Raw genomic sequence first — 288,358 nt, forward strand, 5'->3', positions numbered from 1 at the left:
CTTCCTCTCCAGCGGGTTCGTGAGCATCGCTGCATCACAGAGCTTGAGGGACCGCTCCCCCAAGGCCTTGGGTTGCATAGTGCAGCAATCAGCGCAGTTCTTCACGTGCAGATTGCATTCCAAGCACTAGAGCATTGGTACTCACAAACATTTTCCCGAGGGCCACAAAGTTTGGTCTATGGTGTGACCCAGGGCCGCATTGATGCCTGCGGGAAGTGTAAAGTGGGTGTAGGGGAAGCAAAGTATGTATATCTAGTGGCTGTCTTTAAAAATGAAGATGTTCCTAAAGTTAAGGGCCTGGTTACTTCCTTTCCCTAACTGCAATTAACCTTTAAATAAGTGTTTGCTGTATATTTAAATATGTTTTTTATGTTAGTGCTGAATCGAGTAAACAGCAGCCCAGTGCTGCTGCTGCCCAGGGGGCCGCATGTGAAGGTCAGATGGGCCGCCCCCGGACCGTACTTTGAGTATCACTGCACTAGAGGCATACAAGATGCAGATCCATCACCGGCATCTGTCAATGACAGGCGACGCAGGGCTTGAAGTTGGTCTTCCTAATGGACATCTCTGCCACACAAGGAAAATGTTTTAAAAAAATCACAGTAAAAAAGGGACTGAATTGTTAGCTCTCTCTGGATCTGTGCTGACTGTTGCAGAAAGAACAGAACTGATGTCAGCGCACTGGGGTGGCGCCAATATAGGTATTGCGCCCATCACACCCGGTGTGGATGACACCAGGCTGAGCTGATCTACGCCATCTACCGGAGCGCAGGGGTTTGCTCACAAACAAAATTTCAGGATCCAGTCTGACACCTGGGGATATTTCTAAGGTAAGGAATCTGCAGCTAGAAGTCTCTGTTAGATAAGAATTTTTCATCCATCAGAACCATTTGTTCACATAACAGATGATGCCCAGGCTATGAAGAAAAGGGTCACTCCATTGATCTTTAATGTTAAGTTTGTATTTGCGAACGAGTCATCTTGTTTAGGTGCAACAGAGTTTCCACTGGTTGTTGGGTGGAGGTGGGTCCAAGTTTGCCAAACATTTTGACTTAGCAGTTGGGGTGTAGATAGGTTCAGTTTTTTTGTATATATGTATTTTTTTTTATAACTATTTTTTTGCGTTTTCATCATTTATAAGTAAAGCATTACATCATTATCGATCAAGATAGACATAGGAACTTGTATATGCAGTTGACTTCAGAGTATACAACATCCACTGATATGGGGCAGGTCTGGCGCTCTAACTGCTACCCTGCTGATACCTCGTTCTCTTGTGAGGGATGTGGGTTCAATTTTGTTGTATTTAACTGCGCCTTACCTACATCACGAACATGCATAGATTTGAGAATTAGTTAATGAGAGATGTAACCGTAAATAAACTGGGGGGGCTGAGCTGAACTGGGATTACACTGAGTGAAGGGAGGTAAAGGTGGATGGGTATGGATGAGTGGTGCTGAAGGGCCATTTGCGTGTGGGGGGGGGGGGGGCACCGGGAATGTACATTTCAATGGAGCTCAGAGGGAGTTGCCCGTATCTTCTACTTATTTGCGGCATTTGTGTTAGGCTAGCATGGGAAATCTCCTTCTCTATATTTGGAGGTAGGTACACTTGATGGGGTTTGCGGGGGTGCGGCGATGTCGAAGGAGAGATGGAGTGCACTAGGGTATATTTAAAGGTATGTAAGAGCTCCACCCATTGTGTGGAGATACGGCGCTTACGTATGACTCGGAGTGCTTCATATCGAAGAGCGTCCTCTTCTGACGCTCCCCGTTTAGAGACTGCTCCTTTCAAGACTGCTAATGGAGGCCCCGCTGGCGTTCTCCAGTGTATGGTAATGCAACTCTTAGCAAATAGGAGGGCCAGAGACGCAAACCGCGTCTCGACTTTGTGGCGTTTGCGACGTATGAATATGCCCAGTGCACATGCGTCCCAGGTTGGAATGTCCGTGAGCCCCGTTACTTCGCGTAGTGAAGTATGTATTGTGTTCCAATAGGGGTGTAGCGCTGAGTAGCTCCAGAACATGTGGAAGAATGTTGCGCTGGGGCTGTGACATCGCGGACATGAGAATGGTATGATAGGACAGTATCATTGAAGGTGTTCGGTATTTACGATGTAAGATAAAAAATTGTATGTTTTTAAATCGGGATTACGGGATACTTTCTTTGGATATTCCAGCACTCTTCCCATTTATCCCATGGGGGGTGAGTGACACTGCTATTAGGTCATGAACGGCTCCGTATATCCATGTCCCTATATGACGTCTGGGGCCGATTTGCAGAACAGCATGGAGGACCGGGTGTGTTGCTGGTTCCCTGTCTGACATGTGCCAGGCACAGCGGCAATACGCCACCAATTGGCCATGGAGGAGGAACTGACCTCTGGGGAGGCCAGTATCAGCTACTAGTTCATCAAGGGGGAGCAGATGACCATCTGTGAACATGATGTTATCTCTGTGAGTGGCCTGTCCAGGTTTGAATGGCTTGCGCGGTGTAGGGCTCACAGCCTCGGGTGGGGGTAGGGGGGGGGACGCGACCTGCTAGTGGTAGCAGTGCAGATTTTTAGGTCTCGCCTACGCAGCGTGCATGCGCTGCATAGGCGGACCTTTAGCCGTCGTTCTGCTTTTTTTCGAAGCAAATACTCGTGCTTGGGGCAGCATCCACCTTGCGGGGGCGTGCCACAAGAAACGAGTGTGTGCTTCGAAAAAGAGCAGACTGCGCTCCCAAGCGCACGCGCCTCACTCCGCCTCTTCGTCTTGCTCGCACTTCTTGTTGAAGTTTGTCCCCATTGTTCAGGCCTAGATCCTCAAGTTTGACTTCCTATTCGAACAACTTAGTTTCCTAACTGTTGCCATTTGCACCCTGTCTTTACTTTTTATTGGAGGTTAATGTTGCACATCTCAACACCTAAAGTGCATAAGCCCATTCTTGTTGTGTCCTACAGCCACGGCTAATCTTCTGGCAACAGCTTGTATAGAGGTGTGGGCCGCGTCTGATGGCTGAGACACCCAGCATCATCTCTGCCAATGGCAATCTAATAGTTTCCCGTTATTGCTGCCAGCAAGGGCCACTAATGGGTCTCATGTACGTCCTTACCTTCGTGATCCTGTGCTTCCATCCGACCCCAGTGGAGATCACGGCACACTTTGTGCCACCCAGATGTAAACCTACCCAGCTGTAACCCTAATTAACTTATAGAGTGGCCTGGGCCCATGTGGGATTAATTGTGCTCCAGCGGTGGGGAGAAAAGCCTCACCTGGTCCCCGGATTACTCTCTACCAGTGTTGTAGTAAACAAAAAAAAATAGAATATGACCTAAAATAAAGCTGCTCAAACTTGTTCTGCCATTTGCCACATCATGCCAATTTAAAAATAAAAATAATCTATAGATAACGCAAGCACGCAGGAGACCATTTGACTGATAAGTGACTTATCAGCGCTATGTACTTAATTATGTACTCCTACCCGGGATAATTGTATTGTGATTTATTTTACTTTGAAACTCATAATGTATGTTGTAGACCTCGCGATGACCTGGGCTAATTGAACCAGTTGGGATTCCACAGAGTGCATGAGGGTGAGAGCCCATAGGATTTAGATGTGTTAAGAATCAAAAGAGGCAGTGTCTTGTCTGTCGACCCCTTAAGGATCGCACCGAGGCAATAAGCAGAAGGGGGTCCTCTGTACCTTTTTAGGTCGAGGACCGTCCGGTCTGCCGAAGGCAGAACCGGAAGTCGGAGATTTAATGTTTCCGACAGTGGCTCTTTAGCCCGCCTCTCTTTTTGCCTCTCCTCCATTGGCTGGCTTCCTAAACGGAGGCCAGCCATTGGAGGAGAGAGCCGTCCCTCCAAATAGGCTCCGTCTTTTTCAGATTCGGGGGCGTGTTCCGTGCTGTTCTTTCCACTTTTTAGCCACGCCCTTTTTCGAACAGCAGGAACACGCCCTCGAATCCGAAAAAGTTTGGAAGCTTCCATCCGCCATTTTTTAGCAATCACGCGAAGCTCCGAGTGCCCTGCCCCCTCGATTTCTGCAGCTGAAGGCGGCACAGTAACGGGGCATGGTACGGGTAAATGCGTTGCTTGTTTAGGGGCCCACAGGGCAACACGGCGATATGTAAACGACACAGTGCCCGGACAGCTGACGTGACCCCCGACCTCCTTCGTCGACCGACCCTGTTCGCAGTGACGGACATTTTGGAATGACGGTGTTCGGTATTAAATACAGGGGTGCTGAAAATTAAACCGCTACCATAGACGAATACGTTGGCAATATACAAATAGTGAAGCTGTCGTAAGAGCAGTTTTGTACGAATGTTGACCATGTCATCATTTTTGTATACTTAAAGAGGTCCGTTCTTCCACAGTGTGAGCATTATGTCCAATCTAGGTATAGGCGTGTCCACTTCTCTTTTCGGCGTCATCGGTACGATTGTTGAATTGCTTGCTACTGAATAAATAACTAATACACCTCTTTCTGAAGATGACCGCTGCGGTGACAGCAATTTTGCTCTAGGCGCTTCAAACAATTGATTAGACAGGAAATTAATTATCCCTTTGTCTCTTTTCTATTTTGCTGCCATGCTTCGCCTCTCTGAGACGAGGAAGTGAAGTTAATATCTTGTGGAAAAGAAACAGTCATCCACATGCGCTTATCCCGCGAGTCAGCTGGCTGGTGTGGACCAATGGGTGCGCGCTTCGTGTAGTTGAGGCCAGGCTGTGACGCGGGTAGGTGGCAGAGGCGTGGACCGTGGAGGAGTGCTGAAGAAAGGTAGTGTCAAGGCGGGCTGGGACGGCAGTTGTTGGAGCGCGGTCAAAGGTCTGGAAGCACCCAACGAGCAGGTGAGTGATGTACCGGTTGTGGGTCTTTTTTCACTCTGCCTTCACTTGACGAGGTGGGTTTGTTACCATATTTGGGAATTGGAATAGAGCACCCCCACAATGAAGAGATGCTGTCCAATCGGGCAAAGTCATTGTATTTTGGGGAGTTTTCCTGATTGGTCGGCAGTGTCCAGATGGGCATTGCAATCTTCCAGTCCATCCCCAGAAAGTGACTCGGGAACATTTTGCATTGCACTTGATGATTCATACAAAATGGTCAATGCAGGCCACTGGTCACTTGCTGTAAAAGTGGTAGTGAAACATGCATGTTGACGGCGAAACTTAATGAGACGTAAAAATAGGTGTTTAATTACACTCTACGTTGTATCGAGTTCGAATCGAAAGAAGGTAACGTTTTGAAATCTTCACCCGTGGGTTTCTCGAAGATGACTGCATCGCGAGGTCATAGAGCTATCCTAAATTGTAGCACTAGGCTGGAGCCTATTAAGGCAAATTAGTTATAGTAGTAGTAGTAGTAAAAGGCTTTATTCGAGTTATAAACTCATAAAAGCACAACATGCATATTATAAAAACATCACACTTAATCAGGGCATTTCATTCAATACATTAAAACAGTTACGCAAGCTTAATCATTGTAAAACAAAACATTATATAAATAAAACATAATCAAGAAACATTAGGAGAAACAGAAAGGGCTCTCCGTCTAATGGACCAAGCCCACCCCAGGTACTTTGCTATTCCCATAACAATAGGCTCCTCAGAAGCAGTGCAAATAATTCTCTGTGCCTCAGCCGCACTGGATGTCCCAAGGTTCTTGCAGATAGGGGTTAACCAGACCCTTCTTGGGGAGGCATAAGCCTTACAAGCAAATAGGAAGTGTCCCACACTTTCCTTAGTTGCGCCGCATGCTGGGCAGCACTGGGTGTTCAAACTCTTCCACCTGCCTGTTAGATCTCTCAAAAGTGGTAGTGAAACATGCATGTTGACGGCGAAACTTAATGAGACGTAAAAATAGGTGTTTAATTACACTCTACGTTGTATCGAGTTCGAATCGAAAGAAGGTAACGTTTTGAAATCTTCACCCGTGGGTTTCTCGAAGATGACTGCATCGCGAGGTCATAGAGCTATCCTAAATTGTAGCACTAGGCTGGAGCCTATTAAGGCAAATTAGTTATACAGAAATGGCTGTCCTGCGTACTCTGTTATAAATGGGACTGCTGGGGAGGTAATGGGACCCACCCAATTTACTATGGTCGCCTGGGGTTGTGATAGCATGACGCAGGGGCGTGGTCGGGGTGTCAAGCTAACGCAGTGTAGTGGTACTGACACAATTTCTGTGCATAATAGCAACATGTGACAGGACGGTTGTCCCCAACTATAATTCTTAAAAATGCACCCAAGTAAGGAAAGGGAGCACCTGCATCCAGTGCAGTGTTTCGATTGAAATGGCCCTGCTGGCATGACACAAGGACACACTCGGGAGTATCTACACTTTGTGTCCTCTGCGTTTGTATCAACAAGGAGTGCGGGAGATGTCTTATTGTCAGTTCCAGCTGGGCTCAGTACAAGTACCTCACTTAAAGGGCCATCAGCGCACACATTCAACTCCCAGGAGAGCTAGCTAAAGGTTACCGCCTTGCTACCAATCCCACTGAAACAAAGACACTAAGCTTGTTGTCGCTTCCCAAGGACTTCCAGGATAAATTATGATTCGGGAGAAGGGTTTATACTTTTCGTAGCCTTTAAGGAGATATGCATGCACATTATGAATATCGAATTCAATTGCACATACTGATGTGTTTTATTATGAAATGGAACCCTTTTTAGTAACCTTAGGAGATGGGGGGGTTAGGTTCCAAACTGATGCTTTGAAGGTTGCATTTCTCTCCTAGATATTTATTTACAACTCGCTAAGCTATAGTACAAGGGTTGTAATTTGTGATCTATAAGTAACACAAGGATATCTGTACAATAACAGAAACGATTTGAGCTGTGTTCACAAAAAACAATCCAGGGACCTGCTTGTTACAGGCACATTAACCCTCTTTGCTATTTTATGATGAGTCAATGTGTGAGTAGCCAACACACAACACTCTTCAGCAAATGCCTAAACCACCAGAGTTATCTTATTGCATTTATATTCTGGAACTTGCTGGATACACAATATCTGCCGCAGGAGTCTTAAAAGGCAGCCTGTTTGTGACCAATTAATTAAGCCGTAACTGGCTAATGCCAATAGAAATGACAATGCCATTTATTTAGGGATACAAAAATGATAAAAAAATAATGAGCAATACCAATAGCTCTACCTATAATATTGCCGAGACCATTGCATTGTAAATGCTTGTTGGGTCATGCTGCCCATTCGCTCTACCAGGGGAGCAACTCGAAGATGCTGTCTCCTCACAGGTGACGTGGCAAGCCGCATGTCAAGGCTCAGGGCCAGGAAAGGTTCACCTTTGCGAGGTTAGTAGTTGAACACTCATTGTGGCAATGCGGTTTACTCAAGGTAACCATTGTGCTGAATTTCGCCTTGTGCACCGAGATGCTCTTGCATAGCTAAAATGCATAATGGCCTCAGAAGGTTTCTATCTCCTCTGCAGCCCCCGCAGCTGACAACAGAGGCTCCCGGAATCCGTATGTGCTCGAGATGGAATTCAATCCACAAAGCTGACAGGACATAGGGGAGGAGGTATGGTTGCATGCGTGCCTTTACAGAGCGTGTCTGCCTCAACTACCCCCCCCTTTCCTTGGTGAGTCTCCTTAATATGGAGAAACTGCACAATTTGTTGCGAGGGCAACGGTGCACTGATGTTACATTAATGCAAACGTGCAAGACTTCACGCCAATGTGATCTAACACAAGCAAAATGAGAGGGCACTAGTGTTTTAGATTGAACAAAAAAATAGGGTTCTGTGGTACCTTCATTTCTGAGCCGTGCATTCTCCCCTGCGTGTTACAATTGAATGCATCGCAAGAACCCAACTTATCACGTCCTGGGCTTTCCTTTTATGAATCATTGTTTTCACTGTTGATAGTCTGTTGTTTTCTATTTCAGTACTCCAATCTTGCACACCCCAGAATGCAGTGCTGTAATGTGGTCACTGAAGTTCTGTTATGGGTCACACGGTGTTCTGAACACCTCCCAGAAGTGTTGCATTGAGACTAGTTACTATACGTGCAAGGTTTTGATTCGCATTTCTAGTCATTCCCATGATAAGAACGTTTCAAATGAAACTTTAATCTGTGAAAGATTCAACAGGGCACACATTTACACCAGGAGATGTGAGTATCTGGCAGTAAATATGGATGCCATGCAGAACAAGCATTGGCAATTGGTACCTTATATGTGTTTAGTTATCCAGCACAATATCCTTGGTGCAACAACATCAAGTGTTGCATGGCTAAACACATAAGGTCCCAAAGGCGAGACATATTGGCTATGCCAATGCTTGTTGTATCATAGAATTGACCCAAGATACCAGACACCCTGGTGGGATTGAGACTTAAGAAGAAAGAGCCAGTGAATGGAGCATGTGCGCAGACCTAGGTAAGTCACTCTTGACGGTTCTGCAAGTGTCACAAAGTCAAAAATATAGGAAAATATCAAAGGGAGTAAGGTCCTCTATGTCCCGAATAGCATTTAAAGTGAGCTTTAATTACATTTAATTACACAACCTAGGCCTACACAATCCAAAATTTTGCTATAGTGCATACATTATTTATCCTATTGGACCTATTACTGGTCATAGGCCTAAAATCATAATGTTCAATTGGAAAACTGAAAATAAGATCTTTCTTCATACTTGGTGGGCATGGGTGTGCTACATTTGTAATGCCGGGACATTTCGCCATGATAGACAGCAAAATATTTTCAAGGGGGAGAATAGATGCTAGTTACAAAAATGTGACAATACATCAAACATCCCTAAGAACTGCAAACGCAAACTAACCTCTGAGGCCGGTCCCAGGAAAAAAAAACCTGTGAGGAGACCGCAGCTGACCACGTGGGGGGCATGGAGCAGGAACCCAACCGGGATAACCACCAATCAGTCAGTGGAGATATTTCACACCCACCGTGGGCACGGAATTTGATGGAGGCACTCCATGACAAAGTGAGAGCCACACTCATAGAAGAACTAGCCCCTTTTATTAATAGACTAGATAAATTGGAGAAAGCACTGGCAGCAGGGGATGCAGGGCCATCAGCACAACACGATTATTCTACTAACAAAGTGAGGGGAGGGACTGAAATAGGTTGCCAGGGGGACATTCCAACCACACCACATATAACTGGGGGGGGGGGCGGGGAGTACCACAGAGGGACCATCTCGTCTACTAGGCAAGAGTTAAGGGAAGAGAGTGGCTGCAAGGATAAGAGAAATAGTAGTACTAGACACGACCCTAGAGTTGAAATTGCACCTCTTGCCGACAGAAGTAGTAATAAACCCCGCCCCACAGTTCCGGATGCGAGCAGTAAAAAGAGCAGGCAAACAGAGCAAGGCCATAATGCAGTGAGGAATGAGATTGATGTTACCCACTTGCCCTACATAAATCTTCCCCCGGCATGCGCCCCATATGTTGTTATATTGACAGGAATCCCGCCAATCGCACCCAACGTAAAGGAGACCCAACTCGAACTCAGAAATAAATGCCTTTTCTGGCTTGCAAGTTACAAACATTTTCAGCATGCTAGAGCAGGGGAGATCATAATGGTCCGAAGAGTAGGGTGGTTGGGAAACCGCAGGAAAATAGACCCAGGGGAGTGTGTTGTTATTAATTTAAAAAATCCCAATACTGTTAGAAACTTACTCCACACTACCACTAATTGCCAGAATGTTCCAACAGGAATCAGTCTCCGCCCCTTAGACTTTTTCTATTCTCATCACCAAACAACCTTAAGAGATAGTGCAACATCTGTAGTTCAAGTGATGGGTCATGGGTCCGCACAGGAGAGAAGATGAACACGTATAATAGGCTCCCCCAATTTAACATCTTGGTGAATAACAGATATGAAAGTCTGGAGGAGGTAGACTGACTGGGGGAGGGGCCCCAGGAAGGGGATAACCCTAAAATCCTGTGGCAGGTCCAAAGGGCAGAAGCAGAGCGTAGTGGGTCACGACCAGCAGGGGGTAGTAGCCTGGTCAACGCCTAGTGGACCAGCCCGCCAAGAGTCAGGACACAGCGAAGAAGGGTCTCTGAAGCCTCACCTTTAGTTGCACTGATGGGTACAAACAGAGAAGGAGAACTGGGCGGGGCACCTGATAATCCTCCCAGAGCCTATACTGGTGATCCTCCGTCCCCACGTGCCACCGCCCTCAAGGCACCGTGTAGGACAAGAGAACAGTGTGGCAGCTTGCGGATCCTGTCTTGGAACCTGGCAGGACTTAAAAACAAACTACCCTGCCCTGAATAAAGACGCTTTGTGGATAACCATGATATCTGCATATTCCAAGAGAAATAGGCGAGGGAAGAATTCCAGATGGTGGGTTTTGCGTCCTTTAACATTATGGCCACTACGAGGGGGAGGGGGGGGAGACCTTCCGGTGGTTTAACTATCTGGGTGGGTACACATCTCGGCTGTAAAGCCGAGCAGATGACATCTCCCACTAATGATATCCAATGTGTCCTGCTGACACTCTCCACAAAGACAAAATTAGCCCGAATCAATGTGTACTCTAGACCCATGAGCAACAGTCAGGAATCCGGCGTCATAGATCATTTGGGGCGCTTCATACTAACCTTGGACCCAGCGATTTTGTTCATCGTAGGAGGAGACTTTAACTGTCAATTCGAGGCACTTACTGATCTAAATCTATGTGCGCCCACAGAAGAAGACCAGCACTGGTTGATACCTGACCCACAGATCATACCGATTAAAGTTTGGTTACCACAGGCGATGCAACTCCACTCACTTACTTTGGCCCTCTCATTGAGGGCATGTAATGGGAGGACTAAATCTGATCAGCCAGGCCAGTTCACGTTCAACAGAGCAGGGCAGACCTCTCTGCTTGATTACATCCTGGTGGAAACCAGATCCTGGGAAACGGTCCTCGACTTCTATGTCCACCAGAGACAGGACAGGGACCACAACGCCCTGATAGTAATTCTGAAAACAGGGAATATGGGCATGTCCAACCCGTCACCCCCTTCTATTATTGAGACTAATGCACCAACGTTATCCAATAACAGAAGGAGAGTTAGATGGAATCACATCCAGCAATCTCCATTAAAGTGGGCTAAAGTTTACCAACTAGCATTACCTATGTTAGATGAAATGTGGGAGGTAGGACAGGCGGAGGTTCATACAGGGGGTCAAGACAGGGCATGCAAAATACATGAGAAGTTAACGGCAAAAATGATTGATGTATTCTACCCAGTGACACAACTGAGGGAAATTAAATGTCCCAAATGCTCCTGGTTCAATGCAAGCTGTCGCAAAGCCAAACAGGATTTATTGGATGCAGTGAAGGCGAAGGACAGGCCATTAATCAAACTGCTCAGGGCAAGGTACAAAGGGACCATCGAAAAGGAAAAGAAAAACTGGGAATCAGACGTGGGGAAGCCCTTAGGACTGCCCTGAACGACAAAGATCTGAATTCATTCTGGGCAATAGTAAGCTCAGGGGACAGGGAAGGACGACCCGCCTTAGAGCCTAATATATCGCCTGAAGTCTGGGAGACGCACTTCGGCGTACTGCATGATGAGAAGGATGGTGTAGATGTTACCACTAGCTCTCTGAGCCCATCCTTGGAGTCCCAACAAGAGGGGATGTGGCAGATCACCATGACTGAAGTGGGGAGTGCTATTAACAATAGATAGACTTCCAGGGGATCTCTTCTGGATGGAACCCAAAATTTGGGTCCCCTATCTGTGTGCCCTATTTAATGCTATCCTGAAGGGCATGGACTACCCTGATACCTGGCGCGGGGCAGAGATAGTTCCCATATTCAAAAAAGGTTGCCCTCTCCTACCCTCGAACTACAGACCATCAGTTTAATTGACGTCACCCACAAATTGATGGGACGGGTCCTTTTGGACCGCGTACAGGGTTGGATAGGAGGAGATCCTAAGTCCCTATCAGGCCGGCTTCAGAACAAATACGTCAGCCGTTGACCAGATTTTCAGACTACAACTACTCTACTGGAAAACGGTGACCATAGAGGGTGGCAGCCTCTATCTTATATTTGTTGACCTGAAGTCGGCCTTCAATCTAGTTCCAAAGGAGAAACTCTGGAAAGTACTAAATGAGCTTAGGAATCCACCGTACCTCCTCAATGTGCTAGTGAGGCTCCACTCAGGGAACTACGCACAAGTAAGATGCGGAAAATACGGGGAACTCTCTGCACGCTTCCACGTCAAAAAGGGGGTACGCCAGGGATGTGTGCTCGCCCCAACTCTATTTTGTCTCTAAATTAATGGGCTCATAGACCACCTTAACAACATTAGGGATAATGACGCCCAAAGCTAGCCTCGGGGAAGGTTCCCGCGTTGATGTTTGCGGATGATACTCTGTTATTGTCCAAATCACCAACTGGTATACAACGCACCCTTGATGGCTTTGCGGAGTTTTGCAACATGAGGGGCTTGGAGATCAATTTAACCAAGACCAAATATATGGTTTTCAATCCCCTCAAAACCACTCGTTCAAACCCCTCCCTAAATGGCACACCCCTGGAAAGGGTGAGGATATTCGAGTATTTGGGTATCACTCTATCAGAGCACTTTGAGTGGGACTCCCAACTGGCCAAGGCAAGACTTAGGTTAACACAGACTGTGGGGGGGGATCATGAAATTGCACAGAACCTCCACGAGCCACCCTCGTTGTTGAGATATATAAAGCCCAAGCAAGGGGGGCCACCTTATACGGGGCGGAACTGTGGGGGCATTACTCTCCGTCTAATCTCATGAAAGTAGAGAACAACTTCATGAGGCAGTTACTGGGCCTTCCTCGTAGCACCCCCCTAGCTCCCCTCCGCATGGACCTGGGCATGAGGTACATTGATGAGGAGATTGCCCTTAGGCCCATTACATTCTGGCGCAGGGTGTGGGCGACTCCAGAGCTGTCCTGCTACAGAGCCGAGCTCAGGGAGATCCTGTCTATCCCAACTACCAAGAAAATACCGTGGCTTTGCCACATAAGGGATCTCTTTGCTAGGATAGGTATGCAGGACCTCTGGAAAACATCTGAGTCATCATGCCCACTAGTATCCAGGCTAGATCTAGCGCAACACTATAGGCAATCGAACTTAACCGCCCTACAGGAAAGTACTACTGGCGGTCGGATGAAAGCAGAGTTCCTCCAAGTAAAGAATGTATATAGAAAAGAACGCTTCCTGGATGTGATCTACCCCCCACTGGCCAGGATATTGTATATGCAATTTAGACTAGGGAACCTCCCACTAATGAGCTACACTAGAAGTGGGCCACAGAGACTGTCCTGCGTGCAATTACAGGGTAGAGTCTGAAATCCATGTATTGTTTTTCTGCCCTGCGTACCACCTGCCACGCAAATGCTGGTTAATTCAAATATGTAGAAACCTAGGGTTTAGGCGTTGCCTAGAGGCCTACCGACTATTAAAATACGATACCCACCCTCCATTCGTATTCGCTGCATCACGCTTTCTAAACACTATGTGGCATATGTGGCGGGGCTCTCTAAAGTGACATTCTGGGATGTACCATGCAATGTAACTGCAAAAGGGTTTAGCTAACAGGGAACCCCGTCTCAGTTTTCTGTTTTAAACATTGCTTTTAACCATGAACATTTTAGCCTGACATCAACTTAATCGTTGTTTCAAACGATCTTATAGAGATCTGAAGGATGCTACTTTATAATTTTAGTGACTGTAGATATATGATTGTGAGTGTACATACTTTTTATCTTTTGTAATGTTGGTTGTGACTTTTGAAATGATGTACTTTTATGGTCCTAGTGGCCAAAATAAAGTTATTGACTGACTGACTGAAAATCAATACACTATCTGTGTATTACCTTCTTGCATGCCTGGTCTAATGGGTCATGATTGCCTTACTGTAGGTCTATGCCACTTTTTGCTGTACTGACCACCATTAATAACAATACATTACATCAGTACACCCAAGGATCCTAAGTGACATACGACAGAAGCAGTAGTTTTTGTAAGTCTATTGGTTGGTTGACCTATATACATCTTAATTATGCCATAGTAAACTAATTAATGTACAATATGCATCTTCAATTACAAATGTGTATCGTTTTGTTTGCGTCACAGCTCTCGTGCCATTCACACAACCAATGTAAATGGATACTTATTCCAGTCATTTTGAGGAATGGTCAATAAACTGTTTGAAATAATACACTCACTGACATCGTTATACTTGCTTCTGGTAATTTCAATATAGCTCAATTTGACATTCAAAAGCTGGCACCCATCAAGTGCCTGGGTGCTCAATCAAATTTATCAATCTGTAAGCGTGCCAGGTATAATTAAGCAATTGCATCTTTGCATTCTGCAACTTCAACAACACAATATGTTTTAGGTCCCGCATGACTAGATATAATGTTGAATTCTGGATCAAGTGATACGATGCCTCATTATCTTTGGCACAAAACCTACTCCTGGACCTTAAATCAGAAATAAAACCTAAGATATTATTCACATAGACACTTGATATATATCGGAGAGAGAGAGAAGAGAGAGAGAAAAGAGAGAGAGAGAGAGGAGAGAGAAGAGAGATAGAGGAGAGAGAAGAGAGAGAAGACAGAGAGGAGAGAGAGAGAGAGAGAAGAGAGAGACAATAGAGAGATAAGAGAGACGAGAGAAGAGAGACAAGAGAGAGAGGGGAGAGAGAGAAGAGAGATGGGAAAGAGAGGAAAATGCAGGAAAACGTTAGCCAACTAGTATTATGAATGGGGGTGGGGGGTGGGGGGGGGGGGGGGGTTCAAACGTGGCCAAATTGACATCACAGAAATCGCAAAATAATGGGCCAAGTTAAAATGTAAACTATCTTCCCAGCCCTTTTCTTACACATGCAGCACCTACTTTATCCTTATCCAGGAGGATGGACAAAGACTCTTGGGAACTTTTATTTCAATCCTGAACGGTCGATTTATTAAAAATATAAATCTGAGTGTGGTGGTTACATAAAGATTTAAAAAGTTGTCTTGCAATGCTCTCAGTTCACCAATCTCTGTTGCTCTGTCCCTGAGAGGTTACTATGTGAGGTCCTCAAACTAATGCAATTCTCATTCAAGAAAAGCAATGTTTCTTCGAAACCTCAGGATCAAAGAATGGGTCTGAAAATGCAGGGTGTTTGTATTGCAAAACGCTGAAGGGATGAGGTGGTAATGTTTTAATCCATCCCTTTGATAAGAACATTATGTCAAAAGTCAAGAATGTACATGTCATCGTGGTATCCCAAACATGAATGCTAATTCGTATGGGTCGCTAATCTTTCCTGGTCCTTAAAAGTGTTGACCAATAAAGGAAGACAACTTTGTGGAAAGGGCCAGAAGGATCGGAGAAGCTGGTTCAGCTTGATTAGCTGGACAGACATTCACGCAGATCACTCAACCTCAGCCAGAAAGTGGCTAAAAGTAAACCAAACAGAGACATTCAGAGCCTGGCCAGCCACATCCTGAGACTGCCACAACCTGGGCTGCTGCTGAATTTGTTCTTTTATTCTTAGGCTACTAGTCAGCATGTTTTTTTGACTTCTTATGTCTCTGTTTTATGCCGAACAAGTTCTCATGTGTATCTGGACTGTGGTCCCGCCTTCCTTTGTGTTTTTTCCTTCTCTTCTTTATTCCTTCCTCTCCAACATAATTGGCCTGAGACCTCTTGACATGCTTGGACAAAGAGGGATCATAACTTCTCAAGGGAGAGCGGCTGCTGTGTTTGTGGGAATGAGATGAAGTCCCTCTGGGAAAATCGTCGTCCACGTCATAACACCAACGTGCTTTTTTGTGCTTTTTCTCTTGATGGGTCTGACTCCACTTCTTTTTCTTGCTTTCCTTGAGTAACTGGCGTTCTTTGTGTCCTCTTTTAACGTTGTGATGTTTCTTTTGCCTTTTTGAAGAATGATGGCCATCTTCATTTTCTGATCTTGGGTTCTTTTCCTCTGGCGGCATGAGGCCAGCCTCTTGAAGTTCTGGAAATGTAAATAAATAAACATGAGTACTGTTTTGCAACCTATTACCTCCTTTTCATATTCATATGGACTCATGCCTCAATACATGCAGTGAGAATAAGGTCATTTAAGTAACAAACAGTACACTCCCTTTTATTGGCTCTTCTAGCTGAAATTTGCACATCATGACGTGCCTCAACCTGCCCTACTCTGGTGAAAGTATGCACTGGAAAGTAACATACTGTCGGTACAACTTCACCTATTCTGAAACCGTGCTAGAAAACACCCCTCACAAATCAAAATATATAAAACTAAATAGAAGATTTATTGGTCTTGTGACTCTAGTCCAAACTAGTCTATAGGAAGACCACCTTGATAGGTCAGAAACATATTTCAGAAGCTAGCAGAATCAGATCAAGAGGACCAATTAACTCAGCAATGCAAGCTATCACTAAGAATATTAATTTTCATGAAGCAATCAATAATATATTGTCCTCCTGTGACCCCCAACCCACCACAAGCTAACAGTAAAAAAAAGATAAATTGCTTTCAGATATATCTACATATACTCAAGAGAATGGACTCGCTCCATGACACAGAGAATAAATACACACCTTAGGTTATGGATTATCTGTCTAGAGATAAAGGAACAATTATGCCTGGAGTCCAATGACATTATGCATTTATATGAAAGTGACCGTTACTAGGAAGAAGCAGCTCATCAGTGATCATCATTCATTATCAAAGTCACAACCTCTTACAATTTCTCTGCAGGTTGACTTGGAATCCGCACTACTCTTAATACATTAAAACATTCTTAATGGCAAATAAAAGGCAGCTGTAGGTGCAAAAATCCTGACACGGCAAGGATGGTCATGTCTTCCTGCCCAATTGTCTTCGTGGCATGTAAGGTTTTTCACCCTCGGTGACCTCCACGGAGGGTGTTGCACGTTTCCTTGCAACATTATCCAACAAAATACCCTGGTATGCTTAACCAGTTGATGCTCACCCGAAGGTTTGGACGATTTGGCTCAGTTTGCTGGGTCTGGGCAAAGATTACAAGTGTTGAGGTGTGATGGCATAAGTGATCCCCTCCTTTCCCTGGTACTGCCTCAGAGATCCCCCCGATTAGATAACGATCCCCAGTGGCAGTTTATTGGAGTTCTTACCTGTCTTTGACTGTTTTTACTTCCCCCTCCACCTGTTTTACTTTTGTTCATGACTACCCACTGCGCTGTATACAACGTTTTTGTTTGCTAAACGACCACTTCCTTACAGTCGGATCCTTTTAGGACCAGACCAGGGCTTTATACTGTGACTGTGTTGGTATCTGGTCTGCAGCCAGTTCTTGGATTGCTGCCAACACTGTTACATTCGAAATGGACTTACACGTCAGACAATGCTCCATGTAGTCTGCTTTATTTCTGTAAAGACTTATAAAATAGATGTTTAAAAAAAAACAGGGGATGCACCCAAAGTACAGCATGGGCAACTGCAGCCTTGAGCCTATGGGGAGACTGATGACTGGTGGCAGATAGATGGGAAACGGTCTATTTTATCTGTATCCTTGGTGGAGAAAAAAGCCTACCCTGCCCGAGTGATACCAATAGAGCCGTCCATAAAGGGGTCCTTCACTCCCTCTACCTAGGAAGAGGCTGAGTATTATGTATTATGCTTGTGTCTTATGTATGGGCTGTTAATGGAGACAGGATGTGGTACAACTCTTGTTCTCTCTCAAGGACATATCTCATGCAGCATAATTGGGGGCTTCACCATCACGCGGTATGGTCACGCTGACACGTTTCTTCAGCATGCCACGGAGGAAACAGAGATTGATTAGAAATGCCATTCTTTTCAGATTTCTAGCTTCTATACACTTTCAGCCAAGATCCCCTTTCCAAAGTTTGATGTTTATAAACTCAGCAGACCTCTGGTCAGGGTGCTTGGTGCGTAAAGGGCCCAATTCACATCATGTTATCTTTGACTTTCCCTACTGTACCTTGTCCAGGACTGATTGGAAATCAAAGGCTCCACTCTGTGTGCCTAGACTTGCCTTCCTCGTAATCCATGCTCTCTTTGCCAGTTAGTGTCTGTCCCTCCACTTCTTAGTGAAAACCTGGAAAGAAAACCAACAAAGACGTTCTTCAACCTGATTAGCTGGGAGAGTGATTGGCAGGCCCGTACTCTCTTCCAGTCTTCAAACTGTTGCATACAAATTGTCTCTCTTGTCTCTCTTGAGCCACTTGCTTGCATTTGTCAGGACTGCTGGAGAGATCATATAGTAAAAATACAGGAACGCATGACTAAGAATAGGTCTCTGAAAACTGCTATGCTATTCTGCACAAGTCCAGGAAATCTTGGTTTTGTGAGCTGCCTGCAAGAAGAGGCAGCACTATCTGGTGTGTGGAGTGGAAATGTCTCCTGATCAGGAGGAAAGGAAGCAAGACCCCGCTGACTAAATCCAGAGAATCACCAGGGAGCCCGAGACAACTTGTCAGCTGATCATAAGTAAACTGAAGGATATCTGCTTGAGGGTTGAGGACCTGCAGTGAACATTTCAGGACTTCAAATGAGGTAAGCCTGCATCACCTTGGCCAGCCCATATTACTACCTGTGTCTGTGTGTGCCTGCATCACTTGTTTTCTAGCCTGAGACAGACAGACAGATTTTCCCTCCACCCTAGGCCTTACAGTAGTCTCCAGTAGGCTAATAATTGCCCAGATACCAGTATTGCAAGAATAATCTTGGTTAAATATACTATTACGGAAATACCATAGTTTAAGCATAAAATAAATAAATCCAAGTTGCAACTGAGAAACAGACGGTCTATTTGGTGCCCAAGGTCTTGTGGGTGCCACCGATACATTACAATTTTGACCTGGATCAGCTATTCATGAGATATGGCCCCATAATTGTTTATTCCCATGGAACTAATACTGTTATTAGGTAATTTACGGTACCATGAGTGTCCTGGTTTGAATTTGCCTTAAGATGCCAACTGGAGCAATTATTGGTCTCCCAGTAAGAAACATATTGAGGCTCAATTGTATTTAAAGACAGGCCACATCTACCAATCCTTCTTCTGTAGGGTTGCATTATCCAGACGGCAGCAAGTATTATCAGTGTAGGGCCTTATTTCACAATGTTGTGTTATGTAAACAGATCTGTATAGTGATATATTGCCATTAGCATGGCCATGTAGCACGGTCCGAAGACCTAGTATCTTCTGGTTGATATTGTTTTCTGTATTCCCGCTCAAAAGCGAAGTGCATGCTACGTCTCCATCAGGGAAGTGGTCTGTGGTATCTTTGCTTGGAAGGATAGTGGGTGTGGGGGATTCCACAATGGAATGTTGTTAGTGGGTTGGAACTGGACGATTCTGGAGAAGACAACTAGATTTGGCAAGTGGTAGCTGAGGTGTTGTAATAAAGATCATGTATACTCATCTTCTCCAAGTGGGCACATTTTTGTATTTCACACTGGTGACAAGCAGCGTGCAGCCCCTCACCACATCGAAGAACCCAGGCCTTGAGAATGTGACGGATCATCAACTTAGCTTGACAGTCACTACTGGGACCCAACATAGTTTCGGAGGATAGTAGAACAAGCTGTTAACAACCTAGAAGCAGCATGGATCATAGTGTGGGAGTGCAGTGACAAGCATTAACAGTGGTCCTTTACTTCAACTTTCTTTGTAGTGGTGGGATGGATTCAGCGACCACAGGAATTAAAGATAAAGCTGCCAGAGGTGTCATTAAACTGCATAAACAGCCCGCTTACATGCGCTTACGCAAATCCTAGGACTAACATCTCAAGTGTATGCTGCGTGTGTTGGAGTATGTGGCTGGCATAGTACATGCATGGTGTGTGTAAGTGAGCCAGAGAAATGTCGGCCTGTGGAACCTTTTTGATGCCTTGCCCTGCCCTTTTGCCCAAGGTGGAGGTGAAGTTTTCTTCCCAGAGAGTGGCAGTGCATTGCTGACATTCCTGAAGCTGGAGGTTGGCGACCTAGACGCTGAAGAAAGGACCTGCTGATTATCCATCCTGAAACACTGCCATCTAGTAAATGGTGGAGGTGAAGGGTGGGACTGTAGAATCTGTTGTGTGTTGTGAAGGGGACCTTATAGGGAATGACACACTTTAGACTTTTCCTGATCATTCTTCCAGTGTAGCTGATGATAACCAGGTGCCGAAAGGCCACTGTTCTTTGTGACTTTGTTGTGGGTGCTCCAGGCTGGAGGCAACCCTGCTTTAAGAAGCATCACTCTGCACATTGTCTGGAGAGGATAAGTGAAAGAAAAACCATCCAATACTAGTGCGAAAAGTGGAGACTGAATGCACATCTACTGCATGCTTTAATAGTGGGATCCACTTGGTGTTCCAGTTCCAAGGTCTCCATGACCAAGGACGGGAGTGCTCCACAGAGTTCTCAGAGGGTTGCTACGCAATCAGATCTGGTTTCAGCCAGACAGACGGCTTCCAAAAAGTGAGGGAACATCAACTGCGTCTAAGAAATGTTCACCTGTCCGGAAGTACCCAGATGCCAGTCTGCCTGCTGCGAGAGCGAAGGAGACTGCCAACCTTGCAGAAGGGGTGACTGCCAAAAGGAGCGAGATGCAGAGTGAGCCCAATGGGGTGAGTTTGCTAGGATAAGGAGACTGTGGAGAGTCTTCTGTATGGTCCTGTGTCGAAGGCTGTCCTTGGCAGGGACTATGAAGTTTCTGCATGACTCAAGCCGCTGTGCCAGGATCGAAGCTGCAGTGGGACCTTGAGCCGCTGTGCAATTAAAAGTTCGCAGTGTGATCTGCACCACATTCGCCAGAGAGTGAGGCCTGTGCTGGAACTTGCATCTGACCAAGACTGGTCTCTGCATGGTCTCACCATCGCAAGATCAGAATGTGTGTGGCTGCCCCATCCAGAGACATGATCAACCCAAGCGTGGCCACATCAAACATCTACTTACCTACTGTGTGTGAGATCCAGAGTTTATCCACATAGCCGCACCTCACATCGATAAAAACTGAGAAGCTGCTTCATTGGAGAAGCGACCAACAAACTTGTTCTAACAGGAACTGCCAGATGACAAGCTCTCAGAGGGGGGTGAGCAGAGGAGAATCCAGTCGACCACCTGTGTGCACCACCCCGAACACGACTGAGACCCCGCTAGGTGAACTTAAAGAAAGATGGCACACATTAAGAGCAGAACAGGAGTAAATTGCACTTGAACCTAAATAAGTCTGACACTGACTCCGGAAGTTAAAAGGCTAGACCAGAAGGTGGGTGGAATGGGGTGGTGGGTGAAATGGGGTAGGGGGGGGGGGGACCAGCACCAATAGTTGGAAATGGCAAAGACAATCTCAAGCGCCCAGGACACAAAGATGCATTTTTTAGATGTTGTATGTGTAGTATTTAGTACTAGTCTGCATTAAAGCACTTTTTCTTCTTGGAAGTAATGCACTGAGTAGGAAAATCATGTATTAGGCTAAATTGTGTTTGTTGAGTGCTGAGCTCATACATCCCCACACACCCTCCCTGTGAAGACTATGACTGCGTGCCATCGCGACCACTGAAGGTTAAGTGCTAAAGGTGTTGAAGGCACAATATAAGCGGGGTGGGCTCCCGCTAGGCATAATCAGAATGCGGGGTGGGCACCCGCTCTCGGCAGCATCAGGGGGGAATCCCTACGACGGGGATTCCCTCTAAACAGACGGCAGCGCCTCGCTTCGGAGCTCCAGCGCTCCTATGGGGCAAATAAAGCGATGTAGCGCTCCCAGGGCGCTAGCAGGCTGCACCAAGCCTGGGCAGAGACCAAGGACCAGCAAAAAGGTCCAAAAGGTCCTGAAGCCATCCAGGGGGCAAGGTAGGGCCCAGGGGCCAGCACACAGGGCCCTCCAGCAGGGAGGTAGCCCCCATGGCGGTCCCTCCTGGGCCCCCACCAGCAGCAAGCCCCCCTCTGTCAGGATCCAACAAGAGAACAGTTTCTGTGGGGACACAGCCCCATTTTTATACAGCAAACCCCTTTGTTCTGGGTTCAGGGTGAGGGGGAAAACCAGTCGCAGCTGGTTGGGGAGCACCCTTGATGTGCTCAGCCCCTCACTCTATTCATTGGCAGGGCTAGGGTCGTCAGTCGCACCGCAGGGGGCGGGGCCAGCATTGTGTGTGGAAAACCCTGTCCTATTCAGGACCCAGGTGTACTCCTCCCACCCATCTAGCTGCTGATCTCCCCATTCACCACTGGGTGACTCATCCTGACTCTGGGGAATCCCTAGCCCGTCACATGACATGATCAGCCAATCACGCGACAGACACACTGCACACAGAAGTGCCCACTTCTAGAAGTGGCACTTCCACACTAGGTACATGCACGCCGCACACATCATCGCGCAGCATTCACTCCCACGAGTCCGCACATACCAAACTCGGGCCTGCACACCCCACGCATCAGGAACTACTAGGGACACATACATTCCCCATGCATTCCTATGGGAGGGCAGGCCTATCTCACCACATGCACTCAGAGCGCGCACGCACTTTACCCTGGGACACAGGGAAAGTGCGCATAAACCAAAAAATCACCACACCAAGTCACCAATAAAAAGCAAAAAGTTCAGGGGTAAACCTGCCAGAAGGGCCAAGTCCAACATATTTGGCCCGGTTCGCACAGCCATTTTAGAATGGACCTCTCTGGACATTGGAGACAAACAAATTCAATCTCTACATTTAAGGCCCCTTAGCACCTGCTTGTCCTTTGGCCCCAGCAAGGGGATTCTGTCACCCTTCCCCCTTAATACTGTGCAATACACTCAAAATAGCATCTTGAATGTGCACACCTCAATAGAAAATGTACAATGTGAGCATAATGTGTGTGCTTTGTGTCTCTAAGTAGTACCGATTCCTAATGTATTGTATGAAAAGTTCAATGAAAATCTTTAGTAAAATAAACAAAACAAAACAAAAGTTTGATTCCGGGAGCATTGAAGGTGATGAGGTTAGACTGCTTGCGGGTGCTGTGGAGTCTGAGTTAGAGTGATTTTGCAAGTTAGATGTGATTACATCGGTGGAAGATACATATTGTAATCAGGGAAAAGGTTGAGAAGATGTGGGCATCATTGCTGGATCACAGGACCAGCAAAAAGAGGAACAAAACAGGTTTGCTTTGATTTGAAGACTTGTTGCGACTTGTGGGGAGCAGTTTAATGGAACTGGTATTGTTGTAAAATGGGTGATAGCTAAGATGCATGAATGAATAATACCTCTTAATCCAGAAGGATATTATGCAGAGCAGCTGATCCATTGGTTACAAAGGTGTGTCTGTAAGATTTTGCTCATGTGTAGCCAAGGGCATCGACATACTGGTTACTTTAAATGATATTTGGCTCAGAGAGACATAGTACAGGGACATAGTCGGGGTGAACAGTGAAATTTGAGAATCCGAGGAACCAGGCTCCCAGGGCAGTTTTAAATTAAGGACCTCAAGTAAGCAAAGATGATCTTGGTACTACCACTGTTATGACAGGTTCAGAGCTGTCATGAGCAGCTATGCATGGTTTTCCCATTCCTAATGAACATACTTTGACAACAACGTTCAGTGCATAAGTGTAAGGGCACAAGAAAGAGATGACTATAATAGTGGGGAAATGGGTTACACTCCATGTAATCAAACATTACCTTGGAAAAGTATAGCTCAAATATGAAAACGATATGCATTCACTCATTCACAGTAGTGTAAAATTATAGCTTTGGAAAAAGTTGAGGGTTCATGTAAAGGGCGAGGCACTGGGATTGAAGTACCTGCTACAGTTATCTCGCTTGACGCAGACTGCTGGAGAACTAGCTTTGTGCTTAAAATAAAGCTTGTCATTTGGTTGACTGTTAAAGGTAAATTAGACTGGAGTATAAACCAGCTTAACACTTACTAAACTTGTTTCTTCAATACAAAAAAAGTATCCCCAAATGAAAGTGGTGCTCGAATTTGTTATTAAAGATAGGCATGTGGGGGGCATTGGTTGAAAAGCATTACACCATCTTACTGACTGAATTCATTACAAAGAAATCTACAGAGATGAGACATGCGAAGGACTCCGATTCTACAGCATTATTCTTACCTTGCGCTTTGATTGCTATTCTCTGTTCTCTCTTCCAGATGTCGTAGTCTTGATCATATAAGAAGATAAATGGGCAGGCAGGAAAACTGCCTTGGAACATTCGTCTTTGAGCACACTCCTGAAATGGTAAAATGACTGTAGTGACAACATATACTGACACGCACTGAAAACCGGTGCATCCAAGAATATACCACAGAGCAGCCAACATACTGACATACATTTTCAGAGAGGAGCATCAGCTCTTTGTGTTACATATGTGCTTAACTTGATTTAATTTTATATGTAGTATTTTCACCAACTGAAATGCAATAGTTTAAAATACATTTCCATAACCAATGTTAGTTACTGTTCCGGACTCGTCTGTTTGGTGTGTGACACAGCTGAGAATATGGAATAAGGTAGTACCAAACTGTTAATGTGAATCAAATATGGAAGGGAAACCCATAAAGTATGCATTGCTAATTGAGGCACATATGGGAATCTGTGAAAGAAAATAATAATGCTCCCTGCATCGTCTGCCACTATTCAGAAGATTACTATCCCACATGATAGGAAAATGTATGCTAATAGGAAGAAGACTATTTTCAAAGGAATCTACAATTGCCATCAGGAACTGGCATGTATACTTTTGACACACCTACCATCAAGTAATAGGATGAAGGGTATTGTTGATTTTTTTTTGTATCCGGGATTACATGCCCCAGTGCACATCATGCCCGATAAAGAAGGCAGAAAGGCTGTGACAATACTACCATTAATGGCAGCCATTTATCTCTTATCTAGAATGTGGTTGTCAACAACTAGTGGCCATTTCTTTGTAACTGCCATCATTTATGCATCTCCCTGCCGGCACTATAAAACCTTTACGAAATTACCATGTAGTGTACCAAATTACCAATTCAGCTCTTTATAGTATGTACAAATGTCATGTAAAGCAAAAAACATAGTAATACATGACAACTAAATTAATGAACTTTCATTCCACTTTACAGCAACAGCTGCGGGATGGAAAGGTTTCTTGCCAGTAATTCTAAATCTCCTTCAGGGGAATGTTCACTGAAATCATAAGAACTTAATAGTCCAGCACACTGGCTGGACTATTCAGTGATTTTGATTATTAAAGGAGATGCCCTGTTTCTGAAGCCACTGCTTTTATTAACGAGTTTTTAACAATCAATAATCCTTCGGATACTTCCCTTCCTAATAATTGGGATGCCTTTAAGGCCTCCTTTTGTGCCTTAACTATTTCATATTCAGCAAGAAAGAAGAAAACGGCAAAGGCCAAGTACACAACTTTATTACAACAACTCAAACTGATGGAACACAATTACTTTACTTCTAGAGCTTCCTCTGTTCTTCACGAATTAATTAAAGCCAAATCTGCTCTTAACAAACTTGCTACAGTTGATGCTTGTAATGTTCTTCTGAAAATTAAGTCGAAGTATCATGGGGGTCAAAATAAAGCTGGTAAGATGCTGGCCAATTACTTAAAAATTAAATCTGAACGTAAAAGTATTGGTCCTATTCTAAATGAATCTACTAATAATTTTGCGTCCTCTGATGAGGATATTGCTACTGCATTTCATGATTAATACCAATCATTATATTCTGATGACACGAATCCCTCTAATCAAAATTTACACACCTTTTTTTCGGGTCTCCGTAAACCCCCTTCGCTTCCTGATGAAACTGAATTACTAGAAAAAGAGGTTACTCTTCACGAGATAACAGATGCCATCAAAGCCTTAAAAAAATCGAAAGCACCAGGCCCTGATGGTCTTTCTGTTGAATTCTTTTCTACTTTCTCCTCTATTTTTGCTCCCAAACGTCTGGCCCTTTTTAATTAATTTCTTGTTGATACTAAAGCTTCCGGTTCCTTTATGGAGGCCTTGATTGTCCTTATTCCCAAACCTAATAAAGATCATTCCCTCTGTAAAAACTATCGTCCCATTTCATTAATCAATTATGATTGCAAGATATTTGCTAAAATCCTTGGCTTATTCCTCTATTGGTCAAAACTGATCAGGCTGGTTTTGTTAAGGGCAGATTGCCTGCGGACAATGCTCGCATGTTTGCTAACGTTATCTCCTTCTGGAGGAAGTGCAAGTCTCCACTTGCTGCACTGTCACTTAGATGCCGAAAAGGCTTCTGATCGTATAAACTGGCAATTTATGTTTAATACACTTCAATGGTTTGGTTTTGGTCCAGATTTAATTTCTTATGCTAAACTGTTATATTCTTTTCCTCGTGCTAGTATTTTTGTGAATAATCGTTTTCCTAAATTCTTCCCTTTATATAGGGGTACACGCCAGGGTTTTCCCATTTCCCCCTTGTTATTTGTTTTATGTCTTGAACCCTTTCTCGAACGCATTCGTGTTAATACACTTATTTCTGGCTTTACACATAATTCTATAGAAACTAAATTGTCAGCTTATGCTGATGACATTCTGGTATATATGTCCAATCCTAATACCTCCCTCCCTCCCTCCCTTTCTGGATGAGGTTCAGCTGTATTCCAGTATTTCTGGGTATAAGTTGAACTTTTCTAAAACAGAAGTCTTACCCTTGAACTCTCTCTGCTATCAATATATGTTTAATAATACTAATTTTACCTGGTGTTCCACAAAACTTAAATACCTTGGCATTTGGTTCTCCTCTACCTTATCTACTACAATTAGCTATACATTTAATGCATTAATTACCAAAATACAATCACTCCTTCTTTCTTGGTCCCCTCTTCATTTGTCATGGTGGGGTAGATTAGATGATTGTGCCCCATGTTCTTTATACATTATCCATGCTACCTTTTCAGATCCTTGTTTCATATGTTTAACAAATTAATTCTATTTGCACTAAATTTCTATGGAATAACAAACACCCTCGTATTGCTCTTATGAAACTGAAACATCCCAAAACAGAAGGCGGTGTGCGCTTTCCTTACTTTAAATCGTATTGTTCTGCATTTAAAATTCGTCAATTTTTTGCCCTCACCCATGATTTTGCTGATACCCCTATCCATCGCTGGATTGTTTTTGAGCGTTCCCCATTAAAAGATTTTGGTTTTCGAAATATAATCTACATGTCCAATTGTACATTCATATCAGATAATCCGATTTTAAAAGTTTCCAACAATTATTATATAATATTTTGTCCGATGGTCTAGAACCATTTCATAGTTTTTTGTCCTCCACTGTCTGGTTAAATAATAAGTTTATCAAATATAAGCATAAATCATTTTATTACAAACATTGGAAGGAGAAGGGAATTCTTTTTATTCATCAATTAATTCAACATAATTCTGTTATTCCCTTCCATGAGTTACAATTGCATTATAATTTACTTGTTTCATTCTTAAAGAGTACCTTTTAATATCAACAGCACCTTTTAATATCAACAGCTTTGCAGTCCTATTTACCTTCTAATAACTTCCCTTCAGCTTTTCCCTCACTTATTCCACCCACACCGTTATATAGTGTTTCTCAGGAACATAGACCTAAAGCTTGCTTCTATTTATAAGATGTTGTTATTGCCTGTTACTGACCGGTCCAAATCCCATACAAAATTACTCTAGGAAGCAGACTTTTCCTTATCGCTTTATATCTCCTCCTGGGATAAATTATGGTCCAAGTTATTTAAAACTTCTATTTCTGCCCGTATTACTCAAGCCCTATACTTTATTTATAGTAACGCTGTTATTACTCCTGTTTATATATCCAAGTTTTCCCCTACTTCATCATCCCTTTGTTGGTCTTGTTCTGAGTCCAATGGGACTTTAATTAATCAACTTTATGATTGTTCTAATGTATTGAAGTTTTGGCAATCTATTTGGTCTAAATGTATGAAAATATTTCAATGTAATATTCCACTATCAATGCAAAATGTTTTTCTAGGTTCCTCCTCACCTGCCTTGGATGTTTCTACTCCTATTTCTTTGTTGTTTGATGTATTTATTGCTCTAGCATTCAAAGTGATTTTGTCCTGCTGGAAAGATAATTCAAAATTATCATTGTTAACTTGGTGTAACTTTAATTGTGATGAACACAGAATTGCTAATGTTTCTTCTCTTACTCTCTCTCAGAAAATTAAATCTGATCTACTTTGGCTACCCTTTACTTCCTATCTTTCTACATATGCACCTGCATCTTAATTTCTATATTCCTTTTTTTTTTCTTTCTTCTCTCTTCCTTGTCTATTGCTCTCCTTCCTTTTTTTTCTTTTTCTTTCTTTGTAAATTATTTGCTCGTGTTATTCCTTCATATATTAATTGTTATATTTTAGTCACAATGTGTTCATTTGCTTGATATTGTCTTTCTTTTTCTGAAAACTTAATAAAAAATTATTAAACCAAAAAAAAAGGAGATGCCCTGGAGGAAAACTAAATAATCCCTGAAATATTATGTTAGCTATGTATCAAAGCCTCTCATTCTATACTTTAGACATTTCAGTGCATTTAATTACAAATATTGGTCATTCCTCGACTACTAGAAACAAACATTGAAACACTGCGGAACATTATCATGGAGAACTGAATCAAGAATAAGTTTAAGGATAAGTAGTTAGGGATGGGATTTGGAAAATGACCTTCTGTGGCTTTGGCCTTTACTGCAAAAGTTAGGTAAAATATTTTAGACAATTTAGTTACATCTTAGCACTCTAGTTCATAAGCAACCACTTCCCCACAACAATTCCCAAGTAATACCAACATACATACGTTTAAATATCATGACCAACTAAAAACCAAGGTGTCTCACTGGATTGGCACAAATTCGACTTTGGGCCCTTGCTTGTATGACCAAATCAACATGGGGGAGGGTTAGCTGGTTGGGGAAGGGCGAGTAAACCTTTATTGGGGACTGTGCTGTAATCAACTTTAACCGCCCCAACTTGGTGGAGCGAGTTCTCGCTGCAACCAGTTCTTTTATACCCACTAAACCCTTCGCAATACAGGTGCTTCCGTTAGGTTTCTTTCATAGACCGGATGTACTGTGTTCCGCCCCTTAAAGAACGATTGGGCTTCTGAGTCATGAACGTTCTGCTAAACAGCCTTTTGTTAACCCACTGATGACCTACAATCGATACAAGCTTTTGACCCATTTGGGCTCCTGTGACTGATTACGCACCCAGCTGTATCTCCAGCATCAGCTACACCTACTCCAACAAGTTCATTCAACTGTACTTTTAATGCCTTAGTTACTAGTAACCACAATGACCTCAAATTGTTAAGCTGGAACATTGCAGGACTTGCCTCTAAATGTAAGGATCCGAACTGGGTTTCCTTTATTAAGGGGTTCCATTTAAAATGTTTACAAGAGATCTGAGAGACTATGAATTCCTTCTTTTTGGAGGGATATAAAAAATATTCCTCCCTAGCAATCCCTTATTCTGCTGGAAGGGCGAAGGGGGTGCATGCTAATCTTTCTCTTGGAGGTTAGAGGGTGGGTTAAGAAACTGCACTCAGGGGTACAAATATTACAAGCCTTAAGTATAACCCTTTCAGGCTCCTTCGCAATTTAACTGTTGAACTTCGATAATGCAAAAATGTGGACACAGGTCTCCTTTAATTTACATATCTTGGGTTCATTCATTTACTCATTGTCTGAGAAAAAGGAAGGTCCGGCTAACTTAATCGTTGTTGCAGATTTTAACATACATCTATGTGAGAGCCCCATCGACAATTTAAGCAATTTGTCCAGGTTCACGCTAGCGGTGGGACTACATATGGAGCACACTAAAGAAGTGACAGAATTAAACACATTGCTCAATGATTATAATTTAGTTTTTTCTTTAGAGAAACTGGTTAATTCCAATAAAGATGCAAATTCTCCCCACCTTCACTGGTAGGGGTTAGCCTCAATCATAGATTTTATTTTTGTTTCTGCTCCTTTGTACTTAATGATTTCACATTTTTATATTTTCCATAGCATGCATAGTGATCATAACCCGATCTCTCTTCGCGTTGAGCCCGTTGTGCCCATCTATCAGGAGAATAGAGGAGGTCCCAGGTGAGCTTTTGCCACATTGCCAGGGCAGACGCCCAAGATGGTCTATGATAGACCTTGAGCGCTGTAAACATACACTGTTTCATAGCTGCACTCAGGATTTCACAACCTGTCTTGACCCAAATGCTTCAGACCAGTCAATCTTAACTGCCTGTGAGAACATTTCTAAAAAGGTAGCTGAACTGTTACATTCCTCAGTAAGTAAAAGTAAACCCACTCTACCTGCTCCAAAATGATTTGACCCTTGTGGTTTTAAAACCCTAAGAAATCTAAAGTGTGTTTTAAAAACGATACCTAGAGATGGCGAGCAGGTAGCCATCTGCCGGCAAACATATAAGGAGGAGCTTAGCAGGTGTGAAAAGACATTGAAGGGCACAGCCTGGGACAATCTAATCCAAGCGAGTACCTATAGAAATAGCTCTGCCTTGTGGTGTATTATCAATAATCCCTGTTTTGTACAATTTAATACCCCTGCCTTACTTCATTACATCAACGCTAGTCAGTTGGTCACTCACTTTGAGGGCATAAACAATTGTTCATTTACCTCAGAGATCTGCAATTCAGGGATATCAACCTGGGGGAGGTCGAATTTGGAATTGTCTCTATAGGAGATCAATCAGGGCATCACAGGTCTTATCAGACATAAGGCCCCAGGTCCAGATGGAAACCCCTTGGACCAATTTACTGGCGATGTGGTAAACTGGGGCCCGCACTGACTGATTTTGAATGCGGCAGTTAGGGATGGCCCTCCTCACTTTTGGTCATCGTCGACCATACCTGTTTTTAGTAGAGCTTGTTTTTTTTAAAAAGTGCAACAAATATAATCTGCAGTGTTACAGGCCCATATTGCTTATCAACTCTGTTGTAAAGGTACTGGGGCGGGTGCTACTTGATAAACTATCTTACTGGACAGGTGAGAACAATGTTTTCTTAGAATCACAAAAGGTTTTATACCGGGTAAATCTACAATTGATCAGTGTCTGAATCTTTATACGGTCATCAATAAATACACTGTTGCCTGCCCTGAGTCAGTCCATCTTACCTTTATGTACCTTACACCGGGCTTTGACCAAGTCAATCATGACAAATTGTGGAGTATTCTGTTGGGAATGGGGGTGGACCCAAATATTGTTAATTTTTTACGGGACTTACATGCCAACACAACCCTGTCAGTTAAATACATGAATAAATCTGCATGTACTAACATTTTCATTACCAGGAGCTGGGTTGAACAAGAGTACATACTTGCCACTTTCTTATTTTCTTTATACATAAATAGGCTTGACCAGGCGTTAGTGGCACCTAAGTAAGATTGCCCCCACATTGGTTCCTACATCTTCCAGGAATTGAGGGAGACACAATCAAGACTATGGAGCCGCAAATAGTTTATTCTGGAATAAAGTACTCCCAATCCCAATTTGGGCTTTGCAGGAGATGGAAGACCGACCTAGAAAACAAAGAGGATGGTTGGTTTTGAAAGAGGGGTTAGGTTGCAAGATTGCTCAGCATTAGAAGTTCCCAAATAAAACTGTTCATTGGTCTGCAAAGGTTCATTTTCATACTGCAACCAGGTTTTTTGGGACATTGGAACAGCACACGTTGCGGCTCTTGGATAGTAACTGAAGACACAAGATTAAGGGATGTGCCGGTATTTACTGCATTATGAGGAAACTTAAATACACCTGCTTTAAACATTTAAACACCTGAATGTTTATTAAAAATATGAGGGAACCTCTAAATGTTAAAATTGGGGGCACGCTAAGTCTGAGGATGAGAAGGACTGAAGGCTGCGGAACACCACGCCGCGTAGCCTCAGGTGATCTAAACCCCGCCCCCCCCCCCCCCCTCCGGCAATCGCGGATTGCTCCTGGCGTGTGTCTGGGAGGCTGGCGTTTTCGTGCTCGGCTTGGTAACTTCGGAAAGCGGATGAATGCGGCTCTCCTTGGAGATCGAGGAAAAGAAAAAAAAAGTGCATTTCTTCATTGTTTCAGCGACGTGTTGAAACGTTGTTCTTTGGAGCTTTGTTTTGAGCCAAGCATCTGCTTCTATCCGCTCGAACACTCGCTACGAGAAGCTGCATGAAGCCACATGAACTTGCATGGGAGGCTATCAGGCGGTGGATTGAGCCTCACGTTTTGGGTACACCCGCATTTTTTTATCAGCAAAAAACAAAAGGTGGAGAGGAGGATTGGAGTGGTGGAATTGGGACTGAGGCGTTTTTGAGGAGGGGAGAAAGCCTATACAGGCGTGTTTTAACTGCAAAAGTGGGGGAAAGATAGGAAAAGAGAGAGAAAAAAAAAGAAAATATAAAAAACATCCGCAGAATTGGGTCATAGTACCGTTTTCTTTCCTTACTTCCTCGTTCCAGTACTGGTCACTGGAGCAGGTCTGCAATGGGGAGACATAACAAACAGGGCAATTCAGCTGGAAGGATTGATGCAGCGACTGGTTTGAAAGCTAAGACTCGCCTGGCACAGGAGCAGGCTAAAGCGCTATCTGCTGGAATAGGAGGAACGGGACTTGTGGGGAGTCGCCTTGATCGGAGTTCTAGTCTCGAAAGCTCCGAAGACGAATTGGTAGCGCAATCTGTTGGTTTAAGCCAGGCATCTAGAACTTCTCCTTCCATATTTTTACCTGAGATTAAAGTAAATGGGGAGGAAAGTAAGTTGAAAGCGGATAAGAGCGCCACTAATGAAAGCCGCAAAGAGGAGGGAAAAAGTGTTAAGGAGTTCCCCCTCTTCACGAAAAAGATAATACAGCCAGCCCTTTTACAGTCCATGGCACCACAGACAGTGGTGGTGGATCCTCATAGCTTGTGCAAGCTCTCTTTAGACGCCAGCTCTCCTGTAACCTCCACTTCTCCTATCTCTCCAGTACCTCTGTGTGCTCAAAAACCTACAACTTGACTCTTTTAACGAATGGGCTCGATGACAGTGCCTTGAATCCTCCTCCTCTACCTGCTGCAAAGGATGGAGCCCAGTTATGCTTCCAGATAGTTCCAAGCCGGACACAGAGCGCCAGTAGTTCAATGCTCTCCTCCGGGCTTTTGGAACAGGATCAATTAGTCCAACTGCATCTTCAAAGTCAGCAAACGTCCATTCATAATAGCCAGAAGGTATTAGATATGGTACAATTTCCAGCGTCCGATATAGCTTCTGGTCCGGCTCTAGATATAGCTCAAAATATAATAACAGTTCCTGTAGAGACAAGTTCCATCAAACAATTAGATGTCAAGACTTTGCTTAACCTTATTCTTGAAGAGATTCGCGAAATGAAAAGGTCGCAGGAAAATGAGATTGCCTCTCTTCATATTCGCCTTGGGAAGATCGAAGACGCGGTGGCTTGTCTACCAGTCAAGATACAGGAAGCAGAATCTAGGATCTCTCAGTTGGAGGATCAGATGTCCGGACTATCTACTAAAGTATGCGAGGCCATAAGGGACAGGAGCTCATTAGAGATCAAGCTCGAGGAGTTGGAAAACCACTCCCGCCGCTCAAACCTACGTATAGTGGGGGTACCTGAGAGAGTGGAAGGTGCCCAGACATCGCAATGGGTGGAATCCTTTATTAAAGAAAAAGTACTTCCCGAGTTTGGGGGGGATCTTACAATTACTAGAGCCCATAGAGTTCAGTTTCATCCTTTGCCAAGCACGAGTGGCCCACGTACCATATTAGTCAACTTTGCAGATTACCGGATAAAAGAGAAGATCCTGGCTAAAGCGATACAACAAAGACAGTTCCCAGTGAATGAGACCTCTAATTGTAGAATTTTCCCAGATATGTCTGCTATTGCAGCTCGGAGATGCAAAGAATGTGTTAAATTGCTTTTCTTATTTAAAGCTGAAGGTGCACAGGCATCAATTGCTCAGCAGTCTAAACTCCGGGTTTTAGTCAAGGGGAAATTCCATATGTTTTCCAACTTAGAGGATGCTCAGGACTTTCTTAAAGGAATGTCAGCTTCGTAAGGAATTAATGGATGATTGAGGGTTTTTTTTTCTTCTTTTTTTTCTTTTCTCTTTTTTTCTTTCTTCTCTTCCCTCCCTTTTATATATCTTGAAGGTATAATAGGTATGGGGGTTAGGTAATTAGGTAATTAATTTAAAGTAAATTTGGAAATAGGAGAATCGATGGTCGCAATATTTGTTTTTTTTTACCAGGATATTTGTAGTTATCCATTGCCGAGAGGTGGGGTGGTGGGTCATGATGGGTGCAGTTCCATGGCACCCTCTAAGCAGGGGTGAGGTGGAGGTGGATAGCGCGGGGAGGGCGAAGGCCTGTGGAACGGATGGGTTTCCAATTGAATTTTATAAAGTTCTCGTGAACGAGTTGACTCCCTTCTTGGCAAAACTATTTGATGCTGTTAGAATGGGTGGCAATGTTCCTCCGAGTTTTAAGGAGTCCATAATTGTTAGTTTTGTCAAGAAGGGAAATAATCATAAGGATGTTAACTGTTACAGGCCAATTAGCTTGCTTAACACTGATTTTAAAATTCTTATGAAAATATGGGCCCAACGTTTTACTCCAATTGCGCAGTTACTAATACACCCGGACCAGGCTGGTTTTGTGGCAGGAAGGACAATGGACTCAAATACTGGATTTTTAATTCAGGCTCTTGATTATGTCACTAGTAATAAAATTCCAACTTTAGTTACAATGGTCGATGCCGAGAAGGCATTTGACCTGGTCAACTGGAAGGCTCTCTTTTTTGGAATGCAAAGATTTGGCTTCCCGGCCCGGGTGATTGAAATGTTGAAAAATATTTACCAAGGTGCCCAAGCTCGAGTGGTGATTAACGCTAATACGGTAGGGGTAATTGATATAAATCGAGGCACCAGGCAAGGTTGTCTATTGTCCCGTATTTTGTTTACTTTTTTTATTCAGCCGCTCGCACTAAGAATTCGTGGCAATCCGGAAATTAAACCACCAATAGAAGGAATGGCGAAAATCATTCGCTGATGATATAATTTTGTATCTGCAACCAGATAAATTGAATCTTGATTTAGCCCTGTCCGAATTTAGTAAATATGAAATGATAGGCGGATATAAAATTAATCAAAATAAAACAGAGGTTCTTGTCTTGAACGTGGACCATGATTTTCTACCATCTAATTTAAAATCACAAGCTCTAAAAATAGAACCTATTAGATATTTAGGTATTTATGTCTCTAGTCAATTTGAGCAACTATTTAATCTAAATTATTTAGCAATGCGAGATAAAATTAAGGGCTTGCTGGAGAGATGGATTTTTTTACCATTGACCTTGATTGGTCGTGTAGCACTTATTAAAATGTCGATTCTTCCTTTATTGGTTTTTCTTTTTATTAATGTACAGCTAAAAATCAATTCCCATTTTTTTAAAGATATCGAGTCCATGATCAGAGTATTTGTATGGAATCGAAAAGCACCTAGGGTCAGGCTACCTATATTGCAGTTAGAAACAACCCAAGGGGGGCTGGCGTTACCAGATATTCGCACTTATTATTTGGCGGCGGTCCTCAATCTTTTAGCACGATTATTAGAGCCTAATGGGTGGCCGGATAGTTTTTTTTATGACAGAATGATTCAGGAGTCGGGCTCGCAAGTTTCCATTTTTAAAAAAACAGCTAAACTACCCAAAAAGACCAGTTATAAGACTATTCAGGATTTTTCGGATAGACTCCAGTCCTTCTTTAACCCCTTGTGTGCCACGCCCTTTCCCCGCCCTGTGCCGGCCGTTGCATTAGCGGGCGGGGTTTATGACGACCTGGACTCGTCATGGGCACAGCGCAACCGCGGCCCATGATGAGTCCAGCTCGTCATGGGCACAGAAGGGGTTAAACAAGCTGGGTTTGGTGGATTTTATTATCTCAGTTTGGAAGAATCTAAGGCTCTAGGGCTCCAAATCCATTCCACTAAATGTAAAAGATGGAATGACTGTGGTCTAGGTGAACTGGGCTCCTTTTTTGCCGCAGGGAAACTTATTAATTGGCAGGAGGTCTTAGAGAGATCCGATAATCGTTTAGCAACCGTTTTTTTGGAATATCTACAGATATTGAACTTTATAAATAAATATAATATGTCAACATGTGGGACATTATCTGCTCTGATTAACGCCGTATATAAAACTAAATTAAAAGGTGTGGGAAACTGGTATACTCTACTAAGAAAGGGCAAAGAGTCTCCTCTGGTCGAAGAAATTCTCAGTAAAATAACTCGTGAAACTAATTGCTCCTTCACGAGACAGGAGTGGGAACAAATCGCTCAGTTAGGAAGTAAGGCTCTTAGAGCAGCCAATTTTAAAAGGATGCCTTTTTTATCTAGCTGGCTGGCTTATTACACTCCGAAGGCTCTTAATAGACGCTTTTCGGAAGTGGATAATAAATGTTTTCGTTGCAAGCTTCAAAATGGGGGAGATTGGCTTCATATATTTTATACATGCCCGAAGCTTGAAGCTTTTTGGCGTGAGATTTTTGCAGCAATGAGCTTAGCAATTAGAAAAGAGCTCAAACCTGAAACTGAGGTGGCTCTTTTTGGCTTGATGAGAAAAAGAATGGACTTGTCCAACGCCGAAGAGTCTTACGTGGCGATTTGCTAGTCAGTAGCCCGCTCCTTAATTCTCCAAAATTGGAGATCTGAGGATATACCATCATACTCGAAATGGGTGAATAAAATGCAAAGGATAAAAAGCTATGAAGAGGCCTATGCCAAAAGAGTTGGGGCAATAAAAAGGTTTACCAAAACTTTAAAATTATGGGATAATGATGTATCTATCTATGTCACATAGCACTTTAGTATTTGGGTTTTTATTATTGTTTTTAATTAGATACATTTTTAACATAGGTATTTTTAGCACTTTAAAAATCTGTTAGCACTTTATTGAATTAGTGATTGTAGTAAGCACTAAGCACTTTTATTCTTTTGTCAGGCCTGAGGCCATGTGAAGTTGAGACTGCAGCGTTCTAGGTGGATTTCTTATAAAGCATATTGATTATGTATATAGGAATTAATGTTCTTGCTTATTTTGCACATTTTGCACTATTTGCACAACTGAAATTATATGTATAGATAATTAATGCCCTATGTATTGGGAGGCCAGGTTGAATACGGTAATTATCACAGGCTTCTGGTTACCCTGCTTATTTTTTGCACATTTTGCACTATCTGCATAAATGAAATTATGGATATGTATATCTTTGTCTAAAGTTTGTTGTTTTACAATTTTTTGATCTACTGTTCATGGACTTTGTTTATTCTGTATACTGGCTTTGTTGTTTTTCTGCTCTGCTCAATAAAAAAAAAAAAAAAAAGTCTGAGGATGAGAACCCAACATGGAATCCACTTCTTTGTCACACGTGTCATAAAGTAAAAACACTGTTCTTAATTTAAATCTTTATTGATTCAGATCAAATAGGTATAAAAAAGATTATGATCCCTATGATTAAAAAAATAATAGTAATTCAAAACACGCGGTTCTGGGTCCTGGAGCATTTCTTTTCCAGAATACAAGCAAAACTGTGCATATTAGTTCTAGACCGGACCCTACCCAAGATCTCCTTCTAAGATGCTAAATATAAGTATTTAATTGAGGCATACCCTGACCGCATATGGACAATTACTATTAGGCAAACCAGTTAATGGCCCTAAATGGATGGACATTTTCTCCACAGCACAAACCTCACTCAATTGAACGCCACACAATGGGAGACAAGGGGTGTCCAAAAGCTTTATAAGTGGCAGTGGGGATACCTGATAAGCTACCACAACCCACAAAAACAGCAAAAGAGGCCTGGAAAAAGGCAACTCACTACTAACAAAATAAAGCGAGCCAAAGTTCTGACTTTTCTGTGTGTTATCAAAAATATGGAAGACGTAAAAAATTAAGGGGATTAAGAATACAGGATCTAATAAGGTTTTCTAAGATAGACAATAATATGCGGTGCCCAAGGGGACATGAAATTGTCTGATCAACTTTCTGGAACATTTGTGCTTGCGACATCTTAAGTCTTTTAATACATAAAAGTGAAGCATGCTCTGGCAAAATGTTAGCAGCGATAGTGATATACACAATAGTTCTCCTATAGAAAACAGGGTCCTAAGCAAGTCCCTAACAATAAAATCCTTCTTCCCGATAAAACTAAAAACTTGTAAAATCCCACCACATCCCACTCATGATACATTAGGCCGCCAGATGTCAAGATGGGAAACCATAGGTGCACTGGAGGGGTAATTCTGCCCCAAAAAAGAGCAACAAGATCAGGGTACATGTTGGTATTGCTGGAAATGCTACATATGAGTTATTACACCAGTAAACAATTAATGAAATTTGATGTATGGCAATACCCCAAGATGCAGGAGTTTTGGGGCACAGCAAGCGACCTTTTAGCCACAGTTTTGTTTTGGAGACCCCTCATTGATCTAGCAGCCAAAGTGGAGCTTTTTGCAATATGCAACCACCAGGCCTCACCGAAAAAACCTAAGATATTGCTTGATACTGTATTAATCGTTGCAGGGTAAGACGTTGACAGCTTATGGGGCAGACAGGTGATCCTGAGGATCAAATCTTAGTGCTTGAAGAAAAACTGGTGGAATGGAGAGAACTGTATATGTTGAGCAGGTGTATGCCCAAATGTTAGACAAAGTACTGGGGTCCACAGATCAGATATTATACACGATTGATAGTGAGACTGCCAATTTGCACATTTTTAGATCCATTCCAGTGTGAAATGTTCAACTTGCAAAATTTAGTGGTGGGCATGGCATTGTCTGATTTAGTGTTGATACAAACTTGCTAGAGATACAAGAAAAGTAACTCAAATTAGGTGTGTGCAATTATGTGATAAATATGTGGTTCATGTTCAAAATAATTATTTTTTTAAATTAAAACAAAGGACAATGAGAAACGAATGAGTGTATCAGAGGCAGGAAACCTTAACGATATGGAGGTCTCTAAAGTCATGGATCTAAAGATTTGCACTATCAGCAATTTCTTGGATATTCATAATTTGTTTTTTTTCTCATTTCATGCGATTCCTGATCTTCAGAACAAGGAAAGACTTGGATGACGTAGACCCTGGTACTTCCAAACAAAGGGATTTTAACAGAAAGCCCAGGAACATCTCGAGAATAATCTGTTTAAATGCCGATTGACCCCAAATTGCTCCAATCCAATTGAGGTAGATATCAAGTCAGAAACCAGAGCTCAGTAACATATTTGGACATCAAGTACCACAGGCTTACAAGTCTTGTATCTTCGGGCTTTCCCTCCAGAGAGTACTTGCAGATGAATGCATTTGACAGATGACCTGTCTGCTTTTTGGATGTGGGCTGGGAATATCGAATCCAAAATAGTGATGGGTTACAATATTAAAACCACATTATTGGAGAACAACATATCAAAAGGTAAGTTTCTATACGTTTTCGATACGCATCTCCACATATCCGTGCCTTGGTAATATATATCTTCAAGGTACGTAGATGTGGAGTTAAGAATAGTGAATCCATACCTCACTCTGTGCACTTACCTGTTTGATATTTTGTCCCTCGCAAATGTGGTCTTAATATTGTGGCCCGTCAATATTTAGAACACTATATTCCCTACTACAATCGTCTTTGGAGGGCAGTGCTGCCTACTGGGATTTGGGATGCAATGCTCTGTGCCAAATCTGAATTCTACTTACTTGGAAGTGAAAGCCTGCCTCCTGCGATTTAGTGTCTGGCCATTAGCAGTATTGTGTCATTCGTATACAAATAATGAAGGCAGTCAGTTAGAGAACTATCATATATTCCAGTACACAAAATACATGAAATAGCTGAATGGAAGTTCTCCTCCAAAGGAAGGGTCAGTGCTTGGATACAGCCAAAAATAAAAAAGACACTGAAATACTGCTACTAGCAAGAATAGAGGACATTAGAAAAATGAACCACCAAAAAAAAGCCCAGCAGGTAAATTGATTCCCTCCAAAATCCAGAAAAATTGCGAATTGGCTGGGAATTAAATTAGGCCGTGGGTGGCTGGGTGTCAAAATGCCTCTATTTTTCCTGAAACTCCAAACAGTGGTCACTGGAGAGTCCCATAAGACTTCAGCTTGGATTAAGTTGTAGGGTAATTTGTGTGGAAACCTTCCCATAAGACTTCAGCTTGGATTAAGTTGTAGGGTCATTTGTGTGGAAAGGTGAGCTTGTGAAACTGCCAAACACATTTCTGTATACCATTCTTGGAGCAGCACATAATCCAAACCAAGAAACCTGCACTAAAAGGGTATCTCGCTAAGGAGACTGTATGAATATATAAGTAAATTAAGTTCCCTAAATAATGAGCACAATGGCATCTTTTATATCGCGGGAGTGTGCGAGCATGGAAGTAAGTTGGCGAACCACTTTTTGACACAGCACTAGGTTCCTTCAACTTATCTTTCTTAAACAGATCAAAACAGTTATGATTTGTCTTTTATTTCGACAGATACTATAGCTCACTACCCCCCTCCCGGACCCATGATGCTAGTAACACCAAGAACGTAAGTAAGAGGTCCAACTGGTCTATCCATGCAGCTGTTTTTACAATTAATTTTAAATGTTAGACAAGCTCTGGAGCAACGGCGCCTGGCAAACACCTCAGACGCTTGTTTTTAGCATGCCTACCACCTCACGAGTCCGCTATATCTTCGGCATACACTACGGCTAAATAGCCACTACGATTGCACTTTGTCAGTAGCCCTGACACCACTAGATGTAATCAAATGCAGGCACAATTAGTGTTTAGGGTCTTGTGGAAATAGCCTGACATTTCCAGAAGTCCGTTCATAACGACGAATAATCACTCGTGTTTGGGCGTTGTTAGCTATTTTCGCTATTCGGACACCCACTCTCGCTCCACAGCACGGTGTTACAAAAAAGTTTTGTTCACACAAGCACGTTAAAAAGATGAAATGCAATCAATAATGTTTTGTCTCTTTATGTCTTTATATGTGGTTTGTCTGTCTTATTTTCTTTTTCAGACATTCTTAGCCCCGGATAAATAGGAGGCTTCTCGGTAAAACCGTGAGTTTTACCATTTGATCTCCACAGGTTAGGGTGCGCCTTAGCGTGTGCATACCGCCGTGGAGACCCTTGTGGTCCTGATGAAAGCTTAGCCAACTGGGCACTATAAGCAGAAACATGTCGACCATATAACTTGGTCAAGCTCTGGTTAACCTAACAAGCCAGATCTTGTCCAACTCACGTTTTTATTGGTCTTTGATTTGCCAAGATTAAATTTGTTATTGGTTAAAATCATTTACCTTTTAATTTCACTCCCTTTCACAATCAGAAACCAGCTCCGCTGTAACACAGGCGTCGCAGCACACCAGAGAGGCACTCGGCCTCTCTGGTGGGAACCCGATGATGAAGCATGTCACCAACTAGGTTGGTGAGTGAGGGTTCTTTTAACAAATCTTTTTGGTTTTTGCCCGTGCCTTTTTGCTCCCTTATCCCTTGTCACTCTTTTGTTGTTTAATTGATTGAATCAGGGGGAACAAGAGTGATAGTCCCTCACCCTCTTTGTGTTCTTGAGATCTTTTATATTGTTGCACTAAATCATTCAAATCTAAAGTGGGGAAAAGGCATCCAACTTTAATTTTTTTTCTTCGGGACTTTGTTCAGTTGCCCTTAGCACAAAGTATGCTATATTTCAAGACAATTTCTTCTTGTATAAGGTAAGTACGGAACTAGCTCACAAACCAAATTCACAGATGCAAAAACAAGTCTTTCAATTTGAAGGGACATTGCAGAAGAAACATTATATCCAAGCGAGTAAAGTTTTTCAAATTAATGTAATTTTAATTATGCTTAAATCGAAGTTCTTTACTGAGAACAATTAATCAGAAATCGGTACAACAATATTGCTGAGCACAGATTTTGTTTAAAGAAAAAAAACAGTGTATTTGGGGCAGGGCAAGAGGTGAAAAGTGGTGTATGCCTCAATACCATAATTGTCTATCATCAAAGGTTTAAGGTTGATGAGCGTTATTCAACAAACCTACTTCTAGACGTTTTGTGTTCTAGATCGCATAGTTGTTCTTGCTTTCCAAATAGTGTTATAAAGGAGTGAGTATTCTGCAAGGCCATAGAAGAAATTGTTAAGAAGGCCTTTTACGTATAAACGTAGAATGGGGATAGAAGACTGAAGACTAAAACTCATCCCTTTGCAAGCTGTTGTACAGTAAACCAATTTCGCGTTCTCAAATAATTTAAGACCCACAAATGTTAAGTGTGCCAATGTTCGACTTCTGGGTTGGGACGCATAACGGAACCTGTGATTTAGTGGGGTGCTCAACCTCTACCACCCTGGGTAAATCAAGCTCTCCAGAGCCATCCCCTCATTTAAGAGGATGATTTTGTGATAGTGTGGCTCTAGGGAAACCCAATGCTGTCGTTAGTGGCACCTGGACCAGCTCATGGGCTTTGATGAGTGGGCTAGTGAAGTGAGGTCCACCGGGAAAATGGTGTGGCGAACCCGCCTGCTCTAGTCGGCAGGGCAGATCTGCAGCTACTGACTGCTGGGAGATGCTGGGCTAGCCCCAGCATGCAGCAATTACTGCTGGACTGGAGTGTGGCTGAGAGCTACATGGCGTAGTGGTCGGCTGGGCCTGCAGATGTCAGTCAGGTAGGAGCTGGGTGGCAGGGATCAGCCCCAGTCCAGATACTGGCGGCCCACCCTTTCTCTCTTGTTGGGGTCTATCCTGTCCGCACTCCGAGGGTGGCGAGTAGCCTGGAGGTGGTCTACTTCAAGTGAACTGGATCCTGTGGTTGCAGACACAGGCAGCCAGCAGGGCCTGTGAGGGTTCCAGGCGGCAGTGGAACCGGCCCAAACAAGGCTCTCCCCCTTCTCCTCGTTAGTCATTGTGATCTGCAGGGAATAGTGTTGGTAATTCAAGTGGATACCTGAGGGACTTGGAGGTGCCGACTGGCCTACTTGGGGCAGGGGCACCAGTCTCCTTCATTTATCACCCCCTGGAAGCAGGCGGTGTTCTGGAGGGCAATATTGCTCATATAATACAGAGGTTAAAAGAGGTCAATTGGAAGCTTGGTACACCAAAAAGTCCCATAGGACCAAACGGGCAAAGTGCCCATCACAACTGACCTAATTGTCCAGGCAGTAGTGCTTTGTGAACGTGTGCAGAGAAGCCCATAGAACTCCACATGCTAACATAGTGGTTGCAGCCTTTGCTCTGGTGGAATGAGTATGACAATCCTCTGGGGGTTGCTTCTTGGCCAACGCATAGCAGATTTTAATACAGAGCATGATCCATTGGGAGATGATCCCTTTCTGCACAGCCTTCCCTTTCTTGGCTCCGACATTCCCCACAAAGACTTGGTCATCCACCAGGAACTCTTTTGTGCCGTCAAGGTAGAATGACAACACTCTTTTTTTAGGTCCATTCGGTGGAGTGGCTCCTCTTCCTGAGAGGGATGAGGTGGAGTAAAATAAGTAGGCAAGGTGATGGATTGGCCTACATGACCACCTTTGGATGGAAGTTGTGGTGCAAAGGATCAGTTTGTCTGAGAAGATGTTGAGGTATGGAAGCTTAAATGACAGCTTGGAGTTCAGTGACCCTCCAGGCAGAGGTTATAGCCATAAGAAAGGCCGTTTTGATTTTAAGGAGCCTGATAAGACAATTTGTAGTCCCTCAAATGTAGCGCACATAAGAAAGGGGAGTAGCAAATTTAGGTCCCCTGAGGCATGATAAAGGGTGAAGAGGGAACATATGTTGGAGAGCTTTCAGAAACCTATGTACAATAAGGGATTTGAAAAGGGATGGCTGATCTGGCAACTGCAAAAATGCTGAGATGGCAGAAATATAGCCCTTTAAGGTGCCCAAAGAGTCCTGCTAGGCAGGAGAAAAAGAAAGAGAAGTACTTGAGAAAGTGGAGCAGAATTTAGGGCCAACCTGCTTTTCTGCACACCATGCCACAAACGAGCCCCAAAGGCAGGCGTGCACCATCTTGGTAGAGTGACACCTGGCTGTCACGATGAAATTACAAACTTTGGGCAGAAGGGCAAAAGCTGTCAACTGTTGCTGCTCAATCTCCATGCATGAAGATGGAGCGTTGACGGGTTCGGGTGGAGAACCCTCCCCGGTTGCTGTGACAGTAGATTCTTCCAAAGGGCCAGCCTGATAGGAGAACCAATGGCCTTGTGCCCAGTCCGGAGCCGCAAGGTTGACTTGAGCTCGGTCGTTCCTTATCTTCTTGAGAACCCTGCGCCGGAATGGTATGGGCAGAAAGACGTACAGGAGGCCTGAGCTCCACACGAGACAAAAAGCATCTATGAGCAAGAGCTGTGTTGGAAACTCCAGTGTGCAAAAGTGCTGATATTGGGCCCTCTCTGCAGTGGCGAAAAGATCTAACCAAGGCTCACCCCGCTGCAGAAAGAGACCTTGCACCACCTCCGGATGGAGATGCCATTCGTGATCCACTAGGCATCTTCGACTGAGTTTGTCCGCCCTGGCATTAAGAGAGCCTGCCAGGTGTTGAACCACCGGGGAAAAGCCTTGCTGTTTCAGCTAAGTCCGGAGCCGCAGTGCCCCATGTCCAGAATAGCTCAGATAAAAGGGAGCCCCTGAGAGGGAGTCAGGTGTGACTTTGACACGTTGATAGGGAACACCAGAGAATGCAGGAGATTGGCCATAGTCTGGAGATGAAAGACGACCACCTGAGGAGAACCCACCTTCAGCAGACAGTTGTTCAGATAGGCGAAGACGGACACCCCTGATCTTCGCAGATGAGCCGCAACTACCGCCCTCACCTTGGTGAGCACCCGAGGGGTGCTGGTTGGCAAAACGGGAGCACAGCAAACTAAAAATGCTAGTGGCCCACCATAAACCTGTGGGTAAGCCGGACGGGAAAGTGGAAGTATGCATCCTGTAAGTCCAACACTACCATCCAGTCTCCCGAGTCGAGGGCAATCAGAACTTGAGTGAGCGTGAGCATTTTGAATTTCTCCATTTTCAGGAAGAATTTGAGAGGGTGCATGTCTAGGATAGAACAAATGACTCCGTCCTTCTTGGGCAACCAAAAGTATTGGGAATAACAACCACAATCCTACTTCTGGCTATACCCTCTCTCTGGCTACCCTGGGCAAGAGAGCTGTCACTTCATGGTGGATCAAGGAGAGATGGCCGTCTGTCGCAAGTGGGTGGCATGGCTGGAGAGAAAGTCATGAAGGGGAAGCAGTAGTCCCTTCAAACAATCTGGAGAAACCAGAGGTCTTATGCAGGGCAGGTGATGTCGTATTCTGCCTCCCACTGGTTGCTTATGATGGTCAGATAAACTGAAAAGCCTTCAAGGCTGTGGCTGCTGAGGGGGTGGGGGTCTGTGCATACAGTGTCCTTGGCCACACAGCGGCTGGGAAGCTTGCATGATGTGGTAGCTTGGTGGGTATCGACGCGGTTGAATACTCCTTTTCTCGGGCACGAAAGGTGAGAAATGCTATCTACTTATCACCAAAATTTCTGCCTACCATCGTTCTTTCATTGGAAGCCTGACTTGTGCTTACACGTGGAAATTTCTCTAAAACTAATATTTTTTTGACAACCATGTGTGTAAAAAATCACAATATATACATATTTGGAAAAAATGTAATGGCAACAAATCAGTTTGCTGACACTTACATGCCCAAAATGGCCTTTCATGGCACAATTGTAACAGTAGACTTCTGCTTTATTTCCAGAACTGGAACTGGGTTTCCGAATTGGACCTTCCTCAACCTGCAAAACAGAAATAAGGAGCAAGCTGAAGCAAATACACTTTACATTTCTCAATATAAAGAAAAACTTTTTTTTAAAAACCAATACTTTAAGTGTCTTGGTAGATTTACTAGAATTTCATCTTTTCAACTTATCCTTAATTTTAAAGATATGTCAACTGTTTAAGTGCTGTATGCTAGCACCAACCCAAGCAAGTCCCTTTTTAGCAGATCTCACTGTACAGAAACGTCATATTGTCAACTGTCAGCTCAATGGTAAGTTTCTCATTTTTAAGAGACAAAGAGCCTTATTTAAGCTTTAGCAGATAGCTCTCCAGGTCAGCAGAGGATCTCCTCCGGTTCCCATAATCAGAGATACCCATCTGCTTGTCGGGGATTTCTATGCATTTATTGTATCGTCTCTGTAGCAGATGCACTGAAAGAACTGACTAACGGAGAGTGGGAGCCATGTGTTGTCTCTACCCTGCATTAATTCTTTGTATAACACCTCTCCTAAAATAAAAACGATAGTCCTGGCAGGCAGGGTGTTTCTTCATACACTCAGTACCACGGTTTGCTTTCCTGTCCAGGAATGCTATGATTAATATCAGTAATAATCAAGAATCGACTTTCAGCATCATCTACTTATTAATGCAGGCCAAGCTTTTACCCTGGCTCAACAAGAGGTATCTAGCGACCTTTGACCTCACGAAGTGTAACACTTCTAGGCAGGGTTTGGCAATGTTTACTTCTTAAAAACGTATCAAGCCATGACCAACTTCTCAATTCTGCATACACCTCACAACTACAGCACTGCTCTCTTATCAAGTTGTATAGCCGTCATCTCACAGCCGAATGAGGTCCCAAAGTCAGACCATCCCAGGGCTGTGAATGAACCAAGGTTTCCTATGATGCCCCACTGCCAAATGCATCACTGTGCATTGTAGTATATTTAAGTACCCAGTGTGTAAATCTAGCCCAGTGAGATCCTCTATAATTCGGCTGAGGGAGTCTAAATCAATTTCCAACTACTGAGCGATCCCAAAAATGTTGTATGATCTTCCTCGAAATGTGGTTGAACATACAGACTATCTTACTCATAGGAATGGGTGGCCTAAATCATATAGTCCGGTCTCCTTCATTTGATCGACAGATGAAGCATATACTCGGGGCTGTTAGCAGCACTGTCTTATGGTAGGTTGCAAATCTCCATAACACCATAGAAGTTTCTAAACCAGCTCTCCATACCTGGGTCTCCTGAAACTTGGGAACACTAAAGGAGATCCTTGGTACACATAATTAAATGCAACTTTGGCATTTTCAACCCCACTGTACAGGTTATAATCGCATGCATCTGGACAACGGGCCTCATTACCAAATGGGAAGTCCTTTGCCTTTTCTATTATATTTAATGTCAGGCTGGAGAAGAACAACACTTTCGCTTCCAACCCCTGAGCTCATCAGCTGACCTGGCTGGAGAGGTGATGTAGCAGTAGCTTTGTAGCGGACAGAATGTTTGCCTGATTCTAGTGTGTATCCATATATAGATCGTGGAACAGAGTCAAATGCAGCTTTTAAGTCTATTAAGCAGATGTATAAACTTTGTTTTTTTAAAACAGCGTGCTCTGCCAGTAGGGTGAGGGCCAACAGGTTTGTAATTGTTGATTGCCCCTTACGAAATCCAAATTGGTTAATTGGGATTATTTACTGTGATGTTGCCGCCTCTTCCAAATCGGTCAATAATCGGGAGGGAAATCCTTTTCCTCAACATCAATTAAAGAAATTAACCAATATTTTGAGGGGTTATCTGGTGGGCCACATTTATAAATTGACTGCACGATATTTACTTGCTAGAACTCGTGAACAGTATTAATTGCTAGACCCTCAGTACAAGGGGGGTCAGGACCTTGGCCTGCATATCAGGATTTGATCGAAACATAGCATTGGGAAGTCCATAAGGGCCAGGGGCCCCATTCGATCTAATCCAGCGCAGAAGATTGGCTATTTCTTTTTACCCAGGGGTTCCAAATGCAGTGTGGATGCTGAGCTACTCCCTATTATTACTGAGGTTCTGTGCACTTCACAAAATGATGGATCATATCTAGACTAATGAGGCTGGCAGAACTGGGGCCATACAAGTTAATGATGAACTTCACCCATACCTCCTCCGAAATATTGACACTATAGACCCTACTACCTTCCATTTATAATTCATTATTGGAAGCTAGAATGCTTTGGCATTTTTGGTCTTGGTGGCATTTAGTAACCTATGTAATAATGCCTGCTGATATTGTGACTTTGTCTTCCAGACTTCCTGTCTGTAGGACCTTCTCAGTAGCCTCAGCTTTTCTTTCTTTTCGATAGGTAGACCAATGTCGAGGGTTGAAAACTGCCCTTGAACCCAAGAGCCTTTTTCAAGTTAAATAGCTTGGACGAATACCACTTATTGGCAATGAATTTTAAGGTATTTGCCTTAGCTGAACTTCTCGCGGTAAATTTCTCGACGAATGATGTAAATATGAACTTGCACTTGGCCACCATACTTCATCCACTTAGTAAACCCAAGGCACTATGATTGATTAGAAGGTCAGCAAATTCCAATATTTTAAGACTGTTGGTAAGAACGCCAAACCAACCTTTTCAAACTAAGTCGAAAGGGCTGATTGTTAAAGCACATTGACATTATGATTACAACTTAGTGGCATGTCCAAAGTTAGTGTCTGGGGGCTATGGCCGCTTTCTACTCTTGGAATCACTTTGTAATCAAAATTTGTTTTTTTATGGGGCCCCAAGTCATCTGATATAAAAGTGTAATCGATATTTGATCCATATTTAGAGTTTTTAAATGTTGGTATTTTCCTTCATTTACATGAAAATGTTTAATTAAGCATTATTAGGCCAAGCTGCTCCAGATTATCACACCCTAACTTAGCAGTACCATTGCTTGACCAATCTGAAGATTTAAATGACACCAAGTGTATATTGAAATCACCAGAGATAATTAGACCAGCTATTGAGTAACGGAATGCTAAAGATTTTACAACTGAGTCCTTTTATTACTTTTTCTCATACTTAGAGATAGATATTCAATATTATCACCAGTTGGGAGTCACACCTTGTATCCATGTCAGCTGCAAATAAGGTACTTCTACCTTGACACTCAGCTCTGTTGCAATACAAAATGAAAGGCTGCCCTAAGCGCGTCCTTGGTTGATTGAACCCGTAGCTGGAAGATTAAATTACTTATAGCCGAGCAATGGAGTACGCCACATTTCCTGAAACATTAAGATTTCGAAAGATAGTAAAAAGGAAATTGTACCTGGGTCAGCCCACAAGTGAGCAAGACTGAACATTTCAACAGCAGATTCTCATTTGCCTCTTTTTTACATTAATGTTCTTCAGACGTCAGTTCCCACTGCCAGATGATTCATTAAAGTTGCTGGGAGCCATGCCCAATCTTCAGATGTTATTTTATTTTTTATTAGTAATTCGCAGGTGTGGACTCCTGATAACGTATTTATGATTGAGAGGCCGGTAATATTTACTGGGTTATTAGGAGGACCAATCGCATATTAAGTTGTGGAGTTAATTTTTTTCCTGTTGCATATCTTTTTATTAAACGGGACATTATTGGCTCTTGGGATTGTGACTTCCAACATAGAGGAATGTTTTAGGGGGGTGGACTTCTTAATCTCAATGCCTCACTCTGGGAGGTATGGGCTGCACTGAAGAATTTTATTCGCTATTTCCTTTGTAGACCAAGTTATAATAGTAGACTTATGTGCAGAATTTAATAGAACTTGCCTAAATTGAACAGATAAAAGATCAATAGACATAATGAAAGATAATTCAGGAATGGAAGGTATTAGTTTTAAAATTGTTCCCCGATTCAAGAATATCATGCATACCTCTGAATTCATAAAGGGGATGAAATATAATTTTCAAGTCGTTAGAAGATTGATTTTTTTCAGCATAGGCCCAGCAGAGATCTCTAAACAGGGTTCAAAACCTGAGTGCGGCCCACCGACTGGGAAACCGTTATGATTTCCTTTAGGGATACATTTTCTCTGATTAACTGCAAAATTATTTACGCTATCCAACATAAATCGAGAAATACGCTGACTGAAAGCCTTAGAACTAACATGTGGAACAGAGGCTGTCCGAATGTTTGCAGATAATACAGTGGAAATTTGGGGTTGACAGGTCTCACTTTTACTTAGTGTCTCCTTTACTTAATTTTTTGGGGGACCCAATAACGGAGGACCAAGCTGGAAATTTAACTGAGGTAATTGGTTATGATCAGGAATGGTCTCCCCTATACCCATTGATATTGACTCCTGCTGTTGTTTGGTCTGACGTTTGAAGATGGGAAAGCAGTCCATGGGCATCTTCACAGGTTTGGTCAATATTTCTGGACCCTTCTTGGTTTTATTCTGGGCCTTCCTTAACCTTTTTCTAGCCCTTTTTGTTAGGGGTGGGTGGCCACCAGAACTCCCATGGGGGTCTGAAGTGTTTAAAACTTGACTTCCCTCATTGTCGAGATTGTTTAATGAGGTGGGACTTTCGTCGTTTTCTGACCCCAAAGCTTGTTCTGGCTTCTTGGTGTCACCTAGTTTCTCTGTTGATCTTTGACAGCAACTGGCTTGTCGGCCTATTAAATGGACATTTTGAACATATACGTGGACATCAAGTTCAGCTTTTTGAATCACTAGACTTTCTTTAGCACCACTCGCGCTTAAACCAAAATAGGGTGGTACTGATGAATGAATAAATAGATTTATTGAGCATCAACAAATGCCGCAAAGCGTCTTGGTGCTGGTTGAATTCCCCTCGTCTACCCTTCCACCATCTACATGCCTTCTCTCTCTGAGCACAACTTACTCTGCCATATGCATGTAAATATCAGAAATGATATGCATTTGAGTAACAAGAAACTCTAAGAAGATCTTAAAACTGCTAAAAAGCACCAGAATGGAAGGGCACTTCAGTAACCTAGTCACATGGCTCAGTCAAACAACAATTTATACATGGCAGATACAGAAGTTTTTACCATAATTATTAATTGCATCTTTTTAAATATATTACAAGCTCTCTCAAGCACTTATTGATTATGCAAGATCATCACTGGGCAGCTAAGGCCAGTCTGGCTGCGCTGCGGCCCGGTGGGCTGCGTTGGGTACTGCTCGCATGTGATACTGCCGCCGCTGTGCAGTCAATCATGCAATTGCTGAGCACAGCAGCTTCTATAATGCTCCACCCACTCTCAAGGTGACTTGCCCCTGACACTGCCTCAGTGATTTGTAAGTCAGCTGCTCTGGGCCTGTCTGTGGCCAAGTTGGGCAAGCAGGATCCCATCCAGATGAGATTTATGATCTTTACCACCAGCCGCGGTATCAGCAGCTCTCAGCCTGGCTTACCCTGCACCGACGATGGCGAAAGTCAGACGCAGCTGGCATTGGGTTGCGCCATAAATCGATCACCTCATTCCCGCCGCAGTGACAGCAGCGAGGCTGGGAGGAGCTGGGCATTTTTACTTCAATAACCACAGACGGCAGCAGGAGGACAGATCTGTGACTCACCTAGCCTATTAAACTGTGTTTCTCCGTCAGTCTACTTCACCATTGGGTATGGACTGTGATGTCACTTTAAGTTAGGTGCCACGTGTGTCGGGTGTGTCTTTACAACTTCGATACATTGTAGCAGTACTCGAAGAGCTGCGAGCAGATCTAGCCAGCCCCCTTAGCCTCTACCTGTTGGGAGCAGTGCACACTGCACTAACAGCCACTGCAGCTCAGTCAATCATGTGCATTATAGCAGCGTTCTGCTTGACATCAGAGGAGGCGCTATAATGCGTGACTTTCCATTTCAGTGTGGTGATGTGGCCCACCACACTGAAATGCGTTAGACTAACACCTGATGCATGGTACTTGGCAGGACTGTGTAACGTTTTGATCACATTTAGCAATATGTCTAGCACTGCTCTGCCTGGTTATACACAGACTTCGACATTTTGAAACACGGTATATTAATGCTGAATAACGTACAAAATCGTACTTTCCAGCACAAACCGCACATGTAAGACTACTGAAATAACATTCCATACTCCACAAACTTCCACTTCCACATACAGTTTTACGGGGAAATATTCTGGGTAGAGACCAAACATGGACCATTCTGCATTAAATTTTCATTTATCTACAACTGTACGACTATTAGCAGGTTATCGGCTTGGAGGGTTACGCTCGAAGGCAAATCTGGCCTGGAGGCCAACACCACTAGAATACTGTATAATTGGTGCTCATTTAAACTGAAAAAAGACAACTACATGTCACAGAACGCAACGTAATGATGGCAGCAAAGGTCAGGACTGACTTGAGTCACACTGACGCGTCACTTGGGGACTAGCTTCCACACAAAGCCCTCAAAGTTGATTGATTTTGTAGTAGTTTTAGAAGGGCCTTCAAGTTATAAAGTGAAGTTCCTTGGGAAGTAGGATTAAGTAACTTGCATCACGTGTTCATCCCTGTGCCTGTCTGTGTATTTTATCTCAACAAGAGTCTCTGTTTTGAGGAGCTATGCTGCACTTTGTCACTTCAGCAAGATTTAGGGCAACATTCTCTTTGAGATTTAATGTCATAATATCCATTTATGATCAGCTGGTTAGTTTGAGCTGCCTATCATCGGAGGTCACCCTTGATAGGTGAAGATCTGGACATGGCTACTCTGCCTTTTATCAATTTGAGTCCCCAAAAAATTGCTTTCTCTGACCTGTATTTGATTGATAGATGGCCCATTCATGAGCATTTATTTAACATCATTACACTTTCTGGGTATTGTAGTTTTGGTTCCCTCCAATTGGACCATTCAAGTACCAGGGGGCGTATTTTAAATAGTGCCCTGGTAGCGCTACAGGTGCATGCACCCGCTTTCTGCGCCCCATGAGCACTATGGAATTATAGAACGGGCTGCAGAAGCTTTTACAGCCCCACCTGTAATACTGATAGCGCTGGCACACATGTAGCATCAGCGCTATCTTCAGAGGGAATTTCCTCATTTGCAAGGGGGCTGGCCTCAGGCAGATAAGGAAATCACTTTACATCTGCGCCTGTGCTACATTACCAACATGGGCGCAGAGGCAAACATGCCCTTAGGAAGTGCACTGACAATGTGGCACAAAAAGGTGGTGCACTGTTAGCACACCACCAAGGGCAGCCCTCTTGATGGGCTAAAGGGTGTCCATTGGCAGGCGGGTGCTGTCACTCACTGCACCAACTTGCAGGGGGATCTTTAATCTCTCTTTAAATTGCTGAAGTATTGCTATCAGCTCAGAGAAACACAGAGCGGCTTTGAAGCAACTGCTCTCTATTTCACTGAATGCGCTGCGCTCCAGGTAGTACGAGTTTGCAGCTGCCCTGGGGGGGTGCACACTCATCTTAATAGGTCACACTGTCCTTGTTTTCACCTGGTGCACCTGCTTAAAGGTGAACAGTAACACAAACAATGATAGTGCATCCTATATGTAATACAGGCCCTGATTAAAATGGGTTTGCTGAAATAAATCCATATTTACAAAAACTAACATACACAACAATTTGTAACATTTGCAAATGTGTATGTACATGTAGGTGGGGAAGAAATCATGGAGGATGCCTGAGACGGTGACATTCTCTATCTAGTGATCTCTGTGCTGTGTAACTTTGGCCAGTTTTGCCTTTTAGCCAAAATCACTCTTTGTTCTGGGATGTTTGTTTGAAAGCTAATTTATAGCCTTTATATTGCCGAAAAGACGCAACTGACAATACTGAGAATAATCTTTACTCAAACAGTCACAAATAAGGTATAAAAAAGGCTACATGTAGGCATGCCAAAACATGGAAATGTCACACTTAGGAAAACTAGAAACTTGGCAGCTATAGGCTTACCATGCTTCTCAGCCAAGCGCACCAACTATCTGCTGATGTTTTGAGATTCGGAAGGAGTATTATGGTGATATGTTGCAGGTTCAAGATATTTACAGAGCTTCTCATTACTCAAATGGGTGCAATTTCTGAAATGAATCACTTTCAGTGCCCTTCACTGCTTAGTTTCACTTGCAAGAAAGGGTCATTCATTAGTGTAACACATTTGGTTGTTGAATGTCACTCATAAGTACACTGAAACCATGGAAATGTTACACATAAGCATTCTGAAAACTTGGCAGAAACCACTTCTCCTAGAGAGAATGTAGACAGACTGTCTCCAGAATGCTTAGTCTTCTGTTTGAGTTTTCAGCCGACTCAATGGTGCATTGTGATGGAGTCCATCCATCATGCTACTGGTCATCAAACAAAAACTATGCAGTGCTCTAAAATACAGGTACAGGGAGAAGAGTGCTGTACAACCAGGACAATTTGCTACCACTATTATTTCTGCGCATCTTGTCACAGTTTCATATGATGCAAAAGTCCAGTACTTACTGTTAGATGATATTGCCTCCATATTTCTGGACATGCCTGGAAAAAAGATATCAATCAGATGGGAGCATTTAAAAGGTGATTTACAAACTACTACTTTTACCATCTGTTGGAACAGTCATACAAACATGAGCTCAAAAACACTGTTAGAGTGATTTCTACACTAGTTCATTATATGCCAGGTAATCAATAAGTTAATTTTTTCTTTAATCCACCTCACACTTTCTCGATCATTTAAATGTATAACGTAAGGCTAGATGTCTGAAGCAGTCTCTTTTATTAAAGTAGTAAAACAATTGTTAAATTGCAAAGAGATTTGCATTTGATATGTGCTTAATGCCACAATGCAGACAACTGTGTGAATGCAACAACTATGTTTTGGAAGCACCATATACGGAGCAATAGGGAGATAGAATTCTAAATAAAACATATTCCACTCCTGAATATCTTTGCATGTAACATAAGTTATAAAAAAAACCTTCCAATAAAACTAAAGTTTAAGGTAAGTTATGCTTGATGCAAGTGTAATAGTAGCTACAACTTCAAAGCTTAAAAGATAGCAAATTCATGAGTCGAGAGGTAAGGTATATCTTTTACCCTTGGGGACATCACTCAGCTTTAACCCCCGTCACACCATGTACTGTACTTTCAACATGAAACGTTTCCACACATACAATATCACATTATTTAATACATAAAATCTGAATAACTAAACAGTAATGCAATCTAAAAGCAAGCTAGCCTGCATGTTTGCTAAAGACAACTTTCCATAAAAAACAAGTGAAGCAGTTTTTTCTCCTTTTTTTAGTGTACTCTATTGATAGGGTTAAAAGACTCATCCGCTAAAATGAAGCTTTTACGGATATGATGAACAGTCTTGCAGCTGTTCCCTTTGTATCTTCACTTCCCTAGTCTGTGTAGAGTATAGGAAACAAGGAGATGATGGGATTTACTGGTAGCGAGTCTAGTCCGTGTAATGCAGAAAAGAATGTTTAATGATAACGCATGCAATGTCTTTTCAGCCACAGAATATGGACCCCAAATAAGGAGGACAATTGTATTGTAAGATTTATGTGCAAAGATCAAACAACCTTTAGCTGCATGTAGCTGATGCTATGGGCATCTTACAAGAAACCTAGGAATATCACTCAATCTCCGCAGTGAGGGTGCGGCCACTAAGAAGTGCACTTTCAATGTTAAACACAGAAAAGTATGTATAAACTCAAAAGACAGTCACTTTAATCGAATTAAGGCTGTATTTATGTTTCATGTGGGTGCAATGCGCAGAGTGGTGGGTTATCTCTTTTGACAATGTCCAAAATTGTGTACCTGGGACACAAAATAAAGACAATCAGAGCCATTCCTATGAGACAGCAGGGCTGACAAGTGTACTTGAATTGATGTCTCGACTGGGAGCTTCAAACAAGTATTGTAGCATCTTCAGAATAAATGGTGGAAAAGGTAGTTGTTGCCTTTAAAACCACCAAAAAAGGTTCATTTGTAGCATAGCATCATGGTGTAACCAGCTGTAAAGCCTTCTTTATAATTTTCATGCAGTTCTGATGTAGGATTCACATATCAAAATTACGTGTCAAGAACCATGCTGCCAAGATGAATGACTTGAGATCTTATTTTCTTTAGCAGTAAACAAATCAACTGGAGTGTGAGACCATTCACCGACTATTGCGTTACACCATTTTGTTTCATTCCCATTAGCACGTCTCCTGTCTGTAATAATTGTGCATTCCACTATAAGTGTTGTGCAACCTGGTTATGATTTTTTTTTGTGCCAAATGGTTTCAGCAAGCCCTGTGAGTGAAGTGGACTTTGTGCATCTCTGTGTTTCCAGGTGATACATTGCTGTATTGTTGTCCATGAAAATCTGAATAACCTATCCTGTAAGTGACATCTCAGGGCTAGTCGTCTGCAGTCCATGGGCACTGACTGATATGATGTCCACTGGTCATGAAAGTATCAAAGTGAATCCCCAGCAATGACCCCGGTAGCCATTGAATTGCCACAATGCCTGCACATGAACACTTTCTGTTATGTGTAGAAATAAAGGACGCAGGGGGAAGAAATGTCCCTTTTCTTGGGAAAAACCTTAGGTTTTTCGTAAAACCCTCACCCACCAGGGTTACCCCTTGGTGGCATGCTTCATCATAGGGACCTTCCCGTTCCGCTACGGAACGGGGAGTGCTGCGGCCAAATGGATATGAGGGAGCACTGATTACACAGACTATGAGAGGCAGATATTGTGCTGTGGAGGAGTGAAGTTTTAAGGAGGGAGTGTACTTAAAATTACCTGGCTAATGAGAAAAGTGCTTTATTCTGACCCCTAGCCAGCTAGTTTAAAAAACAGGGAAAAGAATAGCGTGTCTTGGGAAATTAATGTTCACACATCCTATTAGTCGACATGTTTCTAACCTATCCCTATCGGCTATTCTTCAGGACCTAGTTATACAGTAATTTATCTCCAGGACTAGTTCCACTCCTTAAGTTGGTATAACTGAAAACAACTAAATATTGAAAAACGTGCAACAATCGCACATTCATGCACAAGTGTGCAATAATTCCATATCACGGGATCCTTTGTTATGATATAATATGTATTTGATGAAGCCCGCACTTCATGGTTGCACCGGCGGGGTCCAGCCTCAAATGATTCACTTAGCTCAGCAGGACCCTTTGAAATACCTACTAATTGCTGCCGCTCGGGAACCTGGAAAACTAAAGAATGCCAACATTCCCAACAATTACTTTACTGCCCTCCCTGTCAGAAACAGGTGTATTGTAATCTCCTTTCTAGTTAAGTCTGTTAATGGGGAATTGTGTTCTGAAACACCAGAAATCTCTCCATTGTAGTACTTGTCATCACTGTCATTGTAGATATCTGCACTCAGAAATGTATTGTGTTACATGAGGTGGAAAGATGATTTCTGAGGACTGACAGTGAAACTTACCAGTTACGATCGTGGGATGACCATAGCTGTGCAGCTCTCACATTGGTAAAATGGATTTCCTTTCAATGACCAGTCGACCTTGTATGGATATGTGTATGGCTTGACGTTGTAGGCATAATGCAGCCTCTGCCAAACATTTTGAGAACATAAACTTTATTTTCAACAATAATGTTTGTCAACTACCACAAAGTAAATGTATGTACGTCATAGGTGCAGCTGGATATGAAGGTAAGTATCTTTTGCTTCTCTTGTTTCCAGAAAGCAGCCTTCTCCAAAAGAAGCTTGCTTTCAAGACAGCACAGGTATAGAACTTGAAGAATCTTTTGATGTGAGGTAATGTCATCCCTCTGACATTTGAATAACCTCTGTTATCTGAGAAGCTATACTCTGGGAAAATAACTTGTATGTCACTTGCTAGTAAAGGTACAGCATCTGGTGCTGTGGGCTCTTTTTCTCTACGTATTCCACAGACGGTGTGGAGCCACATTGTAGATGGCAATGATGCTGAAAGTTGCATAATATTGCATTGGCATTCACTTGTTGATAAGTTAATGATATATTGTTGCCTGCCTTGTAAGTCTATGGCAAGCTGTTTCTCCTTGACAAAACTTGCCTCTTCACTGTAGGCTACCAATGGCATCGGGCATTTATCGGCCCATTTCAATGCTTCATCAAAGCTTGAGTTACTGAAAATGGCTTGTTTATTAACAACGTTGGACCTCTGGTCTGCAGCCTGAAATGAGCAACAATTGCAATGTAGTACTGAAACCATCAGTAGCTATTCAATTTAAATTTCAGCTGCATGCAAGGAGTCTTTAAGGAGGTGTCAGAATTGATTTTTGCTGCTCAAACTCAGGACATTTTATGTTCATAAGACAAGTTCTGAACAGTGTCCTCAATATCTTCTTTCCGCTGCTTAGCATAACATTTGAGCAAGTCTCTAAAATTGGCAATTCATCACTGAGTTGAAGCTAAAACCTCAATCCTTTCACACACTGCCTCCAGTTATTTATTATCCTGTAGATATGGACCAGTAGTAGATTTAGGGTTCACAGATCTCTTAGAATATGTCAGTCAGGAACTATATGGACTGGGAACATGGAGAGTCCAGAGGAGACGGTTAAAGCTTTCTTTCCACTATATGTTTTATGGCTTTGGCTCTTGCCTTTTTTATTTTGTTCTGTTTTAATAAACCCTTACACTTGGTTGTACTGGCAATCATTTACGTCTGGCATTAGCGAAGACCTTTTGATTTTACTACAGTTATACATATAACATACGTATAAGAGATTTTAACTACCCCTTTTCATCCACTGGTCTGTTGACGCGGCAGTCACGTCTTCGGCTCACTACTGCATACAGCATGGGGCAGTCGACTTCAACCGCTGGCTAACTTCATGGTGAGCAACTCCTTCACAAGAAGTACATCTGCATCCAAAGAAATTCCCTTCCCAGCAAGAAATTACTAGGACAATGTGAACTTTCTGAGACCAACACATTTTTGGCGTTTAAGCAAATGTTGAGTTTTTTTTTAATACTGGTGGAGACCAGCAGTTCACCCCAACAAAGTTTTACAAAGCCCAAGGCAACACAAAATAAGCATATACAAAGCCAAACGTCTAACAGTCAATGATAGACCCACTGGCTTTGCCAATGCTTGTTTTCGAAGTCTCATTTGTAGTGTCATAATCGATCCAGCATGTGGGTCTTTGGCCTACACATCACCATACAACCTGTTATGTTTCTGCACCAATTCACAGTAATCGTTAGAATATTCTCTTGTCTAGGGCTTTGATGAGATTATTTTTATTCTTTTTAAAATAATAATTTTATTAATTTATTTATTTATGGTATTTGTTAAGCATGCAATTACACAAAAGTGTCCCGGCGTTGACAGAAGAAGCTGTGCACATTCAAACTGAGGTCGCACAGGGGTTTTAGTTCATTTCAGAATTAGGGTAATTCGGCACTGCCTTTTGGAAAAACTTGGCTGCCTTTAAGCAAGTCAGCATTTTTGTGGGTTACTATCAGCTCACTTGGCCCCTTTCTTTTAACAAAGCATAGACTATTTTAGGAGACAGAAGAATCACAATATAATCGTTCCCTTCGTAAAATCAACAAATAGCAAACATGATACAAATAATATGTATTGAATCAACACTTTTACCGAAAATCCATTACAACTACGAGTGAAGCAAGTGGTTTGTAGAAGCACCTTACTTACATCAGCATAGTGGCCGGTAACAGAACAACGGTGACACTTTTTCTTCCAATGGGCCTTCTCAATGCAATCTTTGAAGAAGTGTCCAGGCATAAAACAGTTTGAGCAAAGTCGTGCCGGACATGTATTTTGTAGGTGTCCGCTGGTCCCGCAAAGGCAACAGGTACGCACCTTCTAAAGAAAGATGATTATCATTTCCACATTAATTACATTTTACTTTGTAAAGTGAAATAAACCAGCAGCAAGCCAAAAGCGACATAAAATAAAAATACCGACCATATGTTTACCCAATTATAAATACTGAATAATTAATGACCTAATAAAACTTGAGTCCAGGGCTGGCTTTAGCGCTGGTGGTGCCCGGTGCGACAATCATTTTTGGTGCTCCCAGGCCCCATGACCTCTTCCTCAGATTCTCTCACTACCACCAGACAAGAGCGCCCCTCATCTCTCCAATCATAAGTTATTGCTATACACAGCACACCCCCTAAGGTCAGCGCCCCCCTTTACAGGACAGCGCCCAGTGCGGCAGCACAGGTCGCACTCCCCTAAAGCGGTCTCTGCTTGAGTCAAGTGTTCTCAAACATGGCAGATGTATGCAAAGTACCAACCTGTGAAGTATGGTGTTCACTGGCAATTCTGACAACAGCAGTACTAACATTAGTGACATTATCATTTAAGGAAAGCATACAGGAAATAAAAAATTGTCAAACATAAAAAAAAAAACGAATGAACATATATTCCAGTCTATCAGGCATGGTCAGAGAGTCAAGGCTTAGAACAATGTGATTTATGTGATGAAAGTAGAGGGCGAGTGGTGCTTGGCACAGGAGTACACCAAACAACCCCACAACAGCACCAAGCATAAAATGTCTAACGCAATGGTTCGCAAACGTTTTATAACCACAACTTACTTTTCAGAACGACAAACTTTCACGACCCACCTATCTTTATGGACATGAGATGGGGCGATTCTTTAATGCAACTAAAGCATTGTGTGGTAGCGCAGTCGTTTACAGACAGCACGTTTTCTGCTGAAATGGACACTAACGAACAAGTTACTTACCTTCGGTAACGATATATCTGTATGAAACATTAGTTAGTTAGATTCCTCACCTTAGAATATCCCCAGGCGTCAGGCTGGATCCGGAAAGATTTTTCGTCAGCAATACCCTTTGCGCGTCGCTAGGCGTCGTCTGCGGCTCCGCGTCCGTCGTCGGGGTCGTGCGCCGGAATGACGTCGGAGTACTTAGACGCCGCCGTCACGCGCGGACGTCAGTTCTTGTACATAGCTTTCCGCGCCAGGAACACAGAGCCAAGCAAGAGACCGACACTGGTGCCAAAAAAGTCTAGAGCCCTGAAAGGGATAACCTTAACCCTAGATGTCGGTTCGCAGAACGGGGAGGATGGGTGGGTCGGTGAGGAATCTAACTAACTAATGTTTCTTACAGATATATCGTTACCGAAGGTAAGTAACTTGTTCATCTGAAAGAAACACTTTAGTTAGATTCCTCACCTTAGAATAGATACCCCAGCAATACCAACCCCGTGGTGGGTCTGCGAACCAAGATCACACCAGAAAGTCCTAGAAAACAGAACGGCCAAAGAAGCCGTCTCTCCGGACTTGGCTGTCCAGGCAATAGGGTTTGGCAAACGTGTGGAGCGAGGCCCACGTTGCCGCCTGACAGATGTCCTGCAAGGGGACTCCCCGGCCCAGGGCAGTTGTCGCCGCCGAGGCCCGAGTGGAATGGGCGCTCAGCCCTACAGGAGGCTCCTTTTTAGCTAGGGAATAACAAGCTTTGATACACAATACGACCCACCGAGAGATGGTTCGCTTGTGTACCGCCCTCCCCTTCTTAGCGCCCACGAAGCCAACAAAGAGCTGGTCATCCACCCGGAACTACTTGGTGCGGTCCAAATAAAAGGACAGCGCCCGTTTTGGGTCCAGACGGTGGAGCCTCTCTTCCTTTTTCGAAGGATGCGGAGGCGGAAAGAAGGTGGGCAACGTAACAGACTTGCCGATGTGGAAGGCAGTCACCACCTTAGGAAGAAAGGAAGGACGAGTCCGGAGAACAACCTTGTCCGGATGGACAGAAAGAAAAGGAGGCTTAGAAGATAGAGCCTGGAGCTCACTCACCCTTCTAGCAGAGGTGATGGCAACCAGGAAAGCAGTCTTAAGAGTCAGAAGACGAAGGGGACAATTATGAAGTGGCTCAAAGGGAGCGCACATCAGATACATCAATACCAGGTTCAAATCCCACTGAGGCATTACGAAAGGGACAGGAGGAAACATGTGAGTAATGCCCTTGAAGAAGCGAGAAACAGGGGATTTGAAAAGAGAAGGCTGATCAGGAAGCCGTAAGAAAGCAGAGATAGCTGAAAGATAACCTTTAAGCCCAGAGCAGAGCCCTGCTGGGCCATGGAAAGAAGAAAGAGGAGAACCTCAGAAAGAGGGGCGGAAAGGGGATCCACAGCCTTTGCAGTGCACCATGCCACAAATTTGTTTCACCTGCAGGCGTATACCGATTTTGTGGAGGTACGCCTGGCTGCCAGAATCACATCACAGACTTCAGGAGGCAAGTCAAATGGCATCAACTGTCGCCGCTCAATCTCCACGCATGGAGTTGGAGACTGGACAGGTTCGGGTGGAGGACCGTACCCTGCTGCTGCGACAGACGGTCCTCCCGAAGAGGAAGTCGTATCGGGGGATCGATCGACAGACTGAGTAGCTCAGGATACCAGTACCTTCGTGCCCAATCCGGAGCCACCAAGATGACCTAGGCCCGGTCGCGCCTGATCTTCTTCAGCACTCTGGGCAGAAGTGGTATAGGCGGAAAGGCGTATAAACAGACCGCAACTCCACTCGCGCCGAAAGGCGTCCCCGAGTGAGTGCCGCCTTGGAGACTCCAACGCGCAGAACTGCTGACATTGCGCGTTCTCTTCGGTGGCGAATAGATCTAATCAAGGCTCTCCCCATTGCCGAAAGAGGCCTTGCGCCACGTCCGAGTTTAGACGCCATTCGTGATTCATCATGCACCGGCAGCTGAGTTCGTCTGCTCTGGCGTTCAGAGAGCCCGCCAGATGTTGAACCACCAGGGTGATGCCCTAATGTTCCAGCCATGTCCAGAGGCGCAGAGTCTCCTGACAAAGGGTCCACGACCCCACCCCGCCCTGTTTGTTGCAATACCACATGGCGGTGGTGTTGTCCGTGAACACCTGCACTACACTTCCCCGGACAGCGGGAAGGTATGCCTTCAGTGCAAGCCGGATCGCTCTCAGCTCCAAAAGGTTGATATGGAGCCGAGACTCCGCCGGAGACCAGAGTCCTCTGATCTCCGCCTCCCCCATGTGCCCCCCCCCCATCCCAGGAGGGACGCATCCGTCACTACTACGTGCTCCGGTTGGGGTAGGGAGAGGGATCTGCCACTGGCCCAATCGCGGTCCGTGAGCCACCACTGCAACTGTCTTGCAGTGCACTACGAGATCAATACATGGTCGGACAGGTTGCCCCGATGTTGGGCCCACTGAAACATCAGGTCCCACTGCAGAGCCCGCATTCGCCACCTGGTGTGATGCACTAATAGGATGCAGGAGGCCATCAGACCCAGAAGCCGCAGCACCAACCTGACCGAAACCCGGGATAGAGGCCGAAAGATGGGAATCAAAGCCTGAATATCCCGGACCCGCTGTTCCGCAGGATAAGCCCGGAACTGCGTCGAGTCCAGAACCGCCCCGATGAAGAGGAGAATCTGGGAGGGACTCCGATGCGACTTCGGCACATTGATGGAGAACCCGAGCAAATGCAGGAGGTCCGCCGTAGTCTGGAGGTGGGAGACGAGTTGCTGGGGCGAGCCCGCATTCAAAAACGAGTCGTCGAGATAGGGGAAGACTGGAACCCCCGATCTGTGCAGATGAGCTGCGACCACCACCATCACTTTTGTGAACACCCGAGGGGCACTGGTGAGGGCGAAGGGGAGCACGGGAAACTGAAAATGCTCCTGACCCACCGTGAACCGCAGGTAACGCCGGTGGGCCGGCAAGACAGGGATGTGGAAATAAGCGTCCTGCAAGTCCAACGCTACCATCCAGTCTCCAGGGTCTAGGGCAGCCAGAACCTGAGCTAAGGTGAGCATCTTGAACCTCCTCTTACGGAGGAAGGCGTTGACGCTCCTGAGGTCCAAGTTAGGGCGTAGGCCCCCTTTGCCCTTCTGGGGAGAAAGAAAGTAGTGGGAATAACAACCACGACCTACTTCTGGACCAGGAACGCACTCGACGGCCCCTTTGGCCAAGAGGGCCGCAACTTACTCCTGTAGAAGATTCAAGTGATCCCCCGACATGCGGTGGCACTGAGGTGGCATAGTTGGAGGGGTTGTCTCGAAGGGGAGGGAGTAGCCCCTTCGGACGATTTGTAGCACCCACCTGTCCGAAGTGATGGAACGCCAGTGGAGCAGGTGATGGCGAACTCTGCCTCCCACTGGCGTGGAATGAGCCTGAAAGCACGGACTAGGAGGGCTTTGAGGCGGATGCTGCTGGGGTGGATGTGGATGGACCAGCACGTTGTCCCCCTGTACCGCCTCGGCGGAATCCACGTCCGCGTGGAGGTCTAACACCCACTAACGCACAGAAAATGCTCCTCTAGTAGAACACTACCAAAGACAGGGTCATACTGACAAAGAAATGCGTTGGTGGGTGTTAGAGGTAGTTAAACCATCAAAGAGACAGAACAACGTTGACCATTTACTAACCATGAAAGAGGGAAGACTCATCTGTCTAACTGATGTAGTCAACCGTGGACTAAACTCTGCAACTGAATGGCACACTTTGGCTTGCCTTACTTAACATTTCTACACATTCCAGTGTGACCTTTGCAAACTTCAATATGATAACATCATTGAATAACCTTAAATGATATATATTCTGATGTACAGGGATCCTTATTTTCTTATTTGACCCTATGATCCGGTCATCTGACTCATTTTAAGAAAGAGATGGCGCTATTCTTAAGTAGAATTGCCAGTATTTTTTCTCATATTTTTTCTCACATGTATTGGAGATCCAGATTTTTGTAATGTGTGTGAAATTGATTTGTTCCATGTAATTTTCAATACAAAGTATGTTACAAAGCGGATTCCTGTTAACATCACTGTATGTAACTTCTGTCCTAAAATGAATAACCACGTGATCTGTGACATTTAAAATATAGATGTGTTTTTAGATTTGTATAGGCAGCTTGCCATGCTTAAAAGATTGAAGGCAATAAGAATATGCATTTAAATAATAGAACATTCAGCTAAGTAATATGTTGGGTTCCCATAAAAAACTAGGTTACTGTATGTGATAGATCACAATACTGATCTTAAAGCTATAACATCGATTACAGTAATATCATAGAAATAGATGTCATATTTTCCAATCAAAATAATCAATAGACTGATTTGCATAAGATATATATGCCAATTTGAACAACTATTATTAAATTGTAGATATTATTGCAACTCAAAATTATTAGCGACACAAATTCTCAAAATGGAAGTATTTGGTGAATTTTTACCCTTAGGATCTATTTCGAGCTGACAGATCAATAAATATTTATAATGCACGCAGTATAGGTCACTTTTGAACAGAATGTTATACATCATCTTTATTAAACGAATATAATACACACTCCCTTTAAAGATGGCCGCTACCTAGCAGTCTCTCAGTCACACACTTCCTTCAAAGATGGCCGCTACCAAGCAGTCTCTCAGTCACACGTTTCTTTAAGTCCTCCTTCGCTTTCCAAATAGTATAAATGGCCGCAGTAGACAAACGTGAAGGTTGTTTTACCGCACAGATGTCCGCAGGTGAAGCATAATCCCGGATAATAGACCACTGGTATGTAGGAAGCACCGCACGATTTAAACTCATGGTTTAGCTTTAACCTCGGACTATGAATCTACATCGATTTCGATACTTCTACATTTTAGATTTGTTCGTGGGTGTCTATACAACCGCTTAAACCTCTGACTCTTTGACGACGATGTAATGAAGTAATACCTACTGCTTAATTACTTGACACAGCCCTTTAAGGTATGTTTTCAAGAAATACGATGCCTTTATACAAGACTCGAGTACTGTAACAACTCGAAGTACTTATGCAAACTACAGATCTAGACGCGATCATTTGATGTTTATTTTCAAAGACATATCATGCGACAATAGAAAGAAGTTTGACACTATTCGGTTAAACTCTATACTTCTTTTTTATAAAAAATAACAAATACGCAAACTGCTAACTTTTTCGTCAATAACTTTAATTTTTGTCTGTATTAAGACCAGACACACTAAAATAAGGAAAATTCGCTTTTAAACAATGACAATAAATCACTGTTCTAGAACTCCTTATGGAATGACACAAAGGTGTTCTTGTGTTATTATTTCAGACTGACATCACAACATTTGTGGATTATTGAAGCCATCGGCTCATCTGAGCGATTTGGCTTAGAATCAAGATATAAAGGTACATTTATTTTTTGAGGTTGTAATTAAATGCAACGTTAATTTAGTGAACTCTTAAAAGGTCAGTTTTCCCGAATTTTTCTCTTATTTGAATATCATATGTGAGAAAAGAGCAAAAAGAATAAAGATGATATAAGACATCTAATTTTTAATCTGTGATGACAAATAACTTAATCAGAAACAACAGTGTGAAAGCATATTAAATATGGGACAGTAATTAGAGGAAAGGACACATTTTGAGTCCAAAGGTGAATGAGCATTATATGTAGATGTAAGCTTCATCTTATTATGAGAAATGATGAATTTGAAACGTAGTTCTTGTTTTCTTAAAGAATGACCTTTGTTCGATGCAAAATATAGAAGTTATGTTATATTTTTAGAGTAATATTTAAGAAGAAACATGACAAATGGAAATATGAAGACGATATGTATATATTGTTTTGGAGGAAAGTATAATTGATTTGGGTGTATATTTTTCGTTCACTAAGAGAGTCTTTTTTGTTTCACTAGGGGTCAACCTTTTAAATAATTTTGTCCTGAGGATGGTCTTGTTAAAGAAAATTTAGAGACCGAAACGTCGACTCTCACACTGTTTTCCATCGAAAAATTATTTTACTTTGGTGAAAAAGTGTTTGATAAATGTGAAAGTGAAGGCATGAAGAATTGATTAATTTCCTTCCTTTTTATGAATACTTGCTGCTATTTGAAGTACCCTTTTTTGTATTTTGAATATAAATTCAATTTTTACGTATACACCTGACTTTATCTTTTTCTTTCTCCTCCTTTTTATTCATTCATTGTACTTAGGTTGATATGTGGTGATATATTCGCATTATCTGTAACTTTTTTCCAGTTACATTGAACCTATTAAAGAATATAAAACGTGCTAAGAAATAATAACTGTAGGAATTTAATCAACCTACATTTCATTCATTGTTGGAATTACACAAATTAATTGCTAAATAAATCCCTTGAAGGCACCTACCTACCTGTTTATTCATATTTGCCCGAGCCCTCAAGGGTATATTGGGTTGTCCACTGTGTTTACTCTGCTGATGATTGGAGCACTTCAGTAAGGAGGTTAGTCCTCACGGCCACAGTAGGTAGCTCCAGCTCCAGGGCATCAGCCGCCTTACGCAGCGCCACAGAAAAAGTAGCACCTTCCTCCGAAGCCACGGTCGGAGGAGAGATGAAGCCAGTGTCAGGGGAGGTGTCAAGGGCACTGGCATCCCCCAGCTCATATGCCCAGTCCTGTGATAACTGACCCTGGTGGGCCAGAGGTTCATCAGACCCCTCCCAGTGGTCACCGTCATCCGATTCCTGGTAAACAGGCGGAATGATCGGAGCCGGGCAGAAGATGAAATGGTCACCCATCGACGTCGGAAGCTGTGCCAGACGGCGCCGCACTGGCGCCGGGCACGGACCGGGACTGAACCGGGGAATGGCGTCGTCCAGAGGCGGCGCCGGGGGTGGCACCGGTGTCGGCGGAGGGGTCTTGAGGTCGTCCGGCACCGACTGAGATCCAGGCCTGGATCCCGCGGGGACTTGCGGCGTCGGGACCGGAGTCGACAACGGCGCCGGGGCCAGAGCCGCCGGGTCACTAGGCCTCCCAGTCGAGCCCGCGGGGCCCGAAGGTACACCGGCAGGCGTCGAAGGCGGAGCCAGGCCCCTCATGGCTGAGAGGAAGGCACTGATCTCCGCCGGAGTCGCGTCAGTGCCAGGGACCAGTGGGTATGGGGACGGTCGCAGCTCCTGCGGCTCCGACGGAGCCGCGGGGGTGGTACCACCCAGACCCTCGACCGAGTCGCGCGACCGGCGAGGGGAGCCCGAAGAGCGATGTCACCTCTTGGACGTCTTACTATGCTTCGACTTACCCGAAGACTTTGAATCCGACGAGCGGTGATGATGGCTGCGGTTCCGTGACCGGTCCCTCGACCTCCTCCTCGACCGGGACCGTGAACAGCGCAGAGCCGAGTGCCGGAGCTCGAGAAGCTTGCGGGACCGCTCCCGCCTAGCCTTCGAAGTCAAGGCCCGGCAGTCGAGGCACGACTCCGCACCGTGGTCAGCCCCAAGACAGTAAAGGCACCGGCGGTGGTGGTCCGTCACCGACATGAGTGACAGGAGTCACAGGCTTTGAAACCAGGTATCCTACCGGCACCAGATCGAGTCGACGAGAGTAGACAAAAGAGTCCAAAAAGTTTAGTCAAAAATTAACTAAAAGGGTAAGCTCTTCCCGGATCGGCGCTGTCTGGTGCGGAAAAAAGAAGAACTGATGTCGGTGCGTGAGGGCGGCGTCTAATTACTCCGGCGACGTCATTCCGGCACACAACCCTGACGACGGACGCGGAGCCGCAGACGACGCCTAGCGACGCACAAAGGGTATTGCGGACGAAAAATCTTTCCGGATCCAGGCTGACGCCTGGGGATATTCTAAGGTGAGGAATCTAAGGTGAGGAATCTAACCAACGTGTTTCTTTCAGATTTTGCACATACATACAATTTTACTGATAAAACTAAACAGCACGCAAAACATAATGTATGCAAATCATGTTTCTGTGAACATTTATTATTTGTGCATCACCAAGTAGCGTCTTGATCCTATCAAATCCTGTTTCCACCATACTTCAGAATAACAAAAAATGCGATTCATTTTTGCTTTTTTAACTGCTGAATGCATACAGTTCATTTACATTTTCTGTGTTGGAAAAAACGACATCCTATTGGCTTTCCTTTCAGACTCCCCCTACTCCAGCCACATTGTCACATAAATCGCTACAAAAACTCCTTTCACTTTGCAGTCAGAGAATGAAAATGTATACACCAGTAATATGTTAAAAGAATAAGCAGCATTTTTTCAGAAGACATAGTCTGACATTTGACATCTGTTTTTGAAGCAGGCAAACGGGACAAGATAAAAACAGAATTTAAAAGCATCTTTATTTATTTATTGCTCAGATTTTCCTAACCCATCAAAAATCACAGTTTGGAAAACACTGGCCTAACGCATATACTACATATTTTTTGCTGTGATAAGCACACCTCGCCACGGTAGTGCCTGGCACTGATTGAATGACCCACTGTCCCATGCAGTATGCTGTCGTGGGTGGAATCAAAATGTGAATGACACCACAACGGACCAATGGATGAAAAGGGTTGGCTAAAAGCCCCTATACTGAAATTAATTTTATATATAATTTCAGCTCACGCCAGACCTAAACAAGCATTGGCAAAGCCAATAGGTCTGGCGTTGGCGGCCAGCCATTTGACAATTCTTATTTTGTCATGGTTTTTACATTTTACAAAACTATTGTTACGGAAGGTGCTGGGCCCTCGTGAAATCTAAAATAAAACAAGCTTTGGCAAAGTCAGTAGGTCTCACCTCTGCAAGAGCTATTGGCTTTGTCAATATGTTTTAGCAATGCTGTACACCAGAATAGCTTCTGTTCAGCATGGCTGAAAGAGTGGAGTATAGTAGAGTGGTGTGTAGCAGAGTAGAGTGGCCTAGAGTGAAGTGACAAAGTAGAGTGGTGCAGACCAGATTAACATAGTATGCAGTGGTTTAGAGGGCCCTGGTTTTGACTTGAGTAAAGTGGTGTAGAGTGCATTGGCATAGACTGTAGTGACGTCAGGGCTTTAATTGGGCCGGGTCTCACTGGTGCTGAGCACCGGCAGTTTTTTTATATAGGTCTCTATCGGGTTCTGTTTTGAGTAAAGTGCAGTGGTGCAAAGTAGCTTAGAGTGGCATAGAGAGGATTGGCATAGAGTGCACAGGCGTAAAGTGGAATGGTACAGAGTAGAGTGCATTGACAGAGTGCAGTGGTGTATAGTAGAGCAGTGTTGGGTAAAGTGCATTGGCATTCAGTAGAGTGGAGTAGTGTAGAGTAGAGAGGCATATAGTGGAAAGCAGAGAAGAGTGCAGGGACGCAGTGTGGAGTGTAGTGCCATAGTGTAGACTAGCGCAGAGTAAAGTGCAGTGGTGTGGAGTACGGTAACATGGAGTGGTAGCTTACTGCCTTTATACACAACACATCTTCAACTGAAATGTCCATTACATTTGCACTCACAGTTTTACTGATTAAAGTGTACAGTGCATGATGTGTGGAAATATCATCACCCAATGTCATGATTTGATCGTCAGCACAGTTCATGTACAGACATTTAAATTGTTATGTGCTAGCAAAAAAACACATAGTTCAGCCTCCCTTAAGCAGACCCCCATTATCCAGCATGATTGTCTCATAAATCCGCTCAATTTGAAGTCAGAGAAAGAAAAATAACACCAGGCTCCCTGGAAGACACAGACTGACATTTGACCTCTGTCTTTGAATGCACAGCAAATGTGTCAAGATAAGAACAAGATTTAAGGGCCTGTTTAAAGAAAGCAAATTTGTGGAAGAATTCAGTAAACGAGTTTTGGGGAATGGGAGCAGCTAACTCTAGCTGGCCAGCCTAAACTAAAGCAAATAAAGGCAGAAAATAGAAAGCTAGAAAATGTATGTCATAAACCGCAAAGCCAATGGTAAGCAGCGGGCAGAATGCATTCATAGGTCAACTTTCTGAATGTTCCCAAGATGTCTTTAGCAAACCAGACCGCTACACTGTCTGGTAGGCTGCAATCTAAAAAGAGATACTGGCTAAAGATAAACATTTTTTTGATCTCAAAAACATATTTATTACTATAGTATTCCCTGGCACTGAAGGAAACTACTTTGGGTGTGCATGTACTCCTTGTGAAAGGGCAGCATTCCATAACTCACAGTGAGTTCAGCCAATGGCTGAAGTGGGCTGGAACATTTTCCCTTGAAGCATGCTGGGGTGGGTGGAATATAAACGTGAATGACACAATCACAGACTAATGGATGAAGTCTGGCTGAAAACCCCGTAAGTAACAATGTTATAGAACAAGTTACTTACCTTCGGTAACGCATTATCTGGTAGAGACTCTATCTAGCTGCAGATTCCCTACCTTTGAATTTCCCAGGTGTCAGGCTGGATCTGGAAACTTTTGCTGAGCAATACCGTTTGCGAGCGCCTTCGGGCGTCTCCATTAAGCTCCCGGTGACATCGTAGGTTATGACGTCGCAGTACCTATGTATAAAAGAACAGCCTGAACTAGTCAAGTAAAAGAACCTAACCTAGGGGGATGGGAGGTGTCAGAAAACAATCTTGATTCTGAAATACACCAAATGTAGAAAAAGGAAAAAATGTTCTTTTTCTTGAGTCCCCTCACTCACCAGGGTTTCCCCACGGTGACATGCTTCATCATTGGGGTCCTCCCAGTCCTCTACGGACTGAGGCGTGCTGCGACTTGCGAATTGCGTAGGAGCACTAAAATCAGACTATGTGTAGTGCAAGTGAAAAGGTGGAGTGGAATTTAAAATTAATCAGCTAGTGGGCCAAATAAACTTTATTGATGCTCTAAGCTGAAAAAATTAAAAATGGGGTGATATGCTAAAGTCCCTAATTGTAATGAATAGGTGTACCTAGCATATTGTCAGGTCAACTAGTTTTGAGCTTCCCTAGCTCTTCGTCAGGACAACACCGGGACCAGCCCAGTGAGATTGTGCCACTCCTAGTCAACCTTAGTAAGGTGCAAAATGTGAGACGCTGCAATTGTAAGGCATGCGTAATTTATGATACATACGTAATGTACGTCAGACGATATCTGTAGGATATAATGAGATACAAATTATTTGGAAAAAGGTAATTCATAAGTACTGTTATCCTTTAAAATTGTGAGCACACTACACCCAAGTGATCAATCACTTCAGTCTGTGATGTGCCTCGTTGTGGGTTCTTTATAAAAAAGAAGGAAACAAATGAATGTTAATTCGTTCTCTCCATTCCGGCGTTTGTGCTGAAAAAGTGATTGTGATTCAATAAAAATACCATGTCTGACACAACACGAAACACACATACACAAACATATAGATGACATAAATACGCGTTTTACATACTTTTTACAAGACATTAATATGCCTCATGGTCAGCGGAGGGGCAGTGGCGGTCTTGTACATCTAAAGAAACAATGTAAGGGTTGCCGTTAAAGCTGTGGTGTGCTTCGTGGTCAATGCGCGCCCTTTTTGGAAACAGAAACGGAAAGAATCGATGTTCTCCGTAAGGCGGGTAGGATGAAATGAAGAAACTATCCCAGAGCGTTCACTTACTTGTACACGGACAGCCACGCTTCTGAACACCTACTTGGGCCAACACCTACCGGACCACATTCTGGCGTGTCTCCGGTGTGGTGTTGTTTATGTAGATTGATGCAGTGGAAAGTGAAGGAGGGACTCGTACTCAGAGTAACGTCCGGGTGCGGCCATCTTGGATTGGGACATGACGGTTAAAACAAACAATATTCGTGGTTAAATGAAAAATTACCAGGGGAAATGAGGAATTGTAGGGAAATATAATGTGCGAAAAAAGTAACATCCATTGGATCTGGACAGCAGAATATGCTGAAGAGAGAGAGCGCGCCGCCATAGTGAGAGGGATGTGAAAGTACTGTGTTAAGCTTACATCCATTATTAGGCTGCTCAAAAAATCCAAATTTGTTGTTAAATAATTACAAAATTGTTGTTAAGACAAGACCTGTAGGGGTATGATGTTTGAGAAAATTAGAATTAATCGGATCTCAAATGGAAACAGGAAATGGAAAAAAGGCAATGGAAAAAAGCCATGGCGGTGCCAATGGTACAGTTTAAGACTATCATAGTGGGTATCAATTTTTATGTGAATTGTCCCCAGGGTATATCGTCATTCAAACCGTGGGTATCAGAACGTAGCTTAAAAACCCATCGCTGTTCCTTCTCGTGTAGTTTTTTCTCAATATTTGGCTGATTGTTTACGTGTTCCAAAATGACCCAATTAAGGTCATTAGGTGTGTGCTGTTTTTCCAAAAAATGGGTGGTCATTTTGGTGTTGTTGCGTTTACATCTGAAATTGCTCCGATGTTCGATTATCCTGGTATTTACCTTCCTTGTGGTCATCCCCACATAGTGAAGGTTGCAGACACAGGTGATCAGGTATACCACCCCTGTCGTGTTGCAGTTGGTAAAGGATCGGAGGTCCCATGTCTTACCGTTGTTGTAGGTTACTGTTTTTGTCACTTTGGTTAAATGACATACACTGCAGTTGCTGCATGGGTAGTGGCCCTGAGGCAGTGGATGTAACAAACGTAAAGGGCCCATGGTACTTGTGGGGTTGGGGCGAGTGTGGACTAAAAAGTCCCTCAAGTTCTTAGCTTTCCGATGGCTGAACATGGGTTTTTGTAAGTCTAAACCTCCGCAGTTCAGGGTCCGCCAATGTTTGTTTATTATTTTAGTTACTTGATTTGATGCAATATTGAAGGTGGTAATACAAATTTGTCGTTTGCGATCTGGTGGTCTGTTCTCTGGTTTTTCTTCCAGTAGTGCCTCTCTGTTGTTGTTTAAAGCTCTTTTTTGTGCTCTGGATACAAGATATTGTGGATATTGCCTTCGTAACAATTTTTTAGACAAGTCATTAGCTTGAATGTTATAGTCCTGACGTGTAGTACAGTTGCGTCGCAGGCGCAAAAATTGTCCAAAAGGAAGGTTGTCTTTCAGACTTCTGGGATGAAAGCTGTCATAGACTAGTAAGCAATTCCTTGCTGTAGGTTTGAAATGTGTGGTAGTGATTAATCGTCCTTCATGTGCTATTATGTTTAGATCAAGAAAGACCAGACTGGATTTACTCATAGTGAAAGTTAATTTCAAAAAGGGATCTTGTTGGTTTAGCCAGATCATGAAGAACTCTGCTTCTTCTTCGTTCCCCTCCCAAATCAAAAGCACATCATCTATATACCTTTTCAATAATTTTATATGGTTGATGTGTGGGTTGTGCTGATGGAGAATCTTTTGTTTCTCAAGGTGGTATACGTAGAGTCCTGCTAAGCTCGGCGCAAATGTACTTCCCATGCTGGTACCGTGGGTTTGTTTGTACAAAGTGTCATTGAATTGGAAAAAGTTTTCAGTTAAAGCCAGGCGACAACATTCAAGAACCACATGTCTGGGTGTATGGTAGTCCCAGTTGCTTAGAAAAAGTACTTCCTCCAGGATGTCCAAGGTGTCTTGGTGTGGGAGACTGGTGTAGAGGCTCTCCACATCCAAACTGATCAGTATACTGGTTGTAGGATTGAACTCAAGGTCCTTGATTAAACTAAGGACTGCCTTCGTGTGCTGTAGGTAAGTTTCGGTGGCTTGGACCAAGGGTCTAAGGAATGCATCTGCAAACTTAGATAAAGGTTCCAAAATTGAACCTATGCCTGATACTATTGGTCTACCAGGTGGCGCCTCCATTGACTTGTGTATTTTGGGAATTGTGTAAAAATATGGGATTATGGGTTTTCTGTTTTCCAGAAAATCTGCTTCTTTTTTACTGATCCACTCGTTTGCCAAGGATTCCTCCACCAGGCTGGCAATCTTAATCCGTAGACGTTCTGTGGGGTCTTGGTGTATTACCAGATAATTACGTTCATCTGCCAACAGCCGTAGGCATTCTTTTTGGTAGTCAGGGGTATTTTGTAGAACTATTGCCCCACCCTTGTCAGCTGGTTTTATAGTTAGGTCTTTATTGTTCGAGAGTTGGTTTATAGCCTCTTGTTCGGCTTTGCTAGTATTATGAAATACTTTGATCGTTTTTGGGTCTAATTCCGTTACCTCCTTCAACACCGCTTTTTCGAATGCTAGTAATTCGATAGGAAGGTTGTGTGCTGGGGGAGTGAAATTGGATTTTTTGTGTAGTCCTGTATCCGTAGGGATACTGGTATTCGGTTCCTTGTCTCTGAAGTAGATTTCCAGTTTGATCTTACGAATAAACTCTTTTAATTCGCAGACAAGTTTGAATTTATCCAGTGAGGTTGTAGGTACAAAACCCAATCCTTTTTCCAAAACATTTGTCTGAATAGTGGTAAGAGTTATTTTTGACAAGTTCACTACTAGACTGGGTTGTTGCTCGTCGAGGGCATGTTCGGTGGTCCCATGCTCCGTGTGTGGCTCCTCTCTGTCTCCAGAGGCTGGGCCCATTGTACTTGCTGGCCTCGTCTGTTTTTTCCTCTTAGAGGAGTCTTGCCTCTCCCTAAAAAAGACTGACTCTGGTCTTGGTTCTGTGGGCCATCCCAATACGGGTAGGGTTGTTGTGGGTAAGATTGGTGAAATGGGGGAGGTCCATAGAAGAAATGTGGTGGTGGAGGGGCGTATGGTGGCATGTTTTGGTATGAGTCGCAGTACCTATATCAGCGCCACCCAGGTGCACGTATGTCAGTACTTTTCGTTTTTTTCCACGCCAGAAGCGCAGAGCCACGAAGTAACTGACGTAGTCATGTGCAAAACTAGGGCCCTGAAAAGGAGAGTAACACTAGCCTTACAAAATTAGTCTGCAAAGCGGAGAGGCATGGGTGAGGCTGTAGGTAATCTGCAGCTAGACAGAGTCTCTACCAGATAATGTGTTACCGAAGGTAAGTAACTTGTTCATCTGATAGCGACTTCTAGCTGCAGATTCCTTACCTTTGAATTAGATATCCAAGCCATACCATCCAGGCATTGGGTGCGAACCAATACCTGAAACTAGGAAGTCCTGCAGGACCGAAAGAGGAAAATTCGAGTCCCTGCGGACCAGACTGTCCAGGCAGAAATGCTTGGAAATCATGTGCAAAGACGTCCACATTGCTGACTGACAGAAGTCCAGGACTGAGACACCCCGAGCCAAGGCCGTAGTTGCAACCTTTCCCCTGGTGTAATGGCCCTTAATCCCTCAGGGGGGCTGCTTCTTAGCCAGGGAATCGAGTGAGATGGTACTTTTCTGCACTGCCCTTCCCTTCCCTTCTTAGCTCCTACCTACCCCAAAAAGAGTTGGTCGTCCACCCGGAACTCTTTTGTCCGGTCAAGGTACAACAACAATGCTGTTTTTGGCTGCAGGCGGAGGAGGCACTCCTCTTCCTTAGAGGAATGCGGGGCAGCAAAGAAGGTGGGCAGCGTGATGGATTGACTCAGATGGAACGGGGTCACAACCTTTGGCAAAAATGAAGTCCCGGTGCGAAGCACCACTTTGTCTGGAAAATACATTATATAGGGAGGCGCGCAAGACAGCGCCTGCAACTCACTCACCCTCTGGGCAGATGTAATCGCCACTAAGAAGGCTGTCTTGATGCAGAAGAGGATAGTTGTGTAAAGGCTCGAAGGGAGCACACAAGATAGATGAGGACCAAATTAAGGTCCCACTATGGCATAACGAAGGCCATGGGTGGAAACAAGTGTGCCAACCCTTTAAGAAACCTATGTTCACTAGGAGGCAAAAACAGAGAGGGTTGGTCTGACAGCTGCAGAAAAGCAGATAGAGCAGAAAGATAACCCTTGAGAGTACCCAACACAGAGCCCTGCTTGGCAAGGGTTAAAATGAATAGAACAGTGGAAAGAGGAGCAGAAAGAAGGTCAATAGACTTTTACTGTACAGTATAATTAGGCTGTCCGGAAATCGGTTAAAAACGATTGTGCCAGACAGTACCCTACCGACTGAAAATCAGCTGACCCGGTTTAAACCGAGTATCACTGATTTTTTACATATTTGTTGCACCGCTTGGCCACTTGAGGGAGCCAAAGGAGTACATACAAGAACTATACTGGAACTTGCAATGCGGAAGCAAACCCCTGGGAAACAATGTGAGTTTTCACCCCTGTATCTCCACTCTGCCTATTGCTGGAAGAATTAAGGATTCCCCCACCCCCCACCCGGAATTTGGCTCTAGTTGTGCCTCTGCTGCCAGGTGGGAATGGTGCAGGGCTAAGTGGAGTGTGCAGGACGCCGGATACCTGGGATGCTGCTATTGCTGACTGGAGACGTGCGAACTGATTGAAATTGCAAGCCTGGCTTCCACGCACCCCCACAGTCTGACAGTAGGATAGCAGAATTGATGGAACACATTTGTTTTCAATGAGAGTCACTGAGAGCAGCCGAGGGATGAGACTGCTACAACTACACTGATAAAGAAATGTTCGCCAAATCCGGGGGAGAGTTTGACTTCTAGCCCTTCCCCCTAACTTGACTCACAGGCGAGCCTGCTAAAAAATGATTGAGGAGGGAGAACGTTAAAAGTTAGACCAACTTCATGCCACAAATCCATGACGAACGGCAGCAATTTATTTCCTATGCTCTGTGCTTTTTTATGCATGCACGCTCAATGATTCATCATTCATGTTGCCACAGAAGGCAGCTGCTACTCAACCCTAACTTGCTCTGTGTTATGCCTGGCCCGGCCCTTACTGGTCTCGTTTTATTAGGGTGTACACATGGTGACATTAAGGCTAGCACCTGGAAGCTTTGAGAACTGACCAACCAGGCCCCCTGCCTGCCTGGCTGTTGTAGTTTGCCGTCTGTCTTACTGCGGCCGCACCCGAGTAGTTCACAGGTCTTTAAAAAGACCATTTACTTAACAAGGCTTTGTTGTTCTTTTGCCCCTTCTTAGAGCCCCTGCAGCTACACTCTTACATGAGCACTCTGCCCCTAAAAAACAAAGGTAATTCATTTATTTTTTCTAATTCACATGTGCGTGATTTTTTGTTGGGAATACAGTGGCAAACGCGAGACTGCTCCATACATTGTTTGCTGTATAATCACAGATCCATTCTAATGTGCGAAATCCTTGTTTAAAGCGCTATGTGCCCTGCAGTGTAAATTGTGTTGTATTTAATGTGCAACAAGCGTCTCAAGTCTGGCAATTTATATACGTTGTTTGTGGAAGGAAATGTGCAACGATTAAAACAGCCACAGGCAGCCTTTGATTTCCACCTGTATACATTTTATTTCACAACCGTTCTATAGATTTGTCTGACTACAGTGTGTTTAGTGGAATATTGTTTGATTTTTTTTAATTGGGAGTTTCTTTTCCACCCATTGGTTTGTGCATATTTGCCATTGATTACATGGTTGGTTTCCTTCGAAGGCAGTTAGAATAATCAATTGCATTCCCTGTGCAATATGCATTGGTTAGCCCGCTCATTTCGTTCCCTGAACGGCGAGCCTTCTCTGTTTTCTCTTGGCAGTTGTTTCCTGATTGTGCAGGCCACCCCTTCTGTGTTTTTCCCCCAGTCAAGTGACAGCATTGCTTCTGTTTTTTGCAGAACTATAAATATTCGGATTTTCCTTAGCTGTACATTTTAATTGCAGCGGTATCCGGCCTAAAAATGTTTGTCATGATATGATCAAGGAATACATGGTCACTCACTTGTGTTGCACGAAATTATGTAAAATAACATCTTACCATATGTGACGGTTAATGGTGTTGGCATACACTTTTTACATTCTAAAAACTGATTTGAATGTAAACGTGTAAATGCACGTGCTTTTGTGTACAGATATGCATGAATGTAGTAAATACAATTTGAGTGTCTGTGCAGATAGAATGTTCCCATCTGGTTAGGTCACTAGGTAGGTAGAACGTATGTCCAGCACAGCAGTAAACATATGTTCGTGACAGATGTGTCATGCCAAATCATTGGGGACAGTGACGTAACAAGCACATATTCTACGTCATGCCGGGTACTCCTACAAGCCCCCCCCCCACTCCCCTTTGAGACCTCCAAACTTTTATTTCATGGTGGATCTTTAGAATTTATTTTGGTATCTGATCAGGGCATTGGAGTCACCCCTTGGAGAATTTGTTAATTTCCCAATGCATCAGTTGTGCTGTCTCTCCTGTTGTATCATGTGCCCTTTTTGGTGTGACTGGTGTTATTCACATTCGCTTCCTTGAAAGTGTGTAGTTTAGGACAGTTGTCAATAGATGACAAAATAAAGCATTACATAATGGCATGTTATCTGTATGCAAGCCCCATACACAGGCCTTGTCTACTTAGTTGGCTAAACAAAGCGTTTTATTGTTATTTGAATGTTGCCCATTTGAGCACCCCTCAATGTGTGCCCTGCACATTAGCAGCCCCTCCCCATTAATGTTGGAAACTGCTTGTGTAGTCAAATATTTTGGTGCTGGCTGCAGCTCCGTCCACATGATCTGGCGGTTAAACCAAAAACGATAATTTGTAATGTTGGTGGGAAACTCAATTTTACTGTTTATTCGGTGGGATTATTGTAATAGGAGCTTTGGGTTACGTGTCACGGGGAGGGGCACTCCAAGTTACAATTAGGTCAGGGCATGCAATGCCCTGTCGTTGGTACCATTTTGTTTATTTTTGACCCCATCTTGTAAAAGAAGAGGAACTCCCAATGGGTTATTGAACAACAACATCCGGGGTTAGCTCGAGAAGTCATGTGGATGGGTGGCGTGTGCGCTACATCCAGGGGCACACTACATATGGAGTGAGAGGCACTCTAGCAGGCTCCATCGTGGCGAAACTTCGAACCAGTGTTGCGGTGGAGATTCGTCCCCCTACTTGAATCTCTTTTGCCATGTTCTGCCTAGAATGTTTTCTATGTTGGCCCCACTAACGCAATGTAGTGGAGATCCCTTTTAAATGGCTTGGTTTGGGGAGTTTTCTAGCAGACGTTTGAAATACAAATATAAGCTAGTGTGTTAATCAGCCTGCGCGGGTGTAGGCAAACATTTCAGCTCTGTCAGACAGGCAATCGTATGTTTCAGAGCCTACATTTGTCTGTTCTGTTGCTCAGCCTGGGATCAGAACATATTTTCTGTGTTTTGTGGGGTAACTTTTGGCAGGTCACCCCCTTCGGAGCTCATAACTGAGCTGGCAAAGTTATCTTAATCTGTAGAGACACCTACTTCAGTTGAGTTAATTGCGGGCCTAGGCTGAGAGCCACCACAGCAACTAGGGCCTTTTCTGTGGCTCCTGCTGTGTGGGCGTAGAGACAATTTGAGAGTGTTCACTATGTCCGGGCCTCAGCAGACTTTGGTTCTTGCTCCTCCTTTAGAATAGAAATGTTCCTTCACCAACCATGGAGTTTGAAGTCAATGAAGCCTCACTGTGGTACTCTGCAAAAGTGTTAGATCCCTACCGTAAAGGGGAATTTTCAGCTTCATTTTTGACCGCATTAATACCTCTGAGGGCATTTGCACCCAGGTCAACCAATAGGTTGCAGAACCTGTCCAAGAGAATGTCAACCTTCAGGTGCACCAGTATTGGCATGGAAAGCTACGTCAGTGGCCAGAGTTGGCAAATTGTGTACTGGCTGTTTTGGCGTTGTCAGTCTCAAGTGCCAATGTCGAGAGGGCCTTTTCACAAATAAAAGTTTACATGGGAAGGAAAGAAAGAGCATGAATGACCAAAGACTCACTGAAGAAATATTGTATGGTGTACTACAATAAGTTCAACTTGTAAAAATGTATTTGGACCTCATATACACTGTATGTACACTGTCTATACACCATGCATCCATGAAGAAAGCAAGCAATAATAAAAGCAAAGCGTTCCATAAACACTGGTAAAACACTGAAAATGAGTAACCATTGAAAAGCACTGTTTTTTTGAGGCATTGAAATCCTCTGCTCAAAAGAAAAAGGCAAGGAGAAAGGGGAGAAAGAAATGAAGGAAGGAAGGAAGGAAGGAAGGCAGGCAAAAAAGGAAGGTAGCAAAAAAAGAAAAGAAAGAAAGACAAAGAAAGGATAGGAAAAGGCAAAAAAGAAAGAAGAAAAGGAATGAAGGAAGATAGAAAAGGAATGAAGGAAAGAAAGAAAAAAAAAGCATAAAAGAAAGAAAATGAGATAGAAGGCAAAAAAGAGAAGATAAGGAAGAAAGAAGGAAGGAAATTAAAGAAGCAAAGAAAAAAGGAGAAAAGCAGAAGTGAACAAAATTTTAAAAAGAAAGAAAAAATGAAAGAAGGCAGAAACCAAAGAGAAAGGAAAAAGAAAGAAACCGGAAAGAAGAAAAGAAAGCAAGCAAAAAGGAACAAAGGCATAAAATAAATAAGGAAAGAAAGAAAAAAGAAAGGAAGAAAGGAAGTATAGTATTGACATTACACATGACCTGCAAAGAAAGCGGGCATGTAAGAAACATTTACAATAACCCGCACTACCCCACTTACTTTGTCAGTGAGATCCAAAAGATGGGTTCGCAACATACATCTGGAGTGATCCGCACTACCTCCAAACAGGTATTTGCTATTATACTTTGATCCTAAACTTGCAGAGGTGACAACAGTTGAACGTGTATAAGTTGAAGCTTGGTACTTTGGGCTTCTGCAAACCTGGCAGCATCTTTGGAGCCTTCAATGATGCTTATAACAAAGGTTAATGCTCTCAAGTACAATTTTCACTAAGAGCAACTCAGGTAGGTTTTCAAGATGTACTTTAAAAATTGAACAAAAACCAACTGCACACAACTGTGGTTCAGGATCACTGCTTCAAAGGAAAAAATAAAACAAGAGCAAAACTTACCCTTGGAAAAGAGCAGTTTTTGGATAGGTGTCCACGATTATCACAATTTCTACAGATAATATTTTTGTCTGAAGTGTAGTAACGGTTCACGCGCCTGAAAGGAGTATAGTTGCCAATCTGAGCCTTAATAGAAAAAAATGAAATCCTTTAAGAATAGAGAGAAAATTAAAATATTTTAAACACATCACCTTCTTCATTTCAGATGTGTGGTGTTTGACCAACAATATCATACAATTTTTACGAAGAAAGCAGTATATAGGTATTGAACAAGATAGTTGCAAGATTATGTGTTTATCCTCTTTCACAAGCGGCCCAGCAGCTAAGATGAACAAATAGGTCAAAAGCTGTGGGAGTGCCAACAAACAACAGCTTGGTGTCAGACGCATTGCAAGGGGCAACTGTTCGTCCATCTTGGGGGTTTACGTTGTTTCCCTCCAATGTATAGGGGTCCTTCCTACAATGGTTCTGCAAACTGGGCTAAGTACATTCACTTCAGCACTTGACTTTCAGGGCCTGTGATCGCGAGCAGTCACAGGCTGCTCGAGCTCAGCACTCAACATACACACATCCATATAATAAAGGACTGTCCAACCTAGTACTTGACTTTTAAAAAGAAAAGTATGTTTATTACACACTAGGACTACATACTACACAAATATAGTTAGGATTCAAGACAGTGTCCAGGCACTACAGTCCATTGGTACCTCTCCTTGCTACGGGCCTAGTTCTACATGGTGACTCAGGTGGATCACACCCTTTCAGCACAATGTAGCAAGAATTATGCCCAAGAGCGCAAAGTCTCTCAGTCTTAGTACAGTTCCTCATCTAAAAACATATGCAAGGCTGTTGATCAGGCCTGGTCGGACGGCACCCTGCTTCCTGCTGGCTTTGCTGCTCCCCTGCATCTGGGGCTGAGTGCAAACCAGTCGTCTGGGTTAGTTCTTCCTCTCAATTACATCTACAGCTGCTTAGTTGGTCAAAGGTGCTCCAGAGGACGCTGGGGCTTCCCTGTCCCTACTGAATGCACTGCAGCCCGACTGCCTATGTAGGTCTGGAATGTTGCAACCACGGGTCAACTTGGTCCTTGGCAGCGGGTAAGGCAACGGGTGAGTCTTACCGATGTGTGGAATGGCCATGGGTCAGGTCATGCTGCGTAGTAGCTAGGCCACACTATACCTTTAAGTTTCTGAACAGGAATCCTAGGAGAATATGTCTCCTGTCAGCACATGGACTCACAAATCACTCTCCATAGTCCTCCGCTCCTGCAGACCCACTGCATTAGGGTTGTGCTGCACCTTCCACCTCCTGGACAATCATTTCTTCAATGTTGCCAAACTATTACTATTGCTCACCAGACAGACTGGTTTCTAGGTACTCAAGACAGGCTGTCAACTCTGGCAGCAGGGTACACTTTACTTTATGCCCCCTCACCCCTGGGTAGGTGGCCTCGGTGGCAGACCCCAGCTCTGTTTGCGCAGCAGTCCTCTGATTACTGTACATAGCACTCCTTGCCTTGGTCAAAAAGAACTGGAACAACAACTGGGTAGTGGCCCCCATTTATACGGAAAACACAGCCTGGAGACATGGATCACTGTATGCACTTTCAGAACCGGTTTAATGTGCATATACTGTCCAGTATCCTCTTCAGAATGCTATCCAGATACAGTATGTGTCATAGCGATGTTCCTCACAGCAAGGAGACAGTATTTTTCAGCCTGGAGCACCCACAACTGAAGCAATAAATCTTCAATGTACAAGAACAAAACAACGTATTTAGTCACACCAAGCTGCAGAGGCCGTACAATGAGTTTGATCATACTCAGAATACAAATAATTCAATATATTGTTTGAACACTAGTTAGATACTCCTGAACTCAAAAAATCATTACACACTGATACACTGGAATATGATGGATACTGTTGACAGGTTTCATCAAACTGACTTCTTAAAGGCTGTAAAGACAAATAATTACACAACAGGTATAAAACTAATTAAATGATTTAAGAGGAGAGGTAGGAGAGCCAAAATCCAAACTCCCTCTTTGAAGTGCCAAAAACAGGGTTGTTATAGTCAGTGCAAAGAAAAGAATAGAGAGCACATTCCTGATTGGGTGTTTCACCTATTGTATAATTATTCTGAAATCTTTTCTCTGTTTTCTTTCTTGGTCTCCTCTTCAGTGCACGGCACTTATGACACTTTCTACTGGTCAGGGTATCTAATGTAAGATCAGATCATTAGTGTCTAGTACATTTATTCTTTTCTTTGCACTGACCATATTCACCCTCTTTTTGGCACTTTAAAGAGGAAATTTGGACATTGACTCTCCTATATCTTTTTTTAATCATTCAATTCGTTTTATGCATGTTGTGTAATTATTTGTCTTACAACCTTGAAGAAGTCAGTTTGACTAAGCACTTATAAGTCGTATTCATCCTATTGTGATGAATTTAACAGTAATGATTTGCTGAATTCAAGAGTACCTAAATAGTGTTCTACCGATATATTGGATTCTTTGTACTCTTTATGTGATCAAAACTTATTGCTCTGCTTTTGCATATTGGTTGAACATATCTTGGCGTGAGCAAACACTGTTTTGTTCTTGTACATCGGCCGACAATTACTTTTATCACTTCTCAATGGACTTTTGTGCCAGAATATATTTTGAGATTACTTAACCTTCATTGTATCTATATCGTTTATACATTGTAACCTGTGCGCCAGACAACCCCTGGTGAACGTGAGCAATACATTTCTACCAAAGCTGAAGCCTAGGCCACTCATTTCTTGGGTCAAAGGACAGGGACCCTAGGGAAAGTATGGATCTGGTCATTAGTTTTTGTCAGGATAACAACTGGATTTCACAGGCCCCTGCGAATATTTCCAGAATTTTGAGGAGGCACTGGCAGATAAACAGATGGTGAAAGTCCCAGAGCTCACACAGTGAATCCAAAGAACTAATAACTCTATTGTGCAAAACTAATACTGAACTGGTGGTTAATGGAAGCCTCACCCAACTTATCAACATGGAAAGCCAAGTAGATACCAACAGAATATAGCCCGGAAGTGAAAAACGATGTAAACATGTTCACATGAAGCCTGAAAACTGAAAAAATAAATCAAAGTAACAGTCCTTTGGAATTTTATATTTGGAAAAGCTGGAAGAAGATAAGGTCAATCACACTTCAAGCCATAGAGCTGGCTATGTGTTTGCCTCCTCAACAAAACAGCTAAATCAATTTATACTAATACCTCAACCTCCACCAACAGTATTCATTAGGCAGTACTGCGCACATACACGACTCCAGCCCACAAATTTGACAAAACATTTGGCTCCACAACATATCTATATTGTCTCACCAAAATACATATCAACCAACCTTCAGTAACAATCTTTCCACTGTAGGTGGCGCCAGAACAGTTTAAATATCTCTCCTGCGCCAGCAGGTGGCACAATGGCTTTGACTCTTCCCCAGATGTTAAGTCATGGTGCTGTATAGGGTGCCACCCCAGCCCTCTGATGTTAGTTCCCACCCTTTTAACATGCCCTTAGAGGTGGAGACGAGACTGAAAACATAGAAGGAAAGCAGTGCAGGAAGAAACTTGAACATTATGAAACTTGCCATACTTCTCCTCAGAAGGGAGAACAATGTGCGTTGGTGAATATTCTGTTCGTAGAAATATCTATCAGAAGAATTAGTTACTTAGCTCCGGGAGCAATCTTTGTGGTGGACACTATGTGTGGATTCCTCAGCTCATGGATCAATAACACAGCAGTACACCCCAGGAAGAAGGCATGAGGAGATAACACAGCAAACAAACAACCCAGCCACACAAACACATCACATGTCCTACCTAGCAGACTACAAAGGCACTGCAGTAACATTGGTCAAAGATGCAGCCAAAACCTGTATTACAGACAAATTGATGCTCCTGACAGGAAAAACCTGAACACTATCAGAGAAATGGGCTTCTGCCTTGTCAAATGGACAAAATCACCCTCAGTGCCACTTACTCCTCAACCATTTTTTTATGCAGAAAACAAAATACCAAGAATCTTTTTGTGTGTGCTCCACCATCCTTGAAACCAGGTCCTCTAATAAGGGTTGACTACTCAGAACATTGTCATGATCAAGCAATGACTCCCAAAATCCAAAAACAAAAACCACCTCACTCCTCTCTGAGGAAGGATGTGTAGGCATATGAACTATTGGCAAAGGAATAGGGAACACTATTGAAATAAAGGAATCCAACAGCAGCAAATGAAGAGATGGAAAGAAGAAAAGTGCAGATAAACCATCCTACAAGCAACCCTCTATATGACTACCATACGTATTCGTCAGAAACTATAGTCAGAAAGGTAAGATGCTTGGGCTTGAGCCATAAACACATTGCAGAAGCAAGAACTAGAAAAAGCTTGTCCTACAAAAGTGAAAATGCAAATAAAGAAAAAACTCCTGCAAATGTTAGCTCATCCCTAGCGACCAAGAATCATAACACAACTGGCAATGGCACTCAAAGACTAACGTCTCCTTTTGGTGGCCCAGAAGAAAACAAGACAGGCAACTGCCAAAAGACAGATTTGGCAGAAGGGCAGCGTCCAACTAACATAACTGTCAGCTCCCCGGGTGGCAGAGCAAGATCCAAGGAAATCACAGATTATTCTCAGATATTAAACTTGCCTACTGGAGTTCGAGATGATAAACCTGCTTCTCAAATAGCCAGAGAAGAGTTACCTTAAACAGAAGCTGATGATGAGGACACATAGGAAACTGTACTGGAGCTGCATGCTAATTTATCACCTGTCGACCCAGCGCAATTAAGGACATCAGTACATAGTCCCAATGAAACTTTCTCCAAACATGTAATCAATAGAAAACTTTACTCATGAGGAATGCACCTTCACAGATCCCACAGCAGAGGGGTAGAACAACGGTACTAACAGTGTTTATGAAAGTCAAGCTAATAACCACGGGGTGCCTTGCTGTGCAAGGATAGAGTGGACTTTTGCAGATAGGAGGGAACTCTTGTGATCAAGGTGACACCACCCGAGATTGTGTGCCCTCTTGTATAATTATTCTGCCCTAGAGATTTCACACCACTTTGTGTGTTGGCATTGAGGCCTGAAACAGGATTACGTCCTAATAGCAGCGGATCCTCTGGGGCATTGTGACGGGGGCAGGATAGGTTCTAAAGGGGCAAGGTATTAACTTCAACACCATGAAGCAAAGACAACAGAGAGGTCCAAGTAGAGAATATGGAAAAATGTAGGAAACTCCCCAGCACAAGTGGCAAGAACATGCCAAGAAAATATGTATAGACTCTAACTGTTAGGAGTCAGTCATCATTATCCATTTCATAAAGCCCGCGAGTACCAGCATCCTCGATCCGAAAAAGTGCACCATGATCACCAACATGACTGTTTTAAGACATGAGGAGTTGATGCCACTACAAATGATATACCAACAAACTGGAAAAATTAGAAAGCCTTACCGGAACATAAATGCAGAGCCAATGAATAGATCACCCACTCAGTAGCGCCAGTGAATCAGTTCTTAACCTCAGGCCAACAGAACCGGTGTCAGAGACAAAAATCAGAGGACCTCTTCCAGGAGAAAAGATCAAGGATATGAAGACTAAGCTAGGATGAGAACCCCACTAATCTTGGACTGCAAAATAAACAGTAGCAGGAGGAAAGCCTGATTTGTTGGTCCCAGGAATCACCTTGCACTTGGACATTCTACGACTCTGGACATGCACAGATGCTGCACTGAGCCAGGAGAGTTTGGGGATTGGATTAGAGAGCTCAGAGTTTGGTTTCCAGGGTCCATTATAGCCCTTTATGACCTGGCCCAGATCCATCAAAGGCCCATTAATGGTGAAGCACTGAACAGCAGTGTAGGCGGCCGGATGCACTTGTGCCTCTTGATAATAGGTGAAAAAACAAAACCGGGTTTTGGCTCAAAAACTCAGCTGAACTGAGCCCAATATACTAGAAAAACAGAACAAAAAGTTCAAGCTAAGACTCACTCAACCTAATGCTTTAATAACTCCTAATACAAAATGAAACATGAGAGGAGGGTTTTATAAATTTCCTTATTATTTGACGGAAATGATTTTAATTAATTTCACATTTCAAAATGATTTTGCGCTACAACATTGCTTCATTGCGCTTAGATCTTATATACAAATCCCTATCTAACATAACATATAATACATCAACATATTATTAATGATCCCCTGGGTGACTGAAACAAACATACAAACACTCCTCAAACACTCATGGCCATTATACTTATGCATACACCAAAGAATACACACACTATATAAAGAACTGGGTCCTTGTGGCAACCTTTCTTCTCTAGTAAATTGATTACAACTCAATTTAAACATCAAGAAACATTCTGTTTTTTCGTTGACACAATGAAGTTACAGATTATTTTTGAAACACACAAGAAAAACAAAAATATCTTATAAACGGTGCGACACAAGGACCAAACTGGTCGACGCGTTTCGAACCACTATATTTTGGGTTCTCCTCAGGACCAACCAATTTCTGCAATAAACAATAAGAAATACGTTTTAGGTATAGTACTGTGACTCAGAATTCCTACAATGCACCACAAAGGCCTCACATAACCCACCTTGGAATTGGAGATCTATCTGCCTGAAATGTATCCAAATCGTTTCAAATGATGAGGAACCTAAACAAGAAACCATTTGCATTATCGTTTCCTACTTGACTATATCAGGCTATACATGCAGCACAGGACGGACAACAGACTTTTGGACAAAACAATGGTACTAGCTCCACTTACCGGATCAGGGGAACGTGCCCTCTTTTCCGGCTAACAATGCTTATTTGATACTGGCTTTTCTAAAATGAAGGAAAAGAGCTACGATTACTAACGTCATTCACGTTCAAAAGCCGAAACCAAACCTGCCTTGCGAAGTGGAAAACTTACTTAAGTGAGTTCGTAAGTTCATTTCAAATGGGGTGCCCGCGCCGGGATCTAAAAGTAAACAAAGCGGTGTAAGTCGTCGCAAATTCTACTTCAAAATCCATACTTAAGTCCTCTAAGCTTCCGTGCCCCTAGTGTTCTTTCCTTTTTCGCCTGCGAGCTTACCGAGAGTTCACCTTTCGTCGCTCCATGTACGTGTCAAACCATTAGTGAGGTACACTTAGCATTATGGGAAATGATGACGATTTAAACCAACAAAAACTACCAGAAGCCAGGGGATTGCTGGTAGATGTAGTTATACTTGGCAGCCTTCAAGGTGTATTTAGAAAACGTGGCGCGGATTTGAAAAAGTGCTTGGGACACTAAAGGGTATAGGCTCTTCAATCGAACGATAGTGAAAACGCGTGGTTGTCCACACAAAACGCCAGGTGGCTGCTGGGCAATGTGGTTCGAATTTCACTCTTTTAAGGGTATTTATGGTATGTGTTAGAGTATACGCAGAAACAATTTCTAGCGTGTCAAACAGCGGAAGGCATTCCAAAAGGGGTCAGAGTAGCTGCAAACAAATCGGCACTGTAAACAAACTATTAGAAACGTACTCAGTTGACAGGAAATCCGTACATTGTTTGTTACATTGGACCAGCAGGACGAACAGGAAAAACAGTGGTAACAACTGGACGATGTTGTTCTCAAATTAAACAATTGGTCTGAATATCTCCGCTACTTCATTCAGGCCGTTAATCGCCGTGTTAAATTTCATAATGAGTAATGCCTCACGTTGGCTTAATTGGCCTTCCAAATCGCCTCCACGCGGGTCTCTTTCAATCTTGGACAAAACTGTCCATTTCAAATCCTCCTCACTGTGTGTCATTGTGGCCCAGTGGTTGACTAATGGGGCATTTTCCACTCGTCGTCTAATCCTAGATTTATGCTGGATGATACGTTGTCGGACCTCCTGGGTTGTCTTCCCAATATACAACTTTGGGCAAGGACAAGTTATTGCATAGACCACATTCTTTGTTTTACAATTGCTAAACGTGTTATGCTTCCAGTGGGTGGTATTGAAAGAAAAGACATCACCCTCTATAGTCTGCTCGCAACTAATGCATGTTCCACATTTGTGGTGACCAACAACTGGCGGTAAATTCAGCATGCTCCTTAATGTCCGCTGTTCTTGTTTTGGTAGAGCAGCCCGGACTATGTAGTTGGCTACACTTTTCTCCTTTTTATACGCAAACATTGGAGGGGTAGAAAATTCTTCATGGAGGTCCTTAATCAAATGCCAATTGCCTAGGATGAGTTTCCGGAGTTGGTGACTATTAGGGCAGAATGTTGTTACACAGACTGGTCTATTGCCCTTATTCCTAGTTTTTTGCTCCAACAATGTCTCTCTTGGTGTCCACCAATTCGCAAGAACTGACCATAAGGTAGATTTTGTCTCAGACTGCGAGGGTGGTTGCTCGTATAATGTAGTGCCTTATTCCGATCTGTCTGTTTTCTGAAAAGTGTGGTTTCTAGCTCTCCATCAGAAGCCACTACCTTAACATCCAAAAATGTAATTGATTCGTTTGACGAAACACTACTAAATTTGATGTCATTAGATCTTTCGTTGAGCCAACCAACAAACTCGTCCAGTACTTCCTGTGTGCCAGTCCAAATAAGGAAAATGTCATCAATATAGCGCATATAGTTGGAAATGTTTGCAACAAATGGGTTGTTGTTGTATATGGTCAGTTCTTGCGAATTCGCAGGAACTGCACAAAAAAAGAGGAATACTTCACGCATGCCAACAAATTAAGAGATCGCCTTCTTGAGAGGGGATACCCCAAGAAACTACTCAAACACTCTTTGAAGAGAGCTTGGTGGACACCAAGAGAGACATTGTTGGAGCAAAAAACTAGGAATAAGGGCAATAGACCAGTCTGTGTAACAACATTCTGCCCTAATAGTCACCAACTCCGGAAACTCATCCTAGGCAATTGGCATTTGATTAAGGACCTCCATGAAGAATTTTCTACCCCTCCAATGTTTGCGTATAAAAAGGAGAAAAGTGTAGCCAACTACATAGTCCGGGCTGCTCTACTAAAACAAGAACAGCGGACATTAAGGAGCATGCTGAATTTACCGCCAGTTGTTGGTCACCACAAATGTGGAACATGCATTAGTTGCGAGCAGACTATAGAGGGTGATGTCTTTTCTTTCAATACCACCCACTGGAAGCATAACACGTTTAGCAATTGTAAAACAAAGAATGTGGTCTATGCAATAACTTGTCCTTGCCCAAAGTTGTATATTGGGAAGACAACCCAGGAGGTCCGACAACGTATCATCCAGCATAAATCTAGGATTAGACGACGAGTGGAAAATGCCCCATTAGTCAACCACTGGGCCACAATGACACACAGTGAGGAGGATTTGAAATGGACAGTTTTGTCCAAGATTGAAAGAGACCCGCGTGGAGGCGATTTGGAAGGCCAATTAAGCCAACGTGAGGCATTACTCATTATGAAATTTAACACGGCGATTAACGGCCTGAATGAAGTAGCGGAGATATTCAGACCAATTGTTTAATTTGAGAACAACATCGTCCAGTTGTTACCACTGTTTTTCCTGTTCGTCCTGCTATTCCAATGTAACAATGTACGGATTTCCTGTCAACTGAGTACGTTTCTAATAGTTTGTTTACAGTGCCGATTTGTTTGCAGCTACTCTGACCCCTTTTGGAATGCCTTCCGCTGTTTGACACGCTAGAAATTGTTTCTGCGTATACTCTAACACATACCATAAATACCCTTAAAAGAGTGAAATTCGAACCACATTGCCCAGCAGCCACCTGGCGTTTTGTGTGGACAACCACGCGTTTTCACTATCGTTCGATTGAAGAGCCTATACCCTTTAGTGTCCCAAGCACTTTTTCAAATCCGCGCCACGTTTTCTAAATACACCTTGAAGGCTGCCAAGTATAATTACATCTACCAGCAATCCCCTGGCTTCTGGTAGTTTTTGTTGGTTTAAATCGTCATCATTTCCCATAATGCTAAGTGTACCTCACTAATGGTTTGACACGTACATGGAGCGACGAAAGGTGAACTCCCGGTAAGCTCGCAGGCGAAAAAGGAAAGAACACTAGGGGCACGGAAGCTTAGAGGACTTAAGTATGGATTTTGAAGTAGAATTTGCGACGACTTACACCGCTTTGTTTACTTTTAGATCCCGGCGCGGGCACCCCATTTGAAATGAACTTACGAACTCACTTAAGTAAGTTTTCCACTTCGCAAGGCAGGTTTGGTTTCGGCTTTTGAACGTGAATGACGTTAGTAATCGTAGCTCTTTTCCTTCATTTTAGAAAAGCCAGTATCAAATAAGCATTGTTAGCCGGAAAAGAGGGCACGTTCCCCTGATCCGGTAAGTGGAGCTAGTACCATTGTTTTGTCCAAAAGTCTGTTGTTCGTCCTGTGCTGCATGTATAGCCTGATATAGTCAAGTAGGAAACGATAATGCAAATGGTTTCTTGTTTAGGTTCCTCATCATTTGAAACGATTTGGATACATTTCAGGCAGATAGATCTCCAATTCCAAGGTGGGTTATGTGAGGCCTTTGTGGTGCATTGTAGGAATTCTGAGTCACAGTACTATACCTAAAACGTATTTCTTATTGTTTATTGCAGAAATTGGTTGGTCCTGAGGAGAACCTAAAATATAGTGGTTCGAAACGCGTCGACCAGTTTGGTCCTTGTGTCGCACCGTTTATAAGATATTTTTGTTTTTCTTGTGTGTTTCAAAAATAATCTGTAACTTCATTGTGTCAACGAAAAAACAGAATGTTTCTTGATGTTTAAATTGAGTTGTAATCAATTTACTAGAGAAGAAAGGTTGCCACAAGGACCCAGTTCTTTATATAGTGTGTGTATTCTTTGGTGTATGCATGAGTATAATGGCCATGAGTGTTTGAGGAGTGTTTGTATGTTTGTTTCAGTCACCCAGGGGATCATTAATAATATGTTGATGTATTATATGTTATGTTAGATAGGGATTTGTATATAAGATCTAAGCGCAATGAAGCAATGTTGTAGCGCAAAATCATTTTGAAATGTGAAATTAATTAAAATCATTTCCGTCAAATAATAAGGAAATTTATAAAACCCTCCTCTCATGTTTCATTTCGTATTAGGAGTTATTAAAGCATTAGGTTGAGTGAGTCTTAGCTTGAACTTTTTGTTCTGTTTTTCTTGATAATAGGTGGCTGCTCCCCCATGCTCACTGATGTTCTGCATACTGTCTTCCAGCCATCCAGGGGACAGGATTTGACAGCGGGATGGCTGAATTGGTAGCAGCTGTGTATACAGGGAATGCTGCCCTGGTGCATCCTGCTTTTGCACCGAGATCCATCAGGTAAGGCTGCAAGCTGTTGAGCTGTGACAAAACTAGGTCCATACAGGAGACCTGAAAACACGAAGCAAGTCTTCTGCCCAAGCAATTTGTCATCGTTTGGCTGACTCACACTGATTACTACTACCTGACAAAAAAGGGCCTGTCTTCCACTTACCTCTGTTTCCATCTTTGATGTGGTGCTGGACTCTTTCTATCAGCACGAGAGGTGTGAGAGGCAAATTGGGTGAAGCTTAGGTGCCGTGTGGTTGTGGGCATGGAGTCCAACACAAGTACATAAGGGTATTGACGGTGTCAGCAGCTAATCAGTAGTGGGCACCGGTCAACAAAGTGACATAGAGCACTTGAGGTGCAGACTGTGCCCTCAAATAAAATTAGTGGTTGTACAATACAGTTTGTTTACCTTGCAGTCGCTGGCATAGACTAAATGAGCCAGGTTGATTACGGCCAGGATCTATGACTTAAAAAAGGACTACAGATGAATGCCATTTTTAATGATTTGATACATGTGAATACAATCTTTTAGAATAATTTTTCAGAAGTCTGTGATTTTGTAAGTGATTTTATCATTATTGTACTGAGTTTTCATCAACTTAAACAATAATCATATTACTACTGTTGCACTTGAACAGATGCGGTGACTGGAGTTGGACCAGACTGTCACACAACAGCCCCAGACACCAAAGGTAAGGCAGAGGATTCTCCCTTGGGAAACTTGGATGGAGCATGGCCTGACATCCAGTTAGTCGATCAGGTCAGAGAGTGTTCGGTGTATTTCAAAATGTTTTTTTTAAAATGGCCTGATTGGGTTTATTGTCTGTTCTATGTATATTAAGTTTTAAATAAGAAGTATCATCTGGGCTGGTGATTAAGGATAACATGGATTTGGGTACAACTAGGGAAGTCCTGGGGTTTAGGAGTTAGATGTGTGCACCATATTTCCCCTGCAATGTAATTGTGTCACTCTTGTGCGGTATGGCAATCTTACCATGGTGGTAAAGGTATCAAAATTACTCCAGCTGCCAACCTGCTCTGTGGGATTCACTACTACTTATCTACACTAATTTCATCTAGATTACCTGATGTTGTTCCTATGTTTAAGTATTAATATGGCAATATGTGTTTGCAGGATGAATCAAAGCTTGCTCTAGTGCCAACCTGATGCAGTTCAAGTCTTTGTCTCCAGGTTTTGAATTAAGCTTTGGTTTGAAAGTGATAAAAAGGTACTGATTTGGAGTCTACTTTTGTTAAAAAAACCAATCAACAGCTTCTATAGCCCGACAACTGAAGGCCCACCAGGGAAATTTTGCACTTAATCCTCAATACAGAGGACTACCCGATCCCGCCTATAACCAAGACTGCTATGAAGTGCTACTGACTGCCTGCTTGAATTCACTGATAACACTATATGAAGACTACAGAACCAAGGACAATGGTCATGCAAACCTTGCTGCTCCCTTTTGGGCTCCTCCCAAGTGACTATGCAGAGGTCATCAGCATATACAGTACATCCCCCTTCCACGACTACGACATGCGACCCTGGTAGCGAGAAGACACCCAGCTCCCCGATCACTCGATCGGTCTGGCCGGCCCTCCGTGCTGCAAGCCTGTTTGGTTGCTCATCGTATGGCTGTGTCAAGATCAGGAGCCGGGAAAGGACAGTAAGTGGGTGACAGAATAATACATTACAATCCTGAGCCTGCTGCCACGGTGGAATATTCATGATCCCAAATCATATTTGAGCAGAAAGAACTATGCAACAATTTATATGTGCATGGTCCTGCAGCACTGAATGTCACAACTACATTACTCATCTCTCTATAGCAGGTCAGGCCATGCCGAGCCCGACAAACAAATAATGCCTCATCCTTTTTATTTAGCTTCTACTGCCAAAGGACTAGTCTTTGAAGTTGGAAATGGGAGTATCTTCATGGAACATAATAAAAGCACAAAGCCCATTCCTTAAACGTCTATTTCACAAGTTGATATCGCACAGACCATTTCTCCTTCTGGAGTACTGCTTGTTCACAGTAGCACTGCTATTGGGCTGGGACATACTAGGACTGGTCTGGATCTTGTTACCCTGCTTAGGTTATGTAAGCAATTAGCCATTTCCGTTTCATCAACTCAGTCCTCAGAACAGACAGGTAAGAGACATTTCGGAAACGTCCCAATTCTTGCCATGCTGATCCTGAGTTATGGAATGGGCTTGTTAAATTATTAACTATGCAGACATGTCAAAGAACTGGAGGAGGTAGCCATCTAGATTGCTAAAATCTTAGAGTTAATGTCAACCCAATTAGTTGCTCAGTAAACTGTTATTTTCCCTAATAGAAGGGCTCAATTTTGTCCTGGCTGCCCACGGAGGCATTGTGCCATAACTGATGAAGAATACAGCACCTTCGTTCTGAACATTTCCATCAGTATATGTGAACAGATAGATAAAATATGTGACATTGTCAAAGATTTACACACAGCTGATGACAGTATGAGTTTCGATGGGATGAATCTTTTGTTGAGATTGAGAAGTGTTTTAGGAGGACTGAGTAATGAAGTTATCTTGATGACTTTTGTAATGCTTTTACTAATTTTCATCCTCTTCCTAGTCTATATTGCCTCCATTTCAAATCTTACCAGAGGCAAGGGTGCATCCCCATCATACCCACTAACTATCCTGGCCAAGGGCAATGATTATGATGACTGAGAAGTGTAACTATGGAGCTTTAAAACATCATGCAAGTGATCTACCAAGTGAAGTGAAAAGAATAATAAATTTAGAAATGTCTTGAGTGGCACAAATAAAATAGCACAAGAGGAAGGGATTGTGAGATGATAAAACTGTAATTACTCGTATTAGGCATTAGAGTAACTATGACCCACTTCAGCCATTTTCTAGGTTGAGCCTACAGCATGCATGCGCTGTCTGCAAGACCTTTTGTAATCACTTCCACCACGTTTATGCCCGCCTGCAGCTTGCTATAGGTTTTCTACAGTACCCCTCTGCATCCTGACTTGTTCTGGCAGCCAATAGCTCACTTTAATCCAAGGCAGAGGAGCACCACCCGATTACAATCTCCTTACGGTTTCATTCTGTATCTTTTTTTTTAGAACTCTTTTATTCTTAACTGCAGGCACGGTGCAGCTTGCATTGCAAATGCTGGAGGTTGCTTTTTTTTCCTTCTGAAGTTGCATTAGTGCCTGTTAGAAAAGTATTTTTTAAACCAACCTTTCATGTGTGTTTTATTTAGCTTCAGGCATTTCAGCATGGAAGGGGCGGGGGAGGTGCTGCTGGAGTCGCGCGACGCCGCACTTCATAAGCACTAGGGCGCGGTATGCTATTTGTGCCCTGCGTGTGCCTCTAATGCTGATCTCCTCTGCAGGGGTGACAACTGCTGCAAAATAAAGCTTCCCAATTAAGGTTTTCAAAATAACTGTAATAGCCACCTACCCCCTCGTCTCCTCTGTGTTCTACTGTAAATGTACATCACAAAATCAGCTACATCAGTCTGAAACAGGCAATGTTTTAGATCGCACTCCCAAAAGGAACGAAACAAAGACAGACCAGCCAAAGCTTGCAGCCATCTTGCTATAGCGATATTTCATGGACTAGAACAGTAAAGGAGGGCACAGGCAATGACAAAATGATTTTAAAAAAATATAATGAAGAGCAGCTTTGAGTCTCATTTTCTAGCACTCATTATAATCAGACCTAAGTGTTTCAAAATGTATGGATGTTTTAATAATGCACGTCTAGGTGTTTGCCCTGAATAGAATTCAAAATGAGGCTTGTACCGCACTTCTTTGTTGTCTTTTACACAAATCTCTATAGTGTCTCTTTCACAGGGTTGCGCAATAAGGGTGGGCGGAGCTTTTGGAGTACTAATGAAAACTTTAAAACATATCGTGACTGGAACCACGCAGTGAGCAAAGGGTCACAGTGAGTACGTCCATTACTTGGAATTTTCGGGAAGTTAACCGCCCACACCCAACAATAAGTCTTTGAAATGAAATCGGACCAGCTGGTGCTTTTTACAGCACATATTTTTAGGTTGAGCCTAAGGGCAGCGCACATGCGCTGCTCGCTCTGCGAGGCATGCCGTATTGGATTATGCACTGGAAGCCCCTCCCACTCTCCGCCCATATTTGTCATTGGCTTGTGTCATTGTCCTTCATAAATGCTGGCTTCTGATTCATAAGTAGGCTTGTTAGTCCCTCCTTGGTACCACCTTGTCTGCATTTGTTACTTCCCATAACGACAGGACCTTTTACTTGGCTTGTTACACGGTCTGCGATATATGTGGGTGAGCACTATTTTGCTTATTGACTATGGGGACAAACAGCGGCTGCTTTTTTGTATTTGCAGCGCGCCCACCGCTTTTCGTACAGAGCACTATGCCGCTTTAACTTTAAAAGCAGCTGCATCCTACCCCCACAGCACTCATGGCACAATGGTGAAGAATTTTTTTTTTTATTATCACTTTTTAGAAGAACACAGCGTCCGCTTCAGGGACACAGCATGTTCTTTCACCTTTTTGTTTTCTTTCATTTGCATGAAGAGCTCAGCGCCCGCTCAGTTAAAAATTTTTTTTTTACTATAATGTTATCCGCGAAACACGTTTGTCCGATTTCAGGGTTCTTGCCTATGAGCTATGGAATTCTTAGTGGCTCAGACCAGCAGGAGAGTTGGTGAGCCAGTAACACCCAATCCCCGGCCTCATTGTTTAGGTTTCGAGGGTGGGACAGCGACTCCTGTCCATCCCACCACCCCAAACCCCGGTGAAGGCTCAAGGAAGAGAGCCGTTCGTTGGCTCGTGTGGTGTGGTTAATATTCTTCAGTAGAGCAAGCGGTCTGGGGGTATCTCTTTCTGCACTGTATGAGGTACTGCACAGCTTGGTCTGTGCAGCAGTATCATCTGCGGTACTCTTAGCTGCACAGCCTGGTGTGTAATGCACTGATGAAAGCATGACACAGGAAAAGAACTCCTTGTCCAAGAGTATGCCCACTCATACTCACAGCTCAGCAACATAGCGACAGCTTCACCACATCAAGGAGCTTAAATCATATAGGCACCCTGGAAAATTGCAACCATGAACAAGTTGCTTCGAGCTTTCCCCTGGGACTAAAAGGGGTTTACAAAGTTTGCCCATATGCAGATCGCGACAGTGCCCGTTTAGCAGCTCATCTCACAAACTGCGAGTTTGGTGCTGATCATCTGTGGCGTGGAATACCTATTCTGTTGTTACTATGTCTGGTATGTCGTAAGCCTACAGTTTCTTAATGTTATGCCATCCTCGAGGCGTATTCTTTGATGTTGTTGAGCATGGGTAATAGTTGGTTTCTCTTTGGTTGGAATTCTAGGGAGGGGACTTTTTTTTCCTGTCCCTCCTTTCATACCCCAGAACCTAGGGTGCGATGGCTTTGGCAAGCTCTTGGCTATGTTAGTTCACTGTCAGTGCCATGAATCCTTGGGTTTCGTTGTTTGTTCCCCTTTCACCATGGAGACTATTATAGCAGAAACCCTTTGTGGCCCAACACAGCTCTTCCCAGGTATAGCATGTTCAATACGTGATGGGTCAGAGGCTTTGCCTGTGTTGGCTTATCCATCACTTGTTTATATGTCTTTTTCTACTTGCTCTCTACATTGTTTCTCTTGTATGACCAATTAGAGATTCCCAGCACACTTTTTATTGGACAGTCTCCAAGTGGTAATTGCATTATTGTACTGGAACTATTAACCAGAACTGTGTCCCCGAGTTGCTAGGCAGCTGACTGCTGTTTTATCATCAGACTTATAATTAAACGCCATTGTATACATTGCTTTTATAAGTATTTCACTGGTGTTGCGCTTTGGTGTTTAGACAACGAAGATCTCAGAAAGCACGTATGTGCTGTCTGCATGGTAATTTTAGCATCTTCGCAAATGTAGCTGATCGCTTAATAAAAATGTTTTAGCACATGGACCAATATAAAGACTTCTAGGCACATCCTTTGCTCAGGTGATGAAGTTATTGCTAGTATTGTGAAAACCATATATGGCAGTCGGTGACTTTTAGAATGGGGCAGATATACCATCACCTGAAGTTTGAAATGAGCTTCCCTTTTAGGTCCTGGCAGTTGTTACCAAAACCTGAACTGCTGTAGCTCCCTTATTCTGGGGAAAGATATCAGAAACATAACGCTGTGCGCCTGATAACGTTAAATAGTACAATACTAAAGTTCTATCTAAACAGTTTTGGAAATTAAATATCGTTAATGACACCATGGAAGAGCTGTACCAGCCCGACCCCCTATACAATTTTAGATTAGGCATCGTTCACTTTAGCCAACAGTTACATTTTTGGGTTCTTCATCACAGGTTTTTTTTTTAAGATCCTGGAACCTTCTTGTCTGGTCTTTCGATATCAAGAATCTTATCAGTTCTAAAATTGTTTGTTTTCCTGCCAGTCACATTCCTAATAGCTTTTTTCTACATTTCTCAGAGAAAGAAATAATGCATGGTAATGTTTAGGTGTAGCTTATATATTTTTTTAAATGCCCCCCTTGTACTGATATCTGCTTGTAATATGTCACAGTCACTCTTATTTCTGACAACTGTGTACTCCTAATCATAACTCTTGGGGAGTGGTACAAGTTGGGGTTCGACACAGGTGTGACTAGCATCAAGGCTTGCCTCTTCAGCTCCTTTTGACAATTCTAAGTCCTTTTGTACAAGACTGCCTTCCACAATGCTACATCATGGCCGTGATCTAAACTTGAGGCACCTGCCTATTGAGAATGATGAAGAACCTCCACCTAAAAAGCTTTAAAAAAGTTTTGACTCTTTAGCCAGGAACAACTTCGCTAGTAGCATGTAGGGACTTCACTTCAAAACGTAAACTTACTGACAAACATTATGAACGTTGTACTGGCACCAGCAGTTTTCATTAAGCCCAAAGATTACCCTTTGAAAGCTACACATCTATGAAGATATATTCTATGTGACATTTTAACATACAGCTTTTTAGGTTGTTTTAAAAAATATTATTTGACCCCAGAAATGATCCTTAATGAGTTAACATCAATCTGTGTCTTAGACTGAAACCATTTAGCAGACATACAGTACTCATTTGTCTGTTGGAATTGCTAACACTATATAGTTCAACCCTGCCTTGAAGAGGTGTGTAGAGGAGGGATGATTTCAAGAGGATGGTTAAAATGACTTTTAATGCAGAAAGTAAATGACATTTAAAGTGTTGCATGTTGAGAAAAATGGGGAAATTGTGCTAGTTATGAATAAAAACAAATTGACACGGGAACTGTGGCTGTGAAGGGAGAGATATGTCTAACATATCTTAAGTCAAATGTGGTAGTTCTGCTTGATATCATTCAAGGATTCGATTGAGAGGCATCACTGCAAAGTATGATCCAGGCACAACTTTGTGTGGTATCATGTTACAAATGTCTAATTAACCAATATCTAGGTCGGAACCTAGAGTTGGGAGTTAAAATAATTTATTCAGTGCAATTCTTTTTTTTTATCTTTTGCAGTTTGGTACTTCTAGTTGGTTTAGGTCATAGTGTTATGTTTCTAAGTATTTTGTGCATGTTACTGTTTGTACTACATTAAACAAACCACTGATGTCAGTTGGGTGTATCTCTTTATTCCTTAACAAACAGACAAGCAATGAATTGGATAACATAACTTTAAGTGGAAGCTAAACCACTTAAACTAGTTCTTAGGCTAAAGTGTTTTTTTATTTCTTCTTTCTTCTCGGATGCAAAAGCCAGTGTGATGTATGAATGTGGGATTTCTATAGCGCAAACCAAGCGAAAAGGCAATGGAGAGCTCTACAGGGTGAAAGACCAGTACAGTATACTGGGAAAGTGATTCTGGAGAGGATTTTAACTTGGGCGAATGACAACAACATCCTCTCAGACTATCAAGCAGGATTTAGAGTCGGGACAGGCACCATAGAACAGATCTTTAGATTATTCCTTATCTATTGGAAGGTTGTCCTTCTCGGAAAAGGCACTCTCTATCTTGCCTTCATAGACCTAAAAACAGCATTTGACCTTGTCCCTCGTGACTCTCTTTGGCGTGTTTTGGCCAATATGAATATCCCTCCTTACTTGTTGGCTTTGTTAATAAAACTCCATGATGGCAATTATGCCCAAGTACGTTGGGGCCCACAGGGCCAAAAAACAGAGAGAATTCCAGTAAACAGGGGCGTCCGCCAGGGATGTGTTCTTGCTCCCACCCTTTTTTCACTTTATGTGAACGGTGTAGTGGATCATTTGTTGAAAGTCCCTGCCGATGCACCATCCCTGGCGGGCGAACGTGTTCCAACTCTCCTGTTTGCTGATGATACTCTCCTGTTGTCGAAAACACCCATGGGCCTGCAAACTCTTCTCGATAGTTTTCAATCCTTTTGCAATGACAGAGGTCTTATTATAAACACCACCAAAACAAAATATTTAATTTTGAATCCCCCTAAAAAACTAGGGCGGCCTCCAGTCTTAAATGCAGTTTCCCTTGAAAGGGTAAAAGAGTTTGATTATCTAGGTATCCGCATCACAGACACTATGCGCTGGTCATCTCATCTACAAAAGATGCTTTTAACCCACAAGAGGGTCAGTGGTGCCCTTCTTAGAGAACATCGTTCCTCCACATCTAGGCCAATAGCCCCAGCTCTGGATATATACAAAGCAAGGGGCGTGAGCTCGGCACTCTACGGTGCCGAACTATGGGGCTCAAATAATATTGATGAGCTTGCTAAATCGGATTCCAGTTTCTACAAGGAACTGATGGCACTCCCGCAGAGCACTCCTATAGTGCCCTTATTAATCGATCTAGGGTGCCACGCGATGAAAGACCTGGCAAAAGTACGCCCCTTGCTCCTCTGGGCCCAGCTTTGGCGGACCCCCGAGCTAGCCAAGTATGCGGAAGGCTTATCAGAAATATTGTCTATGCCCTGTTGCATTAAAATCAAATGGCTGAAAGACGTAAAGACCCTGCTTCCCGACCTTGGCCTTAAAGATGCTTGGGTAAATAGAACCTCGCCCCCGAAAGCAGAGCTGAAGAAACTATTTTGGAGTTGGGTCATTGCAAAAAGGACCTCCAGTTCCCAATATGGCAGATGTACCATCGAGTTCCTTATGCTTAAAGATCAAGCCCGTTTTGAGCTTTATCTTGACACTATTCAGAAGCCATTTGACCGAGCCCTTTACTTCAAGTTTAGGGTCGGCACTCTTCCGGTGCGCAAGCTGACCGCTCGCTGGAAACCACCTTTCCAAACTTCGCCACTCTGTCCTTTCTGTGAGACCAAAGTTGAATCTATTGCACATGTCCTATTTGCATGCCCGGAATATAAAATCCCAAGATCTTATTGGTTAAAACCTTTATGCAGAGTCTTGGGCACACGCGACCACCTCACAGCATTGCGCATCCTTAAATCAGACACGCGATCTCTGTACGTTTGCGCTCTATCGAAATTTCTGAGATGGTCCTGGCTTTTAAGAGCTAAAGCCCTTGTAGCCCTCAACTAAGTAGCCTGATTGCTTTTATTTTTTGCCTGCACTTCTGTTTTATATTGTCCTATTTATAATGTCTATATGTACTTTTTTAAAATCCTTTATATATCTTGGGAATATGACGACATACTCATATAACTTGTCCTTTGGTCCCGCATGTCTGTTTATGTCATATTTGTATGTGCTTTTTAAGATTTTTTATCGAAATAAAGCTTATTTCATCATTCATCATCAGTACAGTATAAAGCCAACGAGTGATAGGAGAGAAAGCTGTTTTTTGGGCGGAATACATTCTGATGTTGTTTCCATTAAAGAGATGTGTCGATATATATATATATATATATATATATATATATATATATATATATTCTGATGGCTTCCTGGCTGTAGGTGTTACAAGAACCACCAGGTAGGGTGAGTTTGTCTGCTAAATAAGTAGGGGTGCTGGTTGTGATGTCTTTGTGAATGATACACCTGGTTTTGAAGGAGTTGAGGGCAGGCATGTGGAGACAATGCAGTTCCATTAGGATGGGGGGGGACTTATTGTATTGTAGCATTTATATAGCGCGTATTACCCCTTTGTGGGGCGCTGAAGCATTTGTCTCCATAGGTAGAATGCTACAGCGTGTAGGGTGTGTTGTTTTGATCCTGTGTGCGGAGTGTTTCAGTGTTGCTTTTCGAGTGATGACCACCAAGGTGCGGTTATCGTGTTATGGAATGCAATGCTTAACAGTGTAATATATGAAGGGGTGTGAGAGACAGACGTGCAATTTGTGGCTTTTGGTAAGTTGGCAGCTTTAAGCAGCTCTTCTGGTTCCTCGAAGGTATTTCTTATAGTCCTAGTCCAATTAGCTGGGTTGTCCATTCTGAAATATTTAGTTTAAAGTTTAACCTCCTGAGCAAGCATAGATTAAAAGAAGAAATGGTGGAGAGATCTGCTGTAGTTGCATTATAATCATGCTTCAAGTATGGCCGATAGTAAAGGCTCTATTGGACGTTTGGGTAGGCGCTTGTAATCATCTTTAACTATCCATTACGTGTCATCACTAGGCCCTTCAACATTTTGACCCAATATAGGTGCTTGTATCAGTGATGTAAATATTTATGTTCTGTATTACATGAATGTTTTTTAATGATGTTTAGTATATTGTAAAAGTTAATTCTGTTCTTCGTTTGCCAGTGTTCTTCCTGTCGTGCTTATTGGTTATGTTATAGCGTGTTGTGTGTCAAACCATGCAACATGTTTTTAAGTTGTTTGATTATTGTCATGTCATGTTTATCTTTGTTTTTATGTATATTTATGTCTTTTATATTGTCATTTTCAGCCCAGATGAAGTTCAATGTGAGTTGAACGAAACGCGTTGGCTGGAGTTTGTATTTTGATACCATTTGAATTAAGGAACTTTTGTCCGTACATTATAGCCTTTGCAAAAGAAAACTCAGTGGTGCACCATTCCCAAATAATCCATTTCTTGATCTGCGTTGAAGTTTGCACCCAACAACGGCAGGTGCAGAATTTGTTGTGCACACTCCCATTGATTACTGTAAGACATTATCACACAAGGAACGTAGCAGTGAAGTGCCGCTTTTATACTCCGCCGTCGTTCTTTCCTTTTGCTGCTCTGCGAGGCATGCTGTATTGGAGAATGGAATTTAAGCCCCGCCCACTCTCCACCCATATTTAGCATTGCTTGTGTCATTGTCCTTTGTAAATGCTGGCTTTTGATTCGTTATTAGGCTCGTTGGTCCCTCTTTAGTACCGCCGTGTCTTTATTTGCAACCTACCATGAGTACCAGCCCTTTTACTTCGGTTGTTACACGGTAATTCTTATTTAGTGTGTAAGCACTATTTTCTTTAATGTGTTTCTCCTACTGCAGACACATTTTTTCCTGTGACATTCAGTGCGCCATGCGCGCTTTCACAGATCACTTTTACCCAAAAAACAATTTGTTTGTCGGCTTGACAAACAAATGCGTTTTTTGGTAAAAGCGGCCCATGCCGCACTTTCACTTTAATAGCTGAATCGGACATTTCTTTAAACAACAATCGTCTAAAGAAAGAGGCGTGGCCTCTATTAACGTAAAAGCGCAGCATGGGGCACTTGTAAACAACAAGCGTTTGCAGTGCAATAGTTCTCGGATTTTAGAAACTTTGACCTACTGGTATTGTAAATGACAATGCCTTTATATTTATGTGTTGTTTTTTTAAACACATAAATAAAAGGCATTGTCGTTTACAATGCCAATAGCTCAAAATCTTGCTAATGTCAGTGTTTATTCAGAAGGCTGCAAGTTTTCAAGGCACTTCTGAATGAGACGCCCATTTTTCCCCAGAAGTGGGTCAGGTGGTTGGGGTGGTCTCCAAAATGGACAAAAACTTTTATTATACACCACTTTTCTCATATAAAACCCACATAAAGGAAGTCCAAAGTGGCATTTATATATAACAAAAAATCAGTAGTTGGAGTATTGGAGGCTACACCTTCCTAAGACAACTTGCGAAGCACGTGGACAAATGAAGCATTTTTTAACTCTGATTTCTCCAAAACAGAGCTAAACAAGCATTTGCAATGCAATAAGTCTCGCTTTTGAAAGAGTTTGAGCAGTTGGCATTGTAAATGATAACTAAAAAAATATTATGTGTTAAGAAAACCTGCAAAGGACAAAGTGCGTGGTTCTGCACTGCTTGCAGATTTTCATGACATGCAAATAAAAGGCATTGTAATTTACAATGCCAATAGCTCAACCTCTCGGCAATGCAAGACCTATTGCATTGCATTGCAAATGCTTGTTCTTGCTTGTTGTTGATCATACTTACATTGTCCACATAAAGTGCCTGTCTCATCTCCGATGTGAAGCCACATCTGCATCTTGGCTCCGGTCTGCTTGAAATCTCAAAGAGGTTTGCTCAGCCAAAAGTGTTTACAAATTTACAGCTGTTTAAAGGCCATCCTTTTTTAATTCCATTCCCTCTTTATTCCTGTCAGGCTAGGCACCAGATCGTGCTTATTCTATGAACAGACATTCGACCAAATTCGAAACTTGTTTAACCTTTTATTTACAAGCTTGCTCAACAAACTGTTGCTAGGTGAAACGTTGGTAAGTGTAATCTCTGATTCACAGGTATCACGTTGGTAAGTGTCATCTCTGATTCACAGATAATTAATTTCTCTTTTTTCGATTACACCTTCTAGCATCCAATTTGACATGTGAGCAGATTTTGTTTCCCGAGACAAACTGCAATAAAAGGGCTCCGGATTGGTAAAATTGAGCTGGAGGCATGGCTTGGGCGTCAAGATGGCGGTCACACTCTAAGAGCGCTCCTGGACCCCTCAGTCATCCGCCCAAGATCCGCCCGTCCTTGCTCTCAACCAGCCTCACAGCCCGCTTCCATCTGCATCGGCGGGCACTGATTTCTAGCCCTGGAGCGCCCCGTGACCCTGCGATACCGAGACAGACGCCGGCCGGGTGCCCTCGCCTACAAGATGGCAGCCTCCGTGCCCTGACACACGGCACACGAATCACCGGAGTTGCAACCCAGATCCTCATCATTGTGACCGGGATTGCAGGGTGATCTGTAGAATAACGGCAAAGGTCCTGTCATAGGCACACCGCGGATCTCCCTTAGATGGAGTGGGGACCGGCCATCACCGGACGCCCGCCTAAGGCTCCCTCTCCCGGTTGGCCCTGTTCCTGTCTTGGCGGACTGTTGCCGGCATTTCCCGGCCTCAGTCCTGGTGTGGGGCTCTGCCTCCCTGGTGCGCGACCCTGGGTGCGTGCAGGGACTGCCCGAGAGGGTCGGGCCTGGACGTTGGCTCCCACGTGTGGGATGCGGTGCTGGCCACCATTTCGGGCAGCGACGAAGTAGTCTGCGGTCAGCCAGGATCCAGCTGCAACTGACGTTCTGCGGCCCACACACCTACCGAGGGGGGCTGTTCCAGACCTCATGTGCAAAGACCCGGAGCTCTGGTGAGTGCGTTGGCGATGGGAGGGGCTGGGACTGTGCTGAGAGGTGCCCCCCCCCCCCGCGCGCGATCTGGTCTGCCCGCCGGGGGAGGGTGGATTTGGCTACTTAGTCGTGCAGCGTGGGGTCTGGGCCCCATCCACCATTCCCGCTCACCTTGCCCTGGCCCTGCGGTGCGGCGCTGGTCCCCATCACCCAAACCCACACCGTTGACCTAAGAGTCCCCGGAGTCACTTCTGGCGCATGAGACCACCCCGGGGGGAGGGTGGGAGTGGAACTGGCCGCAGGCACCAAGCGGCACGGGATCCTGGGAAAGGGCTCCCTCCACAGCCTCCGCCTCTGCCAAGCTCCTGCTGACGCCCTCAATGACCTGGCTCCTGTGCCGCTGCTGTTTGTGGGGGGCTGCTGGAGACGTGAGTCAGATTAGCTGCAGCCCTTGATTGATTGTTGTGGAGTCTGAGGGCCCGGCCCTGTGAACTCTTAATTTGGGCGACGGCGAGGGCTTGTGCTTGGCCCCTCCTTTGTGGCTGCAGTGGAACCAGGGGTTGGCGATTGTAGTCGGAGGCGAGAAGCTACCTCCTGGGGGGGGCCGTCGCGGCAGGTGGCGTGGGTGCGGGGACCTGCCTCTCCTCTGACCGCCAACGTTGTACTCTATCCGGCTCTAGCCACTTCAGGGGCCTCTACGCTTAGTCTCCTCTCCCCTCCCGCCTGCCTGAGTGCCGCTTGGCTCTGCAGCTCTGCTCAGTCAAACCATGGGTAGAGACCGGGGCCCATAAACCCCCGCCACCCAGACCAAAATGGACAGATTCACAAATACGGACCCTGGGGCGACCGGAGGAATCGCAGATAAGGACACCCCCTCCCCCACAGACTTGACCACTATCCTTCAGGCCATACATACCTCGCAATCCTCGATGGAGGGCAAGATTGCTGAAGTACGCATAGACATGACCCTTATCAGGCAGGACCTCCGCAATGCGGCGTCCTGGATTAAGGAAGCGGAATCCCGTTTATCTACCGTAGAGGATGATGTCCACCAGCTCAAGGACCAAAGGTGCTCGCCTCCAGAGGCAAACCCAAGAGCTCCACCGACGGACTGAAGATGCCGAAAACTGGTCCCGGCGTAATAACCTCCGACTGGTGGGGTTTCCGGAGGGCGCGGAACAGGGCCGGGCGGCTGACTTCACCAAGCGTTGGCTGCGCTCATGGATGCCTGAAGGTTCGCTCTTCCAGTGGTTCGCGGTGGAATGCTTGATTTGTTCTCTTGCGCCCAAACCCTCACTGGGCGCACTCCATAGGCAAATAATAATGCGGATCCATAATTTCAGGGACAGGGACTCCATTCTGGCCGAAGCCCGCAAGCAGTGACGCCTCCAATATGAGGGTCAAACGATCATGGTCTTCCCGGATTACACTCGTGAGGTTCAGGGCCAGCGTCGCTCGTTTGGTGAGGTTAAGCAAAAGCTGCGGGCCCTCAACCTCCAAAACAGGCTCGTCTTCCCGGCCCGCCTCCTGGTAGTGTTTGAGAACAAGACTCTCTTCTTTGATTCCCCTGAGGAGGCCTGGGCATAGGTAACGGAGGAGTGCCCGGCACGGCTCAACACCAGGAGTCCATCACCCCCGGGTAATGTCGGAGGTTCCCGCCGTGACGTGCCTGTTCCTCAACCACAGCGTCACCGCTCTCGCAGGAGACTGGGCCAGACTCACCGGTGGGTCCCTCTCGTCACCAGATGCACGGAGCGCCCCCGGGGGATCCCCACGTTGGACGGAGGGCTGTCTCGTCAGGCCGCTCGGATCCCAGGAACGCCTCGCCCCACCAATCGCTGTGGGACCTGGTGGACACAGACCTCTCCCGTAGACCGATTCTCCCTGCGGGGCCTTCCTGAGCCCACCATGACCTTCCTGCTGCATCCAATTCTGAAATTATGAGGATGCTTATCAACCTGTAATACTCTACTCCTCGAAGGACATTGTCACTGAACATCCTGCTATGAGGAGGGGTGCTCCACGATTCCCCATTCCCAAGCATTCTAGTTTGGTCTTCTTTGTGTTTCCTATCCTAGTTAGGGCGACAGATGCTTCCGTTCCTGAAGTATAGGGAGGGGGGAGGGAGTGGGATTGGGGATGATGGGACCGTTGTCCCGTTTTTTTGGTTGTTTCATTTGTTTACTGCACTAACATTCCTTTCCAGCATCAGAGCAGGCACATCAAAACCCAGTAATATAGAGTTGCACCCATAGCTTCATACAAGCACACCGCATCACCCACGCCATCCACTTTGGGTGACCGATCGTTTGCCCGCCTTCCCTATGTCTGACATCTGCCGTAGCGGCGTCGCTCCACATAATGTCCTGGAATGTTAATGGCCTGCTAGATAAGGTCAAGCGCGCAGCGGTCCTTCGATATGCCCAGCGCCACACCGTAGACAACCTATTGCTCCAAGAAACCCACCTGGTCAGCAATCACTGTCCTTTCCTGGTGCGCTACGGTTATGGCGGAGTCTGGCACTCCGGTTTCACGTGTGGTTCTAGAGGGGTTGCTGTCCTGGTACGCCATGCCCTTCCGTACACGGTGCGTAGGGTGACCCACAATCCTCAGGGTTGCTTCATCATCTTGGAGGGGATCCTTGGGGACCGGCCTCTGAACCTGCTCACTGTATACTCCCCCCCCCCCCCCCCCCTCCTTGCTGCCCTCCACGTCTCACCACCCTGAATGCTGCTTTGCCCCACGGAATGACCATTATTGGGGGAGATTTCAATGCGGTTATGGATCCCAACCTTGACACTGCTAAGGCCCCCTAAACCTTCAGAATCACTCACTCGAATCTCCTGTCGAACTGGGCTGCCGCTCAAGGTCTCGGGGATGCCTGAAGACTTTGGCACCCGACGACTCGACTGTACACCCACACTTCGGCATCCCACCACACGCATGCACGAATAGATCACATCTTCATGCCAGCCCTGGAATGTCGAGCAATTCGAGATATCGCTATCCTCCCCAGGGGTTTATCGGACCACTCTCCAGTGGCGATCTGGTTGGGTAACCCTCCTGTATCTTCACGCCCGATCTGGCGGTTAAACGCCTGGTTTCTCAAGGACAAGGCATTTAGGGACCAAGTGGGCGATGAGCTTCACCAGTACTTCATCACCAATCAGGGCTTGGTTCCCTCTCCTGGCACCCTCTGAGAATCTGGTAATGCCACCATCCGTGGCTTCGCCAAAGGGCCAGCTCAAACTCCAGCGTGCAAAGCAGGACTCTTGTCCCACGCTCCTGGAGGTTCAGGCTGTCCTACTTGAGGCCCACCCTCCGGAGGAGAGAACTGCAGCCCAAGATAGGAGACTAGTGTTCCTACGAAATTAAGATTAAGCAGGTCTCCCTGGAGGTTGCCAAGTTGTTGTGGCGGTCCTCTGTGGCGCAAGTGTATAGATAGGGAGATAAAAATGGGAAGCTCCTCCACCATCTGGCCACGTATCCCATGGCCAATCATATCATTCCGGAGGGGCTTGATTCGAACGGAGTGATCCAGCGAGCCCCAGTGGCAGTGGCCCATTGTTTTGTCACATATTACGCCAATTTTTACTCGGTACAACCTCCCAGTCTCTCACTCCTGGAACTTCTTCGGCGTGAACGGTTCCCTCTTCCACGACTTAACGAATCTGAGGCAGAGGCGCTGGACGCCCCGATCACACCTGAGGAGATCGATGATGCCATCTCACGCATGGCCGCCGGTAAGAGGCCAGGGCCGGATGGACATCCACAGGAGTTCTACGCGTCCTACCGGGACACGCTGGTCCCCCACCCTCTAGAGGTATACCAGGAGGCGGCTGAATGTGGCTCATTCCGAGCAGAGACGGCCATCATTGTGGTGATCCCCAAGCCTCAACCTCCTTCGATACATTGTTCTGAATATCGCCTCATTTCTCTTATAAATTCGGAGGTCAAAATATTTGCCTATGTCTTGGCCAACCACATGAGACCATACTTGGCCACACTGCTCCACCCCGACCAGTGCGGATTCATGCCTCTCCGGGGAACCAGACACTGCCTCCGACGCCTCCAGCTGGCCTTAGCGAACCGTCAACAGCTGACCCCGTATTTATCTCTTCTTCTTGTGTATTTCGAGAAAGCCTTTGATTCGGTGGACTGGCGATATCTAGAGGCGATGTTAATGGAAATGGGGTTTGGTGTCCCCTTTCGCAGTCTGGTCAAGACACTTTACTGTAAGCCGCGGGCCCAGGTACTGGTCAATGGAGCCCTGTCCCGCCCCTTTCCTGTCGGAAGAGGCACGAGGCAGGGATGCCCCCTCTCGCCCCTCCTCTTCGCGTTGGCGATGGAGCCCTTAGCCAGTCTGGTTTGAGCTGACAAACCCATCACGGGTTGGCGGTGGCCGGGCATAGAAGAGGACAAGATCGCCCTCTACGCAGATGACGTTCTGCTATTTTTAGCAGACCCAGCCCAGTCAGGACCCCAGTGTCTCCGACCCGGAGCCTTTTCGAACAAACCTCTGGTCTGCGATGGAATTCGGCTAAATCCGTCCTGGTCCGCAGACGTCGATACCTCTTCGGCGACAGTCCTTTAAATACCCGGGGATCTGGGTCGCCCTCCTCCCCGACCTCGCCTGGTCGCTCAATGTCGCCCCGTTGGTGAAAAGGGTTTGCGCTGACCTCCTCAAATGGCAGACACTGCCATTGAACCCAATGGGCAGAATAGCTCTTTTCAAAATGATGGTTCTGCCCAGATTCCTTTACATGCTCCAGAACTCAGACCTCTCTTTCTCGCACGTGTGGTTCCCTGAGCTGGACAGCTTGGCTACCAAGTTCTTATGGGGAGGTCGAAGGCCTTGGCTGGCCCTTGCCCAGTGCCGGATCTTGCCTTTCAATAGCGGACTGGGGATTACTAATCTATACCTCTATTACCTAGCTACCCGGCTCCTCATTGCATGACTGGTTTAATGGGGGCTGGTCAGTCCCGGCATACTGCCTGGTACTGCACAGCATTCAGGGGATTTTGTATGGGAACACCGTTCCCCAAACAGTGCCTGGGGTTACACGTGGCGTGCTTTTGGCCTGGCAGGCTTCTCTGCGCAATGACCGCTGGTCGGGTAAACTGACCCAATATACCCCTTCATGGAGGGGTACATGGCTTCGGGAGGTTGCCAACCTCTCTGGTTTTTGGGCATGGGATCTCATTGGGATTTCAGAACTGGGGGATGTATGGGGTGGGAACCACATACGCACCTTCCAAGATTTGCAGACTTGATTCTCCCTTCACACTTCCCAGTTTTTTCTGTACCTTCAGTTGCGCCACGCCCTTCATTCTCATATCTCAGAAGACACCTCCCTGACGGAATATAGGCGGCCTGAAGCAAAGATCATGACCGGTAATTTGGGAAAGGGGGGGGGATCTCCCGTATTTATCGGTCCCTCACCAACAACACCCCCAACACACTATTCCAACACAAGGACAAATGGGAGGGGTGGCTTGGGTCCTTGGATGATGCCAACTGGAGGGACGCATTGATGGCTCCCAAAACACTCACAGCCTCGGCACAGCTCTGCCTAGTTCAGGTATATTACCTCCACGCTGCTTATCTCACGCCGCTGTGCCTCCACCGAGCTGGGCTCCAGCCTGATGCATCCTGTCCCCACTGCGACCACCCACAGGCCTATTTCTATCACATGGTATGGCTCTGCTCCGCAATTGCGTGCTACTGGAAGTCAGTGACAGGAGAGCTTACTGAGGTCCTGGGATGGGAGGTTCCCCTTAACCCAATGAATTCTGCTTCTGAGTATCACTGAGGGGCTGGATGGGTCCAGGGCTGAAAAACTTTCTTAACACAGCATTGCTAGTGGCTAAACAAGACATTGCGGCCAGCTAGCTGAACCCGGCTGCGCCTGCCGTGGCGCGCTAGCACAGGGGGGTGGACTGGTGTGCTGCACAGGAACGACCACTGTACGAGGCCAGGGGATGCCCAAAAAAGTTTCGCAGAATGTGGGGCAATTGGGTCAGGGTGATAGAAGGTTGAAATTGTTGTTGCACAACTGAGACTGGGTTGGGTGCTGCGATGCCTTCTACGTGCTTACCAATTCTTGTATGTGGGTGCTCCATTGCTATGTTCTTGCTCTGCACTGATTATTGTGTACAATGCTGGTACTGTTCTCTGTTGTTGGTCTCTCGGAAAATCAATAAAACTTGATTATCAAAAAAAATTGAGCTGGAGTATTTCTGCCAATAGGTTAGCTTTTATCACTGTAACTGACAAAAAGGAACTCTAAGCCTTTTCATGAAAAGAAAGAATGTCCTCCGAAGGACAGACAAGACCAACCAGAGTAACAAAATGTAATTCATAGTGGTTTCAGACACTCAAAAGGCCTACGTCCAACTCAAACTAAAAGAATGTCTGCCCATGTACTCCATCCCATGGGAAAGCTTGACAAAAGGCAGTAGAAAATTAGCCAAGGGCTGCATGGTAGCTTGTACTGTGAGCATCCTCTTGTCCAAAAGCTATTCTATTTCATTCTAAAGATGGATCCAGAGCCAGTGCTGTGTATGATGTCAACATTGGTGCCATTGCTGGAGCAACTAGGAAGATCTTTGGTGTCAAAGTAGTGATGAGGTTGGCCAGTCCAGCACTCGAGGCCTCAGCAGGGTTGACCAGTGCTAGTGTTGAAGGCTCTGGCAGAAGTTTTGTTGAGGAACCCATAGGCACCATGAGTCCCAAAGGTGCACCAGAGGGAGCTGGAGGAAACGGAATATAGCCAACAAGGCCTGGATGAACGCCACCACTTAGTCAGCATAGTCAGCACAAGCAGCCCAAAAAAACAGAAGCGGGTCTAGGATTACCAGACACAGAGCTAGATTAGAGCAGTTCCCCGGTGCAGAGCTCATGACATTCAGAAAAGAAAAAGAATCCAAAGAGGATGTTTAGGTCAGAGACTGAAATAATTCTTCCAACCATACGACCTGATCCGGGAATTGCATCAAAAAGATATGGAGAGCACTTTAATCGCTATATCTCTTAATCGAAGTGGGAGTACTTGACCAGGGACAAAACCTTGCTCATGTACTGGCCCCAAGAGAAATATCTGCAGTGGAGTTCAGCTGGAGCTGGCCCGTGCAGGAGAGATATTAACACTTTTCCAATTCCTCCACCTGGGGGGATTCCAATACGGTAAAGAAACTGGAGATAGAAGTCACTATCAGCAGAAGTTAGTTAAAATTTACCACACAGACATGCACATGCAGATAAAACGGCCTTAAAGCCACATAATGGACAAACACTACACCAATGTCGAATACAAGCGGAGCAAAGGAAAACCAGACATCCAGCAGAACAAAACAAATGGCAGAGACCTTGTAAATAGACCATTATGCACATACTGCTCCACAGAGATCCATATCAGGATCTAGTCTGCCGCTATCCAATACGGTTCATCACATGCAATAGAGTTGTCTACTCTAACCTTGTCGGAAGCTATCAAATATAACCCATCTAAAGACTGCAAAATAAACAACAAAGAAAATGTAAACCATTCAACGACTCAGATCAAAGAGTGCTCCAGTACCATACAGGGTACTCAAATTCCAAAAATGCTGTGTGACTGTTAGCACGTAATATAACACTATGCCAGCTGTGCACACCTTTCTGACCATAAAGTCCAGTCAGCAACGTTAACTATTCTGACTCCTGTTAGCAAGAAAGGTGCTACAGGAGAGCAAGCAATGGGGAATAACAGATCAAGAGCTAAGTATTATTTGTGCTTAATGTATGTAGGAACTGCCTTAAGAGGTCTATAAGAAAAAAAAGTTCACCTGATACTGCCCATAATTAGTAGGGGTGAAGTCTTTTGGAAGGATGTGTGTCATGGTAGTGGGGGAAAACATCTACAGGTCTGCCTTGTTGAAAAGGAATTCTGAAGTCCGTGGGTTCATGCTTTTAGCATCATATCGTCAAGAAGAAAAACCTTTGGAGGGAACACTAAATCATCCAAAGCTCCCTCAGCATTTTTCAGATCAGCTTTATCTCAGTCAGCCACACAAATATCCACCCTCCTCATTTTGAAGTACTTTTCTCATAATATGGGTCATAGAGCTAATGATAATTTAGTAAGGGATGATAAAATGCCTCTTTTTGTGCCACCAGGATATTCTTACTTTTTAGGGTATTTCTGAATGTTATTGGTGGCATGGTAGATGGTGGTGTGCCACAAGGTCTCAACAATATCTGCCCAGATTGCTTAAACTCAACTCCGGACCACTATCCCTCGGAGGACACGAGGCAGCCAACACAGCTTGTGGGAAGATGTCACCTAGAATGGGGGCAAACATTTAGGAGCGCAACGATCCATAGACAGAACTAAGCAAACAATAGTGCACAAAGAAAGCACAGGCACCTTGTGTCTCTTCCATTGTGCTACATATAGCACGATAGCCACCCGCCATCCCAGAGTGGAGATGTCAGTAGATAACTGCAGGGTTTTTGTCCACATGTTTGGGGGAAGCGTCAACATTATTACAGAGGTATCTGCATGTATATGTTAGGTATGCATTCACTCTGTCACAGACACAAGAGTTCAGGGTAAAACAGAGACCAGCTACCCTCCAAGGGGGCAAGTGATTGCTGATCGGAGGGTTTTACTTTTAACGGCAGGGAAGGGATCGACATCACTGTAGACTAAAGAGTATATATTCTGTTTGTGTGTGGGGGATGGTGGATTCTAAACGGAGACGTGCATTTGCTTCCTGTGACTCCTACACACAGTGGATTACAGCACCTCCCCTTAGAATAGTGAGGATTTAGTATGCATGGGTTTGAGCATGCTTGCTATAAAAATATTCTGAGTGAGGAAAGCTGGAGCTGAACAGAGGTGTGCATTCACTCTCTGACACTCCCACACAGGAGTGGCCTACAGCTCAGCAGAACACTCCTGCCAATGTGGTCAGTGGGATTGTAGTCTGCATGTGCAAATGGGGAGTGGATCTAGAATTATCATAAGAAAATATATATTCTGTGTGTGATGCAACACAAGGAAAATAAGCGCTCACTCTGCGAGACAGATGGTAGGTAGAAGGATGGAGTAAACGCTGCAGGTAGTACATCCATGCCCGTGTATGTATTGAGAATGCATCTGGCATGTTAAGTGCAAGGAAACTGCTTACAACTTGTGTTTCACTTACCTTTTCACGTCAGCAAACGCTCTGTATCTCATCCAGCAACAAAAAGCACAAATGTTTATATGTCGAGTTATAGAGCTAATGTGTGCAGAAGATTCTTTGCTCATCAGACACCAGATAGTAGGGGCTTTCCCCCCTTTTTCTGAGCAGAACGCTGTAACCTGTGATACAAACAGAGAAGGGGCTCTCACTCTATTTGCTAGTCCAAGGCCAAGTTAAATTGAGCCCTGGTTTACAACTTGTGACCCTGGGTACTTTATATGCATCCTATATCAAAACCGTCCATCCCTTTAATATTTTATAATCCTGAATATTTTCAAAATATGAGCCACACTACATGTGAAAAAACACATAGGTGCCACCACTCTATCTACTTATTTCAAAAATACATACTGACAAGCATGCATTAGCAAAAGGTGGAATAAAACCCTTTTCTTACATGCCTAATATTTATTATCTCTGGTTTTGTTTATATTACCATAACCATTACATTCAAAGAACAAATGTCCACACCGCATACATTAATATTCAAATCATCCTATTTATTTGATGAATGGAAACAGGGGTTACACATATACTCTTGGCTTGCTTTCAAAATACAGCCCCATGAATCAAGTATTTAAATTTCATGCACTATATTGCTTGTGACGTGCTATGTTAGTGTCTAGGAAATCTACTGGGCAGGAAATAACTTTCTAGACTCAAGTCAATAACATTTGATCATAAGTGCACCCTGGAGTCATCAATACATATGTAGTGTAACTTTCTAAAACCATTTATTTCTGCTACCTCAGTGGTTGTGAAGCAGTACACTTCAATTTTAATTCATCAGTTTTAGACTAATAGTCATATTTGAATGAAATCAATAAAATCATTTTGAGAAAAATTACCACAAATTCCGTCTTTTTCAGACGCCCGGAAACATTACAAGAAAAAAATACGTTCAGTCATCCAGAGTAACTTCTTACATATCTCTATCATATCTGGGGCATTTTGCTCCTCAAAATAATATACAATCCTTAACCTCTTTCCCCGCCAGGGTGTTTGCACACATCTGTGCCGGAGCGTTATTAAAGTTTAAAAAAAAAAGGGGGGGGGTTAAGTCTGTCAAGTACATGTACCTCTTTGGTCTCCTTGTGCACCAAAACATACTAGATATTTTTCCAAGCACAATCAGAGCTATGTATTGATGTAAACATACAATTCTCATCACAGCCCGAAAATATAATGAAAATTGTTAAGAAATTTTCATTATTTTAAAAACATTGCTTAACATTTTGTTGTATTTGTCAAATAGATAAACATAAACCGCAAGACGCTACCCGAGGAAATGTTGCCCTATATGTCTAGAGGCCAGTAATACCACATGTGTGTGGTTTCCCTAGAAAATGTAGTCCGAGCAATATATTGTGCAATACTAGCACACAAAACTGAGACAGAATCACTTTTTATAGCGCAATGCTAATTTGATGAGAGACAGCAAACGCAGAACTATGTGAAATGTATAATAATTACATATTTTCAAATTTTCTATGAACTAAGAAATCCATTGGTGGAACCCAGACCTCCTCTGACCCGACTGCCTGGCCAAAAGAAAACTCTGAACATGACGTTTGTAGGAAGGTTAGCATTTGTGGCTCTACTTATCCCAACATATTTTCAGGACTAAGAGTAAAGAGAAACAAGCATTTGCAATGCAATAGGTCTCACATTACTGATAGTTTGATATATTGCTGTTGCAAATAATAATGCAACGCCAATAGCTCATACTTTCAGTATTGTGAGATAGTGCATTGCAAATGCTTGCGTAGTGAGCCAGAAACCAGCATTGTATGTCTCAGTGCTGTACCGCAAGCTGCTCCTAAAGGTTCCTAGTGAGCAAGGCACTAGCACTGCTTGTCTAGGTGCAGTACCACAACCTACTCCTAGAGGTCCCAAGTGAGCAAGGCACCAGCCCTGCATGTCTCGGTGCAGTACTGCAAGCTGCTCCTAGAGGTCCCTAGTGAGCAAGGCACCAGCACTGAATGTCTAGGTGCAGTACAGCAAGCTGCTCTTAGAGGTCCCTAGTGAGCAAGGCACCAGCACTTAATGTCTACAAAGTTGGAGTTCTTGGCATTATAAATGGCAATGTTTTTTACCTAGACATGTTGCCAAAAGGGGGACCACTGTTGGTCACATATGGTACTGCACCCTGCAGAAGATATGGCAAATCCACCCTACCCATAATGCATTGCATGCAAGACAGTACTATGAGTACATTCAAATAGCTATGTTCATATATACAATTAGTAGTTTTGAAATGTGAGAAAAGAATTATTACATTTATTTCGGATTAGGTTGTACTCTGTGTGGAGCTGATGAAGGGAAATTTATGGATGGTCTCAAATAAATGTGAGATGTTCTAGTGAGTGAAGTAACCACTGCCAGCCTAGCTTAATACCAAGTGTTTGTCCTGCCTGAAGCCTTTTAAGAAAATAGTGCCTTGAGGCTGTAATTAAATCCTAGGGAGTAACAACACATGTAACAGGGGGTGTCCTCGTGGAAGGTTACAAGAAGAGACAAGGTGGTACTAAGGAGGGCCTACTAAGCCTATTGACAATGAAAAGCCACCATTTACAAAGGACAAGAACAGGAGCCAATTAAAAACATGGATGGAAAGTGGGCGGAGCTTTATGCGCATATCCTGAATACAGCATGTCTTGAAGAGACAGCGAAAGTGCTGCCTAGGCAAGACATAAAAATCTGGACTGAATCAGATGACGTCATACTAAAATAGGAACCTTTAGACTTTTGAATTCTACCTGTATAAAGAGCCATATGTTTATGTTAAACCTCTTTAGCATGTAAGTCAATTATTGTTACTGTGTGGTGACAGTTAATTTAAGTTGGTGAGGAGCAGTTAATGTTTGTTACTATGTGGGCTCATTACTAGTTGCTACAATGTGGGCCATTAATAGTAGCATAGGATGAAATTAACTTTGTTGATGACGAGGTTTTGAAAGGAGGGTTGGAGAAAGCTAAAAATAATACATTTGTAAATTATTTGTTTGAAGGGCCACAAATCAGAGGAAAGTTATTCAGGAAGTACAAACCCACTGACATAAAAGTTAACTTGAGAAAACAGTTATCACTGCCAGTTTTTGTCTTATTTTGTTCACTGATGAAGTTAGAGGTAAATAGCCCACACTTTCCTAACCAGAGAAGGCGTTTTATCTTACCTCTAAATCCTTGTCACCAATAGACCATTCAGCTCCATTCTCTCCTGCAAAAATGTCAGAATTAATTAATATTACTTTATGAGAGATCCTCATTGCCTCAAACAAAAGTAGCAACAATGCTGTGGTTTAATAAATAACTTGTACGTAACCAAAGCTTTTTGAGCTTTGTGCTGCGATCATGCTCTCACACAAGATTCAATGCAAGGTAGTGGAAAGAAGAAAAAGGATGCATACTTATATAGATCACTATCAGACCCCATTCGGGGGGGCACGGAGAAGAGAAAATCTACTGAGCCCCAAACTATGATAGTTGAGGTTAACTCCCACTGGCGTCCTGCGGTCCATCCGTCTATGAGTCTGCAAACTGGCCCATGTACAACCTCTTCTGCACCAGACTCCCAGGGTAGCAAGGGTAAGCAGTAATAGGCTTCTCAAAAATGTTGTATGGGGTGCACAAGGTCAAAATTCAACACTCAACCAGGATAAACAATAATATGATGCCCAGTCCAGGGTGCATCTTTTAGCAAACGTAGGTACTTTTAAACAAACAGAAGAACTATATATTACACAATTCAACTAAAAGGTACAAGCCAGCAACCTTTCCACTTCGGGTGCTAGACCCCACTCTGCACTGAATCCACCATGAAGGTCTTCCCCCAAGTGGTGTTGTCAAAGGCATGAATCAAGAATAGGTGTAGCCTCTAGTGTCCCTCACAAGTCAAAGGCGCTCACAGCTCACTTTGTTTCAAGTTTCTCACCCCTAGTGATCTAGTGGGTATGCAGCAGTTCGTAATGATCCATGCGTACAGCAGGGATGTGAAATCCTAAAGCCCAATGCCAAGGACATATTGTTTGAGGTCAAGGACACTAAGTCCTCAGATTTATTTTGTCTACCGGACAAGTATGCTCAACCCACTTAGCACAAACTCTTTGCCGCAAGTTTACATTGCCATAGCAGGATTGTGGTAAGGCGAATTGTCCACTAAGACAAGGTATGTATCCAGATGTATAAACTTTCAGAACTGTACATTTGACTCCTGATTTCAAAGTCTTTATTGTTAAGGCAAGTGCTCTAAGAAAATACTGTATGTTCCAAGCTTACCAACAAGAGCTACAATATAAAACAAGCATAGGCAAAGCCAAAAGGTCTTCCTTCTGGACGAACTGGCTTTGCCAATTGCTTCTGGCAGTGCTATACAGACAATGGGACAATAGCAGTATTGTGTAAAAAACAAAAAAATTATATTAAAAACAAAAGGCGTATTGAGAGAGGCATTATTCTACTGATGCGCACATGAATTAGAACGCATGTGCTTGCTAGCGGAATTGCGGGACTGCCATTGGTTTCATTTTCTATTTACTGATCGAGATGGGGGAACACAACTTGGATTGGTAAGGACATTTTTTTGTTTACATAAAACCACCAATCAGAGGACCTCAGGCATGTTAGGGGACTTGAGGGTTAAAGGAGAAGGTTGGTGTAGGAAGGGGGAAAACAGCCCAAGAGGGAGTTGCACAAGAGGGAGAGAACAGAGCGCTGTGACTGTAATTCTCCCTCTGACAACCTGTTCCCATGCGCATATGCCATTGAGCTTTGTGATTATCAAATATTATGAATATGGTCCACAGGAGCTACTGTTCTTTGTTGTATAACATTTTTAAAGAAAGGCACAAAACTGCATCCTTTGATGCGGCAAAGGGTTTCCCTGAACTAACCTGTGACTATTTCCTTGGACAGGATATATCTTTAACCTTTTCAAGGGAGTGAAGAGGTTGGAGAGAAGTTGGGGAATACCCTACACATGTAGGTTTCTGGATGTGTGCAAACTCACAGAGAATTCCAGCAACTCGCACAAATTTCTTCATGCAAGTAAATAATTTTAGGAATGCAAAACGAACCGGCTTTTGCAAATATAAGCCATACATACACACATCAATAGTTTTGAGAATCGGACACAGAATACGTTGACTCCGACCAGACCTAGCACAGTTTATCCACATGTAAAAAGTAAATGTGGCACTATATTTTCACAGCAATGGCATACAAGGGAACGAAGGCACAGTGCGACGGAGTGATATGCCTAAGAAATACAGAATATGGCCAATTAGAGAAGAGCAGACTGTGGTGGTCTTTCTGATCCTCAGTTATCAATCTAGGCACCAGATCACAAGTGTGATCTGGATTTACTTAAACTAAAATCTGTGAAATCGGAGGAATGTTCAAAATTAAATCTGCCTGATCAACTGATAACACACTTCCTATGTAATTATGTAAGAAAGAGAGAAGCGGTTCAATTGGAACAATGATCTATCCAGACCGCTACTGTAATCAGAAGTTCGCCATAAAGAACGTCTGATTACAGCAGAGTCCTATATATATCATTGTTCTAATTGAATCATTTCTCTATCCTCTCTGTGTCTCTGTTGTATCCTCTAACAGACAAATCGTTTATTTGTGATAATCCTACCTATTTACCAATACTATTGATCCAGGTTTGTCTGCAATTTCCAACCCAAGATCTTTTCCATTTGCACATATTTAAGTAATTGCATATTCACAGCCTTTTATATTATTTCCAACAGTCCTGTGCCGCTGTATCCTCCAACAACAAAATCAGGTACAGACCACGAAATGACCAGATAATTCTCTTTGTGCTTTATTTCTCCAAATAAGTCAACATGACGCGTTTTGGCTGCGTAACCACAGCCTTGATCACATGCTGTATCACATTAACCACAGCCTTTTATATTATTTTATGTAATTTGGACTTGTAAAATATTTACTTGAAATCTTTCAAGCATTTTTTTTCCTTATCATCCAAATTTCTTTTAATCACAACAAGCTCTTCACAATTTTTATGATCTGACTCTATAGGTGCATTTCCTAGTGGAAATTCAGAAAAAAAAGTTTAAAAATATGTTTCCACAAAGTAAAATAAACCAACATTTAAAGGAAACGGGATGTATTCATTCGAACAAATGAGGTTCCCGAGTGAAGTGTGTGTTGCTCTCCTTTTGATAAAGTATAATCTGAGATATTAATCTTCATTTTGCACTTAGTTCCTGGTCCTCCTCTTGTTTTACATCTGTTCTTTTCCTAAAATGGCACAGTTTGTAAACATTTTGAGGGGTTCCTCTATGGAGATGGCCATGTGGCCCCCCCTCACCAAGTCTCATTAGGCCCTGGGGACCCCATCCACAGGGCCTTTTTTTATTCTATACCGGAGAGGGGCCACGTGGCCTCCCTCCTTGAGCCTCATTAGGACCTTCAGACCCCATCCCCAGGACCTTATTTATTTTAAAGTGGAGGGGGGCATGCAGCCCCCACACCTCGTGCCTCATTAGACCCTGGGGACATTTTTTAAAGGGAGCCCACCACAAGGGTCGATATTAACCAAAAGGTGGGAAAGGGGTCATGCAGCCTCGTTCCCTGATCATTGGAAAGGGCATGGGGACGCCACCCCCTAGGGCAACTAACTTTATAAAAAGGGAGAGGCCAGCACCCGCCTGAGCCATTAATGGCCTATCGCACCCCATCCTCTGAGGCCAGCTCACATGCTGTGTCCCAGGTACGCACCCCCAGGAGACAGCAATTACTCTGCCTGCACGGGCGTGGGCAGGAAAATCTGTGCTTCCTCCCACCTGACGGGAACAAACACAAAGTCTGCTCCCAGGTGGCGGGAGCTCACGCCAGCTGGGAGCAGACTTTTGATCTGTTACCTGGCCCGCACTAATGCGGTCAGAGAAACAGATGAAGAAATTGCTGCTGCCCGGAGGGAGCAGAATAAATAGCTGCTCCCATCGGGCGGGAGCAATATGTGTTCGGTTTCCCTACCCACATCAGTGTGAGCAGGGAAACAGAATAAAAGTCTTCCCCCAGCCGGCTGGAGAATTTTTAATCTCCTATCTGCTGGAAGCAGACTCGGTGTTTGCTCCCATTTAGCCTGAGTTTTAAAAATGTTCTGGCCAGGTAGGGGCTAACACAGGTTACCCTATCCACGCCGGTGTGAGGAGGGAAACCGCTGTGTCCCTAGGGTGGGCTTCCGTGGACACAGCAAGTGAGCCAGCTGCAGGGCATGGGCTCCCGGGTGCCAATAACGTCTCAGGCAGAGGTCCCGCGCGGTCCCTCCCTCCCTTTTTACAAAGGTAGTGGCCCTGGGGGATCGAGTCCCAGGGACTTTTCAAGGTTCAGGTGGGCTTCCCCAGGACCTATGATGGCTCAGGGAAAGGGGCCATACGCCCCCCTCTCCTCCCCCCCCCGTTCCAACAGGAGTGCGTATTTCTTTTTTTGGGGGGCCAGGGTGATGAGGGGTGGGGAGCGGGACTTCCCTCTGGGCAGGGTCGAGATACCCTGACCCCTTATATATTTTTTTTTGGGCTACTTCAGGAAAGGGGACTAAGTTCTGTAATGGCTGCCAGCCTAATTTTTCTCATGTTGCTCACAGAAAATTAGAGCTTTAGTGCCGTGGATGCAAAATGCCCAAGGGAAAAAGCTCCCTGGCCAATCAGAATGCTCCGTTTTTAAACTGGAGCTCCTGCAAAAGTCTCTCAAACATTTTGCAGACCCAACCATCCAGATATACAAATATTTTTTACCCTCAATTTACACCAAATCAGAAAAAGCACAACCTGCAGACCAAGATCTAGATACCTGCCAAATTTGGTGTAAATCGGTTCACCACAGTTTTGCTGTAGCCCTGCCTAAAGAAGCCTATGGAAAATTCATGGGGATCTTGCGTTTTGAGACCTTGTTTTTTCTCGGCCCCCGCTTGACAGATTCCCTGAAACTTTCCATGCATAAACTAGTCAAAAAGTAGCACCTTTTAGGAAAGCTTCATGGAGATACGTCAAATTGTTATTAGCAAAACAAAAAAAGGTTTTCCAATGGAACAGCTGACCTTACTAGAACTACCCAATGGCGACCGCCACTTGGTAAAAGCTAGATAGATAGATAGATGGCCCAAAGCATGTTAGCTCAGACCATTTTATTTTTATTTGACATGTCCGCATCATGGTTCAATACTACGCAGGTGCTTTCCATTACTGACTTTACACAGGCGTGTTGTTGCAATTTCTGACCCACTGAAACATAAAGTGGGTTTTACATGCATGGAGGTTACCCTCTTACTGGAATATTCTGTACAGGTTTCCTTACACTGGCAGGTTTGTGAGGTCACATCCGTTAATGCTACAGATCACACCAACTATGCTCTGATGACGCTTGGGCAATAAAAAAGGAAGTACTGCTGATAACAGTGATATTTCCTGTTGGTCCCCCAGAAGCTGTATGCACCATATGGATCCCTGGTTTCCAGGTTAAAAACCTGGAAGTTTTATTTGATAATAAACCCTACTTCTAAGGCCCAGATTTAAAGATTGTGGCCTCTGGTTTTCTGGACCTTAAAATTATTTCCCAGGGTGTGGTCATCACTGCCACCTGCAATCCATTTCACTGTGTCAGGGAACTGTGCATCATTATCGTAATGCCAGTTATCTGGGACTCCCTGACAATGATGTTGATTAACTCCAGAAATTTTAGAATCTGGCAGCCGAGTCGGTTTGTGGACTCTGCCACTATATCCATGTTTCTTCAGCTTGTCCGTTCTGGCTGCCCGGGAATCAACTGATGCAGTTCAAAAATCTTTATATGGCTTATCGAAGAGACCCATTTTTTCCTACGAATCTTGAGGTGCAGTTAGTTCCAGGAAGGTCCTTTAAATCACAGGCCAAAATCTACTTAGAGACAGGTGTTGTAATGGATTATTCAAAGTCCTAGGTCACCAGCGCGGGAGTTCACAACCGCACTGCTATATTTTGAATTTTGAGCAGTTCTGCACATTTTTAAATACTTTTCCCTTTTGTTAAATTATTGTTAGTTGGATTTCCCGCTAAAATTGCCAAGATGCTTTTGGGGAACAAGCACTCTAGAAATACAGAGTGCTTATATATGCAGTTTCTAGTCTAAGAATGCCTGAACCTACAGAATCATGGGATTACTATTCATTTTATCTGTTAACTTCGCAGAGACCTGTCAATATTATTATTAGCTTTGCACATAGTTACTCCAATATTCAAAAACAACCTTTCTAATCAATTGTTCTTATACTGCATTGCCTGCGCCAGTGTTCATATTTGTAGTAAAAATTAATTACTATTTTTTCCGACATCTTGAGATGGTATATAGTTGGTGTCCATAATACTCCATAACAGTGATAAATTCGAATTTTGAAAGATCAAAATGATTGCGTTTCCAAGTTTTAGACAGTATATAATTGTAATTGAGCTGACTGTCAATTTGTGTCCTAGTTACAAATAAACCATAGTACTGAAGATGTGTCTGGCTACTAGAAATATTGTGCTTTTCCATTGTTGGGCATACTGTGGTGCAAGAATGAATTAACTCAGAGATAGTCCAGCATAGAGCATTCCGTGGGACTACAGAGCAACTAAAATCCTCTTATGTATTTACACAGGTGTTCCAGAAAAGATTAATTCATACCTGTGATTTTGGCCCAAGGCAGGTTTTCTCAGATTATTTTTTTGTTTTACATTTCTGCATCATGGACTAATACTATGCAGAAGCTTATATATGCTTTATAATGTTATTCACTAAACACACCTTATGCAAAGTGATGTTACAAACAACTTAATCTACCAAGAAGCCTGCTTGTGACATTTCTACAAATACTTCAAAGCAGTGCGAATTCATCAACGCAGATGCCTTAAAGGAGAAGTGATGACCACATTAAGTATGAAAGAAGCTCAATGTACACTATCAATAATTATTTTTTAATTTCATTGCTTTGTGAAAACACCAAGAACATATCTGCTCCTAAACTGTCTAATGCTTCAATTCACATCCAACAACGAACTGCTCAGGTTCATTTGTAGGCTATCCCTTATGTGAGATTTGAATAAGATTAACACTTAGGCTACCAAGACAATCTTGGTTTTCTATAGAACATGAGTTAAAGGGCAAGTTGATTTTTACAAAGTAATTTTGGATATGTGATGCATAAAGCTTTTCAAACGTTTTAGGCTCCAGATTTGTGTTAGAGCGCATTTCTCTTGAGGGGTAGGGCATAAACGAGTTCCAGAGATTATTTCACAGCACTTTAAAAAGCAGTGAAGCAAAACGATTTAAAAAAAGTAGAGGTGCGTATGCGCATCTTGGCACACAAATGAATTGCTATAGACCGCTGCCATTTCCCAACAAACCATGATACACCAAGTAAGCACTGTGAAAAGTCAACCCACCCATACTACTGATGATACTACTCGAATAGAACAATGACTTAGATCTGCGATGGAATTCTTAAGACGGGAGCTTGAAGAGACCCAAACCAGATACCACTGCATGGCCATGCTAAGGTCAATACAGTAACACACAAATCTAGTTTACAGAGTATCTGATGTGGAAAGTATTTTGATGCTGTGTGAGAGCCTCCATGTGCGGGGGCACGCCGGCAGCAAATACTCCAGAAGAACATTGCTGTTGCTGGCCTGCACCTAAATGTTGGTGGTGCGGGAAATGGCGATTCCACTTGCACCTCAAAGAAATTCCTTCATCGAAATTAAGAGTGGGTCTGGCACTAAAAAATGCCACTGTTCAGGAAGCACAAGTGCTTTATCCCAGTTTTGTCCACAAGGCACTGTGTTGTAAGACATTTTACTGTATTGACATAAATGAGGAACTATGAAAGAAAAGATGTTGGACATATTGCTGCTTGAAAATGCAGCTGTCATTGTCGTACTTGGGATGACATAAAAAAGCAGATGGTCCTACAATTTTAAAATGTCTAGTAACAAAGGAGAAGATCGCATCCATCAACTGATTAGACATTTGAACAAGGTCAAATGCAGAATGTGTTGAATACAAATACATAGTCTGGAATACCAAATACTCCACATATAACTGGAGTAGCACTACTAGTAAATTAAGACAGTCCCATCATTTTAATCTCTGGTGATTATTACTTGAACCAACAAAATTATGGTTTGCATAGCGGACATCCCGGTCATTGCCAAATAGTGTATCTGAAGACGATAAGCCTCAAATAAGCGATTTGCGATCGCTCGCAATGTGTTCAATTTTGGCTATATCCTTACCAAATACAAATTTCCGACAAATCATACAACTAACAGTGGAACTGTAATACCTTTTTTATAGGTTCTATGAGGGATTGTATTGGAGGGTATGTGCAAAAGGCATGCCCTCAGCCCCCGCCATAAATTAAAATCATTATCTTGTGCTTTACAGCAAAAGATTAGAAGTACAATGCGGGGCAGCTGATCCGCTAAGGGTTGGGGCCTGGAAACAAGCTTTAGACTGGTGTCAGCAGGCAGAGATAGTCGTTTATCAAAGTAGAGGGTGCCCAAAAAAATAAAGAACTGGACCCCATGGGAAAAATACAGACGCTAATTGTAAGAAGCCCGGGTATTGATAAAACAGGCGATGTCAGAAACCACGTTAGTGGGCTTAAAAACAACGAGGCCTACTTGCTTGCAATTGTACTTCAGCTACTGTTGCTCTACTATACCCTGTATTTATACTGTATATGAAGATGCCTTGAGCAATTGTTGAATACCATTTTTTTTTAAAAAAAGATGTACAATGCGGAATGTAGAGTGTATACCCCTTAATTCATGTTCTTCAGCCATAAATGTGTGATAATCCAACAGTCGCTAAAATAGTAATAATATACTCAAAAAGACCAATATAATCCTTCTTGTGTGCTAGCAATAATGTATCTAATTAAACAGCCGTTGTGGTTCTGTATATCATTGAACACATTAAAGAGTAAGATTTTTGTCATACTTGAAGGAAATATAAATCTGACTACCTGTGAATCCCAAGAATTACTATGAATTGTGTCACATTAGCAGCTTAGGTCAATACTGACAAAGACCATTAAACCTACAGAAGGGGCAACCCCCTTGTTGGGGGTAGTCATAATACTGAAGTTGGCATAACTATGGATATGAACTGGAGCTAACATCCAAGTTCCCTGAATCATATAGCTAGAAAAGAAGGCTATAATATTGAACCAAACAGGGCCCTCACCTTCAGTTCAAGATCTGAAATGTCCCAAGATACAACATGTAGAGCAAGATAATTCTCTGTTACAGGAGAACACCTATCTCTACCACCAATGGTACAGTTGGCGAGCTGCTACTGTCAGCTAGTACACTAAGTGAGTCGTTATTATCTAGGATAAAACACTATCCAAGTAGCTCCTCAAAATTGCCCAGGGGGAAACTGCTGGCAGTGATGCTAGTAGCAGCGTCACAAGTACTATTAACCCTTTGGGGAAAAGCCTCGTAGCCAATGTTCTCTGTGTAGATTAACAACATTTAGGAGTTTCTGGGCATGGAGAAAATTACTTTGTCACTTGACAATAGACTTGAATCTTAAGAAACAAGTTGGTGTCCGTCTATATTATTATTAGTGCATGAATACAGGGTGCTATTATTCCCCCGGATATCTCAGAGTGCTACACCCCATACCAGATGACATTTCTCAGATCCTACAGCAGCACAGATCCTACATACTTCAACAATTCCTTTGAATCACAGGGGATGAAATAAAAGTGTCTTGGGTTTGGAAATACACTTTTCAAAAATATTGTAAAGGGATACAAACTTTGGGGTGGCTAAACTATAAAAAGAAAAAATCTTGCTTCTATTTGTCATAGATGCTCGTTAGCCTGACGGTTGTAAGTGTGGAATGTGTAGTTGAATTTGGATAAAGAAAATTTTAAAAATCTCTATCCAATATAACATGCCAATTAATATTAGACAATCATGTCCTAGATTGACAAAGCTATTGATTTAGCAGCCCAATGGGGAAAATACTCTGCATAAAATTATTAGTGGTTATTGTCACAGTGTAGAAATACTTATTCTTTACATAACCAGAGGGACTGAATCAAACCAGTCAGGTTGACTATATACCATCAAGGCAGAGCTTTCTCCTAAATGACCTGCTTTTGGAAATCCTTGCAATGATTAAGAAAATCGATAACTAGAGTTGAAGAACCTTCAACAAGAAAAAATAATTTTAAAGTAATAACAAAAGGGGCTTGGCTTGTCATGCTCTCTAGGACGCTCCTCGAGATCTCTCCCAGGGCTTCCTGACAATCCATCGATCTGGCTTGTTTTTAATCACATCACAAGTTCCTATGAACTCCTATCCAGGCTGTACAGCCTGTGGCAGATGCGTGACTTGCTCTAAAAAACCAGTACAGCGGATCTGAATCAGCTTTTGGGGAGAGCGATGAGGCTAGGCCAGAAATCCAAGATGGCACTGCCGGAGCTGCCCATGGACAGCAGCCCATGTACGGATTAACCCCTTCAGTGCCACGCCCTTTCCCCGCCCTGTGCCGGCCGTTACATTAGCGGGCGGGGTTTATGACGAGCTGGACTCGTCATGGGCACAGCGCAACCGCGGCCCATGACGAGTCCAGCTCGTCATGGGCACTGAAGAGGTTAAGCCCCACAGAGCCGAAACAGCACAGCTAAAGAGAGATTGAGTGCTTGGCTGTGGCCACTATGTGGGGCTCATGCTGGCTGGCAGAGCGGGGGTTCAGAGTGCCGCTGTCACCTGAGACGCAGCCCAGGGTGGTGCGCTGGAGAAGAGGGACCAGCCCGAGAGGCCTGATGGACCTGGCCTACAAGTGAATGAGATGCATTTAAGGTGGTTATCCGGGGCGTGTCCGAAAACCAGTTATGAGGTAAAGATGACTGTTGATAGAGAAATAGAAACAGCTGAAAAGGCAATAAAGAGGCTAGAGGTACAAGCTCAGCTACATACACACCAACCACAATCACTAACTGAAGCATCACAGTAATACCACATACTGATCGACTACAAGGGGTCAGTTACAGGGAATACGTAGCTAGGCAAAACAACGAGGAGACAAAGTGGGGTGACTGTTGGCATCCTTGCTCAGGCCCAAAAGCCTATATGTACATTGCATACTTGTACAGGGGAAATTATAATGGCTCACGTGGAGAAGAACCTGCCGTTTGTAGGTTACTATACAGACCTATTTGAGGTCTGTATTTTAAAGCCGATGGAGAACAGGGAAACGTACCTGAGAGTGGTCCAATTTAATGCTCTGGATGGACAGCAAGTGGCAGCGTTGGCAGCACCCTTCACTGAACAGGAAGTTGGGGCAGTTATTGATCATTTAGCTGGAAGGAAACCTCCTGGAGAAGGTGACCTATCGCCTGAGTTTTACATTACCTTCAAAGCAAAACTGCCTCCAAAGCTATTAGTCATGAACAAGAGAGCCCTGAAAAATGATGTCCTCATTATCCACTAGAGAGGCTGTGACTGTGGTGCTTTCTAAGGCTGGGACATACCAATTAAAGGTACAATCATACAAGGGGGGCGCTAGGTGGCGCCAGACCAAGATGGCAGCACCGCTGTGAGGCTCTGGCAGCCTGGCCCGGTTATCCGGCATTTATTTGCTATTTCGCACGTTCCCCGTGCGTTACACTGCTTGAATCGAGGGGCGGAAGACGACGGCCATTCTCGGGCAAGTTTCGGCCCGATCGGAGGCGGGACGGAGGCGTGGCGGCCTCGGGAGGTCGGCAGGGAGTCGGACTGCGGACTGCTCTGGAGCTCTGAGGCGGGCGCTGAATTCAGGCTAGCTCGGCGCGGCCACGAGGTGAGAGACCGCGGACCGCTGGCGGCGCTGCTGTGTGCGGAGCGTGGGGCCGCTCTGAACTCGGATCGCTGCCGCGTCCCAGCCGTGCCTGGAAGCTTAAATAACTTGCTGGGTGAACCTGCGTGAGCCTCTGGGAGCTGCGTCCCTGCCTTGGCGAGCACCGTGGTGCGGCCGCGCCTTCAGCGCTGACGGGAGGACTGCTGGAGGATACGCGGCGACTGCTGGCGGCGGCGGGGAGTGCGGGGCTGGTGAATGCGCCCTCGATCCTGGCGGTGTGGGCCGTTAGCGTCTGTGCGTGCCTCCCCTGCCCGTCGCGGCGCTGTTGATGGCTGGACGATCGTCCTGATGCGCCTGCCGGCAGGATACGGCGCTTCCCCGCCCGTCGTGTGGCTGCTGTTGCCCCGGAAGTGCGTGGGGGCGTCTGGTGCTGGGGGTGCCATTTAGGATGCTCAGCTGTGCGGCCGATGGACTGTTGGTGCTGCCCTCGCCTCGGTGGGGCTAGGGTGGCATTGCTGGACGCGCTGATGGCCTCTGCTTGACTACCCTGCGGCCTACGCGTGCTCCCAGAGATCGCTGGGCCTGCACCATACAGGAGGAAAACCGAGGGTCTGGCTTGGCGGTGAGTGTGGAGGCCGCCCCGGGGCTCACTAGCTTGTGGCGGGGTACTGCCCCTGATCCCCCCCAGCTTGGATATTGGTGAGCTCGTCTCCTTTCCGTGCTGTATATGTGAGGGGGCCATCGGAGTGTTGACCGGCGCCGTGACGAGGGTGACCCCGCGATTGCAGCTGCTGGACATAGCACCGGAGTGCGAAGGTCTACTGATATCGCGCTGACGCCCCCACCGAATAGAGCGCACTTGCGGTCAGTGCTGGGCCTGCCGAGATGGGGAAATCGGATGGGCGACAGCAGCGACTCCACTTTGAGACTAAGAAGGCGGGCACTCGCTCGGGGGCGGAGGAGCCCCCCGGGCCGGAGCGGGGGGCGCAGCCCGGACCGGCGGCGAGCCCGGGAAATGAGGTCAAGGAAATACTGCAACTGCTGCAGCAGAGTGGCAATGGGCTGTCGGGGAAAATGGACGCGATGAACAACAGGCTCGACTTTCTCGTACTAAAGGTGGACAAGCATGACGAAAAACTGAAGGAGCTGGAGCAGCGTATCTCAGACAATGACGATCGTACAGGAACCATGGATAAACAATTAACGCAGATGGATCGCCTCCTGAAGGTGATAGCGGAAAAGAACGAGGACTTGGAGGCCCGCAGCCGCAGGAACAACATACGCCTCACGGGGATTCCGGAAAGTACCAATATCGGACGGATGGAGGATTACGTCGAGAGGCTCCTCCTGACGACTTTTGGGGCTGAAGCATTCTCGTCACATTTGATTGTGGAGCAGGCCCACAGGTCGCTGGGACCTCGACCGCCGCCAGGCGGTCCGCCTCGGCCCATCGTGGCCCGCTTACATAACTATAGAGACCAAGATGTGGCCTTGAGACGGGCGAGAGAGCAGCAAAATTTGCAGTTTGAGGGTACAGCGTTCTCCATATTCCCAGACTACACTATGGCTGTTCAGGAGGCAAGACGTAAATTTGTGACTGTTAAACAAAAACTGCGTGCAGCCGGCATTGAATACGCCCTTCTGTATCCTGCGAAACTGCGCCTCCGGCACCAGGGTCGCACGGTCCTGTGCATGACACCACAGCAAGCGGAGGAATTTCTTAAGACGCTGAGACGCCGATCACCCGGCCATGCACTGGATGACGGGGGGGTCGCGTCCCCCTTCGCCTGCCCCTGTGGCACGGGGGGGGGGGGGGGGGGAGGGGGGGAGTGAGCCTCTCCGGGCCCATGCAGTGGCGCTGACTCCGCAGCTGGACTGCCGGTAACATGGAGGCTGGAGGTGAGAGATTGATGCGGGGGTGGTGTTGCGGACTCCTAACTGTATACTACTGGATTGCCACTCTTAATGAGATGATGGTGGGGGAGGTGAGAGATGCTCGATCCTTCTGACTATTGGCACCGGCCGATCCCTTAGCGCTTACCCGATTGTGAATTTTCTGAGAGAGGGGAAAAGTGCGAATCTTGATTTACAGCCAGGCCCCCTCCCAACACTCCCTCTCCATTCTCCTGCCTTATGGGCGGACAGTAGACCACCAAGTGCGAGAGGGAAACGGGAGGGTTTTCTGGGATCACAGGCGCCCCCATCATGGGAAGTCCCCCACGGGGTAGTGATGTTCTTGTACTTCAGTTGACCCGCCAGTTGAGGTCACTAGTGGGATGGGTGAGGGAGGGATGTAGGGATACCGGCACGTTTGGGGTGCTGTTGTGGGAGGGACTGGGCGCATCAGTTGTTTGGTTTGGGTCTTTAGGGGGTGGGTGGTGGGGAAGGGAGGCATCGGCAACCGCTCAGGCAACTACGAACGAGGGAGGTCATAATATTTCAGGTACACATCCACATGGAGGGAGGAAGGCACTGGGAGTCTGGACAACAGACCGTCATTCGTTGGGCATGTTTCATACAGTACGCACGCACAACCTGCTCTAACCAAATTGAAACTCCTGTCCTGGAATGTACGAGGGCTGGGGGACCCCCGTAAACGGCGGCAGATCCTCGCATACCTTGATAGGCATCATATCAGTATAGCGCTCCTCCAGGAAACACACATGGCCCCCGGGGATGACCCGACGTTTGGGTGTAAGTGGACCTCTGTACGAGTATTCTCGTCCTATTCCACGTATGCCAGAGGCACCGTGATCCTTGTGAAACGGGGTACTCCGTTTGTATGTGCAGGACAGAAGAGGAGTGGGGATGGGAGGAGTTGTATGCTGTGGGACACGCTGGGCACACAGTCTGTTGTGCTTGTGAATTGCTACGGGCCTAACGTTGATGACCCTGATTTTCTGCACTCACTCTGGGGACAGATAGCGGGGGTAGGAGCCACACACGTCTTATGGGCCGGGGACTTTAACACCGTCAGTGACCCCCGGGTGGATAGATCAGAGGCACTCCCGCACCACTACACCCGTAGTCAGGAGGCGATGGCCGGGCTCCTCACACATGGGGGGCTTACTGACCTTTGGCGATATACGCACCCGGTAGACAGAGAGGGTACATACTAATCAACGGGGCAGGCGACCTGGTCGCGGCTGGATTATTGGCTGGGATCTCGGAGGTTATGTCACTGGGTTTGAGCGGTGGAGCACCTTGCCCGCACTTTTTCTGATCATTCGCCTGTGTGCCTCACGCTTGAGATACCGAACCTTATCGCCACTCCTCGAAGTTGGAGACTGGTCCCTGGGGCCCTGCTAGACGAAGTGTTTAAAACGGAACTAGAGGAGGAAATAGTGGATTTTCTTGCCCGCAATAGAGGGGTCGGTGGCGCGGGTGGGCACGGTGTGGGAGGCCTTGAAGGTCACCATTCGGGGCACCTGCATGGCGAAGAGCTATGGTGTCCTGAGGGACTTGCGTCGGCGCCTTTGCCTGCTCGAGGACCAACTAAAGGTACTGGAGGTGGATTTGTGGCGCGGAGACTCTGGCGAGGGGAGGGCTAAAATGCGAGACATCATCACCGACTACACCTCCACGGCAGAGCGGGAAGCCCGGTTTCGGGGGAAATATGTTACTGCCCGACAATATGGTGAGGGTGGCAGGTCGGGGCGCGCTCTGGCCCGTGACATCTGTAAACCACGGTACACAAATTATGTGCTTGAAATTGAGGATGCCAATGGGGATAGACACAGGGATGGCTTAGAGATCCTGAATACCTTTACCAAATTCTACGAATCACTATATTCCTCTAAAGGGGTGAATTATAATGACTTTGCTGCCTTCTTTGGAGACATTACATTGGGATATCTAAGTGGGCGGCAAAGGGAGTTCCTTGCTACCCCGTTTATGCTTGAAGAGATTCGGGACGCCATTGCCCAGCTGCCAGCGGGGAAGGCGCCCGGATCCGACGGCCTGCAGGCTGACTTTTATAAGTTATATGTGGAGCATCTCGCGCCAGTGCTGCTGGAGGTCTACTCGGAGGCGCTTGAAGCGCAGGAATTGCCCGCCACGATGAGGGAAGCCCTTATTATCTCCCTGTTGAAACCTGGGAAACCCGCCGATAAGTGTGATTCCTACACTGGCCTCTCTCGTTAATCAATGTGGACATCAAAATCTTTACTACAATGATAGCCAATAGATTAAATCTCCTCATGGATAAGCTGGTTTTGCCAGACCAGGCAGGGTTCATCCCTGGGAGGGCGACGTCTCACAATTAGCGCACTCTCTTCTCCATCATGCACCAGGTGGCTCCGCACCTCCCTTTGGCCGCTATCTTTTTGGACGCCACTAAGGCGTTCGACTCTATCGAGTGGGAATATCTCCATGCGGTCTTGTGCAATATGGGGTTCCCGGTAGGTTTCTCTGCTATGATACGGCTGCTATACACTGCGCCAGTAGCTAAGGTGATGGTAAATGGTCACACCTCTGCCGCCATAGCACTCTCCCGGGGTACCAGACAGGGGTGCCCGTTATCGCCTCTATTATTCGCGTTGGCAGTGGAACCATTGGCGGCTCGGGTGCGGCAATATCATCGGGACAAGGCGCTTATCTGCCCTTTACGGCCTATCCTTATTTCGCTTTACGCGGACGACATCACCCTTTATGTCAAAGATCCGGAGACTAATTTAAATCCATTGCTGAGGGAGTTTGTGCGTTTCGGGGGGCTCTCGGGTATCCACATTAATTGCGCTAAATCCCAGATATTCCCCCTTACTGCGGCCGTATCGCGTTTCCAGGCCGACTTTCCGTTAGAGTGGTGCGACTCTACGGTGCGGTATCTGGAGGTGCTTGAATCGGCGGACGGAAAGGAACTCATGAGAGACAACTATGGGCGAGCGATTGACGTACTGAAAGACACCATCACACGATGGATTGCCCTGCCGCTGTCCCTTGCAGACAGAGTGTCTCTGATAAAAATGGTTATTCTACCGAAAATGCTTTACTACTTCATGAATATTCCATATCACCCGGGCAGGGTGTTCTTCGCTGCTCTGTGCACTGAGCTCTTGCGGCTCGTGTGGGGAGGGAAGCAGGCCCGTATCAGGTGGGATGTGTTGGCTCGACCGTATGCGGCAGGGGGCCTGGATCTGCCAAATTTTGAACTATATTATCAGTGCGCCCAGGCCCATTATGCGCACTACTGGACGAGGGGCCCGCGGTACACAGTGCATGTTGCCACGGAGCATTGGCTTGCTGATCCCGTGCCATTAGACGGGGCACTGTGGAGGCCCACATCCCGCCGGGAACGCAGTCCCGATACTGTGGAGTGTACGAGTCGAGCTTGGGAGTGGATCATGAAGCGGATGGGGCTCCCCTTGTTGTACTCCCCGCTGCTCCCGCTTGTGTACCATCCTCGCATACCACTTTTGCAGGAGGGAATCTTCAACCAATTGAGGCAGCACAGGGGGCTGCGTACCTGGGGTGATTTATATAGAGACGGCAGGTTCATTACTTTACAACAGCTTTGTGCTGACCCTACCCCCACCGTCATGGAAACCTTCCTGTACATTCGGCTCCGAGCCGGGGTTCAGGGGGTCACATCTGGCTATCCATTAGAACCGGAGACTTCGCCCCAGCTGCATGCGTTGCTGCGGGCTACTACTGCCTCTCCTCTGGTATCGGTACTTTACCGTTCCATATACTCGGAGTCGGAATATGCGCAATGTGCTGCATGTGGCAAGTGGGAGAAGGAGCTGGGGCAGCCGTTGACTGACCGTGACTGGCTTTTTAGTTGCAGGCAGACAGAGCAGGTTACGGCTAACAGCAGGCTTCGTGTCACGCACTAGAAGTTCGTTCAGCGATACTATTACACCCCCATGAAGTTGCATCGGTTTGCGTTAAGGGAGGATACCAAGTGCGATCGGTGCGGGGCCGAGGGGGCGGACATGCTACACCTGGCGTGGGCCTGTCCCTCTGTACATGCGTTCTGGCTGCTGGTGTTTGATGCGGTGGGGAGAATGATTGCGGCCCCCCTGCCACCGTCCCCGCTAATGGGTATTTTAGGTTGTACGGAGGGCATACCGGTTCCTCACAGGAAGTTCGGTTCATTTTGTCTGCTCCTTGCCGAGCGCCAGGTGGCCTGCAGATGGGGGAGAGGATGGGCCCCCAAGTTCAAGAACTGGCTGGAGGACCTGATTAGATGGCAGGATCAATTAACTCTGTATGCGGACCTCCTGCCGGCTGCTTCCAGGCCCAGGGACATATGGGATCCCTTGAGGGGGTATCTGCTTCAGAACCCTCAGGCGCATGTTTGTACTGACGCTATTACTTCCTGAACTGGCCGCGCGCCGGGGGCGGATTGGGTGCGACGGGGGAGTTCGGAGACCCTGGTGCCGGATCTCTCCTATAGGGGTGGGCTGTTTGGTCCCTGGGGCCTATTATTGATTTTATTTGTACAGGTGGTTGCGGGCGGGATGTGGGGAGGCCGGGAGACTTCCCTGCGGGTGTACAGGATGTGGGGTGGCGGCGCCTTGCCTATCGGGTGGGGTCCGCTGAGAGTGCGTGCTGGTGGAAGATGTGCATTAGGAAACATATGCTAGCCTACTCCCTCCTTATTGCTTTCCTACTATTTTTTCGTTCTTTAATGCTGAGATGCCATAGATTGTTCTGGACTGCCTTTCGTGTTGCCTGGTGTTATCGGAACTATATGTTTTTTTTTACGCTGTTGGGTTGTAGGCGACATGCTGTGTTAATACTGCACAATGTGACACTTCTTGATGTTCATATGCTGCTGCCGGCCCGACGGGGTTGTAGGCGGAAGATAGCTGTGTCAAACTGTGGGTTTTCTTGTGGTTCAATAAAGGTTTTAATAAACAAAACAAAAAAAACAAAAAAGGTACAATCATACAAGCCTTTATCTCTTTTGAACATGGAATGTAAAATTCTAGGAAAAAAAGATAGCAAATGGGCTATTGCCCTTGATGTGTGGGTCAGTACTCCAGGATTTGAGCAGTTTTGTTCTGGGTTGCAATACACACTCAAACTTGGGACGTCTCTTCCATGTGCAAGATGGGACACTAATCATCATAGAAGGGGCACAGTCTCCTCTTTGGATATCGAAAAATGGGATTACTTGTGTACAGTGCTGCAAAGTTTGAGATTTGGAGAAGGGTATCTCAAGTAGATTAAACTGCTGTATGGTCACCTGATCGCAAGAGTGTAAACAAAGAGGGTATAGTTCAAACAACAAAATATCAGGAGGGGTACTAGGTAGGGGTGCCCACTCTCCCTGTTGCTATTCATGTTTGTAATAGAGCCACTAGTCAGCATGATGCTCCGTAGAGCACTGGAACGGGGGCATATACATTAGAAATTCTATATATGATCTTGTTGTATGCTGGCAACACTTTACTCTTTATCAGAGATCCAGTAAGTAGTCTGCCTTATATAAAGCATAAACTAGACCAGTATGGTGAGCACTTTGGCCTAAAAAAGGAACTGGAGTAAATCATGTATGTTTCATTTGTTCCAGGGGACGGGTCCGACTGCCCCTCCAGACCTTGGATCGCCACTCAAGTGGCAATTACAAACTTTTCATAGCAGTAACACAGAAACTTGTGTCATCATTCAAGCAGGTGATTCCATTTTGGACGACGTTACCCCCCTCTCCACTGGGCAGAGTGGAAATATCTAAAATGTTAATACTCATTAGGTTTTGTATCACTTCATGGCCCTACTAATACTAATAAGGATACATTATTTAAATACCTTAATAGATTGCTGTCTGGGGGAAAATAGGGATTGATGTCTGTTGACTGAGAAAGACATGCACCGAATAGACAGGGCCAGATTAGGTGCACCAAGTTCTGAAGCGCATTATTTGGCAGCACAGCTGACCTGCATTGTTTGGAGATGGGGCACCTGTTGGAGCCAGACTAAAGGAATAAAAGACTGCAAAATACTGCTGGTAAGCATTATTGAAAAAGTTTGAAAAACATTCTCTATATGCACCGAAATGACTATTTGGTGCCTTCCCAGCTTGAGGGAAGGTGCTTTGCTCCAAGTTAAGAAGCCCTGGGTGGAATAGAGGCTGACATGTTTGGGAGACCTGTAACAAGGGAATGTCAATTCTGTCATTTGGATCTGCACAGGAAGAATTCAGGCTGGTGCCAGATCAGTTTATGGCATACAATGCACTACCACGGAGAGCACAACTGATGGAGGGTGATGAAGATGTGGAAACCCCTAGGACTGAGACTCTGACACAAATCTCGACAGTAGCACTGCAGTGGCTTTGATGTGCGGTGTTGTCACACTTCTCTATTAGCCAAACACCTGAAGGCTAGATGTGAAGAGACAAACTTAAGCATTGGTAAATGCAATAGGTTTCGCCTCTGTGATTCATAATAAAGCTGCTTTTTGTTGCAAATTGTAGCTTGGTGAGCAGTTTTGCATATAAGCTACTGAAGCCTCTTTTAAATTTTATAGGAAATACAATAGATTTCACAAGCACAACGCAAGCACTGTGCAGACGATAACAAATAAGCACAGTGCAAGCGTTGTGCGGGTTGAAATCTAATAAGTACAGCGCAAATGCTCTGCAGGCAAAACCTAAACAAGCATTTACAATGCAATAGGTCTCGCATTTACTAGAGTTTGAGCTATTGGCATTGGAAATGTCAATGCCTTTCATTTATTTGTTTAAAAAACCAACACATTAATAAAAGGCATTGTAATCTACAATGCCAATAGCTCAAACTCTAGTAAATGCGAGACCTATTGCATTGTAAATGCTTGTTTGCCTTAGCCAAGGAGCCTTTAGCGAGCATATTGCACAAGAAAGCATACAAATTGGGGGGCGAGGGGGGGGAGGTGCGGGGGGGACTCATGCATAGCCGCTACAGTTTTGTGACCGGCATCTTGTATGTGGAACGTATGTGGCTTCTTTATTTTGTGACTGCATTTAAAAACAAATAAACGTGGAGTGATTGTCTCAGTTGTTTGAACGGATGTGCTGAATAAATGTATTCTCTCACCCTGAAGATGTTCAGTAGTCTGAAAGAACGAAATCCGTTGGCTATTTAAAAAAAATCTTTAATTAAACAAGACATTTTACACTAGCCATCCCCGTGTCCACGTCAATTACGAAATAGAGGTCTTTTTAGATTCAAGAATTTCAAATCTAAATATACATCTGCATTTGCCTCAGATTTCTTCTTTAGGTTAAGAGTCAAACGGTACAATAGGCAGGTCAAATTTAACAAATGAGAGAAGAGATACTGGAACTGCAGCTAAGAGGTTCACGAAGCCACAATAAAAAAAGAGCTTAAAGGATAAAGAGGAAACGAAGAAACCATAAGGGATAAGACTTGCCCACCTACCTGCACCAACTCTAGAACCCAGAAGATTAGCAGTTTATCGATTGCTACCCGAACCAAACAGCAAGAAACTCCACTGCATAGATGGGTCTGTAGTAAAAACAGAGAGCGGACTCTCCCAGTGGCAACATAAAATATCAGCCATGTTATAATGGGAAAGGTTCAATTTGTTTAATATTTTGAAACAGTAGGGGCGCAAACAGTAGGGGCGCAATAACCTGTGGTTATGTAATGTAATTCGCTTATCAGGCTCACTTCAATTGAAATTATTAAAAGCACTCCTAGCACAAAGGTAATACCGTTTACTACGCAAATTGATTTGCTGCCCCAGGCCATTCGAATGATCACTAGAATGAGATGGCTGCTCGCCTCGTTCTGTTTCGAATATCAGAGGCTTTATTTAAGATTTCATACTATATACGCCGTAGGAATTTCTAGTGTCCTTTATCCTGTTTATGCAACCATTAAGTATAACTATCGCTATGCAACAATTTAGTATATTTATCTCTGTGCAACCATCGAGTATATTTACTGTGGCCCCCTAATCAGTGAGTATTTTTCCTATGTCTATGCTTCTATATATTATTTCCTTGATAATCTTGAAATTGTACACATATTAAAACAAGAATAGGGCACTCACACTAGTCTGGAAGGGTTGGTGCCTTGCCACAGAGGAAGTGTTGACAAATTGAGTACAGGGGACCGCTGCTTGAGCGAGTAAATATATAACCCAATATTTTAATATCTTAAAGTAGACCTGTGGATAGTTGGTTTGTGGTTCTGTCTGTAGGCAACCTGCAGTGGTTAATAACTACATGTATTAACCGTGTGGTGGGCAGCCCCTAGACTTTCTCCATATACCGTGGTTTAAGCGGGCAGGCACTGTCGTACAGAGTGCCTACCCTTCTTCAATTTTAAAGTGGTTATCTGCACTTCTCGACTGTGCTGCAATACTGAGAGAGTGCCAGTACTTCTCAAGAGTAAACGGGTACTCTAAATAGCGGGTACCTGCACTTCTATCAGTTTAGACTGCCTACAGAGGTAACATATGGCTACTTGCTGGGTATTTAGTGGTATTTCGTTTTAAGTTGTGCGAAAATGAGTCAGCATTCAAATAACTACTTGGGGGGGGGGGGGGGGGGGGGGGCACTGCATGACAATATTGGCGAGGCAAGCCCTCGCGCCAGGGAAAGCCAGTCAACTACGACGCATCTTAGCTGCGCACGTGAGTGTAATATTAGTTAGATAATCCTCGGTGCAACTCAATAAGATACCAACCAGTGTGACTCGAAGCAAAGCGTGCTGGCTAACCGAATTAAGCAGGCCTCGGACGGTAGTCGAATTCACCTCAACCAACAAAAATAAAAAATGGAAGGTGAATGTCCCATCATAGTAACGAGTTAGTAAGCGTTTCACGGACTCGTAGTAACAACTTAAAATACAGTCTGCAGAAGCGCTTATAAAAGTCGTAAAGGCCACTCTTGTACGCATAGGCCTATGGCGCAACTCATAACAAACTGCTAGATATTTACTGAAGCGTCGTAAGACACATATGTTGTTAAAAGACATACTTATATACTGTGCAATTAATTAATTTCTTAGGCTGAAAAAAACTGAACTTCAAAAAGACGAGAACAATCAGGTTACCGTTTTAGTTTACGTTTCAGCGCGCAAACCACTCCACGACGCCACTCTAGGCCGTTCGGTTTCCTAACAAGCATTGGCCGCACGCGCGCCTCGCGCTTAAAGTTATAAAAAAAAAAAAAGACAAGCCCGGCGTAGCGTGGCGCACGCGCGCTTGGGGGCGGGGGAGCAAACCCTTTGAAGTGCTCCCAAAAAGCGGAGTGCATGGCGGCACCAAGCGCGTGATTGTGCGCGTGCTAGCAATGCAATCCGCTTTTTGGGAGCACTTTGAAATGCCCTTTTACAATAGTCTCGCTTTGCGATCGCTCACGCGATAGCAAGGCGAGACCTAAAAAGGATAAGATTTGCAATGTAATAGGTCTCGCAGTTACAAAAATCCCAAAAATGCGAAAACTACTGCATTGCAAATGGTTGTTTGCAAAAGGGCCCCTTGCCTCGCTTTCAGTTTAACGGCGGCTGCGCCCATTTCCTTATACCCAGCTCGTCTACAGAAAGGGGCGCAGCCACCATTAATGTGAAAGCATGACATGTGGCACTTTAACAAACAAATGTTAAATAAAAAATAGAAGGAAAAAAACATGCGGCCAAGTTGGGCGCCGTAAAGTGGCCCCAAACAAACCGAAGGCACAGCCACCACTGTGGCGTGCAGTGCTATGAGAAAAAAATAGAGCTTTACGAGAGAGCATGGTGTAAAGCATTTGATAAAATAGGGCTCGGTGGCTGTAATTAAAACCTACAGAGCACCAACACACAGAATAGGCGGTGTCCTCATGGGAGGTTACAAATGAAGACTAGGCGATATTAAGAAGGGACTAACAAGCCTATTAATGAATCAGAAGCCAGCATTCACCAAGGACAATGACACAAGCCAATGAAAAATGTGGGCGGAGCTTAAAGTCCATTCAGCATGCCTCCCAGAGCAGCGCAGGCGCTCCCCAGGCTCGACCTAAAAAACACAGACCAAGTATTTCACTGTTGGAAAACTTGCAAAGCAGATACCATGCTGAGGGGCATTCAATATCAGAGAGAACTAAGCCCAGCCTCATATATTTACTTAAAGCATAGTCCACACTAAGTGAAAGTAAAGCTGTGGGAGTCCCTCAAATAAAACTCATTCAAATGTACTAATCCTATAAACTGTTTAAAAACTATTAAAAAAACTATTTGTAACAAAGAGATGCTTTGCATTAGGAATCACTAATTTGAGGTCGCCTTTGATGCCTTTTATATTCTCCAAAAATAAAGAGCCTTGTAATAGAGTTATATGTGATTAAGCATGTAGGAGAGTAGGATCTGCTTCTTATTGTTACCCCCACTTTTTGCTGATGTTTCAATGTTTTTCGACTTAGTCTGACTGGGATCCTGCTTGTCAGGACCCCAGTCTATCTGCTTTCTCTCTAAATTGATTGCATGTACCTTAGGAACACTCCAGATTGGATTCTGGGGGACCCTTATAAGTCCATAGTATATGGTATACTATATACCCAGGGCATAGGTACCCAAGAGGCCTCTCAGGGGCTGCAGCATGTATTATGCCACCCCTGGGAGACCATTCAAAATGACACAACAGGTCTGCAACAGCAGCCTGTGTAAGGTGGTGCATGCATCCCTTACTTAGATATAGGTTCACCATATCTATCCATATCACTGCACATATAAACCTATCAGACACCCTATGACAGGCCTTATCAATCCTGAAGGCAGGGTGCTGGGTTTTATGTGAGAGGGTGCCCATGCACGAGTAGAGCCGCTCTGCAGGCTTCGGAATCTCTATTCCGGGGTCGTTTGTGATGCAGCCATACCATATATACTTAAGTGCATTATAACCTCGCGGTAAATGCTAACTTTAAAACGGCTGCATGGAAATATGTTGTGTTTGATGTCAAACACTTTGGAATCATACCTCCACACCAGTAACTGGTGTGGGAGGTAAGATTCCACCCTACTAGAGGGAGAAATATGACAGCACCGGTACACCCGATACCAGTTTTGCAAACCCTGGCATCACAAAATGGATGCTGCCAGCCACAGACATGAGTCTGCCCTCCTGCTGCTGGACAAAACTCCAGCAGGGGAGGCTGGACAATAGGTTTCCTGTCAGAGGGAGGTGTGACCACCTCCCAAATAGGCTTTAGTGTATTGGGGCTGGGTGGATGCACTCGGAGAGTGCTTTGATGTCTGCACTGGGGGCACATTTGGTGTCCCTGTGCATAGTCCAGCTCAAACCGGTTGCAGGGGCTACCATCCCCTGCTCTGGCGCGAAACTTGACAAAGGACATGGGTGTAGCCACCCCTCTGTCCTGACCCTCCCATAGGTGGGTCCCCAGAGTTTGTCCCACCCCTTCCTTCGGTATAAAGTAGGAACCCCTGGCTACAGGACTTTAGATTCACTTGGACGAAACTCTGCTACGGAAACCAAGTACTTCAACTATCTACACTACGCTGGATGACCGAAGAATCTCCCTTGGAGTAAAGGAGTTACTCCCCTGCAAGGCAGGCACCTAAAACGCATCTGACCGGTTTGCATCTACGCAGCTCCTGACAGACTCCGAAGATTTTACAACACAGGAGGTGGGTTCCTAAGCTTCCCCGAGGCCAACCAGTGCTCTCAGAAAACCTGAGATCCACAGCTCTCGTGGGGACCGTGCAACCTGAACCCCTGGACACCGTGCACATTTGCAGCAGCATATGCTTTTTGGCGATCCATGAGGCTGTGTTTTAGGCTACTTGTAGTCCAGACCCCGAGCAGTGATTACACCGAAGATTACTGGCCTACACTCCACGAGTGTTCCGTGGGCTGGTATTTAGTGATTCCTCTCGAGGTCCCTTCGCGATCCCTGGTCCGTCGATCTGTGGGTCCCTGAGGAAGGAACTGTAACTTTAAGTGGGCTTACCTGGTTGCTCCAGATGTGCCCTGACTCTCCATCGCTTGGAGAGTCCCCAGGACCTTGCTGGTCCACACCAAAGCATCTTTTCTCTGACCGCGTGGGTTGCAGTTGCCATGGCTTGTTGGTCTCCAATCCAGACACTGACCCCCCCCTCTCCCCCCCCCCCCCCCACAGCACTCGACATCCTTCGTGGGACAGTTCGCCTGCGAACCCTGGTCATCGTCGATGTCTCCTGGTCCCCGTGGCTGCAGAGTCAAGCTTCACCTCATCGCACCTGAAACACCCAACATCAGTGGGCATTCGTCTATCATGCCCCTGGTCACTGGCAAGTGACCCAGACTCTGTCCCCTCTGCTTTCAGGTTCTTCTCATCTTCGATCCAGGCTTGGATCACCCGGACACTTCTCATCTTCCCGGCAGCAGCACTTTGCAGCATCACGCCACTGAAAACAACGCAGATTCCCGACACCATTTGACACCTATGCACCCAGCTTCCCTGGGTTAGGTAACACGAGTACACCGGTGCTCACATGGATGCAGGCCTTAGAACCTTCTAAATTTGAAAGGGTTTGCTCAAAGTCCTCTCCTAAGTGTCCTTAATCTTTAAAATTCCAACTGCGATTTTCCCATAGGATTGTACGGAGCTCGCGGCTGTGTTCTCACACTGCACGCGTCCCCCGTGGGTCCCCTATGTCACTACCTTGGGTGGTTCTTTGGGGTCCCAGCGATTCTACGTGCTCAAGTCGTGGTTCTTATACGACTTTCTTAATATATAGTTTGGTCTCCCCCTGGGGCCCACTGTGTATTGTGCTATTTACTGTCGTTCTAGTACGGTAATATTGTGTGCCTTGTTCTCTAATCTCATAAAGAGGTTAGTAGAGTGTTTAGTAATAAATACGTTTATTTTATGTATGTACCTTGTGTGGTTCTCCTTTCATTTGGTCATTCAGGAGGTTATAATCTGGTAAACCAAGCTGCTTTACATTCCTTCAAGACTTAGCCTGAAGGCTGCTCTCTATAGCTACCACTAGGATAGCTTTCAATAAAGGTTGTCTTTAACCTAATCATCAATAAGGGTCGTTTGGACTGGTGCAAGGTGCCCACTATAACCAGTGGACAGCATATACCAGGCCAACGTCTCACATTGGTGTGCAGTGGTGGGGATTCAAGGTTGCTATTGCTTTACCAGATAATCTCATTGAGTGACTAACTGAAAATCACTATAGGTAGATAGGTACATATAATCAAGACTAGAATAAAGTAAGTTCTACTGAACTTAGAGTTGGGTAAGTCAAGGGTCTAGCAAACCCTTTCTCCAACTCAATTGAGTTTAGTAGTTCCCACTAAAATCATGACAGTAAATTTCCATAAGAAGACAAGTCCGAGCTGGTATCTCGACGGGAATAGTCTAAATCAAGTAATAAGCTACAAGTACCTGGGGATACTTTTAGATCAAAACAATTCCTTCAAGCCACAGTTGGAATTCTTGCGAAGGGTGCTATGGCCTACCCTGCACTTAAACCACTGAAGAAGATGCTGCCAGATCTATCATTAGACCCTTTCTTACAACTCCTGCGAGCCAAATTACAGCCCATGATCACCTACGGGAGTGAACCAATGAGAGGAAGAGACGCAGCAACTTTAAACAGCATAATAACAACCTCTTACCAAGTGATAATCCAGCTCCCTAAATACGTTTCTCCTGCACAAATACGGCTGGAATTTGGACTACAAAATCAGGCGACAGAGAGAATGGGAGCCTATGTAAAATGCTGGCATAAAATCAGAGCTGCCGAAAACGGATCCATAAATAACCATCTCTGGGTAGAACTAACGCGTACAGGGAAATCGCCGGCTAACAAGTATCTCTTGGATTCCATCAAAGTTCAAGGTCTGACAAACCTTTGGAATACCTCTACGGCTCATTGTGTGTTAAAAAAACTAATTACAAAATCAACAAGACTTATATCTGCTGTAGAGGATAAGGAAGCACTGTCAAAACGAGCCCATGGCTGGGTCGTGCTCAACAATTATGAAGCCTGCAAACCCCAACCTTACTTTAACACAGGAATAAAGATAACAACTAAAGAAACGTTTTTTAAACTTCGCTTGGGAGTTGGTTCAATTAACCCATTCTTACCACCGTGGGAAAGTAGAGGAGGAGACCAGCTATGCAGGCTATGTGCTTGCGGAGTCGAAAATCTCATCCACATCATTTGTATCTGCTGCAAACTAAAGGACATAAGGAATACTTTATTAAAACCATCCTTTAACCAGTTGGGCATCAGGTCCTGCAGGCAGGCGGGTTATCCAGTGCTTTAATCCAACCTTAGCACAGTTGAATTGTCGCCGTAAGAAATTCTTTGATTTCACCGAACAGAGACTGAAAAACACATCTTTGCTGGTTATGAACTAGCTCCACATGATGGTCCTATGTACTACTTTAGTCAGCTCAGCAAAGTTACTTTAAAAACTTAAGCACAGCATCACGATCTCACAAACAGACATAACTTGAAGCAGTTTTTGTTGCCCTAAACACCCTGAGTGACAAGAGAACTTCTCGGAGAAAAAATATTAACCCACAGAGCAAAAACTTTGACAATGAATTTGGGGGACTGACTGCTTAATAACACAACCCACATGAGTTTGACTTTTAATCTGACTAAACACTAATTGCGTTTTTTTGTTTTTTTTTATATAGTTTTATGTACAACACAATGTGGATCATTTTAAAATTGGTTAATTCATTTGTAATAGTGAATTGTGTTTCGATTTTAATGACCATTTAATGTATGCAATGGTTTTAATTAATCATGCATAATAATAAAATTACCAATTACCCTTACCAATTACCATTACCGCTAGGTTAGGTAGGTGCCACACCACATAACACTAGTATGTCTTCAAGACCAGAAGCCAGTGGCTCCTTGCTAACTAAGTATGACCATCTCTCATTTCAGGAATTGAGAAGTATGTGTGCATCTAGAAATCTAAAGACAGGGAAAAAGCCTAGAACTCAACGCCTCATAGAGGCTTTGCTTATAGATGACCTCAGAAAGAACCCAGGGTCTGATGAGGCAGGCAAGTTGGGTGGGGCAGCAGAAGAGGACAAGCCTGGAAGTGAAAACATCCAGGACCAAGACTCTGAAGCTGACCAGGAGGATCAAGATGATTCTACCCTGGACAATCCAATTCTTCCTGAAGGTGAGGGAGAAGGCCTCAGTGGCCCTCTCTTTACCCCACCTGGAAGGGTTAAAAGTTTACCAAGAAGATCAAGATCTCCTTGTCAGGAATCTAATAATTATTAATTCTGGTACTTCTGTAGGGACCTCTGTTTCTCAAAGGATTTCTTCTCATAAAGGGGAGTCCTCTTATGAGAAGAAGTGCCAAGTGCTTGAGTTTGAGAGAGCTAAGCTTGGAATCAAGAGAGAGCAATTGGCCTTAGATAGGAAATCCCTGGAGCTTAAGAGAGCTTCTAAAAAGTTGGGGCAAGAGCCCCATGGTGGCAGCAACAGTATCCCTAGAGGTAGAGAACATACTCCTGACCATAGGAACCTGAACAAGATTGTCCCTCCCTACCAGAGTGGGGATGATATCCACAAATGGAAAACTGCACTTGAGAAGGCCTGTAAAGTACAGAGGGTCCCTCAGGAGCAGTGGGCAGCAAGCTTGTGGCTCTCCTTTGCAGACAAAGGTAGAGACAAGCTCCTCACTGTTAGAGAAGAGGATGCTGATAACTATACAGTCATGAAGAGTGCTCTGATTGATGGGTTTGGCTTAACCACTGAGCAATACAGGATAAAGTTCAGAGATACCCAAAAGGCTCAGACTCAAGACTGGGTTGAATTTGTAGATTGTGCTACTAAGGCTCTGGAAGGCTGGTTACTTGGCATTAAAGTGTGTGATTTTAAAGGATTGTACAATTCAATTATGAGGGAGCAGATCCTTAATAATTGTCAAAATCAGTTGTTGCATCAGTACCTGGTGGACGCTGATCTGACCTCTCCCCAAGAATTAGACCAGAAGGCAGACAAATGGTTCAGAACCAGGGTGAGCCAGAAGGTTCAGAACCAAGGTGGTGACTCCAAGAAGCAGGATTCTAAAAACTCTGATAAGGGTGGGGGAAGGGAAAAGACCAAAAGTCTTCTCAAGGGCCCCAAAAATCTGCATCTGGTGGGGAGTCACAATCCAACAAGGGAAAAGGCAAGAAGAAACCATGGTGTAAAATCTGTAAACAGAAAACCCATTGGACAAGTGATTGTACCAAGTCCAAGGACTCAACTCCAGCTACCATTGCCCCTAAGGCAATTGTTTCACCTAGTTCAGCTCCAAGTGGTGGTTCTCAGAATAAGGGTGTAGTAGGGTTAACCCTGGGATCTGAGGTGGACTCTGGCCTAGTCAGAGTTCCTACTCAGGCTGAACTGATCTGTGATGGAGGCATGGGTATGGCCTCCTTATCGGTCAGTCCCAGTAATCTGGGCAAATACAGACAGCAGCCTTTGATAAATGGAAAAGAGGCCTTGGCATTTAGGGACACATGAGCAAATGTCACAATGGTGACAAAATATCTTGTGGCTTAGAAGCAAATCATACTTGATGAGATGTACCAAGTGACCAATACTAGCAATGTCAGGACAGACCATTCCTTGGCAGTTGTTAATTTCACCTGGGGAGGGGTAACTGGCCCTAAGAAGGTTGTGGTTAAGTGCAGACCTCCCTGTTGAATGCTTTTTGGGCAATGATTTAGAAACTTCTGCTTGGGCTGAAGTGGAGCTCAGGACTCATGCAGAAATGTTGGGAATCCCTGCAGATGTGTTTGCTATGACCAGGTCACAGGCAAAAATGTCTAACACTGAACAGGCCCTGGATCCTGGAAAAATGGACCAGGCGCCTTCCAAAGAAAAAGGAGCAGTAGGGGTAAGGCAGTGTCTCACCCCCCCCCCCCCCCCCCCCGACTCGGAATCCAGATCAGTCTCTTGAGGGAGCTGATCTTAGCCCTGAAGAAGGAACTGTCCCAGATGAGCTTGAACCTGATCCGGTTGAGTTCTTGAGGACAGGGGGCCCTTCCAGGGCAGATTTGAGCCAGGAGCAGCTGAGCTGCCCTTCTCTTGAACCCCTCAGACAGCAGGCTGCTGCTGAGGCTGCTGGGAGTGCTAGTGGGTCCCACAGGATCTATTGGGATGATGGACTCCTTTACTCAAGAGTGTAGAGACCACAAGCCTGGTGCCATCAGGAGGTTGTTATACCTTTGAAGTTTAGGGGCTTCCTATTAACCATAGCACATGACATTCCTTTAGCAGGTCACCTAGGCCAAAACAAGACTTGGGACAGAATTGTCCCTCACTTTCATTGGCCTCACATGTCTGAAGACACCAAGGAGTTTTGTCGCTCCTATGTCACCTGTCAAGCCAGCGGTAAGGCAGGTGGTACAACAAAGGCCCCCCTGATACCACTACCTGTGGTGGGGGTTGCCTTTGAGAGGGTTGGGATTGATATAGTTGGTCCCATGGATCCTCAAACGGCATCTGGGCACAGATTTATACTGGTGGTGGTGGACCATGCCACTAGGTATCCAAGGGCAATTCCCCTTAGGACCACCACAGCACCTATGGTGGCAAGGGCCGTCCTAGGAATATTCTCCAGGGTGGGTTTCCCTAAGGAGGTGGTATCAGACAGAGTTGCAAACTTCATGTCTAGTTACTTGACTGCTATGTGGAAGGAGTGTGGAGTAAATTACAAATTTACCACCCCTTATCACCCACAATGCAATGGGTTAGTTGAAAGGTTCAACAAAACCTTCAAGGGCATGATTAAAGGTCTCCCAGAAAAGCTTAGGCACAGATGGGACATACTTTTGCTCTGGCTTCTCTTTGCCTACAGAGAGGTTCCTCAGAAGGGGGTTGGTTACAGCCCATTTGAACTTCTGTTTGGACATCCAGTTAGGGGTCCATTGTGTCTAGTGAAGGAGGGATGGGAGTTACCTCTCAAACCCCCTAAACAGGATATTGTGGACTATGTACTTGGTCTCCGCTCCAGGATGGCTGAGTACATGAAGAAGGCCAACAAAAACCTTGAGGCTACCCAGGAATTGCAAAAGGCCTGGCATGACCAAAAGGCTGTGCTGACTGTTTACCAGCCAAGGCAGAAAGTATGGGTGTTGGAGCCTGTGGCCCCAGCTGCCCTCCAAGACAAGTGGAGTGGATCCCATACCATAATTGAGCAGAAGGGAGAGGTTACCTACTTGGTAGACCTTGGAACTCCAAGGAGCCCCCATAGGGTGCTCCATGTCAACAGGCTCAAACCATATGTTGACAGGGCTGACATGGGCTTGCTTAATGCTACCGATGAGGGACAGGAGGAAGAGAGTGATCCACTCCCCGACCTGCTCTCACAGAACCCTGATGATGGTTCAGTTGATGGTGTAGCCTTGGCAGGCAGCCTCACTGTCCAGCAGCAAACTGTTTGCTGAAAAGTTCTCAATCAGTTTAGACATATGTTTTTACTGACTCCAAGTCAGACTACCTGGTGCACTCATGAAGTGGACACTGGGGACAGTCTGCCTGTTAAAAATAAGATTTACAGGCAACCTGACCACGTCAGGGACTGTATCAGGACTGAAGATCAGAAGATGTTGGATTTGGGTGTGATTGAACCCTCAGATAGCCCTTGGGCTAGTCCAGTAGTCTTGGTACCCGAACCTCACACCAAAGATGGCAAGAGAGAGATGAGGTTTTGTGTTGACTACAGAGGTCTCAATGCAGTCACTAGGACTGATGCCCATCCAATACCTAGGGCAGATGAGCTTAGGCCTCAGCCAAGGTTCTAAGCACATTTGACCTGACAGCTGGCTACTGGCAGATCAGACTAGCTGAAGATGCAAAGCCAAAAACAGCATTTTCTACCCCTAGTGGGCACTACCAATTTGTGGTGATGTCCTTTGGTTTGAAGGATGCACCTGCCAATTTTCAAAGGTTGGTGAACAAAGTCCTTACAGAACTGGAAGCCTATAGTGCAGCTTATCTAGATGATATTGCTGTCTTTAGCTCCACCTGGGAGGATCACCTGGTCCACCTGAGAAATGTTTTGGAGGCCCTGCAGAAAGCATGCCTAACTATCAAGGCCACCAAGTGCCAGATAGGGCAGAGTCAGGTTGTATACCTGGGCCACCTTGTGGGTGGAGGCCAGGTTCAACCATTGAAGAGCAAAATCCAGACCATCATGGACTGGGTTGCTCCAACCACGCAGACTCAGGTCAGAGCTTTCTTAGGTCCTGACTGGGTGCTATAGGTGATTTGTCAAAGGTTATGGATCCATAGTGACCCCTATGAATGACTTAACTTCTAAGAAAATGCCAAAGAAAGTTCAGTGGATAGTCAGCTGTCAAAAGGCATCTGATGACCTGAAGCAGGCCATGTGCACTGCTCCCATTCTGCAAAGTCCTGACTACTCCAAACAATTCATTGTCCAAACAGATACATCGGAGTTGGGGGTAGGGGCTGTGCTATCTCAATTCAATGATGAGGGTCAGGATCAGCCAGTAGCTTTTATTAGCACAAGGCTGACCCTCTGAGAGAAACGTTGGTCAGCTATTGAGAGGGAAGCCTTTGCTGTGGTTTGGGCTCTGCAAAAGCTGAGGCCATACTTGTTTGGCACTCACTTCATTGTTCAGACAGACCATAAGCCCCTCTTATGGCTAAAACAGATGAAGGGTGAAAATCCCGAACTTTTGAGGTGGTCCATTTCCCTACAGGGGATGGACTATACAGTGGAACATAGACCTGGGAGTAACCATGCAAATGCAGATGGACTCTCCAGATATTTCCACTTAGACCATGAAGACTCAACTCGTCAAGGTTAGTTTAATGTCCTTACGTTTGGTGGGTGGTGGTTGTGTAGGAGAGTAGGATCTGCTTCTTATAGTTACCCCCACTTTTTGCTGATGTTTCACTGTTTTTCGACTTAGTCTGACTGGGATCCTGCTAATCAAGACCCCAGTCTATCTGTTTTCTCTCTAAATTGATTGCATGTACCTTAGGTACACTCCAGATTGGATTCTGGGGTACCCTTATAAGTCCCTAGTATATGGTATACTATATACCTTGGGCATAGGTACCCCAGAGGCCTCTCAGGAACTGCAGCATGTATTATGCCACCCCTGGGAGACCATTCAAAATGACACAACAGGTCTGCTACAGCAGCCTGTGTAAGGTGATGCATGCACCCCTTACTTAGATATAGGTTCACTATATCTATCCATATCACTGCACATATAAACCTATCAGACACCCTATGACACGCCTTATCAATCCTGAAGGCAGGGTGCTGGATTTTATGTGAGAGGGTGCCCATGCATGAGCAGAGCCCCTCTGCAACCTTCGGAACCTCTATTCCGGGGTTGTTTGTGATGCAGCCATACCATATATACTTAAGTGCATTATAACCTCACGGTAAATGCTAACTTTAAAACGGCTGCAAGGAAACATGCTGTGTTTGGTGTCAAACACCTTGGAATCATACCTCCACACCAGTAACTGGTGTGGGAGGTATGATTCCACCCTACTAGAGGGAGAAATATGACAGCACCGGTACACCTGGTACCAGCTTTGCAAACCCTGGCGTTACAAAATGGATGCTGCCAGCCACAGACACGAGTCTGCCCTCCTGCTGCTGGACGAAACTCCGGCAGGGGAGGCTGGACAATAGGTTTCCTGTCAGAGGGAGGTGTGACCACCTCCCAAATAGGCTTTAGTGTATTGGGGCTGGGTGGATGCACTCGGAGAGTGCTTTGATGTCTGCACTGGGGGCACATTTGGTGTCCCTGTGCATAGTCCAGCTCAAACCGGTTGCAGGGGCTACCAGCCCCTGCTCTGGCGCAAAACTGGACAAAGGACATGGTGTAGCCACCCCTCTGTCCTGACCCTCCCATAGGTGGGTCCCCAGAGTTTGTCCCACCCCTTCCTTGGGTATAAAGTAGGAACCCCTGGCTACAGGGCTTTAGATTTACCTGGACGAAACTCTGCTAAAGAAACCAGGTACTTCAACTATCTACACTACGCTGGATGACCGAGGAATCTCCCATGGAGTAACTACTCCCCAGCAAGGCTGGCACCAAAAACGCATCTCACCGGTTTGCATCTACGCAGCTCCTGACGGACTCCGAAGATTTTGCAACACATGAGGGGGTTCCTAAGCTTCCCCTAGGCCAACCAGTGCTCTCAGCAAACCTGAGATCCGCAGCCCTCGTGGGGACCGTGCAATCTGAACCCATGGACACCGTGCACATTTGCAGCAGTATATGCTATTCGGCGATCCCTGAGGCTGTGCTTTGGGCTACTTGTAGTCTAGACCTCGAGCAGTGATTCCACCGAAGATTACTGGCCTACACTCCACGAGTGTTCCGTGGGCTGGTATTTAGTGATTCCTCTCGAGGTCCCTTCGCGATCCCTGGTCCGTCGACCTGTGGGTCCGTGAGGAGCGAACTGTAACTTTAAGTGGGTTTACCTGGTTGCTCCAAATGTGCCCTGACTCTCCATTGCTTGGAGAGTCCCCAGGACCTTGCTGGTCCACACCAAAGCATCTTTTCTCTGACCGCGTGGGTTGCAGTTGCCAAGGCTTGTTGGTCTCCAATCCGGACACTGACCCCCAGCACTCGACATCCTTCGTGGGACAACTCGCCTGCGGACCCTGGTCGTCGTCGTCTGCTGGTCCCCGTGGTTTAGAGTCAAGCTTCACCTCATCGCACCTGAAACACCCGACATCGGTGGGCATTCGTCTATCATGCCCCTAGTCACCGGCAAGTGACCCAGACTCTGTCCCCTCTGCTTTCAGGTTCTTCTCATCTTTGATCCAGGCTTGGATCACCCCGGACACTTCTCATCTTCTTGGCAGCAGCACTTTGCAGCATCATGCCATTGAAAACAACAAAGATTCCCGACACCATTTGACACCTATGCACCGGCTTCCCGGTGCTCACATGGGTGCTGGCCTTAGAACCTTCTAAGTTTGAAAGGGTTTGCTCAAAGTCCCCTCCTAATTGTCCTTAATCTTTAAAATTCCAACCGTGACTTTCCAATAGGATTGTATGTTGCTCGCGTCTGTGTTCTCACACTGCACGCGTCCCCTTGGGTCCCCTATGTCACTACCTTGGGTGGTTCCTTGGGTCTCAGCGATTCTACGTGCTCTAGGCACTTTGTCTAGTCAAGTCGTGGTTCTTATACCACTTTCTTAATATATGGTTTGGTCTCCCCCTGGGGCCCACTGTGTATTGTGCTATTTACTGTCGTTCTAGAACTGCAATATTGTGCGCCTTGTTCTCTAATCTCATAAAGAGGTTAGTAAAGAGTGTTTAGTAATAAATACATATATTTTATATAAATATACCTTATGTAGTTCTCCTTTCATTTGGTCATTCAGGAGGTTATAATCTGGTAAACCAAGCTGCTTTACATTCCTACGAGACTTAGCCTGAAGGCTACTCTCAATAGCTATCACTAGGATAGCTTTCAATAAAGGTTGTCTTTAACCTAATGTTCAATAAGGGTCGTTTGGACTGGTTCAAGGTGCCCACTATAACTAGTAAACAGCATATACCAGGTCGCCTTCTCACAAAGCATTCCTTGTGGGCTGAGCAGGAATGTGTAAGATCACAAGTGGCATCTAAGCATGAGTGCGTGCAGGCATAACCTAAAAAGCAATGTTTCACAAAAGGTTGCAATTCTCAAATGTGGGTCGCCTTTTTTGGGGGCATCTGTGCCTATTTTTAGTCCCCAATCCAACCCTGCTTTGAGTTCGGAAAGAAGTTCATAACTGTATCTTTTGCTTCTGTGTTTGGACATGTAGGCTTTGCATGACTAGAGTGCTAAAACCACATAGTGCACTCTAAGTGCCCTGAAACATCTGGAAGGTGCATGGTGGAAGGTAACATCTGAACACACATGCCACAGATAGCATATATCAAATGGAATTAGATGTTATTGTCAAGAAGCACTGCATATTTGTTGCATTCCATCATAAGGCAGGCTTCTACTTTTATAAGTAGATGGTTTTCTTCCAGTGAAGAGAAGAAAAGTGCAGGTTTCATTTATTGCCAGTTAATTCCTAATGGAGATAAAGCTATAAACATATGAATTAGCTAAATTGCAAATTAAGGAAGTGTACTTGCTGGATTTAGAATTATTTAGTTTTAGTTTCATAACTGTTTTCCAAGAATCTGTTTTTTTAAGAATCGATTACTTTATGTCACACATTTTCTTTTTCAATCAATGGTTGCCTTTTGAATGAATCAGTTTGCTTGTTTAAAGACTATTCTTTTTCCTGTGTTCCCAGGATGATTTTTGTGGTTAATTTGCAGCACATCAAAATGTAAGAAATGTGTTATCTTAGTTTGCTTTTGATTGAATTAAACTCACCTAACTCGGTTGCAGCATTTATAAGTGAAGCAATGGCTGTTTCATGTCTTTGAGCATTTGGAATATCAGAACTCTTTCCAGCTGTTCTGAGAGGGAAAACTGCAGGAGATAATGTCAACATCCGTCAGTATTTATATAATTGTGATGCAGTTGTCTTGATAAATTTATAAATGCACAAACTGTCAGGGATACACACGTAGGGCACCCAATGATTAAGAGCTAATGCCAAGGGTTAAAATGAACGGGGTAGTTTTGTCTGACATTTCACTTGGCTACGCGATTCTTCGAGAGAAGCCTTCGATGGAGCTGGAGGTAAGAGAGTAATAGACAGAGTCAAGGCACTGTCAGCTAAGATTGTGCTTGGCACCCATGTAAATTGCTTTAGCAGCCATCATCTTGGTGGATGGTGGCAGTTATTTACTGTGACTTATTCAGAGGCAGAATTCGGTTTCAGATACCAGAGGGCCTTGAAAAGTACTTCCCAGGCAAAGCTGAGCCGACGGAGGCATCGCCTGTCTGATACCTAATGAGAGCTGTGATGGCCAACAGATTAAAGAAAGGAAGTGAGGGAGGAGGGGTGGAGCACGGGAATTTTGTTTATGATAAAACAGTGTGAGCGGGAATGAAGAAAGCTTTTTGGGACTCATGTAATTAGCACACTGTACAACTCATGGCTTTCTAGAAATCGCAAAGGATTGAACAGAGGGCTGAAAGCGCCCGCCCACCTGTTTCAGAATGCTCGTTACCTTGTATTGGTCTAAACAAGCAGGCTGTTTCGTGGTGACATATCGGTGTTTAAACAGGTTACTGTGTGCCTGGGGTGATCATGTAAAGCTCTCATATAGGGATCACGCTACACAAATAATATTACCTGTGCGGGGACAATAAGAATCTGTGGCAGGAGCGTCACCAGAGGTCAAGCTGCTGCGCCAGGGGAGGAGGTCGGGGAAGGAGGGGAAAAAGCAGGGGTGCGGACATGCTTGCTCAGAAAAAAGTTTGATGCAGATGAAATGGAGTACTTGGGCTGTAGAATACTGATAAGAAGAACACACGAAGAACAACAGGAAATGGCAAGCTACAACGAATAGAAATGAAGAAAAAGTAAGGGGCAAGCATACCAACTAATGAAAAGCACACTACTGGAATGAGGTACTTGAGCTTTTGAAGGAAGTGACCAACAAGAGAAAAGAACCCAACTCAGATATGAGTTTACTAGAAAACATCAGTAGGACAAAGGGAACTAAACCACTTTGTCAGTTCACAGATTTAGGTCTGGTCATAGCCAAAAGAAACATAGCTATGGGTTGAAGAACAGGGCTGCACGGAATGTTAGAAAATGTCTCAAAAGTGTTGAAAAATTGAACTAAGTCGAGGAGTTGGCACTTAAAGGTACAGAGCAGAAGGGCGGGAGACACTGTAGGCATAACTATATGGAATTTCCAATCTGGTAGCACTGGCAGCGAAATCAGACGACTGACTTTCATAAAACCTTTTTGGTGGCATATTTCCAATACTTGAAGACTGCAGAGATCGAAATATCTCGAAAATCAGGACTCAGACGGGCTCGCCTTAACCTAATGTATGACAATGCGCAAAATCCTGTCCCCTGGTGGTATGATACGCTACTGTTGCCACCCAAGTTTTCATGATGGACAAGATTATGAAGGAACAATAATGTGAATGCATATACATTGAGTCTACAGCTGATTGGGGGGGGGGGGGTTATACTGTTTTGTTGATAGTTTTCAGGTATAAACAAAGAGAACAATCATTGGCACAACCAGTAGGTCTCGCTTTGATACTTTATCAGTGTTTAGCCAGAGCTATTGGTTTTGGCAATGTATTTAAGCTATGTTGTAGAGCATTGTGACTGCTGTGCAGCATGTTGAAAAGTTATAATAAAAAAGCATTATAAGCATATTTGTCACTTTATATATAACCAATAGTCCATTATGTATAGCTGAACGGCCCTATTGAAAATAGAATCAAATCAAAAAACGTGTTCTAGTTTTTTTGTCCTTGTAATGCTGGCAACTTTTCTATGACTGTTCTAATGCTTGTTTGCTATAGTTTTGTTTGTTTGTAGTGGAGGTGAGACAAACAATGGGAGGGTGGAGATTGAGAAATAGTACCTGAATTACAACACAAGCAACTGAGGGACACTAGTGGACAAACAAAGATACCAGATTCCTAGGGCAGATTGAGGTGGTGCTGTTAGATGCCGAGGTGGTGGTGTGCTGGTGCAAAGGTGATGCTCAGGTGATGCAGAATGATACTTAGGTGGTAGTAAGTGGTGCTGAGGTTGTGATGCGGAGTGATACTGAGGTGGTGCTGAGTGATGCTGAGGTGGTTCTGGCTGAGGTGATGGTGCGCTGATAGCTGAGGTGATGCTGTGCTGATGCGGAGGTGGCGCTGCGTTGGTGCTGAACTGCTGATGAGGTGGGGCTGCGCAGGTGAGAAGGTGATGCTGCACTGGTGTTGCGCTAATGCTTAAGTGGTGCTGCACTTGTGCTGAGCTAGTGCTGTGATGGTGGTGATGCACTGATGCAGAGGAGGTGCTGTGCGGATGCTGAAGTGGTGCTGTGGTGGTGTTGAGGGGGAATGAAATGAAGAAAGGTTTAGAATGTTGAGTTCACAGTCACATGCAGACGAATAAAGACATGCAATACCAAGCTCAGTTTGTGGCATAGTCATTAGCCGGTACCCAGGCTGGGAAGGATGCTACACCTATCATTATCTGTTTTAAGGTGGATATTTGATTCATGTCCAGAACACCCAGGAAGGTCTACTGAACATCAACAGATGCCAGAGAATAAACACCAAAAGGTACAAAATAACCCCACCCTGCACTGCTTTGAAAATGACAGAGAGAATGTGCTAGTAGAAGCTATAAACAAATGGCCTCAGAGGCATTTGTAATACACAAGACATCTAACCAAATGTTTCGGAAAGTAACATTTCAGATATTGCATGCCAGTGTCACTGCACAGTAAGAGCACTTTTGTCAAGAAAGGTTATTGTTGACCCAAGAAATATTAGGAGTAATTCAATTGTATTTATTAAATACAAATCTAAGTGCAGTATCTCCTGCCTACAAAAGGATTATGCTGTTGCTTGCAAAAAAGACCTACTTAAAAGCAAACAGATCTAACAATACACTATATACTATGCAAATAAAGTTTAAGTTCTCTGTGCATTTTCATCATCTTGTTTCCTGATAAAATATGTGTAGTTTAAAATACTTCATATATTTTTATAAGGAAATATTGAACATGTTTTTAGATGGACAATTGCAGGTGCAAAAATAAACTTGGCAAACACAAGGAGGTGATGGACGGAGCACTGAAACTTTGCAGACACTCACCCCCAGTCCCAGATCTGGGTTGAATCCATTATCGTTCTTTAGCTTACTGTGCCACCTCAGTTCAGACCCAGCTATATGCAAATCAGTCTTGACACTGTGCCTCGTGTGAACAGTCCAGCCCGAACTGCCAAGCCAGGTCTTCCCTGAACCGGAAACCAGCATCCTGAGACCGGTTTTAGGGTAGCAAAAAAACGATGGATTTAGGCCCAGATCTCTGTACTGCGGCGAATGGATGACATTGTTCTGCAGTCTGTCCATCAATTGTTCTTTTTGCAAAAATAAACTTGACCATATCTGAATTGGAAAATAAAATGTGTTCTGTAACACTGACAGGGCTAAAGCCCTTACTAATGTCAAAGTCCTCTACTGAGTTGAAGTGGAAGAAGGGGTCGGAATAAAAAAAAAAAAAGAGGGAGTGGCACGGCATTAAGAAGATATTTCACAAAAATGATAGAATGCTAGTTTGATAGAAACCAAACCTGTGTTTCTAAAGATGGGCTGGGGGACAGGTACAAGAGGGACGAGGGAGAACAGTAGAAAAAGGGGGGGAAAATCTTTTCTTTAAAGACGAGAACCCTCACTCACCCATGGGTGACATGCTTCATCATTGGGTCCCCTCTTACACACAGTTACCGCAAGGTATCCAGTGTGGGCTACAACTCTCGCCAAAGGAGAGGAGCGTGAGGTGTTTTAATATACCCAAATTCGACAATTGGGGTGAGGGGCAGAGTGCATAAAGGAATAAAGTGTGTGTATTAAAACTAGCTCATGGGTGACTAAACTTAATTTAATATGCGTCCCCATAGACCAGTATTAAAAAAGCTAGTGATATTAAGGACTGAAAGGATGTCCTATTCGTAGTCGGTCAACATGTTTCTGCCAGATGACTAGGAGTTCGCGGCATTCATCAGGACCTCAAACGATGTCACTCTGCTTACAAAAGTAATAAAATGAAGACCATACTTAATTGTTATGGTAACAGACAGTGGAACCAGCTGCAGTCCGGTCCAGTGTCTGTAAATAAAACAAACATTATTGTACAAGTCATAACCTAATTCTACCATCAACCCTCTAATCACAACACTCGTGTTAGAGCACCCACACGTGATAAACGACGTGAAAAGTAAAAATATTGAATCAATCAACATCCACTCACCTAGGCGGTAATATTAATTTACCTCCACCTTATGGGAGTTTACCTCAGATCACAGGTTTTCTGAGGAAAAAGAAAATACGCAATTCCTATGAAAAAGTCAACCTCCAAAGCAAACCACACAATCATTATCAAAACCAGCAATCACAAGTAAAAATGCTCATAGTGATGAACATAATGTTATGTACAGAAAGAGGACACAGTTAATGAAAAAAGCCCCAACACATGTACATCAACTCATAGTTTAGAGATCATATCCCTTTTACATTAATAACCTGCGTTGGAACGGTGTTTATAAGTAGTAGTGACCAAAAGCACTCTCATCTATGCTCACTTCTGAGCACTACGTATATGTAAATCCCATTATTTGCAATGTCCATATTGATAGTCAGCATCACACTTATAAAGGTAATGCCCATATTATAGACACAGAATCTAGACCAAAGGCCAAAAAACGACCCATGTCGAGCGTTTCGTTTCAGTATCTCGTTAAGGGGAAAATAGTATGCATTTGTAATACAAACAAACGGAACGCGTGTTGACTCGTATGTTTCTCTTACGAGAATCAACATACCTCTCAATACTCTGTGTCTGTGCCATCTCGCGGTAAACATCCAAGGGGAGGAAGCTCTGTTTCTTCGTGTGTTATAAGCATTCATTCTGCTTCGTTATGGCGTGTGCCCCGGAAGTATAGTGCAATACATTTCCGGTTTGGCGGCACCATGGGATTTGTAGTTAACAACATCCCGTAAGACGGAAGAGCGCCAGTAAAGTTAGCAACGAAGCAGACGGATGCCTAAAAAACTGTACAAGTCTTCTCCACCCTCTCGCGTGTGGCAAAAAAAATATAAATATCAAGGAATGGAAACAAGCTATCTACATGCCAAGCAATCCCGTCGTCTATATAGATACACATGTTGTGTCATATGTATGTATCAACACAGATAATTTGTAGAATTCGTTATGTCTTCCCAATATTATCTACGTAAAAAATCATGTACCCAGTGTAGGAAGGGAATAGTATTAAAATGATTTTATGACCTGCCAAGATCAGATGTATTTTCCAAGTTCTCCTTCATATGAGAGTATGTATTTATCCCAGGACTTAAAAAGGCATCCATCATGAGACAGTGTGTATATACATCTCTCTCTCCAAAGTTAACAATATGGCTGTAGAACACCAAAAAGTCAACAAATACCAGCATCAGGTGTGTGAACTCAACACCAGGCCAAAGTGCAAAACATACTCATACAGAGCACCAAGGAATATCTTCATTTAAGCCCCTCAGATGGCTCTTTGTGCGAAACACCCATCGTTGTTCCCGACGAAAGAGCACACTATCTAGGGGACCCATATTGATGTCATAATTGGGTTTGTCAATAATTACCCATTTTAAATCATCCTCTGTATGTGCTTTCTCTAAATAGTGTTTTGTCATACGTGTATTAGATTTTTTACACCTAAAGGCACTCCTGTGTTCAATTATTCTTAGGCGAGCCTTCCGTGTTGTCATTCCGATATAGATTAATGAACATGGACATGTTATCATGTAAATTACTCCACTAGTATTGCAATTAGTATGTTTGTTCAATTTCCATGGCGAGTCTGGTAATATGTTGACTTCTGTCGTGTGTTGTGTAAATGGACAAACTGAACACGCCCCACAGGGGAAGTGACCCACCACTGGTGTCGCACCCCATAAAGTCAGTTGTCTGCTCCGATTAGTAACAATTCTCGGGCTCGTGTGCACCAACAGATCTCGTAAATTGCTACTGCGTTTTAATGCAAAAAGAGGGCGATCCAGAGTTAAATTCCCAGTGTTCAATATATGCCAATTTTTATTAATGGCCCTTTTGATGTTGTCTGTAAGGTTACTAAAGGTAGTAACACACACCATCCTTTCTGTTTTGGCTTTAGCAAATGTTTCTAAAAGAGCCTCTCTATCGTTATTGCGTGCTCTTTTGGAGGCTCTCTTAATGAGTTGCATTGGGTAACGTCTTGCGGCCAATTCTTCACTCAGTTTTCTAGCATGTTTATGGTAATTGGCCAACTCTGTACAATTTCTCCTCAATCTGAGGAATTGGCCCACCGGTAAGTTAGTTAGTAGGGCTCGAGGATGGAAACTATGATAACTCAATAAAGAGTTTCTTGCCATAGGCTTTTGATACAATTCCGTGTGGATCCTCCCATCTTTAGGGTACAGTCTCAGATCCAAAAAGGCAATAGATACATTACAAGCCTCCCCCGTAAACCTCAAATTGTTATCACGTGTGTTAAGCCACTCTGAGAAAATCACCAAGGAATCATGGTCACCTTCCCAGATGACCAAAATATCGTCTATATAGCGCTTCCATAACTTTAGTCTAGTCCGAAAGGGGTTGGATACAGAGTAAATGTGTTTGCTTTCAAAACCATGCATGTACAAATTTGCCATGCTTGGAGCACATGTACTTCCCATGGAAGTTCCTGTGGTCTGCCAAAACAACTCTCCTTCAAAACTAAAAAAGTTTTCTTTGAGGGCTAGAGTAGCACAACGCATAACAAAATCATCGGGGGGCTGATCCTCACGCTGATTGGAAGCTAGCAGATCATTTATCGTCTCAAGGGTGTCATCCTGAGGAATGTTGGTATAGAGTGATTCCACATCATACGTGGCCATCAGTTGGCAATTGGGATCAAAAGGAATATTTTCTAGACAGGATAATACATGCTTTGTGTCCTGTAGATACGATGGCATAAGTGACACAATAGGTCGAAGAAAATGGTCCACAAATTTTGACAGGGGTTCCAAAATCGAACCAATACCCGACACAATGGGCCTGCCCGGAGGTGGTCTCTGTTTCTTATGTATTTTGGGCAAGGTATAAAAAGCTGGGATCCTGGGATTCTTTGTATCAGGAAATCAGCTTCATTCTTAGTAATCCACCCTGCCTCTTTCCCTTCTTCCACTAGTGTCTTGATTCTCCGTTGTAATCGTGTAGTGGGATCTTGTGTGATACGTGTGTAAAAATTCACATTATTCAGTTGCCTAAGACATTCTTCTCGATATGTCACTGTATCAAGAATTACCGTGGCACCACCCTTATCAGCTGGTTTTATGATGATATGGGGATCATTGCCCAATTTAGAGACACAACGTCTCTCTATATTGGAAAGATTACAGAACACCTTTTTGGTATGACTAATACATCTGATCTTGGCAGGTCATAAAAACATTTTAATACTATTCCCTTCCTACACTGGGTACATGATTTTTTACGTAGATAATATTGGGAAGACATAACGAATTCCACAAATTATCTGTGTTGATACATACATATGACACAACATGTGTATCTATATAGACGACGGGATTGCTTGGCATGTAGATAGCTTGTTTCCATTCCTTGATATTTATATTTTTTTTGCCACACGCGAGAGGGTGGAGAAGACTTGTACAGTTTTTTAGGCATCCGTCTGCTTCGTTGCTAACTTTACTGGTGCTCTTCCGTCTTACGGGATGTTGTTAACTACAAATCCCATGGTGCCGCCAAACCGGAAATGTATTGCACTATACTTCCGGGGCACACGCCATAACGAAGCAGAATGAATGCTTATAACACACGAAGAAACAGAGCTTCCTCCCCTTGGATGTTTACCGCGAGATGGCACAGACACAGAGTATTGAGAGGTATGTTGATTCTCGTAAGAGAAACATACGAGTCAACACGCGTTCCGTTTGTTTGTATTACAAATGCATACTATTTTCCCCTTAACGAGATACTGAAACGAAACGCTCGACATGGGTCATTTTTTGGCCTTTGGTCTAGATTCTGTGTCTATAATATGGGCATTACCTTTATAAGTGTGATGCTGACTATCAATATGGACATTGCAAATAATGGGATTTACATATACGTAGTGCTCAGAAGTGAGCATAGATGAGAGTGCTTTTGGTCACTACTACTTATAAACACCGTTCCAACGCAGGTTATTAATGTAAAAGGGATATGATCTCTAAACTATGAGTTGATGTACATGTGTTGGGGCTTTTTTCATTAACTGTGTCCTCATTCTGTACATAACATTATGTTCATCACTATGAGCATTTTTACTTGTGATTGCTGGTTTTGATAATGATTGTGTGGTTTGCTTTGGAGGTTGACTTTTTCATAGGAATTGCGTATTTTCTTTTTCCTCAGAAAACCTGTGATCTGAGGTAAACTCCCATAAGGTGGAGGTAAATTAATATTACCGCCTAGGTGAGTGGATGTTGATTGATTCAATATTTTTACTTTTCACGTCGTTTATCACGTGTGGGTGCTCTAACACGAGTGTGGTGATTAGAGGGTTGATGGTAGAATTAGGTTATGACTTGTACAATAATGTTTGTTTTATTTACAGACACTGGACCGGACTGCAGCTGGTTCCACTGTCTATGTTACCATAACAATTAAGTATGGTCTTCATTTTATTACTTTTGTAAGCAGAGTGACATCGTTTGAGGTCCTGATGAATGCCGCGAACTCCTAGTCATCTGGCAGAAACATGTTGACCGACTACGAATAGGACATCCTTTCAGTCCTTAATATCACTAGCTTTTTTAATACTGGTCTATGGGGACGCATATTAAATTAAGTTTAGTCACCCATGAGCTAGTTTTAATACACACACTTTATTCCTTTATGCACTCTGCCCCTCACCCCAATTGTCGAATTTGGGTATATTAAAACACCTCACGCTCCTCTCCTTTGGCGAGAGTTGTAGCCCACACTGGATACCTTGCGGTAACTGTGTGTAAGAGGGGACCCAATGATGAAGCATGTCACCCTTGGGTGAGTGAGGGTTCTCGTCTTTAAAGAAAAGATTTTCCCCCCCTTTTTCTACTGTTCTCCCTCGTCCCTCTTGTACCTGTCCCCCAGCCCATCTTTAGAAACACAGGTTTGGTTTCTATCAAACTAGCATTCTATCATTTTTGTGAAATATCTATTCTGGAGTGGTGATGTGGATGCTTATATCTACTCCCTTTTCTGCCTATACCCCCTAGTGAAGATTACGGCATTAAGAAGCTCTTCATTGTAAGATGAGAAATGTGAAGAGAAAGTTGGCATAAACATTGTCCAAGATGTGATGGAGAACACAACAAATTAGATTAAGTACAAAGTTAGGTGGTGTTACACCAGGCGGCAATAGGGTTTACCAGCTTAAATGTTCAACTCCAAAATACTGTAAAATCATTATGTCCCCGCTCTACTCTTTAACTTCTTTCAGATTCACTTATTTACATATACATTGAGAATAGGTTTCGGGTGCCTGGGGCACAGTTGAAAGAAACCAAGAGATACTGAGAATAACTATGAAAGGGCACTATGGATGGTGACAAGGCTACATCTGCTTTCAATTTGTAATGCTGTTCCTGAAAATGACCAAAACAAACTTTTTAAAATATGACTTTTAATCGATTCAACTAGACATTGGCTCCATTGTATCTTTTTTTGTAAATGCTATGAAACTTTTAAACATAGATATGTAACATCAATTTTCAAAATAGATGTTTAAAACTATATAAAACTGCCAAACTGTGTTTGAATGTTATCCTATCAAACTGTTTGTTAATCTGTGGTGGGCGTCCTGAAAAACATAATATGCTGGTGCAGCACAAAACACTTTTAGCCTATATCAGGAACTATTATTTTTTATTTATGGGTATTTTACTGGTTTGTATTATTTATTTTTACACACTATGTGTTGTTTTTTTTGTTGCTTTGATGATTATTTGAAAATAATCGAACACAGTTTAATAAAGAAAAATGTCTTTGTTTAGTTTTTCTTTCATCTGCATGTTCTCAGTTTGACCTAGATGCATTTTATTATCAACTTCCCACCCCATTCACTTACATAAACAAGCATTAGAAATGCAATAGGTCTCACCTTTTATTAAGTTAAAGCCATTTGCTTTGCTATACAATACCATTAGCAAAGCAAATGGCTTTAACTTAATCAAAGGCGAGACCTATTGCATTTTCAATGCTTGTTAGTTGAGTTTCTGTGTGCCTGTTAATGTTTGTGTACAAGTGTGGTAGTTTTTTTTTATACTTATGCATCTGTATATTGATGTACAAATATATATATATATTTGTGTTAATACCTCCGCTTCTTAGAGCGTTGTCTCCCTTGGGCAGTAGATATTTCTAAATCGCCTTCTCACGTGTATAAGTGTATTTGGCTTGTGTACGCCTAGAGGTCTCCGTCTTTGTTTGTGTGAATGTGTATTTGTGGGGTCCGCCGGTTTCTTTGCGTGCCAGTTTGTTTGTCCGTGAGCGCGCCTGCATTGTGTTTGCAGCAGCACCCCACTGCTTTTGTTATGTGGTGAATACAAGTAGCAACCCTTGAAGGTAGGTGGGGGCAGTGGGGGGCGGGCTGTAAATCTGGGAGGCTTTATTTTGTCTGCACGGGGGTTGGGAAACCGCCAAAAGTTGATGTAATGAGAGCGCCAATTTATTTACAGCACCCCCAAGCAAGGCGCGTTTTGAACACAAAGAAAACAAACAAATGGACATACAAACCGAGAATCTTTCTGCTCACATACCAAAACCACAGATTTCTTTTCTTAATTTTAGTTTATTCCTAATAGCCTTTTATCCCTGGGTGCCCCCCGGAAATTGGAATAACGCAGAGCCCCTTAGTATAACAGGTGCGACCCTGAGGCGGGAATGAAGACGGAGGAAGGGGGGATAGGTGGGAGGGATAGGATTACAAAAAACAGTCTCCCTGGTACCTGTTGTATGCACCTCTACAGGTTCAAAGGTTACCGCCCTGAAGGCCACATCAGGCGTTTGCAGCATGCGCATTAACCACCTAATTTATTTTCCCAAGAACTGAACTGGTAACTAGCAGCCCCCAGACTTCCTATAAACCACCTAAAATTGATATTTATTTCATTTTAACACGTCCACCCAATAAAATACTCTGTTATTGCTACTAAACCTAAGATTATCACTCCCTCCGTGCCCTCATGGCAATGCAACCCTTGCTAAGAACTGAATTAAAATATGTAAGTACTTTATTTCGTCACAGACTGTTGTCTTACGAATTAATATCGTGAAATGTGCTGCGCGTGCTCGAGCTCTTCATGATAGGACGTCTCAATCTGTTATGAGGGGCATTCGTGAATCCTCAAGAGCCTTTTCTACTCAGACTTGCAACCCCATTTCCATGATAAATGATGTGCTGTCAGTGGCGTGGCAAGATGTGATTAATGTACACGTCTGCTGTGCGTCGGTGCACGAGCACTGCTGAGTGGTCCAGGTGCTGCTGAGGCACCCCCACTGACCCTGCCTCGCACACTGCAGTGTGCATGGAGTGTGCAAGCGCTGCCGGCACACCCCCACTGACCCTGCCTCGCACACTGCAGTGTGCATTGATTGTGAAAGCGCTGCCGGCGCACCCCCACTGACCCTGCCTCGTACACTGCAGAGTGTGCATTGAGGGTGCAGGCGCTGCTGGTGCACACCAGTGACCCCGCCTCTCACACCGCAGGCTGTGCATTGAGTGTGCAAGCGCTGCCGGCACACCCCCACTGACCCTGCCTCGCACACTGCAGTGTGCATTGATTGTGAAAGCGCTGCCGGCACACCTCCACTGACCCTGCCTCGTACACTGCAGAGTGTGCATTGAGGGTGCAGGCGCTGCTGGTGCACACCAGTGACCCCGCCTCTCACACCGCAGGCTGTGCATTGAGTGTGCAAGCGTTGCCGGCGTACCCCCACTGACCCTGCCTCGCTCATTGAACTAATAATGGCCGAGCAAAATGCGATATCTATTGAATGGAATGAAAGAACAAAGGAGGAACTTTTCATATATCGTGATCCGGACGGAATATTTATCATGAGCGCCGGAAGTAGTGTAGAATACCAAGTCCCATAGAGGTATTTTACCAAGCGCGGTCCCGAAAGCGAAAGAGGACCACGCTGCAGACGATTCCTTGTCTTTATGGGGCCATGTGTTTCAAACACATGGCCCCATAAAGATAAGAAACCTTTTACTTCAGCCGGAAAGCGGATGAGCCCGTCCAAGTGAGCCGGCCGAAAAATGGAAAAGTCTACGTCACAAAGTGCTCTTTCCCAATGGCTGGCCACCGTTTAGCATAAACGGTGACGTCGGCTAATGGGAAATAGGGGCGGGGCTTGAAGCCCTTTACAGAATTCCCTCTAAATCATTCAATCTCGCCAGCTAGACTGCGCATGTGTGCAGCCCACACAGGCGAGACCTAAAAACAGTAAAATGTGGCTAAAAGCAAGTGTGGTAATACTAACCTTCATCTTTGATAGATGTTTCAAAGCCTTCGAGGTTCAGCTGAATGCTGTTGTCTGCATCCTCTTTCTCATTCCCCAATAGCATCCAGTTCTCCAAATCACTTTCAGACGAGGTTTCCTTGTCCTCTCCAGTGCTATCACACTCACCCTCTTCATTTGAATTCTCTTCAACCACCAAAACCTCATGGATCGAGGAGGATTTGCCACTGCATTTTTTCGGATGGCGTTTGAGTGGTCTTGGATCATCCAAGTCACTAGAATCCAAGATGTGGAGTACACTGGTGTTGGCACGGTTAGGGGTGGACTGCCCAGTGAGATAAGGAAGTTGTCCTTTCCTTCTGGAATGTAAAGCAACCACCTTTTTGTTGCCTTTGCTTTTGTAAACACTGTCTTCTTCTGTAGTGTCCGACAAGGTAATTACTTCTGGTCCATCAGAAATCTGAACACAATCAATATCTGATACATTGATACTATTTACCTCCTTCTTTATTTTATTACCAGGATGAAACTTTAACCCTTGTCCGTGTTCCGTGTCCACTTTATCTACCTCCTCTTCGCTTTCTTTCTCCTCCCCATTGACAAGGCTAAGATTTTGGGCATAATGGACCTGGCTGTAAAGGAAGCACTCAGTTTCACTGTCCACACTCTCTTCACTAGAGGACTCTTCTTTATAGAGCTCATCTTCCAAATCGTGTATGTCTTCATAGCCACCAAACATTTTGATGCGTTAGTCACCTGTGAAAAAAGAAAGCAACTAGTTAGATAACTTTCTATTCATAAGACAGAAAAACTATGATTTTCCTCTCTCTTCTGAAAAGTCACACACGAAGTGTCTATGAAGTTAATGGATTATATTTGTGCTTTCAGAAATGCAACTAATAAATAAGAAACAATGCCTTCTGGACTTCAACAAACATATATTACATACAGAAAACAAAGCAACGATTAGCAGCTCAAACTATGGGAATTATGGTTTTTCTACTTGAATATCCAGTTCAAATGCTGAGAGCAGAAAAAAAACACTGAGGAAGCCAATCATTGTTAGCTTTTTTTTTTTTTTAACTGTAAAAGGCTTTACTAAGGTTACGTGCAAAACAAAGAACAAGTACAGCACTTTCATTAGCAGTGAATCTTACCCTTGTCCTTGAATGTCTATGAATTTGTTAATGGGTTACTAAACATTGTGTAAATATTATAGAAGGGTCGCAAGGAGAGCAAAAGTAACTTTTGAGCGATAAACATCATAAGAGGAAGGTTTTGTTATCAATGTACAGTTTGCACATTAATGTAGTGTACTGTGTTCACATGAGGATACATACATGCGAAATGTCACTCCCATAAATTTTAGCACCATATATGGCATATTATGACCAAAAAGGGGACTAAGTATGGCATTTTTGGACCAGATCTGAAAGCTTACTGGATTATTGTGTCTAAACCCGAAGCTCCATCTGTGCTTCAGTACCCATTTCTCATTGCCTAGACAGAAGTACAGCAACTACTTTAGGGGCTAACATAGGTCTACTGCAGCCAGAGTTCGAGTCCAGCTCTAGCATACATTGCCCAAAACTGAATCAGGATCTATTGTATAGTGTCCAGTACTGGAGCAACGTCTTGAGTAATGTGTCCAATTTGGGATGTTACGTCTTCTATATCAGTGCACCATTGACAAATTATCTGGTGCTGTTTTGGGGGTAGGGGGATGACTCCATTGCTGCAATTATTTGTTTGTGACTGGTGAGAGTGAAGCAGACATCTTAGGCATTCAGTCATTATCGACCCTGTCATCTGGCCCTTGTTGCTGTGCTCGGTCAGTATGGTGTGCTATTGACAATTGTATAACACATTTGTAACATCGGCATGAACTTGTAGCGCTCTCTAAAAGTTGGATAGCAGCCTTTCCACACATTCAAGGCTTTTATATGGATAGACATCAAGGTAGTCAAGCATTTATGTCTGGTCTGGTATGTGTAGTGCTTTGTGGTAGATCCAAACTGTTTAGTATATGGTCTTACAGTATACAGGAGCCTGCAATCCCTGTATAATTTATTTATTACTCATTCCAGTATACATGCGAAGAAGCAACTCTGCATATTTTTTTCTGAAAATATATTTATTGGGATTTATATTATAGACATCATGTGTGACAAGGTAGGCCATTCATAGTTCCAATGTTCAAAAACATATCATGCAACTATACATTGATGTAGGAAAGTCATATAACGGTACGTACATATTACATAAATCTTAACAAAAAAGAAAGTTGTATAGGATTTGGCGGTATAAGCCAGTGATTACTACTTGTAACTTGCCACACTGTCAATAAGGAGGGATAAAAATAAAAACTGAGGGAGGAAGAGGGCATGTAAAGGAGATGGCGGCGAAGCAATTATGCACATTGCATGCCACTGAACTGGAGCTGTTCCAGTTGCAGAACAGAGTTTTATGGGAACTTCCAAACAGCATCTAGAAGTTTGGGAATTTCTTGTTAGGAAGAAGCGTGAGATGAAAATCAAGCTTTTAAATGTGGCCTGACGCTTGTCAACCGTCATAAATATACTGCATGCAAGTCAACTTAAAGAGCTAATGTTTAACGCAAAGAATGAACAGTTGAAAACTTGGCTTATTGTATGCGTAAGTGGAATTTGGATAATGAAACAATGAAGATATTTGATGGACGTACTTATACATTCAGGAATACAGTTCCTACATACAACAACCATAAATTGAGAAGAGGTTAAGGCAATATGCTACCGCACCTACCACCACAATGGAAACGGTTTACAGACAAAGTAGTGCACAGAAGCGGAAGTTCAACCCCTTTCAACTTCCAGCGGAGAAAACTCCAAAACAAACAAATGTTGATGGTTCAGCACCCTGCTTCTTTTTTTTTTTATTTCATTTCCTTAAAAGCTATTGCCTTTAAGGAAATGAATAAAAAGAAGAAGTGTGAACAAAGGACTATCATATTTATTGAAGATTTGGAATCATATGTACTGTGTGTACGAAATGTCAAAGAAGTGTGCTGAAATTTCATGAATGCTAAGAAATATACTTTGTAGAATAAGGGACATCATGTGGTATCTTGGTTATCACCTTGACATTACCATGGTTATTGTTACTAGATGCTGATTACTGTTCTAGATTGTTGTGTGAGGCATTCAGTTAGACTGTGGTCTTGTCGTGTATGGATGAGTTTTGGAATTGAATCATGAAGGTCATCTTGGCATTACTAAATTAAAAAGTAAATTGAACTGATCTTATTGGTGGCCAGGTATCGATCGAGACTCTGAGAAATTTGTAAGAGAATGCTCTATTTGTCAAGATTCAGATAAAACACTACGTGTATTAAGACCCACTCTTGGCACCAAATTACTCCCTAATGGACCATGGGAAAACCTAAGCATTGATTGGTTGGTACCTATTGATGATAATGATGGAAGTCATAAGTATATCTTAGTAGTAATTGACAACTACTCGAAATGGCCTGAAGTTGAAATTACTTAAATTTGTGATACTAAACATACTATTACATTTTTAGAAAACATATTTTTACGAGAGGGAATTCCAAAAATAATTCGTAGTGATAACGGTCCACAATTTTCTTCTGACAAATTCAAAAGCTTCTTAGAAAGAAACGGAATTTGTGGGAAGAAAACCCCAATGTATAACCCTGCAGGTAATGGCATTGTGGAAAGATTTAACAGGGTCATTATAGGAAGTGTTCAAGCCTCGTTGAAGGCTGGTAAGTGTTGGAAAAAAGAACTTTTTAGCACACTCTGGGCCTATAGAATCACTCCAACAGGGACAGGGTATAGTCCTTTCAGAATATTGTGTGGCAGAGAACCTTTTTGTAAGGACAATGTTGCATGGTGTAACATGAAAACTTATGGAAAATGGTCACCTGCATTGGTGAGAGCCAACCTAAGGAAGAGATGCATGATACATGCAGAATTAACTTTGACAAAACTCATACCACTTCTGATTGTACACTAAAAGATGGTGATTGGGTCAAAGTTAAATTGGCTACTAAAGTAAGGAAAGGTCAAAGCAAATTGTCAACACCTTTACAAGTAATCACCACCTATTCTAAATCAGCCAAATTAAGTGATGGTAAAATTTGGCATTACAATAGACTTTCAAAATGTGTTAATCCGGGTCAAATTAAAGAACATAAGAAAGTCACTTCGGAAATGGATTGGATGTGGGATGAGGTCACTAGTCCTAATGTTAGTGATATGAAAAATACTGTGATTCAATCCCTAAGTGCATTCTTCAACGATGGGGCTGGAACTTCGGGTGGTACTAGAAGAACAACACGTACAGGTAGAGCAATAATTATGCCACTGAAGTACCAAAATGATGTCATGCAAAATGAAAGAAGGGAAATGAGTTGCACATAACACCTGTTCTTCTTACTATGATCTCCACACTATGCATACCTTATTATACTTTCGATTTAAATTACTATGTGCACTACTATGTACTATTATCTACTTTTTGTTATTATGCGTTTGTTACATTTTGTCTTAAGCTTTGTTGTTTCTGTAAAGGAAGCAGATGTGGTATCTTGGTTATTACCTTGACATTACCATGGTTATTCTTACTAGATGCCGATTACTGTTCTAGATTGTTGTGTGAGGCATTCAGTTAGAAAGTGGTCTTGTTGTGTATGGATGTACCTGTACCTGCTTACTCCAATAAACTACATATTACACATCAAAATTTGTTAACTACCATAAATATGTCCGGTTTCAAAAGCCGGCCAAAAGAGACCCCTTCGAAGCTCATAACACTCTACTTCTGATTCCACCTAATTTCAAGAAAGAAAAATCTTGCACCTGCTCCTTCTCCAGGAACGCTCCTAGAGTTTGGAACTCTCTGCTTTAGGATCTGCATACAAATCAATCATTCCCTCAATTCAGAAAAAAACATAAGAGTTCTTCTTCTCAACAATTCCTAAACCCTCCCCCCTTAACCATCTGCCTCGCCAGATGCTCCTCCCCAGGCACGCAACACCCATTGGGCTCACCGGGCTTCAGCCCCCCCCCCTCATGTGTGTCAGCCCGGCTGAGACAGCCTCGCGGGCTGGCTTCCGTCTAATTGCAGCCGGACCTAAGTACTTCACAGATCTTTAGAAGACCATTAACTCGTTAATGAGGCTTTTGTTGTGTTTTCACTCTGCCTATGGCTGGAAGACTTAGCCCCCCCCCCAAAATCTTTTTCAGCCCCCCGAAATTTGGCTCTAGTTGCCCGCCTGCTCCTGCCTCACCCCAGCCACAGAAATCGGAGCTTCACTACCTCAGGGAACAAACTGTACTGCTACTCTCCCCACCAACTCAACACCCTACCATATCTATCTCCAAACTATATTGTCCACATATTTTATCATTTATTGTTTTCTTCCTTTATATTCTGTTCTATGTGTGTCTAATGTACTGCATATATAACTTGTGTCATTGCTGCTATGCTAACTCTGTAAAGCACTCTGATACCTTCAGGTCAAGTTACAGCTATACAAAGCTCAATAAATAAAATTGATGTTAAAAAAGTACAATTTTCCAGAAAAAGCAACCTGATTTGCTGTGATTCGTTTGATAGGATGCCCATGTAAGATTGAAAGACCACAACAATACAAGTCACCACAGTTGTTACTGTGTAGGCTGCCTTTTCTAGGTTTCTGTTATCTACTAACTGGTAACACTTATGGAAAATATTAAAGAAATACACAATCAAAGCCAGTCAGCCACCCATACACCAACATACGTTTGCATGTTTAAACGTCTATGTGAGTGCTGGGTGTAATCTTACCTAAATCTATAAGACTTCAGATGACACATTCTACCTTTAAACTCGTGGGCTATCACCAACTGCAGCCCACGTGAACCTTACCTCTCAAAGAAAAAAAAATGAAAAACAAATATATTCGAATGTTACCGAAACAAGGATGATCTACAACGTGGCTCTGATTAGGTTTCAACTGTGAATCAAGCTAGGCGATCACCTGCTTTTACTTACATTGACCGCTCATGAATTCAGCCTAATGTCCGTCGTTTGTTGTTGGTCTTCCAACACAGATGTCATTTGGCCGTTCATAATAGCACTTCCGGGTCGTATGACGACCAATCCCATGGTTTAACACACTGTACAGGCGCTGGGGGTTATTCTCTGTGAAGTACGAGACACTGGTAAAACTTAAAGCAGCCTAGGATTGGAGCATTGATGTCTCTGCTCTTTCTCTGCGTCACAGAGAATGCTGAAGGGACGATTGGTTGCGTAGTTCGCAAGAGGCTGGGTGATAGGGCGAGTTGTTCTACAGCGGCAGGTTGGGCATCGACCGCGGCCACTGTGGCTGGGCTTTGAGCGAGTGACGAAGTAGACGGTGACAGCCTGCCTCGGGCAGGTTAAGCTGTGATGGAAGAGAAGGTGCGAGTGGGAGAACTAAATACCCCGAATGGTGACGAGAGTCCGCGAACACGGTTATGCTCGGTGTGGGCATGACAGCTATAGGGGGCATGGGTGAAGACGGTGTTTTTTAACATTTACTGACCAGCGCAGATGTCCTAAAAATAATGGGGGCTTTAATTAGTATAGGGAGTGCGAAAACATGTAATGGTGTTGGAGTCGTATCACTTTCAAATGTTCTGGTCAGTTTTAAGGAAAGTGTACATTCTGTATGTTTAAACTTTCTTGTAGAACTCGCAAGCAGCAAAAAATAGCCTCAAAGTAAAAATAACTAATGAAACAGCTAAATTCCCTCTTGTTAGGGCGAAGGCGCCCCTGCCCTGTGTCTCAGCCCGGGCTGCTGCAGCTCGTGCTTCCGTGGGCTCAGCTGGGCCTGGAGTCTTATTTCCGACACGCCCAAGTTTACCTCTGTAAACTGGTTACTGAAACAGTTCTTTTTTCTGGTTCCAGTACCCCCTGGGCCCCCACTCTGCCTATTCCTTAAATTAGAATTTTACATTTACTGCCCTAGTGAGAATGCATTTCATGAAAAGTAATATAAAGCGGGGTTGCCCCCAAAAAATGCCAGCCATTTGTTTGAATAGTCGGCAAAAGACCTCGTCTGGGCACTAAATAGGGTAAAAAATAATAAAACTATGTATTTATTTATTTGTAATTTGACTTTTCTGTCTTTGTTCCCTTTAATTATCAGTCTGGGATCATTCAGGCAGCCCTAGAACACAAAAGTGCTTTCTATATATTTTTGCTGTTTGAAGTATGCACAGATAAGTGCTGAAAATAGGGCTTTAAGTGACTGTTTGTTTATTTTTGTACCTTCTGTAACATCAAAATAATGAGCTGGTAACCTTAATCATAAGACTGGAAGTTTGTTGCAAGATCAGCACATTATTTATTTTCTCCACCGGCGAACCCTGATTAATGCCATAATAGAAACAGTTTAATATCTGAAACCCTACGCCACCGTCAATAATATGCTCAGTTACTTTAATTGTCTGAGAATGCACCCTGCATTCAGACAACTCACTCGTCATTCCCGCTGTTCCCTTGAACGCTCAACCTGCACTCACAGCGATCACCATGCACTCACACCATTCAGCCGCTCCCCCTGCACTCGCAGTGATCACTCTGCACTCACAAGGCACTTGTGCTGCTCACCCTGTCCCTCCCCCCGCAGTCACACAAGCATACCACTCGCCCTGCACTCATGTGACACTGTACTCAACCTGTATCCCTCATTACTTAAATCTGCTGCATTAATTCGTCCCACTCTGCACTTACATCCGCATCCAAATTCATATGATCACCTCACTCACCCTGCAGTCACTCCTCTTACCCTACTCACACTGTTGCATCGCTTACCATGCACTCACATGGGCACTCCTGCAACCCAGACAGTGCAGAGGGTTAATGTGCGTAAACTATGAGTAGCGCTATAAAAAAAATGAAATGTTTGTCAGAAAGGTGCTATAGAGAGATGAGGTGCATTGTTGGTGGGTGGTAGTGAGGGAATTCATGGAGAAGGAGGAACTGGGGCACCAAAACCGACTTGCATCATGTGCGACCAGTGCTAGCGCCAGCCCTGGCTTGGAGTGTTAGCCCCCTCGAAGTTCGGGTCTAGTTGCGCTCCTGCTCCCTTGCAATATATCCTCTTTAACACCTCTCTGACTGGCATCTTGTTTCTTGCACAAGCACTTGCTTTCTGGGAACTTTTTCATTTCTTTTTCGTGAGATTACTAGTGTTTTCTGCCGACTCCCTTGTATGCTAGTTCACGGATCAGCTTCTGCAACTCAGTAAGTACTTATAAACAGCCTGTATTTCTTTGAACAGGTTGTCCTACATCCTATGAGTGCTGCTATACATTTGCCACAAGGAGGGTTTAATAACAAATTTAGCTCTCGGGGAATGCAACTTAAAATTTCTATCCACTGCCCACATTCTTCGGCTGTGTTCAAGCAGGTCTCTTTCCCTTGGAAAATACTTACTCTGCACAACTGATTCTACTTATCAGTATTTCTTTATTCGATGAATAAAACATCATAAAAGCACATAAATACACAGTTAAAATACAATTAAATCATGTCGAGATCCTGACTGTTACAACACATTTAAAAGAGTAAGAAACTCGTCAATACATTTCATTTACAATAATAAAATCGAATATATAATATCATAATATAAAAACTATAATAAAAGACAAATATGCTTGATATATGGTAAGATCATACTACCCACTTTCCGATTTGTCAATTGCCAATAATATCAAATCCAGCCCGAAGGGCTATATTGTTAAAAGCCCTCTATCCTATTGGGTAAGTTGGGACTGAAGTCTCCTTATTCGTATCAACCAGACTCTTCCAATGAATTTGGCTACGCCACATACCATCAAAGAGGAAGACGTATCAGTACAAAGGACCCGCAGCGCCATTACATGGCATCTGAGGCCCAATTGTTTACATAAGGGTTTTAACCAAATCCTCCTCGTCACCCTGTATGCTGGACAAGCAAACATAAGGTGTGCTACAGATTCTAAAGGTGCTGCACAGCACGGACAAGCCTTAGAATAGCCACATAGGTTGTTCCACCCAGAAGTAAATGCATTTACTGGGAGGATCCCAAACTTAACTTTTAAATACAGTGATCTATCCAAGGGTTTCTCAATAAAATCAAGAAGTGGTTCAAATAACCTAGACCATTTGAACTCTAGGAATCGCTCAGTAAGAGCACCCCCTGTACCTCGACTAGAGGTCTCCCGCTGCACCCAATCCCAATACAGCTTCTTAATAACTAGCTTGGGTGGAGGGGTTTGACTCCTCCATAGATCACTCAAACCCAAAAAGCCAACCATCTGTCTCAGGTTACACAGCCACTTAATCCTATTACCTCTATCGAGTAGGATAAGATCATCTAGAGCGGCTGCATAGTTTTGGAGCTCTTCAGTTCTTCTCAGTCGCACCCAGAGAAGTAAAGGGCGAAGGCGCACTAATTCTTTAAGGGGGCGCCTCCCCATATCTAAGCGTAAAGGGATTAATGGGGTGGAGACTGGTAATGCTACAAGATCCCTCAGGAACTTGTTTTCTGAAATGGTTATCTCCGGGATGTTCTCAAACCCCCATAATTCAGAGCCATAGAGTGCAGATGGCAAAACCTGTCCTTCATAAATTGCGAGGATAGGTGCCACTGGTTTGCTCATAGACGCCCTATGTTCTCACAAAACCGCCCCAGCTACTCTTTTAAAGTTTAATAGCATTTTAGCCAGATGGTCTTTCCAGGTCATCCGGCTATTCACCCTAACCCCCAAATAATCAAAACTATCCACCATCTCCAAGAGTTCACCATTTAACATGAGGGAGTTCTTAAATCTTTTGGGTGGTGCGAGGGCCATTAGCTTAGTTTTGGAGGTATTGATTGTGAGACCCCTGTCCTTACAGAACTCACTAAAGCGATTCAAAAGCTTTTGGAGCCCTGCTGGGGTTTTCGAGATCAAGATGGTGTCATCCGCGAAGAGAAGAGTAGGGGTTTTTTCCCCGGCCAGGGATGGTGCATCCGCCGGCTCTTCCCTCAGATAATCCACCACACCATTCACGAATAGGGAAAATAGAGTCGGCGCCATAACACATCCCTGGCGAACTCCTCTCCTCACGGGCACCCTCTCCGTCAGTTGTCCCTGAGTGCCCCATCTGATCCTCGCATAATTACCCTCGTGGAGTCTCACAATGAAATCCAACAATGGAACCGGGAAGCCCATCTTCTCCAGGATTTCCCACAACCTTGCTCGAGGGACCAGGTCGAACGCCATCCTGAGGTCTATGAAAGCCAGATAAAGGCTACCGCGATTAATTGTCACCGACTTCCAATAGATCGCAAGGAGGCGGAAGACCTGGTCCATCGTGCCCACTTTTTTCCGGAACCCAGCCTGGAAATGGGAGAGCACCTGTTCCTCCTCCATCCATGCGCCTACCCTCAAGATGATGACCCTGCCAACCACTTTCTGGATCACGTCAATCAGACTGATTGGTCTGTAGTTAGCAGGGTCATCTCTATCACCTTTTTTATATACTGTGATCACCTCAGCACCCCTCCACGAATCTGGGATGGTGTGCCCCCTGGAAATTAAATTCATTATAAATGCAATGACTGAAGCCCAGGTTGTGGGGTCTTCCAAAAGGAGATCCCCAGGTATGCCATCTTGACCGGCGGCCTTCCTCGGGGTCAGGTGTTTTATAGCCAATACTACTTCCGAAGTCAAGAACGGCTCCATGGGTGCCATGATGGAAGAAGCCCGTCTGGCTGGATCAAAAGGGGAGGATCTGGTTGCCTCCAATCCGCCATATATATTTGAAAAATGGGAATACCATTGTTGGCTGGTAATATGATTCACAAGTACAGGTTGGTTACCCTGTCTAGCCTTGTTGATCAGATCCCAAAACAATGAGGCATTTTTCCTTTCGGAGGCACTTTTGAGATCCTGCCAATACTGTTCTTCCCAGTCTTTTTTTGCTCGTATTTGTTCTTTTGCATATTCCTTCCTTGCAACTCTAATTAGGGGTTGATTCTTTTTGCGCAGGGCTACAGTTAACTCACGTCTTTTAGCCCGGCACTTCACAGAGTACCAGGGGTTACTAGGTTTGGGGGTTATTTTTTTCGAGCTCGAGATTAAAAAATAGTTGCCCACTTCCTCGATAGCCTTTTTATAAATCTGAGGAAGAAGCGACTCATGAGCATCCCCTGTTCCTGGGTCTAATCCCGTCAATTCACAAGTCAGGTCTTCAATATGAGCCCTGATATTAACCAGTTTCTCTGGGTCGGAACTAATCTTCTCCCATTTCAGCCTCCGATTTCCATTATATGGGACCACCTCGTTTGTTCGCCTCGGTAGGGGTTGCTCAATACTACTTTTTAATTTGCTCCACCCTAACTTCAGACTCAGTGGGTTATGATCACTGTCCTGCGAGGGAACCACCTCCATATCCACTAAGTCACACCACATGGTGATGTCCAGTAAAATGTAATCAATTTGGGACGGGCCATTAAGTCTATTAAACGTCATGGCCCCATCCCGATCAGAGGATGATCTACCATTCAATGCTCTTAATTTGAAATCAACAGTAAGAGCATTAATCTGCAGAGCCTTAGTTGTCCATTTCCTGATTGGAGGTATTGACAAGGTAGGGATAGACCAATTTGCATCCTCCTCCGCTATGCCCAGAAGGTCATCCCTGCTTAGGGGTTCAAATGTACAATTGAAATCCCCACCCACAAGGAATTTAGATGATGGGGGGCAGTTACCTAAGGCCTGCTCTAAGAGCATAAAGGTTTTTGACGTTTTATCTCCCTGGATCCCTCTATCATAAACATTAAATAATTCCACTCGGCTGTCTTTTGTCTGGCCTACGATTGTTAGATGTTGGATGTCCTCACTTTCCAGATCATGAGCAGAAACCTTCCAATTTAATTCTACTTTTATCCATACATGTAATCCCCCGGCTGGTCTGCCCTTACCACCGCTGTGAGCGGGTAGCCAAAAGGTTACATATCCCGATTTAAAAACGGGGGATAAACTCCATGTTTCCTGGAACATGCATACGTCGTATTTTTCAATAAAGTTGTGCCATTCTGGGAGGGCCAACTTTTTCCTCAGACCTGCTATGTTCCAAGAAACTAAATGGATGATCTTTTTATTATTGGAGGGCAGGGTGATGGGGACTTCTTTGCTACCACCCACTTCTCGTGGTTCCAGGGCATTGGGAATTTGGAAGTACTCTGTAGGGATTAGGGAATAACCCCCTCCGTCCATACGGACCGAAGGTGAACAATCCAGACCTGAAGGATCCGCAGGGGCCATAATCCCATTAGGCAGTTCTTTAGCCTTACCATGAGTCACCAGCCCTTTTCCCACTAGCCTGGAAGCACTAGAGCTATCCCCCCGTTCCTTCCCGATCCTTAAACATCAATCACAATCATCCATACCCGAGAACACATCGAACCTGTTCATTGTCTCCAGGGGTGTAAAAGGTCTCAAGTACTCCTTTCGCTGATTATTATGCCTAGTAAATCTAGGAGGGATCACATTCCAACCCTGGGGGTCAGATAACATATTCCTGCCATAGGGTATTGTCGGGATACTTAATTTTGCTTTACCCTTATTCATATGGTGGGATGGAGGGAAAACCAGGGATCTCGGGTAAAAATAAGTTAAAGCTCGAGGGCTAATACAACTGTCACTCACTCCCGGGGGCCAATTTATTATGTAGTCAACCACACCCGGGTCTCTAAAATTGATCAGGACGATATCTCCCTCAACATCTTTACATCTACCACCTATCCAGGGAAGGCGCCTGACGTGTAATATCTCCCCATTAAGATTATTGTTTATTGGTCTATGTGTACTTAGCCAATGTACAATTTTATTTTTCAGTTGGTAAAAACCTTCTCTCTTATTGTCCGCTAGCACGGGAACCCCCGTTAAGACCACCACCAGAGGCACCGCTTCTGGGGGTAAATCTACTTGTGGCCCGTAATTCCCCATACTACCATAATGGCTAGAACTTCCCTGCTCCTGCCTCATAGACTCCTTAGCAGCTATAGCGTTCCCTTCCACTGGCTCAGTAATAGACTTACTGATTGGATGTTTCCCTATCATAGGGGGCCCCTGTCTATGTATATCAGGCAACGGCTGGTTTAAATTCTGTAAGGGATTTATACCAGCTTGGGGGAGTTCCTTGGGAGCATAGGTGGGGGGGGGGTCCTAGCATGAGTAATGTTCCTATGTGTTTGTACCCTTTCCGGACTGGTCATTTTACTCAGGGTGGACTCTATGCCCTCCAACCTCTGCTCCAATTTCTTCAAACTATTGGTAATAGGTAAAATAAGGGTGCTAAGCAGCTCTCCCAATTTAGTACACAGTGATGTAGATGAAGCATCCGACTCTGCTAGAACCTCGGCGGTCAGGTGGATTTCAGAGTCGGCCACGGCCAAATCAGAGTCCGCAAAAGGGTGGAATGGACTCCGATTTGGTCTATTGACTGGTCCAACCGCCAGCTTTGTAACAGCACTATTTGTAGCTGTAGTATGGCGCCCAAAATCATAATGGTTGAGTTTTGTTGATTTAGCCTGGCCCAGCCGCTCCTTACGTCTTATTTACCTCGGGGGCGGGCCATAGAATTTACCCTTATCCAATTTCTTATGCTTTTTCACTATTAATTTACCACGAGTAGGCAACAGTTTTTTAGGTACCATAGGGCTAATTATAGCATTAGAGAGGGCAGTATCACTAATATCATATACTTCGGGGGCACATTTTACAGGTGAACAATCACGTAATAGCAAGGGCACACTGTCCTGAGAAAAAGTAGCATCACTAACCCTGCTATTACCAACAGCGCCCAAGGGTTCCTCAATACTACTGACTTCTACAGCCCTACGCTTCATATTTTCAACGGAGCGACGGCGCTCAGTCCTACGCTCATCCAAAGAAAGGTCCCTCTTTTCCTCCCTGGCGACCTTCCTAAAATACATATCCAGAGGGCCATAGGGCAAACCCCCCGGCTTTTCCCCACTCACTTTGTCAGGGCTCTGAGCCATAGGTACGATAATATCCCTCAATAAGGTAGGCAGCGTATCGCTTACAGGGCGTACATAACCAAGCCCTGCCCGGCCTCAAAGGGCCTTAGAGGGCCCGGCGTCGCCCGCGCGCGTCCCGCTACGCGGAGGAGATGCATGGTTTTAAAGCGCCTCCTGGCGCGGGAAACGCTGACGGCGGGTTTCCTGCCGCACAGCCAGCTGGGATCCGTAGTCAGTCCCCACTCAGCGGCCGCGTAGGTGTTAGCGGCGGCGGAGGACAGAAGGGTCAACAGATCGAGGCACACAGGGCACACCAGGTAGGCCACGCAGCTTGAGTCAACAGCGCACCCCCAAATCAACAATGGAGCAACCCCTTTTAGTCTTGAGCGTGCACAGCGGCAGTTCGTTAGCCAAACATAACAATTAGCACGACTCTGCGCTTCCAACACAGTTCGTCGTAACGTCACGTGATCACTAAAAAGGACTGTGAAGTTTTACGAGCGTCTTATCACTCCGTTATTCCTGAACGCGTCTCAAGTATGTCCATACATGTAGCGCATTATTGCGCGGCAAGTCCAAGAAACAAAATTAAACATAAGCGCGACCTTGCGCGTGGTTCCGTGAACTCAGGAATCCGCCTGACTTCTGTAGAAAGGGGGAGGAGGAAGGTGAACTGCAGCGCGACCTCTGACAGCTGCGAGGCAGAAGGAGAAACCGAAGTCTGCGAGTCGTCCTCGGAAGCGCTGTTCAAACCTGCCCTACTACTTATCTTTGGCACTACAGGTTGATAGTGACTATGATGGAGTTCAGAAGACAAATGAGCAATAAAGAACCCTTTTAAATGTTATTTTATTTTTTTAAATTATTTTTTAGCTTGCTATACTTGCTTTGAGTTCAGAAACCAAGGTACATTGTTAGGCTATCTCTTCTGAATATTGCTCTTTATTCTTTTACAAGCAAGGTTGATGTTTTTCTTTATGTGACTGCAAAATTCAAGGATTTTCTAATGTAAATAAGTAAAAGCTTATATACCGAGTGATTGCCCAAGGGTGTCTTGGCACTGGCGTTCCAAAAAAGAAGACTGACCTAAAGAATAACATTATTTAAAAACATGTGATACAAATATTTGCAATGCAGTAGGTCTTGCAATTGCGAGATTTTGTGCTATTGGCATTGTAAATGACAATGCCTTTTATTTGTGTTAAAAAAAACCATGCAATAATAGGCATTGTCATTTACAATACCAATAGGTCAAAGTTTCTTGCGACACCTATTGCATTGCAAATGCTTGTTTACAAGCTTCCCTTGCTGTGCTTTCAGTTAATAGAGGCCACGCCCCTTTCTTTAGACAAGCTGTGTCTAAAGAAAGGTCAGTGGGCGCTATTAAAGTGAAAGCGCGGTATGGGACGCTTTTACCAAAAAAAGCAATTGTATGTCAAGTTGACAAACAAATGATTTTTTTTTGTAAAAGCGTCCCATGAAAGTGCACCTGGCTCGCTGAATCTTGCAAGAAAGCATGTAGTACCTGCAGTAGGAGAAAACATTAAGAAAATAGTGCTTACAGACTAAGTAAGAAGTACAGTGTAATAACCGATGTAAAAGGGCCAGTTCTCATGGGAAGCTACAAATGAAGACAAGGAGGGACTAACAAGCCTAATAACGAATCAGAAGCCAGCATTTACAAAGGACAATGACAAATATGGGCGGAGAGTGGGTGGGGTTTCAAGTCTTTACTCGACTATAGCATGGCTCACAGAGCAGCGCATGCGCTGCCCAGGCTCGACCTAAAAAGCCAGGTTTTTAACATTTTCCTGATTTTCCAGATTGAGATCTCCGGTTTAGAGGCAAGGCGTTGCAAAGTTTACAAACACAGAAAGAGAAACTCCTGGGGATGCCACTAGTGTGGCTGTGCTCAGTCTAAGTGTATGGCCCGGTACATGCCAGAAAAATAATTTTTGAAAGTACTCCATGAGTGATGATAACCAGTGTAGACTCTGCTAGGATTGAAAAACAGACTTAAATTTGAGGATTTTCAAGACCAGCCTGGCTGCTTTATTTTGGTGAGATTGAAATTTTTGCAGCAAACGTTTCTTGGTACCCAAATCCAAGTCGTTACAGTATCGATTTTTGTGATGACAAGTGCCCCAATCTTTGTCTGTAAGTCCAAAGGAGTAAAAGGAAAGATCTTTAGTATTCTGAGCAAAAAGAACCAAGAAAATGTGATTTGAATATTTTATCAGAGAAACATAGTTTACTCTCAAATATGACTCCTATGTTCCTAGCATTTTGCACTGGAGAAGGGGGTGGACCTAGATTGGACAGAGGAGTTCCATAAGGTGGTGTCATTTCCAAAGAGTAATACCTCAGTTTTGTCGGAGTTCAGTTTCAAACCGTTTCTTTTTGCATCCAGCTCCCTATATGTACTATGCAGTTGTTAAAGTTTCTAGCCACCTCCTCAACCTCAGATGATATCGCCACGACAATTTGTGTGTCATCTACGTTGGAGATTACAGAAAAGCCATAGTTACTGATTAGGTTGCCCAGAGGGGTGATCCCCCTGATTACAGTGTGCTTCAATCAACATTTTGGTCAGTAGTTTAGTAAGATACCCTGGCACTGTATTGGAGACTTCGTGTATAACATGGGTAGGACAGGGGTCAGAAGGTGCCCCGGGTTTCTTAAAGTCAATGAGTTTAACTACTTTCTCCACTGAAAGGGGGTACATTTAGCTAAAAAAGTGAGTGATGCCGATGTTAGTTTGCTTAACTCCTGTGGAAGTAGTTGTGGGAGTGTGAACATAAGCAGAGGAAACACTATGATTAGAGGTGAAGTCCTGAAAGATGAGATTCACCTTGGTCTGAAAAAATTCGGTCAATTTATTATAAAAGGATTGGTCAGTGTTGGTGCTAAAGTTAGATATTTGACTGTTTTAAATAGCTCTCCCATGGAAACCTTTGCAGGGCTGATTTTTTTCCCAGTAAAATATCTAAATTTCGCAGAGATAATTAAAGCTTTATACACATTTCGGAGAGATTTATATTTCATATTTTCTTCAAGTCAGTATTCATTCCTCTGCCTATCTTCCTGGTATCTACATTTCTGCTGAAGATCCCTTACCTCCAAGAAATACAATCGGGCTGAAGGTCCACAATAGAGGCAGCACTTTTCCAGACTCAAATCCGGTTTGTTGATTAATACTCCAACTAAAATGCAATTGGCCTGATAAGCAGGTTTGTTTACAATCTGTGTAAGATCGAAGCTACAAAGACTGTCCACAAGATGTTCAGTTTCGCTATTGCCAGGAAGCTTTAGATGAAAATTAAAGTCATCCATGATGGTAAAGTTGCAAAACTCTTTGCAAGATTCCATGAAATCCAGCAAAGTTTGAATAAAATGGCCTCTAGGGCCAGGTGGACAATACATGAGGATGCCATGAAAGGAATTTGTATTAAATTTTAAATTAACATGAGGGCTTCACAGTAAACAATGTTACAATCTTGCTGGGGAACTCGGAGTGAGAGGAAAGGCTACAGAAGTAATATTTTTTTTTTAAAGAAAATTAAGGATCATGCGGCAATTACATCTAAAAACAAGTAGATATCTGAAAGACAATCTAAACAAATTTATGAACATGCAAAATTAATATAACTTTCTGATAAAAGAAGGAAGATAATAAACGTAAAGACTAGAACAAAATAAACATATCCTATAACCATTGATTATGAACATAAGAAATTTGAATTTAAATGCATAACTGTAATGCTGAAACAAGTGCATTTTAATAATTTTATAAAAGAGAAAAAAAAGAGAGAAAAGTGAAGAAAGAAACAGGACAAAGATAAAAGGAGGAAGAAGAAATGAAAATATAATGTACTGTAAGGGTGAACAAGCGAATAGCTAATAACTATGTGGTACTATGAATGGATAACAACCCACTCTAAATTTAAGGAGGCTCGGAATTACAAACTTTAGATACGGATCGGGTCGTGCATCTAAATAGAAATTAATTGAGGGGTGACCATAAAAAATCTTTTTTTAATTTTTGAAGGAAGTGAGTTACCATGGGCTCGATCTAAACGATGATGATGACACAACAGGTTCCACCATGCCATATATGAAATTTTAGATGTTATCTTTCCAATAAGATGTGATTATTTGAAATGCTAAAGCAAACATCAAATCAACAAATTTCCCAACCATCCGCTGAGAAGTCCAAACGGGGGAGGAACCACCTGAAAAGATATGTATAACATCAGAGTGGAAACATACCGATAAAATGTCGTTCAATTTATCCCAAACTTGTAACCAGAACCTTTTAAGAAGAAGGCAATCAAAAAACATGTGTAAATGGTCACTATTATCATGAGCACAAGACCAACAATTAGTAGTAGGGGAGATTTTAAATGTATGTAGGCTGGTGGGAGTGATATATAATCTATTGTAAAAATAATATAACGTTTGTGTTGTGCTTGCAGAGCAAGACATGTTATAAATCTTAGCCCATATTGATTTCCAAGTATGGGCTGAAAATTCTTGATGTAATTTTGACTCCCATAGGAGCTCCATTTTAGACTTTTGAGCCAATTTTGAGGAACCAAGCAATAGTTTGTATATGTTGGAGGCTTTCAATTGAATGGAAAAATCTATTGAGGAAGGAGGAGGATGCATGTTTGAAACTGTAGCAGGAGGTTGAGAAGTTCAGAGGAGAAGAAGAAGCTTAAGGCATTGAAAATGAGAGACATATTTGGTAGATATGTGATATTTTCTTTGTATCTCAGAAAAGTCCAGCAAAGAGCCCTTGGAGAATAACTGACCGAAGGCAAAAATACCCTTATTAATCCATTCTTTCCACGCGAGAGCCCTATTATTTAATTTAATATTTGTGTTATACTAAATTGGGGATATTAAAATATTTTCAGAAGTGGGATTTGAGGAGGTGACTAAAGTTTTGGTAATAGCTATAGAATGGTTAAGTATTGGGGAAATAAAACCTTTTGGGGGTTGGGTGAATCGGACCACATCCTTGAAAGCTAAAGGAGAAAAGTGTGCAAGCTCTAGTTGCCCCCAAACTGTTGGTGAATCTATGTGAATTTTGTGATTTTCAGAAAGGGAAACCCAAATATGTTACAATATAAAAGGCGAGTGATATGATCTAAGGTTAGGAAAATTTACCCCTCCGGAAGTTTTATGTTGCTGAAGACGAGCTAAAGCAATTCGAGGTTTATGTTTGTTCCATAAAAACTGAATTAAAGAACGATTAATGATAGTAAAAACAAGTATACAGAAGAGATACAGGAGTCATTGACAAATAAAAATTAACAATGGGTAACAACATCATTTTGATTGTAGACAACCTATCCCACCATGAAAGAAAATGAGGAGACCAACCACCTATTAATGCATTACCTTTAGTCATAATCTCATAAGGGTTAGCCTTAATAGTTTCCTTAATATTATTAGAGTAGAGGATGCCAAGACACTTAATACCTTTTGGGCGCCATTTGAAACCAGGATCCTTGAACATATGAGGAAGACAGTATTTATTCAGCGGTAAGACTTCTGACCTATCAATATTTCGTTTATAACCCAAAATAACAGAGTATATGTTCAATATTATAAAGAATTCTGGTAGGGAAGTAGTGGGGTAGAATATATATAGTAAAATATCTGCATACGCAGTGTTTTTTATATTCAGGTTCTTGAAATGGAAACCAGGAAATTTGGGAGATCAACAAATTGTTTCCAGAAAAGGTTCTAAAGATAAAATAAATAACAGGAGAGACAATGGGCAACCCTGCATAGTACCTCTATGAAGGGGGAAGTATTCGGATTGTTTACTGTTGACCCAAATAGAGGTAGAAGGTTTGGTGTATAATAACTTATTGTATTGCATAAAATGAAGGCTAAAACCATGCCACGAGAAATAGTAACTTAGGAATTAGAGATGTCTAAAATGTAAATAAAAGCGTACAGTAAATCCGTCAGGCCCAGGAGTATTCTCTTTGGGGAGTTGATTTATGGCATTTAATTTGTTCAGATAGAGGAGTATCATGGGAGGATAAGTCTACTTTATTATCAGGGTTTTTAGGGATTGATTGAAAAAAAAGTATCTAACTTTTTATTAGAGGGGGATGATTCAGGGGTATATAAAATTGTATAGGAATCCGAAAAACATTCTAAAAGTTTTGAGTCAATTGTATGCTGGACCCCATAGAGAGGGTGTGATAGCAACAATCTTAGATTTCTGGTTTTTAATTTCTAGGTAATTTGCCAAAGATTTACCTGCTTTATTTCGACCACCATACATTTTTGCATTAACACGAAGTAGGGTATCACAGGCATTGTCCCAAGATTGTTATATTGCAATTTAGCCTTGATGAGCTTAGATAACGTATCATTGCCATTTGAAGAGAAGTATTTGTGCTTCAAAATCTTAATTTGTTCTAAGAGTTGCTTGGAATCGCTAAGAAGTCTTTTCTTTTTTCTAGCCACAAAATCTATTATAAACCTCTTGCGTTTGCTTTAAAGGTGACCCAAACAATATTCATCTGTGTATCTGAATGAAGATAGTTTATTAAATATTCTTATAAAAAAAGCTGTGAATTGTTCTGTGAACTGTTGATCTAATAATGGGGAGTTGTTAAATCTTCATCTACGATTGGGGGAAATGGGGTTGGGATAATCAAGATCTACAATAATGGGGGCGTGATCTGTGATGAGGATTGGACCTATTTCTGCATGTGTTAAAAATTGAAGTGTATGTTGGGTGAAAATACGTAATCTATTCTGGAATAGGACCTGTGGACGGGGGAAAAGAAAGTGAATTCCAAAACATTAGGGTGAGATGCTCTCCAGACGTTAACAACCCTCTAGCGGATGTGGCTTTCTGAACGGTTGTATGCATTTTAGAGGGGACAAATTTTGTCTGCGATCTAAAAATGGGTCCATAAGCTGATTGCAATCACCGCCAACAATCAGGTTTTCTGATGCATGGGAGGACAACATAGAAGAAAAATCAGACCAAAATACTAAATACACACTGTTTGGCCTATGCATATTACAAATCGTAAATTGGGTTTCATTTATCTTCACATCTATCAGAAGCAACCTTCGAGCATCATCCTTGAATTAGTTTAGTGATTTGAATATTTAACGATTTATGAAACAATATAAGTACATCATTTTAATTGTGTACAGCGGGGGAACTAAAAACATTCCCATCCCATTGTCTCTTAATACATTTATATCTTGTTCTTTGGTATGTTTTTTGCAATAAAGCAATTTGACAGTTCAATTTTGATAAGTGAGTCAAAATTCTTTTTAACTGGATTGCGAAGAACTTTGACGTTCCATGACACAATACGTAAATCACTCATAGTGAAAAATGTGAGAGCTTCAAGATTAATATGGTAAAACTTTTAACAAGACGTAAATGAAATCTAAAATAAATGCAAGACTTAATCAACCAAAACAAGAATGGTAGATGGTAATCCAAATATACAAAAAACCCAGCAATCAGAGAAGTGATATTAAAGTAAAAGAGTTGATAAAACAAGAAGAAATAAAAAAGCAAATAAAATATCTAGCAAGCTTTCCAAGACCGATCCGGCAAGGTAGAGAATAGAAGACCACAGAAACAGATTTGAAAATAGAAAAAATCACTGTAATATATATAAAAAAGAAGGGAAAGCAAGAAATGAGATAAAAGTATGGAAAATAATAAGAAACAAGCATTTACAATGCAATGGTCTCGGCATTGTTAAAGTTAGAGCTGTTGCCATTGCTCATGGCATTCTTGTATGTTTTTGTTTTTAAAACATTTAAAGAAACGGCAGTTATTTATAATATCAATAGCTTAATCACTCTCCAATGCGAGACCTATTGCATTTGCACCCACACACAGAGCCACCCACACACACAGAGCCACCCACACACACAGAGCCACCCACACACAGAGCAAACACACAGAGCCACCTACACACACAGAGCCACCTACACACACAGAGCCACTCACATAGAGCAACCTACACACAGAGTTACCCCACCACTCACATAGAGTAACCTACACACAGTTACCCCCACACAGAGCCACCCCCCCCCACACACACAGAGCCTCCCACCCACACACACAGAGCCTCCCACCCACACACATAGAGCCAGTTATGGTGCTCTTTGTGCTATTATTGCAAGCTCTTCAATAAAAAGAATACAAAAAAAAGATATCTACTATCATTAGCATACAGGGCAACGATTTACGAGGAGGCTTTTGGGGTGCAAGGTAGCTCCACAAAGGGATGTCTCCTTATATGAAAGAAGTCCAGAGGGCATCAATTGCAGAAATATGCAGGGCAGCCACCTGGTATACGCCATGTAGGTTTATTAACATTTACAGGATAATACAGGATTTGGAACTTAAAGATGTTTTTGGTCCCAATGTTCTTGCCTTTACCAAGTATTAAGGACAGTCTTATTTTTAATGTGTGGCATCCAATAAGTGTAACGATTTTAAACAACTGAATCAATAAAGTTGTTCACCCAGTCATGCTTTGTATAGATAATAAAGAATTTCAACATGCAACCTTAAGCTTCCTGGATTCTTGCTTTCCTATATCTCATTTTATCATGTAGGGAAGCACGAGGTGGTAATGTCTCAATTACTTACTGGTAATTTATTTACTCCGAGCCCTGCTTCCTCACTTTCATCCATTTCCCTTCCTCCCACCCAGTCCATTCTGGGGCAACTGTTAAAGTGGCATCTTATGCCTTGGTATTAACAGGACAAGATAAGGGGGTGAATTTATTATGCCAAACTATGCCGGGATTGTGTCTATGGAGGCATACCTGCCTCATTCTGTAATAGATGGGAGCAAGACAGAATAATACATTTAGCCAAGGCTTTAAGTGAGATGAAAAACCTGAGGGGTCTCTCAAAGATGCATGGACGATGTAATTAAGGATGTGGCTTAAAAACATGTAAACTAAAAATCTGTGGTTAGCATAGTGTGTTGCCCGACTGGTATTAAGCTGCTTCTGCTATTGCATCCAGATATAATACAACAAGTAACCTTACACCTACAAGAAGTCTCACGGTTGGCTTTGTCAATGGTTCTTAGTTGCAGGAGATAAATAAGCAACAACTACGGCTTCACTGTAAATAATCGGGGCCACTGGAATTATGAGATTGTGCGGCTGTGGCGATTTTCGCATTATGGGTCTGCAGCTTTTTGCCACATAATCAACTGCTGTAAAATCTGCAGATTTTTTTTTTTTTTAGTGGACACATGTCAGAAGGCCCATTGCAAAGCGGGACTGGTCACCTTTCTGTTGCTTATTGCTGTAATTGATTATTAAATTGATACTAATGATGTGCAACCAATGCACAGACAGTAACTAACAAGTGTAATAACAAAATACCATTACAAAATATGGCGCATAATTAGATTTTTCTTGGCGCATAATTTACTCAACCCTGCCACATAATTAGGCCCTCCGCTGCTGCATAGGTCCAGTGGCCCTGTATATAACATTGAAAATGGTTCCGGTCTGACATGATGAAATTGTTAAAGATCTAAAACGAGTCTGGTTGAAGTTACATTAACGGCAATGAAGGATGGTACTACTGCAGAGGTAAGATTTGTTTTCACCCCGAGGGTGAGAGCAACTATGGAGAGCACGATAGGGACTCTTCTCACCACCTGCTTTTCAGAACTGCCGGTAATGAGCACCGGCAGGACCCGGCCCACTTAAATCTCTGCATTTAGCGGTTAGTAATTGAGGCATGTCCGCACAATAGTTTGACCCGTCCCTTTCCTGCTCCACTGTTACTGGTTGCTGTCCACTGCTACGATGCTCTGTTCATTTGCATCAGTTGCTTATGTTATTTGGGACTACCAAACATATTGGTATTTATAGCACAGCTTCGGTTTATAAACAGGCAAACATTGGGATGGGTCACGACAGGGGAGACGGCAACACGTTTCACAATGATGTCATGCCCAAAGGCCCACAAACTGGTTCGGTTTGTCCAGTTTCGCAACCACGTTCACAGGCATATGAACACTTGTGATGATGCCAGAAGGCAAGTGGCGCAGAGATGAGAACAAGTCTTTAAGTTCCAATTATTCACATTGGTCACTTGACAACACCCCCAATCAACAACACATAATGTCAGGGCAGGGTGCCCGAGGCCCAGTTGGTACCAATAATATGCCCAACTCCTCGTCTTTGGTAGTAAGCGCTATATAAATGCAGGTGAAACACAGGTAAGGCTGCGGTCACAGAGATGCAACAGTAGGCCCACCCCTTGCTCACCTGTAAGACAGTGTCCTTCTGTAGCAGCTGCTCCTTGGCCGCTCCGTAGTCCGACAGCTTCTCCCGCAGCTCGGCGTGCATGGGCTCCGCCAGCAATGCCTCGCTGAGGCAGATGTCATGCTGGCTGAGCAAGGTCAGTTTGTCCGGCCGGTAGAAGGTGGCGAGGCCCCAGCTAAGCCTGTTGCTGCCGGGTCGGCCCTTTACTGATGTCACGTCGCCTAGGCCACCGGATTTAAACCTATTATAGAACGTTTTGGATAAAAAAATGTAATAATAGTTGCTGACTGCTCTTTTCTCAGTCTAATTATTCCTGCACGCATTCGGTAATTTAGAGGGGCGGCCCCTGAGGTTGTTGGTTTCTTTGTGTGTTTTTGCTTTTTCCTTTCCATCTTAACCACAATACACACGTTTTTCGTCGTGGCCGGTTTTCTTCTTTCATAAAGAATCAGGCAAGGTGGCACTTGGGAGGCTAAACTCAGGCGAGGTGGTTGATGGGGTGCACATGGTACTGGCAGCGTACTGCCTTCGGCTACCTCTCTGCGTTATCCTGACAACGCGAAAACGTGTGACAAACGGGGGATGGTCCAGGAAGAACCCAATCCAGAGTGCCGCGAGAGAGTGAGAGGGGGCGGCTGCGGGGAAAAAAGCCTAATGGAAAGAAAACTGCCCGGGGAGGTTCCGGAGCGCCCTGCAGCCGCACTTTATTTCCACACACCCATTAGGAGGCCGACGTACAAGCATGACCGGAAGTCTTATGTCCTTTCTTCCCCTATTCTAAGGTTGGATCTGATAAAACTGAAATTGACGGAACTGAATTAGATCGAATATTCCAATTTTGCATTTGTGCTGAGCTGAATGCCTCTAGGCGCTTCGGCCGGTTTCATAGTGAAAAAATACACCTTAAAAGTACTGATCAAAGAAAAATAGATCGTTTTAGATGTCGGAGGAGGTGTTCGGCTGAACAAGGTGTGTTAAGTAGTAGCACAGGGTAGTCCGGTTAGCTGATTTTACTAGCGTTTGCGGGAGTTGGTTGATATCGTTTCCCTACTCGGAGATGGGGGCGGGAACACGCTGAGCAGAGAGGAAAACGTGGAGGGTCCGCCTTTCTCCGAGGTCAAGCAGAAATGCCTCGGAGAAAGGCAGCGGCGTTTTCGGATTCGGGGGCGTGTTTTTTCTTTCTCTCCTCTTGCCATTGCCTGGAATGTTTACATTCCAGAGGAGAGAAAGAATCGAAAAAACACGCCCCCGAATCCGAAAAGGACGGGGCTTGTTTGGAGAGACAAACCTCTTCTCCAATGGCTGACCAGCATTTAAGAGGCCAGCCAATGGAGAAGAGGAGAGAAGAGAGGCGGGTTCAAGCCCCTCTTCTCCAAATCATTAAATCTCGCGAGCGAGACTGCGCAAGCGCAGCCTTCGCTAGCCGAGACCTAAAAAAGGAGAACATAGTCTTCTCTGAAATACATATGTTAAAAAGGTTACAAAAAGCCAGAGGACTTTAGCCATAATGATCACATAAAAAAGATAATAAAGATTAAAAGGGGGGGGCAAGAAGGACAGACACCGCTCCATTGAGCGACTCCGAGACTAACTGAAATATTAACAGAAGATAGAGGGGCAGTATTGATGAATAAAAGGAGCTGAACAGATACAATGCAAAGGGACTTAACCAACATTGGAAAGACAATGCAAGCAAACGATACATTGACGATGAAACTGACGCACTATGGTAACAAAGACAACAGCGTCAGACAAGATACGAATAGGAACCTGCGAAATAAAGAAAGAGAGAACAATTAGGTTTTACTAAGTTCCATATCTTCTGTCTTGTGCATGTGAATAAAGTTCTTGAGCTCCACAGGATCTTCCAAAGTGAATGTTCTGTCTTTATATGCTATTTTGAAAAAACACGGATGGATAAGGCCGTACGGAGCATTCATAGATCTAAGCATAGGCCTGAGGTCTAGAAACTCTTTTCGACGATTGGCTGTGGGTTTTGAAACATCTTGGCTGAAGAAGATTTTGTGACCAGACCAAAGCATCTGTTTACGCTGTTTGGATGCAGCAAGAGTTGCTATTAAATCAGAATATAAAAAAATGTAGGCAATGATTCCTCGTGGTCTGTTTGTAGCTGCTGCACTGTGAGGATCTTTGTGCGCTCTCTGGATGTTGAGGTCTACAGATTTCGGTAGGCAAACTATTTGTGGAATATGGACCTAATCATGTTATTACCTTCAGAACCCTCAGTTATACCATAGAGTCTTAGCTTGTACGTCTATTTCGATTTTCTATAGCCTCAGTTGTTTTCAATTGAGCAATCTCTAGATAAAATGTTCACATTAGCTACAACATCCTGCGCATTGCTAATCCTTTGTTCGACATCTGTGAGCCTTAAGTCCAGACCAGACCATTTTTCTTCGAATCTATTAAGTGTCGCAGTGGTATTCACCGTAAATGGACAAATATTTCTTAGTTCATCCATAATATCCTCTAAGGTTAAAGGTAGAGGTGATTTGTTTGGAGAGGAAGGATCCTTTTTAATCCTTTTATTAGTATTGCCAACAGGCTCTTTGCGACGGTTTGCATTAGAACCGGAGGGTCCTTGGGCTTTATTTGAATGCTCAGAATCCATTTTCAAAACTGATAGAGGTGGTTCTGTGTATTAATTTATGATCTCTTAGATAAGATGACCGGATGATCCTCAAAGGACAAAACAAGTCCAGAGAGAAACAATTAGGAGGAGTGGTCGCAGCCAAACAGAACCAATAAATCAACGCAAGACAGAATAGGCTTATGTCTGAGTGTGTAAGAAAAGCTCTAGAATATGAGGAGGGTCAGAACAGTGTAGCTAGTCCTTCAAATGTGGAGATAATAAGCCCTAATACTGAGAAAGCGTTAGGGCACGTCAATTCCTGAGGTGGTAACAATTACTTGTCTCACAAAATGGCTGCCGGAAACTAGAACATTCCAGGAGCGGACGAAGTTCCACAGGGTCACAACCCAAATCAAATAAGGGTCTGACAAAAAAAACCTTTCCGCTCCAGAGGCTTAGTAATAACCCCATGATACAGCAATTTGATGAAAACGCAGCACACTCCCAGTTGAGACACCTTTCTGCAGGAAGAAAAAAAAGAAAAATTCTTCACCAGGTCCATGCAGCATGCAAGTAGTCAGGAAGACAAAAAGTAATTCAGTGATGAGCAAACAACGAGAGTGCTCCCATCCTTCACCAAAATTCAGTTTTTTTCCCCCTCCTTTTTTTTAACTGTCAGCCAGTCATTGCGTGCGCTTCAATCAACTGAGGTAATTGTGAGCTCCAGACTCACAAAATGGTAGCCGGGACACGGAGCGCCCAGGGAGCGGAGGAGAAAACCTAGACCTATTCAAGGTCCAAAATCTTGCCTCTCCACTCTCGGGAGCTTCCGACAATCTACCCCGTGCCCGGACCGCCGCATAATAAGAGACCCACCGAGATCAGCAGTGTGATCGGTGTCATGGAGGACTTCACGGAGCAGCTATCTTGGTTTGTCGCCGCCGCCGAATCTACAACATAATTTTGTTTTAACAAACAACATTTAAATATCTGTAGATGAACTTTCCAAAGATTTCAGAATATATCGGCAGTTATAGAACCACAAATGAAGTAAACTTTTTTGTAATTCTAAATTGTGGTAAAGATAAGGATTTGAATTTAGTGATCATTTCAGAGCAAAATTTACGGTTCCGTTATTTACAGTTATCTGTAAATGACTGCCACACCACACAATGCGTTATTAACATATTTGCAACAGTGTGCTCATAGCATATGTGTTTTTAATTAATTTTGTGAAGATATTCTCTATAGGATTTTGTACTGATGTTAGGATAATTGATTGTGTCCTATAACAAAATGAACAATACATTAATTCCCCTTTTTTGCATATGATAGTGTTCGATACCCAGGTACAGGAGGGTAATTTGGATAAACCCCGTATTTTTTTCAGATTGTTGATTACACTTTTTTAAGTGTGAGGGTTTCTAGTATGAACATTGTATTTGGTCTGTTAGCCAAGGATTGTTAAAAAACTTTTTTCACATCCTATGGTGACTTGCCTTTGGTGTTTGACGAGTGTATGATTATGACATTTCTTTATAGAGGAGTCTCTATTAAAATATAAACGTATAAATGTATAGTTTGAAGCACATCTGAGTAAAGGGGGAGACGGAACACACCTCATGTGCTTGAAAGACTACCTCTGAGTGTATCACCCAGATTGAGGGCATGAACACTGGTATCATCAAAAACCTTTTTGGGTATTGGTAATGTAAAGTTTTGTTTAGTCTTTTTTGTGTTTTTTCATAATAGATTTATATGTACTTTTGTATGTTTATGTCCTGGTGTTTATGGATTTCAGAATGATTCATGTCCGAAGATCGGTTCTATAGCATATGTGTGTTTTGAATTAATTTTGTGAAGATATTCTCTGTAGGATTTTGTACTGATGTTAGGATAATTGATTGTGTCCTTTAACAAAATAAATAAGATACTAATTCCTCTGTGCCACCCCTATTTGCATATGATACCAAAATATACAACCAGCAACATGCTACACAAATACCACTCTGCTCCTGAATAAATTTGCGAAACCTGTTCTTTTTGTGATACTTGGAGCTGTCACAATCCTTATGACTTTAGTGATGTAACATTAATGGCAGCATCCCCGATCTGAAATTTGTTCCAGCACCACTGGCAGATGGCAATTGCGAAATGTCATTCATGCATGAGCCCTTGTTGGTACATTTCTTTTCAACAATCCTTTTTCTACGCAGGTCTCGAAGGATGTTTGCTCAAATATCTGGCACACACTTTTTAGCTTTACTGAGGGTTAACACACAACGGCAGGAAAAGACTAGTCTTCAACAAGTAAGCATTTATACAGATTACTATTTTACCATCTATAATTCACATCTCTACAAAACATTACAGATGTTAATAGGACCTGCTGAAAACAGTGCAAGGACGCATTCAGTGGATTCTTTCACAGTAATCTAAAAATACAATGTGATGTAATTAAAAGCAATAAAGGAAGTGTGTGCACAGATATTACAAATAACAATTAGAAGAACGATCCATTATACTTCTTTTACCCGCAAAATTTATAGTTCAAGTTTTGACAAAACTGGGGTCTTTGTCAAAGAGTTTTTATAGTACTTGCTACCTTAACTGAGCCTGTTTCCAAGCATTCCTAATGTTTACAGATAAAAGACTAAAGTAATAAGGAGATTGAGTCCCAACATTCTATTTTAATCCAATTCATTAATCAAGTTACTTCCTTAGCACACTTGACTCGCCAAAGGTAACTATAGGAAACAGAGAATGCTTACCACCGGATTCTGTAGATGGATAGCAACTAAGATACAGTACAGCACGCTATTTTCAAATCTGTGGCTTGTAGAGACTAGGGGCACAATTTAAAGGGTGGTATGGAATGAAGCCCTCAAAATAACTCCATGACTAACAGCCCATGCCACGGACATGCTTCGCTCCACCTACGCCCAGTTTACAACCAAATCTCCCCTGAACGCCCATCCCGCTGACATGAATGTGGCCCGCGACCACTCCGCAGATCATACCTTTTGGCCCCTGAGAAGATATTTGCAAGTACCCATGGTGTACAGAATCACTAAAAGCCATTGGTAAAGCCAATAGGTTCCAAAGGCAAGATCTGTTGGCTTTGCTGATATTTGTCTTTGTTGTAAGATCACCGGAGCTCTTGTATTCCCGTAAGAGTGAGCATGAATTGTGTAAAGGAATTATCCAACAATTTATCAAGGCTCCCTCAAACTGATCACTCACTCTGACTTCTGAGATTCTTCTATAAGACAAGGCAAAAATAGGCAATCTGGAAGAAGACCTAAGGGGAAAATGTATGAAGCTTTGGCCACAAACTACTGTTCGCAATTTGAGGCCTGTGTTCTTGCGACCAGTGCGGTGTTTTGTGAACCAACCTATGTGTTTCTAGGTCCGTTTGCTAAATACCAATTTCAAGTGGGTTGAAAATTAACCTACCTCATGAGTATTAATGAGGTAGGTCGCAATTTCTGACCCAGTAGAAGTCTCCGCTATCACAGTCATTGCCTGCTGACATCAGCTGGCCACTATGTCTGCGATTGCTTTTAATTAAAGCAATAATTTTTCTTTTTTGAATGCAGCCTGTTTTCCTTAAAGGAAAACAGGATGAATTGTAAATAAAAAAAAAGATAAAGTACCATTTTTTAATCACTCTGAAAGGGGAAGGGGTCCCTGGAGGAACCCTTGCTGTTGGCAAATGGGTACCACTACATGTTTTTAGTTGATAAAATGTTAAGGTTTTGCAGCCACATTCCAGTCGCGAAACATTAATACATACCATTCTGATTCAGTATTTAAAAAGGATGCCCTAAACTTGCCCCTTCCGATTATCAAATTGGTCTTTTGTCACAAACCCAAATTGAGATTCAGTAACATTTTACCAAATTCCAATTTGTGGTTTGTAAAAGGCATTTTTGTGATTGCAAATGGCATGAGGCAGTAGATACATCATAATTGGCACCCACCACCAATGAAGCAACTTTTGTATACATTTCTTAAAATACAGATAACCTGAATGTAACATAACTTTTTCCCACGCTAGGATCATTCTCACCTCCATGACATTAATAAAATCTGTACTTTCCTTAAAGATGTCATTTTTTAAAAATTCTATTACTTGACGCAGGTTCATATAATACTTTGTTGTAAGCATAGCTATAAAGGTACTCTCCAGGGGAAAATTAACGTATTCACCACATCCACAGTGTCACCTTTAGTAGGCTTCGAAATAGAATTCCTTAAATACTGGATCCACTGACCAGTACTCCGCTCTTAAAATATCTTCCAAGTGCATGCCGTCCTGGAACACCATGAAGGCCATAGCTATTCTGGTAGAAGAAGCGCCAAACCCTCTGATGTCAATGACTGCCCATTGAGTTATCCATTTCACCCAGTGTGCGATGATAGGAGTTGCCACTGCCTGATATGGGGGTTTCATGTCATTAACGACTGCTAACCTTAGGTGGTTTGTCCTTGCCTCATTAGGATAAGAAAATAACAGTTGGTCATTGTTCGTCTGGAAATAATACATGGAACTCCCTCAGAAGTAAAAGACAGTCCATATAGATCCAACTTTCAATCACCTCATTGTCCCCCATGAGCTTGTATCGTGGTTCAGGGGAAACTGGAGTCTAACGTTTTTCAGTAATGTGCAAACTAAATGGTGTTTCCCCAACCAGAGATCCATTTATGTAGGTGTGGCCCACAGAGATGGCAGATCTGTAATTATGTATCGTCCAATGTGATTTGCTCTCCTGAACTAACTCCTGCAAGAAACTTAAAATATGTACTAGAGGGGCTGAAAAGGGATGTACACTACTCTTCAGGTACCAGTTGGACCATCCGCTACAGGCATTCTTGTAACTTCTGGGAGTTCCAAGGTCTTAGGACTCCCTGATAAATATTTCAGCCTGGTCCTAAATCTTCTGAGGCTCCACCTCAACCTGAAATCCTCCTGGCCATGAGTCCTCTTGTACTAGAGGATGCATGTCCCGTGACAAGTTCACTAGTTTCTCATATACTGGTAACTGTCTCTGAATGTCCACAAGCAACTGTCGCAGGTCTGGATACCACACCTGAGTGGATCACCTTGTAATTATGATCAGTTATTCTTCTTGTCATCCTACCTGTATCAGTGTGTACAGAATCATACGAAAAGGGGGAAATGCATAATTCAGTTGTTGGCCCTACTCCTGAAGGATATAGGTACTAGTTCTGGCCTTCAGCTAAAAAATCAGTGCATCTGTCTGGTCAGCCTGGACGCAAAGAGATCTATGGTACAGTGACCCCAGAGATTCTCAAGCTGATGTTCAATTCTCAAATCTAACTTCTAATCCATTGGATTGTTGTCATGGCGGGATTTCCAATCTGCTACCTCGTTGGATAACTCCGGAAGATACTCAATAATCACAACTACTTTCTGTCCTAGGCACATTTGCAAAAAATTGTTTTCTGGTTTCATTACACGTTTGATGGAGTGATCCCTAGGTTATAGACATACCTTACTGCAGAGATGTTGTTTATTCGTAATAAAACCCAACACCATACTTTGTCCTTGGCAAAGGTTCTTATTGCGAAATACCTTTGTCAATTCCAGACAGTTGATGTGAAATTTGAGTCCCTCTTGGCCACCAACCTTCTGTCACTTAAGTTGCTGCAATGGTCTTATCAACCTGTCTGACTGGCGTTGGAGTCTATGATCATGTCTGACAATATTACAAATATATGGCCCTGCTATTCCATGCTTTTGTAGATGATTCAAACAAAGAACTGACAAGTTAACTAGTATCTTGTTGTATACTGGCAACAGTCTCTGAAGTACCACTCTTGAGTTGATCTTGTTGTCATAATTATGATAAATTCTGCTGCCTGGTGTCTGACCTGCATCACTCTGTATAGAATCCTGTGAACATGGGGAAATGCGTCATTCAGTTGTGGGCACTACACCTGAATGACGGTGACTTTTTGCTATCGCTTCCAGATCTGTCCTCCTACTAAAAAAGTGTTGCATCTGTCTGGTCAGCCTGAACACGAAGAGATCTATGGCGCAATGACTCCAGGGATTCTAAAGCTGATGGACAATCCTCAGATCTAACTTCTAATCCATTGGATTGTTGATGTGCTATGATTTCCAATCTGCTACCTCCTTGGATAACCACAGGAGATACTCCACAATCACTGCCATCTTAAGTCCTAGGCAAAATTTGTTTTATAGTTTCTCTAGTACTTTTGCCATTATGACCCCTAGGTTGTAGACATAAGCTACTACTGAGATGTCTATTTTTTACTAGTTTTATTGCAATGCACAATAAGCAATAATGTGGTGGATGGCAAGATGTACATTCAGAAATGGTTTATGCATAGACAGTAAGTAGTATAAGACCTGCTGGTCAAGTTTGAAATGAATAAACAGTAACATAAACTGTCAGATCACAGCAATAAGAGTCCTGTCACACAGTCAGTGTTAAAACACATGAGCCTCTGCAACACTCCTTACTGATTAGTTTAGCGTATTGTGTGTTGATTTGTGCGTTACATCCCTCACCCTCCCTTCACTCATGACAGTAAGCAGATCCATGCTCTCCTGAAAGTGGGACCCTAGTTTGTGGAGGGGGAGACCCGAGGACCTCCCAGGCAAAGGGATCCAGAGTGCAGAGGTCAGTCTTGCACAGGGGGCTGGGAGGCCTCCCCTATTTACAAGTGATTCTCTGAATGTCGGGAGATCATTGAGTAGGCCATCTCAGCAGGCAGCTATGGGGTTCTTTCGCAGCCCCCTAACCCCCTCTTTCTGTAGTGCCACCGCTTCAGCCTTGCCCTATGTTAAAAATGGGGGTCTCTAGTTGGCAATGGCTTGCACCTTTGTCCAAATAGGGATCCTTGCTTCTAGTCAGGGTAAGGGATACACTCCTAAAATAACCCCTGCTCACCCCCTTGGTAGCTTGGCATGAGCAGACAGGCTTACCTCAGAGGCAGTGTGTAAAGCATTTGTGAACACACAGTAATACCCATCATAAGTCTTTATTCGAATTAAAAATAATTCATACAAGACACAACAAATCACAAATATATAAAAAATCACAATCACTAATTCAATAAATACATTCCAATAAATAGATAAAAACCTTTTGATAAGAAAATATTAAACAAACAGCAGACAAATGACGTGAAATACACATGAATTAAAAGGAGTAATTAAGGCAAAAGTGACAGCAGTACATTTAAAAGCTTTGAGCCTGCCCAAGTGCATTCTCTAAAGAATGAAGGGTTTTTAATCTAAGTGACCATGCCCACCCCAAATATTTAGCTAGGCCTAATGAATGGACTGGTAAGGTGCTCGTGCATAGAATTCGAATAGTAATACAGTGAAAACACTACAAATGGACCTACACCAGGTTAGAAAAATAAGTAATCTTTACTAGACTTAACACAAGACCAAACAACAAAATGCCACAATACTGTAATCAAAAATAAGACTTTAAAATGGTAGAAATAGCTTGGTTCTACATAGATGGTAAATACAACACTTTACTCTCAAAGTACATTGGATGCGTCACGCAATACTAACAAAAGGGTCACAGGGAAGGTGATGCGTCGGTTCCTTCCTGCAGCGCAGGGGAGTTGATGCGTCGGTTTCTTACTGCGTTCCGGTTATGATGCGACAAGATGGTGCCTCAATGCAATGCGACAATGTGTATGTGATGCGTGCATGCCCGACGGCTGTGCGGTGAACTCGGTAGACCCTTGAGCCGTGACAGGCCCTGCGACACGCTTCCCTGGTTATGTGACGGCAACCTCTGGGGCTGCGACACGCTTCTTCAGCGATGCGACTGCAATTGCTGCGGCGGGGACACACTTCTTCCTCGTTGCGTCGCGCTTCAAACACCCAGCGACACGTAGCTCCAGAGGGCCCAAAACAACAACAGGCACCTCACTGCAGGTAGAATTCCCAGCAAGAAAAGAGCTGGTGGTGAAGTCTTTGTGTCCCTGAGACCTCAGAACAGGAGGCAAGCTCAGCTTCAAGCCCGTGGAGATCTTCCACAAGATAGTAAAAGTTCACACAAAGTTCCTTTTCTCCTTTCCTTGGCAATAAAGTAACCACTGCAGGCCAATCTTAAACAGCAACAACACAGGGGCAGTAATCTTCCTTCAGCTTCTCTCGTTCTTCTCCTTGCAAAGGGTTCGTCTTGATTCCCAGAAGTGATCTAAAGTTCTGGGCCCCAATATTTATCCTGCAAAATCCTTTGTCCTCTGTAGGTAGAGGGAGTCTGTGCCCAGCCAAAACCAGCTTTGTCCTCCTGGGTGCAGCTTCCTAGCAGGAGGTGGAGACAGCATTGTTTGAGAGCCGACCTGGCCCAGGTAGGTGAAAGGAAATCTCCTCCCCCAACGCTCTATTCTATGAGGGCTCAGGTCAGTGAAAGGAAATCTCCCCCCTACTCTTGATTCAATGCAGGTCCTGTTCAGTCGAACCCTGACCCATAAGACTGCTGGAGCCAAGGCCCTCTCCAGTCCCCTGTCACTCACAAACCAGATATGGAATACACCAACCTAGCAGAGGCATGCTGGATGGTTGGGCAAGGAAATACCTACTTTCTAAAAGTGGTATTTTCAAACATTGTAAAAATCACCCACACTAAAAGATGTATTTTAACATTCTGGGTTCAGGAATATTAACACTTTATTTTCCCATCTTGTTCCTAGGGTCAGTTAGGATTATAAGATGTTATAATCAAACTGCCCATTCTGGCCTATGTGAACAGATAGCCTTGCAATAGTGAAAAAAGAAATTGGCTGTAATTCACTATTAGTACATGCCACATACATCAGAGCATGTCCTACCTTTCACATACAATGCACCCTGCCCATGGGCCTCCCTTAGGGGTGACTAATATGTAGAAAAGGGAAGGTTTAGGGACTGGCAAGTGTGTGCACTAGCCAAGTCAACATGGCAGTCCCAGACTGCACACAGGCTCTGCAATGGCAGGCCTGAGCCATATTTTACAAGCTGCTTCTGTGGGTGGCACAACCAGTGCTGCAAGCCCACCAGCAGCATTTGATTTACAGGCCCTGGGCACACATGGTGCACTGTGCTAGGGTCTGACAAGTAAATCAAATAAGCCAATCACGGAGTCACTTATCCATTACAACAATTTACAATAGGGAGCACTTGCACTTTGGCACTGAATAGAAGTGGCAAAGTGCCCAAAGCATCTAGACCAGCAAAAACATAGGAGGCAACGGCAAAAAATGGAAGTGAGACCCACGCCAATGGTGCCAGGTCTAACACGTGTCCCCTCCAGCTGAAATGTGGGGAGAACTACCCACCCCTTGGGAGTTCTCTTCACTAAGATGGAAAGATCTGGACAGACCATCAGTATTGGCATGTTCTGGCCCAGGGTGGTGTTCCACCGTGAAGTCCATCCCCTGTAGGAAATCGGACCACCTCAACAGCTTTGGGTTCTCACCCCGCGTCTACATCAACCATCTGAGGGGCCTGTGGTCTGTCTGAACCCGGAAGTGAGTCCCACACAATTATGGTCTCAACTTCTTCAGCGCCCAGACCACAGCGAATGCCTCATGCTCAATTACACTCCACCTCTGTTCCCGTGGAAGTAACCTACTAATGAAGACTGCAGGTTGATCTAGGCCCTCCTCATTCATCTGGGAAAGTACAGCCCTTACACCATGCTCTGAAGCGTCTGTCTGCACAATTTTTAGAGAAGTTGGGCGCCTGAAGCATGAGCACCGTGCACATGGCAGTCTTCAGGGCACTAAAAGCTTTCTGACAGGTGTCAGTCCAGCTCACTTTCTTAGGCTGGAAGTCCGCTCTGTCAAGGGTGCAACGATGCCGACAAACCTCCTGTAGTACCCAGTGAGTCCTAAAAAGGCTCTCACCTCTGTCTGGGTCTTGGGGGGTTCCCAAGCCAGGATGGTATCAATCTTGGGCTGTAGTGGCGCCACCTGGCCGCTCCCAACCTTGTGTCCCAAGTACACCACAGAATCCTGCCCGATCTGGCACTTACTCGCCTTAATCCTGAGGCCTGCCCTCCGCAGCGCCATCAACACTTCCCAGAGGTGGCGACAATGTTCTTCCCGACTGCCGCTGAACACTGCAATGTCATCCAGGTAGGCGGCAGTGAAATCCTCCAGTCCAGCCAACACCTGGTTGACCAACCTCTGAAAGGTGGCAGGGGCATTCTTCATCCCAAAGGGCATAACCTGGAAATGGTAGTGCCCATCTGGTGTGGAGAATGCTGACCTCTCTTTTGCCCCATCAGTTAAGGCGATCTGCCAGTGCCCAGATGTTAAATCAAACATACTGAGGTACTGTGCAGCCCCCAACTGATTAATGAGCTCATCAGCTCTGGGGATGGGGTGCTTGTCAGTCCAGTGACTGAATTGAGCCCTCGGTAATCCACACAGAACCGGAGCTCTGGCATGGCACCCGGTGAGGCAGCCTTTGGGACCAAGACCACTGGGCTGGCCCAAGGACTGTCTGAGGACTCAATCACCCCTAACGCAAGCATCTTGGAGACCTCCTCCTTGATGCAAGCTCTGACCCTGTCAGTCACTCAGTAAGTTTTGTGCTTAACGGGAGGACTGTCCCCAGTGTCCACATCATGGACACACCAATCAGTGTTACTGGGAGTCAGGGAGAACAGATCAAAAAACTGTCCCAACAGTTGGCGACAGTCATCCAGCTGCTCAGGAGTCCGGGTGGAAGAGAGGTTTACACTATCCACTGACCCATCTTGCTCTTTCGCAGACAGGAGGTCAGTAAAAGGCTCAGTCTCCTCCTCCATTCCATCATCTGTCGCTAGGAGAATGCCCAGTTCGGACCTCTCCAAGTGGGGCTTCAGGTGGTTGACATGCAGGACCCGCAAAGGGTTCCTAGGAGACCATAAGTCCACCAAGTAGATGATATCACTCTTGCGCTCCACCACCTCAAATGGTCCGGTCCACTTATCCTGTAGCACACAAGGCTCCACGGGGGCCATGACCCACACTTTCTGACCAGGCTGAAACTCAATCAGAGTGGCATTCTGATCATACCACTGTTTCATCTCCTCCTGGCTGGCTTCCAGATTCGCCTGAGCGAGTCGTCTGAAACGCCTTGTTTGGTTTCTGAAGGCCAGCATGTAGCTATATACATCCCCGGGAGGTTTACTGGGAGCTTTCTCCCAGCCTTCTTTCGCCAAACTCAGAGGTCCTCTTACAGGGTGACCATACAGCAGTTCAAAGGGACTGAACCCTAAGGACTTCTGTGGCACCTCTCTGTAAGCAAACAGAAGGCATGGCAAGAGGACATCCCACTTACACCTCATAGGTTCCTCAAGACCCATAATCATGCCTTATAGGGTCCGGTTGAATCTCTCAACCAGCCCATTACCTTGGGGATGGTAAGGAATGATAAACTTGTAGGTTACACCACACTCCTGCCACAGGGACTTCATATACTTGGATATGAAGTTGGTACCACGGCCTGACACCACCTCTCTGGAGAACCCCACACGGGAGAAAATCCCCATCAACGCACGACCTACCACAGGGGCCGTCACCGGCCGGAGAGGGATGGCTTCTGGGTACCGGGTGGCATGGTCCACCTAGACCAGGATGAACCTGTTGCCCATGGCTGTCTTGGGATCCAGAGGCCTAACAATGTCAATGCCCACCCTTTCAAAGGGGGTGCTGACCACAGTTAACAGCTGGAGAGGAGTCTTTTGCTTCCTTCCACTCTTACCACTTGCCTGGCAAGTCTGACAGGTCCTACAATGAGTATCTGAACTCATGCACATTTGGGGCTAATAAAAGTGGTTGACAAGCCTTTCAAAGGTCTTATCCTGCCCCAAATGTCCTGCTAAAGGCACATCATGAGCCAGCCCCAGTAGGAAGGCTCTGAAGCGCTGGGGTACCACCAGCACACGGGCTGACCCAGGCTCAGAAACCTTAGGCTCGCTATACAGGAGACCATTCTCCCAGTAGATGCAATGTGATCCAGACTGATCACCTGCTGCCTGGTTTGTGGCCTTTTGCCACAAACCCACAAGAGAAGGGCATTGCCTCTGCTCCTCGCAGAACTCTTCCCTGGAGGGTCCTCCTTCCTCCTGCCAATGGGTCAGCTCAGGCAGGTCCCCCAGATCAGATACCTGCTCCCCTGTTGGTTGCAGGGCATCCCCCTTAAGGTCTGCCTCCTCCTGGACCGTGGAAACTTGTTTGAGAGCAGACCTGGCCCAGGTAGCTGAAAGGAAATCTCCCCCTACTGTCTATTCTATGAAGGCTCAGGTCAGTGAAAGGAAATCTCCTCCTCCTACTCTCTGTTCAATGCAGGGCCTATTCATCCCAACCCTGACCCATCAGACTGCTGGAACCAAGGCCCTCTCCAGCCCCCTGTCACTCACAAACTAGACATGGAATACACAAACCTAGAAGAGGCACGCTGGATGGTTAGGCAAGAAAATACATACTTTCTAAAAGTGGTATTTTCAAACACATAATGTAAAAATCACCCACACTAAAAGATGTATTTTATCATTCTGAGTTCAGGCATATTAAACTTTATTTTCCTATTTTGTTCCTAGGGTCAGTTAGGATTATAAGATGTTATAATCAAACTGCCCATTCTGGCCTATGGGAACAGATAGCCTTGCAATAGTGAAAAACAAAATTGGCTGTAATTCACTATTAGGACATGCCACACACATCAGGGCATTTAATACCTTTCACATACAATGCACCCTGCCCTTGGGCCTACCTTAGGGTTTACAAATATGTAGAAAATGGAAGGTTTAGGACTGGCAAGTGGGTGCACTTGCCAAGTCAACATGCAGTCCCAGACTGCACACAGGCTCTGCAATGGCAGGCCTGAGCCATATTTTACAAGCTGCTTCTGTTGGTGGTATAACCAGTGCTGCAAGCCCACCAGCAGCATTTGTTTTACAGGCCCTGGGCACACATGGTGCACTGTACTAGGGTCTGACAAGTAAATCAAATAAGCCAACCATGGAGTCACTAATCCATTACAACAATATACAATAGGGAGCACTTGCACTTTGGCACTGAATAGCAAAGGCAAAGTGCCCAAAGCATCTAGACCAGCAAAAACATAGGAGGCAACAGCAAAAAATGGAAGGGAGACCCACGCCAATGGTGCCAGGTCTAACACCCCGCTTAAGCATTGCTGTGCACCAATGGCTCATAGTTGGGAGGTTGTGTTCCTTCCATTTCATCGGTAAGGAATGCCATGCTATGAGGAGAGCCAGGTCGAGGAATTGGTTGGTCGCCACTTGTGTTTCTTCCCGCTTGAATGTACCTAACAACACCCCTTCTATGGTGAGAAACCCCTTTGCTGTCCGTCACCTCCAGCAGCTCTTCTGCGACCTCCTGCCAGAGGTCCCTGGTTGCCGGGCAGCTCCAGAACATGTGTGCTATATCTGCATGTGTTGCATGGAATCGAGGGCAGAGGGGAGAGGATCCAAACATGCTGTGCAATCTCGTGGAGGTGAGGTACGCCTGGTGAAGAATGTTGTGTTGTATGTACTGGAATTTCACATTCTAAGACAATTTCGTCGGATAGTGTAGTGCCTTTTCCCACTCTTTGGGTGTAAATCCCGGCCTATATCCCTTTCCCAAATTGATGTATCACTTGTAAAGCATCAATTGTGGTGTATGCTAATGCCTGTGCGAACCAGGTAATGAGTCGCTGCCCATTTACTATGATGTGAAGGGTGTGCACGAGTGGATGTTGCTCTAAGTGCCTGGTACCCCACAGCCTACCCAGCGCAGCCAACAGCCTGCCATTGGCTAAGAAATGTGCAGCTGGTAGTTTGTACTCCTCCTGCAGCTGGGCAAAGGGGATGAGCGTGCTGTCCCTAAACAGATTGCCTGGTGTCCCCACTCCAGCCTCAGTCCACGTCACCTCCTGCCTAAGTGCCTCACTGAAGGAATCTATGACATGCAACCTGATTTCCGAAGAAGAAGTTGTGATTGATGGCATTAGTAGCCCCTACAATAGCTTTCACATGCTATACGCAGCAAGTTGATGACCCCTCAGGGAGGTTATGCCCATGGGAGCGATACATAACCAATCATTGCTTGTGCCTGGTTCACATCCGGCAGTCCTAGTTCTTCAAACTGACGCCCTGCCAACCATCTCGCTGGCCACTGCAGGTGCGCCGCAAGATAGTGCTCGAAGTTGGGTGCCCCTAGCCCCTCTTTGTCGATGGGCTACTTCAGCTTCCTCAGCACCACTCATCTCCTCCCCTTGTTTAATATAAAAGTGCTCAGTGTGATATGCAGGGACTGAAAAGTGCAGCGTGTGACATGCACTGGAAGATTATGGAAGAAGTAAAGGAGGCAAGGGTGCATCACCATTTTCAATAATGATATTTTCTCTTGAACTGTGAGAGGTAGGGTGCTCCAAAATGTCATCTGGCAGTACAAGGAGGATATAGTTCTGGTAAGGTTCCCATCTATAAGATCTTGTGTATCATGGTACATAGATATCCCCAGATATAGGAACGCGCGAGGCTCCCATTTTAACATGTGGGTGTCTACTATCAGTTGCTGCGGGGGACAACCCGGTTGCAGCGGGAAAGCGCACCACTTGGATTAGTTCACCCCTAGTACTGAGGCCATGCAAAAGTCCTCGAGGGTCGCAACTATCCCAGTGATCCCCTCTTTCATGTGTCGAATATAAATTAGTAAGTCATGTGCATCAAGCGAGACTGCGTGCATACCCCCAGCCAGGGGTTTCTCCAATCCTCACTGTGATCACGGAGCCGCTAGGCTACAGGCTCCATCGTGAGGACGAGTAAGAGCGGGGAAAGGAGGTAGCCTTGGCAGGTTCATCTACTTACTGGAAACTGCAGTGAAATGAGTTGCCCAATGTTCACTCATGCTGTGGGTGCAGTATAAAAGAGCCGAATTAGGCGCTGCAGCCGGCCAGTGATACCCGCCATGCCCAGGATGATAAAAAGGTAGCCCCCAGTCCACCACGTTGAACGCCTTTTCTAGAGCTGAAACTAGGCAAGCTGCGTATGGCCACTGGGCTGGTGCTAGCTCCATTACTCTATGGAGGTGTCAGACATTGAGGGTGGTGGACCTTCCGGAGATGGAACCATTTTGGTCGGAGTGCACCAGGGTGTCATATGTTCTAACAGGCAGATCACTATAATCTTACTGAGAATTTTATAATCCATGCTTAGCATGGATAACGGACGGTAAGAAGTGACTTCTTATTGGTCCCTGTCGGGTTTGGGCAAGTACACAAATATTGATTCACTGAATCGACTGTAGGAGGCAGCCCTCCATGAGTGCAGCCTGGTATGCCTTCAACAGTTTGGGTGCCAACGAGGACTCCTATGTCTTATAGAACTCGACAGGCAATCCGTCGAGGCCTGGTGTCTTTTGTGTGGCTGCGCCCCCAATTGCTCCACAGATTTCTTGGAACATGAGGGGGCATTCAGGGTCTCCCTATCTAGGGGGTCCAAGCTGGGTAGCTCTATATTGTGTAGGAACTCTACGATGCGTGCCTGCTGATCAATGGGAGGAGGGGCATACAGTGCTTTATAATGTGTTACAAACGCCGAGTGGATGTTCGCTTGAGTTGTGAGCATATGAGTCAGGGATTCTCTAATCAGTGTGATGGGGACTGCAGGCATTGCACTGCACAGGAGTCACAGCAGCAATCTACCCGATTTGTCTCCCTAAGCGTGGATTTTGGCCTGATACTCTGCTGAGATGTCCACTTGTGCTGCGGCAACAAATGATGGACGGAATGCTAAATGAATCGAACATTCACCCCCAGTCTAGAGATCCCGCTTAAATCCATCCTTCTTTTGGTTACTACACCATCCCAGTTTGGACCCAACCATATGCAAATCAGTCTTGACCCTGCTCCACATGGGAACAGTCCAGCCCGAACTGCCAAGCCTTACCAACCCATATGACTGGCGGTAGTCTATGATCATGTCTAACAATATTCTGAATATGACCCTGCTACTCCATGCATGCACATGGTTCAGCCAGTGCAGTTCCTACTTGGCTTCCACTATCCCAGGGACCTAATCTGCATAAATGAGACAGCTGTGCAGATAGCACATCTACATATTCTGCAGAGCTCTGTAAGAAAAACGTCCCAGAAATAGCACCTGTATTGATGCAGACAACTGGACTACTCTAGCTAGGGATCCAAACGAACTATGTTGCTTCCGCAGGACTTGTTTGATTTCCTTTAGAATATCTTTCATTATCTTTTGCAGCTGTTATTGCAATTTTTTAACCAAATCCACTAAGAGCTCCAGAAATTATATCCTTTGAGCAGGAAAACTAATAATCTTTTGCCAGTTTGTGACAAAACCTAGTTTTTATCATAACATTATCACTGGTTCTCTCTGAAAACGAACCATTTTGGCATTCTCTACTATGAAAATATTTTGATCCATATATATATATATATATATATATATATATATATATATATATGTATATATATATGAAGCAAACAGGATAAACGGCGGACTCCAATGACTGCACCTCCTTACTGAGTTCCCAATGTAAATAGAATGGTATTAGATGATGGTGTGCATACTAACACCCCTGCATCCGCCGTTGATGGATGCTAACTGCCAAGCAGATCAGTGAAAATTCGAAAGGGGTTTTGGGGTGGTGCACCACCAGGTAAGTTTATCAGTAAATTACACCAAGTGGTCTGTAGTTGGTATATAAACAAAGTCTTTATTTTAATTTAGTTGTTGACACAGAGCCTCAGCCAACGCGTTTCGTTCAATAAAGAACTTCGTCAGGGCATGTGTAATGATGCAAATGCAATCCAATAGCGCCGGAGTTCATGTGAACCAGGAGTCGTCTCTCGGTAGGTTACGAGATGTGCTGGGTGAACAGTCCTTAATAGTCATCCAGTGCCACCATGATAAGGGCACTGTACATGTATCTGTGATAAGACGGTAGTTCGCGTCCTCCCCTGGGAGTATCCCGTGATACTCCCAGGGGAGGACGCGAACTACACATGCCCTGACGAAGTTCTTTATTGAACGAAACGCGTTGGCTGAGGCTCTGTGTCAACAACTAAATTAAAATAAAGACTTTGTTTATATACCAACTACAGACCACTTGGTGTAATTTACTGATAAACTTACCTGGTGGTGCACCACCCCAAAACCCCTTTCGAATATATATATATATATATATATATATACGTGTTTCCTTCAGATCTAAGCGCATCATCCATATTCTTTGCGACAATACTTATCCAAATAAGCCAATCCCCTCCATCTTGAAGTGTCCGTAGAACTGCCACTGATTTAGCTATGTGAAGTGTTTCCAACTAATTCCTTTTTGCTTCTTTATATAACTGGAAACCCATTCAGCAAATCTGCCACTATAAACTTGCCTTTCTACCATAATATTCTGACTTCCATATCCATGACCTTGTAATATTCTCTTGTGAACATGATGGAGCTTGGCCTTTGACTCTGTATGGTGCGTTCCATTTACTCGAATTGGACCCACTGCAGAACACAAGCATCCTGCTAAAGATATCACCAACTGTGCAAGAAATCTGCTAAATGTCCTCCCACACGTTGCACTATCAGGAGTATGCGTCTCACCTGGGTGTCCTTCTGTGTACCTCTGTGCTCCTCTCCAGGTTCTGCTTTGATCACCTCTCCCCCATTGGGGGAAAGAAAGGAGAAAGATTTTCTGTCATCCCAATAATGGCCTTGACCACCTTGGGGTCTTTTAGATGTTTGGCGACGGCCACGTTAGCGACCAATGCCTTGACTATTCCTTCCAAAACATGGGCAAAACTGTTCTATAACATATACGTTTTTCTAATGCAGTGTAGGTGCCAATGAACTTGGTCACCTCTTTTATATAAGCTTCACCAAATAACTGACCCCGAGCCAATACCCTACCACTGCAGAAACTAGGTCCCTTAACTAGGGGACAGTCTTTAAAAGAAACCCTTTCCTGTGATGCTGCCTTGCCACAGCAAACTGTCCCGCCTAGATTTGAGTCCTTGTCTAGTGCAGAGGAGTCGGGAATAGACTTGGTGTCGGCGCCGTCTTAATCGCCATGGAACGTTTCATCCTCTTCCCTCGCTCCCTGGGGCTTGTTACTGCTGTGAGAGTGCCATTGCGCTGCCAAGAGCCCCTAGCTCTCTGTCTGCCCCTACAGACCAGACATCTTCAAGCCTTTGAGCTGGCGCTGTGCTGGAGCAGGGTTTTCTATTTAAACTCAAACTTCAGTTTATATTTTCGTATTTTATAATTAAAATTACTAACGATTAATTATTAAGTATTAATTTTTGTCGAGTGTTTTAATTAATCAACCTTACTAATGAAAGAATTACACGTGGGAATGCCATTGCATGGCTTAATTAATAAGTGAACTAAGTTGGTGAGTAAATTAATTAAATAAGTGTGGCTAAAGTGCTATTTGTTATGTGTTTGCGCTTTAAAATAATATGCTTTAATGGTTTTTTTATGTCGCAAATGGCTAGATAATTACATACACATAAGGGTATTAGTGGGAATTAACACTGTATAATCAATACGATGTAGTAACGTTGTTTTGTGTTTCTTTTTAATTAAGTTGTCCATTTTGGCCTGTTGAGAAATGGCCGACATCTACAGCCTGCATTTGAGTAGATGAAATATGAAGAGAGGCCTCGCTGAATATGGTTGAAAATATGACCTCGGCCTCTGTCTGAGCTAAAAGTTATGAAAAGACGACAACTCTGAGATGGTCGCCAGATATCCTTGGAGGAGAACAATTGTCACAAATGAACATTTTTGATAAACTTGCGGTGGCTTCACTATAATTCCGGAGAAGAGCATCCATGGATGTTGCATATTTAGTTTGACTTCCTTTTTCCGTGTTTTTATTTTTGAGATATCCGAGAGCGGAGATTTTTCTAATGTTGCAAGTTAACATCCTTTCCTGCTCGCTCTGCTCAATGGACGCTTAGAGCTTGTTTGTAACTTTTAATATGTAAGTTTTGGTATAAAAATGACTAGACTAGAGAGGGTTTTAGGCCACTTCTTCCTGAACTTATGCTCAAGAGGATCGATGCTGATTGAGAGGACGGCGACTCGAGAGACTTTGATTCTTTATTGAGAGACCTGTCCTGACCTAAAATACGACATTTAGCTAGAATAGGTAATTATGAGAATAATGATTTTGCTATTGAATAATTTTCATTTGAACTAATTTAGATAAAATAATTTCTGTTTGAATTACAGTGTCGGGTGGTTATTTCTTTGTCATATTATTGAGATCTCAAATGTGTTTTAACTGTTTAAATCATGACTCGAGACAATTCAATTTGGTTGCATTGACCTCAAATTAGATGCAGATTGATTTAGGAGTTCTCTCTTATTTAGTTTGGAATAGAGTAATGGAATGAATGTTGGTGTTATGGGCCCCACCAGCGTATGATGAGTATATGTGCGTATGACTGTGAAATTACTCTGTCCGTGGAAGTAGGGAGAATTTATAAGCTCTGATCTGCAGCAGTTTCCTGGTAGCAGTATGATGGTTTTGATTATTGTCTTGATCTGATAAATTGCTTGTACATAGGCTTTGTATTTATGGATTTATTAATTGATGTTGATACATGTACTAACACTAAATGTTGAAGTCGTCGTATTGAGTTATATGTAGTGTGTACGGCTTCTGGGACGTAGGGAGTCGGTGACGGTTCCGTAGTAGGGCAGAGGGAAGTGAGTGCTGCTCTCGGGAAAAACTGGATTGTTGGCCCTGTACGAATGCAGGGAAAAGCATGTGACAATTGAAGTTGCGCGTCGCATTGTCTGGGTTCGATTCAGTGACATCGTCGTGTGTTACTATTAGAGACATATTTCCTGTATAAGAGAAGTGTGTATGGTAGCGAAGGTTATCTGTGAAACTCTGGTCTTAAGTCCCAGGGATCCGTAAGGTTCGCCGTTAAAGCTTACTGCTGGAGAAGTAATAGGTATTCTCTGAGCTTGTTTGAAGGACTGAGCAGAGGTAAGCGCTGCTTGGTTAACGTGTGTTATAATTCTGTAGTGGGACAGATTGTTCGCTGTTCTCGGGAAAGGCAGGATTCTGTGTGGATGTACTACATTTTCTGGTATGAAAGTTTGTGAATGTATGGGCATTTAGTTGATTGTGAAACTCTTTGGAGCATTCCGGGAGGAAACAGTTAATGGATGTATGATAGAAGGGCAGAGTAGAGGGATGTGTTACTGTGTCAACGAAAGTAATAATTCCGTGGTAGAGCTGAGGTAAGCGCTGTTCTAGAGAGAAGCGGGATTCTCGTGGGAAAGGTCTTTACTATTCTGTGGTTAGCGAAGCAGACAATGGAGATGTTTATATGTTGTAACTAATAGATTTGTGGAATCTGAAACAGAGTCTACCGAGAAGGTTTTGTAAAGGAGGGGTAGACGAGTGACAGGAGATAGGAGTAGAAGCGACTGCAGCGACTACTGACGTCAGAAAGACCGCGCTGTGATTGGACAGTGAGTTAGAACAGCGAAAGCGCTGTGATTAGTGCGTTGGTGTGAGCCGCGCAGGGATTGGAAGAAGTACAGGGTGACGTAGACGCTCCGGGATTGGTGCGTTAGCGTGGGTCGCGCTGTTATTGGATAAAGATCGTACAGTTGCAGAAAGGACTAGAGGGTTGTGGTAAACGCAAAAATGTATTACCAAACAGAGGTGTCAAGAATTCCTGTCATGCGAGGGGAGGAAAACACGCCCTTATGTAAAACAGGAGAGCTGTTACATAACTCAAGGAAAACACGCCCTTATGTAAACAGGAGAGCTGTTACATAACTCAAGGAAAACACGCCCTTATGTAAACAGGAGAGCTGTTACATAACTCAAGGAAAACACGCCCTTATGTAAACAGGAGAGCTGTTACATAACTCAAGGAAAACAACGCCCTATAAAGGGAGGAACCGGGAGGTACAACGCTGTCGGATATTGTGTTTACAACCGACGTACCTGCTTAGTGAAGAGCAGTGTTCCGGAGTGGTGCTCCAGTAAGGCAAGAACGGAGGTAGGTCGAGTCGTTACTCCCTGGGCCGTGTCTTGCCCCATCGTCACCTGTGAAGGACCCGGAAGCTCTACCGGATAACCATTGAGCTTCGCTTTTTGACTCGGCTGAGTCAAAGCGCAGTGGCGCTTTTGCTGGTTGGAGTCGTAACTCCCAGCCCGACCAGAGATACAGGGACTGCCAGCTGTAACGCACACCAGGAGGTGTTTGCCGCGTTACAGACTCGGAAGTCCACAGGATCGATCGAGCGGCTGCTCTCGGTTCAGTCTTCTTTGCTTGTGATTGGGGTATCGGTGACGCATCACCAGGAGGTGACTCCGCGTCCCGGTGCAGTCTGAGGAAGAGGTTGAGCGGCTGCTCCCTTCAGCTAGAGACCCCGGCTGGGTGTTTCCCTGACTCCTCGATTCTCCCCAACACTCTTCGTGCCCCTCACAGCCTACCGATTGGCATTGTCGGCCATTTCATTTCTGCCCTCTGTTGGCATACGCCGGGATCGGCGTATATGCAGAGGACGGTTAGGACCATCCGTGCTGTGGGCTGGTAACGTACTTAGCCTGGAGGATTCCAGTGACTATAACCTTTGTTTATTCCTTGTATTATTTTTGCCTTCATTAAAATAACTAAACCTTCACAAGTGGTTGCGTTCTCATTATCGTGTCTGTTAAACGATCCTGAGACGTTCAGGGCGTTACAAAATATCCGACCTTAATAACACTAACTGTCTCCCGGTCGATAACAGACATGGCAACACTTGATGATGTGCTGGCTGCTTTAGCGACCGTGCAAATTGAATTGGCTGCCTCCAGGCAAGAAACAGCCGATGTAAAAGCCAGACTGGATGCTATCCAATTGGACCCGCTCACGCCCAGCACCTCCCTCACGAACCAGACCCCTGCGGTAGTAGTGGAAATGCCGGTAGCCGTCCCCTTGGCAACACCAGAGAGGTACAGTGGGGATCCTAACACAGTGCAGGTATTCCTCACACAAGTGGCGCTACATCTATCGTGCAAACCAAGGGCGTTCCCCACGAGCCAGGCTCGTGTGGCTTTCCTTATTTCCTATTTGGCTGGAAACGCGGCACAATGGGCCGTACCTCTGGTGAGCAGGGACGACCCCATCTTATGTGATTGGGGTGCTTTTCGCGAGGAATTCCTGAAGGTCTTCGACAGAAGGGCTGACTCGTACACGGCGGACCGTGAAATGCTTGAGTTGAGACAGGGATCCAACGACCTGGTGCAGTATCTCAACGCGTTCCGAAGGCTGGTTGCGGAAACCAAGTGGCCTGTTGCTAAACAGACGGCGCTCTTCCATCACGGGCTGTGCGATGAGCTCAAGGACGCCGTGGCTCATCTTGACCCACAACCCAAGACATGTGAGGGCCTTATCAACCTGGTATTACGGCTGGAACATAGGCTAAGTGAAAGAAAGGGGGATCATGGGAGAAAAGGAAAATCCCTTCCATCCTATGTGACAGTGGGAAGTCCTGAAACTTCCACCGCATCCAAGGGAGAACCCATGGACATCGGCGCAATACGAGCGAGCCTCACAGCCACGGAGAAAGAGTCACGCCGTAAACAAGGATTGTGCCTATATTGTGGCAAAAAAGGCCACTACGTACGTGAATGCCCTGCCAAACCGAAGACGTCACGTTATCGGGCCAACCGGTCGGTAACAGCCGTGGTGGACGTACCGGCGGAAAACTAGAGGACTCCCAGACCAAAGAAGGGGCATCTCGGAGTCACTCATCCATCCCTTCACTTTCCAACTCGGTCACTAAGGGACAACGACACCTGTTTCTCACGGTGCACGTGGAAGTGCATGACCAGTGGATACCCGTTGTGGCCATGGTGTATTCAGGGGCCACTGGCATGTTTATGGACCACAACGAGGCATGCAGGCTAGGGCTAGTGCTTCTTCCCAAAGCTGTACCCGAAGACGTCTATGCTGTAGACGGAAGGCGATTGGTGACGGGGCCCATCGGGCAGCACACGGGGGTCCTTCCGATGAGATGTGGGAGGAACCATTTGGAACAAATCGATTTTAACATCATCCGAGCGCCCCAATATGGCGTCATATTGGGATTGCCGTGGCTACAGAAACACAACCCCTCTGTGGATTGGCCAACACATCGCATCGAACTGACGTCACCGTATTGCATCCTGCATTGTGGAATAAGAACGGAATCCCTTGACGCAGATGAGAGCGGGAGTCAGACGGTGGCTACAGCGGCAGAAAAAGATGTGGCTCTCCCCCAGGCTTATCACAGTTTTGAGGATGTATTTGATGAGGTGAAGGCGGAAGTGCTACCACCACATAGACAGTTTGACTGCCAGATCGACCTGGTGCCAGGGGCCAGCGTTCCCAGCGGCAGGCTGTATGCCCTGACGGAGCCTGAAAACGTGCATCTCCGGGGGTACCTGGATAAACTCCTCAAGCTAGGATTCATCCGCCCGTCCAAGTCTCCGGCCGCCTCGCCACTCTTCTTCATCCCGAAGGCTAATGGGGAGCTGAGAGCCTGTGTGGACTTTAGGGCATTGAATGCGATAACCGTAAAGAATCGGTACCCCTTGCCTCTCATCAGTGTACTTCTGGAACAGGTCAAGAAAGCTCGTATCTACACCAAGTTGGATTTGAAAGGGGCATACCATCTGGTGCGCATGAGGGACGGAGACGAGTGGAAGACCGCCTTTAAGACCAGGTTCGGCCTTTTTGAGTACCTCGTCATGCCGTTCGGTCTGTGCAACGCCCCGGCAGCCTTTCAGTACTTTTTGAATGAGGTATTCAGAGAGGAGTTGGATATCTACGTGGTCGTATATATCGACGACATCCTCATCTATTCGTCCAGTGTGGAGGAGCACGTACACCACGTCAAAGCTGTGCTCCAAAAGCTGAGGGAAAACATGCTGTTTTGTAAACTCAGCAAGTGTGACTTCCACGTCACATCCGTGGAATTCCTCGGAGTGATGCTGAGTCCAGAGGGACAGGAGATGGCAGAACGAAAGATCAAGGCGGTGAAAGAATGGCCGGTGCCCCAAAGCGTGAAGGACATCCAAAGTTTCATTGGCTTCGCCAACTTTTACAGGCGGTTTATAGATGGATTTTCAGGATTGGTGGCCCCAATCACACAGCTACTGAGGAAGTCCAAGGAGTTTGTCTGGTCCCCTGAAGCGAACAAAGCCTTTGAGGCCCTGAAAAGCGCCTTTGGTAAGGCGCCGGTGTTGGCTCACCCCGATCCGGATCTCCCCTACGTGGTGGAAGCGGACGCATCGGATGTGGCGCTGGGGGCTATCTTGTCCCAACGCAACCACGACACAGGGGTGCTTCATCCCGTTGCGTACATGTCCCGCAAACTCAACGACGCCGAACGCAACTACCATATTGCGGAGAAGGAGCTTCTCGCAATCAAGGACGCCTTCACCGAATGGAGGCATTGGTTGATGGGGGCAAGACATGTGGTATCGGTGTACACGGACCATCGGAACCTACAGTTCATGACGGCCACAAGACACCTTTCTCCCAGACAGCTGCGGTGGATGATCTTCTTTGCGGGGTTCAACTTCCGCATCACATATCGGCCGGGGACGGAAAACCGGAAGGCGGACGCCCTGTCCCGTCAATCTGCAGTTAAGGAACCATTGCCTGCGACCGAGCATTCCATCATTTCCCCGAGGATGGTATTGGGGGTTATCCAACCGAATACTTTCCTGAGGGGAATAAAGAGAGGGATCAGGTCATTCGCATGGCGGAGGTGGCTCCTCAGTCACAGAGAATGGCAGCTGAAGGACGGGATACCCCTGAAGGGCAGGTGCCTATTGATACCCACGCCTAGGCTAAGGAAACAAGCATTCATCTGGTGCCATGACTCTCCATGCGCAGGTCATTTGGGCTTTGAAAAAACGGTGGCTAGCATGGGACGGCATTTCTGGTGGCCAACCATGAGAGTGGATGTCAGGAGGTGGGGACAGGAGTGTCCTACGTGTGCTACCATGAAGGCCGGCCATGGCCGAACCCAAGGGCTCTTACATCCACTTCCGACCCCGGATAGACCATGGGATAGCATATCACTGGACTTCGTGGTGGGCCTACCGGTAGACCAGGGGATGACGGCAATACTGGTGGTGGTGGATTACTTGACGAAAATGGGGCACTTCATCCCCTGCAAGAGAGTCCCTACGGCCGGGGAATTGGTGTCACTACTCCTAAAGAATGTGGTACGACTGCATGGATTACCTGGGGTGATCGTGTCGGACCGGGGGTCGCAGTTTACTGCGCAATTCTGGAAGACTTGGTGCACTGCGCTGCATGTTAAGACCGCCCTGTCCACCAGCTACCACCCTCAAACGGACGGCCAAACCGAGCGCCTGAACCAAACGCTCAAACAGTATCTGCGATGTTTTGTGGACCAGGGCAGGGAAGAATGGGTCGACTTGCTATGGGTTGCAGAGATCGCCTATAACAACGCCACTCACAGCTCCACACAGTCATCTCCGTTCTATAGCAACTATGGCCAACATCCCAGGTTCTTGCCATTTCTACATCCGTTCAGAGAGGACAGGATTCCCGCCACAGCAGACAGGGTGGCACACATAAAAGACACGTTGACGCGCTCAAGGGCTGTCCTAATAGAGGCCAAGAGAAGATACAAGGCTGCGGCAGACAGGAAGAGAAGGCCCGGGCCACTGTACCGCACTGGAGACTACGTCTGGATATCCACAAGAAACATGAGGTTTCGAAAGAACAGTGTGTTCCATCCCAAGTACATGGGCCCCTATCGAATTACCAAGTGTATGGGTCCCGTGAACGTGAAGGTGTGCTTGCCCCAGTCATTGCGGATACACCCTGTCTTTCATGTATCATTGCTCAAACCAGCACCCTCCAAGCCGTCGGGGACACCTAGGCCGGTATGCGTGGAGTCGGAGGTGGAGTATGAAGTGTCGGGCATACGGGCGTCCCAATGGCGCAGGGGGAAGCTGTGGTACCTGGTTGCGTGGAAAGGCTATGGCCCGGAGGAGCAGTCATGGGAACCGGCTGAAGGGGTTCATGCTCCGCGCTTGGTCTCCTTGTTCCATCGGCGTTTTCCTGCCAGCGCTGGACCCGTGGGGAGCCGCTGAGAGGGAGGATGTACTGTCAAGAATTCCTGTCATGCGAGGGGAGGAAAACACGCCCTTATGTAAAACAGGAGAGCTGTTACATAACTCAAGGAAAACACGCCCTTATGTAAACAGGAGAGCTGTTACATAACTCAAGGAAAACACGCCCTTATGTAAACAGGAGAGCTGTTACATAACTCAAGGAAAACACGCCCTTATGTAAACAGGAGAGCTGTTACATAACTCAAGGAAAACAACGCCCTATAAAGGGAGGAACCGGGAGGTACAACGCTGTCGGATATTGTGTTTACAACCGACGTACCTGCTTAGTGAAGAGCAGTGTTCCGGAGTGGTGCTCCAGTAAGGCAAGAACGGAGGTAGGTCGAGTCGTTACTCCCTGGGCCGTGTCTTGCCCCATCGTCACCTGTGAAGGACCCGGAAGCTCTACCGGATAACCATTGAGCTTCGCTTTTTGACTCGGCTGAGTCAAAGCGCAGTGGCGCTTTTGCTGGTTGGAGTCGTAACTCCCAGCCCGACCAGAGATACAGGGACTGCCAGCTGTAACGCACACCAGGAGGTGTTTGCCGCGTTACAGACTCGGAAGTCCACAGGATCGATCGAGCGGCTGCTCTCGGTTCAGTCTTCTTTGCTTGTGATTGGGGTATCGGTGACGCATCACCAGGAGGTGACTCCGCGTCCCGGTGCAGTCTGAGGAAGAGGTTGAGCGGCTGCTCCCTTCAGGTAGAGACCCCGGCTGGGTGTTTCCCTGACTCCTCGATTCTCCCCAACACTCTTCGTGCCCCTCACAGCCTACCGATTGGCATTGTCGGCCATTTCATTTCTGCCCTCTGTTGGCATACGCCGGGATCGGCGTATATGCAGAGGACGGTTAGGACCATCCGTGCTGTGGGCTGGTAACGTACTTAGCCTGGAGGATTCCAGTGACTATAACCTTTGTTTATTCCTTGTATTATTTTTGCCTTCATTAAAATAACTAAACCTTCACAAGTGGTTGCGTTCTCATTATCGTGTCTGTTAAACGATCCTGAGACGTTCAGGGCGTTACAAGAGGAAAAGAAAAAGAAATCCTTGTTCAGTAAAATTAAGAAGTGGTTTGACAAGGATAAGGACATAATAACTAGAGAGGGTGAATTACTACCTCCGACAAGAACCCCTGCATCCTTCATGGTTGCGAAATATGGGTATCATACCTGTATTTGGTTAGACAATTGGGCTAAGTACACTAGAGAAGATGGTGTTTTAGCGTTCCCGGAACATGGTTCATTTAATCTGGCCGTGTTGAGAAATTTACGGGAAAAAATGATGTGTCTAGAGCCTAGACCAAGGCCGACACAGTTCGAGGCATTGGTAGAATGAGAAGATGAGGTGCATGAGCGAGAAAAGCAGAGGAGTGGCGGTAACTATAGGTACATGTTTGGGAGGAAATATGATCGTGAAACTCATCATGATCGAATGAGGAGATGGCGAGATGCTAGTATGTCAGAGGGACTGTATCCTATGAGAACTGTTGAGGAAACAGAAGGGAAGAAAGGTACGGAAAAGGTACCTGATGCAGAATTGAGAAGGTATGGGGCTAATGAATATGAGGATGAAGTCTTGGATGACATGATTTACAAGAGACCACCTCCATATAGACCAGAACCAGAAGTGAGAACACCAGTTGCTACCCCAATGAGAGATACTTTGCGAATCATTAAAACAGAAGTTGTGACACCTGATCTGAAAAGTGGTAGCTCTTTCGCGGAAAGGGAAAGAGAGAGAGAGCGAGAGAGAGAGAGTGCAATTGAGGATGAAAAGACAAGAGAATTAGCGAGAACCACATCTGAGTTGACAGAGAAGATCAGGGAATTGATGAAGAATCTAGAAGCTGTTACAGTGCCTGTAACCATAGGTCCGGTTATGCCTATTTTTGATAACCAAAGAAGGAGTGAAATTGGTTTAACAGTTCCATATGTAGGAAATGGATTGGTTGGTTCTCCGGGAGAGTCAGGAATGAGGACGGGAGAGAGTCATTTGAGACAGTTGAGGCATGACATATGTGATGAAGAGTCAAATGTACAGCCTAGTTCAGGATTGAATACTGGTTGTGTGGGAGGATCAATTTTGGAACCACAGAGGATGGCAGAAAAAGTGAGTACAGTGAAAAAGTCTACAGAAATAACGGCTGAGGATTTGAATGATTGGTTGAAAGTTCTCCAAAAGAAGGATAAAGATTCTCAGGCAATTGATGTAGCCAGGTTGCGCATAGAACTGGAGGAGCTTATTGCGGGAACAATTCCTACAGAAGTGTTGAAAAATCATCATGATGGAGAGTTGTTATTCATGTGCAAGAGTATCACCTGGAGGGCTAAGAGTACACATGATAGGTTAAAAGGAATAGCGAGTGAAATGGGAGTTGACATGGATAAGGTGAAAGCTTTACAGAAGCCTTACCGAGTGGATTTTTCTGACAAAGATATTGAGAACCTAAATGATGTTGGCAGAACAGGGCAGATTAAGGAAATGATTTCCTTATTGCGAAAATGGGGTGATGTGGAAAAGTGGAAAGATAGATGGTATAAGAAAAGAGAAGATACAGTGGACAGGACTTACTCAGCATTTCCCATGAGAGAAAAGGAAAAAACAGTGGATGCTTATCCTATGAGAGAGATTCCTGGAGGAGGATATGTACATGTCCCATGGACTAGACAGGATATTTTGTCATTTACGAATGATTTCCCTCGACTGAGAGAAAAGCCTGTCGAGTGGTATAGGCAGGTAGACAGGTTTGCGAAATTGTCAAAAGTGTTGTGGATTGACCTGAATAGTCTGTTTGATATAATTGTTCCAGCAGACTTGTGGGCAGAGTGTAAAATAGTTGTAGATTGGCCTGCTAAGGAATACCCAAGAGATCAAAGAACAGGAGCTCCAGACCCGGAGGTTATGAAGAAATATGAGCAGGTTATTGTGTTCCTGAAGAATAAAGTACCCCCTAAAGAGACAGATTGGGTTAAGATAGATCGAACAACATCCAAGATGGTCGCGTGAGCACAGGGCTCCCCGGACCCTCGCTACTCCTCGCAATTTATCCTGATGATATCCTGATTTCTTGGACGGGCTTTTGAAGGTGAACCTAGACTGAGTCCATAACTCCTTCCAGAATTTGAATCGGACTTGGGGGACCGAAATTACAGCATTTTGAACTTTTGAGGCCCATCTCGGGGCAGTGCCGGGGACTTGGTGAGCTGTGGATCCGGGACGTAGTTGAACAACAACGGCATTGGGACCTCACCAGTGGGCGTCCCCCACTTTCAGTTTCGCTTTTGGTTTCTGATCCGCTCTGCCGGGGACCAGTCCAGTCTGGTGTCATCACTGCTTTCTCCCTACGGAGTACTGAGTCAAGTCGTGACTTTCTCCGGACCCCACGGCCCAGCTTCTCGGCCGGTTGCTGCCTGGCCGACCGGCGGCCATTTTCACTCGGTCCTGCGGGCCCCTCCGGGGTGCATCTTCCACCATGACGGGCAGGGGTGAACCCAAGAAGCGGAAGACCAAGACGTCTCTTCGTGGGGGACAGTTCCAGACAAATGTTATGGACCGCTACACTCAAGCCAAGGGATCCCCGGGGCCCTCCAGCACTGCCCCGGAGGATGCTAGAGACGGCCCATCTGTCCCTGTCGACTTGTCCCTGCAGGACATTATGGGCGCCATTACCGGTATGAAGCAGACCATCGGCCAGCAGTATGAGGCCCTGGCTCGTAAACTTGACACGGTCGCCATCGATGTCACTTTAATCAGGGCTGACCTGTCCAAAACTAACGAGAAGGTGAAGTCATTGGATTTGAAGACCTCCAGCCTCACGGCCGATGTGTCGGAACTTCGAACAGACCTTGGCGCCCTGAAATCGGCAAACTACTTGATGTCCCATCGGTTGTATGATTTTGAGAACCTGGCAAGACGCAACAACATCCGCGTCATAGGTGTTCCGGAGAATCCCGAGACTCGTTCTGTTGACCTCCTGATCGAAGTGCTAATCCTCACCCATCTTGCCCCGTCTGGACTTAGCAAGTTTTTTGCTGTGGAGCGTGCACATCGTGTCCCGGGCGGTAAGCCTAGGCCTGGCGCTCCCCCGAGGCCTATCATCGCCAAGCTTTTCCATTTCAGGGACCGAGATGAGATCTTGCAGGACTCGAGGGTGCACGGCCTGGTGAAATTCGAAAACTCCTCAGTCAATTTTTTCCCGGACTTCACTCAACTCGTTCAGAGACAGAGGATGGGCTTTCAGGGGGTTAAGCGACGTCTTCGGGACCTGGGCTTGAAGTATGCGATGCTCTTCCCTGCCAGGCTTCGAGTGGAGCATGAGGAGCGGACCTTCTTTTTTGAACGACCGGACAATGTGAGTGACTGGTTGGATTCCCTGCCTGGTCGGGGCGATCGAGCGGGGCACTCTGGCGGTGCCGAGGGTGGTGAGCCTCTACAGAATTGACTTTTTGGTCCCTAACCTTGATACTCGGACATTACTCAGTTGGGTTCTACCTCTCTTGTATATTTTGTTCTATAGTAGCTCTCGTCCGGGTGGCGGGTGGTAGCCGGCCTTCCTCCTCCTCCGGGGTCTTTTTGTAGAATGGGATTGTTAGGGCGACAGGCACACTGCATTTTGGGGTGGTTTTACAGTTTGCAGGGGTGCAGGGAGGGGGGAGTTGTAATGGGTTTTGGGGGGGTGTTTGTGTATGGGGGTGTTTTTTTTTCTCTCAAGGCGGCATATTTGTTCTTTCTTTGTTTCCGGTGTCCTGCTTTCTGTGGGGAGACTCCTGCTACTTTTGTGGGGATGGGGGGTAGTGGGTTGAGGTTGCTAACTTGGAACGTCAATGGATTGGGGGATCGTATCAAACGGGGTGTTGTACTACAATATTTGCGTCGTCTGGCGCCTGATGTTGTACTTCTGCAGGAAACGCATTTGGTTGGCAATGTGTGTCATGCTATGAATAGGTGGGGATACCGACTGGTTGCACACTCCGGGTTCACCACCGGTTCCAGGGGGGTCGGTATTCTTGTTCGGTCTTCCCTCCCACTAGAGATTGACAACGTCATCCTTGATGACAGAGGGCGTTATGCCGCCCTAACTGGGAGGTGGGAGGGTAGGACCCTTTCTTTAGTCACGATATATGTCCCACCGGGCCTCCAGACCTCCACTTTCTCTGATGTTGGTCGGATGTTGTTGGAACTCCCGGATAGTTCTCTCTTCATGGGTGGTGACTTTAATTCTGTGCTATCCGGCGACCTGGATCGTCATCCCCCCAGGGCCCTTCCTGTTTCCCAATCATGGCTTGGTGGGTTCTTGGTCACTTTTGGGCTGGTGGATTGTTGGAGGTTGATGCACCCGACGCAGTGTCAGTACACCTTCCACTCCGGGGCGCATGGGAGTCTCTCCAGGCTTGATTACTTCCTTATGCCCACGGCCCAGGCCACCCACATTGGTGAGGTTCGACACTTGGCCCGGGGCATCTCAGATCACTCCCCTGTGTGGCTGCAGTTCTATACGGGGATGCAGGCCGCGGGGCGGATCGCCCCCATTAACCCTTGGCATCTCCGTAGCCCTAAGACTCGCGATAGCCTCCTGAAGTCGCTCGACCACTACTTCTTGGAGAACGAGGGGTCTCTCTTGTCCTCAGTGTCCTTGTGGGAAGCCTTTAAAACGGTCATACGGGGCCAGGCCCTCTCTTTAATAGCTGAGACCAAGAAAGCTAGGAATGGGGAGGTCGCGGGGCTTGAGGCTGAAATACTGGAGTTGGAGGCTGAGCTAGACTCGGGTGTTACTCATGAGGGGCTTCATGCCCTTAGCTTGAAACAGTTTGAATACAAATCCCTTGTCACTGATGCCGCCAAGACATTGTACAGGGAACAGCAAGCTAGACTGTATGATGTCGGGAATAAGGCGGGTAAACTGATTGCTTGGCTTGATAAGAAGGAGAGAGTGAATCGCGTGGTCCCTGTGCTTCAGAACCCCGATGGGGTGCGTGTGACTGACCCTGGCGAGATTGTGGAGTGTTTTGCTGATTATTTTCGTGTGATCTACTCCCCGGTGTCCGACAGAGATGTGGCTGACTCTTGTTCCCTGTTGAGGGATATTGCGCTGCCTTGCCTGTCTGAAGAGGATCGAGAATGCATGGATGCGTCGTTGTCAGCCGACGAGATCGCGGCCGCGATTCGTTCCCTTCATACTGGTAAGGCTATGGGCCCCAATGGCTTGCCCATTGAATTGTACAAATTATGCCCTGATAAAGTGGCGCCGTTTCTCCGCGATATGTTTTTGGAGTCGCGTGAGCTCGGTTCCCTCCCTAGTGACCAACGTCTGGCTACCATAGTTGTGATTCCTAAGGAGGGCAAGCCTCGTGATCGTTGTGCCTCATACAGGCCCATTTCCCTATTAAACGCTGAACCGAAGATTCTTGCCAAGGTCCTCGCTAATCGCTTACTCGCTGTTATCTGTGACTTGATTCACCCGGATCAGTCCGGTTTTATTCCCCACCGGAACACTGCTCTCAACCTGCGGCGTTTGCATGGCGTTCTCGCCAGGGCGGAGTTTCTTTCCGAGCCGGCCATCTTGGCTTCGTTGGACGCCACGATGGCCTTTGAAACGATCGAATGGCCATACCTCTGGGCCGCACTGGCGAAGTTCGGTTTCGGGGCAGGATTTATCAGTTGGGTGAGACTTTTATATACAGATCCGCTAGCTCAGGTTGGGAGGGTGTCCCAGCCCTTCGCTCTCGGGAGGGGCACTAGGCAGGGGTGTCCGTTGTCCTCCCTGCTCTTTGCTCTTGCTTTAGAACCGCTCGCAGCCTGGCTCCGATGGGAACCGTCGATAAGGGGTATTCAGTGGGCCCCTGGCTTTGAGGACCGAGTCTCGCTGTACGTCGACGATATTCTCCTGTACCTCACCTCCCCGCGTGAATCCCTTAATGTCCTTTTTGATGTCCTCACTTCTTTCGGGAAAAACTCCGGGTTGACTATTAATTGGTCCAAATCTTGTGTGTATGTAATTTCCGGTGGCCTTCCCCCCCTGCCGAATAGGTTTCCTATCCAAATTTCGCAATCCGGTTTCAAGTACTTGGGGGTCTATGTATCGCTGGACCCGGCGGTCCGCCATGAGCATAATCTCCTTCCTCCTCTTCGGCGCTTGAAGTTGGATGTGGCCCGCTGGCGTAGGTTGCCGTTGTCGCCACTCGGTCGAGCGGCACTTTTTAAAATGATGTCACCGGCCCGATTTCTCTACGCACTCCAGAACTCCTTTGACATTATCCCGGCGGCTTATTTCCGGGAGGTAGAGGGTTTGCAGAGGAGACTGATTTGGGATGGTCGCGCTCGTATAGCTCTCGCAAAACTGACTCTCCCCTGGTACGACGGGGGCATCGCACTCCCGGATATCAGGAGGTATTATTGGGCCTCCCAGCTGTCCGCTATCAACCATGCTACTTACGCACCGGGTCCGAATCCGGCTTTCGAGATGGATAAATATCAGTTGCCTGGTGGCGACTTCAACAGAGCACTCTATTCTCGGGCGGCTGGGAGGAACCTAACGGGACCCACTAAGATTGCAGTACGTGTGTGGAGGGATGCTAATGTTGCCATGGGTTGGAATGAGCGCCTGACACGAGCGACCCCCTTGTTTGCGTCGGACGGATTGGGATGCCTCTGGACAACGAAAGGCTTTGAGAACTGGGATATGATTGGCATCAGCAGAGTGGGTGACCTCTGGGTGAAGGGTGCGGTCAAATCCTTTGCGGTGCTTCAGAGTGAGTATGAGTTGAGTGAGAGGGAGTTCTTCAGGTACGTACAGGTTCGCCACGCTCTGCTGTCGGCCTTTGGGGCGGGTACCACGATCCCCGCGGCTTCCCCACTCGAGGACCGTATACTTGATGGTCATCTGCCCGACAGTACGATTTCCTTAATTTATAAGAAGTTAATTAATAATCGGGCAGACCTCCTTGTGCATCTTCGGGAGGCCTGGACTGGAGACGGGTTGGAGTTGGACGACGAGGACTGGCAGTCTGCACTGTCCTCCCCGAAGGAGGTCGCCATTCCGGCCCGTCTCCGTCTTGTCCAGCTCAAAATTCTTCACCGTGTGTATGTGACGGGTCCTCGGTTGGTTGTGATGGGTTTTTCTTCGGATGGGCTGTGTAAGCGCGGCTGTGGATTGAGTGCCACCTTCCTTCATATTCTTTGGGAGTGTCGCGAGGTCGAGGCTTATTGGCGCCGTGTGCATGCGGTGATGGAGGATGTCACTGGGGTCGCTCTGTTGCCTGAGGCTCGTCGATGTCTACTGAATGTATGGGAGCCTAATGACTACAACGTTGCCCAGGCCCGGTGGGCGGCACTTGGGAACATGATTGCAAAGAGGGATATCGCGCAGCTTTGGGATTCCCGACGGCCTCCCACCGTGTCAGTGTGGAAGGAGAACATGGATTGGTGCATGTTCAGAGAGAAGACGGTATATCTGGTTTGGGGCAAGCCTGGGGCGTGGGGTAAAATTTGGGGACAATGGAACGCCTACCGAGGTAACATTTGTACGCCCCCTTTTGAAGATACTTCTGACATTCCTCTGTCCCCCTGATCCTGGGGTTCCCGGAATACTGTACTTGTTATGTGGATGGTTCTGACTTCCCCGCTGCCTCCCCTCCCCCCCGGGTTTACTTTATTGACCTCCTGATTCTTTATCTGGTATGGTGGGGTCCCCTCGTCGGCGCACGGCACCATTTAGATTGTTTCTTGCCTTGAGTTTTGTTTTTTGTTTGTTTTTTTAGTTCTCTTCAAAATTTTAAAATGTCTGTATCCTGTCTAACTTTTGAGTTGCCGAGAATAATTCTATATTCCTGCTGTGCCTTTGGAGATCAGTTGCTGCTCTGCGACGCTCTGTAGTTGACTGGCACAAACTAGCGGCCGGCCCTGGTGGTTGTAGGCCCGTGTCTGTAATTTTGACTCTCTGCACAATAAAGTTTTTCAAAAAAAAAAAAAAAGATAGATCGAACACATCAGGAAGCAAAAGAATCAGTTCATGCTTTTTATGAAAGGTTGATACTGGCTTTTAAACAGTTCAGTGGAGATGAACATCTGGGTGATAAGGATTTGAGTCATTTTGTATACAGATTTGTATATGGCTTGAGACCTGAAATAAGTGAACTGATACGTGAGCACACAGTTGATTGGCAGAGTAAGAAGATTGATGAGATCTTGAGACATGCAAAATACTTCAGTGATGAAATTGAGGCGAAACAAAGGAAGCTGAAGGAAAAAGCAATGTGGGCACAGGTGAAGGTTGCAGAAAGACAAGAAGCACAGCTGGTTGAACAAGCAAATAATCCAGGAAATAGGCCTAGATATGGTACAGGAAAAGGAAAGGGGAATATCGAAGAGGCGAAGAAGAAGTTTCTGTGCCACAACTGCGGAAAATTAGGGCATTGGAGATCCGAGTGTACAAATCCACCATTAGTGAGTAATGAAAATCAATCCTTGAATCAACAGGTGCAGAACGAGGGGTGTAATCATCAGCAGCAACAGCAGAAGGTTGTCAAGCAGCAGAATCAAGAGCCAAAACCGCCCTTGCCACAGAACAGAGGATCCCAGAAATATAACCAGGACTCAGGATTCTGCAATGATTAACAGGTAAACAAACCGAGACGTACTAATCCAGTACAACAATACTGGTTAAAGAATGAGGGGAGTGAGTCTGAAGGGGATTATTGACGGTGCCGAAGAGAGGAGGAAGAGTGCATACTTGGAGCAACTCTAGAAATAGACCAGGCAGGACCATTTGTAGATGGGAAAATAAATGGGGAAAGTGTTACTTTTTAGTAGACACAGGAGCGACGAGATCAACTGTCAGGTCAGCAGATATAAGCAATCTTCCTCTCTCGGATGAAGCAATCCAAGTGGTTGGTGTAGCTAATACACAGATTAAGACTCGTTTTACTGAACCAGTAAGGGTAAGGATAGGGAAATTTTCAGATATGCACAGGTTTGTAGTGTGCGACACTAGTCCAGTGAATTTGTTAGGTAGGGACTTATTGTGTAAAATGAATTGCACAATTTTTTGTACTCCGGATGGAATAGCCTTTGAGACACCGGATGAGGATGTCTTATATAGGATGACTCTGGATAATAGAGAAAGTGAGATTGTTGGAACATATGCTGTATTTAATCCAGATGACTTGCCTCAAGAGTTGAGAAACACAGTAAAAGCAGTAGTCTGGGATTTTACTGGAGAGGATGTGGGATTGATGAATAATGTAGATCCAGTAAAGATTACAGTGAAAGAGGGAATCACTTACCCTAATATCCCACAATACAGATTGACACCAGAGATAATTGAAGGAATAACACCTATAATTGATAAAATGATTCAGCAAGGTGTTCTGAGAGAGTTACTGAGTAGCCCATGTAATTCACCAATAATGGGACTGAAGAAACCCAATGGGAAGTTCAGGATTGTACAAGATTTGAGAAAAGTTAACAAAATTGTGGTATCATGCTGTCCCATTGTGCCAAATCCATCAGTGATTTTGTATCAGATTCCTCATGATGCTGAATGGTACACAGTAATTGATTTGTGCCATGCTTTCTTTTCAATCCCATTGCATCATGACAGCCAACCGTTTTTTGCATTTCGGTTTGGACAGCGTATTTTGGCATGGTGCTGAATCCCACAGGGGTATACAGAGAGTCCTTCAATATTCAATCAGTTGCTGAAGAAGTCTTTGGAGAGTCTGACAATGCCTGAAAGCTCAGTACTGGTACAGTATATTGATGATCTACTTGTGCCATCAAAGACACGTGAAGCTTATGAAGTAGATACCATAGCTTTACTGAATCATCTGGCAGATGGAGGGTTAAAGGTATCTCCAGCCAAATTGCAATTTTGCAAGAGAGAAGTACATTATCTTGGACATAATATTGAAAAAGGTCTAAGAAAAGTGACGATTGACAGGATTAAAATTATCAGAGGAATGAGAGCCCCGATGACCCAGAGAGAAGTAAGAATGTTTCTGGGAATTGTGGGTTATTGTCGTCAGTGGATAAGTAACTTTTCCCTGATAGCAAAGCCCCTGATTAAATTGACCAAAAGTGAAGTAAAAGACCCATTGGAATTGAATGCAGAACAAATGGCAGCATTCGAAGAATTAAAAAGCAGATTATGTGAAGCTCCTGCTCTAGGAATGCCCGACTATGAGAAGGAGTTTGAACTGTACTGTAGTGAGAGGAATGGATGTGCACTTTCAGTGTTAATCCAGAAACATGGACGACTAAGAAGGCCAATTACGTACTTCTCATCAACACTTGACCCAGTAGCTGTGGGTTTACCAGGTTGTCTGAAAGCAGTAGCTGCTACATGCAGAAGCTTGGAACAGAGTGAGGGTATAATAATGGGATATCCTGTACAGGTGTTCGTACCTCATGATGTGGCAATTCTTTTGACAAGAAGCAGAACTCAATATATGTCACATAGTCGGCTGACTAAATATGAGAAAATCATTCTGGGAGCATCAAATGTGACTCTTGAGAGATGTGTGAATGTGAATCCAGCAACACTTTTGCCAGATGTTGAAAATGTGAGTGTAAGAGATGATGTTGATCATGATTGCTTGGATGTGCTTGATTACTGTACAAAACCGAGACCAGACATAAGAGATCTGCCACTGCCTGAGAGTGATCTTGTGTTGTTTGTGGATGGATCATGTCTGAGAACAGAAGAAGGTGTGCTGAGTGCAGCATATGCGGTGTGCAAAGTTTCAGAAGTTATGGAAGCTTCACCTTTGAAAGGAGTTAAATCTGCTCAAGTAGCGGAATTGGTGGCACTGACAAAAGCTTGCAAGATTGGGAAAAATGTGAGAGTGACTGTAATGACTGATAGTCAGTACGGATTTGGAGTGGTTCATGACTTCGGCCAGCTTTGGCTACAGAGAGGTTTCTTGACTTCGAGTGGAACGCCTATAAAGAATGCTGAAGTGATTGGGAAATTGCTCGAGGCGATACAGCTGCCTAAAGAAGTAGCAGTTGTAAAATGTGCTGCTCATGGACAGGGGAATGATTTTGTTACTCTTGGTAATCGATTTGCAAATGACATAGCACAGTATTGTGCAAAGAACAATCATTCCATTAACAGGGGAAAGGAGAAGGAGATGTCTTTTTGTTCTGTGATGTTTACTAATGTATTGGAAACATGGGATGAGGTGAGGCAGTTGCAGGATGAAGCAGGAGATGAGGAAATGAGAGATTGGATCAAAGCAGGTTGTGCACCAAGAGAAAAGGATCATGTTTGGATCTATAGGGATGGAAGACCAGTCATGCCAAATTCTATGTTGTCAACAATGGCAAGAATGTATCATGGCCAGTGACACCTGGGGAGGGATGCTATGATTAGGTCCTTTAAACAGACCTGGTACAATGCAAAGTTCAGGCTGATTGCAGAAAGCATCTGTCAAAGATGTTTGATTTGTCAGCAGTTCAATACTGGAAAGAAAACAGTGGTGAGCCTAGGAACAATAGGCAGAGAAGGAGGTCCTTTTACCAGAATGCAAATTGATTTCATTGAAATGCCCCAAGTCAATAGATTGAGGTATGTTTTAGTGGTAGTCTGTTTGTTTTCAAGGTGGGTGGAAGCATATCCGACTAGGAGAAATGATGGAATAACAGTGGCCAAGTTACTGTTAAGAGAGTTGATTCCTAGGTACGGGTTCCCAGTGACAATTGAGTCAGACAGAGGGGGACACTTCTACAATGAGCTCATGAGTTTAATTTGTGAAGCATTGAGCATACAGCAGAAGCTACATTGTGCATACAGACCAGAGGCTTCTGGTGTTGTTGAGCAGATGAATGGCACAATCAAAAACAGAATTGGCAAGATGTGTTTAGCCACTGGAATGAAATGGCCTGATGTCTTGCCTCTAGTACTGATGACTATTAGATCTACTCCGGACAGAACTACGGGGTTGAGTCCACATGAAATATTAATGGGACGTGCAATGAGACATGCATTCGTGCCTGTCAACAAGTTGATGACAATAACTGATGACATGATTTTGGATTACTGTAAAGGCCTGGCTGACGCAGTTCATTCTGTGTTTCACCAGGTTGGAGAAGACGCCACTACACTTGAAAAGAAGCAAGCCCATGATCTGAGCCCAGGGGATTGGGTAAGAATAAAAGTGCACAGGAGAAGAAATTGCTTGGTTCCAAGGTGGGGAAGGCCAAGACAAGTCATTCTGACTACGACGACTGCTGTGAAGTGTGCTGGAGTGAAGAACTGGATTCATGCAAGTCATACTCTGAGAGTTCCAAACCCAAAGGAGGGGACTGGGAAGGAGTACTTTGAAGAGTCAGATTCCAGTGATGATGCAGACACTGAAACAGTGAGAAGAAAAAAGAATCCTGAAAGGGGGGAAGGAGAGTCAGAAAGAGAGTCAGGGGATTCTTTTTTCTTACCAAGAGAGGCTTCAAGAAGTACATTGCGAACCTCAGAAGAGAGTTCAGATTCTGGAAAAGTGCCTGAAGTTCAAACTAGCAGTGAAAAAGAAAAAGAGAAGGAAAGAAAAGAAAAGAGTGATTCCACAGAGACTATATCTGAGACAAATGAAGAGATTGAGAGAAATCCACCTGAGATAGCTTCTGAAGAAGTAGGGTCAGAAGAAGATAGAGAGGGACAGATTGCGGAAGACCCCCGAGGAGGTGTAGGGAACATTCCTGATAAGCTAGGTGAAGGGACAAGTAGACAGCAAGAAGATTGTGTGTCGGAGACCCGAGGAGGGACAGTAGTAGGGAAATCTCAATCGGTGGGAAAGAAGACTGTGGAAAAAGAGAGAATCGTTGATGAACAAGAGGCAAATGAGACAGAATCGGATGAGAGTGAGAATGAGATACCAGAGGGTCGAGTTCTGAGAAAGAGAACTTGGATTGGAGAAAGAAACAATAGAGAAGTGAAACAGAAAAGAAGTGTAAAAGGAGATCTTTGGCCCAACAAGATAAAGAGGCTGAGATATCGACTGACACGAGTGAATTCATCGAAAGCTGAACAGGTGAACGAGGTGTCAAGTCAAAATCAAGCAAAAGGAGAAGAACGAAAAGAACCAAAGGAACCAGAGGAGATCAAAAGAATCAGAAAACCTAACCAGAAGTATAGGTCACCGGAATGGACGTATGTGGCACTGTCTGAAGAAGAAGAAGAGGCAGAAAGTCAAGGAAATCCAGAGGGGACCTTACGGAGAGTGGTTGAGGAGGAGATAACTGTTGGAATCCTGAAAGTTATCCTGTCTGACATTGTATTGTATTGTATTGTAGGCGGTTTTATATAGCGCGCAGTTACCCTCGGGAATCCCAGCGCTTGCATTGGAGAAGAGACAGATGTTCAGGATCTGATACAATTTGATGTTGCTGAAGAAGAAGTGAAAAGTGATGAAAATCCAAACTGAGTGAACTAAAGGAGTCACTTGGAGAAGAGTGAAGAAGAAAGAAATCTAAAAATTAACAGATTGAAACGATTTAGTGTTCTAGAGATTCAGTAGTGGAGTAGTAGAGGCTAAGTCAAAAGACACAGTCAAAGTAGTAAAATGGCTAACACAGAAAATAATCAAAGTAGATGTACCTTTTTGAAAAGATGGTGTAGAATGTGCTGCTGCTGTACAGGACTATTAATGCTACTATGGAGTGTACTTGCTTTATTAGTTACTTTTAGAGTTACGATAGACACTTTTGGAATACATACTGAGAATATGACTAACATAGGGAAGAATTCACAGAAAGTAGTACCAACTAGAATTAGTAATATATACATACATAAGGATAGGTCAATTAATGATTTTTCTAGCAATGTTTTTTCAAAATTGTTGTACGAATATGTGAAGACAATGGAAGTAAGGGATTGCTACGTTTGTATGCAATTGCCTGCATCCGTTTCAGAGGGAGTTACTTATCATCATCTTCCAGCTACGTATGGGATTTCATGTAGTGTGTTGAGTAGTATTTTTTATCTGTTAGGGAAGATAGATTATGATATGTCTAATAAGGATAACATTTTTGGGCAATTGCCTATGAATAAAAAACTGAATTCTGCTAAAGAAGCTAACATTTTTGGTGAGATTTTTATTGAAACAGAAGAATTAACATTAGATTACATTTTTAGAAACAATTTAACTTGTAGTTTGAAGGAAGAAGAAAAAGCTTTCCTAGACATGGTAGAGAAGAGAAGAATGAGCATGCATGAAAAGGCAGGAGGATATAAAATGAGTGAGACAGTGTGGGACATTGAGATGGGAAAGGAGTTGAAAAATGGGGCCAGTCCAACTTTGGCTTTAGATGCACCACAGAAGGGTAAACTATGCATTACTAGAAGGAAATCCCAATATGATAATTATTTTGTTGGGACTAGTGAGTGCCATGATACATACTTTATTGCAACGGGATGGGGATTTAAAGGAGGAGAAGATCCAGTTTTCCCGGGAGTGTATTATAATTGTGGGAATAAGGCTTATTACAGGTTGCCTGACCATTGGTATGGCACATGTTATGTTGGCCTGGTCTTTCCAAAGATTTTCCCTATGGATAGAATAGAAGATGCAGAACAAATTAATCTACTAACACGCTTTAAGAGAGAAACTTGGACAGAAATTGTAGGAGATATTTCTGGAGCTTTGATACCAGCAGTGGGAATTTCATTAAATGCATATGGAATTCGGAAGCTGTCAACAGTGGTGGATCGCTTATCGACAAGCACCGCTGGAGGGTTTCTATTGGTAAATACAGAGATGGTTGCCTTACGCGCCATGTCTATTCAAAATCGACTTGCCCTTGATATTCTATTGGCAAAAGAGGGTGGAGTCTGTGGAATGCTGAAAGTTCAACATTGTTGCACTTACATTCCTGATGAAAGCAAAGATCTGAAGGTCTATATCAAAAATATGACTGATTTGCATGAAGAATTAGTACCACTGGAAGCTGAAAGTATCTGGACTAAAATGGCTAATAAGATGATAGCTGTTAAGAATTTTATTGCTAGGATAGGTAGTACCATTTTTGGTAAAATATTATTTCCATTGACATGTGTGATTATTGCTTTATTGATTCTTAGATTAGGGTGTTTATGTTGTCGATACAGGAGAGGTAAAAAGAAAATAATAAAAGAAAATATTGAAAAGAGACAGAAGAGGTCGAAAAGAGAGCCACAAGACATAGAATTAGAAGAATTTAGGGAAAGCATGTACTTAGAAACAAAAAGAGATGATGAAAGAGAAACTGGTGTTTAATGTAAAAGCAAAAAGACATTTTGAATTTCTCCTAAGAAAAGGGGACTACATTTTTGGGTTGGATTTTTGTGGTGATGATATATCACCAAAGGGGGGATTGCTGGAGCAGGGTTTTCTATTTAAACTCAAACTTCAGTTTATATTTTCGTATGTTATAATTAAAATTACTAACGATTAATTATTAAGTATTAATTTTTGTCGAGTGTTTTAATTAATCAACCTTACTAATGAAAGAATTACACGTGGGAATGCCATTGCATGGCTTAATTAATAAGTGAACTAAGTTGGTGAGTAAATTAATTAAATAAGTGTGGCTAAAGTGCTATTTGTTATGTGTTTGCGCTTTAAAATAATATGCTTTAATGTTTTTTTTATGTCGCAAATGGCTAGATAATTACATACACATAAGGGTATTAGTGGGAATTAACACTGTATAATCAATACGATGTAGTAACGTTGTTTTGTGTTTCTTTTTAATTAAGTTGTCCATTTTGGCCTGTTGAGAAATGGCCGACATCTACAGCCTGCATTTGAGTAGATGAAATATGAAGAGAGGCCTCGCTGAATATGGTTGAAAATATGACCTCGGCCTCTGTCTGAGCTAAAAGTTATGAAAGGACGACAGATATCCTTGGAGGAGAACAATTGTCACAAATGAACATTTTTGATAAACTTGCGGTGGCTTCACTATAATTCCGGAGAAGAGCATCCATGGATGTTGCATATTTAGTTTGACTTCCTTTTTCCGTGTTTTTATTTTAGAGATATCCGAGAGCGGAGATTTTTCTAATGTTGCAAGTTAACATCCTTTCCTGCTCGCTCTGCTCAACGGACGCTTAGAGCTTGTTTGTAACTTTTAATATGTAAGTTTTGGTATAAAAATGACTAGACTAGAGAGGGTTTTAGGCCACTTCTTCCTGAACTTATGCTCAAGAGGATCGATGCTGATTGAGAGGACGGCGACTCGAGAGACGTTGATTCTTTACTGAGAGACCTGTCCTGACCTAAAATATGACATTTAGCTAGAATAGGTAATTATGAGAATAATGATTTTGCTATTGAATAATTTTCATTTGAACTAATTTAGATAAAATAATTTCTGTTTGAATTACAGTGTCGGGTGGTTATTTCTTTGTCATATTATTGAGATCTCAAATGTGTTTTAACTGCTTAAATCATGACTCGAGACAATTCAATTTGGTTGCATTGACCTCAAATTAGATGCAGATTGATTTAGGAGTTCTCTCTTATTTAGTGCGGAATAGAGTAATGGAATGAATGTTGGTGTTATGGGCCCCACCAGCGTATGATGAGTATATGTGCGTATGACTGTGAAATTACTCTGTCCGTGGAAGTAGGGAGAATTTATAAGCTCTGATCTGCAGCTCCTCATGAAGGGCCCGACTACTGTCCCTTGCCTCCAGATGTGCGTTCTTTTTGGTCCTCTTGCATGCATTAGCATCACCAGAACCACTGAATACTGGGTCCTACCTGGGTATCCCCCTGGTGGGTTCAAAGGGCTTGGCACATATTAAAATAACTTTAAGGCTTCAGAGAGCAATCACTCACGGGTATCATCTACAGATGCCCCAAGACCCATTTAAAGCAGTGGGCCAGAGGGAGTGGCATTTGCCTTACTTAACATTGGTAGGCTCTGACTCTGTTCTTGTTCCATGGAAACCCTAATGCTTTATAGCATTAAAAGAGCCGATTGATGGATCAGGGCTTTGTGTGAGTCTTTGAAGACGAAAACCCTATACAGAAATCACAATAAAATCCAGAGAAAGACATATTGGAAAATCCGCACTGGGTAGTTCACACTGACAGGGTTTAAGGTACAAACCATTAAGGTTTATTTAAAATTCAGAAATCATACCAGAAGGCAAAAAGATTGGTATGTTAATCAATTCAAAATACTCAAAAAAATGAAAATACCATTGGCAGTGCAAACAAAGCCCTCAGATCAATAGCCAAAACCGCTTGTGGATCAGCACAAAGAAAATAGTGCTTCAGTGAGCAATTATAAGAACTGCTCAACATAGGCCAGAGAGAGAAAATCTGGAAAAAAAATCTATTTGCAGATAGTTAAACAGACATGGCCTCTGCGCTAGAGCAGGAGAAGACCTGGCACGTTCCCAAATGGCAAGTTTTTATATACTTTTAGAAAGCGAAATCATACAGTCACAGTGGGATGAACCAAATGTTACATTAAGCTAACCAATAGTAAAGTAGGAAACGCATCACATGGCATAATGACTCTTGCTCTACTTATGTTGAAAAACACCATATTCTACCCTAAAACAAAAACAAAAGCACATTAAAAAAATATATGCAACACCTTGTTCGGTTTACGGAATTGTCAGTGAATTGTATACAGTTGTAAATCTGTCCTCTCGTGGAACAGCATGAACTGAAAAAGAATACATTATAACATGGTACAGTGCAAGCAGTTTTGAGAACACCCGGGATCAGTGGGTTATACCCCATCAGCACCCAACCTAATCATTACCTTTTACTCATTTGGATTAACGGGGAGTGCACGGATAAATCTACTTTAATTTACAGTGCACGCACGACCATTGAGCGAACTGAAGTTCGTACAACTAAACAAATAATGAAGATCACATATGAGCTCTGCTGTGTGCAGGCAGGTGGGGGGAAAGTAAGTTAGTGTCAGTCTCTGCAAACCACATGCATTTAAAATGGGCAGTTTGAAAACACAACTAGGCCCACCGCTATCAACATATTAAACCCCTTATTTTAAAGACAGCATAAACATTACATTTGTGTTTCTCTTTAACTGTAAAGCACAAAATGATTCACTGTGGATTCTGCGTCCACAGCACATTTTGCAATAACTTTTCAAATATTTCCTTCAGGGGTTCTAAGGCTTCAGAGAATTCTCTCCGAACAGTATCATCTAAATACGTCCTCAAGTCCCGTTTAAAGCAGTGGGTCAGAAGGACGTTACACTCGTCTTACTCAACATCAGTGTTCTCTGACTTTTTTTCTTGTTCCATGGAAACCCTCACTCCTGGATCTGACAGACGAACGGTTAATCCCAGGAAATATCTAAAGGGATATGTTAAAGCCCTCTAATGGTGTAATGCACTTAATTTCAATACATTGAATTGAAGTAACTTGATTAAGTTGGCACTTAGAGACTCGCAGGGTTCCATGCACAGGCCAACAGCAGGGTCCAGTCCAGGTTCAGTTGCGACTTGTGGGTACTCCCTGCAAAGGGCCTATTGCAGCTTCTTGTTTTCCTTTAGCTACACAGGAGGTCAGTCAACTTACCCTTGGAGTCTACTTTGTCCTGGGTTCAGGAGTGAGCAGGTACAGTCCTTCAAGGCAGACAGAAGATATTCCTCTTCTGATCTTGAAGAGGCCCAGAAAGTTCTGATGAGATTGCCTGAGGATGCCACATTTATGCTTGGCACCCCAAGCTAGTGGGTGGGGGTGGCTCCTGGCTCCTCCCTAGCCAATGGGTTAAAGGTTCCCAGGCCCTGACCTACCTACTTTTGTAGTGGTTCCTATTTGCCTTACTGCAAATAGGCCCGAAATGCAATGTGTTAGGGCATTTTTTGGATGACAAAAGTGTTCGACCACACTACACATAGGCTCTGCAGACTGGGAGTCTTTGGGGAAAATCCTAGTGTCTGCCCACACAAAATACTAAAATTCAGTTTGAGGCAGCCGCTGTACCCTAAACAAACCCAGAGACCGAAATCTGGTAGGAAAAGATCAGTGTCTTTCAGCAACCAGACAGGCGATCCACAAGAGCATCCTGTAATTTTCCTTTAGAGTGTGCCTCAACTGTTAGATGTGGCATTCCAGGATGTTACAGCCTCCACTCTGAATATTCTGTGGTGTTCAAAGGAGTCATCTCTGCCCATTCAGGTCAGCTTATTGTTTGCGGTGGATAGTCATGTCATGCCTATTCAAGACTGAGTGCTGGCAGAGGCTTACGCTAATTTGCCTCTGACAGTTCAGCCAGGTAAAGTGTATTTTTCTGAAACTTACTTTTCCTTAATATCTGTTTAACAATCCAACCTCACCATTGAATTGAATTTTAATAACTATTAAAAATCGTTTTCAAATAATTTTTCCAGCTGATCCCATTCCTGAGATACAGTATTAATATTTTATTCTGCACACTGATTTCCTGCTAAGATAACAGTAAGGAAACAGGCCGTTAGTTGTGTGGCCTGCACAAGTAATGGGTCCACATTCGCCCTCCACTGGAAACCAAGCACCCTATTGTAGTGCTTGACTCTCTCAGGGTAACGGAGCAGAGCAGTCCAAGGCCTACTCGAGGGAGGTGGTGTGGGCTAGTAATCACCATTCACTGGTGCTCAGTAATAACACTGAATAAATAATTGACTAGTCTGTGCTTTTTCTTTTGAAAAAGGATAAGTACATTTGTTACACCACTTCTTAATACTACCCAGAAATGTACAAATATACATAAGGCTGGTGGAAATACCATTGATGATATTGCGTAATCACCTCGGTCTCCCTAAAGGGTCATATAAACCCATCAGATAAGTCTTTGACCTGGTCAAATGTTCAAGATCAACAAACCACATGTCAGAACATCATCATTTTAGGAATAAATGCAATAATCAATAATAACCATGTGTAAATGCACTTATTAATGTTATTGAAGCATATGCACTTTGATCATTAATCATTGTCAACATTATTATGTCAATAGAGCACTTAAAAATTAACTTCACGTGTGTGTATGCTTTTTAAACACTTTCAAATCATGATAATGCAATCATAAAAACAGGCCCAGAGGGCATCACATTCTGATCATGTAACCAAAGACTTTGCTCATAGAGAATGCTGTACAACATGTACTTTTCTTTAAACACCTTTAGGCCACAATAACTGCAACTACAGACTTTTCATGAAGAAAACAGGTCACTCCCAGATATAAAATACATGTTCCAACCTGGGGCGTGCTTGAAAAAACCAACAAAGCCTGAGATAGTATTTCTTTCTGTGACACTTCCAACTTAAAGTCAGTGCTTTGGAAAAAGGTCCTTGGGCACTGGGGGGATCTGTGGCACTTCAGCAGCTCGCCTGTGCTCTTGTTACCTTGTTGGTGGGGGCTCCGCTGTCCAGGGGGGCAACCACAATTAGCAGAACATCAAAACCCCGCAGGGCATGATGGGGTACTCCCCTGGGAGCTCATTCATGCTTGATGAGTGGCTGTCCCGCTACACCAGGGAGAGCCACTGCCTTTGTTTTTTTTGTTGCTTTTTCAGTTTCGACTGATGCACGGCCTTGAGCTGCTCTGCGGTTTTCTTTGTTTGGGGGGTGCCCGGTTCCACCCGGGCACCCCCACATGCCTCCGTCGGTGACAGCACAGGGAGCCCAACCCTGGCTGGCTCCCCGCGCGGTCCACACTCCTGCAGGAGCTTGCAGATTTAAGGGTGTAGCCTCTTGTGGTGTTTGCAAGCTCCCCCAGATAAGAGCACAAGGAGAGGGCGGGTACGCCACAGATGTTGGAGTGTGGTGGCTCTCCCTCCTCTTCCTTGTTGGGGTCTGAAATTGGGGATCCTAAACCCATACTTAATTCTCGGGGACACAATAGCACTCTTCACATCCTTGCATTGCTGGGGGCCAGGAGTTGGGGATCCTGGGCCCCCATTGATGAAATCCAGCCGGTGGTTGAGGCCCTTGGGCCCACTTATCTCTGGGTAGGAGTCCCCAGTCATGCCCGCTCCCAGGGAAGGTTACATTTTACTCCTCGTGGGAATCCCAGGGCTCTGGCCTGCACCAGGAGGTTTGGAACAGCTGGGCAGCTAAGCTCCTTGAGTTTTGAGATCGTACGGGTGTCACATTCTTCTCCTGCTTATATCTTGGACCCCTTTAGGCTGTTTTGTGTGGGTTTTTTGTTTTTTCATAAACTTTTTATTAAATCAAATCACAGAGTTATCAGTGAAAATCAAGTACATATCATCCAAGGGTACAGTGCATTAACATGTAATTGTCACTCATTACATTCAGCAAAGGCTTCATTGTTCTGTTCTTCTGTGCATTGCCATATCGTCTGTTGGTGATGTGCAAATCTCGCCCCTATAGGAATTCCAGTGTTTCCATTTCCGATCCCATTTCTTAGGGCAGCTTCGCATTTTATAGACTTCTTTCTCTGCTATCATACAGCGATCCAATTCTGCCACCCAGCTAACTATTAGAGGACGTGTGGCGGAGCCCCAGGACATTGCAAAAGCTCTTTTCACTAATAAGTACCCCAATGTCACCCATTGTTGTTCTAATTCAGTCAAATCTGTGGCCTCACAAATGTTCAGGATCCCCAACCCTGGTGTCAGGTCAATTTGCTTTCCTAACGTGTCTTTCATTTTTTGGGTTACCTTGTCCCAAAGGGGGAGTATCATGGAGCATGTCCAGAGAACATGGTAAAAAGTACCCTCCTGACCACAGCCTCTGAGGCATAGTGTGTCTGTCCTACGGCCTATTTTAGCGAGGAATATTCCTGAGAGGTAAGAGCGGTGTAGGATTTTCAATTGAATGAGACAGAAGCGGTGATTTATCTCCGTTTCCCTGGGGGACATTAACGCCGTCTGGCAGTCTTTTTCGGTTATAGGCCCTATGTCTGCCTGCCACTGGTCCCGGAGAGTCTGGAAGGAGTCGGGTAAATTATTACAGAGCTTGCGATATGTGCAGGATACCACCTTTTGTAGAAGCGGTTCGGAGAGTAGGCGGTCCTCCAAAGGAGAGGAATCTGGTATAGAGGACAGATCTGGGATAGTAGCCTGAATTGCATGCTGAATTTGCAAATACCGAAAAACTTCACCTGTAGCAAGGTTGTGTTTTGTTTGCAGTTCTTTAAATGTGAGGAGTTTGCCTCTATATACCAAGTCGCCAATATTTGTGATACCGATCGTGTCCCATTTATCGAAGCCCCAATGGTGGCAGAGTAGCCCCAGTTTCTGCGTGGACCAAAGCGGAGTGGATTTCGTGAGCTTGTCCACCCAGCCTAGACGTTTGGTTGCTTGATGCCAGATGGCCACTGTCAATGACATGGGTCCAAGATAACAGCCTTACTATAGAGGGCGCCGAGATAGCCCTCCCTCCCTCCCTGGCTGATATTTCTCCAGATGACAGGCCGGATTCGATGGAGAGCCGTGTATCCAGTGGTTTGTGGCCACCAGTTGTGTGGCCCAATAGTACAGGCGAAGGTCAGGAAGAGCGATTCCCCCATCATACCATCTCTTCGTCAGTTTGCGGCGGGCAATGCGAGGTGCCTTGCCGTCCCACAATAGAGTCCGGATCTCTCCCTCTATGGCAACAAAATATGTGTCAGCAATGGGAATGGGCAGTTCTGTAGGGCATATAAAAACCTAGGTGGTGCAAGCATTTTAAATAAGGCTGCTCTTCCTAGGAGGGACAGGAGCAGTGATCTCCAATGTTGAACATCATCTTGCAGCTTTCGAAGGGGGCCAAGAAGATTTCGGTCATAGAATATTTTGGGGTCGGTAGTAATATAAATCCCTAAATATTTAAAACCGTCGGTAACTACGGCAACGTCATAGCCGCGTGGTAGCCTAGGTGGGGGGCCATGAAGGGCATACAGCACCGACTTTGACCAGTTAATAGTATATCCTGCATATTTACCAAAGTTGGTGATGACGTTAAAAAGACTATTAAGTGAGGCTTGTGGAGATGCCATATAAATTAAGATATCATCTGCGTAGAGTGATATTTTATCCACTATATCTTCGCTCCAACGCAGGCCACATATGGAAACATCTTGTCGAATCCAGTGCGCAAGCGGCTCCAGAATCAGTGCAAACAGGAGGGGGGACAGGGGGCATCCCTGTCTTGTCCCCCTCTGCAGTGCAAACACCCGCGATGTGCAGTTGTTGACTCGGACTTGGGCCAATAGAGCAGTATACAATAGTGCGTCCATTGATGAAACCGAGGACCGAATCCGAACCTCGTCAGGACCTCAAATAAGTAGGGCCACTCAATTGAGTCAAACGCCATTGCGGCGTCTAATGATAGTATTACCACATCTTCTTGCAAATATGGTTGTCGGCTCAGGACGTTATGTACTCGACGAATATTGAGGGCCGTGTTACGGCTTGGCATAAAGCCAGACTGGTCATCATGAACCACGGAAGGGAGAACTGTAAGCAAGCGTGAAGCAAGGAGTTTAGTCAGAACCTTGGCCTCCGAGCTGATTTAAAGAGATGGGTCTTTATGAGCTACAATGTGTCGATGACTTACCGGGTTTATGTATAACGACAATAGACGGCAGTCGTTGATCCAGGGGGAGAGCACCCTGCTCCAGGCTTTCGTTGTACATGTTTTTTAGATGTGGAGCTATTTTGAGGGCAACGGCTTTGAGGAATTCAATTGGGATCCCTTTGGGTCCCATAGCTTTCCTGGATTTAACAGCAAATATTACCTTACACATTTCTTCTGTGGTTAGGTCAGCATCTAAGGCCTCTCTGTCGCCGTCTGAAATTGTGGGGAGGGTCATTTCTTCCAGTAACTGACGGGAGTCGTTGGTGGAGGCAGCCATGTATGAAGAATATATCAGCTCAAGGTGGTCGGCAAATGAGTCCGCCACCTCCTGCAGATCCGTAACTAGCCTACCATCTTCAAGCAGGATTTCTGGGACCCACATGGCCGCCTGATCTCGACGTTCTAGCCATGCCAGCATCTTACCGGCTCGCTCGCCTAATTCATATACCCTGTGGCGTGTATGGAGGTGCCCATGAGCTTTGGGAGCGCACACGACAGAAAACGAACCTCCGGTTTATTCTTTGCAGGTATCTTGCTTTATTATCCTGGGTTTTCAATTATAGGACCAACGCGTTTCGAGACTCACTCTCTTTTTCAAAGGTCATTCTGCCAGGATGTTAAACAGGAAGTTCTGCATGCATCATTTATATCCGCTAGTGCGATTCCATTTCATGCGTGCTGGGACTTGTAGTCCTGCTAAGAACAATTATTTTCCTAAGTAGGTTCTGCTTATCCAATCCTGCATTAAAAGCATTTCATATGCCCTCGTGGGCCCCAGTGTTATAAAGCAAGATATTCACCTCGTTTTCTGTGCTGTCTTTTCAAGTACGAACTCTGTTTCATCCCTGCAGCCTCCTTGACATCCATGGATGGTGCTGCTCCCAGGAGTACGCGTCTCACCTGTGTGTCCTTCTGTGTACCTCTGTGCTCCTCTCCAGGTTCTGCTTTGATCTCCTCTCCCCCATTGGGGGAAAGAAAGGAGAAAGATTTTCTGTCATCCCAATAATGGCCTTGACCACCTTGGGGTCTTTTAGATGTTCGGCGACGGCCACGTTAGCGACCAATGCCTTGACTATTCCTTCCAAAACATGGGCAAAACTGTTCTATAACATATAAGTTTTTCTAATGCAGTGTAGGTGCCAATGAACTTGGTCACCTCTTTTATATAAGTTTCACCAAATAACTGACCCCGAGCCAATACCCTACCACTGCAGAAACTAGGTCCCTTAACTAGGGGACAGTCTTTAAAAGAAACCCTTTCCTGTGATGCTGCCTTGCCACAGCAAACTGTCCCGCCTAGATTTGAGTCCTTGTCTAGTGCAGAGGAGTCGGGAATAGACTTGGTGTCAGCGCCGTCTTAATCGCCATGGAACGTTTCATCCTCTTCCCTCGCTCCCTGGGGCTTGTTACTGCTGTGAGAGTGCCATTGCGCTGCCAAGAGCCCCTAGCTCTCTGTCTGCCCCTACAGACCAGACATTTTCAAGCCTTTGAGCTGGTGCTGCAGCTCCTCATGAAAGGCCCGACTACTGTCCCTTGCCTCCAGATGTGCGTTCTTTTTGGTCCTCTTGCATGCATTAGCATCACCAGAACCACTGAATACTGGGTCCTCCCTGGGTATCCCCCTGGTGGGTTCAAAGGGCTTGGCACATAATAAAATAACTTTAAGGCTTCAGAGAGCAATCACTCACGGGTATCATCTACAGATGCCCCAAGACCCATTTAAAGCAGTGGGCCAGAGGGAGTGGCATTTGCCTTACTTAACATTGGTAGGCTCTGACTCTGTTCTTGTTCCATGGAAACCCTAATGCTTTATGGCATTAAAAGAGCCGATTGATGGATCAGGGCTTTGTGTGAGTCTTTGAAGACGAAAACCCTAAACAGAAATCACAATAAAATCCAGAGAAAGACATATTGGAAAATCCGCACTGGGTAGTTCACACTGACAGGGTTTAAGGTACAAACCATTAAGGTTTATTTAAAATTCAGAAATCATACCAGAAGGCAAAAAGATTGGTATGTTAATCAATTCAAAATACTCAAAAAAATGAAAATACCATTGGCAGTGCAAACAAAGCCCTCAGATCAATAGCCAAAACCGCTTGTGGATCAGCACAAAGAAAATAGTGCTTCAGTGAGCAATTATAAGAACTGCTCAACATAGGCCAGAGAGAGAAAATCTGGAAAAAAAATCTATTTGCAGATAGTTAAACAGACATGGCCTCTGCGCTAGAGCAGGAGAAGACCTGGCACGTTCCCAAATGGCAAGTTTTTATATACTTTTAGAAAGCGAAATCATACAGTCACAGTGGGATGAACCAAATGTTACATTAAGCTAACCAATAGTAAAGTAGGAAACGCATCACATGGCATAATGACTCTTGCTCTACTTATGTTGAAAAACACCATATTCTACCCTAAAACAAAAACAAAAGCACATTAAAAAAATATATGCAACACCTTGTTCGGTTTACGGAATTGTCAGTGAATTGTATACAGTTGTAAATCTGTCCTCTCGTGGAACAGCATGAACTGAAAAAGAATACATTATAACATGGTACAGTGCAAGCAGTTTTGAGAACACCCGGGATCAGTGGGTTATACCCCATCAGCACCCAACCTAATCATTACCTTTTACTCATTTGGATTAACGGGGAGTGCACGGATAAATCTACTTTAATTTACAGTGCACGCACGACCATTGAGCGAACTGAAGTTCGTACAACTAAACAAATAATGAAGATCACATATGAGCTCTGCTGTGTGCAGGCAGGTGGGGGGAAAGTAAGTTAGTGTCAGTCTCTGCAAACCACATGCATTTAAAATGGGCAGTTTGAAAACACAACTAGGCCCACCGCTATCAACATATTAAACCCCTTATTTTAAAGACAGCATAAACATTACATTTGTGTTTCTCTTTAACTGTAAAGCACAAAATGATTCACTGTGGATTCTGCGTCCACAGCACATTTTGCAATAACTTTTTAAATATTTCCTTCAGGGGTTCTAAGGCTTCAGAGAATTCTCTCCGAACAGTATCATCTAAAGACGTCCTCAAGTCCCGTTTAAAGCAGTGGGTCAGAAGGAAGTTACACTCGTCTTACTCAACATCAGTGTTCTCTGACTTTTTTTCTTGTTCCATGGAAGCCCTCACTCCTGGATCTGACAGACGAACGGTTAATCCCAGGAAATATCTAAAGGGATATGTTAAAGCCCTCTAATGGTGTAATGCACTTAATTTCAATACATTGAATTGAAGTAACTTGATTGAGTTGGCACTTAGAGACTCGCAGGGTTCCATGCACAGGCCAACAGCAGGGTCCAGTCCAGGTTCAGTTGCGACTTGTGGGTACTCCCTGCAAAGGGCCTATTGCAGCTTCTTGTTTTCCTTTAGCTACACAGGAGGTCAGTCAACTTACCCTTGGAGTCTACTTTGTCCTGGGTTCAGGAGTGAGCAGGTACAGTCCTTCAAGGCAGACAGAAGATATTCCTCTTCTGATCTTGAAGAGGCCCAGAAAGTTCTGATGAGGTTGCCTGGGGATGCCACATTTATGCTTGGCACCCCAAGCTAGTGGGCGGGGGTGGCTCCTGGCCCCTCCCTAGCCAATGGGTTAAAGGTTCCCAGGCCCTGACCTACCTACTTTTGTAGTGGTTCCTATTTGCCTTACTGCAAATAGGCCCGAAATGCAATGTGTTAGGGCATTTTTTGGATGACAAAAGTGTTCGACCACACTACACATAGGCTCTGCAGACTGGGAGTCTTTGGGGAAAATCCTAGTGTCTGCCCACACAAAACACTAAAATTCAGTTTGAGGTAGCCGCTGTACCCTAAACAAACCCAGAGACCGAAATCTGGTAGGAAAAGAGCAGTGTCTTTCAGCAACCAGACAGGCGATCCACAAGGGCATCCTGTTATTTTCCTTTAGAGTGTGCCGCAACTGTTAGATGTGGCGTTCCAGGATGTTACAGCCTCCACTCTGAATATTCTGTGGTGTTCAAAGGAGTCATCTCTGCCCATTCAGGTCAGCTTATTGTTTGCGGTGGATAGTCATGTCATGCCTATTCAAGACTGAGTACTGGCAGAGGCTTATGCTAATTTGCCTCTGACAGTTCAGCCAGGTAAAGTGTATTTTTCTGAAACTTACTTTTCCTTAATATCTGTTTAACAATCCAACCTCACCATTGAATTGAATTTTAATAACTATTAAAAATCGTTTTCAAATAATTATTCCAGCTGATCCCATTCCTGAGATACAGTATTAATATTTTATTCTGCACACTGATTTCCTGCTAAGATAGCAGTAAGGAAACAGGCCGTTAGTTGTGTGGCCTGCACAAGTAATGGGTCCACATTCGCCCTCCACTGGGAACCAAGCACCCTATTGTAGTGCTTGACTCTCTCAGGGTAACGGAGCAGAGCAGTCCAAGGCCTACTCGAGGGAGGTGGTGTGGGCTAGTAATCACCATTCACTGGTGCTCAGTAATAACACTGAATAAATAATTGACTAGTCTGTGCTTTTTCTTTTGAAAAAGGATAAGTACATTTGTTACACCACTTCTTAATACTACCCAGAAATGTACAAATAAACATAAGGCTGGTGGAAATACCATTGATGATATTGCGGAATCACCTCGGTCTCCCTAAAGGGTCATATAAACCCATCAGATAAGTCTTTGACCTGGTCAAATGTTCAAGATCAACAAACCACATGTCAGAACATCATCATTTTAGGAATAAATGCAATAATCAATAATACCCATGTGTAAATGCACTTATTAATGTTATTGAAGCATATGCACTTTGATCATTAATCATTGTCAACGTTATTATGTCAATAGAGCACTTAAAAATTAACTTCACGTGTTTGTATGCTTTTTAAACACTTTCAAATCATGATAATGCAATCATAAAAACAGGCCCTAGAGGGCATCACATTCTGATCATGTAACCAAAGACTTTGCTCATAGAGAATGCTGTACAACATGTACCTTTCTTTAAACACCTTTAGGCCACAATAACTGCAACTACAGACTTTTCATGAAGAAAACAGGTCACTCCCAGATATCAAATACATGTTCCAACCTGGGGAGTGCTTGAAAAAACCAACAAAGCCTGGGATAGTCTTTCTTTCTGTGACACTTCCAACTTAAAGTCAGTGCTTTGGAAAAAGGTCCTTGGGCCCTGGGGGGATCTGTGGCACTTCAGCAGCTCGCCTGTGCTCAATCAATCAATCAATCATAAAAGGCTTTATTTCGATAAAAACTTATCATAAAAGCATCACAATAAAAAAAATTCAGTTCATTATAACTTAAAAACCATTTTTTTACAATAAAAGACAAGACATATCATGAAAATTTTTTAAAAACAGATTAAACAATTGTTTTAAGCCCATTAATTCTGATACGCCATGCCCAAGATAAAAATTTAGAGAGGGCACAAGCATACAATGGACGAGAGTCGGATCTTAGAATGCGTAACGCCTCAACATGCTGTCTGGTACCTAATGAGCGGCACAGATGTTTAAGCCATCTTTTTCTTGGGAATACATACTTTTGGCATTCAAATAAAAAATGTGCCACAGTCTCATGCCTAGATGTACAAAAAGGGCAAAACTTTTTTGTCTGTGCTTGGGGTTTCCATCCAGATGTAAAAGCTTGAAGTGGGAGGTCCCGGTCCTAAATTTAAAATAAAGGGTCCTGTCAAATGGTCTCTCTATGATGTCTAGATATAATTCCCGGATTGGCAGGTCCTTGAAACTCAGAAAGTCCTCCGTAAGTCTGCCCAATATACAGTTAGAGTTCTGTTGGGATGCAATCCAGTTCCAGTATAGGGTTTTGAGTGTAGCTTTCGGTGGAGAGGACCTGCTTTCCCATGCTATACTTAGCCCCAGATTGCAAAGGAGGGATTTCATGTCTCTCAACCATTTAATCTTGTACCACCCGGGAAGTGACATTACTTCGGAGAGGCCTTTAGCATAATTAGCTAATTCCGGGACTCGCCACAACCGAGCCCATAACAATAAAGGGCGAAATTTCGCCAACTCGTCAATAGGACGGCAACCCAAATCCAGCATCAGTGGGGTCGTAGGGGTACCCTGAGGGAGTGACATGATAGCCCTACAGAACTTTCTCTCTGATCTTGCCAATTCACTAGAGTTGCATGAGCCCCACAACTCGGACCCATAAAGAGCAGAGCTAACTCCCCTTGCCATGTAAATTTCCATAACTGGGGCTATAGGTCTAATTGCACAAGAGCGCTGTTCCTTCAAAATAGCCCCTGTAACCCTTTTATGGGTTAACAACATCTTGCAAAGATATGGGGCCCAGAGCATATTATGCGACAAACGAATCCCAAGATAATCAAACATATCCACCCTCTCCAAAGGTAGATTGTTCAACCTCGGGGGACCCACAGATTTCTTAGGTGGATTCATAACAAGGTATTTCGTTTTGTCAACATTAATTATTAGGCCCCGTTCTGCGCAAAACGACTGGAAGTTGTTTAACAATTTTTGGAGGCCCATTGGAGATTTGGAGAGTAAAAGTGTATCATCCGCGAAGAGGAGGGTGGGGATACGTTCCCCCACCAGGGATGGTTCGTCTGAAGGATCTTTCAACAGATGCTCAACCACACCATTAACATAAAGAGAAAAAAGGGTGGGAGCCAACACACAGCCCTGGCAAACCCCTCTCTCAACTGGAATTCTACCAGTTTTTTCTCCCTCCCTACCCCATCTAATCTGAGCAAAGGTGTTTTCATGCATTCTTACAATTAATGATAATATGTGATGGGGTACCCCCATATCAGTGAGAACTCTCCAAAGGGTCACTCTGGGCACTAGGTCAAAGGCAGTCTTTAGTTCGATAAACGCGAGATAAAGACTGCCCTTGGCCAGGACCACCACCTTCCAATATACTAGCAACAACCTAAAAGCTTGTCCGATTGTGCCAGTACCCACTCTAAAGCCTGCCTGGAGGTCGGAAAGGATGTTATTTTCGCCAATCCATTGGAGTAATCTAACCAACAACACCTTGCCAACCACCTTTTGGGTTATGTCCAGCAGGCTTATGGGTCTGTAATTGGATGGGTCGTCCCTAGCCCCCTTCTTGAATATGGGAACAACCTCCGCCCCTTTCCAAGATGCAGGAATAGGTGCACCCTTACTGATAGCTTTAAGCAAGGTGTGAATTAGTTTACCCCATTTCGTAATATCTGATCACAACAAGTCCCCAGGAATGCCGTCAGGCCCAGCTGCTTTTTGGGGCTTAATGGTACTGATTGCGTATTCGACTTCTTTGATAGAAAAAGCGGGATCTGCCAGCCCAAACTCCCAAGCAATGGGAGACTTAATGGATCCTGAGATACCAGTGGCATGATCGACCCTCAAAGGTGAGACAACAAGATTTGTACAGCCCAACACCCGGACCTGTTCTTCATTAGAGGGAGCTATAGCAATATCACAGGCTTGGTTAGAGTATAATTTAGAAAAATGAGTAACCCACGCCTGGCTAGTGATGTTGCATGTTATAATATCACTATCCGGTCTGCTTCTGGTTCTGATTGCATCCCAGAAGCGCCTTGGATCCTTCCCAGAACTTCCCTCTTTTAGGGTACACCAGTATTCTAAATCCCACTCCTTTCTAGCATTTGCCAGGGTTTCCTTATAGTTTTTCCTGGCTACCTGTATTTTTACTTGGATTTTGCTTTTAATGGCTCTAATCAGAAAAGTTTTAGCATGTCTGCAAGCAGATGTGTACCAATCCTGCTTACCCCTATGATTCCGGGCTGTCATATTTTTACCTGTACACTTCTTTTTCAGGAAAACATTCCCAATGGTCTCCATAGTGCCCTCAAAAATAGACGTGATCCTTCCTATAGAAGGAAGGGCTAAATCACTATTGTCCAGCTCCATTTGGGAGGCGGTAAGGATTGCGTTAATGGTGTTAAGCTTGATTTCATCCCCTGCAACCAATTTCCACTTCAACCGTCTCCCACAAGAGGAGACGGAGATAGCGTCTGTTGACCTGCAAGATAGTTTAATCATTTCATACGGCCAGGGATTTTTAAGGGACAAAGAAAGCGAATTATGATCGCTTTCAATAGTAGGCAGGACTATCATGTCCTGGACCAAACCCCAAAGAAAAAAATCAAGTAGAATATAGTCAATCCTTGAGGTATGGTTATCTCTATTGAATGTAGCCGCACCCATTGAGTCTGAACTTGTGCGGCCATTGGCAGCTCTTAAGCCAAACTCTAGCGTCAGGGCATTCAGCTGGATCGCTGTTCGTGACCACTTTTTAATTGGGGGGATGGTTAAAATCGGGATGCCCCATCTAGCATCGTCCTCATCCGGGTCAAGAATATCGTCTGATGGGAGGGGCTCATAGGTACAGTTAAAATCTCCCACAACCAAGACTTGGGCTACAGCTGAGTTATTTCTAAGTTCCAATTCAAGGGTAGACTCTATCGGTGAAATTGAGCCATGTTTGGTACCTCTGGCATAAACATTGTGCAAATCAAGGGTAGGACCCATATGGGGACCTCTTAAAGAAATTCCTACGATATCAGGGAAATTGATTTTTTTTGGGTCAATTCGCCAATTCAAAGCAATGCTAACCCAAATAAGCAAGCCTCCCAGGGGCCGGCCCTTGCCGTTTCTAGGGAGACTTGCTGGAGCAAAAAACGTGACGTATCCAACCAGATGGAGCGGTTCTAGGGACCAAGTCTCCTGGAATAGGCAGATCGTATGAGCCTCCACAAGGGCATTCCACTCGGGTGAGCACAGTTTCCTTTGAATGCCTGCTAGATTCCAACTTAAGATCTTTATAATGCCCAAAGAAATATAGCCATCAGTTTTTGGAAAACTAGTGCCTTCAATAGGAGATATAGATGCAACTGGTGTAGAGATAGGGCATAGGCATGAAGTTGAAGCCTGCGGTGTTCTGTGAACAGCTAGCATCTGGGTGGAAGGAATAGGGTTAGTGTCTATGCCATATTTGGGTGAAGGACTATCTGGGGATTGAGGCGAGTTGGAAATAATATAATTGGCGCCCTTCAGGGCATGCCCTGTACATGATAGTGGTCAGTCCACTGCGTCTAAACAACTAAATCTATTGGCCAGAGGTATGTCACTCCAATCTACAGTGGAAGCTGCACCTCTTCTCTCATGGCCCTGCCAACCATCCCACACCCTTCTTCCATCCCAATTACCACCTTGTAGCCTATTCCTTTCTGGAGTGATAGGGCAGTAATTAGGCAAGGAGTAGAAGAAGGAAAGCCTTCTTGTCTCTATTCCATCTTGCTTGACCCATGTCCCGTGACGGCAGATATAATCCACCGTATGTGGATTGTCGAAATTAACTATAATACAGTCCCCCCGGATCCGTTTCCAATGCTGCACCTTGTTTTTTAGGGACCACAAGAGCTCCTCTGTGTTGGGCCTTAGACCCGGGACACCTGTCATAATCACGACATATGGGTCAGCTTCAGCTGGTAAATGTATACGCTGACCATTCATGACCCCATTATTGTCGTTGTTATACGCTGGCCTTGGAATTTTAGGTGATGTACAAGTCAGGATTACAGCAGGGGATTGGGATTTAACAGGGTCCACAGCCTTCTTGCAAACATCTGAGGATGACTTAGATTTTTTATTGTAATCTTTGGATGGTATTTGGCCCGTCCTTGTTGCTATATTAGTTGTTTTTTTCGGTTCCCCGGGTGTGATTAGCCCCGCACCCATCTTTACCTCTGGAGAAGCATTCGAGGAAGATATATTCCTAGGTGCTAACATCTTTTCAATGTTTGAAAGTGATAATACTATGGGTTGGATATGGGCTTTAATGAGTTCACCTATTCTACACAAAAGTAGGTTGTTAGCCTCACACATCTTGCATCCCTCCCCCAACCTAGCAGAAACTCTAGGAAAAGATGGATTCAAGGGAGGGGCAGGAGTATCCATGACCACACTCTGTGTGAGTGAATTTTTACTTTGTGGCCGACTAGCATGGATTTTGTTGTTGAATTTACGTTTACATTTTTTCGCCTCCCTATTCTTCTTAGTTTTGGGAATGGCAGCCTCCCTCTTCCCCCTTATTTCATCCATAATGGGGGACTCCTGCCTTAAGCTCGTAAAGAGAACAGGCGTCCTCTCGAGTGCCTCACTAGATTGCATGTCCGAAGTAGCCAAAGATGCCGAAAGATCGACCACATTTGGCACTCCATGCATCTCGGTCTGGACAGTAATTAAAGGCCTAGATTCCCTTGGATTTAAGGGTGACTTGGATAATGCTAAAGTGCCTATAGAAGAACGTTTTGCTAGGGCCAAATCTTGGGACACCCTACGTTCCAAGAGCGATATGCCTTGATTGATAGCCTCGTTCGCCCTGGTAATATATTGGTCAATTGGGCCTGATAGATGTTTTGGGCCTTGTGCTGATTTGCTTCTACTACCCCTCGTCATCATTGTACTACTTCGATGATGTGGGTAAACGCAAATAAAATCAAAACAAGCTTAACAATTCACCAATAAAAAAATGGTAATGCAATAAGCAACAATTGCAACACAGATGATTCCAAAGAAAGATTTGGGGAAAGGGCCCAAACCAATCTTACCTGGTCTTCAACGGGCTTGAGAGGGCCCACCCTAGGACCATACTTCTCCCAGGCGCGAGAGGCTATTGGATACTTTATGTGCCTACGAGTGCTCTCACGGCCACGTCACAGCACAAACATTAGGGCAACTGAAAAAAGAAGTCCCTTGGTAACCTACTTCAGGTCTCTTCAACCCTAACCGCAAACAAGGCAGCCTTTGTACGTTAAAATACAAATCAAAAATGTTAGGGAGATGGCCCAGCCCAGTCTGTTCCGGGCAGTGACGGGCAAGGACGGGCCCGCCCTTGGCCCAGGCTTCGCCCGGGCGCTGCCCGCGCGCCTCCCGCGCTGCGGTGGCACCCGGCGGCTTTTGTGGTGTGCCGGGGCGCCTAGATGACTTCACCCGCAGCGCCGGTTGCAAAGGATGCTGGGTGGGGTAGTTCGTTCAGGGCCGTTCCCCTCACGGCGTTGGAAGATGCAGAAAGAACCAGGATTCCCCCACTGGCGAAGCCGTTCCCCTCATGGCGTTTAAGTGCTGGCAAACAAAGGTAGCGTCGACTCCTCTAGCGCGTCCCGCGCTGCGGTGGCACCCGGCGGCTTTTGTGGTGTGCCGGGGCGCCTAGATGACGTCACCCGCAGCGCCGGTTGCAAAGGATGCTGGGTGGGGTAGTTCGTTCAGGGCCGTTCCCCTCACGGCGTTGGAAGATGCAGAAAGAACCAGGATTCCCCCGCTGGCGAAGCCGTTCCCCTCACGGCATTTAAGTGCTGGCAAACAAAGGTAGCGTCGACTCCTCTAGCGCGTCCCGCGCTGCGGTGGCACCCGGCGGCTTTTGTGGTGTGCCGGGGCGCCTAGATGACGTCACCCGCAGCGCCGGTTGCAAAGGATGCTGGGTGGGGTAGTTCGTTCAGGGCCGTTCCCCTCACGGCGTTGGAAGATGCAGAAAGAACCAGGATTCCCCCGCTGGCGAAGCCGTTCCCCTCACGGCGTTTAAGTGCTGGCAAACAAAGGTAGCGTCGACTCCTCTAGCGCGTCCCGCGCTGCGGTGGCACCCGGCGGCTTTTGTGGTGTGCCGGGGTGCCTAGATGACGTCACCCGCAGCGCCGGTTGCAAAGGATGCTGGGTGGGGTAGTTCGTTCAGGGCCGTTCCCCTCATGGCGTTGGAAGATGCAGAAAGAACCAGGATTCCCCCGCTGGCGAAGCCGTTCCCCTCACGGCGTTTAAGTGCTGGCAAACAAAGGTAGCGTCGACTCCTCTAGCGCGTCCCGCGCTGCGGTGGCACCCGGCGGCTTTTGTGGTGTGCCGTGGCGCCTAGATGACGTCACCCGCAGCGCCGGTTGCAAAGGATGCTGGGTGGGGTAGTTCGTTCAGGGCCGTTCCCCTCACGGCGTTGGAAGATGCAGAAAGAACCAGGATTCCCCCGCTGGCGAAGACGTTCCCCTCACGGCGTTTAAGTGCTGGCAAACAAAGGTAGCGTCGACTCCTCTAGCGCGTCCCGCGCTGCGGTGGCACCCGGCGGCTTTTGTGGTGTGCCGGGGCGCCTAGATGACGTCACCTGCAGCATCCCGTTACCTTGTTGGTGGGGTCTCCACTGTCCAGGGGGGCAACCACAATTAGCAGAACATCAAAACCCCGCAGGGCATGATGGGGCACTCCCCTGGGAGCTCATTCATGCTTGATGAGTGGCTGTCCCGCTACACCAGGGAGAGCCACTGCCTTTGTTTTTTTTTGTTGCTTTTTCAGTTTCGACTGATGCACGGCCTTGAGCTGCTCTGCGGTTTTCTTTGTTTGGGGGGTGCCCGGTTCCACCCGGGCACCCCCACATGCCTCCGTCGGTGACAGCACAGGGAACCCAACCCTGGCTGGCTCCCCGCGTGGTCCACACTCCTGCAGGAGCTTGCAGATTTAAGGGTGTAGCCTCTTGTGGTGTTTGCAAGCTCCCCCAGATAAGAGCACAAGGAGAGGGCGGGTATGCCACAGATGTTGGGAGTGTGGTGGCTCTCCCTCCTCTTCCTTGTTGGGGTCTGAAATTGGGGATCCTAAACCCATACTTAATTCTCGGGGACACAATAGCACTCTTCACATCCTTGCGTTGCTGGGGGCCAGGAGTTGGGGATCCTGGGCCCCCATTAATGAAATCCAGCCGGTGGTTGAGGCCCTTGGGCCCACTTATCTCTGGGTAGGAGTCCCCACTCATGCCCCCTCCCAGGGAAGGTTACATTTTACTCCTCGTGGGAATCCCAGGGCTCTGGCCTGCACCAGGAGCTTTGGAACAGCTGGGCAGCTAAGCTCCTCGAGCTTTGAGATCGCACGGGTGTCACATTCTTCTCCTGCTTATATCTTGGACCCCTTTAGGCTGTTTTGTGTGTGGTTTTTTTTTTCATAAACTTTTTATTAAATCAAATCACAGAGTTATCAGTGCAAATCAAGTACATATCATCCGAGGGTACAGTGCATTAACATGTAATTGTCACTCATTACATTCAGCAAAGGCTTCATTGTTCTGTTCTTCTGTGCATTGTCATATCGTCTGTTGGTGATGTGCAAATCTCGCCCCTATAGGAATTCCAGTGTTTCCATTTCCGATCCCATTTCTTAGGACAGCTTCGCATTTTATAGACTTCTTTCTCTGCTATCATACAGCGATCCAATTCTGCCACCCAGCTAACTATTAGAGGCCGCGTGGCGGAGCCCCAGGACATTGCACAAGCTCTTTTCACTAATAAGTACCCCAATGTCACCCATTGTTGTTATAATTCAGTCAAATCTGTGGTCTCCCAAATGTTCAGGATCCCAAACCCTGGTGTCAGGTCAATTTGCTTTCCTAACGTGTCTTTCATTTTTTGGGTTACCTTGTCCCAAAGGGGGCCTATCATGGAGCATGTCCAGAGAACATGGTAAAAAGTACCCTCCTGACCACAGCCTCTGAGGCATAGTGTGTCTGTCCTACGGCCTATTTTAGCGAGGAGTATTCCTGAGAGGTAAGAGCGGTGTAGGATTTTCAATTGAATGAGACAGAAGCGGTGATTTATCACCGTTTCCCTGGGGGACATTAACGCCGTCTGGCAGTCTTCTTCGGTTATAGGCCCTATGTCTGCCTGCCACTGGTCCCGGAGAGTCTGGAAGGAGTCGGGTAAATTATTACAGAGCTTGCGATATGTGCAGGATACCACCTTTTGTAGAAGCGGTTCGGAGAGTAGGCGGTCCTCCAAAAGAGAGGAATCTGGTATAGAGGACAGATCTGGGATAGTAGCCTGAATTGCATGCTGAATTTGCAAATACCGAAAAACTTCACCTGAAGCAAGGTTGTGTTTTGTTTGCAGTTCTTTAAATGTGAGGAGTTTGCCTCTATATACCAAGTCGCCAATATTTGTGATACCGATCGTGTCCCATTTATCGACGCCCAAATGGTGGCAGAGTAGCCCCAGTTTCTGCGTGGACCAAAGCGATGTGGATTTCGTGAGCTTGTCCACCCAGCCTAGACGTTTGGTTGCTTGATGCCAGATGGCCACTGTCAATGACATGGGTCCAAGATAACGGCCCCTCCGATCCTTACTATAGAGGGTGCCGAGATAGCCCTCCCTCCCTGTCTGATATTTCTCCAGATGACAGGCCGGATTCGATGGAGAGCCGTGTATCCAGTGGTTTGTGGCCACCAGTTGTGTGGCCCAATAGTATAGGCGAAGGTCAGGAAGAGCGATTCCCCCATCATACCATCTCTTCGTCAGTTTGCGGCGGGCAATGCGAGGTGCCTTGCCGTCCCACAATAGAGTCCGGATCTCTCCCTCTATGGCAGCAAAATATGTGTCAGCAATGGGAATGGGCAGTTCTGGAGGGCATATAAAAACCTAGGTAGTGCAAGCATTTTAAATAAGGCTGCTCTTCCTAGGAGGGACAGGAGCAGTGATCTCCAATGTTGAACATCATCTTGCAGCTTTCGAAGGGGGCCAAGAAGATTTCGGTCATAGAATATTTTGGGGTCTGTAGTAATATAAATCCCTAAATATTTAAAACCGTCGGTAACTACGGCAACGTCATTGCCGCGTGGTAGCCTAGGTGGGGGGCCATGAAGAGCATACTGCACCGACTTTGACCAGTTAATAGTATATCCTGCATATTTACCAAAGTTGGTGATGACGTTAAAAAGACTATTAAGTGAGGCTTGTGGAGATGCCATATAAATTAAGATATCATCTGCGTAGAGTGATATTTTATCCACTATATCTTCGCTCCAACGCAGGCCACATATGGAAACATCTTGTCGAATCCAGTGCGCCAGCGGCTCCAGAATCAGTGCAAACAGGAGGGGGGACAGGGGGCATCCCTGTCTTGTCCCCCTCTGCAGTGCAAACACCCGCGATGTGCAGTTGTTGACTCGGACTTGGGCCAATAGAGCAGTATACAATAGCGCGATCCATTGACGAAACCGAGGACCGAATCCGAACCTCGTCAGGACCTCAAATAAGTAGGGCCACTCAATTGAGTCAAACTCCATTGCGGCGTCTAATGATAGTATTACCACATCTTCTTGCAGGACGATATGTACTCGACGAATATTGAGGGCCGTGTTATGGCTTGGTATAAAGCCAGACTGGTCATCATGGACCAGGGAAGGGAGAACTGTAAGCAAGCGTGAAGCAAGGAGTTTAGTCAGAAACTTGGCCTCCGAGCTGATTAAAGAGATGGGTCTTTATGAGCTACAATGTGTCGATGACTTACCGGGTTTGTGTATAACGACAATCGACGCCAGTCGTTGATGCAGGGGGAGAGCACCCTGCTCCAGGCTTTCGTTGTACATGTTTTCTAGATGTGGAGCTATTTTGAGGGCAACGGCTTTGAGGGATTCAATTGGGATCCCCATAGCTTTCCTGGATTTAACAGCAAATATTGCCTTACACCTTTCTTCTGTGGTTAGGTCAGCATCTAAGGCCTCTCTGTCGCCGTCTGAAATTGTAGGGAGGGTCATTTCTTCCAGTAACTGACGGGAGTCGTTGGTGGAGGCAGCCATGTTTGAAGAATATATCAGCTCAAGGTGATCGGCAAATGAGTCCGCCACCTCCTGCAGACCCGTAACTAGCCTCCCATCTTCAAGCAGGATTTCTGGGACCCACTTGGCCGCCTGATCTCGACGTTCTAGCCATGCCAGCATCTTACCGTCTCGCTCGCCTAATTCATATACCCTGTGGCGTGTATAGAGGATTCTAGCCTGAGCTTTTTCCCGGGCGAGAGCGCTGTACTCTAGTTGTAAGAGTAAGGGCCGTGTGTTCAGAGGGCGAGGAATTGTGTGTGGTTTCAAGATGTAGTAACTCATCTTCCAAATGAGTCAATTGGCCGTTATGGTTTCTAATGTATCCTACTTTTTGTGTCAGTGCGCGCCCTTTGATCACCGTCTTATAAGCTTCCCAGATGGTATTGACTGAGTCGACTGAGCCAACATTCTCGTTGAAATAGTATTCTGTGTGGTCAATAAGGTTGTCTCTAATATCTGGTATCGTGAGGAGCCACGGATTTATAATTATGGGGCCACGATCTCTATGTCGGTAAAAGGTAAAGTCAGTTACTAGGGCTGAGTGGTCAGATATGCCTCTCGGGAGGTCATGGGGGCGTTTAAACAGTCCGATGTCCGCAGCTGAGGTAAAGAAATAGTCAATGCGAGACATGCTTTTATGCGCATTGGAGTAGTGTGTAAAATAATTTGCGCTAGGATGCAGTGTTCGCCATATGTCGGTGAGACCCAGTGCTTGGGCGAAGTCGCCCATGTGCGTGGCTTGCCTGGGAGACTGTCTTTGGGGATGTCTATCTAGCATCGCATCCATCACCATGTTGAAGTCACCACCCAATATGAGAGTACCCTGGGGGAGATCCACCAGAATTTTGCCCAGGTCTTGTAGTGCAGCCCTCCCCAATGAGGGCGGAAGATATACAGAGATTACATTGAGCAGCCTGCCCTCCCATACCCCCTCTAGCACCGCAAATCTACCCTGTGGGTCACTCCAACTCCTAGTGGGCGTTAGAGCGAGGGTTTTACGAATAAGTATACCCGTTCCTCTGGATCCTGATGTGAAACCTGCGTGGACTAGAAGTGTGTATCCCCATCAATTGAGAGCCTTGCAATTATTTCCGACTAGGTGCGTTTCCTGGAGTAAGACAAGGTCTGGGAGTTGTCGTTGGAGATATTGCAGGACTATCCCCCTTTTAATCTTGCTTCCCAATCCATTAACGTTCCATGTCATAATGGATAATTTTTGCGTCTGTCATGGTGGGTGGTAGTAGAAAGCTGGGGGGATAAATGAGACGCATAATAGCATCGTAGATATCGCCTTACCCCGAGAGGGGTGTTGTGTGTAGATTTAGATTCCGTATATAGGTTTCCCGATTTATGCCCTTATATAGGTACAATTCATATTGCCCTTATTTAGGCATAGAAAATCCAGCCCTTATTTAGGCATTGTCCATGCTAACCAAATACAGGCATGGTCTCCTACATCCGTCTATCCACGTCACAACGAGTACTTGGAAAACCGGACTCTTAAGCCTTTAGGAATTTCCCTTGCTTGGATATTGATTTCTCCAAGAACTCATTTAGTATGCATGAACATCTATTCGTTAGGGGTTCATTCATGACGTTCCAATGCCCGACTTTTACGTCAATACAGGCATTCCTAAACACCTTCAAGGTATAAATATACCTGCCTACTTGCGGTTCGCCACGGCAAGTTCGGAAGGAAATCGAGTTCCAGCCTGACGCACTGACCAGACGCTGTCATCCTCTTTGCAGAAAATCCAGCTCCAGTGTTTCTGACTCCCCTTGCGGGGTGTTGGATATCGAGTCCCGGAAAAGAAATTCCAACCTCGCACATTCTAAGGTATGGAGCAGACTAGAATTTAGAGAAACTTTTGGCAACTCATAATACTCCATAAGACGTCTGGAGTGGGTAGGGATAATATCCGCCATAACTGAGTAGGACACAAATCCTATGTATTAGCTGTTTGGTTTGTTCAACGTTGAAGGATACAGTGTTCCAAAATATTGTGCACCTTATCTTTGTTCCCTTGAAACTTGCTCTTAAACTTTCATTAAACAATGACCGAAAACGGCACAAACACTGATACTGATGGAGCTGCGGCTGACCAAGTCACACCAGTGTTTAATTGTACTGGGTTTCAAGAAACCGACGAGGTTGCTATAATCATCCATCCAAATTTAAGGAGAGCCATCACTCTAAAACTTATAAAACATGGCCTAACACCAAGAGGTGGTAGAGCAGTTTTTGTGATAGAGGCACATGAATCTCACCAGATAGAGGTATTCTATTCATGGATAGTATTCCCAGAATCAAATCCAGTAACACACTTGTTTCACTTCTACAAAGACGATGATCCACCTGAGGAATATATTCCTTTCGAGGATATCGAAATTCCACTCACATACCAGGAGCATGAGCTCTGGTTTAAAGGCGCCCTAAAACATTACAATCACATTACCAGGCTCGGTCTACTAGGTAGACCAGGAGCAATATGGCCGATTTTAGCTGGCTACACAACTCATCCTGACATTGAAGAAATGACAGATGTAGAATTACTTGCTCAACTCAAAGAGTTGATCAAAATTTATAGACAATTGGTTCAATATGTCATGCGGACTTTCACAGTCCAACCACCATTAACCATTCAAAATCCAGCCCCTCATCAGTGGAATACATTAAAAATCACTCCACAGACTTTACACGCAGTCATGGGCAAAATGCCCACAAAACGTGAACAAATTCCATTCTGGATAGCTCACAAAATTACTCAAATCGAAGCAGTATTTCCTAATACTAGCCCTTATGAGAAACACAGAATTCTAACAATCTGTTTACCAATGGGGATCACACCACATCTGGAAGACTGCACCACTTGGGGCACAGTCTTTGCTGCAATCTATACAAAAACACATGGTGTTCCGTCCATTGCGGTAATACCTGATGTCCTGAAACAAATTCAAAACGAATACGGGGCAGAGCCTGCTCTGAATTTAGGTAAGAAGTTACTGAAAAATTTCGACCAGGTCTCAACAATAATATTATCTAATATTAAAGGAGAAGCAGCATCAGTGGCAATCCGCCAGAAATTAAGGGAATTTGATGTAACAGAACAACCACAAGAACTAGCCAGAATAATTGAAAAATCCTATGAAGAATTAGGCAGAGACAGTTTGGGGGGGGAAATCAGTTAAACCACAACTGTCTGAAAGTCCTGATAAGGTCTTTACTAAAAACACTCCTACCTCTTCTAAAAAGGAGTGGGAAAATAGCAAACAGCATTCCAAAGAGAAGCGTTCTCAATCCCGAGGTAGGTCTCCTCAAAAGGAGCCCTCTGAAATGAGATACAACCTCAGGAATAGGGATAATTTGCGAAAACCTGACAGATATCAAGATACAGATACACGTTCCTCTCGTGCCTTTCAGATATCATCACAGACATCCGAAAGAAGAGGGCGATCAGAGAACAAAGAGGAACGCGGGAAGTCCAAAGACGATCAACACGTTCAGAAAAACAAACAAAAACCTCAATTCTCCAAGAAGAAGGTAGCAGGTCTTAAGATCAGACATGCCGAGGATTCTGAGAGCGCAACTCAAGAACGGAGAATGGGCTCAGACAATGTTGGACAGTGCAGCAGAAGTTACAGTAGCTCGACAGAACCTGAAGGGGCTTCTGGAGACAGTGGACATGAATGAGGACATTCAAGTTGAAACTGCAGACACCAGGGTTAGTTCTCCGCATAGGTTATATGAACTAACACTCCGGATGGAGGGAGACATACCAAGAAAAGTGAAAGCACTCTTTTGGGAGAATCTTTTAAGTGGTTATGATATACTTCTAGCAGAACGAGACTGGCCACCAGAATTTGTCAGGGAGTGCCCACATGGTGAAGACATCATTGTGCCAGCCTTCTCTAACCATGTTCAAATGCATTTAAAATATACGTATGCCAGGAAATGGCCAGTAGCCCAAGCCTCAGTATTATACAAGAATCATGTAGGATTGGAAGAGGACTCACCTCACCACAAAATCCAGTTAAAAAATCAACCAACTGCACAAAGGCAGTACCCAGTTAAGCAAGAAGCTAAAAAACAGGTCAGGGAGATCTTAGATCAACTTGAATACCAGGGAGTGACTTTCTCTTCGCGTTACCAGGCGCATGGTCCACGACGGAGTATTACAACCTGGCTCCATTTCTAAGCCACACTTTATTGCAGTGTGTCTTACAACTTGGATTGGATAATTACACATTTAATATCAACACAAGTATTATCTTGAGCTTGTGCGAATTGTTATTCAAAACACCATGGAGATGGTTATTGGATTTGATACCGTACTTAGGATGTCGTACTTGAATGGTGGATCTATGGAACGTATTTTGAGCCTTGAAAAAGTCATTGGACCTATTTAGTACAGACGAAACACGTGTTGGCTGCTTTGGATACTGGACGGCTGTGTCTGAATACTGGATATTGGGTCTTCAAATTAATAAAGAAGAGAATTTTGGAAAACGCTGTCAACTATTGCATCCTGTCCGGTGATTTCTATTGAATATTGTGAATCCTCCAAAGACTTTCCTTATAATATTATTTTTATACTCATCATAAGAGATTAGTTCTTAGACCAAATGGCATATGAATGGACTTTTGTACTCATTTTGAAATAAGGGTGTGCTTAAAAGCTAATTCTCTCTAAACAATTGTGTGGACCAGTCGTCCTGTCGACTTGCCAACAGCACTTTTGGGTAGTAAGTGCTTATAGCTTTACTAGCACCCCGTCATATTAACAATATATTGTTAACGCTAATACATTATTGATTTACTGTTTATGACAACTCTGTTTAAATTGATGTGCGGTTTTTCACCCATCTTGTGGAACACTACTACCTTATATAGAATTGCTTTTTCAGTGATTGAAACATGCACCTCATCAATGAACAAACCTTTGTTTCCTGTTTCCAAACCAGACAATACATATCGTCTAGTTTTGGATTACAGACACCTAAACTCATTTTGTAAAACATTTGCAGTGCAAAATGCACACAGTCCAGCATTAATGAATAACATTGTACGTAAAAAGTACAAAACCATATTAGACGATCTGTTTATGTGTTTATTAAATTATATAATATGATTAATTATTCAGAAAGTTTTATTATATGCTTATATATAACAATTTTCTTATATATTTATTGTATGATAATGCAAACAGTTATTATACTATATGTATTCTTTTGTAAATTTCAATAAAAAATTGAACCACAAAAAAAAACCATATTAGACATTTCAAATGGTTTCTTTTGTCAAAATCTTGCACCTAAAAGTAGATATTTGACCGCTTTCTCAAAATTGGGGACCCAGAGTCAATTTTGCCGACTCCCACAGGGTTCAAGAACAGCCCGGGGTTATTCTCAGCAAGGGTAACAGAGTTACTACAAATTTATGATGACGAGGCATTGTCATATGTCGATGATATATATCTGACAGACGATGACCTGGACAGAGACTTGAACAGGGTGAACACCATTATATTGGGCTTCGCCTCTGAGGGTTACAAATTGAACTTTAAAAAATCCAGATTTGCCCATCTCAACGTCCTTTTCGTAGGATATGAACTATCAAGTGAAGGAAAAAGCCTGGCAGCCAACTTTTTAGAAAAGTGTGCGCTGCTCCAACCTCCAAAAACGCTGAAGAACTTACAGTCGATTCTAGGTTTCCTGAATTTTGGAAAAACATACATTCTAAACTACGCAGAGAGGGTTAAACCTCTCTACGAATTAATCAAACCTGATTTCAAAGCCACAACTTGGACACAAGAACACACAGAAATTCTGCGTTCACTTCAAACAGACATGTTAGCAACAAAACACTTGCAAACATTCGTAAATGTACGCAACTTGGTGATCTGAATCATTCCGGGTCAATGCGGATTCACCTACTTTTAACGAAGGTGAAAAAGTACTCATTGCATACAAATCACACTTGTATACACAAGCAGAAATTAAATTCACTTCTACAGAAAAACTTCTGACAGCAGTTCAAACCGCTGTCGCAAAAGAAAGAGCCCTAGCAAAGGGGAAACGAATAATGGTAGTGACTCCTGTACCAACTTAAGAGGCAGTTACTAAAGCTAGCATTCCTAATGTAAAAAGTTTACATCCGAGATGGATACAATGGGTTTATTCTCTTGCTGCAACTGATGTTGAATATGTTTTTGATCCTTATTTGAAAACCCAAGCATTCCTGCAATATGAACACGAATATCCTCTGCCTACTGAAATTCTCCCTCTTGATCAGTACGAATTTATAATTTACTCTGACGGATCTGCACAACCCGCTACGGGGAGTAAACAAGCTTACAGGGCAGCTTGCGTGATCGTTAAAGGTCGTTTGCACGATGGCAAATTCAGACCAATGGTCACAAAAACGCAATCTCTAGGAGATTGTACAGCTCAGCGAGCTGAACTACAAGCATTCAAGATGGCACTTGAAAACACGGATCGCGAATTCCCCACACTCATAGTGTGCGATTCTTTTTAAAGTGTTCAAATCTTACAATGAATATTTACAGAATTGGCTTCAAAATGGTTTCAAAGATGCAAAAGGTGGCACAATCAAGCATTAAAATGCTTTAGGAACAAGTAGTTCAGTTGCGAAACGGACTACAAAAGACTCACGTGATACACACGCTGAGTCATCAACGTCATGGCGTTCACGTTGAAGAGAATTCATTGGCTGATGAAGCTGCGAAAGGGGCTGTGCAAACGGCTTCCGTAGCTGCAATCACTCGTTCAAAAACGAAAATAGACAGTGAAATAATGCTGGCTGTCGATGCTTCAAGCAAAGGCATCGGTGCAGCATTACCTAAAACATTTCCACTCATATATAATTGATGCGAACAATGTTCCATTTGCTCGAATCCCTGGAGTGAGGGATAGGGTAATACCAACCATGGAACACAGATTAGGACTAATCCTAGCAGCACATGAAGGGATCGCCTCTGCCCATTCAGGTGTTTCCGCCACGATATCATTATTAAAACAAAGGTACTGGTGGCCAGGCATTAGGAAACAGACCAGGAATTATGTTTTGGAATGTGAAGTATGCCAGAAGATGAAAGTCTCTACTGTGAAACGTCCTGCGCAGACGCCCCTGTTAATTTCAGATAAACCGTTAGCTTGTGTTTACCTGGACCACTGCGGTCCCTTACAAAGGGATGGTAACGATAAATATATCATGGTCGCAGTGGATTTGTGTTCTAGGTTCCTATGGATGTGGCCTCAGCGCTCGGCTGATGCTCAAACTGTTATAAAAGATTTGTGAGTCTTTATCGGCACATACGCAATTGGCACACTACATTCTGACCAGGGTCCTGCATTTAGCTCTCAAGCTTACAAAGAAGCCATGGCCAGTTTGGGTGTAGCATTATGGTATTCTTCTCCATTCCATCCTGAGGGAAATAAAGCAGTCTATAACAGCTAGGGTATTAGGTTCGGGTGATGGGTGGGTCAAACACCTTTATGAGGTCCAACGCGCACTTAATAACTTGCCAAGAAGTTCTCTAGGGGGAGTCACTCCGTATGAAGTTCTATTTGGAACTAGAATGTTGGTACCGGACCTTGATATGCGAGGCACAGTGATGGAAAATAAGAAATTTGATATCAAAGATTGTTTGGCTGTTTTACAGGACTTAAATGAACTGAGAACAAAACAAAGCAACGTGCTCCTGAAGCCAACCATTACTGAGGAAAAACCGGCCATCCCAGCAAGGCCTGTCTGGATCCCAAAGCTTGGTGATCTAGTCAGAAAAGAACACAGACAAGAAGGAATTTGGGCCTTCTTACAGACAACCAGTACCTGTCCTAGCAATCCACGGATCAAGAACAGTACTTTTGCCGCCCCTTGCTGGTGAAAAGGAGAAAAGATTTGTGTCCATAGACCTGATCAAATCACACTATGTGGCCGATACTAAGCAGTAGGCCAAGTGGACTCCGCCAATGTAGCAGATGCACTCCTCTGGCTACAATCCAAGAGGTTCAAACTGAGAGACTCATCACCTTTGAAGATTCTGCAGTGAGAAGTAAAGGACTAAGCAACAAAACTATGGAACTTGTCCTTCTTGAAACCCAAATAATAGTTCGTCCTGATACACATGTATACAATGAAGTAACAAGTGATCAACTGGTTCCAGCTAATTCAACAAATCCTGCTGCAATTCCAAGCATTGACAGAACTGCCTCTGGCTATCTCATGAACTTTGATACGTTTTCTGAAGATCCCAGCAAACCTGAAACTATGCCAGCACAAAGAACTTTCAAAGAACAAGCAACAGACTTTTTTCATCTCCTGAAAAAAAAGACTTATCTGGTTTCACCATGGATTGAACTATGGATTGTTTTGGGAATATTCTTCTTTCTACTATGGTTAGCTCTGGTAATAACTCTGAGTATGCTGATCAATGGAAGATACATTCAAATGGACACAGCAAGTAAAAGACGGAACTTACTTCTCCAGCCACACAAATCATCCCATCGTGAAACAAAAGACTTGTCAGCGGTGAATATCACAGCCGTTCCTATACATGATGGTATAGTTTGGGACCAAACTCAATATGACATTTTTGGCCCGTCGGAGCTTTTGAAGATTCCACATTTGTTTAAGATGTCATTAAGTGACTTTATTACCTCTAGTACCTTTTCTGATGATTGGGACTTCGAAACTGTTAATGACATGATGTCTGATCTAGATATGTCTACTGTATTCACAAATCATGAATATTTAGAGAGTTCATCAGACTATGAACAAATGTATTGTTATAACCACTATGGTCATCATTTCTTGCATAAATCTGCAACACCTAGAAATGTATTTATGTATAACTAATGGAAACATTGTCCTACACCTCCAAAGGGTAGTTCGAAAACTTTTGCAATGAAGTTTCCATATTTTTCAGGCTACAATTTGTCTAATCCAGAAACGTTTTTCTTTAAAAATGTGAACAAGACAGGAACGAAAAATATGTTAACCAATACGAAACAGATTTATTCTGCAGCATTTTTTGCCCAACTGTCTAGACAGGGTTTCGACTTTTGGAAAGACAACATTGAGACAAAGACTGTCTGGGGTACAAAAGAATGGCAAGTACAGGGGGTAGAAGCTTTTATTTTGAGCCTGTATCATCCCTGAGCAAATTATGTTTTTGAATGACACTGTCCAGCAAACGTCTTGCCTTGGATTAGCCAGGATCAAAGACATGAACAGACCGACCATACCTATACCTGCAAGTAATAACACTACATGGGGGAGGTCGACGTACATAATATTTTGCCTCACAACAGATCAGATCCAGAATGGAAAAAATGGTTGCTCTGGCCCACAGAGACGAATAACTGTCAAGATTGATTCCTGAATAAAACACAGGGTTTCACTATCAATAGGCCAGACCCACGCTATGTTCAAAGACAGCATCCAGGGGTAGTAACAACATACAGTGTAGGGAAACTCTGCCTTGATTGGCTACAGAAAGCTACACTGAAGGATGTTAAACAACACTTAACTTTATTTCAAGACGGCGCCGACCTTAGGGAGTTCTTGCTAGGACCAAGAAAACCACGTCAAAAACGTTTCATATATGCCGGTATCTACGCTGCTTATAATGAAGCATGGAAGGTTACCCAAGCAGAGACTGCAGAACGAATACGAGAAATTGATCGTATTAGTTGAGAGAAAACTCTCTCTGTAGTAGACAATGGGTTAACGACTGTCGTCCAGAATATATTCATTGGACAGCATTGTGTCTTCTGTCATAGGCATCATGGAACAAGACTTGGTCATGTTGCAACATGGTCAGTCTCAGCAACGTTCTATCATGCTATTGGGCTGGACGCTACAAAACTTGCGTGCAGGCTATGTGCCTTGGCGTTTAATCAATACTACGTCAATGTTTTCAGAATTTAATCTCACTGATAAACAGATCAGACTGGCGTAAATGGGAGCAGACTACACTATGCTGAGCACTGTAAAACTGGAAAAATTACCATTCACGGTGGCAGAAAAACCAGCTACTGAGTGGATCATACATGGTAAAATTAGTCTGCCTGTTACAACTTTCCATTTTCAGTATTGCCTAAAACATATACCAGTTGGCAAATATGAAAGGTTGGGTAAAGGATACATCAAGACATCCTGGGTGTTAGAAGGCGACCTCAGAGGAGCCCGGAGGGGGCCCTGACTATCCTGAGACCAACCCTCGAGGTATCGTAGCCGGGCACTGGCGGGAGACTCCTCAGGGGAGGAATCTCGTATCTAGGATCGTACACTCGGCACCACACGACAAAGAGACGCCACACCGGGGGTTCTTAAGAACAAATCTTTATCAAATCGGAGTCGTAGGATCTTTATGATCAGCAAGGCGAATATATACAAGTAGAGCACGGGCTCACAGAGTCTCGGGGAGGGTAGGAGGTAGCGGGACAGTCTTTGGGGATATGGATCAAATGCAGGGGCATACCCGGCGCACAGCTCACAATCCTCGAGCTGGGGGATACGCTTGTCGTCGTCGGGGTCCGGCGGGCCCAGGGGAGTCTGTGGGAGCCGCGAGTCACTCAGCAGGGCTCAAGCACAAGTTCGGAGTTCTTACGATCTTCAGGGAGCCGCGAGTCACTCAGCAGGGCTCAAGCACAAGTTCGGAGGTCTTACGATCTTCAGGGAGCCGCGAGTCACTCAGCAGGGCTCAAGCACAAGTTCGGAGGTCTTACGATCTTCAGGGAGCCGCGAGTCACTCAGCAGGGCTCAGATGTTTCCAAAGGCAAATCTACCGGATAGTCCCAGAGCACCCCTTGTTATAGGTCGACCCCTCTTTGATGTCCGGAGTCTGTGCAGGCAGGGGTCTTGTCACCTGGGGGTCGCTTGTCGGGGTTTCCTGCCAGTGTCTTTTGATCCTTTCAGGGCCGGGTTGGGAGGAGTCTCAGACACCCAGCAGGCGTGGAGACAGCCCTCGGGGAGGCCGGAGGGTCGATCGAAACCCACCTTCCCAGGGGAGCTCAGAGGTGCGATGGAAACTGCTGCTCCCTCTCTCATCCCAATGGGAGCGCGATGTCCTCCAGCCGGAGTGGCGCCTCTAGGCCAGGGTCGCGCTGGGGGCCGGGCGGCCATCTTGGTGCATGAAGTGGGCACGCGGGCCCAGTGTGGCCGAAAGGAGGAAGGCCACGGACGGGGAAGTCCGGGTCGGGGGTGTGTGTGTTCTGGTGGGAAGGATCGGCTAGGCTGTGTGCTCGGGGGCTGCATGAGGTGCATGGGTCAGGATATGTGGTGCGGGGACAGGGATGGCCATGCCACGAGGCCGGGTCTAACACGCGTCCCCCCCCAGCTGAAAGCCGGAGAGAACTACCCATCGTCTTGGGGGTTCTCTTCGCTGAGGCGGAAGAACCGGGAGAGGCCATCGGCGTTGGCGTGGTCAGTACCAGGGCGATGTTCCACGGTGAAATCCATCCCCTGGAGGGAGATTGACCACCGCAGTAGTTTGGGGTTTTCTCCTCGCATCTGCATGAGCCATCGCAAGGGGCGATGGTCGGTTTGGACTTTGAAATGGGTGCCGAACAGATAAGGGCGTAACTTCTTGAGGGCCCAGACTACGGCGAACGCCTCGCGCTCGATGGTGCTCCATCTCTGTTCTCTGGGCAACAGCCTTCGGCTGAGGAAGGCTACGGGCTGGTCTAGGCCTTGGTCATTCACCTGGGACAGGACGGCCCCAATCCCATGCTCGGAGGCGTCCGTTTGCACCACAAACTCCTTGGAGTAGTCGGGGGCCTGGAGGACGGGGGCAGTGCACATGGCCGCTTTCAGGGCATCGAACGCCTCTTGGCAGGCAGAGGTCCACTGCACTTTCTTGGGTTGTTTCTTGGACGTGAGTTCCGTGAGGGGACCGACCAGGCTGCCGTACCCCCGGATGAATCTCCGGTAGTAGCCCGTGAGGCCCAGAAAGGCTCGGACCTCTGTTTGGGTAGCGGGTGGTTCCCAGGCTAGGATGGCGTCGATCTTGGGCTGTAGAGGGGCGACCTGGCCGCTTCCGACCTGGTGCCCCAGGTAGACTACCGAACCTTGCCCAATCTGGCACTTGCTGGCTTTCACGGTGAGGCCTGCCTGGCGCAGGGCGGTTAGCACCCTCCGGAGGTGCTGGAGGTGCTCACTCCATTCGGAACTGAAAACTGCGATATCGTCTAGATCGGCAGCGCTGAACTGTTCCAGCCCGGCCAGGACTCTATTAACCAGTCGCTGAAAGGCGGCCGGGGCATTTTTCATCCCGAAGGGCATCACGCGAAAGCGATAGTGCCCATCCGGGGTGGAGAAGGCGGACCGCTCCTTGGCTCCTTCTGTGAGCGCAATTTGCCAATAGCCGCAGGTGAGATCGAATGTGCTGAGGAACCGAGCAGCCCCGAGTCGGTCAATGAGCTCGTCGGCTCGGGGAATGGGGTGGGCATCGGCTCGGGTGACTTCATTGAGTTCCCGGTAGTCCACGCAGAAGCGGAATTCTGGTGCGACACCAGGGGCCGCTGCTTTCGGGACCAGGACCACGGGGCTGGCCCAGGGACTGTCTGAGGGTTCGATCACTCCCAAGGTCAACATCTTCGAGACCTCGGCCTGAATGCAGGACCGGACTCGATCAGGGACTCGGTAGGCTCGGTGTTTCACCGGTGTGCTGTCTCCGGTGTCCACGTCATGGACACACCAGTCGGTGACTTGGGGGACCAGAGAGAATTGGTCGGAAAACTGCCCTAGGAGCTGGCGGCAATCCTCACGTTGCTGGGCCGTGAGGGATGGGGAGAGGTTCACTCCTTCTACAGAGCCATCCGTCTCTTTGGTACACAGGAGATCAGGGAGGGGATCTGACTCCTCTTCGGCCTCGTCATCGGTGGCCAGCAGGCGGCTCAGTTCCGTCCGCACAAAGTGAGGCTTGAGGCGGTTCACGTGAAGGACCCGGAGGGGGTCCCGGGAGGACTGGACATCCACCAAGTACGTGACCTGGCTCTTCCGCTCAATCACTTTGAAGGGCCTGGTCCATTTATCCTGGAGGGCGCAAGGTTTCACGGGGGCCATGACCCATACCTGCTGGCCCGGCTGGAACTCGACCAGAGTGGCATTCTGGTCGTACCAGCGCTTCATCTCTTCCTGGCTCGCCTCCAGGTTGGCCTCGGCCAGCTCTCGGAGCTTCCTAGTCTGTTTTCGGAGGGTCAGGACGTATCGGAACACATCTCGGGGGGGGGGGCCTCGGGGCGCCGCCTCCCACCCTTCCTTGACCAGGCTGAGGGGCCCCCGGACGGGGTGCCCGTAAAGTAACTTGAAGGGGCTGAACCCCAAGGATTTCTGGGGGACTTCCCGGTAGGCGAACAGGAGGCAGGGGAGCAGGACGTCCCACTTACGCCGGAGGGGCTCTTCCAGGCCCGCGATCATCCCCTTCAGAGTCCGGTTAAACCGCTCTACCAGGCCATTTCCTTGGGGGTGGTACGGGGTGGTGAACTTATAGGACACTCCACATTGTTGCCATAGGGACGTCATGTATTTGGAGATGAAGTTCGTACCGCGATCGCTCACGACCTCGCGGGGAAAACCCATACGGGAAAAGATCCCCATCATCGCCCGGCCCACCACGGGGGCTGTGACGGTGCGCAGGGGTATGGCCTACGGGTATCGGGTGGCATGATACACCAGTACGAGGATAAAGCGGTGACCTTGGGAGGTCGGGGGGTCCAGGGGCCCCACGATGTCGATCCCGACCCGTTCAAAAGGGGTACTGACGACAGGGAAGGGTTGGAGGGGAGCCTTGCGCTTTCCTCCGCTCTTCCCACTAGCCTGGCACGTGGGACAGGACTTGCAGTGGGCTTCTACATCCGCTTTCATTCTGGGCCAGTAGAAGTGAGTCACGAGGCGACTGTAGGTTTTGTCCTGGCCCAAGTGGCCGGCGAGGGGGACGTCGTGGGCCAAGCCCAGGAGGAGGTCTCGGAAGCGTAGGGGTACCACCAGCACCCGGGCGGATCCTAGCTCCACCGACTTCTGCTCGCTGTACAAAAGGTCGTTTTCCCAATACACCCGGTGCGTTCCAGTTTGGTCGCCCGCGACCTGGGCCGCTGCTTGTTGCCGGGGCCCGACCAGGGAAGGACAGGTAGCTTGCTCCCGGCAGAACTCCTCTCTGGAGGGGCCCCCCTCGTGGCGCCACTGGGCCAACTCGGGCAGATCGCCTAACTCGGTGACCTGTGCGGAGTCGGAAGGTGGGGGTTCGTCGCTGGCGACCGACCCTCCTTGTGGGGAGATGTGGGGACCCTCGGCGGGGACCATCCTGTCTTCGGTGGTCAGGGCGCCTTCGACTTCCCCAAGGGGGGCCAGTCGGGCTGCCATAGATCGGGTGGTGGCGCACACCCACTCAGGGAGACCCATCATCCCTAGGTGGGTCTTGCGCTCGACTTGTTTCCAGGGGGAACTTTCCAGGTCGTTCCCCAGGAGACAGTCGACTGGCTGGGAGGTTCTCACTGCGACTTTCAGTTTACCGACCACCCCTCCCCATTCAAAAGGCACCAGGGCTACCTTACACAGACTTTCCGTATTGTCAGCGGAAATTACCGGGCAAAAGACGTTGGGGAGGACCTGATCTTCGTTAACTAAATGACTGAGGACACCGGTGATGCTGGCCCCGGTGTCACGAAGGGCCTCTACTTGGTGGCCATTGATCGTTATGAGCTGCCCATATTTCTTCGTGTTGGAGGGCAGGAGGCTCCCAGGGACCATTTCTCTATCTCCTAATGATGCTAAGGCCATGGCGGCGGGTTCCCACTCTACGGTCTCCTCAACCTCCTTCCCCAGTGCTACATTGGCTATCTGTCTAGCGGGGGGTGCTGTCGGGGTGATGTGTGGGGCCATGGGGCATTCAGGGTTGTCGGCGTAATGCCCGGGCTTCTGACAACGGAAACAAGTGATGGTCACCCGGTGCCCCCGTCTCATGGGTGGGCCGGATACAGCTGGTGGGGGCGCCGGGAAAGGCGGAGGTTGGGTTTTCGGGGGACTGGACTGGGACTCTCTCTGCCCTCCCTGGTTCCCCCCCCTCTCTGGCAGGGCGGTCCCTGACTGGCTCGGGGGTACTCTCCTACGGGTCCCCGGGAGACCCGGGTGTTGGTCCAGCGGTCCGCCTCGACAGCCAGCTTTCTCGGATCCGTGAGCTTGCTGTCGAGCAGATGCTGGCGTAGTTCCACAAAGCAGTTCGCAGCCAGGTGTTCCCACAACATGAGGTCGGTTAGTTCTTCTAGGGTGGTTACCTTGCTGCCCTTGATCCACCCATCGAATGCACGGCTGAAGAAGTTTACATACTCCACCCAGGTGGTGCCCGGGATCTTCCTGCAGTCCCGGAACCGCTGGCGGTACATCTCCGGGGTGAGGCCGTACCTTGTGAGGAGGGCCTCTTTCATGTGGTTGTAGGAGGTCTGCATGGAGGTTGGTAGGTCGAGCAGGGTGTCTCTCCCTTCGCTCAGAAATCGTCCCCACAACCCGGCCCCCAATCCTTCTGCGGGACCCGATGGGAGGTCATGGCGACCTCGTATGCCCTGAACCACTGTTGGATGTCATCGTTTTTGTAATATTCTTTGACCACATCCTTGGGAATGTGGACCTTCTGCTCCGCCGGGAAGGCCGCCTCTCGGTTTCCCGGGGGCCGCGCTTCTTCGCTTTTTGCTTTTAGCTCGATTTCCTTCAAGCTGCGTTCGTGCTCCAGTTGGAGTCTCCTTCCTTCGTGTTCCCGTTGGAGTTTCTTCTCTTCTAGTTCTCCTTGTACTCGCATCTGTTCCACTGCTAGCTTTTTCTCGGCTAATTTCAACTCGCCCTCAATTTTAAGTTTGGCCAATTCGAGTTCGTGATGGCGACTTCTCTCTCTGTCTGCGAGTTCCTCCGGGGATAGGCCCCCGTCTGGTACGAAGCTTCGCACCTGGTTGCTGCTGCGTTCTCCTTGGGAGGGTCCAGCTTCGTCGTGGAGCTCCACCGCTCCTTCTGGGCGGGGGGCTCCAGAATCCACCCAAGCTTTTAGTGCCTTCTGCATATCTTCTTTGGTGTTGAGACCAGTGGTAGCGATTTTTAGTTCTTTGCAGAATTGCTTAAGTTCTCTGTGTGTGTACTCTTCCAGTTGTTCCGCCTGGAACACGGTACTGGTGTCGTTTTCTGTGAGAATCATGGCGGTTCCTTCTGCCATCTTTGTCGGTGGTGCGTCAGCCGTTCACGGTACGATCTCTAGATTATGGGCCCGAATCCCGTCGCTTGCCACCAATGTTAGAAGGCGACCTCAGAGGAGCCCGGAGGGGGCCCTGACTATCCTGAGACCAACCCTCGAGGTATCGTAGCCGGGCACTGGAGGGAGACTCCTCAGTGGAGGAATCTCGTATCTAGGATCATACACTCGGCACCACACGACAAAGAGACGCCACACCGGGGGTTCTTAAGAACAAATCTTTATCAAATCGGAGTCGTAGGATCTTTATGATCAGCAAGGCGAATATATACAAGTAGAGCACGGGCTCACAAAGTCTCGGGGAGGGTAGGAGGTAGCGGGACAGTCTTTGGGGATATGGATCAAATGCAGGGGCGTACCCGGCGCACAGCTCACAATCCTCGAGCTGGGGGATACGCTTGTCGTCGTCGGGGTCCGGCGGGCCCAGGGGAGTCTGTGGGAGCCGCGAGTCACTCAGCAGGGCTCAAGCACAAGTTCGGAGGTCTTACGATCTTCAGGGAGCCGCGAGTCACTCAGCAGGGCTCAAGCACAAGTTCGGAGGTCTTACGATCTTCAGGGAGCCGCGAGTCACTCAGCAGGGCTCAAGCACAAGTTCGGAGGTCTTACGATCTTCAGGGAGCCGCGAGTCACTCAGCAGGGCTCAAGCACAAGTTCGGAGGTCTTACGATCTTCAGGGAGCCGCGAGTCACTCAGCAGGGCTCAGATGTTTCCAAAGGCAAATCTACCGGATAGTCCCAGAGCACCCCGTGTTATAGGTCGACCCCTCTTTGATGTCCGGAGTCTGTGCAGGCAGGGGTCTTGTCACCTGGGGGTCGCTTGTCGGGGTTTCCTGCCAGTGTCTTTTGATCCTTTCAGGGCCGGGTTGGGAGGAGTCTCAGACACCCAGCAGGCGTGGAGCCAGCCCTCGGGGAGGCCGGAGGGTCGATCGAAACCCACCTTCCCAGGGGAGCTCAGAGGTGCGATGGAAACTGCTCCTCCCTCTCTCATCCCAATGGGAGCGCGATGTCCTCCAGCCGGAGTGGCGCCTCTAGGCCAGGTTCGCGCTGGGGGCCGGGCGGCCATCTTGGTGCATGAAGTGGGCACGCGGGCCCGGTGTGGCCGAAAGGAGGAAGGCCACGGACGGGGAAGTCCGGGTCGGGGGTGTGTGTGTTCTGGTGGGAAGGATCGGCTAGGCCGTGTGCTCGGGGGCTGCATGAGGTGCATGGGTCAGGATATGTGGTGCGGGGACAGGGATGGCCATGCCACGAGGCCGGGTCTAACACTGGGATTTACCTTACACACATAGATGTTGGAGTGGGGAACGTGAAGTGTTTCTTAGCGATAAAAACTGAGAATACACACTAAGCGGTTATCTCCTTTGTCATGGTATTAACTTACATAGGGCCTCGGATGGTTCCACTACAAATTTATCCTTTCTAATGGGAGTTACATTATGTTGAATGATCACAGCTGCTGTTGCATGATGCCAGGTATTCCATATTCCATATCTAGTTACGGTTACATCCGGGGTCACTTGCTGTATGCAAGTCTTGTTTCCACAAATAGACACAGTCAGGGAGTCGCCTTTATGGCCTTCACTGAACATCTCTTCTATACTAATTGATACTCTAAGCAGAATGAAAGCCATTCTTTTACAAAAAACAGTGCCACTAAACTCGGCCCAAGAAACCTATGATCTCCAAGTCGCAAGGACTTCTGCAGAGATACATACCCTTTTGTATACAAACTGCCCTGTACATTTCTCAGAAATGTTAGGTCGTATCATGTCTGATACGAGCGGTATTATACATGTATTTAAGAACGTGTGTGCAGGACTGTTAGCACCTTTTCAAGCAGTCCTTGTAATTTTTCCAAACTTCGTGCACTCTGTGTTTGGCGGACTGCTGCTACTTTTAGCACTCGTTGCAGGGATCCTATTTTTTCTCCTACTGTTACAATATGGCAAGCCTCATCACCAGCTTCACTCCAGGCACCATAGAGAGATCTCTATTGGAGATGAAGTGTCGTGAGCGCATCGTCCAAATTTTGGGTTTACCTCGTCTACGGGAATTAAATACCACATGGTTTCTGTCATTCAGACCAATCTGGTTAGATTGTATCTTACCTGTTCTACACTGCCTGCTTTGCGGTGAAGAATGCGTGCTAGACATCTGTCTAACACTCCCACCAGTCATGCCTACGGATATCGATACTCTGCTGGACCCAGTAACGGCCCATGCTCTGTGCTGTCCCCAGCGGCTGCCAATCCTGATGACGGCATTCGTTGAGATTTCACAGATGCAAATTGCTACTGCTGAGGTACGAGAGGAAACTACAGGCACGCAGGTAACATTCGATTCGAACATTGCTGATGCAACCAATGCTGAAAGCGATAGTTCACATCTATGTGCAGTTAATCTTCTAAACGAGGTATTCCAACTTTCACCTAAATTAAATTAAATTTGATACTTGTATAGTGCACTACTCACCCGCAAGGGTCTCAAGGTGCTTGTACGAATACCGCTGTGGAACCCATCCTGGCTTTCCCTGTGAGGCATCCACTCCTGGGCACCCCCAAGATGGAGGCCAGGCATCCTTAGCGTTGTGGGGGCCGTTGTGGAGATTAAGCAAGCTATTGCCCCGAGTTGCAGAGTGGGACTCCATGATTGGAATAGGCACAGAGGCGAGAATTATCAGGTCCATGGAATTTTTGAGCCCCAGCCCGCCGAGGCGGGCTGGGGTCCCTGGTCCCGGGCTAGACCTCTGCATCAGGGTCTGCCGCTCTAATCATTGAGCCACACTTCTCCGTCTACAACAGTAGATGACTTTTTGTCTACAGGATTAAAAGATTTCATGTTTTCTCCAGGCCCACAAACTGACTTTTGATTCAGGCCCACAGTGTTCCGTTGAGACTCTGAATTTGGCCTTCATTCTTTTCAAATGTGATTTCCAAATTTGTATTTTTTCATTTTTTGGCACAAGTAATCTGCTTATAGTAGAAATATTCATAGACAACAAAATTCATTGAAAATCCAGGGACATTATACCACCTTGTCATATCAACAATTGATTTGTGTTAACCTGATATGAAATGGTTTCGGCCCTTTTTCTTCTGTATTAACGAGCCATTTCATCATATGTATATATTTCTGGTTCATTCTTGTTGGCATTTTCAATGCACGCATATACTTAGAATGAAACATTGCTTTTTATATGTACAACACCTGATGCATAGCAATGGTTTGTAATGCATTTTAGGACATATATTTTTAGATATGTATTAGCATGTTTTTGATTATCATGCGATATTCTCTTTTAGACATGTTTAGTATGTTTAGGATTTAGTAAGGTCGTTCATACGAAACTGGAGTGGGTGTTGTGTGTAGATTTAGATTCCGTATATAGGTTTCCCGATTTATGCCCTTATATTGGTACAATTCATATTGCCCTTATTTAGGAATAGAAAATCCAGCCCTTATTCAGGCATTGTCCATGCTAACCAAATACAGGCGTGGTCTCCTACATCCGTCCATCCACGTCACAACGAGTTCTTGGAAAACCAGACTCTTAAGCCTTTAGGAATTTCCCTTGCTTGGATATTGATTTCTCCAAGAACTCATTTAGTATGCATGAACATCTATTCCTTACGGGTTCATTCATGACGTTCCGAGGCCTGACTTTTACGTCAAGACAGGCATTCCTAAACACCTTCAAGGTATAAATATACCTGCCTATTTGCGGTTCGCCACGGCAAGTTCGGAAGGAAATCGAGTTCCAGCCTGACGCACTGACCAGACGCTGTCATCCTCTTCGCAGTGAATCCAGCTCCAGTGTTTCTGACTCCCCTTGCGGGGTGTTAGATAGCGAGTCCCGGAAAAGAGATTCCAACCTCGCACATTCTAAGGTATGGAGCAGACTAGAACTTAGAGAAACTTTTGGCAACTCTTGGCAAAACTAAAACTATAGCTATAGCTAGCTATACTTTAGAAAACAGCACCTACTTCTTACCTTGTACTACACTTAGGTTAGGTACACTGGGGTAGAACTATTTAGAAGCATCAGATGAGTATCCACATTTTAGCCTGTGTTATTTATGTATGTATTTTATGAATATACGTCATAGGTACAAACCATGCTATTGCATTATTATTTTATCTTACTGCTAACTCTGTACATATTGTACTTCGCAGCCTGTCTTACGATTGTAGCAGTTCATATCTCTTGCATGAGAAATAAGACTGTTCAATAAATCCTTTTTATTGAAACGCCCGTCTCTCTATTTCTGTGCAACTCTGTAGAAACGAAGCATGCACGATTGACTGAGTGAAACTGTTATCTATTGTCTCCCTGGTTCTGAGATTGTTCCGACTTTAAGGGAAACAAAGTTGTCATGTTTATTAGTTGTCAGAAACTAATCCCTTCTTGTGTATTCAAGACGTTTCTAGTGACCTCTGAGTTAGCTGGCACACACAAGTAATTAAGTTTAATGTACTCGATAGAGACATACTGACCTCAGTCCTATGTCAAATCTATAGTGTATATTATTCCAATGTGCAGAGCCTATCAGGGATATAGGAACTACACTACAGGGGTGGCACGGTCTATTTTGGCAGACACTCTTCTTTCCTTTCCTAGCTACTGTGTATCTATGCTGCATGTGTATAGCAGAATCTGTCACCTGCAAATACTTGTTTCTCTGAATACTCTGTTGGGAGATAACCATAACAACGAACAACCCAACTATCCCCCCTCCCCCTCCCTTGACCCCCCTCCCTGCCCCCCTGCCCGTGGAATTACAACTTTCCACACCCCAACAAGACAGAGTGCCTGTCGCCCGCGCCATCCTTAAGAGGGTGCCTGACCAGCGTTTTGTGTGTTTTTGGGGTCATTTTGCTCCGGGTGGCGAGCCCTTGCCACCCAGAGCATGTTTCTCTGGCCTCCAAGGTGGTGAATTTTTCAGGGAGCGGGTTCCACTAACTCCCTGCACCAGCCTTTCTGTTTCTTCCTCTGGGGCATCTCTCCTCCCTGGTGCAGAAGTCCAGTTCTTTCAACCAACTAGTCCTTAGAGGGTGTAATGGGACCAGTTTTCCTGGTCCTGGATGCAACTGTTTTCAGAGTCCTTAGTCCAGATAGATATCAGACGGTTCCTCCTTCAAGTTGTCCATGGCTGCCACCTCCATTCCCAGTGTCCATCAGAAGATAACAACCAAGCTGAGCGGAGACTGGAGGGCGAGGATGGTCGCTCTGTGCTGCAGCCCGGGACTGATGGGTGAGGGGGCCATGACCCATTGCGGGTGGGGGACTTGACCCTTAGTGACTGGCTTCAATGGGGCTCCCGCGGGGCTGTTGATGGTCCTGGTGTATGTAGCGGGGGAGGGCTGGTGGGGGGCTCTGGGTCCCACTTTGGGTCTGCGCACGTCTCACTCACTTTCCAAGCTGAAAAGGTTGTTGGTTTTCTTAGTTTGGATGGGGACTAGTTTTGGGGAACCTATCCTGGGGTGTGGGAGTTGGGAGAGTTGGGGGGTTGGGGACGGGGGGGGGGGTGGGACCAAGCATGTCGCAGAGGGAAATTGGATGCATGGGGCTAACACTATCGTGTCATGGATGCCGCCGTAGGGATTAAATGTCTCTCTTGGAACATTAGGGGGATGCACAGTATGTCTCGCCGCCATAAGATCCATGCTTACCTTCGTCGGCGAGGGGTGCAGATAGCACTGCTTCAGGAAACACACTTGAACAAGCAGGAGGGGTTGGCACTGCAGCGGAGGTGGCGGGGGCAGGTGTTCTACACCACATATTCAGCCTATGCCAGAGGTGTGTTGATCTGGGTGCGGGCGGGGGTGCCATTTCAAACCACTGGGCAAGTGGTTGACCCAGAAGGCAGGTATGTGATAGTGACGGGGCGGCTGGATGGTAGGGACATAGTGATAGGAAGTGTCTATGCCCCCAACACGGACCAGGCTTCCTTCTTTGCGCGTCTCTCTGGGGCTTTGGCCCCCTTGCTGACTGGCTCGATACTCCTGGGGGGTGACATCACGGATGTCTGCATGGATCGCTCCCATCCCCCCCTTGCTGACTCCCCTGTACGTAGGTTGGCAGTGGTCCAGAAGGATTGGCAGAGACAGTGGGGACTGACTGATACTTGGAGAGCGCATCATCCGGAGGAGAGGGATTATTCTTACTTCTCATCATTACACGATCTCCATGTTCGCCTAGATTCGATCCGTAGCTCCCCTGACGTGCATGGGGCGATGGTGCACAGTGAGTACCTAGCTAGGACAACCTCGGATCACAATCCTTTGCTGACAGTCCTACACTGGATGCGAGATCGGCCGGCTATTCCCACATGGCGGCTTCGGCCAGACACGCTGGAGGATCCGGTGTTTCGTGCCAACATTGGGTCAGCTATAGAGGACTATTTTCGAATTAACGCCAATACGGCATCATCCCTGGTGGTAGAATGGGACGCCTTTAAGGCTGTGGTTCGGGGGCGCTGTATTGGTGAGGTAGTGGGAGTGCGCAGAGTGCTGCTGCAGGACGTCCAGTCGGCGGAACGACGGGTGCGCGATAGGGAAAGAGAGAGGCCGGAGCGCCCGGACGAACAGGCAGGGCTACTTGAGGCTCGGGAGGCGTTAGCAGTCCAGACCGAGAAATTGCGTTGTTTTGACTATAAAGCCTACATGGATAGGGCCCATGTGGAACGTCATAAGGTGGGGGCATTGCTGGCCTGGCTGGCCAATCCGGGCCGCAGGGGGACCCCGATAGTAGAACTGAGGGGGCAGGGTACGGAGGTGTTCTGCACCCAAAAAGACATCAATGATCACTTCCTACAGTATTACGCCGAGTTGTATCGGAGTGGGGCTGGCCATGGTTGCCTAGAAGATGCAGAATTTTTGCCCGGGGCGGGGCTCCCAAAGCTTGTGGCTGCAGATGCTGAGGCGCTAGGGCGGGATGTAGAAGCGGGCGAAGTACGTAGTGCCATAAAGCACATGGCTAGGAACAAAACCCCGGGCACCAATGGGCTCCCCATTGAGTTTTATGCAGCTTATGCGGATGTGCTAGTACCCTGCTTGGTGGCGCTGTATAACGGGTGTGCCGAGAAGGGACCCTCCCTGCTACCACGTGAGAAGCCCTCATAGTTCCCCTTCTTAAACCGGGTAAACCTGCTTGGGAACGGTCCTCGTACAGACCTCTGGCGATGCTCAACCACGACTACAAGATTTTGAGTCGTATTCTGGCTAGTCGATTGATGCCCCATATGCTGCAACTGATCCATGAGGATCAGGCGGGGTTCATTCCCACCCGCAATACTGCAATGAACGTACGCAGACTGATGCGCATCTTGGGATCCGACTCTTATGACAAGGAGGAGGCCTGCATATTTGCGGTCGACATTGAAAAAGCCTTTGATAGCCTGGAGTGGCCTTATCTCTTTGATGTCTTGAGGGCTTTTGGGATGGGGGAACGATTTGTCCAGTGGACGGCGCTTCTTTATAGTGCTTCCACTGCTAGGGTGCGGACGGGGGGCTTGATAACTAGGGCCTGCGCGGTCGCTCGGGGAACGAGGCAGGGGTGCCCGCTGTCCCCCTTGTTATTTGCACTGGCAATGGAGCCCATGGCCGCTCATGCTAGGTCAGGTCGGTATTTTCCAGGGATATTAGTCGATGGACGAGTGCAGCACATAGCATTATATGCGGATGACCTACTTCTCTTCTTGCCGGATGCTGGGGAGGCCTTGCAGGGGGCACGGGCTTTGCTGGAGACTCTGGGGAGGGTGGCGGGACTCCGGGTGAATTGGACCAAGTGTTGTCTGTTTCCCTCGGGCCCGGATGGGTTGATTCGCCAGGGGGATGTCCCGTGGGAATCCCGGTGTTTGCCTAACTTGGGGACCAGTATTTATCACGATCCCGCTGATTTGTTAGAGGGCAACGTGGGGCGAGCAGTAAGAGGGGCGAAAACCTGCTTTGAGTTCTGGGGTACTCTCCCATTGTCGGTGGCCGGCAGGGTTGCCTTAGTGAAAATGGTCATTTTGCCCAGACTTCTTTATTACTTTGGGACTCTTCCAGTCTGGATCCCGGGAAATCTCTTTGCCCAACTGACCACTTTGATCGCGGGGTTCATCCGGGGTGCGGGGAGGCGGAGGGTAGCGCTGCTTACTTTACAGCGACCCAGGAGTGAGGGAGGCCTTGCGTTGCCGGACCTGGAGTCCTATTACCATGCTGCGCAGCTCCAGAGGTTCACAAAGTGGGTGGCGGGTCACATCAGGCTTCCGGAAGAACAAAGAGGGGCGGATCCGAGCTGGTCCCAATTATCTTGTGTGCTGCTCCGGGTGCCGGTGAGAGATGCCTCACTGCCTTCGGACTTGAGGGTGGTTCGACAGTGCTGGGCGCGGTTGGCTAGGAGGGCGCGTGTGGTCATTCCTTACGCGCCCGAGATCCCTTTGCGAATGTGTGAGGCGCTACCCCACGGGGGAGACTGGAGCCGGTTATTGGCCTGGGAGGAGGCAGGAGTTATGACATTGGGAGACTTATATGAGGATGGTAATCTGCTCCCTTTTGACGATTTTAGGGAGCGGCATGATCTCCCGCGGGGGGACTTCCTATTACATGCAGCCTTGACTGCGGCCGTCAGGAAGCACTGGCGGAAGGGGATGGTAGAGCCGGACACCTCTCTTGCCTGTCAGTATGTAGTGATGGCGACGGGTATCTTTAAGGCGGTGACTTGTCTCTATAGGCGGATTACTGGAGATATGCGGCAACCCCTGGCTGCCCTGCACGTCAAGTGGGAAGCGGACCTGGGAGCGCCTATTGCGGACAAAAACTGGGAGGAAATCATGGAGCGCCCTTGGAAGTGTACACGAAATGCACGCTTCCAGCTTATACAGTTTTATGTTTTTCATAGGGCATATCTTACCCCTAGCAAGATAGCTGAGTACTTTGGGGGGCCAGATGCTTGCCCCCGATGTGGTCATGGTGGGGCGACTTTTCTTCACATGTTCTGGGACTGTCCACAGGTGACAGGGTTTTGGGAGGAAGTGGCGGCGTTACTCCTGACGGTGACAGAGAGGGACTTGGAGGTAGGCCCGGGGGTCTGTTTGCTACATGGATTTCCGCATACTGCAAAGACTAAGGTCACCAGTAGGTTTATTGACCTGGGGCTGGTCCTGGCCAAGCGGGAGATTACTTCCGATTGGAAGGCGCGGCAGGGACCTAATTTCTTACGGTGGGCTAGGAAAATGGAGAAATGGACGGGAAGTGAGGGGACTTATAGATTATGTCTGGCTCGACGTAGTGAAAATGAAAGAGCGCACGAATGGGCCCGGGCATGGTTGGCACTCCTGGACTTGTTCAAACGCTCGGCTGTGGGAGATGGGGGAGATCCGGTGGGGGATGATGGGACCCCGGTTCCTTGAGCGCCCTGTAACAGGCTTCCCCCTGTGCTCTTGAGGCACTCTCTGTTGGGATTGCTGGGAGGCGGATCCGACGAGTGGTGGGTGAGGCTTTGATGTACATGTAATTCTGATAGATACTGGCGACATGCTTGGGCGGGTGGGTAGAGTGGGGGGGTTCGTTGGGGGGGTTGCTGGGGGATGGGGCGGGGGGTATTTTGGCTTTATCGCACACTCACTGTGGATTACTCCTGTGGATGCACTACCTTGTAGCACAGATACTGTTGGGGTGAATGTTGTACAGTTGTGGTCAGTGTGGTGGGGCGGTCACTGCACTACATCCTGATTTGGCTGGAGGGCGGAGTATTGGGGACGGGGATTGACTGCATTTTGTTCTATGACCTAATAAAGTCTGTTTAAAAAAAAAAAAAATCAGAAGATAACAACCAAGAGAGAGAGTTCTCCATGCACAAGGTGTAGGAAGCTAGCTCTGTATATACTATACCAAAGTAAGGTATAGTGCGCACAGACTCCAGTGGATCCCCAGAGGTACAGCAGAGGCTAAAGTAAATAATACCTTAGTATCTTTTGTGGCAGTGTGATTGAGCAGTCAGGCTTATCAGGAGGGTAGTGTCAAGCATTTGTTGTACACGCTCAGACAAGAAATTATTTAGCAAACTCAAAGACTGAATCCAGACCAATTGTTTGTATAAAAACATGTTATATTGTTATTTTATTTCTAGAACCAAGGTATACTTAGTTGCAGGTAAGTGATACTTCTCATACAATGTTACTGTTAGCAATACAGTGAATACTGGATTTGTAGGAACATTCAGATTACTTTTTCAATGGAGAAAACAATTTGTACTGTTCAAAAATGTGTGTAATTACTTTTTGTTTACTTTTAGATTACAGTTCTCATTTGGTATGAAACATACTCCTAACACAGTTTACACCGCACAGGACATTTGTAAACGGGTTAACTCTTGTGCAAGCAACAGATCACTTTTTGTGCAGCACAAGACAGTCCAACACTGAGAAAAGCCATCATTCAGTCTATGGGAAAAACGGAGTGTTAAGTTACAGGTGAGTAAAACAGTTTTGGAATTTGAGTTTTGGGGGGGTAGAACCAGGTTCCCCAAGCTTCAGGTTGGCAGTCAAGGGGCACCACCAGTGGCACTAGGGTGGCTGGGTGCAGAGTGCAGGCTGT

General features: G+C 45.0%; 1 protein-coding gene across 3 annotated transcripts; it reads right to left on the reverse strand.

The window, feature by feature from the left end:
* Nucleotides 1-14,194: 14,194 nt before the first annotated feature.
* ZCCHC7 (zinc finger CCHC-type containing 7) lies at nt 14,195-174,399 on the reverse strand. 3 transcript variants are annotated; one of them, XM_085636533.1, is made up of 9 exons: nt 174,270-174,399; nt 168,252-168,986; nt 118,464-118,507; nt 81,249-81,371; nt 59,393-59,563; nt 54,209-54,244; nt 45,679-45,774; nt 24,055-24,172; nt 14,195-15,970 (listed from the first exon to the last, which is right to left on the reverse strand). In XM_085636533.1, the coding sequence occupies exons 2-9, from the start codon at nt 168,967-168,969 to the stop codon at nt 15,513-15,515; spliced, it is 1,764 nt and encodes a 587-aa protein (XP_085492659.1). In that variant the 5' UTR covers nt 168,970-168,986; nt 174,270-174,399; the 3' UTR covers nt 14,195-15,512. The 3 variants fall into 3 exon arrangements, with proteins under 3 accessions (XP_085492659.1, XP_085492660.1, XP_085492661.1); XM_085636534.1 differs by lacking the exon at nt 174,270-174,399 and adding an exon at nt 174,189-174,255; XM_085636535.1 differs by lacking the exon at nt 174,270-174,399 and adding an exon at nt 174,063-174,191.
* Between the last annotated feature and the right edge of the window lie 113,959 nt (nt 174,400-288,358).

Source organism: Triturus cristatus, chromosome 2_1 (assembly GCF_964204655.1).
Source record: "Triturus cristatus chromosome 2_1, aTriCri1.1, whole genome shotgun sequence".
In the NCBI taxonomy this organism is placed as follows: domain Eukaryota; kingdom Metazoa; phylum Chordata; class Amphibia; order Caudata; family Salamandridae; genus Triturus; species Triturus cristatus.

Bases quoted from the DNA above. Each gene is read 5' to 3' on its own strand.
- ZCCHC7 (XM_085636533.1), bottom strand. From the start codon at position 168,969: ATGTTTGGTGGCTATGAAGACATACACGATTTGGAAGATGAGCTCTAT. The intron at 81,372-118,463 runs GTAAGATAAAAC...TTTTCTATTAAG, and splicing joins TTGGTGACAAGGATTTAGAG to GCTCAGATTGGCAACTATAC. The intron at 24,173-45,678 runs GTAAGTGTCAGC...TTACCATTTCAG, and splicing joins TGAAAGGCCATTTTGGGCAT to GAGTGTGCTCAAAGACGAAT.